At 44.3% G+C, this 288,358-nt stretch overlaps 3 protein-coding genes across 3 annotated transcripts in view; 1 reads left to right on the top strand and 2 right to left on the bottom strand.

Moving 5' to 3' along the window:
* Nucleotides 1-16,492: 16,492 nt before the first annotated feature.
* On the top strand, nucleotides 16,493-174,446 carry SLC2A4 (solute carrier family 2 member 4). Its single transcript, XM_040415429.1, has 11 exons — nucleotides 16,493-16,797; nucleotides 16,879-16,989; nucleotides 95,906-96,075; nucleotides 157,373-157,497; nucleotides 159,799-159,914; nucleotides 163,884-164,046; nucleotides 164,130-164,317; nucleotides 164,853-164,957; nucleotides 173,187-173,288; nucleotides 173,496-173,699; nucleotides 173,805-174,446. Exons 1-11 carry the CDS (start codon nucleotides 16,759-16,761, stop codon nucleotides 174,006-174,008), a joined length of 1,527 nt encoding a protein of 508 aa, XP_040271363.1. The 5' UTR covers nucleotides 16,493-16,758; the 3' UTR covers nucleotides 174,009-174,446.
* A 120-nt stretch (nucleotides 174,447-174,566) lies between these two features.
* YBX2 (Y-box binding protein 2) lies at nucleotides 174,567-226,338 on the bottom strand. Its single transcript, XM_040415430.1, has 10 exons — nucleotides 226,192-226,338; nucleotides 203,247-203,310; nucleotides 203,134-203,167; nucleotides 199,751-199,840; nucleotides 193,842-194,132; nucleotides 193,565-193,662; nucleotides 178,538-178,703; nucleotides 178,368-178,472; nucleotides 175,177-175,236; nucleotides 174,567-175,014 (listed from the first exon to the last, which is right to left on the bottom strand). The coding sequence occupies exons 1-9, from the start codon at nucleotides 226,298-226,300 to the stop codon at nucleotides 175,192-175,194; spliced, it is 1,002 nt and encodes a 333-aa protein (XP_040271364.1). The 5' UTR covers nucleotides 226,301-226,338; the 3' UTR covers nucleotides 174,567-175,014; nucleotides 175,177-175,191.
* A 54,236-nt stretch (nucleotides 226,339-280,574) lies between these two features.
* GPS2 (G protein pathway suppressor 2) overlaps nucleotides 280,575-288,358 on the bottom strand; it is a 30,756-nt gene continuing 22,972 nt past the window's right edge. Inside the window, exons 11-12 of the mRNA XM_040415433.1 lie at nucleotides 280,897-280,980; nucleotides 280,575-280,817 (exon numbers count right to left, since the gene is read on the bottom strand). Coding sequence (XP_040271367.1) covers nucleotides 280,737-280,817; nucleotides 280,897-280,980 — 165 coding nt within the window. The 3' untranslated portion in view covers nucleotides 280,575-280,736. The remainder of the gene's footprint in view (nucleotides 280,818-280,896; nucleotides 280,981-288,358) is intronic.

Below are 288,358 nucleotides of genomic sequence, written 5' to 3' on the forward strand. Positions count from 1 at the left end.
CTCAGTCATCCTGCCTCCTTTACTACCTCCTCAGTCATCCTGCCTCCTCTCATACCTCCTCAGTCATCCTGCCTCCTCTCATACCTCCTCAGTCACCCTGCCTCCTCTCATACCTCCTCAGTAACCCTGCCTCCTCTCATACCTCCTCAGTCATCCTCCTCCTCTCATACCTCCTCAGTCATCCTCCTCCTCTCATACCTCCTCAGTCATCCTGCCTCCTCTCATACCTCCTCAGTCACCCTACCTCCTCTACTACCTCCACAGTCATCCTGCCTCCTCTCATACCTCCTCAGTCACCCTGCCTTTTCTCATACCTCCTCAGTCATCCTGCCTCCTCTACTACCTACTCAGTCACTCTGCTTCCTCTCATACCTCCTCAGTCATCCTGCCTCCTCTACTACCTCCTCAGTGATCCTGCCTCCTCTCATACCTCCTCAGTCATCCTGCCCCCTCTCATACCTCCTCAGTCACCCTGCCTCCTCTCATACCTCCTCAGTCATCCTGCCTCCTCTACTACCTACACAGTCATCCTGCCTCCTCTCATACCTCCTCAGTCATCCTGCCTCCTCTCATACCTCCTCAGTCACCCTGCCTTCTCTCATACCTCCTCAGTCATCCTGCCTCCTCTACTACCTCCTCAGTCATCCTGCCTCCTCTACTACCTCCTCAGTCACTCTGCCTCCTCTCATACCTCCTCAGTCACCCTGCCTCCTCTCATACCTCCTCAGTCACCCTGCCTTCTCTCATACCTCCTCAGTCATCCTGCCTCCTCTACTACCTCCTCAGTCACTCTGCCTCCTCTCATACCTCCTCAGTCACCCTGCCTCCTCTCATACCTCCTCAGTCATCCTGCCTCCTCTCATACCTCCTCAGTCATCCTGCCTCCTCTCATACCTCCTCAGTCATCCTGCCTCCTCTCATACCTCCTCAGTCACCCTGCCTCCTCTCATACCTCCTCAGTCACCCTGCCTTCTCTCATACCTCCTCAGTCACCCTGCCTCCTCTCATACCTCCTCAGTCATCCTGCCTCCTCTACTACCTCCTCAGTCACTCTGCCTCCTCTCATACCTCCTCAGTCATCCTGCCTCCTCTTATACCTCCTAAGTCATCCTGCCTCCTCTCATACCTCCTCAGTCATCCTGCCTCCTCTACTACCTCCTCAGTCACTCTGCCTCCTCTCATACCTCCTCAGTCACCCTGCCTCCTCTCATACCTCCTCAGTCACCCTGCCACCTCTCATACCTCCTCAGTCACCCTACCTCCTCTTATACCTCCTCAGTCACCCTGCCTCCTCTCATACCTCCTCAGTCACCCTGCCTCCTCTCATACCTCCTCAGTCATCCTGCCTCCTCTAATACCTCCTCAGTCATCCTGCCTCCTCTACTACCTCCTCAGTCACCCTGCCTTCTCTCATACCTCCTCAGTCACCCTGCCTCCTCAGTCACCCTGCCTCCTCTCATACCTCCTCAGTCACCCTGCTACCTCCTCAGTCACCCTGCTACCTCCTCTCATACCTCCTCAGTCACCCTGCCTCCTCACAGGCCTCTTCAGTCACCCTGCCTCCCCTTATACCTCCTCAGTCACCCTGCCTCCTCTCATACCTCCTCAGTCACCCTGCTACCTCCTCTCATACCTCCTCAGTCACCCTGCTACCTCCTCTCATACCTCCTCAGTCACCCCATTAGCTCCTCTCATACCTCCTCAGTCACCCTGCCTCCTCTCATACCTCCTCAGTCACTGCGCTACCTCCTCTCATACTTCCTCAGTCACCCTGTTACCTCCTCTCATACCTCCTCAGTCACCATACCTCCTCAGTCACACTGCCTCCTCTCATACCTCCTCAGTCACCCCGCTACCTCCTCAGTCACCCCGCTACCTCCTCTCATACCTCCTCAGTCACCACACCTCCTCAGTCACCCTGCCTCCTCAGTCACCCTGCCTCCTCTCATACCTCCTCAGTCACCCTGCCTCCTCTCATACCTCCTCAGTCACCCTGCTACCTCCTCTCATACCTCCTCAGTCACCCTGCTACCTCCTCTCATACCTCCTCAGTCAATCTGCCTCCTCACATGCCTCCTCAGTCATCCTGCCTCCCCTTATACCTCCTCAGTCACCCTGCCTCCTCTCAAACTTCCTCAGTCACCCTGCTACCTCCTCTCATATCTCCTCAGTCACCCTGCTACCTTCTCTCATGCCTCCTCAGTCACCCTGCCTCCTCTCATGCCTCCTCATTTACCCTGCCTCCTCTCATACCTCCTCAGTCACCCCGCTACCTCCTCTCATACCTCCTCAGTCACCCCGCAACCTCCTCTCATTCCTCCTCAGTCACCCTGCTACCTCCTCTCATACCTCCTCAGTCACCCCGCTACCAACTCTCATACTTCATCAGTCACCCTGTTACCTCCTCTCATACCTCCTCAGTCACCCCGCTACCGCCTCTTATACCTCCTCAGTCACCCTGCCTCCTCTCAAACTTCCTCAGTCATCCTGCTACCTCCTCTCATATCTCCTCAGTCACCCTGCTACCTTCTCTCATGCCTCCTCAGTCACCCTGCCTCCTCTCATGCCTCCTCATTTACCCTGCCTCCTCTCATACCTCCTCAGTCACCCCGCTACCTCCTCTCATACCTCCTCAGTCACCCCGCAACCTCCTCTCATTCCTCCTCAGTCACCCTGCTACCTCCTCTCATACCTCCTCAGTCACCCCGCTACCAACTCTCATACTTCATCAGTCACCCTGTTACCTCCTCTCATACCTCCTCAGTCACCCCGCTACCGCCTCTTATACCTCCTCAGTCACCCTGCCTCTTCTCAAACCTCCTCAGTCACCCTGCCTCCTCTCATACCTCCTCAGTCACCCCGCTACCTCCTCTCATACTTCATCAGTCACCCCACTACCTCCTCTCATACATCCTCAGTCACCCCGATACCTCCTCTCATACTTCATCAGTCACCCTGTTACCTCCTCTCATACCTCCTCAGTCATCCTGCCTCCTCTCATACCTCCTCAGTCACCCCACTAGCTCCTCTCATGCCTCCTCAGTCACCCCGCTTCCTCCTCTCATACCTCCTTAGTCACCCTGCCTCGTCTCATGCCTCCTCAGTCACCCTGCCTCGTCTCATGCCTCCTCAGTCACCCTGCCTCCTCTCATACCTCCTCAGTCACCCCGCTACCTCCTCTCATACCTCCTCAGTCACCCCGCTACCGCCTCTTATACCTCCTCAGTCACCCTGCCTCCTCTCATACCTCCTCAGTCACCCCGCCTCCTCTAATACCTCCTCGGTCACCCTGCTACCTCCTCTCATACCTTCTCAGTCACCCTATTACCTCCTCTCATACCTCCTCAGTCACCCCGCTACCTCCTCTCATACCTTCTCAGTCACCCTATTACCTCCTCTCATACCTCCTCAGTCACCTTGTCTCCTCTCATACCTCCTCAGTCACCCAGCTACCTCCTCTCATACTTCCTCAGTCACCATGCCTCCGCTCATACCTCCTCAGTCACCCCACTAGCTCCTCTCATGCCTCCTCAGTCACCTCGATTCCTCCTCTCATACCTCCTCAGTCACCGCGCTACCGCCTTTCATACCTCCTTAGTCACCCTGTCTCCTCTCAAACCTCCTCAGTCACCCTACCTCCTCTCATACCTCCTCAGTTACCCTGCCTCCTCTCATACTTCCTCAGTCACCCTGCCTCCTCTCATACCTCCTCAGTCACCCCGCTACCTCCTCTCATACCTCCTCAGTCACCCCGATACCTCCTCTCATACCTCCTTAGTCACCACGATACCTCCTCTCATACCTCCTCAGTCACACCGCTACCTCCTCTCATACCTCCTCAGTCACCCTGCCTCCTCTCATACCTCCTCAGTCACCTCACTAGCTTCTCTTATGCCTCCTCAGTCACCGTGCCTCCTCTCATACCTCCTCAGTCACCGCGCTACCTCCTCTCATACCTCCTTAGTCACCCTGCCTCCTCTCATACCTCCTCAGTCACCCTGCCTCGTCTCATGCCTCCTCAGTCACCCTGCCTCCTCTCATACCTCCTCAGTCACCCCGCTACCTCCTCTCATACCTCCTCAGTCACCCTGTTACCTCCTCTCATAGCTCCTCAGTCATCCTGCCTCCTCTCATAACTCCTCAGTCACCCTGCCTCGTCTCATACCTCCTCAGTCACCCTGCCTCCTCTCATACCTCCTCAGTCACCCTGCTACCTCCTCTCAACCTCCTCAGTCACCCTGCTACCTCCTCTCATACCTCCTCAGTCACCCTGCCTCCTCTCATACTTCCTCAGTCACCCTGCCTCCTCTCATACCTCCTCAGTCACCCTGCTACCTCCTCTCATACCTCCTCAGTCACCCTGTCTCCTCTCAAACCTCCTCAGTTACCCTACCTCCTCTCATACCTCCTCAGTTACCCTGCCTCCTCTCATACTTCCTCAGTCACCCTGCCTCCTCTCATACCTCCTCAGTCACCCCGCTACCTCCTCTCATACCTCCTCAGTCACCCCGATACCTCCTCTCATACCTCCTCAGTCACCCCAATACCTCCTCTCATACCTCCTCAGTCACACCGCTACCTCCTCTCATACCTCCTCAGTCACCCTGCCTCCTCTCATACCTCCTCAGTCACCCTGCCTTCTCTCATACCTCCTCAGTTACCCTGCCTCCTCTCATACCTCCTCAGTCACCGCGCTACCTCCTCTCATACCTCCTTAGTCACCCTGCCTCCTCTCATACCTCCTCAGTCACCCTGCCTCGTCTCATGCCTCCTCAGTCACCCTGCCTCCTCTCATACCTCCTCAGTCACCCTGCCTCCTCTCATACCTCCTCAGTCACCCCGCTACCTCCTCTCATACCTCCTCAGTCACCCCGATACCTCCTCTCATACCTCCTCAGTCACCCCAATACCTCCTCTCATACCTCCTCAGTCACACCGCTACCTCCTCTCATACCTCCTCAGTCACCCTGCCTCCTCTCATACCTCCTCAGTCACCCTGCCTTCTCTCATACCTCCTCAGTTACCCTGCCTCCTCTCATACCTCCTCAGTCACCGCGCTACCTCCTCTCATACCTCCTTAGTCACCCTGCCTCCTCTCATACCTCCTCAGTCACCCTGCCTCGTCTCATGCCTCCTCAGTCACCCTGCCTCCTCTCATACCTCCTCAGTCACCCCGCTACCTCCTCTCATACCTCCTCAGTCACCCTGTTACCTCCTCTCATAGCTCCTCAGTCATCCTGCCTCCTCTCATAACTCCTCAGTCACCCTGCCTCGTCTCATACCTCCTCAGTCACCCTGCCTCCTCTCATACCTCCTCAGTCACCCTGCTACCTCCTCTCAACCTCCTCAGTCACCCTGCTACCTCCTCTCATACCTCCTCAGTCACCCTGCCTCCTCTCATGCCTCCTCAGTCACCCTGCCTCCTCTCATACCTCCTCAGTCACCCTGTTACCTCCTCTGATACCTCCTCAGTCACCCTGCTACCTCCTCTCATACCTCCTCAGTCACCCTGCTACCTCCTCTCATACCTCCTCAGTCAACCTGCCTCCTTTCATACCTCTTCAGTCACCCCGCTACCTCCTCTCGTATCTCCTCTGTCACTACACTACCTCCTCTCATACCTCCTCAGTCACCCCGTTACCTACTTTAAAACCTCTTTATTCACCCAGATACCTCCTCACATACCTCTACAGTCATCCAGCTACCTCCTCTCCTACCTGTTCAGTCACCTTGCCTCCTTTCATACTTCCCAGTCACCCCGCTACCTCCTCTCATACTTCCTCAGTTACCCTGTTACCTCCTCTCATAGCTCCTCAGTCATCCTGCCTCCTCTCATAACTCCTCAGTCACCCTGCCTCGTCTCATACCTCCTCAGTCACCCTGCCTCCTCTCATACCTCCTCAGTCACCCTGCTACCTCCTCTCAACCTCCTCAGTCACCCTGCTACCTCCTCTCATACCTCCTCAGTCACCCTGCCTCCTCTCATACTTCCTCAGTCACCCTGCCTCCTCTCATACCTCCTCAGTCACCCTGCTACCTCCTCTCATACCTTCTCAGTCACCCTGTCTCCTCTCAAACCTCCTCAGTCACCCTACCTCCTCTCATACCTCCTCAGTTACCCTGCCTCCTCTCATACTTCCTCAGTTACCCTGCCTCCTCTCATACCTCCTCAGTCACCCCGCTACCTCCTCTCATACCTCCTCAGTCACCCCGATACCTCCTCTCATACCTCCTCAGTCACCCCGATACCTCCTCTCATACCTCCTCAGTCACACCGCTACCTCCTCTCATACCTCCTCAGTCACCCTGCCTCCTCTCATACCTCCTCAGTCACCCTGCCTCCTCTCATACCTCCTCAGTCACCTCACTAGCTTCTCTTATGCCTCCTCAGTCACCGTGCCTCCTCTCATACCTCCTCAGTCACCGCGCTACCTCCTCTCATACCTCCTTAGTCACCCTGCCTCCTCTCATACCTCCTCAGTCACCCTGGCTCGTCTCATGCCTCCTCAGTCACCCTGCCTCCTCTCATACCTCCTCAGTCACCCCGCTACCTCCTCTCATACCTCCTCAGTCACCCTGTTACCTCCTCTCATAGCTCCTCAGTCATCCTGCCTCCTCTCATAACTCCTCAGTCACCCTGCCTCGTCTCATACCTCCTCAGTCACCCTGCCTCCTCTCATACCTCCTCAGTCACCCTGCTACCTCCTCTCAACCTCCTCAGTCACCCTGCTACCTCCTCTCATACCTCCTCAGTCACCCTGCCTCCTCTCATGCCTCCTCAGTTACCCTGCCTCCTCTCATACCTCCTCAGTCACCCTGTTACCTCCTCTCATACCTCCTCAGTCACCCTGCTACCTCCTCTCATACCTCCTCAGTCACCCTGCTACCTCCTCTCATACCTCCTCAGTCAACCTGCCTCCTTTCATACCTCTTCAGTCACCCCGCTACCTCCTCTCGTATCTCCTCTGTCACTACACTACCTCCTCTCATACCTCCTCAGTCACCCCGTTACCTACTTTAAAACCTCTTTATTCACCCCGATACCTCCTCACATACCTCTACAGTCATCCAGCTACCTCCTCTCCTACCTGTTCAGTCACCTTGCCTCCTTTCATACTTCCCAGTCACCCCGATACCTCCTTTCATACCTCCTCAGTCACCCCGCTACCTCCTCTCATACCTCCTCAGTCACCCTGTTACCTCCTCTCATAGCTCCTCAGTCATCCTGCCTCCTCTCATAACTCCTCAGTCACCCTGCCTCGTCTCATACCTCCTCAGTCACCCTGCCTCCTCTCATACCTCCTCAGTCACCCTGCTACCTCCTCTCAACCTCCTCAGTCACCCTGCTACCTCCTCTCATACCTCCTCAGTCACCCTGCCTCCTCTCATGCCTCCTCAGTTACCCTGCCTCCTCTCATACCTCCTCAGTCACCCTGTTACCTCCTCTCATACCTCCTCAGTCACCCTGCTACCTCCTCTCATACCTCCTCAGTCACCCTGCTACCTCCTCTCATACCTCCTCAGTCAACCTGCCTCCTTTCATACCTCTTCAGTCACCCCGCTACCTCCTCTCGTATCTCCTCTGTCACTACACTACCTCCTCTCATACCTCCTCAGTCACCCTGTTACCTACTTTAAAACCTCTTTATTCACCCCGATACCTCCTCACATACCTCTACAGTCATCCAGCTACCTCCTCTCCTACCTGTTCAGTCACCTTGCCTCCTTTCATACTTCCCAGTCACCCCGATACCTCCTTTCATACTTCCTCAGTTACCCCGCTACCTCTTCTTTTACCTCCTCAGTCACCCCAATACCTCCTCTCATACTTCCTCAGTCACCCCGCTACCTCCTCTCATATATCGTCAGTCAACTTGCTGACTCCTCTCATACTTCCTCAGTCAGCCTGCCTCCTCTTATACCTCCTCAGTCACCCCACTATGTCTTCTTATACCTCCCCAGTCATCCAGCCTCTACTACCTCCTTTAATTCCTCCTTAGTCACCCTGCCTCCTATCCTACCTCCTCAGTCACCACGCCTACTCTCATACCTCTGCAGTCTCCCTGTCTCCTCTTATACCTCCTCAGTCACCCCTATACCTACTTTAATACCTCCTTGTTCACCCAGCTACCTCCTCTCATACCTCTACAGTCACCCCGCCACCTCCTCTCATGCATCATCAGTCACCCTATTACATCCTCTCATACCTCCTCAGTCACCCTGCCTCCTCTCATACCTCTTCAGTCACCCCGCCTACTCTCATACCTCCTCAGTCACCCCGCCTACTCTCATACCTCCTCAGTCACCCTGCCTCCTCTCATACCTCCTTAGTCACCCTACCTTCTCTCATACCTCCTCAGTCATCCTGCCTCCTCTACTACCTCCTCAGTCACCCTGCCTTCTCTCATACCTCCTCAGTCATCCTGCCTCCTCTCATACCTCCTCAGTCACCCTGCCTTCTCTCATACCTCCTCAGTCACCCTGCCTCCTCTCATACCTCCTTAGTCACCCTACCTTCTCTCATACCTCCTCAGTCACCCTGCCTCCTCTCATACCTCCTCAGTCACCCTGCCTCCTCTCATACCTCCTCAGTCACCCTGCCTCCTCTCTTACCTCCTTAGTCACCCTACCTTCTCTCATACTTCCTCAGTCACCCTGCCTCCTCTCTTACCTCCTTAGTCACCCTACCTTCTCTCATACCTCCTCAGTCATCCTGCCTCCTCTCATACCTCCTCAGTCACCCTGCCTTCTCTCATACCTCCTCAGTCACCCCGCTACCTCCTCTCTTACCTCCTCAGTCACCCTGTTATCTCCTTTCATACCTCCTCAGTCACCCTGCTACCTCCTTTCATACCTCCTTAGTCAAACTGCTTCCTATCCTACCTCCTCAGACACCCTGCCTCCTCCTTTTCCTCTTCAATTACACCGCTACCTCCTCTCATACCTCCTCAATCACCCTGCCTCCTCTCATACCTCCTCAGTCACCCTGCCTCCTCTACTACCTCCTCAGTCACCCTGTTACCTCCTCTCATATCTCCTCAGACACCCTGCCTCCTCTCATACCTCCTTTGTCACCCCGCTACCTCCTCTCATACCTCCTCAGTCACCCTGTTACCTCCTCTCATACCTCCTCAGTCACCCTGCTTCCTCTCATACCTCCTTTGTCACCCCTCTACCTCCTCTCATACATCGTCAGTCACATTATTACCTCCTCTCATACCTCCTTAGTCACCCTGCTTCCTCTCATACCTCCTCAGTCTCCCTGCTTCCTCTCAAACCTCTTCAGTCATCCTGCCTCCTCTACTACCACTTCAGTCAGCCTGCCTCCTCTTATACCTCCTCAGTCAGCCTGCCTCCTCTTATACCTCCTCAGTCACCCCACTAGCTCCTCTCATACCTCCTCAGTCACCGCGCTACCTCCTCTCATACCTCCTTAGTCACCCTGCCTCCTCTCATACCTCCTCAGTCACCCTGCCTCGTCTCATGCCTCCTCAGTCACCCTGCCTCCTCTCATACCTCCTCAGTCATCCTGCCTCCTCTCATACCTCCTCAGTCACCCTGCTACCTCCTCTCAACCTCCTCAGTCACCCTGCTACCTCCTCTCATACCTCCTCAGTCACCCTGCCTCCTCTCATGCCTCCTCAGTCACCCTGCCTCCTCTCATACCTCCTCAGTCACCGTTACCTCCTCTCATACCTCCTCAGTCACCCTGCTACCTCCTCTCATACCTCCTCAGTCACCCTGTTACCTCCTCTCATAGCTCCTCAGTCATCCTGCCTCCTCTCATACCTCCTCAGTCACCCTTCCTCCTCAGTCACCCTGCCTCGTCTCATACCTCCTCAGTCACCCTGCCTCCTCTCATACCTCCTCAGTCACCCTGCTACCTCCTCTCAACCTCCTCAGTCACCCTGCTACCTCCTCTCATACCTCCTCAGTCACCCTGCCTCCTCTCATGCCTCCTCAGTCACCCTGCCTCCTCTCATACCTCCTCAGTCACCCTGTTACCTCCTCTCATACCTCCTCAGTCACCCTGCTACCTCCTCTCATACCTCCTCAGTCACCCTGCTACCTCCTCTCATACCTCCTCAGTCAACCTGCCTCCTCTCGTATCTCCTCTGTCACTACACTACCTCCTCTCATACCTCCTCAGTCACCCCGTTACCTACTTTAAAACCTCTTTATTCACCCAGATACCTCCTCACATACCTCTACAGTCATCCAGCTACCTCCTCTCCTACCTGTTCAGTCACCTTGCCTCCTTTCATACTTCCCAGTCACCCCGATACCTCCTTTCATACTTCCTCAGTTACCCCGCTACCTCCTCTCATATATCGTCAGTCAACTTGCTGCCTCCTCTCATACTTCCTCAGTCAGCCTGCCTCCTCTTATACCTCCTCAGTCACCCCGCTATGTCTTCTTATACCTCCCCAGTCATCCAGCCTCTACTACCTCCTTTAATTCCTCCTTAGTCACCCTGCCTCCTATCCTACCTCCTCAGTCACCACGCCTACTCTCATACCTCTGCAGTCACCCTGCCTCCTCTTATACCTCCTCAGTCACCCCTATACCTACTTTAATACCTCCTTGTTCACCCAGCTACCTCCTCTCATACCTCTACAGTCACACCGCCACCTCCTCTCATGCTTCATCAGTCACCCTATTACATCCTCTCATACCTCCTCAGTCACCCCGCCTACTCTCATACTTCCTCAGTCACCCCGCCTACTCTCATACCTCCTCAGTCACCCTGCCTTCTCTCATACCTCCTTAGTCACCATACCTTCTCTCATACCTCCTCAGTCATCCTGCCTCCTCTCATACCTCCTCAGTCACCCTGCCTTCTCTCATACCTCCTCAGTTACCCTGCCTCCTCTCATACCTCCTTAGTTACCCTACCTTCTCTCATACCTCCTCAGTCATCCTGCCTCCTCTCATACCTCCTCAGTCACCCTGCCTCCTCTCATACCTCCTCAGTCACCCTGCCTCCTCTCATACCTCCTCAGTCACCCTGCCTTCTCTCATACCTCCTCAGTCACCCCGCTACCTCCTCTCTTACCTCCTCAGTCACCCTGTTTTCTCCTTTCATACCTCCTCAGTCACCCTGCTACCTCCTTTCATACCTCCTTAGTCAAACTGCTTCCTATCCTACCTCCTCAGACACCCTGCCTCCTCCTTTACCTCTTCAATTACACCGCTACCTCCTCTCATACCTCCTCAGTCACCCTGCCTCCTCTCTTACCTCCTCAGTCACCCTGTTACCTCCTCTCATATCTCCTCAGACACCCTGCCTCCTCTCATACCTCCTTTGTCACCCCTCTACCTCCTCTCATACATCGTCAGTCACATTATTACCTCCTCTCATACCTCCTCTCTTACCTCCTCAGTCACCCCGCTACCTCCTCTCATACCTCCTCAGTCACTCTGTTACCTCCTCTCATAGCTCCTCAGTCATCCTGCCTCCTCTCATACCTCCTCAGTCATCCTGCCTCCTCTCATACCTCCTCAGTCACCCTTCCTCCTCAGTCACCCTGCCTCGTCTCATACCTCCTCAGTCATCCTGCCTCCTCTCATACCTCCTCAGTCACCCTGCTACCTCCTCTCAACCTCCTCAGTCACCCTGCTACCTCCTCTCATACCTCCTCAGTCACCCTGCCTCCTCTCATGCCTCCTCAGTTACCCTGCCTCCTCTCATACCTCCTCAGTCACCCTGTTACCTCCTCTCATACCTCCTCAGTCACCCTGCTACCTCCTCTCATACCTCCTCAGTCAACCTGCCTCCTCTCATACCTCTTCAGTCACCCCGCTACCTCCTCTCGTATCTCCTCTGTCACTACACTACCTCCTCTCATACCTCCTCAGTCACCCCGTTACCTACTTTAAAACCTCTTTATTCACCCAGATACCTCCTCACATACCTCTACAGTCATCCAGCTACCTTCTCTCCTACCTGTTCAGTCACCTTGCCTCCTTTCATACTTCCTCAGTCACCCCGCTACCTCTTCTTTTACCTCCTCAGTCACCCCAATACCTCCTCTCATACTTCCTCAGTCACCCCGCTACCTCCTCTCATATATCGTCAGTCAACTTGCTGACTCCTCTCATACTTCCTCAGTCAGCCTGCCTCCTCTTATACCTCCTCAGTCACCCTGCCTCCTCTTATACCTCCTCAGTCACCCCGCTATGTCTTCTTATACCTCCCCAGTCATCCAGCCTCTACTACCTCCTTTAATTCCTCCTTAGTCACCCTGCCTCCTATCCTACCTCTTCAGTCACCACGCCTACTCTCATACCTTCTCAGTCATCCTGCCTACTCTCATACCTCTGCAGTCACCCTGCCTCCTCTTATACCTCCTCAGTCACCCCTATACCTACTTTAATACCTCCTTGTTCACCCAGCTACCTCCTCTCATACCTCTACAGTCACCCAGCTACATCCTCTCATAACTCCTCAGTCACCCTGCCTCCTCTCATACCTCCTCAGTCACCCTGCCTCCTCTCATACCTCTTCAGTCACCCCGCCTACTCTCATACCTCCTCAGTCACCCTGCCTCCTCTCATACCTCCTTAGTCACCCTGCCTACTCTCATACCTCCTCAGTCACTCCGCCTTCTCTCATACCGCCTCAGTCACCCCGCCTACTCTCATACCTCCTCAGTCACCCTGCCTTCTCTCATACCTCCTCAGTCAACCTGCCTACTCTCATACCTCCTCAGTCACCCTGCCTACTCTCATACCTCCTCAGTCACCCCGCCTACTCTCATACCTCCTCAGTCAACCTGCCTACTCTCATACCTCCTCAGTCACCCTGCCTACTCTCATACCTCCTCAGTCACCCCGCCTACTCTCATACCTCCTCAGTCACCCTGCCTCCTCTCATACCTCCTTAGTCACCCTACCTTCTCTCATACCTCCTCAGTCACCCTGCCTCCTCTCATACCTCCTCAGTCACCCTGCCTCCTCTCATACCTCCTCAGTCACCCTGCCTCCTCTCATACTTCCTCAGTCACCCCGCCTACTCTCATACCTCCTCAGTCACCCTGCCTCCTCTCATACCTCCTCAGTCACCCTGCCTCCTCTCATACCTCCTTAGTCACCCTACCTTCTCTCATACCTCCTCAGTCACCCTGCCTCCTCTCATACCTCCTCAGTCACCCTGCCTCCTCTCATACCTCCTCAGTCACCCTGCCTCCTCTCATACCTCCTCAGTCACCCTGCCTCCTCTCTTACCTCCTTAGTCACCCTACCTTCTCTCATACTTCCTCAGTCACCCTGCCTCCTCTCATACCTCCTCAGTCACCCTGCCTTCTCTCATACCTCCTCAGTCACCCCGCTACCTCCTCTCTTACCTCCTCAGTCACCCTGTTATCTCCTTTCATACATCCTCAGTCACCCTGCTACCTCCTTTCATACCTCCTTAGTCAAACTGCTTCCTATCCTACCTCCTCAGACACCATGCCTCCTCCTTTACCTCTTCAATTACACCGCTACCTCCTCTCATACCTCCTCAATCACCCTGCCTCCTCTCATACCTCCTCAGTCACCCTGCCTCCTCTCTTACCTCCTCAGTCACCCTGTTACCTCCTCTCATATCTCCTCAGACACCCTGCCTCCTCTCATACCTCCTTTGTCACCCCGCTACCTCCTCTCATACCTCCTCAGTCACCCTGTTACCTCCTCTCATACCTCCTCAGTCACCCTGCTTCCTCTCATACCTCCTTTGTCACCCCTCTACCTCCTCTCATACATCGTCAGTCACATTATTACCTCCTCTCATACCTCCTCAGTCACCCTGCTTCCTCTCATACCTCCTCAGTCACCCTGCTTCCTCTCATACCTCCTCAGTCACCCTGCTTCCTCTCAAACCTCTTCAGTCACCCTGCCTCCTCTACTACCACTTCAGTCAGCCTGCCTCCTCTTATACCTCCTCAGTCACCCCGCTATGTCTTCTGATACCTCCCCAGTCATCCAGCCTCTACTACCTCCTTTAATACCTCCTTAGTCACCCTGCCTCCTATCCTACCTCCTCAGTCCCCACGCCTACTCTCATACCTCTTCAGTCACGCCCTGTTAACTACTTTAATATCTCCTTATTTTCCCAGCTACCTCCTCTAATACCACCTCTGTCGCCACACTACCTTCTCTCATACCTCCTCAGTCAACCTGTTACCTCCTCTCATACCTCCTCAGTCAACCTGCCTCCTCTCATACCTCTTCAGTCACCTTGCTACCTCCTCTCATACCTCCTCAGTCACCCTGCTACCTCTTCTCATACCTCCTCAGTCAACCTGCCTCCTCTCATACCTCTTCAGTCACCCCTCTACCTCCTCTCGTATCTCCTCTGTCACTACACTACCTCCTCTCATACCTCCTCAGTCACCCCGTTACCTACTTTAAAACCTCTTTATTCACCCAGATACCTCCTCACATACCTCTACAGTCATCCAGCTACCTCCTCTCCTACCTGTTCAGTCACCCTGCCTCCTTTCATACTTCCCAGTCACCCCGATACCTCCTTTCATACTTCCTCAGTCACCCCACTACCTCCTTTCATACTTCCTCAGTTACCCCGCTACCTCTTCTTTTACCTCCTCAGTCACCCCAATACCTCCTCTCATACTTCCTCAGTCACCCCGCTACCTCCTCTCCTATATCGTCAGTCAACTTGCTGACTCCTCTCATACCTCCTCAGTCCCCGTTGCCTCCTCTTTCCCCCCCCCCCCCCCGAGTCACCCTGTTACCTCCTCTTTTGGCCCTTAGTCACACTGTTACCTCCTCTTTTGCCCCCTCAGGAACCCGTTATCTCCTCTTTTGCCCTCTCAGTAACCCGTTACCTCCTCTTTTGCCCCCTCAGTAACCCTGTTACCTCCTCTTTTAGCTCTTAGTCACACTGTTACCTCCTCTTTTGCCCCCTCAGTCACCCTGTTACCTCCTCTTTTTCCCCCTCAATAACCCATTACCTCCTCTTTTGCCCCCTCAATCACCCGTTATCTCCTCTTTTGCTCCCTCAGTCACCTGTTACCTCGTCTTTTGCCCCCTCAGTCACCAGTTTCCTTATCTTTTCCCCCCTCAGTCACCCTGTTACCTCCTCTTTTGCCCCCTCAGGAACCCGTTACCTCTTCTTTTTCGCCCTCAGTAACCCATTACCTCCTCTTTCGCCCCCTCAGGAACCCGTTACCTCCTCTTTTTCCCTCTCAGTAACCCATTACCTCCTCTTTCGCCACCTCAGTAACCCATTACCTCCTCTTTCGCCCTCTCAATTACCCGTTATCTCCTCTTTTGCCCCCTCAGTCACCCGTTACCTCCTCTTTTGCCCCATCAGTCACCCCATTACCTCCTCTTTTTCCCCCTCAGTAACCCATTACCTCCTCTTTTGCCCCCTCAGTCACCCCGTTACCTCCTGTTTTGCCCCCTCAGTAACCCATTATCTCCTCTTTTGCCCCCTCAGTCACCCGTTACCTCCTCTTTTGCCCCTTCAGTCACCCTGTTACCTCCTCTTTTGCCCCCTCAGTCACCCTGTTACCTCCTCTTTTGCCCCCTCAGTCACCCCATTACCTCCTCTTTTTCCCCCTCAGTAACCCATTACCTCCTCTTTTGCCCCCTCAGTCACCCCGTTACCTCCTCTTTTGCCCCCTCAGTCACCCCGTTACCTACTCTTTTGCCTCCTCAGTAACCCATTATCTCCTCTTTTGCCCCCTCAGTCACCCGTTACCTCCTCTTTTTCCCCCTCAGTCACCCCGTTACCTCCTCTTTTGCCCCCTCAGTAACCCGTTACCTCCTCTTTTGCCCCCTCAGTCACCCGTTACCTCCTCTTTTGCCCCCTCAGTTACCCGTTACCTCCTCTTTTGCCCCCTCTGTAACCCTTTACCTCCTCTTTTGCCCCCTCAGTCACCCGTTACCTCCTCTTTTGCCCCCTCAGTCACCCGTTACCTCCTCTTTTGCCCCCTCAGTCACCCGTTACCTCCTCTTTTGCCCCCTCTGTAACCCTTTACCTCCTCTTTTGCCCCCTCAGTCACCCGTTACCTCCTCTTTCGCCCCCTCAGTCACCCGTTACCTCCTCTTTTGCCCCTTCAGTCACCCATTACCTCCTCTTTTGCGCCCTCAGTCACCCCGTTACCTCCTCTTTTTCCCCCTCAGTAACCCATTACCTCCTCTTTTGCCCCCTCAGTCACCCCGTTACCTCCTCTTTTGCCCCCTCAGTCACCCGTTACCTCCTCTTTTGCCCCCTCAGTCACCCCGTTACCTTCTCTTTTGCCCCCTCTGTAACCCGTTACCTCCTCTTTTGCCCCCTCTGTAACCCTTTACCTCCTCTTTTGCCCCCTCAGTAACCCATTACCTCCTCTTTTGCCCCCTCAGTCACCCCGTTACCTCCTCTTTTGCCCCCTCAGTCACCCCGTTACCTTCTCTTTTGCCCCCTCTGTAACCCTTTACCTCCTCTTTTGCCCCCTCTGTAACCCTTTACTTCCTCTTTTGCCCCCTCAGTCACGCCTCTCCCCACTATCCAGTCATATGGGTGGCCCGGGTGAAGTTTCTACCTTCTCTGTGTCATCTTACTCCCGGCAGAGTCCTGCCCCTCCTGTCACCCTATCCCTCGCCCTACATCTCTCTCGCCCTGCTTCAGTTTCTGAAGTTTGTGCCTTTGCCCTCCATGCCTGGCCGGGCTGTGGCCGCCCTCCCCCACGCCTATCACTGCTTCTCTCTCTATAACAAGGTCAGTGAAGGATTTCTCTGAATATCCTGCACCCTGCCTGGGGATCTACTATGCCCTCCGGAGGTTTCCAACCCATCGATGGGGGGCAGGTAAATATGACAGGGTTCAGAAGAAGAAGGGGGTCTTTGCAGAAGATGGAGTCCTCCTGACGTGTTCTGCTTGTCTTACAGCAGGTTGTCCGCTCCGCCGTTACAAAAACTCTGGTCCTGTCTGTCTTTACCGCCATTCTGGGCTCTTTCCAATTTGGATACAACATTGGTGTCATCAACGCCCCACAAAAGGTGGGTTACAACGGCTTAATGGGTGGTGACCATTGAAAAATATTTATTGATGATGGGCTACATGTCATACATACGTGATGAGGACTGATGTATATGACATGGTATAGAAAGCTATCCTTATATATTACATGTTGTCATACATACATGATGAGGACTGATGTGTATGACATGGTATAGAAAGATATCCTTATATATTACATGTTCTCATACATACATGATGAGGACTGATGTGTATGACATGGTATAGAAAGCTATCCTTATATATTACATGTTGTCATACATACGTGATGAGGACTGATGTGTATGACATGGTATAGAAAGCTATCCTGATATATTACATGTTGTCATACATACATGATGAGGACTGATGTATATGACATGGTATAGAAAGCTATCCTTATATATTACATGTTCTCATACATACATGATGAGGACTGATGTGTATGACATGGTATAGAAAGCTATCCATATATATTACATGTTCTCATACATACATGATGAGGACTGATGTGTATGACATGGTATAGAAAGATATCCTTATATATTACATGTTCTCATACATACGTGATGAGGACTGATGTGTATGACATGGTATAGAAAGCTATCCTTATATATTACATGTTCACATACATACGTGATGAGGACTGATGTGTATGACATGGTATAGAAAGCTATCCTTATATATTACATGTTGTCATACATACATGATGAGGACTGATGTGTATGACATGGTATAGAAAGCTATCCTTATATATTACATGTTCTCATACATACATGATGAGGACTGATGTATATGACATGGTATAGAAATCTATCCTTATATATTACATGTTCTCATACATACATGATGAGGACTGATATATATGACATGGTATAGAAAGATATCCTTATATATTACATGTTCTCATACATACATGATGAGGACTGATGTGTATGACATGGTATAGAAAGCTATCCTTATATATTACATGTTCTCATACATACATGATGAGGACTGATGTATATGACATGGTATAGAAAGCTATCCTTATATATTACATGTTCTCATACATACATGATGAGGACTGATGTGTATGACATGGTATAGAAAGCTATCCTTATATATTACATGATCTCATACATACATGATGAGGACTGATGTATATGACATGGTATAGAAAGATATCCTTATATATTACATGTTGTCATACATACATGATGAGGACTGATGTATATGACATGGTATAGAAAGATATCCTTATATATTACATGTTCTCATACATACATGATGAGGACTGATGTGTATGACATGGTATAGAAAGATATCCTTATATATTACATGTTGTCATACATACATGATGAGGACTGATATATATGACATGGTATAGAAAGCTATCCTTATATATTACATGTTGTCATACATACATGATGAGGACTGATGTGTATGACATGGTATAGAAAGCTATCCTTATATATTACATGTTCTCATACATACATGATGAGTACTGATGTGTATGACATGGTATAGAAAGCTATCCTTATATATTACATGTTCTCATACATACATGATGAGGACTGATGTGTATGACATGGTATAGAAAGATATCCTTATATATTACATGTTCTCATACATACATGATGAGGACTGATGTATATGACATGGTATAGAAAGCTATCCTTATATATTACATGTTCTCATACATACATGATGAGGACTGATGTGTATGACATAGTATAGAAAGCTATCCTTATATATTACATGTTGTCATACATACATGATGAGGACTGATGTGTATGACATGGTATAGAAAGCTATCCTTATATATTACATGTTCTCATACATACATGATGAGGACCGATGTATATGACATGGTATAGAAAGCTATCCTTATATATTACATGTTCTCATACATACATGATGAGGACTGATGTGTATGACATGGTATAGAAAGCTATCCTTATATGTTACATGTTCTCATACATACGTGATGAGGACTGATGTATATGACATGGTATAGAAAGCTATCCTTATATATTACATGTTCTCATACATACATGATGAGGACTGATGTATATGACATGGTATAGAAATCTATCCTTATATATTACATGTTCTCATACATACATGATGAGGACTGATATATATGACATGGTATAGAAAGATATCCTTATATATTACATGTTGTCATACATACATGATGAGGACTGATATATATGACATGGTATAGAAAGATATCCTTATATATTACATGTTGTCATACATACATGATGAGGACTGATGTGTATGACATGGTATAGAAAGCTATCCTTATATATTACATGTTCTCATACATACATGATGAGGACTGATGTATATGACATGGTATAGAAAGCTATCCTTATATATTACATGTTCTCATACATACATGATGAGGACTGATGTATATGACATGGTATAGAAAGCTATCCTTATATATTACATGTTCTCATACATACATGATGAGGACTTATGTGTATGACATGGTATAGAAAGCTATCCTTATATATTACATGTTCTCATACATACATGATGAGGACCGATGTATATGACATGGTATAGAAATCTATCCTTATATATTACATGTTCTCATACATACATGATGAGGACTGATGTATATGACATGGTATAGAAAGCTATCCTTATATATTACATGTTCTCATACATACATGATGAGTACTGATGTGTATGACATGGTATAGAAAGCTATCCTTATATATTACATGTTCTCAAACATACATGATGAGGACTGATATATATGACATGGTATAGAAAGATATCCTTATATATTACATGTTGTCATACATACATGATGAGGACTGATATATATGACATGGTATAGAAAGATATCCTTATATATTACATGTTGTCATACATACATGATGAGGACTGATGTGTATGACATGGTATAGAAAGCTATCCTTATATATTACATGTTCTCATACATACATACATGATGAGGACTGATGTGTATGACATGGTATAGAAAGCTATCCTTATATATTACATGTTGTCATACATATGTGATGAGGACTGATGTATATGACATGGTATAGAAAGCTATCCTTATATATTACATGTTGTCATACATACGTGATGAGGACTGATGTGTATGACATGGTATAGAAAGCTATCCTTATATATTACATGTTCTCATACATACATGATGAGGACTGATATATATGACATGGTATAGAAAGCTATCCTTATATATTACATGTTCTAATACATACATGATGAGGACTGATGTGTATGACATGGTATAGAAAGCTATCCTTATATATTACATGTTCTCATACATACATGATGAGGACTGATGTGTATGACATGGTATAGAAAGCTATCCTAATATATTACATGTTCTAATACATACATGATGAGGACTGAAGTATATGACATGGTATAGAAAGCTATCCTTATATATTACATGTTGTCATACATACGTGATGAGGCCTGATGTATATGACATGGTATAGAAAGCTATCCTTATATATTACATGTTCTCATACATACATGATGAGGACTGATGTGTATGACATGGTATAGAAAGATATCCTTATATATTACATGTTCTCAAACATACATGATGAGGACTGATATATATGACATGGTATAGAAAGATATCCTTATATATTACATGTTGTCATACATACATGATGAGGACTGATATATATGACATGGTATAGAAAGATATCCTTATATATTACATGTTGTCATACATACATAATGAGGACTGATGTGTATGACATGGTATAGAAAGCTATCCTTATATATTACATGTTCTCATACATACATGATGAGGACTGATGTGTATGACATGGTATAGAAAGCTATCCTTATATATTACATGTTGTCATACATATGTGATGAGGACTGATGTATATGACATGGTATAGAAAGCTATCCTTATATATTACATGTTCTCATACATACGTGATGAGGACTGATGTGTATGACATGGTATAGAAAGCTATCCTTATATATTACATGTTCTCATACATACGTGATGAGGACTGATATATATGACATGGTATAGAAAGCTATCCTTATATATTACATGTTCTAATACATACATGATGAGGACTGATGTGTATGACATGGTATAGAAAGCTATCCTTATATATTACATGTTCTCATACATACATGATGAGGACTGATGTATATGACATGGTATAGAAAGCTATCCTTATATATTACATGTTCTCATACATACATGATGAGGACTGATGTGTATGACATGGTATAGAAAGCTATCCTAATATATTACATGTTCTAATACATACATGATGAGGACTGAAGTATATGACATGGTATAGAAAGCTATCCTTATATATTACATGTTGTCATACATACGTGATGAGGCCTGATGTATATGACATGGTATAGAAATCTATCCTTATATATTACATGTTCTCATACATACATGATGAGGACTGATGTGTATGACATGGTATAGAAAGCTATCCTTATATATTACATGTTCTCATACATACATGATGAGGACTGATGTATATGACATGGTATAGAAAGCTATCCTTATATATTACATGTTCTCATACATACATGATGAGGACCGATGTATATGACATGGTATAGAAAGCTATCCTAATATATTACATGTTCTAATACATACATGATGAGGACTGATGTGTATGACATGGTATAGAAAGCTATCCTTATATATTACATGTTCTCATACATACATGATGAGGACTGAAGTATATGACATGGTATAGAAAGCTATCCTTATATATTACATGTTCTCATACATACATGATGAGGACTGAAGTATATGACATGGTATAGAAAGCTATCCTTATATATTACATGTTCTCATACATACATGATGAGGACTGATGTGTATGACATGGTATAGAAAGCTATCCTTATATATTACATGTTCTCATACATACATGATGAGGACTGATGTGTATGACATGGTATAGAAAGATATCCTTATATATTACATGTTCTCATACATACATGATGAGGACTGATGTGTATGACATGGTATAGAAAGCTATCCTTATATATTACATGTTCTCATACATACATGATGAGGACTGATGTATATGACATGGTATAGAAAGCTATCCTTATATATTACATGTTGTCATACATACATGATGAGGACTGATGTATATGACATGGTATAGAAAGCTATCCTTATATATTACATGTTGTCATACATACATGATGAGGACTGATGTATATGACATGGTATAGAAAGATATCCTTATATATTACATGTTGTCATACATACATGATGAGGACTGATGTGTATGACATGGTATAGAAAGCTATCCTTATATGTTACATGTTCTCATACATACATGATGAGGACTGATGTGTATGACATGGTATAGAAAGATATCCTTATATATTACATGTTCTCATACATACATGATGAGGACTGATGTGTATGACATGGTATAGAAAGCTATCCTGATATATTACATGTTCTCATACATACATGATGAGGACTGATGTATATGACATGGTATAGAAATCTATCCTTATATATTACATGTTCTCATACATACATGATGAGGACTGATGTGTATGACATGGTATAGAAAGCTATCCTTATATGTTACATGTTCTCATACATACATGATGAGGACTGATGTGTATGACATGGTATAGAAAGATATCCTTATATATTACATGTTCTCATACATACATGATGAGGACTGATGTGTATGACATGGTATAGAAAGCTATCCTTATATATTACATGTTCTCATACATACATGATGAGGACTGATGTATATGACATGGTATAGAAATCTATCCTTATATATTACATGTTCTCATACATACATGATGAGGACTGATGTGTATGACATGGTATAGAAAGCTATCCTTATATGTTACATGTTCTCATACATACATGATGAGGACTGATGTGTATGACATGGTATAGAAAGCTATCCTTATATATTACATGTTCACATACATACGTGATGAGGACTGATGTGTATGACATGGTATAGAAAGCTATCCTTATATATTACATGTTGTCATACATACATGATGAGGACTGATGTGTATGACATGGTATAGAAAGCTATCCTTATATATTACATGTTCTCATACATACATGATGAGGACTGATGTATATGACATGGTATAGAAATCTATCCTTATATATTACATGTTCTCATACATACATGATGAGGACTGATATATATGACATGGTATAGAAAGATATCCTTATATATTACATGTTCTCATACATACATGATGAGGACTGATGTGTATGACATGGTATAGAAAGCTATCCTTATATATTACATGTTCTCATACATACATGATGAGGACTGATGTATATGACATGGTATAGAAAGCTATCCTTATATATTACATGTTCTCATACATACATGATGAGGACTGATGTGTATGACATGGTATAGAAAGCTATCCTTATATATTACATGATCTCATACATACATGATGAGGACTGATGTATATGACATGGTATAGAAAGATATCCTTATATATTACATGTTGTCATACATACATGATGAGGACTGATGTATATGACATGGTATAGAAAGATATCCTTATATATTACATGTTCTCATACATACATGATGAGGACTGATGTGTATGACATGGTATAGAAAGATATCCTTATATATTACATGTTGTCATACATACATGATGAGGACTGATATATATGACATGGTATAGAAAGCTATCCTTATATATTACATGTTGTCATACATACATGATGAGGACTGATGTGTATGACATGGTATAGAAAGCTATCCTTATATATTACATGTTCTCATACATACATGATGAGTACTGATGTGTATGACATGGTATAGAAAGCTATCCTTATATATTACATGTTCTCATACATACATGATGAGGACTGATGTGTATGACATGGTATAGAAAGATATCCTTATATATTACATGTTCTCATACATACATGATGAGGACTGATGTATATGACATGGTATAGAAAGCTATCCTTATATATTACATGTTCTCATACATACATGATGAGGACTGATGTGTATGACATAGTATAGAAAGCTATCCTTATATATTACATGTTGTCATACATACATGATGAGGACTGATGTGTATGACATGGTATAGAAAGCTATCCTTATATATTACATGTTCTCATACATACATGATGAGGACCGATGTATATGACATGGTATAGAAAGCTATCCTTATATATTACATGTTCTCATACATACATGATGAGGACTGATGTGTATGACATGGTATAGAAAGCTATCCTTATATGTTACATGTTCTCATACATACGTGATGAGGACTGATGTATATGACATGGTATAGAAAGCTATCCTTATATATTACATGTTCTCATACATACATGATGAGGACTGATGTATATGACATGGTATAGAAATCTATCCTTATATATTACATGTTCTCATACATACATGATGAGGACTGATATATATGACATGGTATAGAAAGATATCCTTATATATTACATGTTGTCATACATACATGATGAGGACTGATATATATGACATGGTATAGAAAGATATCCTTATATATTACATGTTGTCATACATACATGATGAGGACTGATGTGTATGACATGGTATAGAAAGCTATCCTTATATATTACATGTTCTCATACATACATGATGAGGACTGATGTATATGACATGGTATAGAAAGCTATCCTTATATATTACATGTTCTCATACATACATGATGAGGACTTATGTGTATGACATGGTATAGAAAGCTATCCTTATATATTACATGTTCTCATACATACATGATGAGGACCGATGTATATGACATGGTATAGAAATCTATCCTTATATATTACATGTTCTCATACATACATGATGAGGACTGATGTATATGACATGGTATAGAAAGCTATCCTTATATATTACATGTTCTCATACATACATGATGAGTACTGATGTGTATGACATGGTATAGAAAGCTATCCTTATATATTACATGTTCTCAAACATACATGATGAGGACTGATATATATGACATGGTATAGAAAGATATCCTTATATATTACATGTTGTCATACATACATGATGAGGACTGATATATATGACATGGTATAGAAAGATATCCTTATATATTACATGTTGTCATACATACATGATGAGGACTGATGTGTATGACATGGTATAGAAAGCTATCCTTATATATTACATGTTCTCATACATACATACATGATGAGGACTGATGTGTATGACATGGTATAGAAAGCTATCCTTATATATTACATGTTGTCATACATATGTGATGAGGACTGATGTATATGACATGGTATAGAAAGCTATCCTTATATATTACATGTTGTCATACATACGTGATGAGGACTGATGTGTATGACATGGTATAGAAAGCTATCCTTATATATTACATGTTCTCATACATACATGATGAGGACTGATATATATGACATGGTATAGAAAGCTATCCTTATATATTACATGTTCTAATACATACATGATGAGGACTGATGTGTATGACATGGTATAGAAAGCTATCCTTATATATTACATGTTCTCATACATACATGATGAGGACTGATGTGTATGACATGGTATAGAAAGATATCCTAATATATTACATGTTCTAATACATACATGATGAGGACTGAAGTATATGACATGGTATAGAAAGCTATCCTTATATATTACATGTTGTCATACATACGTGATGAGGCCTGATGTATATGACATGGTATAGAAAGCTATCCTTATATATTACATGTTCTCATACATACATGATGAGGACTGATGTGTATGACATGGTATAGAAAGATATCCTTATATATTACATGTTCTCAAACATACATGATGAGGACTGATATATATGACATGGTATAGAAAGATATCCTTATATATTACATGTTGTCATACATACATGATGAGGACTGATATATATGACATGGTATAGAAAGATATCCTTATTTGTGTTAGGTGCTTACGGTAGTACAGAGAAGAGCCCTGGGAAGCAGGGAAAGAAATGCAGTCGGTTGTGGTGTGCCGAAACCGAGGACGAGGTAGGCCTAAGAAAGAAGAGGGCCCACCCAAGGAAAAGACATAAAAGAAATGAGTTGTAAATGAGTGGAGTGGTGGGAGGGACAAAGCTCAGACCTCAGACGGTGCAGGAGCCAGGTAAGGGGGGTGCCCTAAATAGGCTGGAGGCGGACCTCAGCCCCTCCCACAAATCCAGGCAAATGCCTTAATACTTGTGTTAGGTGCTTACGGTAGTACAGAGAAGAGCCCTGGGAAGCAGGGAAAGAAATGCAGTCGGTTGTGGTGTGCCGAAACCGAGGACGAGGTAGGCCTAAGAAAGAAGAGGGCAAAAATGGAAATAAACCAGTTTATTTGTAACCAATAAAACATGTAAACAGCTCAACCCGACATGCTTTGGAAAGCCACCCTTAACTCTTGCGCTGGATTGGGAATGTATCGTGCGTAAGCGGACGACTTCCAGCGTCCCAATTTCTTGATAACATGGGCAGGGATGTTGGCACTGGAGGCCGTGGATGCAGCTCCGATGCGAAAGGAGTGCCCCGAGTAGTTGGCCGCGTCCAGGCCCAGTTGGGTGAGAAATGATCTGACATGGATCATGAAGGTGGTCGTGGTGAGCACCGATCCATGAAGTTGAAGTAGCGGTTGAGAGGGTAGGAACCTGTGAAGCTGACTGTATGTGTCCAGCACCCTCACCGGACACCATTTGTTGTGCGTGGGGTAATATGAGATGTTGACAGGTGAACGCTGACTACTCTTGGAGTGAGGTAAGGTCAGGACGTAGTGATCCAGGTGTTTAGATAAGTGGGAGACAAGAAGACAAGATGAGGTTTGGGATGCGGAGGTGGTAGTGAATTCCCCGGGCCTCAGGAACCCGTAGAAGGCCAAGTAAATAGCAGCTTTGATGACCGCGTTGGTATTCGTATCAAAAGGCGTGGCGTCCAGCAGGTCGGATAATGCCTTGAAAACATGACTGTTGATGGGCAGCCTTTGGGCTGGACGTGCGGGTTCCGTCTTCTGAATGCCTCTGAGTATTGTTTTGATTTGGTGGGAGGCCATGAAGCTGGTGTAGTTAGGGTGCAAGGTTAGCATATGATGTTGAATGCCAGTAAGATACAGTTTGATGGTGTTGTATGACATTTTTAGTTTGAGGTGGCAAAAGGAAGCAAATCCCAAAACAGACGTCATGATGAAAGGGTGCGTGATGTTGTGTTCTACCAGGAATCTGTTGAACAGCGTGAATGCTCTGTTGTATGCTCTATGTGTATTGACTGATAGTGAAAAGTGGGACAAAGACTGGCTATGCCGCATGATGGCCTCTAGTCCAGAATGAGTTGCTGAAATGACGGGGTGCTGGAGGCAGTGGGTGATGCTGATGGGAGATCCTGATGAAAAGCCTGAAATTTGAAGCGAGATAAATTGTCAGCAGCCGAATTGCACACCCCTGGGACATGGAAACAATGCAGGAAAAAATTGTTGCAGGCGGCCAGCCAAGTAAGTCTTCGCATGAACCTCATGATTGTGAGGGATTTGGAACGACCTTTATTTATAATCTGGCAGGTTGCTTGGTTGTCCGAGTAGCAGCGGACCGCCAGATTTGCCCATAAATGACCCCACGCCACGGCAGCCGCTACGATGGGATAGATCTCAAAAAGCGCTGAGGTAGTGGAGAATCCTTCCAGACCCTGGACCTCAGGAGGCCAGCTGCCCCACAGCCAATCGTCCCCAAATATGGCCGCAAAGCCTGTGGTAGATGCCGCATCTGACCAGATAGAGGGGGAAGAGTCCGACAGCTGAGGGAGAAACAAGCTCCTACCATTCCAGGTGGACAGAAATCTCCTCCACATACCCAGATCCGCCGCAGCGTGGGCATCCAGGGACAATCTGTGCGAGTCGTGTAGGAACAAGGGGAAGAGGTGCAGAAGCCGTGAAATAAACGAGCGACCCTGGGGTATGATGCGCATGGCAAAGTTCAGGGAGCCCAGCAGGGACTGTAGTTCTCTGCGGTTGCAGGTGCCGAGTTGAAGATAGCCGTCTATGTGGGTGAGGATGTCCTGGATCTTCCCGGACGGCAAACTGGCTTGCATCGAAGCTGAATCCAACTGGATACCCAGGAAGGTGATGATCGTGTCCGGCCCCTCTGTCTTCTTGGTGGAGAGGGGGACCCCCAGTTCCTTGAACAGCTTGATGGTGGCTCTGAGGCTGGAAGGAGGGGAAGTGTTTTCTTCCACCAATAGGAAGTCATCAAGGTAATGTAAAACCAGCGGGCACCTTGCTATATTCAATAGCAACCAGCATAATGCTTCCGCAAACACGTCGAAGATGGCCGGGCTGCTTTTGGACCCGAAGGTCAATCGGGAGAAAAAATAATAATCCCCAGACCACTTGATGCCATGCAGGTGCCACAGTGTAGGGTGAATCGGAAGTAATTTGAAGGCGTTGGCGATGTCGGTTTTGCTGAGCCATGCCCCCACCCCTGCTTGACTGATGGCCGTGATGGCGTGATCTATGGTGGTATACTGCAGAGAGAATTCCTCCGAGGGAATGAGGGAGTTGAGACTGGGGTTGCCCGTCCCGTGAGGTGCCGATAGGTCAATGATGAGCCTCTGTTTCTGGGAAGATTTCCCAGTGACGACGCCAATGGGGTTGGTGCGCCATGTGGCGAATGGGGGAGTTTTGAAAGGACCTAGCACAAAACCCTCTGTTACCTCTTGGGCTATGAGGGCGTCAATGGCGGTGGGGTTGTGTAGAGCGGATAAAAGATTGGGACATTCCAGGGTGCCTGTTGGCATATACAGGATGCCCGTGTGAAATCCTTCTGTCAATCCTGAAACGAGGAAATCTGACAGATGCCTGGAGGGGTGTTGCGACATGAGCGCGGTAAAAACTGGCATGTTGATGGTCGTTAGATACGGTTTGGTAAACATTTTATTTGGACACATGGACTTGGCATGTGCCCGGAAACATTTGGTGCATATGTGTAACAATTTACATCCGTTATAATTACAGGACCCCTCATTGAAATTATTGCAAATCATCGATTTGCCTAGAAATTTGATCGGCCGACCCAGTTTGTCCCGGGCCAGTCTCTCCGGGACCCCGGAGGGACCAGCTGCCTGGGAGGGGCCCTGTCTGACCGACGTGTTCGGGCAGAAATTGGTGGTGTGGGCCGTGGAGGAGCAGTGCGCACAGGCTGGGGTCCTAAGGCCTGCGAAGTGGCGACAAAAAATGACCGTGTCGATCCTCGCCCAGTTGGAGCGGACTCCGTACTGGGAGAAAGCCCCTGCCACCTTTGCCGAAAAAGACCTGTGATAGTCATAAAACGCTGACCCTCCGTATTTGTTGCCCAAATCCACCAGTTTGTGTAAGTAGAGGTCGAATTCCTCCCTTCTGTTGGGGTAGACCGCACCGATGACCTCTCTGTAGATTCCGAAGGCCAGCACGAATTCGGGAATGGTCAATTTCCTGTTGAGCCGGGCATCCCTGGACTTGACCACAACTGACACCTCGTCATAGGCGTACGTCGTGTTTTCGACCACGTCCTGGGAGGCAATCAGAAGGGAGGCCAGGTTTATATCCTTACCTTCCAGGATATCCCGTTTCAAGTGCTCAGGAATCATATGCGCCGGGTTGACTTCCCGGTCCTCCACGTTAGTGGATGGTGTGACCACCGGCAAACCGACCGGTGCCGGTGATGCCGCCGGTGGCGGACCCGCCAAGGAGAGGGTCGTGGTGACCGTTTCCAGCCTCTCCAGCCTGGCGTTGATTGTTGACATGGATGTCATCAGAGAGGCCAGCATGGCATGGATGTCCCCGGTGCCGGACTGGCTGGGTCCTTGCCCCGCATCGCTAGTATCGGTTGAAGCGCGTAACAGCCGGAACAGCTCCGCTTTCCTAGCCGTGGCGGGGAAGGGAACATGCCGTTTCCTCAACTCCGCCGTGATGCGAGGAATTGTCCAGGACCGGATGGACGCTGGACTGGCTAGATCGTCTCCCGAAGTGGCAGTGACAGATCTAGCAGGGGTGCCAGGTAGGGAGAAGTTTCCCAACCCATCCAGCGACATACTATAATAAAAAAAGTTGATTAATTTGAGGCCATGCAGGATCGTGCTGGCTAGCTAGGCCAAATGGCGAAAAAATTACACTTGCATGGTGACAGATGAGGCCCTGCTAATTGCCAAGCGGCTTTGAGAGGCTCTACCTATGATTTGGCGCGAGGGGGTAATGAGGCCACTCGTGGTAGTGGCAGGAGCGTTGGCCTCTCGGTGACTGTAAGACAGGACTAGGGGAAGGGAGTGACAGGTGAGGCCCTCTCTATGCAACATGCGAGGCGGCTTACTAACGAGGTGGCGCGTTGGGCAGGTGCCTCCGTACGTTTGAGGCGGGGTGTCGGCCTCGCGGGACCACTAACTGTCGGCGAAGCCAAGAAAGGGGGGGGGGTTACCTAGTGGGATGATCGTGCCCCTAAAGCCAGCACGCTGACCCTAACGGGACCATCCGAAATGTAAGGAAGATTTTGGTAAATGAGCAGGTGAACGTACCTGGTACCAAGAAAAATTCTCCGGATACACGGTAGTGTAAAACAGTATAGGTTGACCGCCTAAAAAATAAGGGGGAGGGTAAACATGACATAGCGTGATGAAAAGCGTAAATGCATGTGGTACATATGTATGACCGGGAGGATCATGGCGGTTACACATGAAATGATAGCTTGCGCCTGATGTGAACGAGACCAGTGCGTGCCGTGGCCATGGGCTGGCGGAAAGTGTGCGCCTGCAAAATATTTTCCTCTTTTTTTTTTTTTTTTTTTGGAACATTCTGGACCGTGCCCCCGCAATTCCCACATGTTTATTGAATATGAAGCAAAATATATATTATTATTTTTTTTTTTTTTTGAACATGGTTGTGAAAAAGGTGACGACCCCGTTGGAGACAGTCACTTGTAGCTGAATGCGGATGGGAAGTCTATGCCCCTCCGGCGATCAGCATGGTGAGATCATGTACGATTTTGGCCAAGAGGGGCCTGCTCATGATTCCCTGTTTGTTTATTTCATGGGTGTGATGTGTTTCCCTGTCTTTATTGGGGCTCCTGGGGAATGTGTAACAAGGGGGGCATGCTGTGGCCTCCCCTGCCGCCCGGCGGCGGCCCCCCCGGACACAGATGCCGCGCGCACGGCCGCCGGGACACCGCGCATGCGCCGACATGCCGTCGCGCATGCGCAGAACCCCGGCCGCGCACGCGCAGAACAGGCCCCAGGACGCGGGCGGCCGCGCGGCAGGGGGAGCGGCAACCAGGCAGCAGGTGGTGAGGGGACGTTACGGCCATGGTGAGCCCAGTGCAGGTAATGAATGGAAGAGGGGGGGGGGGGGGAGATTGTGTGGTTGTACTGCTGCTGGCCCCCACGACTGCGCACATGAATGACCGGGGGGGGGTGTGACTGAGGAGTGACATGTGGGGGCTGGGAAGAATCAGTGCTGCCCGACGGCGGCCCCCCGAACACAAGCGCCGCGCGCACGGCCGCCGGGACACCGCGCATGCGCCGACGGCATAGCCGCGCATGCGCAGAACCCCGGCCGCGCACGCGCAGACCACGCACCAAGGATGCGGCCGGCAGGGGGAGCGGTACCAGCCAGGAGGTGGTGAGGGGATGTTTCGGCCGCGGTGAGCCCAGTGCATGGTAAATAAATGGGAGGAGAGGGGGTGGGGTGGGGGTGTGCGGTATCACCGCCTCTGGCCCCCGCGACTGCGCCCGTGATTGACCGGGGGGGGGGGGTGACATGGAGCCAGGGAAATCCATGTATTTGAACATATGTGTCCGGAGTCGTCGGGACACTGCGCATGCGCCGACGAAATCGCCGCGCATGCGCAGAACCCCGGCCGCGCATGCGCAGACCAGGCCCCAGGACGCGGTCGGGCGCCATCGGCCGCGCGGCAGGCGGAGCGGCAACAGGCAGGAGGCGACGGGGAGGGGACGATCGCTAGAGAAAGTGAAGTGAATGGGGGGGGGGGTGCACCGCAGCTGCCCTTGTGATGTACATGATGTTTGGGGTGAACCAGACCGGGTAGTGGGCTGAGATTAGCAGGTTGCTGGCCGGCGTAACGGTCCTGTGGGGAGATGACAGAGGGCCTGAGAAATGAGCTGCTGGTGACTGGGCAGCCGTGACATGAATGCAGCGTGTGAAAGAACATCAGAAAAAAGAGGGGGTTTTAAACCAGGAACCATTGCCGCCTGCTGCCAGAGTGTGACCAGAATGATGGTGCAAATCGTGGATGAGAACGTATGAACAGGTGTGACAGAAATGAATGATGGTGACTTGTATGAACCATGACATTAGTGCGCCTTGATGAAATGAGATAAACCGGTACTGGGGCAACCGTGAGGCCCTGCTGACCCGTACGAAATAACTCACAGTTTGACGGGCAAACGCGACCCACAGTGAACCGAGTGAAGCTGGGAAAAGAACAGCAATGCTCCAAAACCAGAACCAGACGGCGACGAAAAAAGGCTCTCAGAAAATCAGCGGCTCGTAGGTAAATTCCTCAGAACTCCAACAAGCGACTTCCTCTCACAAAGCTCAGACCTCAGACGGTGCAGGAGCCAGGTAAGGGGGGTGCCCTAAATAGGCTGGAGGCGGACCTCAGCCCCTCCCACAAATCCAGGCAAATGCCTTAATACATATTACATGTTGTCATACATACATAATGAGGACTGATGTGTATGACATGGTATAGAAAGCTATCCTTATATATTACATGTTCTCATACATACATGATGAGGACTGATGTGTATGACATGGTATAGAAAGCTATCCTTATATATTACATGTTGTCATACATATGTGATGAGGACTGATGTATATGACATGGTATAGAAAGCTATCCTTATATATTACATGTTCTCATACATACGTGATGAGGACTGATGTGTATGACATGGTATAGAAAGCTATCCTTATATATTACATGTTCTCATACATACGTGATGAGGACTGATATATATGACATGGTATAGAAAGCTATCCTTATATATTACATGTTCTAATACATACATGATGAGGACTGATGTGTATGACATGGTATAGAAAGCTATCCTTATATATTACATGTTCTCATACATACATGATGAGGACTGATGTATATGACATGGTATAGAAAGCTATCCTTATATATTACATGTTCTCATACATACATGATGAGGACTGATGTGTATGACATGGTATAGAAAGCTATCCTAATATATTACATGTTCTAATACATACATGATGAGGACTGAAGTATATGACATGGTATAGAAAGCTATCCTTATATATTACATGTTGTCATACATACGTGATGAGGCCTGATGTATATGACATGGTATAGAAATCTATCCTTATATATTACATGTTCTCATACATACATGATGAGGACTGATGTGTATGACATGGTATAGAAAGCTATCCTTATATATTACATGTTCTCATACATACATGATGAGGACTGATGTATATGACATGGTATAGAAAGCTATCCTTATATATTACATGTTCTCATACATACATGATGAGGACCGATGTATATGACATGGTATAGAAAGCTATCCTAATATATTACATGTTCTAATACATACATGATGAGGACTGATGTGTATGACATGGTATAGAAAGCTATCCTTATATATTACATGTTCTCATACATACATGATGAGGACTGAAGTATATGACATGGTATAGAAAGCTATCCTTATATATTACATGTTCTCATACATACATGATGAGGACTGAAGTATATGACATGGTATAGAAAGCTATCCTTATATATTACATGTTCTCATACATACATGATGAGGACTGATGTGTATGACATGGTATAGAAAGCTATCCTTATATATTACATGTTCTCATACATACATGATGAGGACTGATGTGTATGACATGGTATAGAAAGATATCCTTATATATTACATGTTCTCATACATACATGATGAGGACTGATGTGTATGACATGGTATAGAAAGCTATCCTTATATATTACATGTTCTCATACATACATGATGAGGACTGATGTATATGACATGGTATAGAAAGCTATCCTTATATATTACATGTTGTCATACATACATGATGAGGACTGATGTATATGACATGGTATAGAAAGCTATCCTTATATATTACATGTTGTCATACATACATGATGAGGACTGATGTATATGACATGGTATAGAAAGATATCCTTATATATTACATGTTGTCATACATACATGATGAGGACTGATGTGTATGACATGGTATAGAAAGCTATCCTTATATGTTACATGTTCTCATACATACATGATGAGGACTGATGTGTATGACATGGTATAGAAAGATATCCTTATATATTACATGTTCTCATACATACATGATGAGGACTGATGTGTATGACATGGTATAGAAAGCTATCCTGATATATTACATGTTCTCATACATACATGATGAGGACTGATGTATATGACATGGTATAGAAATCTATCCTTATATATTACATGTTCTCATACATACATGATGAGGACTGATGTGTATGACATGGTATAGAAAGCTATCCTTATATGTTACATGTTCTCATACATACATGATGAGGACTGATGTGTATGACATGGTATAGAAAGATATCCTTATATATTACATGTTCTCATACATACATGATGAGGACTGATGTGTATGACATGGTATAGAAAGCTATCCTTATATATTACATGTTCTCATACATACATGATGAGGACTGATGTATATGACATGGTATAGAAATCTATCCTTATATATTACATGTTCTCATACATACATGATGAGGACTGATGTGTATGACATGGTATAGAAAGCTATCCTTATATGTTACATGTTCTCATACATACATGATGAGGACTGATGTGTATGACATGGTATAGAAAGATATCCTTATATATTACATGTTCTCATACATACATGATGAGGACTGATGTGTATGACATGGTATAGAAAGCTATCCTTATATATTACATGTTCTCATACATACATGATGAGGACTGATGTGTATGACATGGTATAGAAAGCTATCCTTATATATTACATGTTCTCATACATACATGGTGAGGACTGATGTGTATGACATGGTATAGAAATCTATCCTTATATATTACATGTTCTCATACATACATGATGAGGACTGATGTGTATGACATGGTATAGAAAGCTATCCTTATATATTACATGTTCTCATACATACATGATGAGGACTGATGTATATGACATGGTATAGAAAGATATCCTTATATATTACATGTTCTCATACATACATGATGAGGACTGATGTATATGACATGGTATAGAAAGCTATCCTCATATATTACATGTTCTCATACATACATGATGAGGACTGATGTGTATGACATGGTATAGAAAGCTATCCTTATATATTACATGTTCTCATACATACATGATGAGGACTGATGTGTATGACATGGTATAGAAAGCTATCCTGATATATTACATGTTCTCATACATACATGATGAGGACTGATGTGTATGACATGGTATAGAAAGCTATCCTTATATATTACATGTTCTCATACATACATGATGAGGACTGATGTATATGACATGGTATAGAAAGCTATCCTTATATATTACATGTTCTCATACATACATGATGAGGACTGATGTGTATGACATGGTATAGAAAGCTATCCTAATATATTACATGTTCTCATACATACATGATGAGGACTGATGTGTATGACATGGTATAGAAAGCTATCCTTATATATTACATGTTCTCATACATACGTGATGAGGACTGATGTATATGACATGGTATAGAAAGCTATCCTTATATATTACATGTTCTCATACATACGTGATGAGGACTGATGTATATGACATGGTATAGAAAGCTATCCTTATATATTACATGTTCTCATACATACGTGATGAGGACTGATGTATATGACATGGTATAGAAAGCTATCCTTATATATTACATGTTCTCATACATACATGATGAGGACTGATGTATATGACATGGTATAGAAAGATATCCTTATATATTACATGTTCTCATACATACATGATGAGGACTGATGTATATGACATGGTATAGAAAGCTATCCTCATATATTACATGTTCTCATACATACATGATGAGGACTGATGTGTATGACATGGTATAGAAAGCTATCCTTATATATTACATGTTCTCATACATACATGATGAGGACTGATGTGTATGACATGGTATAGAAAGCTATCCTGATATATTACATGTTCTCATACATACATGATGAGGACTGATGTGTATGACATGGTATAGAAAGCTATCCTTATATATTACATGTTCTCATACATACATGATGAGGACTGATGTATATGACATGGTATAGAAAGCTATCCTTATATATTACATGTTCTCATACATACATGATGAGGACTGATGTGTATGACATGGTATAGAAAGCTATCCTTATATATTACATGTTCTCATACATACATGATGAGGACTGATGTGTATGACATGGTATAGAAAGCTATCCTTATATATTACATGTTCTCATACATACATGATGAGGACTGATGTGTATGACATGGTATAGAAAGCTATCCTTATATATTACATGTTGTCATACATACATGATGAGGACTGATGTGTATGACATGGTATAGAAAGCTATCCTTATATATTACATGTTGTCATACATACATGATGAGGTCTGATGTGTATGACATGGTATAGAAAGCTATCCTTATATATTACATGTTCTCATACATACGTGATGAGGCCTGATGTATATGACATGGTATAGAAAGCTATCCTTATATATTACATGTTCTCATACATACATGATGAGGACTGATGTGTATGACATGGTATAGAAAGATATCCTTATATATTACATGTTCTCATACATACATGATGAGGACTGATGTATATGACATGGTATAGAAAGCTATCCTTATATATTACATGTTCTCATACATACATGATGAGGACTGATGTGTATGACATGGTATAGAAAGTTATCCTTTTATATTACATGTTCACATACATACATGATGAGGACTGATGTGTATGACATGGTATAGAAAGATATCCTTATATATTACATGTACTAATACATACATGATGAGGACTGATGTGTATGACATGGTATAGAAAGCTATCCTTATATATTACATGTACTAATACATACATGATGAGGACTGATGTGTATATAACATGGTATAGAAAGTTATCCTTATATATTACATGTTCTCATACATATATGATGAGGACTTATGTGTATGACATGGTATAGAAAGCTATCCTTATATATTACATGTCATACATACGTGATGAGGACTGATGTGTATGACATGGTATAGAAAGCTATCCTTATATATTACATGTTCTCATACATACATGATGAGGACTGATATATATGACATGGTATAGAAAGCTATCCTTATATATTACATGTTCTCATACATACATGATGAGGACTGATGTGTATGACATGGTATAGAAAGCTATCCTTATATATTACATGTTGTCATACATACATGATGAGGTCTGATGTGTATGACATGGTATAGAAAGCTATCCTTATATATTACATGTTCTCATACATACGTGATGAGGCCTGATGTATATGACATGGTATAGAAAGCTATCCTTATATATTACATGTTCTCATACATACATGATGAGGACTGATGTGTATGACATGGTATAGAAAGATATCCTTATATATTACATGTTCTCATACATACATGATGAGGACTGATGTATATGACATGGTATAGAAAGCTATCCTTATATATTACATGTTCTCATACATACATGATGAGGACTGATGTGTATGACATGGTATAGAAAGTTATCCTTTTATATTACATGTTCACATACATACATGATGAGGACTGATGTGTATGACATGGTATAGAAAGATATCCTTATATATTACATGTACTAATACATACATGATGAGGACTGATGTGTATGACATGGTATAGAAAGCTATCCTTATATATTACATGTACTAATACATACATGATGAGGACTGATGTGTATATAACATGGTATAGAAAGTTATCCTTATATATTACATGTTCTCATACATATATGATGAGGACTTATGTGTATGACATGGTATAGAAAGCTATCCTTATATATTACATGTCATACATACGTGATGAGGACTGATGTGTATGACATGGTATAGAAAGCTATCCTTATATATTACATGTTGTCATACATACATGATGAGGACTGATGTATATGACATGGTATAGAAATCTATCCTTATATATTACATGTTCACATACATACGTGATGAGGACTTATGTATATGACATGGTATAGAAAGATATCCTTATATATTACATGTACTAATACATACATGATGAGGACTGATGTGTATATAACATGGTATAGAAAGTTATCCTTTTATATTACATGTTCTCATACATACATGATGAGGACTGATGTATATGACATGGTATAGAAAGCTATCCTTATATATTACATGTTCACATACATACGTGATGAAGACTTATGTATATGACATGGTATAGAAATCTATCCTTATATATTACATGTACTAATACATACATGATGAGGACTGATGTGTATATAACATGGTATAGAAAGTTATCCTTTTATATTACATGTTCACATACATATATGATGAGGAATGATGTGCATAGCATGGGATAGAAAAGCTATCCTTATGTATTTGCTTATACATATATGATGAGGACTGGTATGTATAACTAGGTATAAAAAGCTTTGATGACATGTTACGTGTTCTGATACATACATGATAAGGACTTGTATGCATGATGTAGTATGGAACAATTTTAGTAGAATTCATCACTTGGAGGTATAATTCTTGGCAGTAATCATCACTTTGTGGTATAAGCTCAGAGATATAGAAACTCAGAGATATAGGCTTGGTGGTAATCATAATTCTAAGGTACAAGATTGGAGGTAATCATCACCAGGAGGTATAGGCTTGGTGGTAATCTTCACTGGGAGGTATTGGCTTGGTGGTAATCTTCACTTGGGGGTATAGGCTTGGTGGTAATCTTCACTTGGGGGTATAGGCTTGGTGGTAATCTTCACTTGGGGGTATAGGCTTGGTGGTAATCCCCACTTGTAGGTATAGGTTTGGTGGTAATTTTTACATGGAAGTGTAGGTTTGGCCAAATTCCTCACTTGGAGGAATAGATTTGGTGGTAATCTTTACTTGGAGGAATAGTTTTGGTGGTAATTTTTACATGGAAGTGTAGGTTTGGTGGTAATCATTACCTGGAGGTATAGGATTGGTGGTAATCATCACTTTGAGAAATAGGTTTGGTGGTAATCCTCACTTGGATGTATAGTTTTGGTGGTAATCCTCACTTGGAGAAATAGGTTTGGTAGTAATCCTCTCTTGGAGGTATAGGTTTGGTGGTCATTTTTACATGAAGGTATAGGTTTGGTGGTAGTCATTACCTGGATGTATAGGATTGGTGTTAATTATCACTTGGACGAATAGGTTTGGTGGTAATCATCACTTGGAGGAATAGATTTGGTGGTAATCATCACTTGGAGGTATAGGTTTAGTGGTAATCATTACCTGAAGGTATAGGATTGGTGGTAATTATCACCTGGAATAATAGGTTTGGTGGTAGTCATCACTTGGAGGTATAGGTTTGGTGGTAATCATTACATGGAGGTAAAGGTTTGTTGGTAATAATTACCTGGTGGTATATCTTTGGTGGTAATCAATACTTGGAGGTATAGGCTTGTAAGTTATTATCACAAAAAGGTATAGGCATAGCAATGATCATCACTCGGAGGTATAGGCATGGCAGTAATCGTCACTTGGAGGTATATGCTTGGTGGTAATATCACCTGGAAGTACAATTAATGGCAATATTCAGACTCATAGGTACAGTTCCTGTCGTTAATTATCACTTGGAGGTGTAAATTCATCTGTAATCACTCAGAGGCACAATTCTAGGAAGTAATCACACAGAGAAACCAAGGGATTTTGATTAATATTTCCTGTAAATTTTCTCCTGTCTCTTGTAACTGGGCTTTATGGAACTCTCAATTGGTGTGCAACAAACTCCCCACAATCCATGACTTCTTCCTTTCAAAATCTCTTAACTTGCTGTCCTCACAGAAACCTGGCTTTAACATTCTGACACCACTTCCCCTACCGCTGTATCCTATGATGAGCTACACTTTTTCCATACCCCTAGACCTGATGGCAGGCATGGTGGAGGAGTAGGCATACTACTTTCTCTACAGTACATGTTTCAAGTCAATCCCCCTGTATCCTCTCACATTGCCCTATTTTGAGGTTTATACTATCAGACTCTTCTTCCCATTCCCACTGTGAGTGGCTGTTGTCTGTCAAACCCCAGGCTACCCCAACCAGTTCCTGGATCGATTCGCTGCTTGGCTTCCTTACTTCCTATCATCCGAATTACCAACTCTCAATTTGGGTGTTTTTAACATTGCATACTTTTTGCATATTTCCCTTCTTATTTAAATACTGTGTTATAACCCCACTACAAAAAAAATCTCAAGGCCCAACTGACGGACCCCCAGTACTCAGGAAGAGTATATCCACCTCTGTATTCTTCCTTACTATATTGTAAACCACTGATCTGTAGCTCTCAGCTTCCCCAGTCAGTGGTCGAGACTCAGTGTAGGTGAAATAAAGTCTGCTTTATTGAGCAACTGCACAAACTTATATACAGAAAGTGATCAGATGAAACTGTAATCCCATCACATCCCCCTTCCCCTCCCCAGACATTCTGTCTGCACCACACCACAGGGGTCCACCTGCTAAAATAGCTCCAGACAGTCCTAGCAGGAGCCTGGCCAAAATGGCATTGTCTTGAGCTCTTTCAGAGTACAATGGGAGATAACGAAGGGGGGAGGAGGGGGGGGGGGGTGCTGACAGTCTTGTGATAACAAATTACCCAGTATAACATAATTACACATATCCAACACCAATACACATCTAACTCAAACTGAGGACCATGTCGTCACATAGCTCCCCCAAGTTAAAGTATAACAGACCCGGTGAGACCCTCTACGGGTCCACTTGGGGATGTCTATGTTAGTCACCCTTCCAGTTCTGTTTGGCAAGATAGTCCATCAGCATTCGTATTGTGTTTTTGCCAGGCCGGTATTAGATTGTGAAAGTAAACGGCTGTAGGAACAGGCTCCACTGCAACAGCCGTCCATGTGCCCCGGACACCTGGTTCAACCAAACAAGAGGATCTCCAAAATCCTAGGTCCGTAGTCGCTAGGAAGGAAGCTGGCCCTCAGGCTTCTCCAGAAGCCCCAGTGACGGTTCAGTCCGTCACACCAACCTGTGCTGCTAACTACCGACCCTTCTGTCTGCTAAGGTTATTTTTACACTAGCGTTAATATTTTCCGGTATTGAGATCCGCCATAGGGTCTCAATACTGAAAAAACGCCTCCATTTTGTCCCCATTGATTGTCAATGAGGACAAAATGTAAATGAACAGAACGGAGTGCTCCAAAATGCATTCCATTCCGTTCTCACACCGGAGAGCAAACGGCAGCATACTGCGGTTTGCTTTCCGTCCTGGGATACGGAGCAAGATGGATCCGTCATGACCCACAATGCAAGTCAATGGGGACAGATCCGATTTCTCTGACACAATAAAAAAATGATCTGTCCCCCATTGACTTTCACTGGAGTTCATTATGGATCCGTCTTGGCTATGTTAAAGATATTACAACCGGATCCGTTCATAACGGATGCAGATGGTTGTATTATCAGTAACGGAAGCGTTTTTGCTGGACCCTGCCGGATACAGCAAAAACATTAGTGTGAAAGTAGCCTAACTCTGCTAACTCTTTTCTCGACCCCTTACAATCCAACTTTCACACCCTACACTCTACAGAAACTGCCCTTAACAAAATGTCTAATCATCATTTGACAGTGAAAAGGAATGGCAACTACTCTCTACAGATTCTTCTGGATCTATTTGCAGCATTTGAGGCAATTCCTCCTTTCCATGCTGGTTTTCTTCTTTTATGGTATCAATCCCTCCCCTTTCACACATTCTGTCATAACCTTATTGATAAAAAAAACTCTTCTCTTGACCTGTCCTTTTAAACTAACTACAGAGCTGTCTCTAATCTCCCCTTTATCTCTAAACTCCAGGAGAGCCTGGTCTACTCGAGCCTCATCTGCTGTATCTGTATTAACTCTCATCTATCCATTAAATCTGGTTTTCGCACTAAAACTCTCCTCACCAAAGTGGCAAACATCCCCCTGACAGCGAAATATAATGATGACTACTCTCTGCTCATTCGCCTCAATCTTTTCTATAGCATTTCACACTATAAACCACCATCTCCTCCTCACCATGCTCCAATCCTTCAGTCTATCATTCTCTGGCTCTAATTCCCCTCCTCTCCCACTTGCTGTCGGGGTGCTTCAGGGTTCAGTCTTAGGTCCTCTACATTTTTCTATCTACAGCCCCCAAAGGACAGATTATCACCAGACTAGGTTATGTAGAGGTAGTACACTATTACTCTGTGTATTAGGTTATGTAGAGGTAGTACACCATCACTGTATGTGTATTAGGTTATGTAGAGGTAGTACACTATTACTCTATGTGTATTAGGTTATGTAGAGGTAGTACACTATTACTCTATGTGTATTAGGTTATGTAGGGGTAGTACACCATCACTCTATGTGTATTAGGTTATGTAGAGGTAGTACACCATCACTCTATGTGTATTAGGTTATGTAGAGGTAGTACACTATTACTCTATGTGTATTAGGTTATGTACAGGTAGTACACCATCACTCTATGTGTATTAGGTTATGTACAGGTAGTACACTATTACTCTATGTGTATTAGGTTATGTAGAGGTAGTACACCATTACTCCATGTGTATTAGGTTATGTACAGGTAGTACACTATCACTCTATGTGTATTAGGTTATGTAGAGGTAGTACACCATCACTCTATGTGTATTAGGTTATGTAGAGGTAGTACACTATTACTCTATGTGTATTAGGTTATGTAGCGGTAGTACACCATTACTCCATGTGTATTAGGTTATGTAGGGGTAGTACACTATTACTCCATGTGTATTAGGTTATGTAGGGGTAGTACACTATTACTCTATGTGTATTAGGTTATGTAGAGGTAGTACACCATCACTGTATGTGTATTAGGTTATGTAGAGGTAGTACACTATTACTCTATGTGTATTAGGTTATGTAGGGGTAGTACACCATCACTCTATGTGTATTAGGTTATGTACAGGTAGTACACTATTACTCTATGTGTATTAGGTTATGTAGAGGTAGTACACCATCACTCTATGTGTATTAGGTTATGTAGAGGTAGTACACTATTACTCTATGTGTATTAGGTTATGTAGCGGTAGTACACCATTACTCCATGTGTATTAGGTTATGTAGCGGTAGTACACTATTACTCCATGTGTATTAGGTTATGTAGGGGTAGTACACTATTACTCTATGTGTATTAGGTTATGTAGAGGTAGTACACTATTACTCTATGTGTATTAGGTTATGTAGGGGTAGTACACTATTACTCTATGTGTATTAGGTTATGTAGAGGTAGTACACCATCACTGTATGTGTATTAGGTTATGTAGAGGTAGTACACTATTACTCTATGTGTATTAGGTTATGTAGGGGTAGTACACCATCACTCTATGTGTATTAGGTTATGTACAGGTAGTACACTATTACTCTATGTGTATTAGGTTATGTAGAGGTAGTACACCATCACTCTATGTGTATTAGGTTATGTAGAGGTAGTACACTATTACTCTATGTGTATTAGGTTATGTAGCGGTAGTACACCATTACTCCATGTGTATTAGGTTATGTAGGGGTAGTACACTATTACTCCATGTGTATTAGGTTATGTAGGGGTAGTACACTATTACTCTATGTGTATTAGGTTATGTAGAGGTAGTACACTATTACTCTATGTGTATTAGGTTATGTAGGGGTAGTACACTATTACTCTATGTGTATTAGGTTATGTAGAGGTAGTACACCATCACTGTATGTGTATTAGGTTATGTAGAGGTAGTACACTATTACTCTATGTGTATTAGGTTATGTAGGGGTAGTACACTATTACTCTATGTGTATTAGGTTATGTAGGGGTAGTACACTATTACTCTATGTGTATTAGGTTATGTAGAGGTAGTACACTATCACTCTATGTGTATTAGGTTATGTAGCGGTAGTACACTATTACTCTATGTGTATTAGGTTATGTAGAGGTAGTACACCATCACTCTATGTGTATTAGGTTATGTAGAGGTAGTACACCATTACTCTATGTGTATTAGGTTATGTAGGGGTAGTACACTATTACTCTATGTGTATTAGGTTATGTACAGGTAGTACACTATTACTATATGTGTATTAGGTTATGTAGAGGTAGTACACTATTACTCTATGTGTATTAGGTTATGTAGGGGTAGTACACTATTACTCTATGTGTATTCGGTTATGTAGGGGTAGTACACTATTACTCTATGTGTATTAGGTTATGTAGAGGTAGTACACTATTACTCTATGTGTATTAGGTTATGTAGAGGTAGTACACTATTACTCTATGTGTATTATGTTCTGTACAGGTAGTACACTATTACTCTATGTGTATTAGGTTATGTAGGGGTAGTACACCATCACTCTATGTGTATTAGGTTATGTAGGGGTAGTACACCATCACTCTATGTGTATTAGGTTATGTACAGGTAGTACACCATCACTGTATGTGTATTAGGCTATGTACAGGTAGTACACCATCACTGTATGTGTATTAGGTTATGTACAGGTAGTACACTATTACTCTATGTGTATTAGGTTATGTAGAGGTAGTACACTATTACTCTATGTGTATTAGGTTATGTAGAGGTAGAACACTATTACTCTATGTGTATTATGTTCTGTACAGGTAGTACACTATTACTCTATGTGTATTAGGTTATGTACAGGTAGTACACTATTACTCTATGTGTATTAGGTTATGTAGAGGTAGTACACTATTACTCTATGTGTATTAGGTTATGTAGAGGTAGAACACTATTACTCTATGTGTATTATGTTCTGTACAGGTAGTACACTATTACTCTATGTGTATTAGGTTATGTACAGGTAGTACACTATTACTCTATGTGTATTAGGTTATGTACAGGTAGTACACCATCACTCTATGTGTATTAGGTTATGTAGAGGTAGTACACTATTACTCTATGTGTATTAGGTTATGTAGAGGTAGTACACTATTACTCTATGTGTATTAGGTTATGTACAGGTAGTACACTATTACTCTATGTGTATTAGGTTATGTAGAGGTAGTACACTATTACTCTGTGTATTAGGTTATGTAGAGGTAGTACACTATTACTCTATGTGTATTAGGTTATGTACAGGTAGTACACTATTACTCTATGTGTATTAGGTTATGTAGAGGTAGTACACTATTACTCTATGTGTATTAGGTTATGTACAGGTAGTACACTATTACTCTATGTCCAAGAGCAAAAGAAAAGGTTGATTCCAGCTTCAGCGTATAAAAGTTTTCTTTATTCAGCTTGTAGTATGAAATCCGACACAAATCACATGGAGAGACACGGACAGATTGTGACGCGTTTCGGGCTGTGGTATTGAGCCCTTCTTCAAGACAATACAACAGTGTACTAAAATCAAAAGCTTTATATACTACACAAATGGGTTACTCCTCCTTCTTCAATTACTGAATTGATTGGAGACCGTGTCCCAGACCCAGGTGTCACTGGATTAGGAGAACCTCCCAGGAGCACATGGGTGGGGACACAGTGCTTCAAACAAAACTCTCACATACAAAGAAGCCAATACATGTATATATATATATAATGATGAACTACATGTACTGCAAGGTTAAATCATGCTTCCTATTCAAACCCTTTGGTATGCAAGTGTCTAAAATGAACATCCAGTACGTCTCCCTACTCAGAAGATTCTGTTTGCGATCGCCTCCTCTGACAGGTGCGGACACCACCTCCACTCCCTGTACAGAGAACGCAGAGGTATCGCCCTTGTGAACAGCGGCAAAATGTCTGGTTGCCGCTGAGACATTGCGGGACATAAAATGAGGGACATGGCTCAGATGTTTTCTTATCCGCACCTTCAGTTCATTGGTGGTGCACCCGACATATTGTAAGTTACATGTTTTACATGTTATAACATAAACCACATGATCTGTTTTGCAGTTTATATATTGTTTCAGCAGATGTTTTTGTTATTTGCCGTGGATGAAACCTCTTTTGAAATGGACATATGCCGACAGCAGATACATTTTTTGCTGCCGCATTTATAGTTCCCATTTGTTTTAGGCCAAATGCTTGTTCTAGGAGAATTTTCCCTAAACAGGCTAGGGCTGATTTTTTGGCCCACTGTAGGGGCTCTTTTTGCTACACATTTTACCCCTGTGGATACTATATTATGCCATTCTATATTGTAGTTTAGAACATGAAGGTGTTTACGTATGATCTTACAGATTTTGAAATAATCTCTGCTATAATTAGTGGTGAAAATGATAGGTTTTTCTTTGTTAGTGATTTTTTCTTTTTTCAATGTATTTTTACACTCCCTATCATCTGTATCCCCATTCTCATTTTTGTTCTCATTGTCCGTGTTCTTATTTTTATTACTTTTTGGAAAAATGAGTGTAACGGTACGTTTCAGCAGACAAGGGGTTAAAATCCGTTTAGGTGATAAGCCCCTTTCTGAGAGACAGGCACAGCTACTGCAGAACACCAACTCCCGAACTGGATACAAAGTAGCACTCCAAACTGGAACCTCACGAATAGCTGCTAGCAGACGAACAGGAAAAGCATACAATCCTGGCAATCAGTCCTCTAACAGCATACAGTGAATCCCCCCAATAACGAGACAAGGCTCCGTGTTGAGGGTCAATCAGTGGTCTGACTGTACTTCACGTACAGCCTCTTTTATTCATAAACCACAAACCTAGTACTGCCCACAGGGGTTTGAAATACAACCAATCAGTAATTTACAACACATACAATGTAACTACAGCAACCAATCGTTCACGCCCCCAGAGGACCAGAATGAAGACTGTGACATAGGACAACATATCCCCACAATGCATCATGGTCTCCTCCTCTGTCCCGGAGACAACCTGAAGAGTAATCCAATGATCTCTGAGGACAAAGGGAGATCGCCAATACACATGTGAGGACAACAGAACAGACATAACCATTTAAACACACAATGGGACTGTGGCAAAACCAACCTCGCCACTGGGTTTTGGAGAGGCCTGTTTATCCGCCTCTTGCCCCAGGATTATGGGCCATATACTAACTTTTAAACCCCTGAACATATTCAAGTGAATTTTGGATAGGTTTGTCCCCACGTTATACTGTTTGAATTAATGTAAGTTATATGTATGGCCAATGTAAACTCACAAAGTTGTAACAATTTATAATAAGTGTAACTTGTCAGCTTGGGAGGAATATGCTGGGTGTGTTTCTATTGTGCCATTGTCCCATTGTGTGTTTAAAATGGTGATGTCTGTTCTGTTGTCCTCACATGTGTATTGGCGATCTCCCTTTGTCCTCAGAGATAATTGGATTGCTCTTCAGGTTGTCTGGACAGAGAGGAGGAAACCATGATGCATTGTGGGGATATGTTGTCCTATGTCACAGTCTTCATTCTGGTCCTCTGGGGGCGTGAACGATTGGTTGCTGTTGTATCATTGTATGTGTTGTAAATTACTGATTGGTTATATTTCAAACCCCTGTGGGCAGTACTATGTTTGTGGTTTATGAATAAAAGAGGCTGTACGTGAAGTACAGTCAGACCACTGCTTGACCCTCAACACGGAGCCTTGTCTCGTTATTGGGGGGATTCACTGTATGCTGTTAGAGGACCGATTGCCAGGAGTGTAAGCTGATTCCTGTTCGTCTGCTAGCAGCTATTCGTGAGGTTCCAGTTTGGAGTGCTACTTTGTATCCAGTTCGGTCGTTTGGTGTTCTGCAGTAGCTGTGCCTGTCTCTCAGAAAGGGGCTTATCGCCTAAACGGATTTTAACCCCTTGTCTGCTGAAACGTGCCGTTACATTGGTGGCAGCAGTGGGATCGTTCCTACAGCCAGAAGGACAGCTACAGGAGACACCATTTCTGTGGATTCTACAATTTAAGGACAACGCATGTCCCAGTACAGCGTCCCTGACAGCAGCAGGATGGAACCAGCAGTGTTATACGAGGAGGAGGACCTAGATGGCCGGGATGCATTAAGGAAAGGCATCTGGTACCAGGCCCTGGATAATCTACAATACCAGCGGGGTGAGAGTCTCCCCAGTGAAGAGCAGCGGTTGCAGAAGCAAGTGGCCCTGCGGATGCCCTTCCTGGGAAAGCAGCCCCTGGAGGAATGGGTGAAGGAACTAGAGCACCGGGTATGGCAGGAGCTATGGCTGGAGGATGCCTACCAGGCGCTTTGGTGGTATATGGCACAGTATATACCCTGGACAGCCGAACATGACAAGCCAGAGGGAGAGGAGTTTTATGGTCCTGGCTTGTTATGGGAGTCCTTTGCAGAGCCTGACTTCGGGAGCCCTGCACAGTCCAGACTTCAGGACATTTTCTATGAGAGGGAGGCTAGGCATGAGTGGGATGACCCCCATGAGGTAGAGCAAGACCTGGCTCACCTAGCAACCCTGGAGTGGGAACTGGAGCAGGACTACCGAGATCTCTTCCACTCCATTGAGAAGGCTCAGCAGGACGTTAAGGTGACAGACCCAGATCCAGACCCATTCAGCTGGGCAGATATTGTAGAGTGTTACTGGGAAGGACCCCAGGTGGCCGGTAGAGATGGGACCGAGGTCTCTCCACCGGTCCTGCAGGGAATTGGGAGCCCAGTCTCCATTCCCCAGCGGCAGGCGGAGTTCCAGGGGGCAGAGACAGTCGGTCCTGTCCCCCAGCGGCAGAGTGTCCAGCAGGGAATAGAGAGCCCAGTCTCCTTTCCCCAGCAGCAGGACACTGTATTGGGAGCGGAGACGGTCGGTCGCCCTCCCCAGCGGCTGGAAGTATGTATGGGAGAGGAGCTCGTTACCCCCTCTCCCCAGCGGCAGCTTAACGCACCAGGGGGAGACAGTAAGCCCCACAACAGTGCAGATGGGACCGTGGTCTCTGCACTTACAGCACAGGGGGTAGAGACAGTCGGTCTCCCCCTCCAACAACCAGGCTCCAACCAGGCTTCTTCCGTGGTAGCGCTGGCACCAGGGCAGAGTACCGCTGATCCCTGCCCACAAAGCAACCTCCACTCCAAGCCAGGGAGCAACACAGAGACCGGGAGTACCAGCGTCCAACATAACCTTGGTGGACTCACTGGACAGAGACAGGCTACTAAAGTCAACAGGTCCAGTATTGGGTTGTGGGTGGGCTGCCAGACTAACTCAGGTACCGACCGGCGCGAGGTCAGGTATCTGGTTAGTCTTCCCTGGGGGGGGGGGAGATGTGTGGCGAAACCAACCTCGCCACTGGGTTTTGGAGAGGACTGGCTGCTGGCCTCTTGCCCCAGGATTATGGGCCATATACTAACTTTTAAACCCCTGAACATATTCAAGTGAATTTTGGATAGGTTTGTCACAAAGTTATACTGTTTGAATTAATGTAAGTTATATGTATGGCCAATGTAAACTCACAAAGTTGTAACAATTTATAATAAGTGTAACTTGTCAGCTTGGGAGGAATATGCTGGGTGTGTTTCTATTGTGCCATTGTCCCATTGTGTGTTTAAATGGTGATGTCTGTTCTGTTGTCCTCACATGTGTATTGGTGACTTCTCTTTGTCCTCAGAGATAATTGGATTGCTCTTCAGGTTGTCTGGACAGAGAGGAGGAGACCATGATGCATTGTGGGGATATGTTGTCCTATGTCAGTCTTCATTCTGGTCCTCTGGGGGCGTGAACGATTGGTTGCTGTTGTATCATTGTATGTGTTGTAAATTACTGATTGGTTATATTTCAAACCCCTGTGGGCAGTACTATGTTTGTGGTTTATGAATAAAAGAGGCTGTACGTGAAGTACAGTCAGACCACTGTTTGACCCTCAACACGGAGCCTTGTCTCGTTATTGGGGGGATCTGCTGTATGCTGTTAGAGGACCGATTGCCAGGATTGTATGCTTTTCCTGTTCGTCTGCTAGCAGCTATTCGTGAGGTTCCAGTTTGGAGTGCTACTTTGTATCCAGTTCGGTCGTTTGGTGTTCTGCAGTAGCTGTGCCTGTCTCTCAGAAAGGGGCTTATCGCCTAAACGGATTTTAACCCCTTGTCTGCTGAAACGGTCCGTTACAGGGACAATGGCACAATAGAAACACACCCAGCATTTCCTCCCAAGCTGACAAGTTACACTTATTATAAATTGTTACAACTTTGTGAGTTTACATTGGCCATACATATAACTTACATTAATTCAAACAGTATAACTTTGTGACAAACCTATCCAAAATTCACTTGAATAGGTTCAGGGGTTTAAAAGTTAGTATATGGCCCATAATCCAGGGGCAAGAGGCCAGCAGCCAGTCCTCTCCAAAACACCGTGGCGAGGTTAGTTTCGCCACACATCTCCCCCCCCCAGGGAAGACTAACCAGATACCTGACCTCACGCCGGTCGGTACCTGAGTTAGTCTGGCAGCCCACCCACAACCCAATACTGGACTTGTTGACTTTAGTAGCCTGTCTCTGTCCAGTGAGTCCACCAAGGTTGTGTTGGAAGCTGGTACTCTCGGTCTCTGTGTTGCTCCCTGGCTTGGAGTGGAGGTTGCTTTGTGGGCAGGTATCAGCGGTACTCTGCCCTGGTGCCAGCGCTACCACAGAAGAAGCCTGGTTGGAGCCTGGTTGTTGGAGGGGGAGACCGACTGTCTCTACCCCCTGTGCTGTAAGTGCAGAGACCACGGTCCCATCTGCACTGTTGTGGGGCTTACTGTCTCCCCCTGGTGCGTTAAGCTGCCGCTGGGGAGAGGGGGTAACGAGCTCCTCTCCCATACATACTTCCAGCCGCTGGGGAGGGCGACCGACCGTCTCCGCTCCCAATACAGTGTCCTGTTGCTGGGGAAAGGAGACTGGGCTCTCTATTCCCTGCTGGACACTCTGCCGCTGGGGGACAGGACCGACTGTCCCTGCCCCCTGTAACTCCGCCTGCCGCTGGGGAAAGGAGACTGGGCTCCCAATCCCCAATAATTCATACGGCCGCTGGGGAATGGAGACTGGGCTCCCAATTCCCAAAAAATCATGCTGCTGCTGGCGGGCAGGAACAACTACCTCTGCCCCCTGTAACTCAGCCTGCCGCTGAGGAGGGAGGACGCTGCTCTCCTCTCCCTGCATTTCACACTGCCTTCCCGGCATATCACTCTGCTGCTGGGGGGCAGGAACAACTACCTCTGCCCCCTGTAACTCAGCCTGCCGCTGGGGAGGGAGGATGCTGCTCTCCTCTCCCTGCACTTCACACTGCCGCTGGGGAATGGAGACTGGGTCTGTCACCTTACTGTCCTGCTGAGCCTTCTCACTGGCGTGGAACAGCTGCTGGTAGCCCTGTTCCAGCTCCATCTCCCGGGTCACCAGGTGGACCAGGTCCTGCTCAATCTCATGAGTGTCGTCCCAGTCATACCTGCTCTCCCTCCATTCCAAGAGATCACGGAACCGGGCTTGTGTAGGGCTCCCAAACTCCAGCTCTGAAAAAGTCTCCCATAACAAGCCAGGACCATCAAACTCCTCTCCCTCCGGCTTGTCATGCTCAGCTGTCCTGGGTAGGTACTGTGCCCCATACCACCAGAGCGCCTGGTAGGCATCTTCCAGCCACAGCTCCCGCCATGCTAGGAGTTCCAATTCCTTTACCCATTCCTCCCGGGGCTGCTCTCCCAGGAAGGGCATCCGCAGGGCTACTCGCTTCTGCAACCGCTGGTCTTCCGTGGGGAGTCTCTCGTCCTGCATATACTCCACAATACCCAGTACCTGGTACCAGATGCCTTTGCGGACTGCATCTCGGTCATCCATGACACCCTCATCGTACTCCACTGCTGTTTCCATTCTGGTGCTGTCAGGGTCGCTGTACTGGGACATGCGTTGCCCTCAAATTGTAATTCCAGGGAATGATGTTTCTTTGTAGCTGTCCTTCTGGGCTGTGGGAACGATCCCACTGCTGCCACCAATGTAACGGTACGTTTCAGCAGACAAGGGGTTAAAATCCGTTTAGGTGATAAGCCCCTTTCTGAGAGACAGGCACAGCTACTGCAGAACACCAAACTCCCGAACTGGATACAAAGTAGCACTCCAAACTGGAACCTCACGAATAGCTGCTAGCAGACGAACAGGAATCAGCTTACACTCCTGGCAATCAGTCTCTAACAGCATACAGTGAATCCCCCCAATAACGAGACAAGGCTCCGTGTTGAGGGTCAAGCAGTGGTCTGACTGTACTTCACGTACAGCCTCTTTTATTCATAAACCACAAACATAGTACTGCCCACAGGGGTTTGAAATACAACCAATCAGTAATTTACAACACATACAATGTAACTACAGCAACCAATCGTTCACGCCCCCAGAGGACCAGAATGAAGACTGACATAGGACAACATATCCCCACAATGCATCATGGTTTCCTCCTCTCTGTCCAGACAACCTGAAGAGCAATCCAATTATCTCTGAGGACAAAGGGAGATCGCCAATACACATGTGCAGACAACAGAACAGACATCACCATTTTAAACACACAATGGGACAATGGCACAATAGAAACACACCCGCATATTCCTCCCAAGCTGACAAGTTACACTTATTATAAATTGTTACAACTTTGTGAGTTTACATTGGCCATACATATAACTTACATTAATTCAAACAGTATAACGTGGGGACAAACCTATCCAAAATTACTTGAATAGGTTCAGGGGTTTAAAAGTTAGTATATGGCCCATAATCCTGGGGCAAGAGGCGGATAAACAGGCCTCTCCAAAACACCGTGGCGAGGTTGGTTTCGCCACAATGAGGGTTTCTCTATTTTTTGATCTGGCAAAATTAATACCTCTATTGATATTGGTTTGGGTGTAACCTCTTATTTTTAGTCTTGCTGCAATATTTTCAGCCTCTCTTTCAAAAAGCTCCTGAGTGGAGCAATTCCTCCTGGCCCTTATCATTTCTCCTTTGGGGATGTTTTTCAGGACGTGTGGTGGATGGCAGGAGGAGGCAGAGAGGATAGTGTTACCAGCTGTAGGCTTCCTATGGGTGTATGTGACCACCCTGCTGGTGTCATTATCACCCTCCAGACATAGATCCAGAAAAACTATTTTTTCTGGGTCGCTGGAAAAGGTGAATTTTATTGATGTGGTGCAGTTGTTGAAATATTCTATGCACTCAGCTATTCTCTCTGTGTCCCCCTGCCATACCCACAACATATCGTCGAAATAACGACCGTACCATTGAAAATCTTCTCTATAGGGATTGTGGTCAGAAAAAAGAAAATTATTTTCCCACCACGCCATGTATATATTTGCTATTGACGGTGAGTATTTAGCTCCCATAGGGATTCCTGATTGCTGTAAATAATATTTTTTGTTGAACATAAAAAAATTATGTCTCATCAAAAAATCCATAACCGAGCATAAAAATTCCTGCAACTCCAAAGTATAATTATTATAGTGTTCCAAGAACCATTTTAGAGCGACAATGGCAGATTGGTGGGGAATGTTTGTGTATAATGAAGAGATGTCTGCTGTTACCCATGTATCATTTTGTTGCCAGTCAAAAGAGAGAAAATTTCCCAAAACTGTGCCAGTGTCTCTTAGATACCCCGGTATTAACCACCTCCGCCCCCTTAGCTTAAACACCCTGAAAGACCAGGCCACTTTTTACACTTCTGACCTACACTACTTTCACCGTTTATTGCTCGGTCATGCAACTTACCACCCAAATGAATTTTACCTCCTTTTCTTCTCACTAATAGAGCTTTCATTTGGTGGTATTTCATTGCTGCTGACATTTTTACTTTTTTTTGTTATTAATCGAAATTTAACGATTTTTTTGCAAAAAAATGACATTTTTCACTTTCAGTTGTAAAATTTTGCAAAAAAAACGAGATCCATATAGAAATTTTGCTCTAAATTTATAGTTCTACATGTCTTTGATAAAAAAAAATGTTTGGGTAAAAAAAAAATGGTTTGGGTAAAAGTTATAGCGTTTACAAACTATGGTACAAAAATGTGAATTTCCGCTTTTTGAAGCAGCTCTGACTTTCTGAGCACCTGTCATGTTTCCTGAGGTTCTACAATGCCCAGACAGTACAAACACCCCACAAATGACCCCATTTCGGAAAGTACACACCCTAAGGTATTCGCTGATGGGCATAGTGAGTTCATAGAACTTTTTATTTTTTGTCACAAGTTAGCGGAAAATGATGATTTTTTTTTATTTATTTTTTTCTTACAAAGTCTCATATTCCACTAACTTGTGACAAAAAATAAAAACTTCTATGAACTCACTATGCCCCTCACGAAATACCTTGGGGTCTCTTCTTTCCAAAATGGGGTCACTTGTGGGGTAGTTATACTGCCCTGGGATTCTAGGGGCCCAAATGTGTGGTAAGGAGTTTGAAATCAAATTCTGTAAAAAATGACCTGTGAAATCCGAAAGGTGCTCTTTGGAATATGGGCCCCTTTGCCCACCTAGGCTGCAAAAAAGTGTCACACATCTGGTATCTCTGTATTCAGGAGAAGTTGAGGAATGTGTTTTGGGGTGTCTTTTTACATATACCCATGCTGGGTGAGAGAAATATCTTGGTCAAATGCCAACTTTGTATAAAAAAATGGGAAAAGTTGTCTTTTGCCAAGATATTTCTCTCACCCAGCATGGGTATATGTAAAAAGACACCCCAAAACACATTCCCCACCTTCTCCTGAGTACGGCAATACCAGATGTGTGACACTTTTTTGCAGCCTAGGTGGGCAAAGGGGCCCATATTCCAAAGAGCACCTTTCAGATTTCACAGGTCATTTTTTACAGAATTTGATTTCAAACTCCTTACCACACATTTGGGCCCCTAGAATGCCAGGGCAGTATAACTACCCCACAAGTGACCCCATTTTGGAAAGAAGACACCCCAAGGTATTTCGTGAGGGGCATGGCAAGTTCCTAGAATTTTTTATTTTTTGTCACAAGTTAGTGGAAAATGATGATTTTTTTTTTTTTTTTTCATACAAAGTCTCATATTCCACTAACTTGTGACAAAAAATAAAAACTTCCATGAACTCACTATGCCCATCAGCGAATACCTTGGGGTCTCTTCTTTCCAAAATGGGGTCACTTGTGGGGTAGTTATACTGCCCTGGCATTCTAGGGGCCCAAATGTGCGGTAAGGAGTTTGAAATCAAATTCTGTAAAAAATGACCTGTGAAATCCGAAAGGTGCTCTTTGGAATATGGGCCCCTTTGCCCACCTAGGCTGCAAAAAAGTGTCACACATCTGGTATCTCTGTATTCAGGAGAAGTTGAGGAATGTGTTTTGGGGTGTCTTTTTACATATACCCATGCTGGGTGAGAGAAATATCTTGGTCAAATGCCAACTTTGTATAAAAAAATGGGAAAAGTTGTCTTTTGCCAAGATATTTCTCTCACCCAGCATGGGTATATGTAAAAAGACACCCCAAAACACATTCCCCACCTTCTCCTGAGTACGGCAATACCAGATGTGTGACACTTTTTTGCAGCCTAGGTGGGCAAAGGGGCCCATATTCCAAAGAGCACCTTTCAGATTTCACAGGTCATTTTTTACAGAATTTGATTTCAAACTCCTTACCACACATTTGGGCCCCTAGAATGCCAGGGTAGTATAACTACCCCACAAGTGACCCCATTTTGGAAAGAAGACACCCCAAGGTATTTCGTGAGGGGCATGGCAAGTTCCTAGAATTTTTTATTTTTTGTCACAAGTTAGTGGAAAATGATGATTTTTTTTTTTTTTTTTTTTTTCATACAAAGTCTCATATTCCACTAACTTGTGACAAAAAATAAAAACTTCCATGAACTCACTATGCCCATCAGCGAATACCTTGGGGTCTCTTCTTTCCAAAATGGGGTCACTTGTGGGGTAGTTATACTGCCCTGGCATTCTAGGGGCCCAAATGTGCGGTAAGGAGTTTGAAATCAAATTCTGTAAAAAATGACCTGTGAAATCCGAAAGGTGCTCTTTGGAATGTGGGCCCCTTTGCCCACCTAGGCTGCAAAAAAGTGTCACACATCTGGTATTGCCGTACTCAGGAGAAGGTGGGGAATGTGTTTTGGGGTGTCATTTTACATATACCCATGCTGGGTGAGAGAAATATCTTGGCAAAAGACAACTTTGTATAAAAAAATGGGAAAAGTTGTCTTTTGCCAAGATATTTCTCTCACCCAGCAGGGGTATATGTAAAATGACACCCCAAAACACATTCCCCACCTTCTCCTGAGTACGAAGATACCAGATGTGTGACACTTTTTTGCAGCCTAGGTGGGCAAAGGGGCCCATATTCCAAAGAGCACCTTTCGGATTTCACAGGTCATTTTTTACAGAATTTGATTTCAAACTCCTTACCACACATTTGGGCCCCTAGAATGCCAGGGCAGTATAACTACCCCACAAGTGACCCCATTTTGGAAAGAAGACACCCCAAGGTATTCGCTGATGGGCATAGTGAGTTCATGGAAGTTTTTATTTTTTGTCACAAGTTAGTGGAATATGAGACTTTGTATGAAAAAAAAAAAAAAAAAATCAGCATTTTCCACTAACTTGTGACAAAAAATAAAAAATTCTAGGAACTCGCCATGCCCCTCACGGAATACCTTGGGGTGTCTTCTTTCCAAAATGGGGTCACTTGTGGGGTAGTTATACTGCCCTGGCATTTTCCAGGGGCCCTAATGTGTGGTAAGTAGGTAAATGACCTGTGAAATCCTAAAGGTGCTCTTTGGAATATGGGCCCCTTTGCCCACCTAGGCTGCAAAAAAGTGTCACACATCTGGTATCGCCGTATTCAGGAGAAGTTGAGGAATGTGTTTTGGGGTGTCATTTTACATATACCCTTGCTGGGTGAGAGAAATATCTTGGCAAAAGACAACTTTTCCCATTTTTTTATACAAAGTTGGCATTTGACCAAGATATTTCTCTCACCCAGCATGGGTATATGTAAAATGACACCCCAAAACACATTCCCCAACTTCTCCTGAGTACGGCGATACCAGATGTGTGACACTTTTTTGCAGCCTAGATGCGCAAAGGTGCCCAAATTCCTTTTAGGAGGGCATTTTTAGACATTTGGATACCAGACTTCTTCTCACGCTTTGGGGCCCCTAGAATGCCAGGGCAGTATAAATACCCCACATGTGACCCCATTTTGGAAAGAAGACACCCCAAGGTATTCAATGAGGGGCATGGCGAGTTTATAGAAATTTTTTTTTTTTGGCACAAGTTAGCGGAAATTGATATTTTTAATTTTTTTCTCACAAAGTCTCCCGTTCCGCTAACTTGGGACAAAAATTTCAATCTTTCATGGACTCAATATGCCCCTCACGGAATACCTAGGGGTGTCTTCTTTCCGAAATGGGGTCACATGTGGGGTATTTATACTGCCCTGGCATTCTAGGGGCCCTAAAGCGTGAGAAGAAGTCTGGAATATAAATGTCTAAAAAATTTACGCATTTGGATTCCGTGAGGGGTATGGTGACTTCATGTGAGATTTTATTTTTTGACACAAGTTAGTGGAATATGAGACTTTGTAAGAAAAAAATAAATAATTTCCGCTAACTTGTGCCAAAAAAATGTCTGAATGGAGCCTTACAGGGGGGTGATCAATGACAGGGGGGGTGATCAATGACAGGGGGTTGATCAATGACAGGGCGGTGATCAATGACAGGGCGGTGATCAATGACAGGGGCGGTGATCAATGACAGGGGGGTAATCAATGACAGGGGGGGTGATCAATGACAGGGGGGTGATCAATGACAGGGGGGTGATCAATGACAGGGGGGTGATCAATGACAGGGGGGGTGATCAATGACAGGGGGGGTGATCAATGACAGGGGGGTGATCAATGACAGGGGGGTGATCAATGACAGGGGGGTGATCAATGACAGGGGGGGTGATCAATGACAGGGGGGGTGATCAATGACAGGGGGGTGATCAATGACAGGGGGGTGATCAGGGAGTCTATATGGGGTGATAACCACAGTCATTGATCATGCCCCTGTAAGGCTTCATTCAGACGTCCGTATGCGTTTTGCGGATCCGATCCATCTATCAGTGCATCCGTAAAAATCATGCGGACATCTGAATGGAGCTTTACAGGGGGGTGATCAATGACAGGGGGGGGATCAGGGAGTCTATATGGGGTGATCACCACAGTCATTGATCACCCCCCTGTAAGGCTTCATTCAGACGTCCGTATGCGTTTTGCGGATCCGATCCATCTATCAGTGCATCCGTAAAAATCATGCGGACATCTGAATGGAGCTTTACAGGGGGGTGATCAATGACAGGGGGGGGATCAGGGAGTCTATATGGGGTGATCACCTCCGTCATTGATCACCCCCCTGTAAGGCTTCATTCAGACGTCCGGATGCGTTTTGCGGATCGGATCCATCTATCAGTGCATCCGTAAAAATCATGCGGACGTCTGAATGGAGCTTTACAGGGGGGTGATCAGGGAGTCTATATGGGGTGATCACCACAGTCATTGATCACGCCCGTGTAAGGCTTCATTCAGACGTCCGGATGCGTTTTGCGGATCCGATCCATCTATCAGTGGATCCGTAAAAATCATACGGACATCTGAATAGAGCCTTACAGGGGGGTGATCAATGACAGGGGGGTGATCAATGACAGGGGGGTGATCAGGGAGTCTATATTGGGTGATCAGGGGTTCATAAGGGGTTAATAAGTGACAGGGGGGGGGTGTAGTGTAGTGTAGTGGTGCTTGGTGCTACTTTACTGAGCTACCTGTGTCCTCTGGTGGTCGATCCAAACAAAAGGGACCACCAGAGGACCAGGTAGCAGGTATATTAGACGCTGTTATCAAAACAGCGTCTAATATACCTGTTAGGGGTTAAAAAAAAACACATCTCCAGCCTGCCAGCGAACGATCGCCGCTGGCAGGCTGGAGATCAACTCTCTTACCTTCCGTTCCTGTGAGCACGCGCGCCTGTGTGCGCGCGTTCACAGGAAGTCTCGGCTCGCGCGAGATGACGCATATATGCGTGACTCTGCGCAGGGCTGCCACCTCTGGAACGCGATCCTGCGTTAGGCGGTCTGGAGGTGGTTAAAGGCACAAGTGGTTGTAACAGGGAGTCGGCCCACTCCGATAAATTTTCGGAGTAAGAGCCGATACCCGCCACAATTGGACGTAATGGAGGAGGGAAGCCTGGTTTATGGACTTTGGGGAGCGCGTGAAAAATGGGTGTAATTGCATGTTCCACATACATGTACTCAACTTCTCTTTTAGATAATATGCCTAAAGAGTGACCCCTCTCCAGAATAGTATTAAGTATTTTCTGACAAGGGAGGAGAGGGCTGCAATCCAATGAGAGATAAATACTGGAGTCTTTCAGCAATTCCAGGATCTGATTCCTATAGAGCTTCCTATCAAGGATCACGACCGCTCCTCCCTTGTCGGCTTTCCGTATCACAACATCTTGCATATTCTGTAATTCCAGAAAGGCTTTATGTTCATTTTTTGTCAGATTATTTTTCAACACTTTTTCATCTGACAGAGCTTTCAAAGCACAGAGATCCCTCTGGATCAGATCCTGGAATCTGTCAAGGGCCTCGGATCGGGACTGTATGGGATAGAAGCTCTTATTAGAGGTCTTATATGTAGTAGATCTATTATACAGACAGTCCCCATCCGGGTCCCCACACATCTCCTGGAGGGAAGAGATCTGCACCAGGTCTGCAAAGGTGAAACATGGACACATGTTCTCAATCATAACATCACATTTAACATTTGATGTATTCTCTGTTCTAACACTAATATCCTCATCCACAGACGAGAAAGTAAAAACCTTTCTCAAAACCCTCTCCTGGAACAGAGAGATAGGCCTTGAGGAAAGGTTCATCACCTGTATGTCATTGGCTGTTTCTTGCGTTATCCGAGCCGGGTGCACCACCAATGACATACAGGTGATGAACCTTTCCTCAAGGCCTATCTCTCTGTTCCAGGAGAGGGTTCTGAGAAAGGTTTTTACTTTCTCGTCTGTGGATGAGGATATTAGTGTTAGAACAGAGAATACATCAAATGTTAAATGTGATGTTATGATTGAGAACATGTGTCCATGTTTCACCTTTGCAGACCTGGTGCAGATCTCTTCCCTCCAGGAGATGTGTGGGGACCCGGATGGGGACTGTCTGTATAATAGATCTACTACATATAAGACCTCTAATAAGAGCTTCTATCCCATACAGTCCCGATCCGAGGCCCTTGACAGATTCCAGGATCTGATCCAGAGGGATCTCTGTGCTTTGAAAGCTATGTCAGATGAAAAAGTGTTGAAAAATAATCTGACAAAAAATGAACATAAAGCCTTTCTGGAATTACAGAATATGCAAGATGTTGTGATACGGAAAGCCGACAAGGGAGGAGCGGTCGTGATCCTTGATAGGAAGCTCTATAGGAATCAGATCCTGGAATTGCTGAAAGACTCCAGTATTTATCTCTCATTGGATTGCAGCCCTCTCCTCCCTTGTCAGAAAATACTTAATACTATTCTGGAGAGGGGTCACTCTTTAGGCATATTATCTAAAAGAGAAGTTGAGTACATGTATGTGGAACATGCAATTACACCCATTTTTCACGCGCTCCCCAAAGTCCATAAACCAGGCTTCCCTCCTCCATTACGTCCAATTGTGGAAGGTATCGGCTCTTACTCCGAAAATTTATCGGAGTGGGCCGACTCCCTGTTACAACCACTTGTGCCTTTAATACCGGGGTATCTAAGAGACACTGGCACAGTTTTGGGAAATTTTCTCTCTTTTGACTGGCAACAAAATGATACATGGGTAACAGCAGACATCTCTTCATTATATACAAACATCCCCACCAATCTGCCATTGTCGCTCTAAAATGGTTTTTGGAACATTACAGTAACTATACTTTGGAGTTGCAGGAATTTTTATGCTCGGTTATTGATTTCTTGATGAGACATAATTTTTTTATGTTCAACAAAAAATATTATTTACAGCAATCAGGAATCCCTATGGGAGCTAAATACTCACCGTCAATAGCGAATATATACATGGCGTGGTGGGAGAATAATTTTCTTTTTTCTGACCACAATCCCTATAGAGAAGATTTTCAATGGTACGGTCGTTATATCGACGATATGTTGTGGGTATGGCAGGGGGACACAGAGAGGATAGCTGAGTGCATAGAATATTTCAACAACTGCACCACATCAATAAAATTCACCTTTTCCAGCGACCCAGAGAAAATAGTTTTTCTGGATCTATGTCTGGAGGGTGATAATGACACCAGCAGGGTGGTCACATACACCCATAGGAAGCCTACAGCTGGTAAGACTATCCTCTCTGCCTCCTCCTGCCATCCACCACACGTCCTGAAAAACATCCCAAAGGAGAAATGATAAGGGCCAGGAGGAATTGCTCCACCCAAGAGCTCTTTGAAAGAGAGGCTGAAAATATTGCAGCAAGACTAAAAATAAGAGGTTACACCCAAACCAATATCAATAGAGGTATTAATTTTGCCAGATAAAAAAATAGAGAAACCCTCATTTTTCCAAAAAGTAATAAAAATAAGAACACGGACAATGAGAACATAAATGAGAATGGGGATACAGATGATAGGGAGTGTAAAAATACATTGAAAAAAGAAAAAGAAAAAATCACTAACAAAGAAAAACCTATCATTTTCACCACTAATTATAGCAGAGATTATTTCAAAATCTGTAAGATCATACGTAAACACCTTCATGTTCTAAACTACAATATAGAATGGCATAATATAGTATCCACAGGGGTAAAATGTGTAGCAAAAAGAGCCCCTACAGTGGGCCAAAAAATCAGCCCTAGCCTGTTTAGGGAAAATTCTCCTAGAACAAGCACTTGGCCTAAAACAAATGGGAACTATAAATGCGGCAGCAAAAAATGTATCTGCTGTCGGCATATGTCCATTTCAAAAGAGATTTCATCCACGGCAAATAACAAAAAACATCTGCTGAAACAATATATAAACTGCAAAACAGATCATGTGGTTTATGTTATAACATGTAAAACATGTAACTTACAATATGTCGGGTGCACCACCAATGAACTGAAGGTGCGGATAAGAAAACATCTGAGCCATGTCCCTCATTTTATGTCCCGCAATGTCTCAGCGGACACAAGGCATTTTGCCGCTGTTCACAAGGGCGATACCTCTGCGTTCTCTGTACAGGGAGTGGAGGTGGTGTCCGCACCTGTCAGAGGAGGCGATCGCAAACAGAATCTTCTGAGTAGGGAGACGTACTGGATGTTCATTTTAGACACTTGCATACCAAAGGGTTTGAATAGGAAGCATGATTTAACCCTGCAGTATATGTAGTGCATTATTATTATATATATATACATGTATTGGCTTCTTTGTATGTGAGAGTTTTGTTTGAAGCACTGTGTCCCCACCCATGTGCTCCTGGGAGGTTCTCCTAATCCAGTGACACCTGGGTCTGGGACACGGTCTCCAATCAATTCAGTAATTGAAGAAGGAGGAGTAACCCATTTGTGTGGTATATAAAGCTTTTGATTTTAGTACACTGTTGTATTGTCTTGAAGAAGGGCTCAATACCACAGCCCGAAACGCGTCACAATCTGTCCGTGTCTCTCCATGTGATTTGTGTCGGATTTTATACCACAAGCTGAATAAAGAAAACTTTTATACACTGAAGCTGGAAACAACCTTTTCTTTTGCTCTTGGACTTATCAAGTGTGGCTAGGGTCAAGCCACTTCGTTTCCGTGCTTCACACAGGTGACCAAAGGTGAGAGCTGCTAAAACCCTTTCTCTTACTATTACTCTATGTGTATTAGGTTATGTAGAGGTAGTACACTATTACTCTATGTGTATTAGGTTATGTACAGGTAGTACACTATTACTCTATGTGTATTAGGTTATGTAGAGGTAGTACACTATTACTCTATGTGTATTAGGTTATGTAGAGGTAGTACACTATTACTCTATGTGTATTAGGTTATGTAGAGGTAGTACACTATTACTTTATGTGTATTAGGTTATGTAGAGGTAGTACACTATTACTCTATGTGTATTAGGTTATGTAGAGGTAGTACACTATTACTCTATGTGTATTAGGTTATGTAGAGGTAGTACACTATTACTCTATGTGTATTAGGTTATGTAGAGGTAGTACACTATTACTCTATGTGTATTAGGTTATGTACAGGTAGTACACTATTACTCTATGTGTATTAGGTTATGTAGAGGTAGTACACTATTACTCTATGTGTATTAGGTTATGTAGAGGTAGTACACTATTACTTTATGTGTATTAGGTTATGTAGAGGTAGTACACTATTACTCTATGTGTATTAGGTTATGTAGAGGTAGTACACTATTACTCTATGTGTATTAGGTTATGTAGAGGTAGTACACTATTACTCTATGTGTATTAGGTTATGTAGAGGTAGTACACTATTACTCTATGTGTATTAGGTTATGTACAGGTAGTACACTATTACTCTATGTGTATTAGGTTATGTACAGGTAGTACACTATTACTCTATGTGTATTAGGTTATGTACAGGTAGTACACTATTACTTTATGTGTATTAGGTTATGTAGAGGTAGTACACTATTACTCTATGTGTATTAGGTTATGTAGAGGTAGTACACTATTACTCTATGTGTATTAGATTATGTAGAGGTAGTACACCATCACTCTATGTGTATTAGGTTATGTAGAGGTAGTACACTATTACTCTATGTGTATTAGGTTATGTAGAGGTAGTACACCATCACTCTATGTGTATTAGGTTATGTAGAGGTAGTACACTATTACTCTATGTGTATTAGGTTATGTAGAGGTAGTACACTATTACTCTATGTGTATTAGGTTATGTAGTACACTATTACTCTATGTGTATTAGGTTATGTAGAGGTAGTACACTATTACTCTATGTGTATTAGGTTATGTAGAGGTAGTACACTATTACAATATGTGTATTAGGTTATGTACAGGTAGTACACTATTACTCTATGTGTATTAGGTTATGTACAGGTAGTACACTATTACTTTATGTGTATTAGGTTATGTAGAGGTAGTACACTATTACTCTATGTGTATTAGGTTATGTAGAGGTAGTACACTATTACTCTATGTGTATTAGGTTATGTAGAGGTAGTACACTATTACTCTATGTGTATTAGGTTATGTAGAGGTAGTACACTATTACTCTATGTGTATTAGATTATGTAGAGGTAGTACACTATTACTCTATGTGTATTAGGTTATGTAGAGGCAGTACACTATTACTCTATGTGTATTAGGTTATGTAGAGGTAGTACACTATTACTCTATGTGTATTAGGTTATGTAGAGGTAGTACACCATCACTCTATGTGTATTAGGTTATGTACAGGTAGTACACTATTACTCTGTGTATTAGGTTATGTAGGGGTAGTACACCATCACTGTATGTGTATTAGGTTATGTAGAGGTAGTACACTATTACTCTATGTGTATTAGGTTATGTAGGGGTAGTACACTATTACTCTATGTGTATTAGGTTATGTAGAGGTAGTACACTATTACTCTATGTGTATTAGGTTATGTAGAGGTAGTACACTATTACTCTATGTGTATTAGGTTATGTAGAGGTAGTACACTATTACTTTATGTGTATTAGGTTATGTAGAGGTAGTACACTATTACTCTATGTGTATTAGGTTATGTAGAGGTAGTACACTATTACTCTATGTGTATTAGGTTATGTAGAGGTAGTACACTATTACTCTATGTGTATTAGGTTATGTAGAGGTAGTACACTATTACTCTATGTGTATTAGGTTATGTACAGGTAGTACACTATTACTCTATGTGTATTAGGTTATGTACAGGTAGTACACTATTACTCTATGTGTATTAGGTTATGTACAGGTAGTACACTATTACTTTATGTGTATTAGGTTATGTAGAGGTAGTACACTATTACTCTATGTGTATTAGGTTATGTAGAGGTAGTACACTATTACTCTATGTGTATTAGATTATGTAGAGGTAGTACACCATCACTCTATGTGTATTAGGTTATGTAGAGGTAGTACACTATTACTCTATGTGTATTAGATTATGTAGAGGTAGTACACCATCACTCTATGTGTATTAGGTTATGTAGAGGTAGTACACTATTACTCTATGTGTATTAGGTTATGTAGAGGTAGTACACTATTACTCTATGTGTATTAGGTTATGTAGAGGTAGTACACTATTACTTTATGTGTATTAGGTTATGTAGAGGTAGTACACTATTACTCTATGTGTATTAGGTTATGTAGAGGTAGTACACTATTACTCTATGTGTATTAGGTTATGTAGAGGTAGTACACTATTACTCTATGTGTATTAGGTTATGTAGAGGTAGTACACTATTACTCTATGTGTATTAGGTTATGTACAGGTAGTACACTATTACTCTATGTGTATTAGGTTATGTACAGGTAGTACACTATTACTCTATGTGTATTAGGTTATGTACAGGTAGTACACTATTACTCTATGTGTATTAGGTTATGTAGAGGTAGTACACTATTACTCTATGTGTATTAGGTTATGTAGAGGTAGTACACTATTACTCTATGTGTATTAGATTATGTAGAGGTAGTACACCATCACTCTATGTGTATTAGGTTATGTAGAGGTAGTACACTATTACTCTATGTGTATTAGGTTATGTAGAGGTAGTACACCATCACTCTATGTGTATTAGGTTATGTAGAGGTAGTACACTATTACTCTATGTGTATTAGGTTATGTAGAGGTAGTACACTATTACTCTATGTGTATTAGGTTATGTAGTACACTATTACTCTATGTGTATTAGGTTATGTAGAGGTAGTACACTATTACTCTATGTGTATTAGGTTATGTAGAGGTAGTACACTATTACTCTATGTGTATTAGGTTATGTACAGGTAGTACACTATTACTCTATGTGTATTAGGTTATGTACAGGTAGTACACTATTACTTTATGTGTATTAGGTTATGTAGAGGTAGTACACTATTACTCTATGTGTATTAGGTTATGTAGAGGTAGTACACTATTACTCTATGTGTATTAGGTTATGTAGAGGTAGTACACTATTACTCTATGTGTATTAGGTTATGTAGAGGTAGTACACTATTACTCTATGTGTATTAGATTATGTAGAGGTAGTACACTATTACTCTATGTGTATTAGGTTATGTAGAGGCAGTACACTATTACTCTATGTGTATTAGGTTATGTAGAGGTAGTACACTATTACTCTATGTGTATTAGGTTATGTAGAGGTAGTACACCATCACTCTATGTGTATTAGGTTATGTAGAGGTAGTACACTATTACTCTATGTGTATTAGGTTATGTAGGGGTAGTACACCATCACTGTATGTGTATTAGGTTATGTAGAGGTAGTACACTATTACTCTATGTGTATTAGGTTATGTAGGGGTAGTACACTATTACTCTATGTGTATTAGGTTATGTAGAGGTAATACACCATCACTCTATGTGTATTAGGTTATGTACAGGTAGTACACTATTACTCTATGTGTATTAGGTTATGTAGAGGTAGTACACTATTACTCTATGTGTATTAGGTATGTAGAGGTAGTACACCATCACTCTATGTGTATTAGGTTATGTACAGGTAGTACACTATTACTCTATGTGTATTAGGTTATGTAGAGGTAGTACACTATTACTCTATGTGTATTAGGTTATGTACAGGTAGTACACTATTACTCTATGTGTATTAGGTTATGTACAGGTAGTACACTATTACTTTATGTGTATTAGGTTATGTAGAGGTAGTACACTATTACTCTATGTGTATTAGGTTATGTAGAGGTAGTACACTATTACTCTATGTGTATTAGGTTATGTAGAGGTAGTACACTATTACTCTATGTGTATTAGGTTATGTAGAGGTAGTACACTATTACTCTATGTGTATTAGATTATGTAGAGGTAGTACACCATCACTCTATGTGTATTAGGTTATGTAGAGGTAGTACACTATTACTCTATGTGTATTAGGTTATGTAGAGGTAGTACACCATCACTCTATGTGTATTAGGTTATGTACAGGTAGTACACTATTACTCTATGTGTATTAGGTTATGTAGGGGTAGTACACCATCACTGTATGTGTATTAGGTTATGTAGAGGTAGTACACTATTACTCTATGTGTATTAGGTTATGTAGGGGTAGTACACTATTACTCTATGTGTATTAGGTTATGTAGAGGTAGTACACTATTACTCTATGTGTATTAGGTTATGTACAGGTAGTACACTATTACTCTATGTGTATTAGGTTATGTACAGGTAGTACACTATTACTTTATGTGTATTAGGTTATGTAGAGGTAGTACACTATTACTCTATGTGTATTAGGTTATGTAGAGGTAGTACACTATTACTCTATGTGTATTAGGTTATGTAGAGGTAGTACACTATTACTCTATGTGTATTAGGTTATGTAGAGGTAGTACACTATTACTCTATGTGTATTAGGTTATGTACAGGTAGTACACTATTACTTTATGTGTATTAGGTTATGTAGAGGTAGTACACTATTACTCTATGTGTATTAGGTTATGTAGAGGTAGTACACTATTACTCTATGTGTATTAGGTTATGTAGAGGTAGTACACTATTACTCTATGTGTATTAGGTTATGTAGAGGTAGTACACTATTACTCTATGTGTATTAGGTTATGTAGAGGTAGTACACCATCACTCTATGTGTATTAGGTTATGTAGAGGTAGTACACTATTACTCTATGTGTATTAGGTTATGTAGAGGTAGTACACCATCACTCTATGTGTATTAGGTTATGTACAGGTAGTACACTATTACTCTATGTGTATTAGGTTATGTAGGGGTAGTACACGATCACTGTATGTGTATTAGGTTATGTAGAGGTAGTACACTATTACTCTATGTGTATTAGGTTATGTAGGGGTAGTACACTATTACTCTATGTGTATTAGGTTATGTAGAGGTAATACACCATCACTCTATGTGTATTAGGTTATGTACAGGTAGTACACTATTACTCTATGTGTATTAGGTTATGTAGAGGTAGTACACTATTACTCTATGTGTATTAGGTATGTAGAGGTAGTACACCATCACTCTATGTGTATTAGGTTATGTACAGGTAGTACACTATTACTCTATGTGTATTAGGTTATGTAGAGGTAGTACACTATTACTCTATGTGTATTAGGTTATGTACAGGTAGTACACTATTACTCTATGTGTATTAGGTTATGTAGAGGTAGTACACTATTACTCTATGTGTATTAGGTATGTAGAGGTAGTACACCATCACTGTATGTGTATTAGGTTATGTACAGGTAGTACACTATTACTCTATGTGTATTAGGTTATGTAGAGGTAGTACACTATTACTCTATGTGTATTAGGTTATGTAGGGGTAGTACACTATTACTCTATGTGTATTAGGTTATGTAGGGGTAGTACACCATCACTCTATGTGTATTAGGTTATGTAGGGGTAGTACACTATTACTCTATGTGTATTAGGTTATGTACAGGTAGTACACCATCACTCTATGTGTATTAGGTTATGTACAGGTAGTACACTATTACTCTATGTGTATTAGGTTATGTAGAGGTAGTACACTATTACTCTATGTGTATTAGGTTATGTAGAGGTAGTACACCATCACTCTATGTGTATTAGGTTATGTAGAGGTAGTACACTATTACTCTATGTGTATTAGGTTATGTAGAGGTAGTACACTATTACTCTATGTGTATTAGGTTATGTACAGGTAGTACACTATTACTCTATGTGTATTAGGTTATGTAGAGGTAGTACACTATTACTCTATGTGTATTAGGTTATGTAGAGGTAGTACACTATTACTCTATGTGTATTAGGTTATGTAGCAGTAGTACACTATTACTCTATGTGTATTAGGTTATGTAGAGTTAGTACACTATTACTCTATGTGTATTAGGTTATGTACAGGTAGTACACTATTACTCTATGTGTATTAGGTTATGTAGAGGTAGTACACTATTACTCTATGTGTATTAGGTTATGTAGCGGTAGTACACTATTACTCTATGTGTATTAGGTTATGTAGAGGTAGTACACTATTACTCTATGTGTATTAGGTTATGTAGGGGTAGTACACTATTACTCTATGTGTATTAGGTTATGTAGAGGTAGTGTAACATCCCAGAGTATACCATCACTCTATGTGTATTAGGTTATGTAGGGGTAGTACACTATTACTCTATGTGTATTAGGTTATGTAGAGGTAGTGTAACATCCCAGAGTATACCATCACTCTATGTGTATTAGGTTATGTAGGGGTAGTACACTATTACTCTATGTGTATTAGGTTATGTAGAGGTAGTACACTATTACTCTATGTGTATTAGGTTATGTAGGGGTAGTACACTATCACTCTATGTGTATTAGGTTATGTAGGGGTAGTACACTATTACTCTATGTGTATTAGGTTATGTATAGGTAGTACACTATTACTCTATGTGAATTAGGTTATGTAGAGGTAGTACACCATCACTCTATGTGTATTAGGTTATGTACAGGTAGTACACTATTACTCTATGTGTATTAGGTTATGTACAGGTAGTACACTATTACTCTATGTGTATTAGGTTATGTAGAGGTAGTACACTATTACTCTATGTGTATTAGGTTATGTAGAGGTAGTGCACTATTACTCTATGTGTATTAGGTTATGTAGCGGTAGTACACTATTACTCTATGTGTATTAGGTTATGTACAGGTAGTACACCATCACTCTATGTGTATTAGGTTATGTAGAGGTAGTACACTATTACTCTATGTGTATTAGGTTATGTAGAGGTAGTACACTATTACTCTATGTGTATTAGGTTATGTACAGGTAGTACACTATTACTCTATGTGTATTAGGTTATGTAGAGGTAGTACACTATTACTCAATGTGTATTAGGTTATGTAGAGGTAGTACACTATTACTCTATGTGTATTAGGTTATGTAGCAGTAGTACACTATTACTCTATGTGTATTAGGTTATGTAGAGTTAGTACACTATTACTCTATGTGTATTAGGTTATGTACAGGTAGTACACTATTACTCTATGTGTATTAGGTTATGTAGAGGTAGTACACTATTACTCTATGTGTATTAGGTTATGTAGCGGTAGTACACTATTACTCTATGTGTATTAGGTTATGTAGAGGTAGTACACTATTACTCTATGTGTATTAGGTTATGTAGGGGTAGTACACTATTACTCTATGTGTATTAGGTTATGTAGAGGTAGTGTAACATCCCAGAGTATACCATCACTCTATGTGTATTAGGTTATGTAGGGGTAGTACACTATTACTCTATGTGTATTAGGTTATGTAGAGGTAGTGTAACATCCCAGAGTATACCATCACTCTATGTGTATTAGGTTATGTAGGGGTAGTACACTATTACTCTATGTGTATTAGGTTATGTAGAGGTAGTACACTATTACTCTATGTGTATTAGGTTATGTAGGGGTAGTACACTATCACTCTATGTGTATTAGGTTATGTAGGGGTAGTACACTATTACTCTATGTGTATTAGGTTATGTATAGGTAGTACACTATTACTCTATGTGAATTAGGTTATGTAGAGGTAGTACACCATCACTCTATGTGTATTAGGTTATGTACAGGTAGTACACTATTACTCTATGTGTATTAGGTTATGTACAGGTAGTACACTATTACTCTATGTGTATTAGGTTATGTAGAGGTAGTACACTATTACTCTATGTGTATTAGGTTATGTAGAGGTAGTGCACTATTACTCTATGTGTATTAGGTTATGTAGCGGTAGTACACTATTACTCTATGTGTATTAGGTTATGTACAGGTAGTACACTATTACTCTATGTGTATTAGGTTATGTAGGGGTAGTACACTATCACTCTATGTGTATTAGGTTATGTAGGGGTAGTACACTATTACTCTATGTGTATTAGGTTATGTACAGGTAGTACACTATTACTCTATGTGTATTAGGTTATGTACAGGTAGTACACTATTACTTTATGTGTATTAGGTTATGTAGAGGTAGTACACTATTACTCTATGTGTATTAGGTTATGTACAGGTAGTACACTATTACTCTATGTGTATTAGGTTATGTAGAGGTAGTACACTATTACTCTATGTGTATTAGGTTATGTACAGGTAGTACACTATCACTCTATGTGTATTAGGTATGTAGAGGTAGTACACTATTACTCTATGTGTATTAGGTTATGTACAGGTAGTGTAACATCCCAGAGTATACCATCACTCTATGTGTATTAGGTTATGTAGCGGTAGTACACTATTACTCTATGTGTATTAGGTTATGTAGAGGTAGTACACTATTACTCTATGTGTATTAGGTTATGTAGAGGTAGTACACTATTACTCTATGTGTATTAGGTTATGTACAGGTAGTACACTATTACTCTATGTGTATTAGGTTATGTAGCGGTAGTACACTATTACTCTATGTATATTATGTTATGTACAGGTAGTACACCATCACTCTATGTGTATTAGGTTATGTAGCGGTAGTACACTATTACTCTATGTGTATTAGGTTATGTAGAGGTAGTACACTATTACTCTATGTGTATTAGGTTATGTAGAGGTAGTACACTATTACTCTATGTGTATTAGGTTATGTACAGGTAGTACACTATTACTCTATGTGTATTAGGTTATGTAGCGGTAGTACACTATTACTCTATGTATATTATGTTATGTACAGGTAGTACACTATTACTCTATGTGTATTAGGTTATGTAGAGGTAGTACACTATTACTCTATGTGTATTAGGTTATGTAGAGGTAGTACACTATTACTCTATGTGTATTAGGTTATGTAGAGGTAGTACACTATTACTCTATGTGTATTAGGTTATGTAGAGGTAGTACACTATTACTTTATGTGTATTAGGTTATGTAGAGGTAGTACACTATTACTCTATGTGTATTAGGTTATGTAGAGGTAGTACACTATTACTCTATGTGTATTAGGTTATGTAGAGGTAGTACACTATTACTCTATGTGTATTAGGTTATGTAGAGGTAGTACACTATTACTCTATGTGTATTAGGTTATGTACAGGTAGTACACTATTACTCTATGTGTATTAGGTTATGTACAGGTAGTACACTATTACTCTATGTGTATTAGGTTATGTACAGGTAGTACACTATTACTTTATGTGTATTAGGTTATGTAGAGGTAGTACACTATTACTCTATGTGTATTAGGTTATGTAGAGGTAGTACACTATTACTCTATGTGTATTAGATTATGTAGAGGTAGTACACCATCACTCTATGTGTATTAGGTTATGTAGAGGTAGTACACTATTACTCTATGTGTATTAGATTATGTAGAGGTAGTACACCATCACTCTATGTGTATTAGGTTATGTAGAGGTAGTACACTATTACTCTATGTGTATTAGGTTATGTAGAGGTAGTACACTATTACTCTATGTGTATTAGGTTATGTAGAGGTAGTACACTATTACTTTATGTGTATTAGGTTATGTAGAGGTAGTACACTATTACTCTATGTGTATTAGGTTATGTAGAGGTAGTACACTATTACTCTATGTGTATTAGGTTATGTAGAGGTAGTACACTATTACTCTATGTGTATTAGGTTATGTAGAGGTAGTACACTATTACTCTATGTGTATTAGGTTATGTACAGGTAGTACACTATTACTCTATGTGTATTAGGTTATGTACAGGTAGTACACTATTACTCTATGTGTATTAGGTTATGTACAGGTAGTACACTATTACTTTATGTGTATTAGGTTATGTAGAGGTAGTACACTATTACTCTATGTGTATTAGGTTATGTAGAGGTAGTACACTATTACTCTATGTGTATTAGATTATGTAGAGGTAGTACACCATCACTCTATGTGTATTAGGTTATGTAGAGGTAGTACACTATTACTCTATGTGTATTAGGTTATGTAGAGGTAGTACACCATCACTCTATGTGTATTAGGTTATGTAGAGGTAGTACACTATTACTCTATGTGTATTAGGTTATGTAGAGGTAGTACACTATTACTCTATGTGTATTAGGTTATGTAGTACACTATTACTCTATGTGTATTAGGTTATGTAGAGGTAGTACACTATTACTCTATGTGTATTAGGTTATGTAGAGGTAGTACACTATTACTCTATGTGTATTAGGTTATGTACAGGTAGTACACTATTACTCTATGTGTATTAGGTTATGTACAGGTAGTACACTATTACTTTATGTGTATTAGGTTATGTAGAGGTAGTACACTATTACTCTATGTGTATTAGGTTATGTAGAGGTAGTACACTATTACTCTATGTGTATTAGGTTATGTAGAGGTAGTACACTATTACTCTATGTGTATTAGGTTATGTAGAGGTAGTACACTATTACTCTATGTGTATTAGATTATGTAGAGGTAGTACACTATTACTCTATGTGTATTAGGTTATGTAGAGGCAGTACACTATTACTCTATGTGTATTAGGTTATGTAGAGGTAGTACACTATTACTCTATGTGTATTAGGTTATGTAGAGGTAGTACACCATCACTCTATGTGTATTAGGTTATGTAGAGGTAGTACACTATTACTCTATGTGTATTAGGTTATGTAGGGGTAGTACACCATCACTGTATGTGTATTAGGTTATGTAGAGGTAGTACACTATTACTCTATGTGTATTAGGTTATGTAGGGGTAGTACACTATTACTCTATGTGTATTAGGTTATGTAGAGGTAATACACCATCACTCTATGTGTATTAGGTTATGTACAGGTAGTACACTATTACTCTATGTGTATTAGGTTATGTAGAGGTAGTACACTATTACTCTATGTGTATTAGGTATGTAGAGGTAGTACACCATCACTCTATGTGTATTAGGTTATGTACAGGTAGTACACTATTACTCTATGTGTATTAGGTTATGTAGAGGTAGTACACTATTACTCTATGTGTATTAGGTTATGTACAGGTAGTACACTATTACTCTATGTGTATTAGGTTATGTACAGGTAGTACACTATTACTTTATGTGTATTAGGTTATGTAGAGGTAGTACACTATTACTCTATGTGTATTAGGTTATGTAGAGGTAGTACACTATTACTCTATGTGTATTAGGTTATGTAGAGGTAGTACACTATTACTCTATGTGTATTAGGTTATGTAGAGGTAGTACACTATTACTCTATGTGTATTAGATTATGTAGAGGTAGTACACCATCACTCTATGTGTATTAGGTTATGTAGAGGTAGTACACTATTACTCTATGTGTATTAGGTTATGTAGAGGTAGTACACCATCACTCTATGTGTATTAGGTTATGTACAGGTAGTACACTATTACTCTATGTGTATTAGGTTATGTAGGGGTAGTACACCATCACTGTATGTGTATTAGGTTATGTAGAGGTAGTACACTATTACTCTATGTGTATTAGGTTATGTAGGGGTAGTACACTATTACTCTATGTGTATTAGGTTATGTAGAGGTAGTACACTATTACTCTATGTGTATTAGGTTATGTACAGGTAGTACACTATTACTCTATGTGTATTAGGTTATGTACAGGTAGTACACTATTACTTTATGTGTATTAGGTTATGTAGAGGTAGTACACTATTACTCTATGTGTATTAGGTTATGTAGAGGTAGTACACTATTACTCTATGTGTATTAGGTTATGTAGAGGTAGTACACTATTACTCTATGTGTATTAGGTTATGTAGAGGTAGTACACTATTACTCTATGTGTATTAGGTTATGTACAGGTAGTACACTATTACTTTATGTGTATTAGGTTATGTAGAGGTAGTACACTATTACTCTATGTGTATTAGGTTATGTAGAGGTAGTACACTATTACTCTATGTGTATTAGGTTATGTAGAGGTAGTACACTATTACTCTATGTGTATTAGGTTATGTAGAGGTAGTACACTATTACTCTATGTGTATTAGATTATGTAGAGGTAGTACACCATCACTCTATGTGTATTAGGTTATGTAGAGGTAGTACACTATTACTCTATGTGTATTAGGTTATGTAGAGGTAGTACACCATCACTCTATGTGTATTAGGTTATGTACAGGTAGTACACTATTACTCTATGTGTATTAGGTTATGTAGGGGTAGTACACGATCACTGTATGTGTATTAGGTTATGTAGAGGTAGTACACTATTACTCTATGTGTATTAGGTTATGTAGGGGTAGTACACTATTACTCTATGTGTATTAGGTTATGTAGAGGTAATACACCATCACTCTATGTGTATTAGGTTATGTACAGGTAGTACACTATTACTCTATGTGTATTAGGTTATGTAGAGGTAGTACACTATTACTCTATGTGTATTAGGTATGTAGAGGTAGTACACCATCACTCTATGTGTATTAGGTTATGTACAGGTAGTACACTATTACTCTATGTGTATTAGGTTATGTAGAGGTAGTACACTATTACTCTATGTGTATTAGGTTATGTACAGGTAGTACACTATTACTCTATGTGTATTAGGTTATGTAGAGGTAGTACACTATTACTCTATGTGTATTAGGTATGTAGAGGTAGTACACCATCACTGTATGTGTATTAGGTTATGTACAGGTAGTACACTATTACTCTATGTGTATTAGGTTATGTAGAGGTAGTACACTATTACTCTATGTGTATTAGGTTATGTAGGGGTAGTACACTATTACTCTATGTGTATTAGGTTATGTAGGGGTAGTACACCATCACTCTATGTGTATTAGGTTATGTAGGGGTAGTACACTATTACTCTATGTGTATTAGGTTATGTACAGGTAGTACACCATCACTCTATGTGTATTAGGTTATGTACAGGTAGTACACTATTACTCTATGTGTATTAGGTTATGTAGAGGTAGTACACTATTACTCTATGTGTATTAGGTTATGTAGAGGTAGTACACCATCACTCTATGTGTATTAGGTTATGTAGAGGTAGTACACTATTACTCTATGTGTATTAGGTTATGTAGAGGTAGTACACTATTACTCTATGTGTATTAGGTTATGTACAGGTAGTACACTATTACTCTATGTGTATTAGGTTATGTAGAGGTAGTACACTATTACTCAATGTGTATTAGGTTATGTAGAGGTAGTACACTATTACTCTATGTGTATTAGGTTATGTAGCAGTAGTACACTATTACTCTATGTGTATTAGGTTATGTAGAGTTAGTACACTATTACTCTATGTGTATTAGGTTATGTACAGGTAGTACACTATTACTCTATGTGTATTAGGTTATGTAGAGGTAGTACACTATTACTCTATGTGTATTAGGTTATGTAGCGGTAGTACACTATTACTCTATGTGTATTAGGTTATGTAGAGGTAGTACACTATTACTCTATGTGTATTAGGTTATGTAGGGGTAGTACACTATTACTCTATGTGTATTAGGTTATGTAGAGGTAGTGTAACATCCCAGAGTATACCATCACTCTATGTGTATTAGGTTATGTAGGGGTAGTACACTATTACTCTATGTGTATTAGGTTATGTAGAGGTAGTGTAACATCCCAGAGTATACCATCACTCTATGTGTATTAGGTTATGTAGGGGTAGTACACTATTACTCTATGTGTATTAGGTTATGTAGAGGTAGTACACTATTACTCTATGTGTATTAGGTTATGTAGGGGTAGTACACTATCACTCTATGTGTATTAGGTTATGTAGGGGTAGTACACTATTACTCTATGTGTATTAGGTTATGTATAGGTAGTACACTATTACTCTATGTGAATTAGGTTATGTAGAGGTAGTACACCATCACTCTATGTGTATTAGGTTATGTACAGGTAGTACACTATTACTCTATGTGTATTAGGTTATGTACAGGTAGTACACTATTACTCTATGTGTATTAGGTTATGTAGAGGTAGTACACTATTACTCTATGTGTATTAGGTTATGTAGAGGTAGTACACTATTACTCTATGTGTATTAGGTTATGTAGCGGTAGTACACTATTACTCTATGTGTATTAGGTTATGTACAGGTAGTACACTATTACTCTATGTGTATTAGGTTATGTAGGGGTAGTACACTATCACTCTATGTGTATTAGGTTATGTAGGGGTAGTACACTATTACTCTATGTGTATTAGGTTATGTACAGGTAGTACACTATTACTCTATGTGTATTAGGTTATGTACAGGTAGTACACTATTACTTTATGTGTATTAGGTTATGTAGAGGTAGTACACTATTACTCTATGTGTATTAGGTTATGTACAGGTAGTACACTATTACTCTATGTGTATTAGGTTATGTAGAGGTAGTACACTATTACTCTATGTGTATTAGGTTATGTACAGGTAGTACACTATCACTCTATGTGTATTAGGTATGTAGAGGTAGTACACTATTACTCTATGTGTATTAGGTTATGTACAGGTAGTGTAACATCCCAGAGTATACCATCACTCTATGTGTATTAGGTTATGTAGCGGTAGTACACTATTACTCTATGTGTATTAGGTTATGTAGAGGTAGTACACTATTACTCTATGTGTATTAGGTTATGTAGAGGTAGTACACTATTACTCTATGTGTATTAGGTTATGTACAGGTAGTACACTATTACTCTATGTGTATTAGGTTATGTAGCGGTAGTACACTATTACTCTATGTATATTATGTTATGTACAGGTAGTACACCATCACTCTATGTGTATTAGGTTATGTAGCGGTAGTACACTATTACTCTATGTGTATTAGGTTATGTAGAGGTAGTACACTATTACTCTATGTGTATTAGGTTATGTAGAGGTAGTACACTATTACTCTATGTGTATTAGGTTATGTACAGGTAGTACACTATTACTCTATGTGTATTAGGTTATGTAGCGGTAGTACACTATTACTCTATGTATATTATGTTATGTACAGGTAGTACACTATTACTCTATGTGTATTAGGTTATGTAGAGGTAGTACACTATTACTCTATGTGTATTAGGTTATGTAGAGGTAGTACACTATTACTCTATGTGTATTAGGTTATGTACAGGTAGTACACTATTACTCTATATATATTAGGTTATGTAGAGGTAGTACACTATTACTCTATGTGTATTAGGTTATGTAGAGGTAGTACACTATTACTCTATGTGTATTAGGTTATGTAGAGGTAGTACACTATTACTCTATGTGTATTAGGTTATGTACAGGTAGTACACTATTACTCTATGTGTATTAGGTTATGTACAGGTAGTACACTATTACTTTATGTGTATTAGGTTATGTAGAGGTAGTACACTATTACTCTATGTGTATTAGGTTATGTAGAGGTAGTACACTATTACTCTATGTGTATTAGGTTATGTAGAGGTAGTACACTATCACTCTATGTGTATTAGGTATGTAGAGGTAGTACACTATTACTCTATGTGTATTAGGTTATGTACAGGTAGTGTAACATCCCAGAGTATACCATCACTCTATGTGTATTAGGTTATGTACAGGTAGTACACTATTACTCTATGTGTATTAGGTTATGTAGAGGTAGTACACTATTACTCTATGTGTATTAGGTTATGTAGAGGTAGTACACTATTACTCTATGTGTATTAGGTTATGTACAGGTAGTACACTATTACTCTATGTGTATTAGGTTATGTAGCGGTAGTACACTATTACTCTATGTATATTATGTTATGTACAGGTAGTTCACTATTACTCTATGTGTATTAGGTTATGTAGAGGTAGTACACTATTACTCTATGTGTATTAGGTTATGTAGAGGTAGTACACTATTACTCTATGTGTATTAGGTTATGTACAGGTAGTACACTATTACTCTATATATATTAGGTTATGTAGAGGTAGTACACTATTACTCTATGTGTATTAGGTTATGTAGAGGTAGTACACTATTACTCTATGTGTATTAGGTTATGTAGAGGTAGTACACTATTACTCTATGTGTATTAGGTTATGTAGAGGTAGTACACTATTACTCTATGTGTATTAGGTTATGTAGAGGTAGTACACTATTACTCTATGTGTATTATGTTCTGTACAGGTAGTACACCATCACTCTATGTGTATTAGGTTATGTAGCGGTAGTACACTATTACTCTATGTGTATTAGGTTATGTAGAGGTAGTACACTATTACTCTATGTGTATTAGGTTATGTAGAGGTAGTACACTATTACTCTATGTGTATTAGGTTATGTAGAGGTAGTACACTATTACTCTATGTGTATTAGGTTATGTAGCGGTAGTACACTATTACTCTATGTATATTATGTTATGTACAGGTAGTACACTATTACTCTATGTGTATTAGGTTATGTAGAGGTAGTACACTATTACTCTATGTGTATTAGGTTATGTAGAGGTAGTACACAATTACTCTATGTGTATTAGGTTATGTACAGGTAGTACACTATTACTCTATATATATTAGGTTATGTAGAGGTAGTACACTATTACTCTATGTGTATTAGGTTATGTAGAGGTAGTACACTATTACTCTATGTGTATTAGGTTATGTAGAGGTAGTACACTATTACTCTATGTGTATTAGGTTATGTACAGGTAGTACACTATTACTCTATGTGTATTAGGTTATGTACAGGTAGTACACTATTACTTTATGTGTATTAGGTTATGTAGAGGTAGTACACTATTACTCTATGTGTATTAGGTTATGTAGAGGTAGTACACTATTACTCTATGTGTATTAGGTATGTAGAGGTAGTACACTATTACTCTATGTGTATTAGGTTATGTACAGGTAGTGTAACATCCCAGAGTATACCATCACTCTATGTGTATTAGGTTATGTAGCGGTAGTACACTATTACTCTATGTGTATTAGGTTATGTAGAGGTAGTACACTATTACTCTATGTGTATTAGGTTATGTAGAGGTAGTACACTATTACTCTATGTGTATTAGGTTATGTACAGGTAGTACACTATTACTCTATGTGTATTAGGTTATGTAGCGGTAGTACACTATTACTCTATGTATATTATGTTATGTAAAGGTAGTACACTATTACTCTATGTGTATTAGGTTATGTAGAGGTAGTACACTATTACTCTATGTGTATTAGGTTATGTAGAGGTAGTACACTATTACTCTATGTGTATTAGGTTATGTACAGGTAGTACACTATTACTCTATATATATTAGGTTATGTAGAGGTAGTACACTATTACTCTATGTGTATTAGGTTATGTAGAGGTAGTACACTATTACTCTATGTGTATTAGGTTATGTAGAGGTAGTACACTATTACTCTATGTGTATTAGGTTATGTACAGGTAGTACACTATTACTCTATGTGTATTAGGTTATGTATAGGTAGTACACTATTACTTTATGTGTATTAGGTTATGTAGAGGTAGTACACTATTACTCTATGTGTATTAGGTTATGTAGAGGTAGTACACTATTACTCTATGTGTATTAGGTTATGTAGAGGTAGTACACTATCACTCTATGTGTATTAGGTATGTAGAGGTAGTACACTATTACTCTATGTGTATTAGGTTATGTACAGGTAGTGTAACATCCCAGAGTATACCATCACTCTATGTGTATTAGGTTATGTAGCGGTAGTACACTATTACTCTATGTGTATTAGGTTATGTAGAGGTAGTACACTATTACTCTATGTGTATTAGGTTATGTAGAGGTAGTACACTATTACTCTATGTGTATTAGGTTATGTACAGGTAGTACACTATTACTCTGTGTGTATTAGGTTATGTAGCGGTAGTACACTATTACTCTATGTATATTATGTTATGTACAGGTAGTACACTATTACTCTATGTGTATTAGGTTATGTAGAGGTAGTACACTATTACTCTATGTGTATTAGGTTATGTAGAGGTAGTACACTATTACTCTATGTGTATTAGGTTATGTACAGGTAGTACACTATTACTCTATATATATTAGGTTATGTAGAGGTAGTACACTATTACTCTATGTGTATTAGGTTATGTAGAGGTAGTACACTATTACTCTATGTGTATTAGGTTATGTAGAGGTAGTACACTATTACTCTATGTGTATTAGGTTATGTACAGGTAGTACACTATTACTCTATGTGTATTAGGTTATGTACAGGTAGTACACTATTACTTTATGTGTATTAGGTTATGTAGAGGTAGTACACTATTACTCTATGTGTATTAGGTTATGTAGAGGTAGTACACTATTACTCTATGTGTATTAGGTTATGTAGAGGTAGTACACTATCACTCTATGTGTATTAGGTATGTAGAGGTAGTACACTATTACTCTATGTGTATTAGGTTATGTACAGGTAGTGTAACATCCCAGAGTATACCATCACTCTATGTGTATTAGGTTATGTAGCGGTAGTACACTATTACTCTATGTGTATTAGGTTATGTAGAGGTAGTACACTATTACTCTATGTGTATTAGGTTATGTAGAGGTAGTACACTATTACTCTATGTGTATTAGGTTATGTACAGGTAGTACACTATTACTTTATGTGTATTAGGTTATGTAGAGGTAGTACACTATTACTCTATGTGTATTAGGTTATGTAGAGGTAGTACACTATTACTCTATGTGTATTAGGTTATGTAGAGGTAGTACACTATTACTCTATGTGTATTAGGTTATGTAGAGGTAGTACACTATTACTCTATGTGTATTAGATTATGTAGAGGTAGTACACCATCACTCTATGTGTATTAGGTTATGTAGAGGTAGTACACTATTACTCTATGTGTATTAGGTTATGTAGAGGTAGTACACCATCACTCTATGTGTATTAGGTTATGTACAGGTAGTACACTATTACTCTATGTGTATTAGGTTATGTAGGGGTAGTACACGATCACTGTATGTGTATTAGGTTATGTAGAGGTAGTACACTATTACTCTATGTGTATTAGGTTATGTAGGGGTAGTACACTATTACTCTATGTGTATTAGGTTATGTAGAGGTAATACACCATCACTCTATGTGTATTAGGTTATGTACAGGTAGTACACTATTACTCTATGTGTATTAGGTTATGTAGAGGTAGTACACTATTACTCTATGTGTATTAGGTATGTAGAGGTAGTACACCATCACTCTATGTGTATTAGGTTATGTACAGGTAGTACACTATTACTCTATGTGTATTAGGTTATGTAGAGGTAGTACACTATTACTCTATGTGTATTAGGTTATGTACAGGTAGTACACTATTACTCTATGTGTATTAGGTTATGTAGAGGTAGTACACTATTACTCTATGTGTATTAGGTATGTAGAGGTAGTACACCATCACTGTATGTGTATTAGGTTATGTACAGGTAGTACACTATTACTCTATGTGTATTAGGTTATGTAGAGGTAGTACACTATTACTCTATGTGTATTAGGTTATGTAGGGGTAGTACACTATTACTCTATGTGTATTAGGTTATGTAGGGGTAGTACACCATCACTCTATGTGTATTAGGTTATGTAGGGGTAGTACACTATTACTCTATGTGTATTAGGTTATGTACAGGTAGTACACCATCACTCTATGTGTATTAGGTTATGTACAGGTAGTACACTATTACTCTATGTGTATTAGGTTATGTAGAGGTAGTACACTATTACTCTATGTGTATTAGGTTATGTAGAGGTAGTACACCATCACTCTATGTGTATTAGGTTATGTAGAGGTAGTACACTATTACTCTATGTGTATTAGGTTATGTAGAGGTAGTACACTATTACTCTATGTGTATTAGGTTATGTACAGGTAGTACACTATTACTCTATGTGTATTAGGTTATGTAGAGGTAGTACACTATTACTCAATGTGTATTAGGTTATGTAGAGGTAGTACACTATTACTCTATGTGTATTAGGTTATGTAGCAGTAGTACACTATTACTCTATGTGTATTAGGTTATGTAGAGTTAGTACACTATTACTCTATGTGTATTAGGTTATGTACAGGTAGTACACTATTACTCTATGTGTATTAGGTTATGTAGAGGTAGTACACTATTACTCTATGTGTATTAGGTTATGTAGCGGTAGTACACTATTACTCTATGTGTATTAGGTTATGTAGAGGTAGTACACTATTACTCTATGTGTATTAGGTTATGTAGGGGTAGTACACTATTACTCTATGTGTATTAGGTTATGTAGAGGTAGTGTAACATCCCAGAGTATACCATCACTCTATGTGTATTAGGTTATGTAGGGGTAGTACACTATTACTCTATGTGTATTAGGTTATGTAGAGGTAGTGTAACATCGCAGAGTATACCATCACTCTATGTGTATTAGGTTATGTAGGGGTAGTACACTATTACTCTATGTGTATTAGGTTATGTAGAGGTAGTACACTATTACTCTATGTGTATTAGGTTATGTAGGGGTAGTACACTATCACTCTATGTGTATTAGGTTATGTAGGGGTAGTACACTATTACTCTATGTGTATTAGGTTATGTATAGGTAGTACACTATTACTCTATGTGTATTAGGTTATGTAGAGGTAGTACACCATCACTCTATGTGTATTAGGTTATGTACAGGTAGTACACTATTACTCTATGTGTATTAGGTTATGTACAGGTAGTACACTATTACTCTATGTGTATTAGGTTATGTAGAGGTAGTACACTATTACTCTATGTGTATTAGGTTATGTAGAGGTAGTGCACTATTACTCTATGTGTATTAGGTTATGTAGCGGTAGTACACTATTACTCTATGTGTATTAGGTTATGTACAGGTAGTACACTATTACTCTATGTGTATTAGGTTATGTAGGGGTAGTACACTATCACTCTATGTGTATTAGGTTATGTAGGGGTAGTACACTATTACTCTGTGTATTAGGTTATGTACAGGTAGTACACTATTACTCTATGTGTATTAGGTTATGTACAGGTAGTACACTATTACTCTATGTGTATTAGGTTATGTACAGGTAGTACACTATTACTTTATGTGTATTAGGTTATGTAGAGGTAGTACACTATTACTCTATGTGTATTAGGTTATGTAGAGGTAGTACACTATTACTCTATGTGTATTAGGTTATGTAGAGGTAGTACACTATTACTCTATGTGTATTAGGTTATGTACAGGTAGTACACTATCACTCTATGTGTATTAGGTATGTAGAGGTAGTACACTATTACTCTATGTGTATTAGGTTATGTACAGGTAGTGTAACATCCCAGAGTATACCATCACTCTATGTGTATTAGGTTATGTAGCGGTAGTACACTATTACTCTATGTGTATTAGGTTATGTAGAGGTAGTACACTATTACTCTATGTGTATTAGGTTATGTAGAGGTAGTACACTATTACTCTATGTGTATTAGGTTATGTACAGGTAGTACACTATTACTCTATGTGTATTAGGTTATGTAGCGGTAGTACACTATTACTCTATGTATATTATGTTATGTACAGGTAGTACACCATCACTCTATGTGTATTAGGTTATGTAGCGGTAGTACACTATTACTCTATGTGTATTAGGTTATGTAGAGGTAGTACACTATTACTCTATGTGTATTAGGTTATGTAGAGGTAGTACACTATTACTCTATGTGTATTAGGTTATGTACAGGTAGTACACTATTACTCTATGTGTATTAGGTTATGTAGCGGTAGTACACTATTACTCTATGTATATTATGTTATGTACAGGTAGTACACTATTACTCTATGTGTATTAGGTTATGTAGAGGTAGTACACTATTACTCTATGTGTATTAGGTTATGTAGAGGTAGTACACTATTACTCTATGTGTATTAGGTTATGTACAGGTAGTACACTATTACTCTATATATATTAGGTTATGTAGAGGTAGTACACTATTACTCTATGTGTATTAGGTTATGTAGAGGTAGTACACTATTACTCTATGTGTATTAGGTTATGTAGAGGTAGTACACTATTACTCTATGTGTATTAGGTTATGTAGAGGTAGTACACTATTACTCTATGTGTATTAGGTTATGTAGAGGTAGTACACTATTACTCTATGTGTATTAGGTTATGTAGAGGTAGTACACTATCACTCTATGTGTATTAGGTATGTAGAGGTAGTACACTATTACTCTATGTGTATTAGGTTATGTACAGGTAGTGTAACATCCCAGAGTATACCATCACTCTATGTGTATTAGGTTATGTACAGGTAGTACACTATTACTCTATGTGTATTAGGTTATGTAGAGGTAGTACACTATTACTCTATGTGTATTAGGTTATGTAGAGGTAGTACACTATTACTCTATGTGTATTAGGTTATGTACAGGTAGTACACTATTACTCTATGTGTATTAGGTTATGTAGCGGTAGTACACTATTACTCTATGTATATTATGTTATGTACAGGTAGTACACTATTACTCTATGTGTATTAGGTTATGTAGAGGTAGTACACTATTACTCTATGTGTATTAGGTTATGTAGAGGTAGTACACTATTACTCTATGTGTATTAGGTTATGTACAGGTAGTACACTATTACTCTATATATATATTAGGTTATGTAGAGGTAGTACACTATTACTCTATGTGTATTAGGTTATGTAGAGGTAGTACACTATTACTCTATGTGTATTAGGTTATGTAGAGGTAGTACACTATTACTCTATGTGTATTAGGTTATGTAGAGGTAGTACACTATTACTCTATGTGTATTATGTTCTGTACAGGTAGTACACCATCACTCTATGTGTATTAGGTTATGTAGCGGTAGTACACTATTACTCTATGTGTATTAGGTTATGTAGAGGTAGTACACTATTACTCTATGTGTATTAGGTTATGTAGAGGTAGTACACTATTACTCTATGTGTATTAGGTTATGTAGAGGTAGTACACTATTACTCTATGTGTATTAGGTTATGTAGCGGTAGTACACTATTACTCTATGTATATTATGTTATGTACAGGTAGTACACTATTACTCTATGTGTATTAGGTTATGTAGAGGTAGTACACTATTACTCTATGTGTATTAGGTTATGTAGAGGTAGTACACTATTACTCTATGTGTATTAGGTTATGTACAGGTAGTACACTATTACTCTATATATATTAGGTTATGTAGAGGTAGTACACTATTACTCTATGTGTATTAGGTTATGTAGAGGTAGTACACTATTACTCTATGTGTATTAGGTTATGTAGAGGTAGTACACTATTACTCTATGTGTATTAGGTTATGTACAGGTAGTACACTATTACTCTATGTGTATTAGGTTATGTACAGGTAGTACACTATTACTTTATGTGTATTAGGTTATGTAGAGGTAGTACACTATTACTCTATGTGTATTAGGTTATGTAGAGGTAGTACACTATTACTCTATGTGTATTAGGTATGTAGAGGTAGTACACTATTACTCTATGTGTATTAGGTTATGTACAGGTAGTGTAACATCCCAGAGTATACCATCACTCTATGTGTATTAGGTTATGTAGCGGTAGTACACTATTACTCTATGTGTATTAGGTTATGTAGAGGTAGTACACTATTACTCTATGTGTATTAGGTTATGTAGAGGTAGTACACTATTACTCTATGTGTATTAGGTTATGTACAGGTAGTACACTATTACTCTATGTGTATTAGGTTATGTAGCGGTAGTACACTATTACTCTATGTATATTATGTTATGTACAGGTAGTACACTATTACTCTATGTGTATTAGGTTATGTAGAGGTAGTACACTATTACTCTATGTGTATTAGGTTATGTAGAGGTAGTACACTATTACTCTATGTGTATTAGGTTATGTACAGGTAGTACACTATTACTCTATATATATTAGGTTATGTAGAGGTAGTACACTATTACTCTATGTGTATTAGGTTATGTAGAGGTAGTACACTATTACTCTATGTGTATTAGGTTATGTAGAGGTAGTACACTATTACTCTATGTGTATTAGGTTATGTACAGGTAGTACACTATTACTCTATGTGTATTAGGTTATGTATAGGTAGTACACTATTACTTTATGTGTATTAGGTTATGTAGAGGTAGTACACTATTACTCTATGTGTATTAGGTTATGTAGAGGTAGTACACTATTACTCTATGTGTATTAGGTTATGTAGAGGTAGTACACTATCACTCTATGTGTATTAGGTATGTAGAGGTAGTACACTATTACTCTATGTGTATTAGGTTATGTACAGGTAGTGTAACATCCCAGAGTATACCATCACTCTATGTGTATTAGGTTATGTAGCGGTAGTACACTATTACTCTATGTGTATTAGGTTATGTAGAGGTAGTACACTATTACTCTATGTGTATTAGGTTATGTAGAGGTAGTACACTATTACTCTATGTGTATTAGGTTATGTACAGGTAGTACACTATTACTCTGTGTGTATTAGGTTATGTAGCGGTAGTACACTATTACTCTATGTATATTATGTTATGTACAGGTAGTACACTATTACTCTATGTGTATTAGGTTATGTAGAGGTAGTACACTATTACTCTATGTGTATTAGGTTATGTAGAGGTAGTACACTATTACTCTATGTGTATTAGGTTATGTACAGGTAGTACACTATTACTCTATATATATTAGGTTATGTAGAGGTAGTACACTATTACTCTATGTGTATTAGGTTATGTAGAGGTAGTACACTATTACTCTATGTGTATTAGGTTATGTAGAGGTAGTACACTATTACTCTATGTGTATTAGGTTATGTACAGGTAGTACACTATTACTCTATGTGTATTAGGTTATGTACAGGTAGTACACTATTACTTTATGTGTATTAGGTTATGTAGAGGTAGTACACTATTACTCTATGTGTATTAGGTTATGTAGAGGTAGTACACTATTACTCTATGTGTATTAGGTTATGTAGAGGTAGTACACTATCACTCTATGTGTATTAGGTATGTAGAGGTAGTACACTATTACTCTATGTGTATTAGGTTATGTACAGGTAGTGTAACATCCCAGAGTATACCATCACTCTATGTGTATTAGGTTATGTAGCGGTAGTACACTATTACTCTATGTGTATTAGGTTATGTAGAGGTAGTACACTATTACTCTATGTGTATTAGGTTATGTAGAGGTAGTACACTATTACTCTATGTGTATTAGGTTATGTACAGGTAGTACACTATTACTCTATGTGTATTAGGTTATGTAGCGGTAGTACACTATTACTCTATGTATATTATGTTATGTACAGGTAGTACACTATTACTCTATGTGTATTAGGTTATGTAGAGGTAGTACACTATTACTCTATGTGTATTAGGTTATGTAGAGGTAGTACACTATTACTCTATGTGTATTAGGTTATGTACAGGTAGTACACTATTACTCTATATATATTAGGTTATGTAGAGGTAGTACACTATTACTCTATGTGTATTAGGTTATGTAGAGGTAGTACACTATTACTCTATGTGTATTAGGTTATGTAGAGGTAGTACACTATTACTCTATGTGTATTAGGTATGTAGAGGTAGTACACTATTACTCTATGTGTATTAGGTTATGTAGCGGTAGTACACTATTACTCTATGTATATTATGTTATGTAGAGGTAGTACACTATTACTCTATGTGTATTAAGTTATGTATGTAGAAGTAGTACACTATTACTCTATGTGTATTAGGTATGTAGAGGTAGTACACTATTACTCTATGTGTATTAGGTTATGTACAGGTAGTGTAACATCCCAGAGTATACCATCACTCTATGTGTATTAGGATATGTACAGGTAGTACACTATTACTCTATGTGTATTAGGTTATGTACAGGTAGTACACTATTACTCTATGTGTATTAGGTTATGTAGAGGTAGTACACTATTACTCTATGTGTATTAGGTATGTAGAGGAATAACACTATTACTCTATGTATATTAGATTATGTACAGGTAGTACACTATTGCTCTATGTGTATTAGGTTATGTAGAGGTAGTACACTATCACTCTATGTGTATTAGGTATGTAGAGGTAGTACACTATTACTCTATGTGTATTAGGTTATGTACAGGTAGTGTAACATCCCAGAGTATACCATCACTCTATGTGTATTAGGTTATGTAGCGGTAGTACACTATTACTCTATGTGTATTAGGTTATGTACAGGTAGTACACTATTACTCTATGTGTATTAGGTTATGTAGAGGTAGTACACTATTACTCTGTGTATTAGGTTATGTAGAGGTAGTACACTATTACTCTATGTGTATTAGGTTATGTAGAGGTAGTACACTATTACTCTATGTGTATTAGGTTATGTAGCGGTAGTACACTATTACTCTATGTATATTATGTTATGTACAGGTAGTACACTATTACTCTATGTGTATTAGGTTATGTAGAGGTAGTACACTATTACTCTATGTGTATTAGGTTATGTAGAGGTAGTACACCATCACTCTATGTGTATTAGGTATGTAGAGGTAGTACACTATTACTCTATGTGTATTAGGTTATGTACAGGTAGTACACTATTACTCTATGTGTATTAGGTATGTAGAGGTAGTACACTATTACTCAATGTGTATTAGGTTATGTAGAGGTAGTACACTATTACTCTATGTGTATTAGGTATGTAGAGGTAGTACACCATCACTCTGTGTATTAGGTTATGTAGGGGTAGTACACCATCACTCTATGTGTATTAGGTTATGTAGGGGTAGTACACAGTCACTCTATGTATATTAGGTTATGTAGAGGTAGTACACTATTACTCTATGTCTATTAGGTTATGTAGAGGTAGTACACTATTACTCTATGTATATTTGGTTATGTAAGTGTAGTACACTATTACTCTATGTGTATTAGGTTATGTAGGGGTAGTACACCATCACTGTATGTGTATTAGGTTATGTACAGGTAGTACACTATTACTCTATGTGTATTAGTTTATGTAGGGGTAGTACATCATCACTCCAGGTGTATTAGGTTATGTAGGGGTAGTACACTATTACTCTATGTGTATTAGGTTATGTAGGGGTAGTACATCATCACTCCAGGTGTATTAGGTTATGTAGGGGTAGTACACCATCACTCTATGTGTATTAGGTTATGTAGGGGTAGTACACCATCACTCCAGGTGTATTAGGTTATGTAGGGGTAGTACACCATCACTCTATGTGTATTAGATAATGTAGAGGTAGTACACTATTACTCTATGTGTATTAGGTTATGTAGGGGTAGTACACCATCACTCCAGGTGTATTAGGTTATGTAGGGGTAGTACACCATCACTCTATGTGTATTAGGTTATGTAGGGGTAGTACACCATCACTCCAGGTGTATTAGGTTATGTAGAGGTAGTACACTATCACTCTATGTGTATTAGGTTATGTAGGGGTAGTACACCATCACTCTATGTGTATTAGGTTATGTAGAGGTAGTACACTATCACTCTATGTGTATTAGGTTATGTAGGGGTAGTACACTATTACTCTATGTGTATTAGGTTATGTAGAGGTAGTACACTATTACTCTATGTGTATTAGGTTATGTAGAGGTAGTACACTATTACTCTATGTGTATTAGGTTATGTAGAGGTAGTACACTATCACTCTATGTGTATTAGGTATGTAGAGGTAGTACACTATTACTCTATGTGTATTAGGTTATGTACAGGTAGTGTAACATCCCAGAGTATACCATCACTCTATGTGTATTAGGTTATGTAGCGGTAGTACACTATTACTCTATGTGTATTAGGTTATGTAGAGGTAGTACACTATTACTCTATGTGTATTAGGTTATGTAGAGGTAGTACACTATTACTCTATGTGTATTAGGTTATGTACAGGTAGTACACTATTACTCTATGTGTATTAGGTTATGTAGCGGTAGTACACTATTACTCTATGTATATTATGTTATGTACAGGTAGTACACTATTACTCTATGTGTATTAGGTTATGTAGAGGTAGTACACTATTACTCTATGTGTATTAGGTTATGTAGAGGTAGTACACTATTACTCTATGTATATTAGGTTATGTACAGGTAGTACACTATTACTCTATATATATTAGGTTATGTAGAGGTAGTACACTATTACTCTATGTGTATTAGGTTATGTAGAGGTAGTACACTATTACTCTATGTGTATTAGGTTATGTAGAGGTAGTACACTATTACTCTATGTGTATTAGGTATGTAGAGGTAGTACACTATTACTCTATGTGTATTAGGTTATGTAGCGGTAGTACACTATTACTCTATGTGTATTAGGTTATGTACAGGTAGTGTAACATCCCAGAGTATACCATCACTCTATGTGTATTAGGATATGTACAGGTAGTACACTATTACTCTATGTGTATTAGGTTATGTACAGGTAGTACACTATTACTCTATGTGTATTAGGTTATGTAGAGGTAGTACACTATTACTCTATGTGTATTAGGTATGTAGAGGAATAACACTATTACTCTATGTATATTAGATTATGTACAGGTAGTACACTATTACTCTATGTGTATTAGGTTATGTAGAGGTAGTACACTATCACTCTATGTGTATTAGGTATGTAGAGGTAGTACACTATTACTCTATGTGTATTAGGTTATGTACAGGTAGTGTAACATCCCAGAGTATACCATCACTCTATGTGTATTAGGTTATGTAGCGGTAGTACACTATTACTCTATGTGTATTAGGTTATGTACAGGTAGTACACTATTACTCTATGTGTATTAGGTTATGTAGAGGTAGTACACTATTACTCTGTGTATTAGGTTATGTAGAGGTAGTACACTATTACTCTATGTGTATTAGGTTATGTAGAGGTAGTACACTATTACTCTATGTGTATTAGGTTATGTAGCGGTAGTACACTATTACTCTATGTATATTATGTTATGTACAGGTAGTACACTATTACTCTATGTGTATTAGGTTATGTAGAGGTAGTACACTATTACTCTATGTGTATTAGGTTATGTAGAGGTAGTACACCATCACTCTATGTGTATTAGGTATGTAGAGGTAGTACACTATTACTCTATGTGTATTAGGTTATGTACAGGTAGTACACTATTACTCTATGTGTATTAGGTATGTAGAGGTAGTACACTATTACTCTATGTGTATTAGGTTATGTAGAGGTAGTACACTATTACTCTATGTGTATTAGGTATGTAGAGGTAGTACACCATCACTCTGTGTATTAGGTTATGTAGGGGTAGTACACTATTACTCTATGTGTATTAGGTTATGTAGGGGTAGTACACCATCACTGTATGTGTATTAGGTTATGTACAGGTAGTACACTATTACTCTATGTGTATTAGTTTATGTAGGGGTAGTACATCATCACTCCAGGTGTATTAGGTTATGTAGGGGTAGTACACTATTACTCTATGTGTATTAGGTTATGTAGGGGTAGTACATCATCACTCCAGGTGTATTAGGTTATGTAGGGGTAGTACACCATCACTCTATGTGTATTAGGTTATGTAGGGGTAGTACACCATCACTCCAGGTGTATTAGGTTATGTAGGGGTAGTACACCATCACTCTATGTGTATTAGGTTATGTACAGGTAGTACACTATTACTCTATGTGTATTAGGTTATGTAGAGGTAGTACACTATTACTCTATATATATTAGGTTATGTAGGGGTAGTACACCATCACTCTATGTGTATTAGATTATGTAGAGGTTGTACACTATTACTCTATGTGTATTAGGTTATGTAGGGGTAGTACACCATCACTCCAGGTGTATTAGGTTATGTAGGGGTAGTACACCATCACTCTATGTGTATTAGGTTATGTAGGGGTAGTACACCATCACTCCAGGTGTATTAGGTTATGTAGGGGTAGTACACCATCACTCTATGTGTATTAGGTTATGTAGAGGTAGTACACTATTACTCTATGTGTATTAGGTTATGTAGAGGTAGTACACTATTACTCTATGTGTATTAGGTTATGTAGAGGTAGTACACTATCACTCTATGTGTATTAGGTATGTAGAGGTAGTACACTATTACTCTATGTGTATTAGATTATGTACAGGTAGTGTAACATCCCAGAGTATACCATCACTCTATGTGTATTAGGTTATGTAGCGGTAGTACACTATTACTCTATGTGTATTAGGTTATGTAGAGGTAGTACACTATTACTCTATGTGTATTAGGTTATGTAGAGGTAGTACACTATTACTCTATGTGTATTAGGTTATGTACAGGTAGTACACTATTACTCTATGTGTATTAGGTTATGTAGCGGTAGTACACTATTACTCTATGTATATTATGTTATGTACAGGTAGTACACTATTACTCTATGTGTATTAGGTTATGTAGAGGTAGTACACTATTACTCTATGTGTATTAGGTTATGTAGAGGTAGTACACTATTACTCTATGTATATTAGGTTATGTACAGGTAGTACACTATTACTCTATATATATTAGGTTATGTAGAGGTAGTACACTATTACTCTATGTGTATTAGGTTATGTAGAGGTAGTACACTATTACTCTATGTGTATTAGGTTATGTAGAGGTAGTACACTATTACTTTATGTGTATTAGGTATGTAGAGGTAGTACACTATTACTCTATGTGTATTAGGTTATGTAGCGGTAGTACACTATTACTCTATGTATATTATGTTATGTAGAGGTAGTACACTATTACTCTATGTGTATTAGGTATGTAGAGGTAGTACACTATTACTCTATGTGTATTAGGTTATGTACAGGTAGTGTAACATCCCAGAGTATACCATCACTCTATGTGTATTAGGATATGTACAGGTAGTACACTATTACTCTATGTGTATTAGGTTATGTACAGGTAGTACACTATTACTCTATGTGTATTAGGTTATGTAGAGGTAGTACACTATTACTCTATGTGTATTAGGTATGTAGAGGAATAACACTATTACTCTATGTATATTAGATTATGTACAGGTAGTACACTATTACTCTATGTGTATTAGGTTATGTAGAGGTAGTACACCATCACTGTATGTGTATTAGGTTATGTAGAGGTAGTACACTATCACTCTATGTGTATTAGGTATGTAGAGGTAGTACACTATTACTCTATGTGTATTAGGTTATGTACAGGTAGTACACTATTACTCTATGTGTATTAGGTTATGTAGAGGTAGTACACTATTACTCTGTGTATTAGGTTATGTAGAGGTAGTACACTATTACTCTATGTGTATTAGGTTATGTAGAGGTAGTACACTATTACTCTATGTGTATTAGGTTATGTAGCGGTAGTACACTATTACTCTACGTATATTATGTTATGTACAGGTAGTACACTATTACTCTATGTGTATTAGGTTATGTAGAGGTAGTACACTATTACTCTATGTGTATTAGGTTATGTAGAGGTAGTACACCATCACTCTATGTGTATTAGGTATGTAGAGGTAGTACACTATTACTCTATGTGTATTAGGTTATGTACAGGTAGTACACTATTACTCTATGTGTATTAGGTATGTAGAGGTAGTACACTATTACTCTATGTGTATTAGGTTATGTAGAGGTAGTACACTATTACTCTGTGTATTAGGTATGTAGAGGTAGTACACCATCACTCTGTGTATTAGGTTATGTAGGGGTAGTACACCATCACTGTATGTGTATTAGGTTATGTACAGGTAGTACACTATTACTCTATGTGTATTAGTTTATGTAGGGGTAGTACATCATCACTCCAGGTGTATTAGGTTATGTAGGGGTAGTACACTATTACTCTATGTGTATTAGGTTATGTAGGGGTAGTACATCATCACTCCAGGTGTATTAGGTTATGTAGGGGTAGTACACCATCACTCTATGTGTATTAGGTTATGTAGGGGTAGTACACCATCACTCCAGGTGTATTAGGTTATGTAGGGGTAGTACACCATCACTCTATGTGTATTAGATTATGTAGAGGTAGTACACTATTACTCTATGTGTATTAGGTTATGTAGGGGTAGTACACCATCACTCCAGGTGTATTAGGTTATGTAGGGGTAGTACACCATCACTCTATGTGTATTAGGTTATGTAGGGGTAGTACACCATCACTCCAGGTGTATTAGGTTATGTAGGGGTAGTACACCATCACTCTATGTGTATTAGATTATGTAGAGGTAGTACACTATTACTCTATGTGTATTAGGTTATGTAAGGGTAGTACACCATCACTCTATGTATATTTGGTGAGAGTAGTAGTCTATGGAACTTGCTGCTCTTGCTAAAACTATATAGCATGTCAAAACGTAAGGGAAGTAGCACACGGACATTGCTGTATACTATACAATAGGGGTAGCAGTCTACAGACCTTAGTGGCCATGCTAAAGCTTTATATATTGTATAGAATAGGGGTAGTGGTTCATAGATCTTGCTGCTCATGCTAAAGCTGTATACTTTGTGCAGAATGGGGACGGTAGTTTGTGGACCCTGCTTGTCTCACTCATTCATTTGTCTGATTATAGATCATTGAGCAGAGTTATAATGAATCATACATCAGTCGCCATGCTCCAGAATCACAGACCATTGACCCTGGACTCCTGCGGACCCTGTGGTCTCTGTCCGTGGCCATTTTCTCCATTGGTGGGATGCTGTCTTCTCTCTCTGTTGGGGTTATTTCTCAGTGGCTTGGACGGTGAGTGTCCTTTTCCAAGTATATCCACATTCACTGTTCAATGTATACAACCTATTGCCGCCTGTTATCAGCCATTTCAGGGGAGAGGATGACTGTAGGACAGGAGAATACAACCTATTGCTCCCTGTTATTAGCCATTTCAGGGGAGAGGATGACTGTAGGACAGGAGAATACAACCTATTGCTCCCTGTTATTAGCCATTTCAGGGGAGAGGATGACTGTAGGACAGGAGAATACAGTCTATTGCCCCCTGTTATCAGCCATTTCAGGGGAGAGGATGACTGTAGGACAGGAGAATACAGTCTATTGCCCCCTGTTATCAGCCATTTCAGGGGAGAGGATGACTGTAGGACAGGAGAATACAGTCTATTGCTCCCTGTTATTAGCCATTTCAGGGGAGAGGATGACTGTAGGACAGGAGAATACAACCTATTGCCGCCTGTTATCAGCCATTTCAGGGGAGAGGATGACTGTAGGACAGGAGAATACAACCTATTGCTCCCTGTTATTAGCCATTTCAGGGGAGAGGATGACTGTAGGACAGGAGAATACAACCTATTGCTCTCTGTTATCAGCCATTTCAGGGCAGAGGATGACTGTAGGACAGGAGAATACAGTCTATTGCCCCCTGTTATCAGCCATTTCAGGGGAGAGGATGACTGTAGGACAGGAGAATACAGTCTATTGCCCCCTGTTATCAGCCATTTCAGGGGAGAGGATGACTGTAGGACAGGAGAATACAGTCTATTGCTCCCTGTTATCAGCCATTTCAGGGGAGAGGATGACTGTAGGACAGGAGAATACAGTCTATTGCCCCCTGTTATCAGCCATTTCAGGGGAGAGGATGACTGTAGGACAGGAGAATACAGTCTATTGCCCCCTGTTATCAGCCATTTCAGGGGAGAGGATGACTGTAGGACAGGAGAATACAATCTATTACCCCTGTTATCAGCCATTTCAGGGGAGAGGATGACTGTAGGACAGGAGAATACAGTCTATTGTTCCCTGTTATCAGCCATTTCAGAGGAGAGGATGACTGTAGGACAGGAGAATACAGTCTATTGTCCCCTGTTATCAGCTATTTCAGAGGAGAGGATGACTGTAGGACAGGAGAATACAGTCTATTGCCCCCTGTTATCAGCCATTTCAGGGGAGAGGATGACTGTAGGACAGGAGAATACAATCTATTGCCCTCTGTTATCAGCCATTTCAGGGGAGAGGATGACTGTAGGACAGGAGAATACAGTCTATTGCTCCATGTTATCAGCCATTTCAGAGGAGAGGATGACTGTAGGACAGGAGAATACAGTCTATTGCTCCCTGTTATCAGCCATTTCAGGGCAGAGGATGACTGTAGGACAGGAGAATACCGTCTATTGCCCCCTGTTATCAGCCATTTCAGGGGAGAGGATGACTGTAGGACAGGAGAATACAGTCTATTGCTCCCTGTTATCAGCCATTTCAGGGGAGAGGATGACTGTAGGACAGGAGAATACAGTCTATTGCCCCCTGTTATCAGCCATTTCAGGGGAGAGGATGACTGTAGGACAGGAGAATACAGTCTATTGTTCCCTGTTATCAGCCATTTCAGAGGAGAGGATGACTGTAGGACAGGAGAATACAGTCTATTGCCCCCTGTTATCAGCCATTTCAGGGGAGAGGATGACTGTAGGACAGGAGAATACAATCTATTGCCCTCTGTTATCAGCCATTTCAGTGGAGAGGATGACTGTAGGACAGGAGAATACAGTCTATTGCTCCATGTTATCAGCCATTTCAGAGGAGAGGATGACTGTAGGACAGGAGAATACAGTCTATTGCTCCCTGTTATCAGCCATTTCAGGGCAGAGGATGACTGTAGGACAGGAGAATACCGTCTATTGCCCCCTGTTATCAGCCATTTCAGGGGAGAGGATGACTGTAGGACAGGAGAATACAGTCTATTGCCCCCTGTTATCAGCCATTTCAGGGGAGAGGATGACTGTAGGACAGGAGAATACAGTCTATTGCTCCCTGTTATCAGCCATTTCAGGGGAGAGGATGACTGTAGGACAGGAGAATACAGTCTATTGCCCCCTGTTATCAGCTATTTCAGGGGAGAGGATGACTGTAGGACAGGAGAATACAATCTATTGCCCCCTGTTATCAGCCATTTCAGGGGAGAGGATGACTGTAGGACAGGAGAATACAGTCTATTGTTCCCTGTTATCAGCCATTTCAGGGGAGAGGATGACTGTAGGACAGGAGAATACAGTCTATTGCCCCCTGTTATCAGCCATTTCAGAGGAGAGGATGACTGTAGGACAGGAGAATACAGTCTATTGCTCCCTGTTATCAGCCATTTCAGGGGAGAGGATGACTGTAGGACAGGAGAATACAGTCTATTGCCCCCTGTTATCAGCCATTTCAGAGGAGAGGATGACTGTAGGACAGGAAAATACAGTCTATTGCCTCCTGTTATCAGCCATTTCAGGGGAGAGGATGACTGTAGGACAGGAGAATACAGTCTATTGCCTCCTGTTATCAGCCATTTCAGAGGAGAGGATGACTGTAGGACAGGAGAATACAGTCTATTGCTCCCTGTTATCAGCCATTTCAGGGGAGAGGATGACTGTAGGACAGGAGAATACAGTCTATTGCCCCCTGTTATCAGCCATTTCAGGAGAGAGGATGACTGTAGGACAGGAGAATACAGTCTATTGCCCCCTGTTATCAGCCATTTCAGGGGGGAGGATGACTGTAGGACAGGAGAATACAGTCTATTGCCCCCTGTTATCAGCCATTTCAGGGGAGAGGATGACTGTAGGACAGGAGAATACAGTCTATTGCCCCCTGTTATCAGCCATTTCAGGGGAGAGGATGACTGTAGGACAGAAGAATACAGTCTATTGCCCCCTGTTATCAGACATTTCAGGGGAGAGGATGACTGTAGGACAGGAGAATACAGTCTATTGCTCCCTGTTATCAGCCATTTCAGGGGAGAGGATGACTGTAGGACAGGAGAATACAGTCTATTGCCTCCTGTTATCGGCCATTTCAGGGGAGAGGATGACTGTAGGACAGGAGAATACAATCTATTGCTCCCTGTTATCAGCCATTTCAGGGGAGAGGATGACTGTAGGACAGGAGAATACAGTCTATTGCCCCCTGTTATCAGCCATTTCAGGGGGGAGGATGACTGTAGGACAGGAGAATACAGTCTATTGCTCCCTGTTATCAGCCATTTCAGGGGAGAGGATGACTGTAGGACAGGAGAATACAGTCTATTGCCCCCTGTTATCAGCCATTTCAGGGGAGAGGATGACTGTAGGACAGGAGAATACAGTCTATTGCCCCCTGTTATCAGCCATTTCATGGGGGAGGATGACTGTAGGACAGGAGAATACAGTCTATTGCCCCCTGTTATCAGCCATTTCAGGGGGGAGGATGACTGTAGGACAGGAGAATACAGTCTATTGCCCCCTGTTATCAGCCATTTCAGGGGAGAGGATGACTGTAGGACAGGAGAATACAGTCTATTGCCCCCTGTTATCAGCCATTTCAGAGGAGAGGATGACTGTAGGACAGGAGAATACAGTCTATTGCCTCCTGTTATCAGCCATTTCAGGGGAGAGGATGACTGTAGGACAGGAGAATACAGTCTATTGCCTCCTGTTATCAGCCATTTCAGAGGAGAGGATGACTGTAGGACAGGAGAATACAGTCTATTGCTCCCTGTTATCAGCCATTTCAGGGGAGAGGATGACTGTAGGACAGGAGAATACAGTCTATTGCCCCCTGTTATCAGCCATTTCAGGAGAGAGGATGACTGTAGGACAGGAGAATACAGTCTATTGCCCCCTGTTATCAGCCATTTCAGGGGGGAGGATGACTGTAGGACAGGAGAATACAGTCTATTGCCCCCTGTTATCAGCCATTTCAGGGGAGAGGATGACTGTAGGACAGGAGAATACAGTCTATTGCCCCCTGTTATCAGCCATTTCAGGGGAGAGGATGACTGTAGGACAGAAGAATACAGTCTATTGCCCCCTGTTATCAGACATTTCAGGGGAGAGGATGACTGTAGGACAGGAGAATACAGTCTATTGCTCCCTGTTATCAGCCATTTCAGGGGAGAGGATGACTGTAGGACAGGAGAATACAGTCTATTGCTCCCTGTTATCAGCCATTTCAGGGGAGAGGATGACTGTAGGACAGGAGAATACAGTCTATTGCTCCCTGTTATCAGCCATTTCAGGGGAGAGGATGACTGTAGGACAGAAGAATACAGTCTATTGCCCCCTGTTATCAGACATTTCAGGGGAGAGGATGACTGTAGGACAGGAGAATACAGTCTATTGCTCCCTGTTATCAGCCATTTCAGGGGAGAGGATGACTGTAGGACAGGAGAATACAGTCTATTGCTCCCTGTTATCAGCCATTTCAGGGGAGAGGATGACTGTAGGACAGGAGAATACAATCTATTGCCCCCTGTTATTAGCCATTTCAGGGGAGAGGATGACTGTAGGACAGGAGAATACAGTCTATTGCCTCCTGTTATCGGCCATTTCAGGGGAGAGGATGACTGTAGGACAGGAGAATACAGTCTATTGCTCCCTGTTATCAGCCATTTCAGGGGAGAGGATGACTGTAGGACAGGAGAATACAGTCTATTGCTCCCTGTTATCAGCCATTTCAGGGGAGAGGATGACTGTAGGACAGGAGAATACAGTCTATTGCCCCATTGTTATCAGCCATTTCAGGGGAGAGGATGACTGTAGGACAGGAGAATACAGTCTATTGCTCCCTGTTATCAGCCATTTCAGAGGAGAGGATGACTGTAGGACAGGAGAATACAGTCTATTGCTCCCTGTTATCAGCCATTTCAGAGGAGAGGATGACTGTAGGACAGGAGAATACAATCTATTGCTCCCTGTTATCAGCCATTTCAGGGGAGAGGATGACTGTAGGACAGGAGAATACAATCTATTGCCCCCTGTTATCAGCCATTTCAGGGGAGAGGATGACTGTAGGACAGGAGAATACAGTCTATTGCTCCCTGTTATCAGCCATTTCAGAGGAGAGGATGACTGTAGGACAGGAGAATACAGTCTATTGCTCCCTGTTATCAGCCATTTCAGAGGAGAGGATGACTGTAGGACAGGAGAATACAATCTATTGCTCCCTGTTATCAGCCATTTCAGGGGAGAGGATGACTGTAGGACAGGAGAATACAGTCTATTGCCCCCTGTTATCAGCCATTTCAGGGGGGAGGATGACTGTAGGACAGGAGAATACAGTCTATTGCTCCCTGTTATCAGCCATTTCAGGGGAGAGGATGACTGTAGGACAGGAGAATACAGTCTATTGCCCCCTGTTATCAGCCATTTCAGGGGAGAGGATGACTGTAGGACAGGAGAATACAGTCTATTGCCCCCTGTTATCAGCCATTTCAGGGGGGAGGATGACTGTAGGACAGGAGAATACAGTCTATTGCCCCCTGTTATCAGCCATTTCAGGGGGGAGGATGACTGTAGGACAGGAGAATACAGTCTATTGCTCCCTGTTATCAGCCATTTCAGGGGAGAGGATGACTGTAGGACAGGAGAATACAGTCTATTGCCCCCTGTTATCAGCCATTTCAGGGGAGAGGATGACTGTAGGACAGGAGAATACAGTCTATTGCCCCCTGTTATCAGCCATTTCAGGGGGGAGGATGACTGTAGGACAGGAGAATACAGTCTATTGCCCCCTGTTATCAGCCATTTCAGGGGGGAGGATGACTGTAGGACAGGAGAATACAGTCTATTGCTCCCTGTTATCAGCCATTTCAGGGGAGAGGATGACTGTAGGACAGGAGAATACAGTCTATTGCCCCCTGTTATCAGCCATTTCAGGGGGGAGGATGACTGTAGGACAGGAGAATACAGTCTATTGCCCCCTGTTATCAGCCATTTCAGAGGAGAGGATGACTGTAGGACAGGAGAATACAGTCTATTGCCCCCTGTTATCAGACATTTCAGGGGAGAGGATGACTGTAGGACAGGAGAATACAGTCTATTGCTCCCTGTTATCAGCCATTTCAGGGGAGAGGATGACTGTAGGACAGGAGAATACAGTCTATTGCTCCCTGTTATCAGCCATTTCAGGGGAGAGGATGACTGTAGGACAGGAGAATACAATCTATTGCCCCCTGTTATTAGCCATTTCAGGGGAGAGGATGACTGTAGGACAGGAGAATACAGTCTATTGCCTCCTGTTATCGGCCATTTCAGGGGAGAGGATGACTGTAGGACAGGAGAATACAGTCTATTGCTCCCTGTTATCAGCCATTTCAGGGGAGAGGATGACTGTAGGACAGGAGAATACAGTCTATTGCTCCCTGTTATCAGCCATTTCAGGGGAGAGGATGACTGTAGGACAGGAGAATACAGTCTATTGCCCCATTGTTATCAGCCATTTCAGGGGAGAGGATGACTGTAGGACAGGAGAATACAGTCTATTGCTCCCTGTTATCAGCCATTTCAGAGGAGAGGATGACTGTAGGACAGGAGAATACAGTCTATTGCTCCCTGTTATCAGCCATTTCAGAGGAGAGGATGACTGTAGGACAGGAGAATACAATCTATTGCTCCCTGTTATCAGCCATTTCAGGGGAGAGGATGACTGTAGGACAGGAGAATACAATCTATTGCCCCCTGTTATCAGCCATTTCAGGGGAGAGGATGACTGTAGGACAGGAGAATACAGTCTATTGCTCCCTGTTATCAGCCATTTCAGAGGAGAGGATGACTGTAGGACAGGAGAATACAGTCTATTGCTCCCTGTTATCAGCCATTTCAGAGGAGAGGATGACTGTAGGACAGGAGAATACAATCTATTGCTCCCTGTTATCAGCCATTTCAGGGGAGAGGATGACTGTAGGACAGGAGAATACAGTCTATTGCCCCCTGTTATCAGCCATTTCAGGGGGGAGGATGACTGTAGGACAGGAGAATACAGTCTATTGCTCCCTGTTATCAGCCATTTCAGGGGAGAGGATGACTGTAGGACAGGAGAATACAGTCTATTGCCCCCTGTTATCAGCCATTTCAGGGGAGAGGATGACTGTAGGACAGGAGAATACAGTCTATTGCCCCCTGTTATCAGCCATTTCAGGGGGGAGGATGACTGTAGGACAGGAGAATACAGTCTATTGCCCCCTGTTATCAGCCATTTCAGGGGGGAGGATGACTGTAGGACAGGAGAATACAGTCTATTGCTCCCTGTTATCAGCCATTTCAGGGGAGAGGATGACTGTAGGACAGGAGAATACAGTCTATTGCCCCCTGTTATCAGCCATTTCAGGGGAGAGGATGACTGTAGGACAGGAGAATACAGTCTATTGCTCCCTGTTATCAGCCATTTCAGGGGAGAGGATGACTGTAGGACAGGAGAATACAATCTATTTCCCCCTGTTATCAGCCATTTCAGGGGAGAGGATGACTGTAGGACAGGAGAATACAGTCTATTGCCCCCTGTTATCAGACATTTCAGGGGAGAGGATGACTGTAGGACAGGAGAATACAATCTATTGCCCCCTGTTATCAGCCATTTCAGAGGAGAGGATGACTGTAGGACAGGAGAATACAGTCTATTGCCCCCTGTTATCAGCCATTTCAGGGGAGAGGATGATTGTAGGACAGGAGAATACAATCTATTGCCCCCTGTTATCAGCCATTTCAGGGGAGAGGATGACTGTAGGACAGGAGAATACAATCTATTGCCCCCTGTTATCAGACATTTCAGGGGAGAGGATGACTGTAGGACAGGAGAATACAATCTATTGCCCCCTGTTATCAGACATTTCAGAGGAGAGGATGACTGTAGGACAGAAGAATACAGTCTATTGCTCCTGTTATCAGCCATTTCAGGGGAGAGGATGACTGTAGGACAGGAGAATACAGTCTATTGCCCCCCTGTTATCAGCCATTTCAGGGGAGAGGATGACTGTAGGACAGGAGAATACCGTCTATTGCCCCCTGTTATCAGACATTTCAGGGGAGAGGATGACTGTAGGACAGGAGAATACAGTCTATTGCCCCCTGTTATCAGCCATTTCAGGGGAGAGGATGACTGTAGGACAGGAGAATACAGTCTATTGTCCCCTGTTATCAGCCATTTCAGGGGAGAGGATGACTGTAGGACAGGAGAATACAGTCTATTGCCCCCTGTTATCAGCCATTTCAGGGGAGAGGATGACTGTAGGACAGGAGAATACAGTCTATTGCTTCCTGTTATCAGCCATTTCAGGGGAGAGGATGACTGTAGGACAGGAGAATACAGTCTATTGCCCCCTGTTATCAGCCATTTCAGGGGAGAGGATGACTGTAGTACAGGAGAATACAGTCTATTGCTACCTCTTATCAGCCATTTCAGGGGAGAGGATGACTGTAGGACAGGAGAATACAGTCTATTGCCCCCTGTTATCAGCCATTTCAGGGGAGAGGATGACTGTAGTACAGGAGAATACAGTCTATTGCTACCTCTTATCAGCCATTTCAGAGGAGAGGATGACTGTAGGACAGGAGAATACAGTCTATTGTCCCCTGTTATCAGCCATTTCAGGGGAGAGGATGACTGTAGGACAGGAGAATACAGTCTATTGCCCCCTGTTATCAGCCATTTCAGGGGAGAGGATGACTGTAGGACAGGAGAATACAGTCTATTGCTTCCTGTTATCAGCCATTTCAGGGGAGAGGATGACTGTAGGACAGGAGAATACAGTCTATTGCCCCTGTTATCAGCCATTTCAGGGGAGAGGATGACTGTAGGACAGGAGAATACAATCTATTGCCCCCTGTTATCAGCCATGTCAGGGGAGAGGATGACTGTAGGACAGGAGAATACAGTCTATTACTCCCTGTTATCAGCCATTTCAGGGGAGAGGATGACTGTAGGACAGGAGAATACAGTCTATTGCCCCCTGTTATCAGCCATTTCAGAGGAGAGGATGACTGTAGGACAGGAGAATACAGTCTATTGCCCCCTGTTATCAGCCATTTCAGGGGAGAGGATGACTGTAGGACAGGAGAATACAATCTATTACCCCCTGTTATCAGCCATTTCAGGCCGGGGAGAGGATGACTGTAGGACAGGAGAATACAGTCTATTGCCCCCTGTTATCAGCCATTTCAGGGGAGAGGATGACTGTAGGACAGGAGAATACAGTCTATTGCCCCCTGTTATATTATTACATAATGTTGCATATCTCCAGAGAACATTGTGTGACTGATATGAGCTTACTTTATCACACTCCTGTGCTGTTATATGCTACAGTCTGTGAGGATTACTCGCCTTTTAAGTCAGGCACTAGACTAGGTTGAGATTATTGTTGGATTACTTTGACTTTCCAAGATTCCATCTACAACAGAAGGTCACAGGCTCCATTCATCTGTGTCAATGAGCCATGCAGGGGCCCGATCGCTGCTATTTAACCCTGTGGTGAGGCCTTATGTACCTTTACCAGGGTTAAGACACCCACACTAGCTGCCCAATTATAAAATGTAGTAATGGTTCAGGTAATAAAGAAAACAGATCTTTAACAGTTTTAGTGCCCGTTCTTCCATCCCCCCCCCCAGCAGGATAAGGGGGTTTACTACTTTTGAACTTCTCCCTCTCTTTTTCCAGTAGAATTCTAAGGGTAGATTCACAGTTTTTGGAGGAGATTTTGAATCAGAAGTGAATCCAGCAGGAACGAGAAGTATAAAGCTGACCATTAAGTGATGAGCAAGCACCAAAGTATTCGGGTGTTTGGCCCTAACACATTGCTATATTCGTGTGTTCAGCCGAGCACCCCAAGTATAATGGAAGTCAATGGGAGACAACCAGGCACCCCCTGCTCAGAAGAGAAGAGGGTGTCTGGTTCATAAAAAAAGTTAGAAATTGATGGAAACCTCATCAAAATGGTTTGGAAACAGCATTAAGAGGATAGCTGGATGTGTCTTAGACTCCTATTATGTACATCATACAATATACAACCACACAAAGGACTGTATGTAAAAGTCAGGTATGTGCAAGCCAACAATCTATCCATGAGACCAGGCTTAGTCAGCATACCTTACAATGGCAGCCTTGTGCACTGAGATATTCCAAACCAGCTCTCATCTGACTGAGAGACAGTAAGCCTTATTTTGCATCTGTTGGATGGCTTGGGTGGACCTGCGCACCTAGATCAATATCATTAGGGCGACAAAAAGTTTTCCGATTGTCCTAACATAATATTCAATAATCTTTCTATACAGTTTTGTCATGTAAAAACTATTTTGCATAAACATAGACATGCAAATGAGCAAAATCTGCCTTGTTTTTCAGCTGTCATAAGACTATGAAAACCAATAGAGGGCGCTATTGAGTTATGAACACCGCCCTCTATTGGTTTCACAGTCTTATGACAAGACAAATATTATTGTAAGAAGACTGTGAAACCAATAGAGGGCGCTGTTCATAACTCAATAGCGCCATCTATTGGTTTTATAGTCTTCTGACAAGAATATTAGACTGAGCCTTATGACAAGCTAATTATTGTAGCCTTTTGCATGGAATATTCGTGATAAAAATTCACGATTAGAATATTCGCGATTTACACTAGGATGATATCTGACACTGGGAAAGCTGGTTAATAACTCAGTGATGATATCTGACACTGGGAAAGCTGGGTAATAACTCAGTGATGATATCTGACACTGGGAAAGTTGGATAATAACTCTGTGAATATATCTGACATTGGGAAAGCTGGGTAATAACTCAGTGATAAAGTCTGACACTGGAAAAACTGGGAAATAACTCAGTGATGATATTTGACACTCGGAAAGCTGGGTAATAAGTCAGTGATGATATCTGACACTGGGAAAGCTGGGTAATAACTCAGTGATAATATCTGACACAGGGAAAGCTGGGTAATAACTCAGTGATAATATCTGACACTGGGAAAGCTGGGTAATAACTCAGTGATAAAATCTGACACTGGAAAAGCTGGGTAATAACTCAGTGATGATATCTGACACTGGGAAAGCTGGGTAATAACTCAGTGATGATATCTGACACTCGGAAAGCTGGGTAATAACTCAGTGATAATATCTGACATTGGGAAAGCTGGGTAATAACTCAGTGATAAAATCTGACACTGGAAAAACTGGGTAATAACTCAGTGATAATATCTGACACTGGGAAAGCTGGGTAATAACTCTGTGATAATATCTGACACAGGGAAAGCTGGGTAATAACTCAGTGATAATATCTGACATGGGGAAAGTTGGGTAATAACTCAGTGATAAAATCTGACACTGGAAAAACTGGGTAATAACTCAGTGATAATATCTGACACAGGGAAAGCTGGGTAATAACTCAGTGATAAAATCTGACACAGGGAAAGCTGGGTAATAACTCAGTGATAATATCTGACACTCGGAAAGCTGGGAAATAACTCAGTGATAATATCTGACACTGGGAAAGCTGGGTAATAACTCAGTGATAATATCTGACACTGGGAAAGCTGGGTAATAACTCAGTGATAAAATCTGACACTGGAAAAGCTGGGTAATAACTCAGTGATAAAATCTGACACTCGGAAAGCTGGGTAATAACTCAGTGATAAAATCTGACACAGGGAAAGCTGGGTAATAACTCAGTGATAATATCTGACACTCGGAAAGCTGGGTAATAACTCAGTGATAATATCTGACACTGGGAAAGCTGGGTAATAACTCAGTGATAATATCTGACACTGGGAAAGCTGGGTAATAACTCAGTGATGATATCTGACACTGGGAAAGCTGGGTAATAACTCAGTGATAATATCTGACACTGGGAAAGCTGGGTAATAACTCAGTGATAAAATCTGACACTGGAAAAGCTGGGTAAAAACTCAGTGATAATATCTGACACTGGGAAAGCTGGGTAATAACTCAGTGATAAAATCTGACACTGGGAAAGCTGGGTAATAACTCAGTGATAATATCTGACACTCGGAAAGCTGGGTAATAACTCAGTGATAAAATCTGACACAGGGAAAGCTGGGTAATAACTCAGTGATAATATCTGACACTCGGAAAGCTGGGAAATAACTCAGTGATAATATCTGACACTGGGAAAGCTGGGTAATAACTCAGTGATAATATCTGACACTGGGAAAGCTGGGTAATAACTCAGTGATAAAATCTGACACTGGAAAAGCTGGGTAATAACTCAGTGATAAAATCTGACACTCGGAAAGCTGGGTAATAACTCAGTGATAAAATCTGACACAGGGAAAGCTGGGTAATAACTCAGTGATAATATCTGACACTCGGAAAGCTGGGTAATAACTCAGTGATAATATCTGACACTGGGAAAGCTGGGTAATAACTCAGTGATGATATCTGACACTGGGAAAGCTGGGTAATAACTCAGTGATAAAATCTGACACTGGAAAAGCTGGGTAATAACTCAGTGATAAAATCTGACACTGGAAAAGCTGGGTAATAACTCAGTGATGATATCTGACACTCGGAAAGCTGGGTAATAACTCAGTGATAAAATCTGACACAGGGAAAGCTGGGTAATAACTCAGTGAGGATATCTGACACTGGGAAAGCTGGGTAATAACTCAGTGATAAAATCTGACACTGGGAAAGCTGGGTAATAACTCAGTGATAAAATATGACACTGGGAAAGCTGGATAATAACTCAGTGATAATATCTGACACTCGGAAAGCTGGGTAATAACTCAGTGATAATATCTGACACTGGAAAAGCTGGGTAATAACTCAGTGATGATATCTGACACTCGGAAAGCTGGGTAATAACTCAGTGATAAAATCTGACACAGGGAAAGCTGGGTAATAACTCAGTGATGATATTTGACACTGGGAAAGCTGGGTAATAACTCAGTGATGATATCTGACACTGGGAAAGCTGGGTAATAACTCAGTGATGATATCTGACACTGGGAAAGCTGGGTAATAACTCAGTGATAAAATCTGACACTGGAAAAGCTGGGTAATAACTCTGTGATAAAATCTGACACTGGAAAAGCTGGGTAATAACTCAGTGATGATATCTGACACTGGGAAAGCTGGGTAATAACTCAGTGATAAAATCTGACACAGGGAAAGCTGGGTAATAACTCAGTGATGATATTTGACACTGGGAAAGCTGGGTAATAACTCAGTGATGATATCTGACACTGGGAAAGCTGGGTAATAACTCAGTGATGATATCTGACACTGGGAAAGCTGGGTAATAACTCAGTGATGATATCTGACACTGGGAAAGCTGGGTAATAACTCAGTGATAAAATCTGACACAGGGAAAGCTGGGTAATAACTCAGTGATGATATTTGACACTGGGAAAGCTGGGTAATAACTCAGTGATGATATCTGACACTGGGAAAGCTGGTTAATAACTCAGTGATGATATCTGACACTGGGAAAGCTGGGTAATAACTCAGTGATGATATTTGACACTGGGAAAGCTGGGTAATAACTCAGTGATGATATCTGACACTGGGAAAGCTGGGTAATAACTCAGTGATAATATCTGACACTGGGAAAGCTGGGTAATAACTCAGTGATAAAATCTGACACTCGGAAAGCTGGGTAATAACTCAGTGATGATATCTGACACTGGAAAAGCTGGGTAATAACTCAGTGATGATATCTGACACTGGGAAAGCTGGGTAATAACTCAGTGATGATATTTGACACTGGGAAAGCTGGGTAATAACTCAGTGATGATATCTGACACTGGGAAAGCTGGGTAATAACTCAGTGATGATATCTGACACTGGGAAAGCTGGGTAATAACTCAGTGATGATATCTGACACTGGGAAAGCTGGGTAATAACTCAGTGATGATATCTGACACTGGGAAAGCTGGGTAATAACTCAGTGATGATATCTGACACTGGGAAAGCTGGGTAATAACTCAGTGATAAAATCTGACACTCGGAAAGCTGGGTAATAACTCAGTGATGATATCTGACACTGGAAAAGCTGGGGAATAACTCAGTGATGATATCTGACACTGGGAAAGCTGGGTAATAACTCAGTGATGATATCTGACACTGGGAAAGCTGGGTAATAACTCAGTGATGATATCTGACACTGGGAAAGCTGGGTAATAACTCAGGGATGATATCTGACACTGGGAAAGCTGGGTAATAACTCAGTGATAAAATCTGACACTGGAAAAGCTGGGTAATAACTCAGTGATAAAATCTGACACTGGGAAAGCTGGGTAATAACTCAGTGATGATATCTGACACTGGGAAAGCTGGGTAATAACTCAGTGATAAAATCTGACATTGGGAAAGCTAGGTAATAACTCAGTGATGATATCTGACACTCGGAAAGCTGGGTAATAACTCAGTGATAAAATCTGACACTGGGAAAGCTGGGTAATAACTCTGTGAATATATCTGACACTCGGAAAGCTGGGTAATAACTCAGTGATAATATCTGACACTGGAAAAGCTGGGTAATAACTCAGTGATGATATCTGACACTCGGAAAGCTGGGTAATAACTCAGTGAATATATCTGACATTGGGAAAGCTGGGTAATAACTCAGTGATAATATCTGACACTGGGAAAGCTGGGTAATAACTCAGTGATGATATCTGACACTCGGAAAGCTGGGTAATAACTCAGTGATAAAATCTGACACTGGAAAAACTGGGTAATAACTCAGTGATAATATCTGACACTGGGAAAGCTGGGTAATAACTCAGAGATAATATCTGACACTCGGAAAGCTGGGTAATAACTCAGTGAATATATCTGACATTGGGAAAGCTGGGTAATAACTCAGTGATAATATCTGACACTGGGAAAGCTGGGTAATAACTCAGTGATGATATCTGACACTCGGAAAGCTGGGTAATAACTCAGTGATAAAATCTGACACTGGAAAAACTGGGTAATAACTCAGTGATAAAATCTGACACTGGGAAAGCTGGGTAATAACTCAGTGATGATATCTGACACTGGGAAAGCTGGGTAATAACTCAGTGATGATATCTGACACTGGGAAAGCTGGGTAATAACTCAGTGATAATATCTGACACTGGGAAAGCTGGGTAATAACTCAGTGATAATATCTGACACTGGGAAAGCTGGGTAATAACTCAGTGATGATATCTGACACTGGGAAAGCTGGGTAATAACTCAGTGATGATATCTGACACTGGGAAAGCTGGGTAATAACTCAGTGATAATATCTGACACTGGGAAAGCTGGGTAATAACTCAGTGATAAAATCTGACACTGGGAAAGCTGGGTAATAACTCAGTGATAATATCTGACACTGGAAAAGCTGGGTAATAACTCAGTGATGATATCTGACACTGGGAAAGCTGGGTAATAACTCAGTGATGATATCTGACACTGGGAAAGCTGGGTAATAACTCAGTGATAATATCTGACACTGGGAAAGCTGGGTAATAACTCAGTGATAAAATCTGACACTGGGAAAGCTGGGTAATAACTCAGTGATGATATCTGACACTGGGAAAGCTGGGTAATAACTCAGTGATAAAATCTGACACAGGGAAAGCTGGGTAATAACTCAGTGATGATATCTGACACTGGGAAAGCTGGGTAATAACTCAGTGATAATATCTGACACTGGGAAAGCTGGGTAATAACTCAGTGATAAAATCTGACACTCAGAAAGCTGGGTAATAACTCAGTAATAAAATCTGACACTGGAAAAGCTGGGTAATAACTCAGTGATAATATCTGACACAGGGAAAGCTGGGTAATAACTCAGTGATGATATCTGACACTCGGAAAGCTGGGTAATAACTCAGTGATAATATCTGACACTGGGAAAGCTGGGTAATAACTCAGTGATGATATCTGACACTCGGAAAGCTGGGTAATAACTCAGTGATAATATCTGACACTGGAAAAGCTGGGTAATAACTCAGTGATAAAATCGGACACAGGGAAAGCTGGGTAATAACTCAGTGATAATATCTGACACCGGGAAAGCTGGGTAATGACTCAGTGATGATATCTGACACTGGGAAAGCTGGGTAATAACTCAGTGATAAAATCTGACACTCGGAAAGCTGGGTAATAACTCAGTGATGATATCTTACACTGGAAAAGCTGGGTAATAACTCAGTGATAAAATCTGACACTCGGAAAGCTGGGTAATAACTCAGTGATAATATCTGACACTGGAAAAGCTGGGTAATTACTCAGTGATAAAATCTGACACTCGGAAAGCTGGGTAATAACTCAGTGATGATATCTTACACTGGAAAAGCTGGGTAATAACTCAGTGATAAAATCTGACACTCGGAAAGCTGGGTAATAACTCAGTGATGATATCTGACACTCGGAAAGCTGGGTAATAACTCAGTGATAAAATCTGACACTGGGAAAGCTGGGTAATAACTCAGTGATGATATTTGACACTCGGAAAGCTGGGTAATAACTCAGTGATGATATCTGACACTCGGAAAGCTGGGTAATAAGTCAGTGATGATATCTGACACTGGGAAAGCTGGGTAATAACTCAGTGATAAAATCTGACACCGGGAAAGCTGGGTAATAACTCAGTGATGATATCTGACACTGGGAAAGCTGGGTAATAACTCAGTGATAAAATCTGACACTGGAAAAGCTGGGTAATAACTCAGTGATGATATCTGACACTCGGAAAGCTGGGTAATAACTCAGTGAATATATCTGACATTGGGAAAGCTGGGTAATAACTCAGTGATGATATTTGACACTGGGAAAGCTGGGTAATAACTCAGTGATAAAATCTGACACTGGAAAAACTGGGTAATAACTCAGTGATAATATCTGACACTGGGAAAGCTGGGTAATAACTCTGTGATAATATCTGACACAGGGAAAGCTGGGTAATAACTCAGTGATAATATCTGACATGGGGAAAGCTGGGTAATAACTCAGTGATAAAATCTGACACTGGAAAAACTGGGTAATTACTCAGTGATAATATCTGACACAGGGAAAGCTGGGTAATAACTCTGTGATAATATCTGACACAGGGAAAGCTGGGTAATAACTCAGTGATAATATCTGACACTGGGAAAGCTGGGTAATAACTCAGTGATAAAATCTGACACTGGGAAAGCTGAGTAATAACTCAGTGATAAAATCTGACACTCGGAAAGCTGGGTAATAACTCAGTGATGATATCTGACACTGGGAAAGCTGGGTAATAACTCAGTGATGATATTTGACACTCGGAAAGCTGGGTAATAACTCAGTGATGATATTTGACACTCGGAAAGCTGGGTAATAACTCAGTGATAAAATCTGACACAGGGAAAGCTGGGTAATAACTCAGTGATAAAATCTGACACTGGGAAAGCTGGGTAATAACTCAGTGATGATATCTGACACTGGAAAAGCTGGGTAATAACTCAGTGATAATATCTGACACTGGGAAAGCTGGGTAATAACTCAGTGATAAAATCTGACACTGGAAAAGCTGGGTAATAACTCAGTGATAATATCTGACACTCGGAAAGCTGGGTAATAACTCAGTGATAAAATCTGACACTCGGAAAGCTGGGTAATAACTCAGTGATGATATCTGACACTGGGAAAGCTGGGTAATAACTCAGTGATAAAATCTGACACTGGAAAAGCTGGGTAATAACTCAGTGATAAAATCTGACACAGGGAAAGCTGGGTAATAACTCAGTGATAATATCTGACACTCGGAAAGCTGGGTAATAACTCAGTGATAATATCTGACACTCGGAAAGCTGGGTAATAACTCAGTGATAATATCTGACACTGGGAAAGCTGGGTAATAACTCAGTGATGATATCTGACACTGGGAAAGCTGGGTAATAACTCAGTGATAAAATCTGACACTGGAAAAGCTGGGTAATAACTCAGTGATGATATCTGACACTCGGAAAGCTGGGTAATAACTCAGTGATAAAATCTGACACAGGGAAAGCTGGGTAATAACTCAGTGATAATATCTGACACTCGGAAAGCTGGGTAATAACTCAGTGATAATATCTGACACTCGGAAAGCTGGGTAATAACTCAGTGATAATATCTGACACTGGAAAAGCTGGGTAATAACTCAGTGATGATATCTGACACTCGGAAAGCTGGGTAATAACTCAGTGATAAAATCTGACACAGGGAAAGCTGGGTAATAACTCAGTGATGATATTTGACACTGGGAAAGCTGGGTAATAACTCAGTGATGATATCTGACACTGGGAAAGCTGGGTAATAACTCAGTGATGATATCTGACACTGGGAAAGCTGGGTAATAACTCAGTGATAAAATCTGACACTGGAAAAGCTGGGTAATAACTCTGTGATAAAATCTGACACAGGGAAAGCTGGGTAATAACTCAGTGATGATATCTGACACTGGGAAAGCTGGGTAATAACTCAGTGATGATATCTGACACTGGGAAAGCTGGGTAATAACTCAGTGATGATATTTGACACTGGGAAAGCTGGGTAATAACTCAGTGATGATATCTGACACTGGGAAAGCTGGGTAATAACTCAGTGATGATATCTGACACTGGGAAAGCTGGGTAATAACTCAGTTATAAAATCTGACACTCGGAAAGCTGGGTAATAACTCAGCGATGATATCTGACACTGGAAAAGCTGGGTAATAACTCAGTGATGATATCTGACACTGGGAAAGCTGGGTAATAACTCATTGATGATATCTGACACTGGGAAAGCTGGGTAATAACTCAGTGATGATATCTGACACTCGGAAAGCTGGGTAATAACTCAGTGATAAAATCTGACACAGGGAAAGCTGGGTAATAACTCAGTGATGATATCTGACACTGGGAAAGCTGGGTAATAACTCAGTGATAAAATCTGACACTCGGAAAGCTGAGTAATAACTCAGTGATGATATCTGACACTGGAAAAGCTGGGTAATAACTCAGTGATGATATCTGACACTGGGAAAGCTGGGTAATAACTCAGTGATGATATCTGACACTGGGAAAGCTGGGTAATAACTCAGTGATAAAATCTGACACTCGGAAAGCTGGGTAATAACTCAGTGATGATATCTGACACTGGAAAAGCTGGGTAATAACTCAGTGATGATATCTGACACAGGGAAAGCTGGGTAATAACTCAGTGATAATATCTGACACTGGGAAAGCTGGGTAATAACTCAGTGATGATATCTGACACTGGGAAAGCTGGGTAATAACTCAGTGATGATATCTGACACTGGGAAAGCTGGGTAATAACTCAGTGATAAAATCTGACACTGGAAAAGCTGGGTAATAACTCAGTGATAAAATCTGACACTGGGAAAGCTGGGTAATAACTCAGTGATAATATCTGACACTAAGAAAGCTGGGTAATAACTCAGTGATGATATCTGACACTGGGAAAGCTGGGTAATAACTCAGTGATAAAATCTGACACTGGGAAAGTTGGTTAATACTCTGTGAATATATCTGACATTGGGAAAGCTGGGTAATAACTCAGTGATGATATCTGACACTCGGAAAGCTGGTTAATAACTCAGTGATGATATCTGACACTGGGAAAGCTGGGTAATAACTCAGTGATGATATTTGACACTGGGAAAGCTGGGTAATAACTCAGTGATGATATCTGACACTGGGAAAGCTGGGTAATAACTCAGTGATAATATCTGACACTGGGAAAGCTGGGTAATAACTCAGTGATAAAATCTGACACTCGGAAAGCTGGGTAATAACTCAGTGATGATATCTGACACTGGAAAAGCTGGGTAATAACTCAGTGATGATATCTGACACTGGGAAAGCTGGGTAATAACTCAGTGATGATATTTGACACTGGGAAAGCTGGGTAATAACTCAGTGATGATATCTGACACTGGGAAAGCTGGGTAATAACTCAGTGATGATATCTGACACTGGGAAAGCTGGGTAATAACTCAGTGATGATATCTGACACTGGGAAAGCTGGGTAATAACTCAGTGATGATATCTGACACTGGGAAAGCTGGGTAATAACTCAGTGATGATATCTGACACTGGGAAAGCTGGGTAATAACTCAGTGATAAAATCTGACACTCGGAAAGCTGGGTAATAACTCAGTGATGATATCTGACACTGGAAAAGCTGGGGAATAACTCAGTGATGATATCTGACACTGGGAAAGCTGGGTAATAACTCAGTGATGATATCTGACACTGGGAAAGCTGGGTAATAACTCAGTGATGATATCTGACACTGGGAAAGCTGGGTAATAACTCAGGGATGATATCTGACACTGGGAAAGCTGGGTAATAACTCAGTGATAAAATCTGACACTGGAAAAGCTGGGTAATAACTCAGTGATAAAATCTGACACTGGGAAAGCTGGGTAATAACTCAGTGATGATATCTGACACTGGGAAAGCTGGGTAATAACTCAGTGATAAAATCTGACATTGGGAAAGCTAGGTAATAACTCAGTGATGATATCTGACACTCGGAAAGCTGGGTAATAACTCAGTGATAAAATCTGACACTGGGAAAGCTGGGTAATAACTCTGTGAATATATCTGACACTCGGAAAGCTGGGTAATAACTCAGTGATAATATCTGACACTGGAAAAGCTGGGTAATAACTCAGTGATGATATCTGACACTCGGAAAGCTGGGTAATAACTCAGTGAATATATCTGACATTGGGAAAGCTGGGTAATAACTCAGTGATAATATCTGACACTGGGAAAGCTGGGTAATAACTCAGTGATGATATCTGACACTCGGAAAGCTGGGTAATAACTCAGTGATAAAATCTGACACTGGAAAAACTGGGTAATAACTCAGTGATAATATCTGACACTGGGAAAGCTGGGTAATAACTCAGAGATAATATCTGACACTCGGAAAGCTGGGTAATAACTCAGTGAATATATCTGACATTGGGAAAGCTGGGTAATAACTCAGTGATAATATCTGACACTGGGAAAGCTGGGTAATAACTCAGTGATGATATCTGACACTCGGAAAGCTGGGTAATAACTCAGTGATAAAATCTGACACTGGAAAAACTGGGTAATAACTCAGTGATAAAATCTGACACTGGGAAAGCTGGGTAATAACTCAGTGATGATATCTGACACTGGGAAAGCTGGGTAATAACTCAGTGATGATATCTGACACTGGGAAAGCTGGGTAATAACTCAGTGATAATATCTGACACTGGGAAAGCTGGGTAATAACTCAGTGATAATATCTGACACTGGGAAAGCTGGGTAATAACTCAGTGATGATATCTGACACTGGGAAAGCTGGGTAATAACTCAGTGATGATATCTGACACTGGGAAAGCTGGGTAATAACTCAGTGATAATATCTGACACTGGGAAAGCTGGGTAATAACTCAGTGATAAAATCTGACACTGGGAAAGCTGGGTAATAACTCAGTGATAATATCTGACACTGGAAAAGCTGGGTAATAACTCAGTGATGATATCTGACACTGGGAAAGCTGGGTAATAACTCAGTGATGATATCTGACACTGGGAAAGCTGGGTAATAACTCAGTGATAATATCTGACACTGGGAAAGCTGGGTAATAACTCAGTGATAAAATCTGACACTGGGAAAGCTGGGTAATAACTCAGTGATGATATCTGACACTGGGAAAGCTGGGTAATAACTCAGTGATAAAATCTGACACAGGGAAAGCTGGGTAATAACTCAGTGATGATATCTGACACTGGGAAAGCTGGGTAATAACTCAGTGATAATATCTGACACTGGGAAAGCTGGGTAATAACTCAGTGATAAAATCTGACACTCAGAAAGCTGGGTAATAACTCAGTAATAAAATCTGACACTGGAAAAGCTGGGTAATAACTCAGTGATAATATCTGACACAGGGAAAGCTGGGTAATAACTCAGTGATGATATCTGACACTCGGAAAGCTGGGTAATAACTCAGTGATAATATCTGACACTGGGAAAGCTGGGTAATAACTCAGTGATGATATCTGACACTCGGAAAGCTGGGTAATAACTCAGTGATAATATCTGACACTGGAAAAGCTGGGTAATAACTCAGTGATAAAATCGGACACAGGGAAAGCTGGGTAATAACTCAGTGATAATATCTGACACCGGGAAAGCTGGGTAATGACTCAGTGATGATATCTGACACTGGGAAAGCTGGGTAATAACTCAGTGATAAAATCTGACACTCGGAAAGCTGGGTAATAACTCAGTGATGATATCTTACACTGGAAAAGCTGGGTAATAACTCAGTGATAAAATCTGACACTCGGAAAGCTGGGTAATAACTCAGTGATAATATCTGACACTGGAAAAGCTGGGTAATTACTCAGTGATAAAATCTGACACTCGGAAAGCTGGGTAATAACTCAGTGATGATATCTTACACTGGAAAAGCTGGGTAATAACTCAGTGATAAAATCTGACACTCGGAAAGCTGGGTAATAACTCAGTGATGATATCTGACACTCGGAAAGCTGGGTAATAACTCAGTGATAAAATCTGACACTGGGAAAGCTGGGTAATAACTCAGTGATGATATTTGACACTCGGAAAGCTGGGTAATAACTCAGTGATGATATCTGACACTCGGAAAGCTGGGTAATAAGTCAGTGATGATATCTGACACTGGGAAAGCTGGGTAATAACTCAGTGATAAAATCTGACACCGGGAAAGCTGGGTAATAACTCAGTGATGATATCTGACACTGGGAAAGCTGGGTAATAACTCAGTGATAAAATCTGACACTGGAAAAGCTGGGTAATAACTCAGTGATGATATCTGACACTCGGAAAGCTGGGTAATAACTCAGTGAATATATCTGACATTGGGAAAGCTGGGTAATAACTCAGTGATGATATCTGACACTGGGAAAGCTGGGTAATAACTCAGTGATAAAATCTGACACTGGAAAAACTGGGTAATAACTCAGTGATAATATCTGACACTGGGAAAGCTGGGTAATAACTCTGTGATAATATCTGACACAGGGAAAGCTGGGTAATAACTCAGTGATAATATCTGACATGGGGAAAGCTGGGTAATAACTCAGTGATAAAATCTGACACTGGAAAAACTGGGTAATTACTCAGTGATAATATCTGACACAGGGAAAGCTGGGTAATAACTCTGTGATAATATCTGACACAGGGAAAGCTGGGTAATAACTCAGTGATAATATCTGACACTGGGAAAGCTGGGTAATAACTCAGTGATAAAATCTGACACTGGGAAAGCTGGGTAATAACTCAGTGATAAAATCTGACACTCGGAAAGCTGGGTAATAACTCAGTGATGATATCTGACACTGGGAAAGCTGGGTAATAACTCAGTGATGATATTTGACACTCGGAAAGCTGGGTAATAACTCAGTGATGATATTTGACACTCGGAAAGCTGGGTAATAACTCAGTGATAAAATCTGACACAGGGAAAGCTGGGTAATAACTCAGTGATAAAATCTGACACTGGGAAAGCTGGGTAATAACTCAGTGATGATATCTGACACTGGAAAAGCTGGGTAATAACTCAGTGATAATATCTGACACTGGGAAAGCTGGGTAATAACTCAGTGATAAAATCTGACACTGGAAAAGCTGGGTAATAACTCAGTGATAATATCTGACACTCGGAAAGCTGGGTAATAACTCAGTGATAAAATCTGACACTCGGAAAGCTGGGTAATAACTCAGTGATGATATCTGACACTGGGACAGCTGGGTAATAACTCAGTGATAAAATCTGACACTGGAAAAGCTGGGTAATAACTCAGTGATAAAATCTGACACAGGGAAAGCTGGGTAATAACTCAGTGATAATATCTGACACTCGGAAAGCTGGGTAATAACTCAGTGATAATATCTGACACTCGGAAAGCTGGGTAATAACTCAGTGATAATATCTGACACTGGGAAAGCTGGGTAATAACTCAGTGATGATATCTGACACTGGGAAAGCTGGGTAATAACTCAGTGATAAAATCTGACACTGGAAAAGCTGGGTAATAACTCAGTGATGATATCTGACACTCGGAAAGCTGGGTAATAACTCAGTGATAAAATCTGACACAGGGAAAGCTGGGTAATAACTCAGTGATAATATCTGACACTCGGAAAGCTGGGTAATAACTCAGTGATAATATCTGACACTCGGAAAGCTGGGTAATAACTCAGTGATAATATCTGACACTGGAAAAGCTGGGTAATAACTCAGTGATGATATCTGACACTCGGAAAGCTGGGTAATAACTCAGTGATAAAATCTGACACAGGGAAAGCTGGGTAATAACTCAGTGATGATATTTGACACTGGGAAAGCTGGGTAATAACTCAGTGATGATATCTGACACTGGGAAAGCTGGGTAATAACTCAGTGATGATATCTGACACTGGGAAAGCTGGGTAATAACTCAGTGATAAAATCTGACACTGGAAAAGCTGGGTAATAACTCAGTGATAAAATCTGACACAGGGAAAGCTGGGTAATAACTCAGTGATGATATCTGACACTGGGAAAGCTGGGTAATAACTCAGTGATGATATCTGACACTGGGAAAGCTGGGTAATAACTCAGTGATGATATCTGACACTGGGAAAGCTGGGTAATAACTCAGTGATGATATCTGACACTGGGAAAGCTGGGTAATAACTCAGTGATGATATCTGACACTGGGAAAGCTGGGTAATAACTCAGTTATAAAATCTGACACTCGGAAAGCTGGGTAATAACTCAGCGATGATATCTGACACTGGAAAAGCTGGGTAATAACTCAGTGATGATATCTGACACTGGGAAAGCTGGGTAATAACTCAGTGATGATATCTGACACTGGGAAAGCTGGGTAATAACTCAGTGATGATATCTGACACTCGGAAAGCTGGGTAATAACTCAGTGATAAAATCTGACACAGGGAAAGCTGGGTAATAACTCAGTGATGATATCTGACACTGGGAAAGCTGGGTAATAACTCAGTGATAAAATCTGACACTCGGAAAGCTGAGTAATAACTCAGTGATGATATCTGACACTGGAAAAGCTGGGTAATAACTCAGTGATGATATCTGACACTGGGAAAGCTGGGTAATAACTCAGTGATGATATCTGACACTGGGAAAGCTGGGTAATAACTCAGTGATAAAATCTGACACTCGGAAAGCTGGGTAATAACTCAGTGATGATATCTGACACTGGAAAAGCTGGGTAATAACTCAGTGATGATATCTGACACAGGGAAAGCTGGGTAATAACTCAGTGATAATATCTGACACTGGGAAAGCTGGGTAATAACTCAGTGATGATATCTGACACTGGGAAAGCTGGGTAATAACTCAGTGATGATATCTGACACTGGGAAAGCTGGGTAATAACTCAGTGATAAAATCTGACACTGGAAAAGCTGGGTAATAACTCAGTGATAAAATCTGACACTGGGAAAGCTGGGTAATAACTCAGTGATAATATCTGACACTAAGAAAGCTGGGTAATAACTCAGTGATGATATCTGACACTGGGAAAGCTGGGTAATAACTCAGTGATAAAATCTGACACTGGGAAAGTTGGTTAATACTCTGTGAATATATCTGACATTGGGAAAGCTGGGTAATAACTCAGTGATGATATCTGACACTCGGAAAGCTGGGTAATAACTCAGTGATAAAATCTGACACTGGGAAAGTTGGTTAATACTCTGTGAATATATCTGACATTGGGAAAGCTGGGTAATAACTCAGTGATGATATCTGACACTGGAAAAGCTGGGTAATAACTCAGTGATGATATCTGACACTGGGAAAGCTGGGTAATAACTCAGTGATGATATCTGACACTGGGAAAGCTGGGTAATAACTCAGTGATGATATCTGACACTGGGAAAGCTGGGTAATAACTCAGTGATAAAATCTGACACTGGAAAAGCTGGGTAATAACTCAGTGATAAAATCTGACACTGGAAAAGCTGGGTAATAACTCAGTGATAAAATCTGACACAGGGAAAGCTGGGTAATAACTCAGTGATAATATCTGACACTCGGAAAGCTGGGTAATAACTCAGTGATAATATCTGACACTCGGAAAGCTGGGTAATAACTCAGTGATAATATCTGACACTGGGAAAGCTGGGTAATAACTCAGTGATGATATCTGACACTGGGAAAGCTGGGTAATAACTCAGTGATAAAATCTGACACTGGAAAAGCTGGGTAATAACTCAGTGATGATATCTGACACTCGGAAAGCTGGGTAATAACTCAGTGATAAAATCTGACACAGGGAAAGCTGGGTAATAACTCAGTGATAATATCTGACACTCGGAAAGCTGGGTAATAACTCAGTGATAATATCTGACACTCGGAAAGCTGGGTAATAACTCAGTGATAATATCTGACACTGGAAAAGCTGGGTAATAACTCAGTGATGATATCTGACACTCGGAAAGCTGGGTAATAACTCAGTGATAAAATCTGACACAGGGAAAGCTGGGTAATAACTCAGTGATGATATTTGACACTGGGAAAGCTGGGTAATAACTCAGTGATGATATCTGACACTGGGAAAGCTGGGTAATAACTCAGTGATGATATCTGACACTGGGAAAGCTGGGTAATAACTCAGTGATAAAATCTGACACTGGAAAAGCTGGGTAATAACTCTGTGATAAAATCTGACACAGGGAAAGCTGGGTAATAACTCAGTGATGATATCTGACACTGGGAAAGCTGGGTAATAACTCAGTGATGATATCTGACACTGGGAAAGCTGGGTAATAACTCAGTGATGATATCTGACACTGGGAAAGCTGGGTAATAACTCAGTGATGATATCTGACACTGGGAAAGCTGGGTAATAACTCAGTGATGATATCTGACACTGGGAAAGCTGGGTAATAACTCAGTTATAAAATCTGACACTCGGAAAGCTGGGTAATAACTCAGCGATGATATCTGACACTGGAAAAGCTGGGTAATAACTCAGTGATGATATCTGACACTGGGAAAGCTGGGTAATAACTCATTGATGATATCTGACACTGGGAAAGCTGGGTAATAACTCAGTGATGATATCTGACACTCGGAAAGCTGGGTAATAACTCAGTGATAAAATCTGACACAGGGAAAGCTGGGTAATAACTCAGTGATGATATCTGACACTGGGAAAGCTGGGTAATAACTCAGTGATAAAATCTGACACTCGGAAAGCTGGGTAATAACTCAGTGATGATATCTGACACTGGAAAAGCTGGGTAATAACTCAGTGATGATATCTGACACTGGGAAAGCTGGGTAATAACTCAGTGATGATATCTGACACTGGGAAAGCTGGGTAATAACTCAGTGATAAAATCTGACACTCGGAAAGCTGGGTAATAACTCAGTGATGATATCTGACACTGGAAAAGCTGGGTAATAACTCAGTGATGATATCTGACACAGGGAAAGCTGGGTAATAACTCAGTGATAATATCTGACACTGGGAAAGCTGGGTAATAACTCAGTGATGATATCTGACACTGGGAAAGCTGGGTAATAACTCAGTGATGATATCTGACACTGGGAAAGCTGGGTAATAACTCAGTGATAAAATCTGACACTGGAAAAGCTGGGTAATAACTCAGTGATAAAATCTGACACTGGGAAAGCTGGGTAATAACTCAGTGATAATATCTGACACTAAGAAAGCTGGGTAATAACTCAGTGATGATATCTGACACTGGGAAAGCTGGGTAATAACTCAGTGATAAAATCTGACACTGGGAAAGTTGGTTAATACTCTGTGAATATATCTGACATTGGGAAAGCTGGGTAATAACTCAGTGATGATATCTGACACTCGGAAAGCTGGGTAATAACTCAGTGATAAAATCTGACACTGGGAAAGTTGGTTAATACTCTGTGAATATATCTGACATTGGGAAAGCTGGGTAATAACTCAGTGATGATATCTGACACTGGAAAAGCTGGGTAATAACTCAGTGATGATATCTGACACTGGGAAAGCTGGGTAATAACTCAGTGATGATATCTGACACTGGGAAAGCTGGGTAATAACTCAGTGATGATATCTGACACTGGGAAAGCTGGGTAATAACTCAGTGATAAAATCTGACACTGGAAAAGCTGGGTAATAACTCAGTGATAAAATCTGACACTGGGAAAGCTGGGTAATAACTCAGTGATAATATCTGACACTGGGAAAGCTGGGTAATAACTCAGTGATGATATCTGACACTGGGAAAGCTGGGTAATAACTCAGTGATGATATCTGACACTGGGAAAGCTGGGTAATAACTCAGTGATAAAATCTGACACTGGAAAAGCTGGGTAATAACTCAGTGATAAAATCTGACACTGGGAAAGCTGGGTAATAACTCAGTGATAAAATCTGACATTGGGAAAGCTGGGTAATAACTCAGTGATGATATCTGACACTCGGAAAGCGGGGTAATAACTCAGTGATGATATCTGACACAGGGAAAGCTGGGTAATAACTCAGTGATAATATCTGACACAGGGAAAGCTGGGTAATAACTCAGTGATAAAATCTGACACTCGGAAAGCTGGGTAATAACTCAGTGATGATATCTGACACTGGGAAAGCTGGGTAATAACTCTGTGAATATATCTGACACTCGGAAAGCTGGGTAATAACTCAGTGATAATATCTGACACTGGGAAAGCTGGGTAATAACTCAGTGATAAAATCTGACACTGGGAAAGCTGGGTAATAACTCAGTGATGATATCTGACACTCGGAAAGCTGGGTAATAACTCAGTGATAAAATCTGACACTGGGAAAGCTGGGTAATAACTCAGTGATGATATCTGACACAGGGAAAGCTGGGTAATAACTCTGTGATAAAATCTGACACAGGGAAAGCTGGGAAATAACTCAGTGATAAAATCTGACACTGGGAAAGCTGGGTAATAACTCAGTAATGATATCTGACACTGGGAAAGCTGGGTAATAACTCAGTGATAATATCTGACACTGGGAAAGCTGGGTAATAACTCAGTGATGATATTTGACACAGGGAAAGCTGGGTAATAACTCAGTGATGATATCTGACACTGGGAAAGCTGGGTAATAACTCAGTGATGATATCTGACACTGGGAAAGCTGGGTAATAACTCAGTGATAAAATCTGACACTGGGAAAGCTGGGTAATAACTCAGTGATAATATCTGACACTGGGAAAGCTGGGTAATAACTCAGTGATAAAATCTGACACTGGGAAAGCTGGGTAATAACTCAGTGATGATATCTGACACTGGAAAAGCTGGGTAATAACTCTGTGATGATATCTGACACTGGGAAAGCTGGGTAATAACTCAGTGATGATATCTGACACTGGGAAAGCTGGGTAATAACTCAGTGATAATATCTGACACTGGGAAAGCTGGGTAATAACTCAGTGATGATATCTGACACTGGGAAAGCTGGGTAATAACTCAGTGATAATATCTGACACTGGGAAAGCTGGGTAATAACTCAGTGATAATATCTGACACTGGGAAAGCTGGGTAATAACTCAGTGATAATATCTGACACTGGGAAAGCTGGGTAATAACTCAGTGATAATATCTGACACTGGGAAAGCTGGGTAATAACTCAGTGATGATATCTGACACTGGGAAAGCTGGGTAATAACTCAGTGATAATATCTGACACTGGGAAAGCTGGGTAATAACTCAGTGATAATATCTGACACTGGGAAAGCTGGGTAATAACTCAGTGATAAAATCTGACACTGGGAAAGCTGGGTAATAACTCAGTGATGATATCTGACACTGGGAAAGCTGGGTAATAACTCAGTGATGATATCTGACACTGGGAAAGCTGGGTAATAACTCAGTGATGATATCTGACACTAGGAAAGCTGGGTAATAACTCAGTGATAATATCTGACACTGGGAAAGCTGGGTAATAACTCAGTGATAAAATCTGACACTGGGAAAGCTGGGTAATAACTCAGTGATGATATCTGACACTGGGAAAGCTGGGTAATAACTCAGTGATAAAATCTGACACTGGGAAAGCTGGGTAATAACTCAGTGATGATATCTGACACTGGGAAAGCTGGGTAATAACTCAGTGATAAAATCTGACACTGGGAAATCTGGGTAATATCTCAGTGATGATATCTGACAGTGGGAAAGCTGGGTAATAACTCAGTGATAAAATCTGACACTGGGAAAGCTGGGTAATAACTCAGTGATGATATCTGACACTGGGAAAGCTGGGTAATAACTCAGTGATGATATTTGACACTCGGAAAGCTGGGTAATAACTCAGTGATGATATCTGACACTGGGAAAGCTGGGTAATAACTCAGTGATAAAATCTGACACTGGGAAAGCTGGGTAATAACTCAGTGATAAAATCTGACACTGGGAAAGCTGGGTAATAACTCAGTGATAAAATCTGACACTCAGAAAGCTGGGTAATAACTCAGTGATAAAATCTGACACTGGAAAAGCTGGGTAATAACTCAGTGATAATATCTGACACAGGGAAAGCTGGGTAATAACTCAGTGATAATATCTGACACTGGAAAAGCTAAGTAATAACTCAGTGATAATATCTGACACAGGGAAAGCTGGGTAATAACTCAGTGATAAAATCTGACACTCAGAAAGCTGGGTAATAACTCAGTGATAAAATCTGACACTGGAAAAGCTGGGTAATAACTCAGTGATAATATCTGACACAGGGAAAGCTGGGTAATAACTCAGTGATAATATCTGACACTGGAAAAGCTAAGTAATAACTCAGTGATAATATCTGACACAGGGAAAGCTGGGTAATAAGTCAGTGATGATATCTGACACTGGAAAAGCTGGGTAATAACTCAGTGATAATATCTGACACTGGGAAAGCTAAGTAATAACTCAGTGATAATATCTGACACAGGGAAAGCTGGGTAATAAGTCAGTGATGATATCTGACACTGGAAAAGCTGGGTAATAACTCAGTGATAATATCTGACACTGGGAAAGCTGGGTAATAACTCAGTGATGATATCTGACACTGGGAAAGCTGGGTAATAACTCAGTGATGATATCTGACACTGGGAAAGCTGGGTAATAACTCAGTGATGATATCTGACACTGGGAAAGCTGGGTAATAACTCAGTGATAATATCTGACACTGGGAAAGCTGGGTAATAACTCAGTGATAAAATCTGACACAGGGAAAGCTGGGTAATAACTCAGTGATAATATCTGACACTGGAAAAGCTGGGTAATAACTCAGTGATAAAATCTGACACAGGGAAAGCTGGGTAATAACTCAGTGATGATATCTGACACTCGGAAAGCTGGGTAATAACTCAGTGATAAAATCTGACACAGGGAAAGCTGGGTAATAACTCAGTGATAATATCTGACACTCGGAAAGCTGGGTAATAACTCAGTGATAATATCTGACACTGGAAAAGCTGGGTAATAACTCAGTGATAAAATCTGACACTCGGAAAGCTGGGTAATAAGTCAGTGATGATATCTGACACAGGGAAAGCTGGGTAATAACTCAGTGATAAAATCTGACACAGGGAAAGCTGGGTAATAACTCAGTGATAAAATCTGACACAGGGAAAGCTGGGTAATAACTCAGTGATAATATCTGACACCGGGAAAGCTGGGTAATAACTCAGTGATAATATCTGACACTGGAAAAGCTGGGTAATAACTCAGTGATAAAATCTGACACAGGGAAAGCTGGGTAATAACTCAGTGATGATATCTGACACTCGGAAAGCTGGGTAATAACTCAGTGATGATATCTGACACTGGAAAAGCTGGGAAATAACTCAGTTATAAAATCTGACACTCGGAAAGCTGGGTAATAACTCAGTGATAATATCTGACACTGGAAAAGCTGGGTAATAACTCAGTGATAAAATCTGACACTCGGAAAGCTGGGTAATAACTCAGTGATGATATCTGACACTCGGAAAGCTGGGTAATAACTCAGTGATAAAATCTGACACTGGGAAAGCTGGGTAATAACTCAGTGATAAAATCTGACACTGGGAAAGCTGGGTAATAACTCAGTGATGATATTTGACACTAGGAAAGCTGGGTAATAACTCAGTGATGATATCTGACACTCGGAAAGCTGGGTAATAAGTCAGTGATGATATCTGACACTGGGAAAGCTGGGTAATAACTCAGTGATAAAATCTGACACAGGGAAAGCTGGGTAATAACTCAGTGATAATATCTGACACCGGGAAAGCTGGGTAATAACTCAGTGATAATATCTGACACTGGAAAAGCTGGGTAATAACTCAGTGATAAAATCTGACACAGGGAAAGCTGGGTAATAACTCAGTGATAAAATCTGACACTCGGAAAGCTGGGTAATAACTCAGTGATAATATCTGACACTCGGAAAGCTGGGTAATAACTCAGTGATGATATCTGACACTCGGAAAGCTGGGTAATAACTCAGTGATAATATCTGACACTGGGAAAGCTGGGTAATAACTCAGTGATGATATCTGACACTCGGAAAGCTGGGTAATAACTCAGTGATAATATCTGACACTGGAAAAGCTGGGTAATAACTCAGTGATAAAATCGGACACAGGGAAAGCTGGGTAATAACTCAGTGATAATATCTGACACCGGGAAAGCTGGGTAATGACTCAGTGATGATATCTGACACTGGGAAAGCTGGGTAATAACTCAGTGATAATATCTGACACTGGAAAAGCTGGGTAATAACTCAGTGATAAAATCTGACACTCGGAAAGCTGGGTAATAACTCAGTGATGATATCTTACACTGGAAAAGCTGGGTAATAACTCAGTGATAAAATCTGACACTCGGAAAGCTGGGTAATAACTCAGTGATAATATCTGACACTGGAAAAGCTGGGTAATTACTCAGTGATAAAATCTGACACTCGGAAAGCTGGGTAATAACTCAGTGATGATATCTGACACTCGGAAAGCTGGGTAATAACTCAGTGATAAAATCTGACACTGGGAAAGCTGGGTAATAACTCAGTGATGATATTTGACACTCGGAAAGCTGGGTAATAACTCAGTGATGATATCTGACACTCGGAAAGCTGGGTAATAAGTCAGTGATGATATCTGACACTGGGAAAGCTGGGTAATAACTCAGTGATAAAATCTGACACCGGGAAAGCTGGGTAATAACTCAGTGATGATATCTGACACTGGGAAAGCTGGGTAATAACTCAGTGATAAAATCTGACACTGGAAAAGCTGGGTAATAACTCAGTGATGATATCTGACACTGGGAAAGCTGGGTAATAACTCAGTGAATATATCTGACATTGGGAAAGCTGGGTAATAACTCAGTGATGATATTTGACACTGGGAAAGCTGGGTAATAACTCAGTGATAAAATCTGACACTGGAAAAACTGGGTAATAACTCAGTGATAATATCTGACACTGGGAAAGCTGGGTAATAACTCTGTGATAATATCTGACACAGGGAAAGCTGGGTAATAACTCAGTGATAATATCTGACATGGGGAAAGCTGGGTAATAACTCAGTGATAAAATCTGACACTGGAAAAACTGGGTAATTACTCAGTGATAATATCTGACACAGGGAAAGCTGGGTAATAACTCTGTGATAATATCTGACACAGGGAAAGCTGGGTAATAACTCAGTGATAATATCTGACACTGGGAAAGCTGGGTAATAACTCAGTGATAAAATCTGACACTGGGAAAGCTGGGTAATAACTCAGTGATAAAATCTGACACTCGGAAAGCTGGGTAATAACTCAGTGATGATATCTGACACTGGGAAAGCTGGGTAATAACTCAGTGATGATATTTGACACTCGGAAAGCTGGGTAATAACTCAGTGATGATATTTGACACTCGGAAAGCTGGGTAATAACTCAGTGATAAAATCTGACACAGGGAAAGCTGGGTAATAACTCAGTGATAAAATCTGACACTGGGAAAGCTGGGTAATAACTCAGTGATGATATCTGACACTGGAAAAGCTGGGTAATAACTCAGTGATAATATCTGACACTGGGAAAGCTGGGTAATAACTCAGTGATAAAATCTGACACTGGAAAAGCTGGGTAATAACTCAGTGATAATATCTGACACTCGGAAAGCTGGGTAATAACTCAGTGATAAAATCTGACACTCGGAAAGCTGGGTAATAACTCAGTGATGATATCTGACACTGGGAAAGCTGGGTAATAACTCAGTGATAAAATCTGACACTGGAAAAGCTGGGTAATAACTCAGTGATAAAATCTGACACAGGGAAAGCTGGGTAATAACTCAGTGATAATATCTGACACTCGGAAAGCTGGGTAATAACTCAGTGATAATATCTGACACTCGGAAAGCTGGGTAATAACTCAGTGATAATATCTGACACTGGGAAAGCTGGGTAATAACTCAGTGATGATATCTGACACTGGGAAAGCTGGGTAATAACTCAGTGATAAAATCTGACACTGGAAAAGCTGGGTAATAACTCAGTGATGATATCTGACACTCGGAAAGCTGGGTAATAACTCAGTGATAAAATCTGACACAGGGAAAGCTGGGTAATAACTCAGTGATAATATCTGACACTCGGAAAGCTGGGTAATAACTCAGTGATAATATCTGACACTCGGAAAGCTGGGTAATAACTCAGTGATAATATCTGACACTGGGAAAGCTGGGTAATAACTCGGTGATGATATCTGACACTGGGAAAGCTGGGTAATAACTCAGTGATAAAATCTGACACTGGAAAAGCTGGGTAATAACTCAGTGATGATATCTGACACTCGGAAAGCTGGGTAATAACTCAGTGATAAAATCTGACACTGGGAAAGCTGGGTAATAACTCAGTGATAAAATCTGACACTGGGAAAGCTGGGTAATAACTCAGTGATAATATCTGACACTGGGAAAGCTGGGTAATAACTCAGTGATAATATCTGACACTCGGAAAGCTGGGTAATAACTCAGTGATAATATCTGACACTGGAAAAGCTGGGTAATAACTCAGTGATGATATCTGACACTCGGAAAGCTGGGTAATAACTCAGTGATAAAATCTGACACAGGGAAAGCTGGGTAATAACTCAGTGATGATATTTGACACTGGGAAAGCTGGGTAATAACTCAGTGATGATATCTGACACTGGGAAAGCTGGGTAATAACTCAGTGATGATATCTGACACTGGGAAAGCTGGGTAATAACTCAGTGATAAAATCTGACACTGGAAAAGCTGGGTAATAACTCTGTGATAAAATCTGACACAGGGAAAGCTGGGTAATAACTCAGTGATGATATCTGACACTGGGAAAGCTGGGTAATAACTCAGTGATGATATCTGACACTGGGAAAGCTGGGTAATAACTCAGTGATGATATTTGACACTGGGAAAGCTGGGTAATAACTCAGTGATGATATCTGACACTGGGAAAGCTGGGTAATAACTCAGTGATGATATCTGACACTGGGAAAGCTGGGTAATAACTCAGTTATAAAATCTGACACTCGGAAAGCTGGGTAATAACTCAGCGATGATATCTGACACTGGAAAAGCTGGGTAATAACTCAGTGATGATATCTGACACTGGGAAAGCTGGGTAATAACTCATTGATGATATCTGACACTGGGAAAGCTGGGTAATAACTCAGTGATGATATCTGACACTCGGAAAGCTGGGTAATAACTCAGTGATAAAATCTGACACAGGGAAAGCTGGGTAATAACTCAGTGATGATATCTGACACTGGGAAAGCTGGGTAATAACTCAGTGATAAAATCTGACACTCGGAAAGCTGAGTAATAACTCAGTGATGATATCTGACACTGGAAAAGCTGGGTAATAACTCAGTGATGATATCTGACACTGGGAAAGCTGGGTAATAACTCAGTGATGATATCTGACACTGGGAAAGCTGGGTAATAACTCAGTGATAAAATCTGACACTCGGAAAGCTGGGTAATAACTCAGTGATGATATCTGACACTGGAAAAGCTGGGTAATAACTCAGTGATGATATCTGACACAGGGAAAGCTGGGTAATAACTCAGTGATAATATCTGACACTGGAAAAGCTGGGTAATAACTCTGTGATAAAATCTGACACAGGGAAAGCTGGGTAATAACTCAGTGATGATATCTGACACTGGGAAAGCTGGGTAATAACTCAGTGATGATATCTGACACTGGGAAAGCTGGGTAATAACTCAGTGATAAAATCTGACACTGGAAAAGCTGGGTAATAACTCAGTGATAAAATCTGACACTGGGAAAGCTGGGTAATAACTCAGTGATAATATCTGACACTAAGAAAGCTGGGTAATAACTCAGTGATGATATCTGACACTGGGAAAGCTGGGTAATAACTCAGTGATAAAATCTGACACTGGGAAAGTTGGTTAATACTCTGTGAATATATCTGACATTGGGAAAGCTGGGTAATAACTCAGTGATGATATCTGACACTCGGAAAGCTGGGTAATAACTCAGTGATAAAATCTGACACTGGGAAAGTTGGTTAATACTCTGTGAATATATCTGACATTGGGAAAGCTGGGTAATAACTCAGTGATGAAATCTGACACTGGAAAAGCTGGGTAATAACTCAGTGATGATATCTGACACTGGGAAAGCTGGGTAATAACTCAGTGATGATATCTGACACTGGGAAAGCTGGGTAATAACTCAGTGATGATATCTGACACTGGGAAAGCTGGGTAATAACTCAGTGATAAAATCTGACACTGGAAAAGCTGGGTAATAACTCAATGATAAAATCTGACACTGGGAAAGCTGGGTAATAACTCAGTGATGATATCTGACACTGGGAAAGCTGGGTAATAACTCAGTGATGATATCTGACACTGGGAAAGCTGGGTAATAACTCAGTGATGATATCTGACACTGGGAAAGCTGGGTAATAACTCAGTGATAAAATCTGACACTGGAAAAGCTGGGTAATAACTCAGTGATAAAATCTGACACTGGGAAAGCTGGGTAATAACTCAGTGATAAAATCTGACATTGGGAAAGCTGTGTAATAACTCAGTGATGATATCTGACACTCGGAAAGCGGGGTAATAACTCAGTGATAATATCTGACACAGGGAAAGCTGGGTAATAACTCAGTGATAAAATCTGACACTCGGAAAGCTGGGTAATAACTCAGTGATGATATCTGACACTGGGAAAGCTGGGTAATAACTCTGTGAATATATCTGACACTCGGAAAGCTGGGTAATAACTCAGTGATAATATCTGACACTGGGAAAGCTGGGTAATAACTCAGTGATAAAATCTGACACTGGGAAAGCTGGGTAATAACTCAGTGATGATATCTGACACTCGGAAAGCTGGGTAATAACTCAGTGATAAAATCTGACACTGGGAAAGCTGGGTAATAACTCAGTGATGATATCTGACACAGGGAAAGCTGGGTAATAACTCTGTGATAAAATCTGACACAGGGAAAGCTGGGAAATAACTCAGTGATAAAATCTGACACTGGGAAAGCTGGGTAATAACTCAGTAATGATATCTGACACTGGGAAAGCTGGGTAATAACTCAGTGATAATATCTGACACTGGGAAAGCTGGGTAATAACTCAGTGATGATATTTGACACAGGGAAAGCTGGGTAATAACTCAGTGATGATATCTGACACTGGGAAAGCTGGGTAATAACTCAGTGATGATATCTGACACTGGGAAAGCTGGGTAATAACTCAGTGATGATATCTGACACTGGGAAAGCTGGGTAATAACTCAGTGATAAAATCTGACACTGGGAAAGCTGGGTAATAACTCAGTGATAATATCTGACACTGGGAAAGCTGGGTAATAACTCAGTGATAAAATCTGACACTGGGAAAGCTGGGTAATAACTCAGTGATGATATCTGACACTGGAAAAGCTGGGTAATAACTCTGTGATGATATCTGACACTGGGAAAGCTGGGTAATAACTCAGTGATGATATCTGACACTGGGAAAGCTGGGTAATAACTCAGTGATAATATCTGACACTGGGAAAGCTGGGTAATAACTCAGTGATGATATCTGACACTGGGAAAGCTGGGTAATAACTCAGTGATAATATCTGACACTGGGAAAGCTGGGTAATAACTCAGTGATGATATCTGACACTGGGAAAGCTGGGTAATAACTCAGTGATAATATCTGACACTGGGAAAGCTGGGTAATAACTCAGTGATAATATCTGACACTGGGAAAGCTGGGTAATAACTCAGTGATGATATCTGACACTGGGAAAGCTGGGTAATAACTCAGTGATAATATCTGACACTGGGAAAGCTGGGTAATAACTCAGTGATAATATCTGACACTGGGAAAGCTGGGTAATAACTCAGTGATAAAATCTGACACTGGGAAAGCTGGGTAATAACTCAGTGATGATATCTGACACTGGGAAAGCTGGGTAATAACTCAGTGATGATATCTGACACTGGGAAAGCTGGGTAATAACTCAGTGATGATATCTGACACTAGGAAAGCTGGGTAATAACTCAGTGATAATATCTGACACTGGGAAAGCTGGGTAATAACTCAGTGATAAAATCTGACACTGGGAAAGCTGGGTAATAACTCAGTGATGATATCTGACACTGGGAAAGCTGGGTAATAACTCAGTGATAAAATCTGACACTGGGAAAGCTGGGTAATAACTCAGTGATGATATCTGACACTGGGAAAGCTGGGTAATAACTCAGTGATAAAATCTGACACTGGGAAATCTGGGTAATATCTCAGTGATGATATCTGACAGTGGGAAAGCTGGGTAATAACTCAGTGATAAAATCTGACACTGGGAAAGCTGGGTAATAACTCAGTGATGATATCTGACACTGGGAAAGCTGGGTAATAACTCAGTGATGATATTTGACACTCGGAAAGCTGGGTAATAACTCAGTGATGATATCTGACACTGGGAAAGCTGGGTAATAACTCAGTGATAAAATCTGACACTGGGAAAGCTGGGTAATAACTCAGTGATAAAATCTGACACTGGGAAAGCTGGGTAATAACTCAGTGATAAAATCTGACACTCAGAAAGCTGGGTAATAACTCAGTGATAAAATCTGACACTGGAAAAGCTGGGTAATAACTCAGTGATAATATCTGACACAGGGAAAGCTGGGTAATAACTCAGTGATAATATCTGACACTGGAAAAGCTAAGTAATAACTCAGTGATAATATCTGACACAGGGAAAGCTGGGTAATAACTCAGTGATAAAATCTGACACTCAGAAAGCTGGGTAATAACTCAGTGATAAAATCTGACACTGGAAAAGCTGGGTAATAACTCAGTGATAATATCTGACACAGGGAAAGCTGGGTAATAACTCAGTGATAATATCTGACACTGGAAAAGCTAAGTAATAACTCAGTGATAATATCTGACACAGGGAAAGCTGGGTAATAAGTCAGTGATGATATCTGACACTGGAAAAGCTGGGTAATAACTCAGTGATAATATCTGACACTGGGAAAGCTAAGTAATAACTCAGTGATAATATCTGACACAGGGAAAGCTGGGTAATAAGTCAGTGATGATATCTGACACTGGAAAAGCTGGGTAATAACTCAGTGATAATATCTGACACTGGGAAAGCTGGGTAATAACTCAGTGATGATATCTGACACTGGGAAAGCTGGGTAATAACTCAGTGATGATATCTGACACTGGGAAAGCTGGGTAATAACTCAGTGATGATATCTGACACTGGGAAAGCTGGGTAATAACTCAGTGATAATATCTGACACTGGGAAAGCTGGGTAATAACTCAGTGATAAAATCTGACACAGGCAAAGCTGGGTAATAACTCAGTGATAATATCTGACACTGGAAAAGCTGGGTAATAACTCAGTGATAAAATCTGACACAGGGAAAGCTGGGTAATAACTCAGTGATGATATCTGACACTCGGAAAGCTGGGTAATAACTCAGTGATAAAATCTGACACAGGGAAAGCTGGGTAATAACTCAGTGATAATATCTGACACTCGGAAAGCTGGGTAATAACTCAGTGATAATATCTGACACTGGAAAAGCTGGGTAATAACTCAGTGATAAAATCTGACACTCGGAAAGCTGGGTAATAAGTCAGTGATGATATCTGACACAGGGAAAGCTGGGTAATAACTCAGTGATAAAATCTGACACAGGGAAAGCTGGGTAATAACTCAGTGATAAAATCTGACACAGGGAAAGCTGGGTAATAACTCAGTGATAATATCTGACACCGGGAAAGCTGGGTAATAACTCAGTGATAATATCTGACACTGGAAAAGCTGGGTAATAACTCAGTGATAAAATCTGACACAGGGAAAGCTGGGTAATAACTCAGTGATGATATCTGACACTCGGAAAGCTGGGTAATAACTCAGTGATGATATCTGACACTGGAAAAGCTGGGAAATAACTCAGTTATAAAATCTGACACTCGGAAAGCTGGGTAATAACTCAGTGATAATATCTGACACTGGAAAAGCTGGGTAATAACTCAGTGATAAAATCTGACACTCGGAAAGCTGGGTAATAACTCAGTGATGATATCTGACACTCGGAAAGCTGGGTAATAACTCAGTGATAAAATCTGACACTGGGAAAGCTGGGTAATAACTCAGTGATAAAATCTGACACTGGGAAAGCTGGGTAATAACTCAGTGATGATATTTGACACTAGGAAAGCTGGGTAATAACTCAGTGATGATATCTGACACTCGGAAAGCTGGGTAATAAGTCAGTGATGATATCTGACACTGGGAAAGCTGGGTAATAACTCAGTGATAAAATCTGACACAGGGAAAGCTGGGTAATAACTCAGTGATAATATCTGACACCGGGAAAGCTGGGTAATAACTCAGTGATAATATCTGACACTGGAAAAGCTGGGTAATAACTCAGTGATAAAATCTGACACAGGGAAAGCTGGGTAATAACTCAGTGATAAAATCTGACACTCGGAAAGCTGGGTAATAACTCAGTGATAATATCTGACACTCGGAAAGCTGGGTAATAACTCAGTGATGATATCTGACACTGGGAAAGCTGGGTAATAACTCTGTGAATATATCTGACACTCGGAAAGCTGGGTAATAACTCAGTGATAATATCTGACACTGGGAAAGCTGGGTAATAACTCAGTGATAAAATCTGACACTGGAAAAGCTGGGTAATAACTCAGTGATAATATCTGACACTCGGAAAGCTGGGTAATAACTCAGTGAATATATCTGACATTGGGAAAGCTGGGTAATAACTCAGTGATAAAATCTGACACTGGAAAAACTGGGTAATAACTCAGTGATGATATCTGACACTCGGAAAGCTGGGTAATAACTCAGTGATAAAATCTGACACTGGGAAAGCTGGGTAATAACTCAGTGATGATATCTGACACTGGAAAAGCTGGGTAATAACTCAGTGATGATATCTGACACTGGGAAAGCTGGGTAATAACTCAGTGATAATATCTGACACTGGGAAAGCTGGGTAATAACTCAGTGATGATATCTGACACTGGGAAAGCTGGGTAATAACTCAGTGATGATATCTGACACTGGGAAAGCTGGGTAATAACTCAGTGATAATATCTGACACTGGGAAAGCTGGGTAATAACTCAGTGATAAAATCTGACACTGGGAAAGCTGGGTAATAACTCAGTGATGATATCTGACACTGGGAAAGCTGGGTAATAACTCAGTGATAAAATCTGACACTGGGAAAGCTGGGTAATAACTCAGTGATGATATCTGACACTGGGAAAGCTGGGTAATAACTCAGTGATAAAATCTGACACTGGGAAAGCTGGGTAATATCTCAGTGATGATATCTGACACTGGGAAAGCTGGGTAATAACTCAGTGATAATATCTGACACAGGGAAAGCTGGGTAATAACTCAGTGATGATATCTGACACTGGGAAAGCTGGGTAATAACTCAGTGATAAAATCTGACACAGGGAAAGCTGAGTAATAACTCAGTGATAAAATCTGACACAGGGAAAGCTGGGTAATAACTCAGTGATAATATCTGACACTGGGAAAGCTGGGTAATAACTCAGTGATGATATTTGACACTCAGAAAGCTGGGTAATAACTCAGTGATGATATCTGACACTCGGAAAGCTGGGTAATAAGTCAGTGATGATATCTGACACTGGGAAAGCTGGGTAATAACTCAGTGATAAAATCTGACACCGGGAAAGCTGGGTAATAACTCAGTGATAAAATCTGACACCGGGAAAGCTGGGTAATAACTCAGTGATGATATCTGACACTCGGAAAGCTGGGTAATAACTCAGTGATAATATCTGACACTGGGAAAGTTGGTTAATACTCTGTGAATATATCTGACATTGGGAAAGCTGGGTAATAACTCAGTGATGATATCTGACACTCGGAAAGCTGGGTAATAACTCAGTGATAAAATCTGACACTGGGAAAGTTGGTTAATACTCTGTGAATATATCTGACATTGGGAAAGCTGGGTAATAACTCAGTGATGATATCTGACACTGGAAAAGCTGGGTAATAACTCAGTGATGATATCTGACACTGGGAAAGCTGGGTAATAACTCAGTGATGATATCTGACACTGGGAAAGCTGGGTAATAACTCAGTGATGATATCTGACACTGGGAAAGCTGGGTAATAACTCAGTGATAAAATCTGACACTGGAAAAGCTGGGTAATAACTCAGTGATAAAATCTGACACTGGGAAAGCTGGGTAATAACTCAGTGATAAAATCTGACATTGGGAAAGCTGGGTAATAACTCAGTGATGATATCTGACACTCGGAAAGCTGGGTAATAACTCAGTGATGATATTTGACACAGGGAAAGCTGGGTAATAACTCAGTGATAATATCTGACACAGGGAAAGCTGGGTAATAACTCAGTGATAAAATCTGACACTCGGAAAGCTGGGTAATAACTCAGTGATGATATCTGACACTGGGAAAGCTGGGTAATAACTCTGTGAATATATCTGACACTGGGAAAGCTGGGTAATAACTCAGTGATAAAATCTGACACAGGGAAAGCTGGGTAATAACTCAGTGATAAAATCTGACACTCGGAAAGCTGGGTAATAACTCAGTGATGATATCTGACACTGGGAAAGCTGGGTAATAACTCTGTGAATATATCTGACACTGGGAAAGCTGGGTAATAACTCAGTGATAAAATCTGACACTGGAAAAGCTGGGTAATAACTCAGTGATGATATCTGACACTCGGAAAGCTGGGTAATAACTCAGTGATAAAATCTGACACTGGAAAAACTGGGTAATAACTCAGTGATGATATCTGACACTCGGAAAGCTGGGTAATAACTCAGTGATAAAATCTGACACTGGGAAAGCTGGGTAATAACTCAGTGATAATATCTGACACTGGAAAAGCTGGGTAATAACTCAGTGATGATATTTGACACAGGGAAAGCTGGGTAATAACTCAGTGATGATATCTGACACAGGGAAAGCTGGGTAATAACTCAGTGATAATATCTGACACTGGGAAAGCTGGGTAATAACTCAGTGATAAAATCTGACACAGGGAAAGCTGGGTAATAACTCAGTGATAATATCTGACACTGGAAAAGCTGGGTAATAACTCAGTGATGATATTTGACACAGGGAAAGCTGGGTAATAACTCAGTGATAATATCTGACACTGGGAAAGCTGGGTAATAACTCAGTGATATTATCTGACACTGGGAAAGCTGGGTAATAACTCAGTGATGATATCTGACACTGGGAAAGCTGGGTAATAACTCAGTGATAATATCTGACACTGGGAAAGCTGGGTAATAACTCAGTGATGATATCTGACACTGGGAAAGCTGGGTAATAACTCAGTGATGATATCTGACACTGGGAAAGCTGGGTAATAACTCAGTGATGATATCTGACACTGGGAAAGCTGGGTAATAACTCAGTGATAATATCTGACACTGGGAAAGCTGGGTAATAACTCAGTGATAAAATCTGACACTGGGAAAGCTGGGTAATAATTCAGTGAGGATATCTGACACTGGGAAAGCTGGGTAATAACTCAGTGATAAAATCTGACACTGGGAAAGCTGGGTAATAACTCAGTGATGATATCTGACACTGGGAAAGCTGGGTAATAACTCAGTGATAAAATCTGACACTGGGAAAGCTGGGTAATATCTCAGTGATGATATCTGACACTGGGAAAGCTGGGTAATAACTCAGTGATAATATCTGACACAGGGAAAGCTGGGTAATAACTCAGTGATGATATCTGACACTGGGAAAGCTGGGTAATAACTCAGTGATAAAATCTGACACAGGGAAAGCTGAGTAATAACTCAGTGATAATATCTGACACTGGGAAAGCTGGGTAATAACTCAGTGATAATATCTGACACAGGGAAAGCTGGGTAATAACTCAGTGATAATATCTGACACTGGGAAAGCTGGGTAATAACTCAGTGATAAAATCTGACACTGGGAAAGCTGGGTAATAACTCAGTGATAAAATCTGACACTGGGAAAGCTGGGTAATAACTCAGTGATGATATCTGACACTGGGAAAGCTGGGTAATAACTCAGTGATAAAATCTGACACTGGGAAAGCTGGGTAATAACTCAGTGATAAAATCTGACACTGGAAAAGCTGGGTAATAACTCAGTGATGATATCTGACACTGGGAAAGCTGGGTAATAACTCAGTGATAAAATCTGACACAGGGAAAGCTGGGTAATAACTCAGTGATGATATCTGACACTGGGAAAGCTGGGTAATAACTCAGTGATGATATCTGACACTGGGAAAGCTGGGAAATAACTCAGTGATAAAATCTGACACTCGGAAAGCTGGGAAATAACTCAGTGATGATATCTGACACTGGAAAAGCTGGGTAATAACTCAGTGATGATATCTGACACTCGGAAAGCTGGGTAATAACTCAGTGATAAAATATGACACTGGGAAAGCTGGGTAATAACTCAGTGATAAAATCTGACACTCGAAAAGCTGGGTAATAACTCAGTGATGATATCTGACACTCGGAAAGCTGGGTAATAACTCAGTGATGATATCTGACACTCGGAAAGCTGGGTAATAACTCAGTGATGATATCTGACACTGGGAAAGCTGGGTAATAACTCAGTGATAATATCTGACACTGGGAAAGCTGGGTAATAACTTAGTGATGATATTTGACACTGGGAAAGCTGGGTAACAACTCAGTGATAATATCTGACATTGGGAAAGCTGGGTAATAACTCAGTGATAAAATCTGACACTGGGAAAGCTGGGTAATAACTCAGTGATGATATCTGACACTCGGAAAGCTGGGTAACAACTCAGTGATAAAATCTGACACTGGGAAAGTTGGATAATAACTCAGTGATAAAATCTGACACTGGGAAAGTTGGATAATAACTCAGTGATAAAATCTCACACTGGGAAAGTTGGATAATAACTCTGTGAATATATCTGACATTGGGAAAGCTGGGTAATGACTCAGTGATGATATCTGACACTGGGAAAGTTGGTTAATACTCTGTGAATATATCTGACATTGGGAAAGCTGGGAAATAACTCAGTGATAAAATCTCACACTGGGAAAGTTGGATAATAACTCTGTGAATATATCTCACACTGGGAAAGCTGGGTAATAACTCAGTGATAAAATCTCACACTGGGAAAGCTGAGTAATAACTTGCGATCTACATTAAGTTATAACCCAGCTTTTCCAGTGTCAGATATTATCACTGACTTACTACATAATTATTACATAATATTCGCTATATTGCTATATATTAGATTTTTAGAATATTAAGAATATTCTAAAAAACGAATATAGAGCAATATAGCGAATATGATCTCAGCGAACAGTCTTGTCATAACACTATACAACTAATAGAGGGCGCTATTCATGAGAGATTCTGCTCATTTGCATGTCTTTCCCATATGCCCATGTTTATGCAAATAAGTTTTTACATGACAAAACTGTAAAGAAAGGTTGAATATTATGTTAGGACAATCGGAAAACTTTTTGTCTCCCTAATGATATTGATCTAGGTGCGCAGGTCTATCCAAGCCATCCAACAGATGCAAAATAACTTGGAGGCTTACTGGTTCTCAGTCAGATGAGAGCTAGTTTGGAATGTCTCATAGTGTACAAGGCTGCCATTGTAAGGTATGCTGACAGTATCTGTCACATGGATGGCTTGTACATACCTGGCTTTTGCCATATAGCCTATGTGTGGTTGTACATAGTAGGAGTCTAAGACACATCTAGCTATCCTCTTAATGCTGTTGCCAAACTGTTTTGATGGGGTTTCAATCAATTTCTAACTTTTTTATGACCCAGACATTCTCTTCTCTTCTAAGCAGGGGGTTCCTGGGGTTCTCCGATAGCGATGCTCGAGCTGAACAGCAGATTGGTTGAGCATGCTTGCTCATCACTACTGACCATACATCAAGAGACAATGGGGGAGATTTATCAAACTGGTGTAAAGTAGAACTGGCTTAGTTGCCCATAGAATCCATTCAGATTCCACCTTTCATTTTCTAAAGGAGCTGTCGAAAATGAAAGGTGGAATCTGATTGGTTGCCAGTTCTACTTTACACCAGTTTAATAAATGATCCCAAATGTTTGGCCGCATCAGTTGTTTGTGGGATCGTTCATATGACTAAACTGACTAATCAGTTTGTTCTTTCTTCTGAAACTGACTCCCCTGCCCTTGAGCACAAGCGAGTTCAGCAGAGAACAGCCCAAATATTCCAGCACACCGTTATTTGTGCTAGTTTTCCAAAAAGGCCAAAACCGATCGTCCTAGCTCATTTTTATTTTGTGTGTATAGCCAGTATAATTCCTTTCATTAAATGTATGATTCCTTTATAATCCATTTCTGGCTTTGGTTGTAAAACCTGCAGGAAAATCTGTCTCAAAACCCCCTCCAAAAACATTGTGAACCTACCCTAACAGAGAAGCACAATGATATGCACTGCAATGTAATAACTGTCCTCCTGGCCCTGTGGTGGTCTAGGAGGTGTTCCTCCAGTACAGTAATGGTCTATGAGGTATTCATCTAGTGCTATGGTAGTCTATGATGTGTTCCTCTAGTACTCTGGTGGTCTATGAGGTAATTCTCTTGTACTGTGGTTGTCTGTGAGATGTTTTCTTAGTATTGTGGTGGTCGGTGAGGTATTCACCTAATACTATGATGGTCTATTATGTGTTCTTCTAGCACTGTGGTGGTCTTTGATGTGTTATTCTAGTCCTGTGGCGGTATATGACATGTTCCTCTAGTACTTTGGTGGTATATTAGCTGTTCTCTTAGTACTGTGGTAGTCTATGACTTGTAACTCTTGTTCACTGATCGTCTATGAGGTGTTACTTTAGTACAGTGATGGTTTATGGGGTATTCTTCTAGTAGTGTTGTGGTCTATGAGGTGTTACCCTAGTACTGTGGTGTTTTCTGATGTGTTCCTCTACTACTGTGGTGGCCTATGAAAGTTTATTCTAGTGCTTTGGAGGTCTATTCTCCTAGTACTGTTGTGGTCATGGAGGTGTTACTTTAGTACAATGATGGTCTGTGAGGTGTTCCTCTAGTACTGTGGTGATCAATAAGGTGTTCTCCTAGTGGTGTTGTGGTCTATGACATGTTCTTCGAATACTGTGGTTTTTCCTACTACTATATATGAGGTGTCCCTCTAGTACTGTTGTGGCCTAGTAATAGTGTATGAGATGTTCTTTTAGTAGTGTTATGTTCTATGAGGTATTCCTCTATTACTGTGGTGACCTATGAGATGTTCTAGTTCTAGTACTGTACTGGATTATGAGGGGTTGAAGCCCTGTTGCGGACGTGTTCCTCTAGTACTGTGGTGTACTATGAGATGTCCTTCTAGTACTGTTGTGGTCTAGGAGGTGTTACTCTAGTACAGCAATGGTCTATGAAGTGTTCCCCTAGTACTGTGGAGTTCTATAAGGTGTTCTTCTCGTAGTGTTGTGGTTTATGAGGTGTTCCTCTAGTACTGTATTAGCTTATGAAATGTTTTTCTAGTAATGAGGTGATCTGTGAGGTGTTCCTCTAGTACTGTGATGGTCTATGAGGTGCTCCTCTAGTACTGTGGTGGTCTATGAGGTGTCCCCCAAGTACTGTGGCGGTCTTCTAGTAATGTTGTGGTCTATGAGGTGTTCCTCTTCAATTGTGGTGGTCTATTATGTGTTCCTTTAGTATTGTGGTGGTCTATTATGTGTTCCTCTAGTACTGTAGTGGTGTATGAAGTGTTTCTCTAGTTCTGTGGTGGTCTATTAGGTGTTCCTCTTGTACTATAATAGTCTATGAGGTGTTCATCTAGTTCTGTGGTGATCTATGATGTTTCCCTCTAGTACTTTAGTGGTCTATGAGGTGTTTCTCTAGTATTCTGGTGGTCTATGGTGTGTTCCTCTAGTACCGTGGTGGGGTGTGAGGTGTTCCTCTAGTTCTTTTGTGGTCTATCAGGTGTTCCTCTTATACTATAATAGTCTAGGAGGTGTTCCTCTAGTTCTGTGGTAGTCTATGAGGTGTTCCTCTATTACTGTACTGTGAGGTGTTTGTGTAGTAGTGTGGTGGTCTATGAGGTGTTATTTTAGTACTGTGTTGTGGTCTGTGAGGTGTTCCTCTAGTATTGTGGTGGTCTATGAGGTACTACCCTAGTACTGTGGTGGTTTATGAGGTGTTCCTCTAGTTCTGTGCTGGTCTATGAGGTGTTCCTCTAGTTCTGTGCTGGTCTATGAGATGTTCCTCTAGTTCTGTGGTGGCCTATGAAGTGTTCTTTTAGTAGTGTTGTGGGCTATGAGGTGTTCCTCTAGTACTGTGTTAGCCTATGAGGTGTTCCTTTAGTTCTGTGGTGGTCTATACGGTGTTACACTATTATTGTGGTGTCCAAATGAGGTGTTCTTCCAGTAGTGTCGTGGTTTAAGAGGTGTTACCCTAGTACTGTGGTGGTCTATAAGGTATTCCTCTATTACTGTGTAGAGGTGTTCCTCTAGTTCTGTGGTGGTCTATCAGGTGTTCCTGTACTACTATTATACTCTATGAGGTGTTCCCTAGTACTGTGGTGGTCTGTGAGATGCTCCTCTAGTACTGTGGTGGCCTATGAGGTGTTCCTCTAGTACTATAGTGGTCTGTGAGATGTTCTTCTAGTACTGTGGTGGCCTATGAGGTGTTTCTATATCATTGTGGTGGTCTATGAGGTTCTCCCTTAGTACTGTGATGGCCCATAAAGTATTCTTCTAGTAGTGTGGTGGGCTATAAGGCGAATGAGGTACTTCTCTAGTACTGTGGTGGTCTATCAGGTGTTCCTCTAGTACTGTAGTGGTCTATTAGGTGTTTCCTTTAGTATTGTGGTGGTCTGTGAGATGTTCCTCTAGTACTGTGTTGGTCTATGAGGTGTTTCTCTAGTACTGCGGTGGCCTATGTGGTGTTCCTCTAGTTCTGTGGTGGTCTATAAGGTGTGCTTCTAGTAGTTTTGTGGGCTATGAGGTGTTCCTCTATGTTTGTGGTGGTCTATGAGATGTTCCTCTACTACTGTGATATGCTATGAGGTGTTTCTGTAGTACTGTGGTTGTCTTTGAGGTGTTCCTCTGGTTCTGTGGTGGTCTATCAGGTGTTCCTCGAGTATTATGGTGGTCTGTGAGGTGTTCTTCTAGCACTGTGGTAGTCTATGATGTATTCCTCTAGTACTCTTATGGTCTATGAGGTAATTCTCCTGTACTGTGGTTGTCTGTGAGATGTTTTCCTAGTATTGTGGTGGTCAATGAGGTATTCATCAAGTACTTCTAGCACTGTGGTGGTCTTTGATGTGTTATTCTAGCCCTGTGGTGTTATATAACAAGTTACTCTACTACTCTGGTGGTATATGATTTGATCTCCTAGTACTGTGGTGGTCTATGATGTGTACCTCTTGTTCACTAATCGTCTATAAGGTGTTACTTTAGTACAATGATGGTCTATGATGTGTTCCCCAAGTACTATTATAGTTTATGAGGTGTTCTTCTAGTACTTTGGTGGCCTATGAGGTGTCCCTTTAGTACTGTGATGGTCTATGAGGTGTCCCTTTAGTACTGTGGTGGTCTATGAGGTGTTCGTCTAGTACTGTGGTGGTCTATGAGATGTTCCTTTAGTACTATAGTGGTCGATGTGGTGTTCCTCTAGTACTGTGATGCTACATGAGGGGTTCCTCTAGTTCTGTAGTGGTCTATGAAATGTCCTTTAGTACTGTGGGGCTACATGAGTTGTTCCTGTAGTACTGAGGTGGCCTATGGGGTATTCCTCTAGTACTGTGGTGGTCTATGAGGTGTTCCTCTTGTGCTATGGTGGTCTATGAAGTGTTCCTCTAGTACTAGAGTGGTCTATGTGGTGTTCCACTAGTACTGTGGTGGTCTATGAGGTGTTCCTCTAGTTTTGTAGTGGTCTCTGAGGTGTTCCCCTAGTACTGTAGTGCTCCATGAGGTGTTCCTCTAGTACCATAACAGTCTATGAGGTGTTCCTCTAGTACTATAATAGTCTATGAGGTGTTCCTCTAGTTCTGTGGTGGTCTATGAGGCGCTCCCCTAGTACTGTGGTGGTCTGTGAGGTGTTCCCCTAGTATTGTGGTGGCCTGAGGTGTTCCTCTAGTACTGTGGTGGTCTATGAGGTGTTCCTTTAGTTCTACGGTGGTCTATGAGTTATTCACCTAGTACTGTGGTGCTCCATGAGGTGCTCCTCTAGTACTGATCTGGTCTATGAGGTGTTCCTCTAAGACTATTATAGTATATGAGGTGTTCCCCTAGTACTGTGGTGGTCTGTAAGTTGTTCCCCTAGTACTGTGGTGGTCTATAGGGTGTCCCTCTAGTACTATAATAGTCTATGAGGTGTTGCTCTAGTTCTGTGGTGGCCTATGAGGCGTTGCCCTAGTACTGTGGTGTTCTTTGAGGTGTTCCTCTAGTTCTGTGGTGGCCTATAAGGTGTTCCTCTTGTTCTGTGGTGGTGTATGAGGTGTTCCTCTTGTACTATGGTGGTCTATGAGGTGTTCCTCTAGTACTATGGTGGTCTATGTGGTGTTCCACTAGTACTGTGCTGGTCTATGAGGTGTTCTTCTAGTACTATAATAGTCTATGAGGTGTTCCTTTAGTTCTGTGGTGGTCTATGAGGCGTTCCTCTAGTTCTGTGGTAGTCTATGAAATGTTCCTTTAGTATTGTGGTGGCCTATGACATATTCCTCTAGTACTGTGGTGGTCTATGAGGTGTTCCTCTAGTACTATGGTGGTCTATGATGTGTTCCTTTAGTTCTCTGGTGATCTATGAGTTGTTCACCTAGTACTGTGGTGCTCCATGAGGTGTTGCTCTAGTACTATGCTGGTCTATGAGGTGTTCCTCTAGTACTATAATAGTCTATGAGGTGTTCCACTAGTACTGTGGTGGTCTATAAGTTGTTCCCCTAGTACTGTGGTGGGCTATAGGGTGTTCCTCTAATACTATAATAGTCTATGAGGTGTTCCTCTAGTTCTGTGGTGGTCTATGAGGCGTTGCTCTAGTACTGTGGTGTTTTTTTGAGGTGTTACTCTAGTTCTGTGGTGGCCTATGAGGTGTTCCTCTAGTACTGTAATGCTCTATGAGGTGTTCCTCTAGTGCTGTGCTGGTATATGAGGTGTTGCTCTAGTACCATAATAGTCTATGAGGTGCCAGCAGAATGCTTGGATGTATAGGGAGAGGTATAAACAGTAGAAAGAGTGAAGTGCTTATGCCGCTGTACAGAACACTGGTGAGACCTCACTTGGAGTATTGTGCGCAGTACTGGAGGCCATATCTCCAGAAGGATATAGATACTCTAGAGAGAGTTCAGAGAAGAGCTACTAAACTAGTACATGGATTGCAGGATAAAACTTACCAGGAAAGGTTAAAGGACCTTAACATGTATAGCTTGGAAGAAAGAAGAGACAGAGGGGATATGATAGAAACTGCTAAATACATAAAGGGAATCAACTCGGTAAAGGAGGAGAGAAGATTTAAAAGAAGAAAAACTACCACAAGAGGACACAGTTTTAAATTAGAGGGGCAAAGGTTTAAAAGTAATATAAGGAAGTATTACTTTACTGAGAGAGTAGTGGATGCATGGAATAGCCTTCCTGCAGAAGTGGTAGCTGCAAATACAGTGAAGAGGTTTAAGCATGCATGGGATAGGCATAAGGCCATCCTTCATATAAGATAGGGCCGGGGGCTATCCATAGTATTCAGTATATTGGGCAGACTAGATGGGCCAAATGGTTCTTATCTGCCGACACATTCTATGTTTCTATGTTTCTGTGGTGGTCTATGAGGCGATCCACTAGTACTGTGGTTGTCTGTGAGGTGTTCCCCTAGTATTGTGGTGGTCTATGAGGTGTTCCTCTAGTACTATGGTGGTCTATGAGGTGTTCCTTTAGTTCTATGGTGGTTTATGAGTTGTTCACCTAGTATTGTTGTGCTCCATGAGGTGTTCCTCTACTACTGATCTGGCCTATGAGGTGTTCCTCTAAGACTATTATAGTTTATGAGGTGGTCCCCTAGTGCTGTGGTGGTCTGTAAGTTGTTCCCCTAGTACTGTGGTCGTCTATAGGGTGTTCCTCTAGTACTATAATAGTCTATGAGGTGCTCCTCTAGTTCAGTGGTGGTCTATGAGGCGTTGCCCTAGTACTGTGGTGTTCTTTGAGGTGTTCCTCTTGTTCTGTGGTGGGCTATGAGGTATTCCTCTAGTACTGTGGTGGTGTATGAGGTGTTCCTCTAGCTAGTACTATGGTGGTCTATGAGGTGTTCCTCTAGTACTATGGTGGTCTATGAGGTGTTCCTCTAGTACTATGGTGGTCTATGAGGTGTTCCTCTAGTACTATGGTGGTTTATGAGGTGTTCCTCTAGTACTATGGTGATCTATGTGGTGTTCCACTAGTACTGTGCTGGTCTATGAGGTGTTCCTCTAGTACTGTGCTGGTCTATGAGGTGTTCCTCTAGTACTATAATAGCCTATGAGGTGTTCCTCTAGTTTTCTGGTGGTCTATGAGGTGTTCCCCTAGTACCGTGGTGGGCTATAAGTTGTTCCCCTAGTAATGTGGTGGTCTATGAGTTGTTCCCCCAGTACTGTAGTGGTCTATGAGGTGTTTCTCTAGTATTGTGGTGACCTAAGAGGTGTTCCTCTAGTACTGTGGTGGCCTATGAGGTGTTCCTGTAGTTCTGTGCTGGTCTATAAAGTGTTCCTTTAGTACTATGGGGCTACATGAGTTGTTCCCCTAGTACTGAGGTGGCCTATGATGTATTCCTCTAGTACTGTGGTGGTCTATTAGGTGTTCCTCTAGTACTATGGTGGTCTATGTTGTGTTCCACTAGTACTGTGGTGGTCTATGAGCTGTTCCTCTAGTTCTCTGGTGGTCTCTGAGGTGTTCCCCTAGTACTGTAGTGCTCCATGAGGTGTTCCTCTAGTACTGTGCTGGTCTATGAGGTGTTCCTTTAGTGGTGTGCTGGTCTATGAGGCTGGTGTACTGTGCTGGTCTATGAGGCGTTCCCCTAGTACTGTGGTGGCCTAAGAGGTGTTCCTCTAGTTCTGTGGTAGTCTATGAAATGTTCCTTTAGTATTGTGGTGGCCTATAAGGTGTTCCTCTAGTACTATGGTGGTCTATGAGGTGTTCCTTTAGTTCTATGGTGGTCTATGAGTTTTTCACCTAGTACTGTTGTGGCAAACCTAGCCACTTAGAGAATGTCTTTCTTGTCTGTACCTCTTCCCCTCCCCCCTTTTCCTTGTACCATAGTAATCTATGTATTGTATGTAAATGAGGCTGTTGGCAGTTTGAAACCAGGTGCGCATGCCTAGTAAAGTCAGTTGACTCCCAAACTGTGTGTCGTCCAGTCACTGGGGAAATTGTCTCTTGGTTATTGACCTGCTTCTTCAGCTACACGGGGATTTAAGTGAAGATATTAAGGGTATACCGTGAAGCTCCGCAACAATTGGTGGCAGCGGTGGGATACAAGCCTTGCAGCACAGCAAAGCAGCAGTTCGTTGAAACAGCCATTCGGATATAGCGGAGTTCGAGAATATGTGCAGTCATTTGAACGAACGGTGAATGGAGACGAATTATGCAACATTGAAACGAACTACGTTAAAGGAATTATTGGAAGCAAGGGGAAGAATAGCCAGCAACAAAACCAAAGCTACTCTGGTGGCCGAACTCATGGAGGCGGACAGAGCGACCACTGCGGCAGCTCCACAGGAGACAGAGCCAACAGAATTTACAAGAGAGCTCAATAGCAGGTTAGCTTTTTACCCAAACACCCCCTCCATGGAGACACTGGAAAGACTGATAGCAGATGTACACGAGTACATTGTAGCGAAGCAAAACGCTATTCAGCGAGTCAGGGAAGGAGCCCCAGTGCCCACCAGCACTACCCAGGGAAAAGCTAAGATTCCCTACCAAGCTTTTATAAATTACACAGAAGGAGAAAGTGATATTGACGAATACCTACAGGATTTCGAAAGGTTGTGCCAGCTACACGACATCAGCCCAGCCGACCAAGTACCCCTGCTGGCAGGTAGATTGTCAGGCCGCGCCGCAGAGGCATACCGGACCGTCCCAGACGAAGACATCAGGAATTATCCCAAAGTCAAACAAGCCATCCTAGCACGGTATGCCATTACCTCGGAGGCATACCAACTCAAATTCCGGGACATCAAGAAACAAACAAAAGACTCACACACTGAATGGACACACCGACTACAGCGAGCCGCCAAGGGGTGGATGGAAGCGGCACGGGTCACCACTATGGAAAAGATGTTCCAGTTAATAGTAATGGAGCAGTTTTTTAATGGACTAACCACAGAACTTCAAAATTGGGTACGAGATCGCAAACCCCGTACCCTACCAGAGGCAGCCAAGCTAGCTGACGAGTTCCAAGACACCAGGCGAGATCAACGCACACCACACTGGACCACGTATGGATCTACCACCCCTCTGCCAGCAGTGACTACCTTGGCTCACCCACGACCAGCCGCGAGCCACAACCCGTACCCTGCTAGGTACAATACCCGACCACCGATCCGCTGCCACACCTGCAACCAACAGGGGCACATCCAGAGAGACTGCCCACGTAACCGACCTCGCCAGAACTGGAACCACCATGGTCCTCCTCCCTCCAATCGGGCTGCAGTACACTGCTGCCAAAGAGAATCTGTGCTCCCAACATCCACAGTCACCTCAATAGAAGAGCCTCTGGGGATCCTACATGAGGTAAACCCCATACAAGCCGCCTCAGACAACCGCCAAGGGCACCGCCAGGTGGTACACATGGAGGGGAAGAATATACAAGGATTACGTGACTCTGGGGCCACGTTAACCCTGGTCTGAAATCATTTGGTGCCTAAGCACACCCTCACCGGAGACTGTGTAGCTGTACGGGTGGCAGGGGGAGCAATTTACAAAGTTCCCACTGCCAAGGTGCATTTGAATTGGGGGGCAGGGCATGGAAATGTGGAGGTGGGAATTATGCAGGATTTGCCCGCTGATGTTATTTTGGGCAACGACTTGGGGGAGCTCACCTCTGCTTTTGTCCCTCAACCAACTATCCAAGAGGCCTACCCGGTTGTTACCCGGCAGCAAGCACGCACCACGGCTCCTTCCGATCACTCTGAGGCTCAGGTAAACAACATGCCACACACCCCTCCTATTCTACCCTGGGATGCCCCCCTGGAATTTGGCAGTGAGGTGGCCCTAGATCCCTCCCTGCAGGTATATAAAGATAGGATAAACAAGGACCAAGGAGGGTTGGAGGGAGAGAGATATGCTTGGGACAAAGGTCTCATATACCGCTATGCAGAGAAGGTAGTAGCAGGGTCCATACCCGTGCCCACTAAGCAGTTAGTGGTACCCCGAAAGTATAGACAAGAGTTGCTACGCATCGCGCACGATATACCATTATCAGGGCATTTAGGAATCAGCCGAACGAAACATCGGCTGACGCAGAACTTCTTCTGGCCAGGTATCTCGAAGGATATTAGACAATACTGTCAAACATGCGATACCTGCCAGAGGGTAGGGAAGAGAGGGGATCGCTATAAAGCCAAACTCAGATCCCTGCCCATAATTGAAGAACCCTTCAGTCGAGTAGCTGTAGACATAATAGGACCCCTAGCGAAACCCAGTCCCTCCGGCAAGAAATACATCTTGACCGTAGTGGACTACGCCACTAGATACCCAGAGGCAGTGGCGTTGACCAACATACATGCAGAGACTATAGCCGATGCCCTTATGCGAATATTCTCCCGTATGGGATTTCCCCAGGAGATTATATCGGATAGGGGCACCCAGTTCACTGCAGAGGTCACCCACCAACTCTGGAAAGTGTGTGGGGTGAAACCGATCTTAAACTCCGCCTACCACCCCCAGTCCAACGGGCTCTGTGAACGGTTTAACGGAACACTTAAACAGATGATCCGCACGTTCATAGACACTCAAAAAGACTGGGAACGGTTTTTGCCCCACTTGCTCTTTGCCTATAGGGAAGTACCCCAAGAATCCACGGGATTCTCCCCTTTTGAATTATTGTTCGGGAGGAGAGTGAGGGGCCCCTTAGACCTTATCAGAGAACACTGGGAGGGAGGGGTAACTACGAATGGTACCCCTATTGTCCCATACGTGCTGGAGTTTAGGGAACGCTTGGAGGCTCTGACCCAGACGGTACGTACTAACCTCCAAGCGGCCCAACAACGACAGCGCAGATGGTACGATAAGGGAGCCAGGGACCGCAGCTTTCAGGTCGGGCAGAAGGTGTTAATCCTACGGCCAGTCCCTAATGACAAGCTGCAGGCCTCCTGGCAGGGCCCATACAAGGTGGTGGAGCAAATCTGCGATACCACCTATGTGATCGGCCCGTGCACTGGAGCAGGGGGCAGACGCATGCTCCATGTGAACATGCTGAAGCCCTACTACGAGCGCATAGAAGAGGTGACCGCTATTTGCGCCTCTGCCGCAGAGGACTTTGACAATTTACCTCTCCCAGACCTCCTAGAGAAAGAGGGCCAGAAAGAGGACCTGGAAGAGGTTCAGTTAGGCGAACAGCTGAGTCCCCAGGAAAGGGCGCAGGCTCATAGTCTAATAAGGGAAAAAGGAACCACTTTTTCTAATCTCCCCGGGTACACCCCGTTAGCCACCCACAGAGTAGAAACACCAGGGCAGACCCCTATCCGCCAACCTCCTTACCGCATACCTGAATCCGTAAAGGATAATATGCGCAAGGAAATAGAAGAAATGCTACAACTAGGAGTCATAGAGCACTCTGAAAGCCCTTGGGCTTCCCCAGTAGTTCTGGTGCCGAAGCGGGATGGGACTACCCGCTTCTGCGTAGACTACCGGAGGCTTAATGATAAGACCGTATCCGATGCCTACCCTATGCCCCGGATAGACGAGCTCCTGGACAAAATGGCCAGGGGCCAATACCTCACCACAATAGATCTTTGTAAGGGGTATTGGCAGATTCCCCTAGCCGAAGACGCAATCCCTAAGTCGGCGTTTGTCACCCCGTTTGGCCTGTACCAGTTTAAGGTCATGCCATTCGGGATGAAAAACGCTCCGGCTACTTTTCAGAGGATGGTGGATCGGCTATTGGATGGGTTCCAGGAGTACGCTTGCGCCTATCTAGATGATATAGCGATCTTCAGCCACTCCTGGACTGAACACCTGACCCACATAGGAGCCGTACTAGACCGTATTAGGGAGGCAGGATTAACTCTGAAACCCAGTAAGTGCCATATAGGGATGGCAGAAGTCCAATACCTAGGACACCGGGTAGGGAGCGGCCAACAAAAACCCGAACCGGCTAAGGTAGAGGCTGTAGCCAAATGGCCAACCCCTCGTACCAAAACTCAAGTACTGGCATTCCTAGGTACCGCAGGATACTACCGTAAATTTGTACCCAACTACAGTACCCTGGCCAAACCCCTCACCGATTTGACCCGCAAGAATCTCCCTAAGATAGTAGTCTGGGCCCCAGAGTGTGAGCAGGCATTCCAGCAACTAAAAACGGCTCTTGTGCATTCACCTGTACTTGCCGCCCCCGATCCAACTAAACGCTTTCTCGTCCACACAGACGCTTCTATGTTTGGATTGGGGGCAGTACTGAGCCAAGTCGGAGAAGATGGCGGCGAGCATCCAGTGGCTTACTTAAGCAGAAAACTTTTACCCCGGGAAGTAAGCTACGCCGCCATAGAAAAAGAATGCCTGGCCGTGGTGTGGGCCCTTAAAAAGCTGCAGCCCTATTTGTACGGACAACCCTTTTCCTTACTCACAGATCACAACCCGTTGGTGCGGCTGAACAGGGTGTCAGGAGACAATGCCCGGCTGCTGCGCTGGAGTTTGGCGCTGCAGCATTTTGACTTTACCATCCACTACCGCCCTGGGAAGCAAAATGGCAACGCCGACGGGTTATCCAGACAAACTGAACTCGAAAAGTGATCTGTGAGCGCTCCTCCGGACATCCCCAAGCCGATCCGTTGGGATCAGACTGTGTATGCCGGCTTGGTTCTGGGGGAGCATTGTGGCAAACCTAGCCACTTACAGAATGTCTTTCTTGTCTGTACCTCTTCCCCTCCCCCCTTTTCCTTGTACCATAGTAATCTATATATTGTATGTAAATGAGGCTGTTGGCAGTTTGAAACCAGGTGCGCATGCCTAGTAAAGTCAGTTGACTCCCAAACTGTGTGTCGTCCAGTCACTGGGGAAATTGTCTCTTGGATATTGACCTGCTTCTTCAGCTACAAGGGGATTTAAGTGAAGATATTAAGGGTATACCGTGAAGCTCCGCAACAACTGTGGTGCTCCATGAGGTGTTCCTCTAGTACTGTGGTGGTCTATGAGGTGTTCCTCTAGTACTGTGGTGGTCTATGAGGTGTTCCTCTAGTACTATGGTGGTCTATGAGCTGTTCCTCTAGTTCAATGGTGGTCTATGAGTTGTTCACCTACTACTGTGGTGCTCCATGAGGTGTTCCTCTAGTACTATAATAGTCTATGAGGTGTTCCTCTAGTTCTGTGGTTGTCTATAAGGTGTTCCTCTTGTTCTGTGGTGGGCTATGAGGTATTCCTCTAGTATTGTGGTGGTGTATGAGGTGTTCCTCTAGTACTATGGTGTTCTATGAGGTGTTCTTCCAGTAGTGTTGTGGTCTATGAGGTGTTACCCTAGTTCTGTGGAGGTCTATGAGTTATTCCTCTATTACTGTGGTGGTCTATGAGGTTTTCCTCTAAATTTGTGGTGGTGTATGCATTTTTCACCTAGTACTGTGCTGGTCTATGAGGTGTTTCTCTTGTACTGTGGTGTATGAGGTGTTTCCTTGGTCCTGAGGTGGCCTGTTTCTCCATTTCTGTGATATGTGAGGTGTTTTTCTTGTACCAAACTGGGTTATCACATTTTCCTCTTGTTCTCTAGTCCTCTATGAGGTATCCCTCTAGTACTGTGGTGGTCTATATGTTGTTCCTCTAGTACTATCATAGTCTGTGAGTTACTCCTTTAGTTCTGTGGTGGTCTATGAGACATTCCCCTAGTATTGTGGTGGTCTATGAGGTGTTCCTCTAGTACTGTGGTGTATAAGTGTTTGCTTAGTATTGTGGTTGCCTATGAGGTGTTTCTCTATTACTGTAATATGTGAAGTGTTCCTCTAGTACCAAACTGGTTTATGACATGTTGCTCTTGTTCTCTAGTCGTCTATGGGGTGTCCCTCTAGTACTGTGGTGGTCTATGAGGTGTTCTTCCAGTAATGTTGTGGTCTATGAGGTGTTACCCTAGTACTGAGGTGGTCTATGAGGTATTCCTCTTGTTCTGTGGCAGTGTATGATATTTTCCTTTAGTACTGTGGTGGTCTATGAGGTGTTCCTCTAGTACTGTGGTGGTCTATGAGGTGTTCCCCTAGTACTGTGGTGATCTATGAGGTGTTCCCCTAGTACTGTGGTGGTCTATGAGGTGTTCCCCTAGTACTGTGGTGGTCTATGAGGTGTTCCCCTAGTACTGTGGTGATCTATGAGGTGTTCCCCTAGTACTGTGGTGGTCTATGAGGTGTTCCCCTAGTACTGTGGTGGTCTATGAGGTGTTCCCCTAGTACTGTGGTGGTCTATGAGGTGTTCCCCTAGTACTGTGGTGGTCTATGAGTTGTTCCTCTAGTACTTTGATGGTCTATGGATGTTACCCTAGTACTGTGATGGTCTATGAGTTGTTCCTTGAGTACTATGGTAGTCCAGAGGTGTTCCTCTAGTCCTGTGGTGGTCTGTGAGGTGTTCCCCCTAGTACTGTGTGTGTATGATGTGTTTTTCTAGTTCTGTGGTGGTCTATGAGGTGTTCCTCTAGTACTGTGGTGGTCTATGAGGTGTTCCCCTAGTACTGTGGTGATCTATGAGGTGTTCCCCTAGTACTGTGGTGGTCTATGAGGTGTTCCCCTAGTACTGTGGTGGTCTATGAGGTGTTCCCCTAGTACTGTGGTGGTCTATGAGGTGTTCCCCTAGTACTGTGGTGGTCTATGAGTTGTTCCTCTAGTACTTTGATGGTCTATGGATGTTACCCTAGTACTGTGATGGTCTATGAGTTGTTCCTTGAGTACTATGGTAGTCCAGAGGTGTTCCTCTAGTCCTGTGGTGGTCTGTGAGGTGTTCCCCCTAGTACTGTGGTGATCTATGAGGTGTTCCCCTAGTACTGTGGTGGTCTATGAGGTGTTCCCCTAGTACTGTGGTGGTCTATGAGGTGTTCCCCTAGTACTGTGGTGGTCTATGAGTTGTTCCTCTAGTACTGTGATGGTCTATAGATGTTACCCTTGTTCTGTGGTGGTCTATGAGGTGTTCCTTGAGTACTATGGTAGTCCAGAGGTGTTCCTCTAGTCCTGTGGTGGTCTGTGAGGTGTTCCCCTAGTACTGTGGTGATCTATGAGGTGTTCCCCTAGTACTGTGGTGGTCTATGAGGTGTACCCCTAGTACTGTGGTGGTCTATGAGGTGTTCCCCTAGTACTGTGGTGGTCTATGAGTTGTTCCTCTAGTACTGTGATGGTCTATAGATGTTACCCTTGTTCTGTGGTGGTCTATGAGGTGTTCCTTGAGTACTATGGTAGTCCAGAGGTGTTCCTCTAGTCCTGTGGTGGTCTGTGAGGTGTCTTCCTAGTCCTGGGGTGCTCTGTGATTTGCTTTTTGGGCTGCATACCTCAGGCTGAAAGTTTTTCTATTACTGTACACTGTTTGGGGCCTTCTGAAATAATTTACTTGTGATTTCTGTTGCCCTGAGCAGAAAACGAGCCATGATCATCAATAATATATTCGCATTCATTGGGGGAAGCTTGATGGGACTGTCCCAGATCTGCCAATCATATGAGATGATGATCACTGGAAGATTCATCATGGGAGTCTTCTCAGGTAAGACAAGCTATAACACAGGACCTTGAGGAGTGCTCCACACCTGCAGACTATTTCTCCCATCATTTGAGCAGTCCTAATGGGAAGACAAGGCTCAATTCACTAAGCCATCCAAACAAACCTTGGACATTAGTTAATACCCCTGAAGCTCCTGCTTTGGCGGCTGGATAATTTTTAAATTATTACAAAAGTAATATAAAGTCCACGAAATACAAGTGTAATAGAGCCCTCTCCATCCAATATGACATGTGATACAGATGCTGCCTATAAAAGAACTCACACATGTAATACATGCACTCCCCATTTAATATCATCCATGTAAAACACGTGCTCCCCATATTATATCACCCTTGAAATACACGTGGTCCCCATACAATATCACATGTGCAATACAGGCACTCCCCATACAATATCAAACCTCTAATATAGGCAGTCCTCATACAATATCATAATTGTAATATTACCCATTTAATACAGGTGCTCCCCATGTAATAACGTCCATGTAATACAAGTGCTGCCTATACAAAACCACACATGTAATACAGACACACCCCATTAAATATCACACATGTAATATAGGCTCTCCCCATAAAATATATTACATATGTAATACAAAGCGCTGCATGTAATATCACCCATGTAATACAAGTGCTCCCTATACTATATCACACATGTAATACAGGTACTCCCCATACTATATCACACATGTAATACAGGTGCTCTTCATACTATATCACACATGTAATGCAGGTACCCCCTATAGAATTAAACACATGTAATACAGGTACTCCCCATACTATATGACACATGTAATGCAGGTACTCCCTATAGAATTAAACACATGTAATACAGGTACTCCCCATACTATATCACACATGTAATACAGGTGCGCTTTATACAATTAAACTCATGTAATACAGGTGCTCCCTATACTATATGACACATGTAATACAGGTGCTCCCTATACAATTAAACATATGTAATACAGGTGCTCTTCATACTATATCACACATGTAATGCAGGTACCCCCTATAGAATTAAACACATGTAATACAGGTACTCCCCATACTATATCACACATGTAATACAGGTACTCCCCATACTATATCACACATGTAATGCAGGTGCTCCCCATACTATATCACACATGTAATGCAGGTACTCCCTATAGAATTAAACACATGTAATACAGGTGCTTTCCTTACTATATCACACATGTAATACAGGTACTCCCCATACTATATCACACATGTAATACAGGTGCTTTCCTTACTATATCGCACATGTAATACAGGTACTCCCCATACTATATCACACATGTAATACAGGTGCTTTCCTTACTATATCGCACATGTAATACAGGTACTCCCCATACTATATCACACATGTAATACAGGTACTCCCCATACTATATGAAACCTGTAATACAGGTGCTCCCTATACTATATGACACATGTAATACAGGTGCTCTTCATACTATATGACACATGTAATGCAGGTGCTCCCTATAGAATTAAACACATGTAAATCATACAGGTACTCCCCATACTATATCACACATGTAATGCAGGTGCTCCCCATACTATATCACACATGTAATGCAGGTACTCCCTATAGAATTAAACACATGTAATACAGGTGCTTTCCTTACTGTATGACACATGTAATACAGGTGCTACCTATACAATTAAACACATGTAATACAGGTGCTTTCCTTACTATATCACACATGTAATACAGGTACTCCCCATACTATATCACACATGTAATACAGGTGCTTTCCTTACTATATCGCACATGTAATACAGGTGCTCTTCATACTATATGAAACATGTAATACAGGTGCTCCCTATAGAATTAAACCCATGTAATACAGGTGCTCTTCATACTATATCACACATGTCATATAGGCTCTCCCCATAAAATATATTACATATGTAATACAAAGACCGTGCATGTAATATCACCCCTGTAATACAAGTGCTCCCCATACTATATCACATGTGTAATGCAGGTTCTCCCAATACTATATCACACATGTAATACAGGTGCTTCCCATACTATATCACACATGTAATACAGGTGTTCTCTATACTATATCACACATGTAATACAGTCGCTCTTCATACTATATCACACATGTAATACAGTCGCTCTTCATACTATATCACACATGTAATACAGTCGCTCTTCATACTATATCACACATGTAATACAGGTGTTCCCTATACAGACCCATCTCAAAAAAGATCACAGTACTTTCCCACTGAACTTCCATAATATACTTCTTACTCCTTGCAGGTCTGGCTTCTGGTTTGGTACCAATGTATGTGGGAGAGATTTCTCCAACACATCTCCGAGGAGCACTGGGAACCCTACATCAGCTGTCCCTAGTGATTGGTATATTGTTTGCTCAGGTAACATAAGAATACTCCAAAATAAATGTATGTGTATTCTATATGGTGCATCCAGTAATATCCTATATCTGCCGATTCTCTATAGTATCTCCTGTATTGTCTTATATCTCCCGATTCTCTATAGTATATCCTGTATTATCTTATATCTCCCGATTCTCTATAGTATCTCCTGTATTGTCTTATATCTCCCGATTCTCTACAGTATCTCCTGTATTATCTTATATCTCCCGATTCTCTATAGTATTTACTGTATTATCTTATATATCCCGATTCTCTATAGTATCTACTGTATTGTCTTATATCTCCCGATTCTCTGTAGTATCTCCTGTATTATCTTATATCTCCCGATTCTCTATAGTATCTCCTGTATTATCCTATATCTCCCGATTCTCTACAGTATCTCCTGTATTATCTTATATCTCCCGATTCTCTGTAGTATCTCCTGTATTATCTTATATCTCCCGATTCTCTATAGTATCTCCTGTATTATCTTATATATCCCGATTCTCTACAGTATCTCCTGTATTATCTTATATCTCCCGATTCTCTGTAGTATCTCCTGTATTATCTTATATATCCCGATTCTCTATAGTATCTCCTGTATTATCTTATATCTCCCTATTCTCTATAGTATCTCCTGTATTGTCTTATATCTCCCGATTCTCTATAGTATTTACTGTATTATCTTATATCTCCCGATTCTCTATAGTATCTCCTGTATTATCTTATATCTCCCGATTCTCTATAGTATCTACTGTATTATCTTATATCTCCCGATTCTCTATAGTATCTCCTGTATTATCTTATATCTCCCGATTCTCTATAGTATCTCCTGTATTATCTTATATCTCCCGATTCTCTATAGTATCTCCTGTATTATCTTATATCTCCCGATTCTCTATAGTATCTCCTGTATTATCTTATATCTCCCGATTCTCTATAGTATCTCCTGTATTATCTTATATCTCCCGATTCTCTATAGTATCTCCTGTATTATCTTATATCTCCCGATTCTCTATAGTATCTCCTGTATTATCTTATATCTCCCGATTCTCTATAGTATATCCTGTATTATCTTATATCTCCCGATTCTCTACACAGTATCTCCTGTATTATCTTATATCTCCCGATTCTCTATAGTATCTCCTGTATTATCTTATATCTCCCGATTCTCTACACAGTATCTCCTGTATTATCTTATATCTCCCGATTCTCTATAGTATCTCCTGTATTGTCTTATATCTCCCGATTCTCTATAGTATCTCCTTTATTATCTTATATCTCCCGATTCTCTATAGTATCTCCTGTATTATCTTATATCTCCCGATTCTCTATAGTATCTCCTGTATTATCTTATATCTCCCGATTCTCTATAGTATATCCTGTATTATCTTATATCTCCCGATTCTCTACACAGTATCTCCTGTATTATCTTATATCTCCCGATTCTCTATAGTATCTCCTGTATTGTCTTATATCTCCCGATTCTCTATAGTATCTCCTGTATTATCTTATATCTCCCGATTCTCTACAGTATCTCCTGTATTATCTTATATCTCCCGATTCTCTACAGTATCTCCTGTATTATCTTATATCTCCCGATTCTCTATAGTATCTCCTGTATTATCTTATATCTCCCGATTCTCTATAGTATCTCCTGTATTATCTTATATCTCCCGATTCTCTATAGTATCTCCTGTATTATCTTATATCTCCCTATTCTCTATAGTATCTCCTGTATTATCTTATATCTCCCGATTCTCTATAGTATCTCCTGTATTATCTTATATCTCCCGATTCTCTATAGTATCTCCTGTATTATCTTATATCTCCCGATTCTCTACAGTATCTCCTGTATTATCTTATATCTCCCGATTCTCTATAGTATCTCCTGTATTATCATATATTTCCAGATTCTCTGTAGTATCTCCTGTATTATCATATATCTCCTGCTTCTCTATAGTATCTCCTGTATTATCTTATATCTCCCGATTCTCTATAGTATATCCTATATTGTCCTGTATCTCCATATCCTCTATCTCCCGATTCTCTTTAGTACCCTCTGTGTTATCCTCTCTCTGCTCCAGAAGACAGGTAAAGAGGCAGGAGATGATGCAGAGCGAGAGCTGCCCGGAGTTCACATCTTCTAGTTGCTTTGCCAATCAATCAGTTAGATCTGTGTTCTACTTAAACCCTGCCAGTTCTTCATCGTGGCCGTCTCTGTATCTTTTGACCAGTTTTCTTTACATGGGACTCCTTTTGTTTCATTTCTTCCACTACTGTATATCACCTCCGACTGTTTCACAACTTTTCTCTTGTATCTTTTACTGCATTTTGACTGTTTTGTGGATACTGATTTAGCCTTGCAGTTTCACCTTCTGGTTCTCAGCATGGGCGGTATGACCGCTTTGCCTGTTCACGCCCCCTGCTAGCATCTTCCCTGTGATTGGATGCTAGGACTCTGTACCACCCCCAGGGACTGCTTAGGTTCTTACGGGAGAGGCTATTCTGCTTTAGGCACGGCCCCATACCGGGTGGCCAGTAACAAGTCTGGGGTTGACAGTAGGTGACCGCTGCTTGTACAGTTTCAGCACAATCTTTCTTCTTTCCAAATTTAGAAAGAGCAACTAAAGTGATTCTATAACCAGATTAACATAGGTCCTATTATCTAAACAACAGTAAACAAAATCAACAAAAGACCCTAAAATGTCAATATTTATTATAATCCATCCATCAGGTCAAATACATACAAATACATATCCCAGTCAGTAACAAAGAACATAAATATGGTAACACCATTATTCTGACTGTTGTAATAGCGACTTATCCCTAGTGAGACCTCTATGCCTGGCCTGTATGAGCAGATATAATCATTGCAGACAATCCTCATCAGATAGCTGAACGCACCAACACCGAGTTTATCCAAAAAAGTTGCTTTATTCTGAAATCCAGATAACGAGTACAGCAGAAACAGCTGGATTTTGTAGTTGTGCGGTGTTGTATGTGGTCAAAAGATGATGCTTATGACAACTACAAAATCCAGCATATGACAACATATAGAATATATGAATAGTTCAATGAAATAACTATATACATTTAACTGCAGAGCAGCACAACCATAGAGGAAGGGAGCGAGCCAGAGTGGAGGGAGTATTCAAAGGGTGGGGGGTGTCTTTCCCTGGATACACCCTGTTGCTCACCCCTAATGCCCGGAGGAATCTCCTAATGGTGGAAACCCTCCGTCCTTGTGCCTACCCTAAACAGACCCTAAAATAGGGGTTTCCTCAGGGGGTACATATGGGAAACCGTGCCACTTAGGACAAGAAGACAATACATAAAGAGTATATAACAATGGATAGAATGGTGAAGAAAATAGCCCACTCCACAGATTGATGCTCAGCGATAACCGAGGTACACGAGGCAAGTTTCCAATGGTATAAATGCCCCGATAAACGTGTAGCGCGCGCCCCCCCCCTCCTGTTCTGTATAGGGCTGAGTGCATCATCCTGCACAGTCGACTCAGCCCAGGAGGCCGGTACACGTTTATCGGGGCATTTATACCTCGGTTATCGCTGAGCATCGATGTGTGGAGTGGTCTGTTTCCTTCACCATTCTATCCATTGTTATATACCCTTTAGGTTTTGTCTTCTTGTCCTGAGCGGCACTGTTTCCCATATGTACCCCTATACTAGGGTCTGTTTAGGGTATTTAGGATAGGCACGAGGATAGAGGGTTAGGAGATTCTTCTGGGCTTTAGGGGTGAGCAATAGGTTGTATCCAGGGAACCACCACCATATTTATGTTCTTCATCACTGACTGGGATATGTATTTGTATATGACCTGATCGATGGGTCTTTCTAGAGATTATAATAGACATTTTAGGGTCTTTTTTGATTTGGTCATCTCTTTATTCTACATCACCCTATAGTCTACACTTTGTGATCTTTTTACACCGTTTTCTTCTCTTAGGTCTTGGGTCTGGACCTATTTCTGGGTACTCGGAGCCGGTGGCCGGCGCTGTTTTGGGTCACCTTGATCCCGGCTGCTCTACAATCTGTTTTGCTGCCATTTTGTCCAGAAAGCCCTCGTTTCCTGTATATTGTGTGTGAGCAGGAGGGCCAGGCTCGGAGCAGTGAGTGATAATGACCCCTGTAAGCTGTAGTCGGAGGGTTAATGCCGCACAGTGGTAAAGTGTGCCCGTTGTGTGTGTCGCAGGTCTAAGGCGTATCACTGGCCTGCTGGACGTCTCAGAAGGCCTCTCCGAAATGAAGGAAGAGAAAAGACAGATGGACTCACAACCAAAAGTCTCCATCCTGCAAATATTCCGTTCCCGCACTTACAGACAACCCATAATCGTGGCAATAATTCTGCAGCTGTCCCAACAGCTGTCCGGAATCAATGCAGTAAGTCTGCCTGCTCCTCAGGGTAACCGACAAAGACAGGGAACTATAGGCCTGCCCCTCCCACTAGAGGGCGATACAGACAGAAGAGAGCTATGAGCCCGCCCCTGACTCCCACTACAGGGCGATACAGACCGGAAAGAGCCATGAGCCTCCCACTAGAGGGCAATACAGACAGTACAGAGCCATGAGCCCGCCCACCCGCCTCTCCCACTAGAGGGCGATAGACAGTACAGAGCCGTGGGCCTGCCCCTCCCACTACAGGGCGATACAGACAGTACAGAACCGGGAGCCCACCCCTCCCACTAGAGGGCAATACAGACAGTACAGAGCCAGGAGCCCGCCCCTCCCACTACAGGGCGATACAGACAGTACAGAGTCGGGAGCCCGCCCCTCCCACTACAGGGCGATACAGACAGTACAGAGCCGGGAGCCCACCCCTCCCACTACAGGGCGATACAGACAGAAGGCAGGAGCGCGTGCCGCCCCCAGGATGGGTGGTGTAGTTCTAATATTTGTGGGTTTGTGTCTTTGGCAGATTTTCTACTACTCCACGGACATCTTCTCTAAAGCCGGGGTGGAGCAGCCGATCTACGCCACAATCGGTGCAGGCATTGTGAATACAGCGTTTACGGTTGTGTCGGTGAGTGGCGGTTTTATAATGTCATGTGTCTTACAGCCAACCAGGGTTACTGTGCAGCAACAATCCACGCCCAGCACAGACTAGCAATGTATGAATGCGGTTTGATGTGGCCCTGCTCGCTGGCTCTGTACGGCGCACAGAGGATCAGCACGTGATGGACGTACAGCTCGCCCGCAGAGACAAGAGGCCGCCTACACACCGCTGAGCGGCTCTATGGCATAGGCGGACATGCAAGTGTGACTGAAGGCAGGGCTGCTGTTTGTGCTGAGAGGTCCTGCTCCGAGAGGTGGAGGGTGATGGGTAGAAGTATTTGCCCCCTTCCCTACTACTATTTGTGCAGATTTGTAAAACGTGAATGTTTTAGAAAAAACTTCTTTTCAAGTGTCCAAGTAACATACAAAGTACTTCAGCTAAAATCCTGTGAGTGGTGAGACCACCAGTGATGACTAGAGATGGGATCGCTCAGAGTGCTGCTGTCTTCTGGAGGTGGGCTCACTATAAAGTCTATGGACCAGTCTCCTAGGGCCAGACAGCGCTTCTTTCTCCCCATTGCAGTGGGTGGTAGGGGTCTCACCACTCAGACTCCCACAGGTACAGGGGGTGTTCCATGATTGACATAGTGAGGATCTATCCTCAGCATAGGTAATCGATAGGAGATCAGAGAGTCTGACGATCAGCTGTATGAAGAGGCGACTGCTCTCTTCCGCGGTCACAAGGCCTAGATGCCAGTGAAAGGGGCCAAGCTGCAATACCAAGTACAGCCACTAGCCAGCGCTGTGCTTGGCAAGCTGCGAGGAGGCTGCAGCTCTCGAGCATCTTGGTTTCCTCAAACAGCTGACTGGCAGAAGTACCAGCAGTCAAATCCCTGCTGATCTCACATTCAAGGCCGATCCTCAGGACAAGTCATCAATATATGAAAATCCCGCCCAAAAAAAACTTTAAAATTAGAGTATGATAAGCCACATGGACACAATGATTTCATGTACTGAAGGCAACATATGAAGAAGAAGTAATTGCCTCCTCCGCTCCAACATCAACCACTCCTGACCAGGCAGGATTACAGCCAGACCTACTGATCACTTACACACAACCTGTCCAGTGTGAATTCTCACAAAGCTGCATCCAAAACAAGATTCCTAAGCAGGAGCCACACAAGGTCCATGATATCCAAGTCAGGAAAAAGTTAACAAGCCATCTCCAAAGTTCTGGGGCCCCAGCGACTACTATTAGAGACAACCTTCCGTGGAGCAGCCCGGCCTAGCAAAACCTCACTGAATGCCCGAACACTCATCCAGAAGGATCAGATCCTAAACTGAAAAACCACAGAACTGAAGGTTACAATAAGACGCCAGAAAAATGGCACAAACCACTGCTGACCTAAAGTAACACAAATGATCGGCTAACGTGTCAAAAACATCTAGATGACCCCGAATACATTTGTGTAATATTCTATGGACTGAACAGACAAACATGGATCTTTTTGGAAGACTTGGGTCCCGTTGCATCTGAAGCATTCCACCATAAAGACATCACCCAGCTGTTTGACATATGGAGGGGGAGGGGTAAGGTCTGGGACAGGACCTGGATGACCCGTCACCATTGATGGAACCAGAAACCCTGCTGTTTATCAGACATCCTGAATGAGTACGGCCACCCCTCAGTCTGGACCTAAAACTCCAGCTCCGCTCTTTTCTGCAGCAGAACAATTATCAGAAGCATACAAGCCACATCTGAACCAAAATGAAGGTTCAGGAGCAGCAGAGTCAAAATCCAAAGATGAATCCTATTGAGATGACAAGACTTTAAAGGGACGGCCATTAGGGATGAGAGCATCGTCTTCGTTTGAAACATCCGAAGTTGATTCACATAAAACCTCGTCCCAATACTGTAGGTAGCAGGAGCTCCGTACAGTAATAGAATGTTTTGGCTCCGATGAGTCGAAGTTTGGGTAATAACATCATAAATTAATTTGTACTGTAAAAAACACATTTCCAGAACTCTGGTTCAGTTCCAAGGTAACACTTGGCTCTTTGGAGCCAATACATTCTGTACAGTATTGGAACAAAGTTTGATGCAAATCGACTTCGGATGTTTCATCGAAAGTCTATTCGCTCTTCCCTAACGGCCATCCTCGTCACTGGTCAACATGGCCACATGAAAACCATTCTGCAAAGAGCGTCACAGTTCCTTGACAGTGGTGGAAGAGACTCATCACAAATGTTTGATTGGAGTGGTTTGCGCCATGACCTGGCAAGAGGTTTAGGGGGCAATTACTTCACATGGGTGGTGTCAGGATCACAACTTAGAGGAAAGCCTAGCATGAGCCTGCAAGCTCCCCAGCATCTAAATCTAAGCCATTCTAGCTGCCACCACTCGTCCCATCAGGCTGACGAGACACCTTGCATTAGACAACACACAAGTACCCTCTAAGACTCACTAGGATCTCTAGCATTCCCAGGGTCAATACACCATTGGTCACACTTCTAAGGTCATGGACTCGTTGGAACACAAGAAACCTCTTATTAAAGTGAAGTTTTAATAACAAAAAAGGACAGTGATAATTGAAAATACAACATAAAAGACAGAAATAATGCAAAGAGCAGTTTGGAAAATAAAAGGGATAGAAACAGAACTTAACAAGGTATGCGACGGTTTAAGCCTGGGGTAGCAGAAGGTTCGGCCAGTTCATCAAGCTAGTTGATCCCCAAAGAAATGACCACTTGATGCATATACCTAAGAGCTCATTCAGACGGCCGTATGAAGGAGTCCGCATACGTTCAGCAATTTTTCAGAACGGGTGTGGACCCATTCATTTTAATGGGGCCGCAAAAGATGCAGACAGCACACTGTGTGCTGTCCGCATCCGTGGTTCTGAGGGTCCGCAGAAAAGATAGAGCATGTCCTATTCTCGTTTCCATTCGCAGACAAGAATAAGCATTTTCTACTATGGTTGCGGTCATGTGCGGTCTGCAAATTGCGGAACGCACACGGCTGGCATCTGTCTTTTGCGGATCCGCAAAGCACTATGGCCGTCTGAATAGGCGCTTAGGAAGGTCTGCAGGGGCCAACCCTCCTGAGCAGTGCACTGCCAAGTTACACTACTCACAAAAAGTTAGATATATTTGGCTTTTGGGTGAAATTAATGGAAAGCTTAAGTTCCAGCTCCAGTGATATTATGATGAAAGTTGGGCATTTAAGTATTAGCAGCGATGGTGATCTCCTCATCTCAAACGATTTATCGACACAAAAGCCGACCCCCGTGCTGGGTGTACCCCCATAAAGTGTCAGTCTCAGGAACTTGTCCTGTGCCCTTGAGCATCAATTACAGCTCGATGAAGTCTCCTGCTGTTTACAAGTCGCCTTATTGTCTGCTGAGGCATGGCATCCCACTCTTCTTGAAGGGCGGCCCTCAGGTCATTGAGATTCTGAAGTATAGAGTTACGAGCCTCTACACGGCAACTCAGCTGATCCCACAGATTTTAAAATGGGATTCAGGTCTGGAGAAAGTGCAGACCGCTCCATGTGAGGTCCCCCAGTCTCCAGCAGCCGTTCCCTAATGATGGGACCTCGATGAGCTGGAGCATTGTCCTCCATGAAGATTAAACTAGGCCTGTTCCTGCAGAGGCACCATGACTGGATTAATATTCTTCTAGTAGTATGGGCTTGTCACTGGACAATTCACACAGTGTAGGGCAGTTCTGTATTGACTAGACACACCGGCCCACACTGACACACCACAAAAAGGCTCATCTGGTGACAACAGTGGCTGATGCAGAGCGCTCTCACATCTCCAAGATTCTTGGTGGCCATTATTTCCGCTAAGCGAGGCTCACTGGTCCCTCAACAAGCATGGATACTCCCTGGCCCATACAAGACGCCTGTGCCCGGTGGTGTGGTCAGATACCCTTGCAGGTTGTCTAGCACGCAGACCACGCTGATGTAACAGTGTCTGATGTGACACTTGGGTGCCTCTCGCCTCCCTTAAATGTGCCTGGAGTTGTGTTGCATTCATCATCCGCTTCCGCAGAGCATTGTCCACAATGAAGTGGTCTTCACTGTTGGATGTGGCCAAAGGATGTCCACCTCTCTGCGACTCATCCAGTCTCTGTATCTCTGATACAACCTGCTGATGACACTCTGTGCCCACTTCTGTCTGAGAACATCCTGCTTGAAGCCTCACAATAGTGAGGTACTGTTGATCAAATGTTAGGTGTCATCTTGGTCTCATGATGTCACAATATGAGCAGCACAAGGAGGAGGATTGTTTAATAATTCAAATTGAACCAGGAAATGTATTGGGTGATTCATGGAACAAACGACTGTTGTGGATTTTGCCGTTAAGCTCCTTGTTAGAGAACAGCAAGTTGTGAAAAAAGTCCTGAAACACTGAACAGTTGGACATGTGCATTCAGAAGGTTAGAGGTCATTTTAGGTTCATCCTGAAATTTAACACACAAGCCAAATATCCCAAACTTTTTGTGAACAGTCTATAAATTAGGTCCACTATTTATTTGATGAATCATCTGTATGGTTCTTGATCAATGACCCCCTACTTGATCTCTTGAACAGATCCTCTAGGACCAGGGCTCTGAGGACATCTCTCTATGCTATGGTAATGTTTATAATGGGGCAATCTATTTTCTGAGGGAAGTTGTTCTGCTCCCGTTTTTTGGGTTACACTGCCCTAGTGTGCTGCGTTTGAGAATAAGGCATCAAGGATTTCATGGGCAGCCACAAGTATGTCAGGGGACTTCTCCTCTGATATCTACAAATTATTTGGCATCACCACAGGTGGTTGTTAAGTGTGTTATAAAGCAGCCGGAAGGCCAGATAACTCCCAGTGAAATGTGGGATGAGCTCAGTCTATTAGTATTTGTGCCAGGTCTTAGAGTCCATGTAAAAGGGCAGCAGGGTAAGGACAACGCAGGCACTCGTCCCAGGCTTCAAGTAAGAAAAGGAGGAGTCCACAGGTGACATATTATACTAGGCAATGTACAGTCGTGGCCAAAAGTTGAGAATTACATAAATATTGGAAATTGGAAAAGTTGCTGCTTAAGTTTATATAATAGCAATTTGCATCTACTCCAGAATGTTATGAAGAGTGATCAGATGAATTGCATAGTCCTTCTTTGGCATGAAAATTAACTTCATCCCAAAAAAAAACTTTCCACTGCATTTCATTGATGTCATTAAAGGACCTGCTGAGATCATTTCAGTAATAGTCTTGTTAACTCAGGTGAGAATGTTGACGAGCACAAGGCTGGAGATCATTATGTCAGGCTGATTGGGTTAAAATGGCAGACTTGACCTGTTAAAAGGAGGGTGATGCTTGAAATCATTGTTCTTCCATTGTTAACCATGGTAACCGGCAAAGAAACACGTGCAGCCATCATTGTGTTGCATAAAAATGGCTTCACAGGCAAGGATATTGTGGCTACTAAGATTGCACCTCAATCAACAATTTATAGGATCATCAAGAACTTCAAGAAAAGAGGTTCAATCCTTGTTAAGAAGGCTTCAGGGCATCCAAGAAAGTCCAGCAAGCACCAGGATAGTCTCCTAAAGAGGATTCAGCTGCGGGATCGGAGTGCCACCAGTGCAGAGCTTGCTCAGGAATGGCATCAGGCAGGTGTGAGCGCATCTGCACGCACAGTGAGGCCAAGACTTCTGGAAGATGGCCTGGTGTCAAGAAGGGCAGCAAAGAAGCCACTTCTCTCCAAAAAAAACCCACCAGGGACAGATTGATCTTCTGCAGAAAGTATGGCGAATGGACTGCTGAGGACTGGGGCAAAGTCATATTCTCCGATGAAGCCTCTTTCCGATTGTTTGGGGCATCTGGAAAAAGGCTTGTCCGGAGAAGAAAAGGTGAGCGCTACCATCAGTCCTGTGTCATGCCAACAGTAAAGCATCCTGAGACCATTCATGTGTGGGGTTGCTTCTCATCCAAGGGAGTGGGCTCACTCACAATTTTGCCCAAAAACACAGCCACGAATAAAGAATGGCACCAAAACACCCTCCAACAGCAACTTCTTCCAACAATCCAACGACAGTTTGGTGAAGAACAATGCATTTTCCAGCACGATGGAGCACCGTGCCATAAGGCAAAAGTGATAACTAAGTGGCTCGGGGACCAAAACGTTGACATTTTGGGTCCATGGCCTGGAAACTCCCCAGATCTTAATCCCATTGAGAACTTGTGGTCAATCCTCAAGAGGCGGGTGGACAAACAAAAACCCACTAATTCTGACAAACTCCAAGAAGTGATTATGAAAGAATGGGTTGCTATCAGTCAGGAATTGGCCCAGAAGTTGATTGAGAGCATGCCCAGTCGGATTGCAGAGGTCCTGAAAAAGAAGGGCCAACACTGCAAATACTGACTCTTTGCATCAATGTCATGTAATTGTCGATAAAAGCCTTTGAAACGTATGAAGTGCGTATAATTATATTTCACTACATCACAGAAACAACTGAAACAAAGATCTAAAAGCAGTTTAGCAGCAAACTTTGTGAAAACTAATATTTGTGTCATTCTCTAAACTTTTGGCCATGACTGTAGACCTAACCCCCAGCAATTGAGGGGAGGCGCTTCCAACAGAGGAGGATGGAGATCTGGCGTCCGCCTCATCTCTGCTACATCCACCACTAGTACAGTCCTGATCAAAAGTTTAAGACCACTTGAAAAATGGCAAAAAATCCTTTGTAGCATGGCTGGATCTTAACAAGGTTCCAAGTAGAGCTTCAACATGCAATAAAAAGAAATGGGAGTGAGACTAAACATTTTTTGAGCATTCAATTTAATGAAAAACAAATAAACTGAAACAGGCCGTTTTTCAGCTGATCAAACGTTTAGGACCACACCTCCAAAAAAAATTAAAAAAAATAAACCGCCCCCAAAACAGAAATCCAACTTCCAAACATGAGCTCAGTAATGAGTAGCTCCGCCGTTATTGTTTCGGCATGTTTGATGCAAGCGTTTCCATGAGGTGAGTGGGAACATTTCTCCAAGTGGTGAAGATGGCCGCACGAAGCTCATCTACTGTCTGGAACTGTTGTCCATTTTTGTAAACTTCCCTTGCCATCCATCCCCAAAGGTTCTCAATTGGATTTAGATCAGGGGAACACGCAGGATGGGCCAAAAGAGTGATGTTATTCTCCTGGAAGAAGTCCCTTGTCCTGCGGGCATTGTGTACTGTAGCGTTGTCCTGTTACCACACAGACGAGGGCCCTCAGCCATGAGGAATGCTCTCTGCAACATCTGGACATAGCCAGCGGCCGTTTGACGCCCCTGCACTTGCTGAAGCTCCATTGTTCCACTGAAGGAAAAAGCCCCTCCAGACCATTATAGTGCCCCCTCCACTGTGGCGTGTAGAGAACATCTCAGGTGGGATCTGCTTGTCATGCCAGTAACGGTGGAAACCATCAAGGTTACATTTTTCTCATCAGAGAATAAAACTTTCTTCCACCTTTGAATGTCCCATGTTTGGTGCTCTCTTGCAAAGTCCAAACGAGCAGTTCTGTGGCGTTCAAGGAGACGAGGTCTTTGAAGGGCTTCAAAAACAAAAACGTCTTCAGTCTCAGATGCCGTCTGATGGTTATGGGGCTGCAGTCAGCACCAGTAAGAGCCGTAATTTGGGTCGAGGATCGTCCAGTGTCTTGACGGACAGCCAATTGGATCCTCCGGCTCAGTGCTGGTGACATTTTTTGGGTCTTCCACTTGACTTTTTTGTTCCATAACCATCAGGATCATTTAAGAAATTCCAAATTACTGTCTTCCTGCGTCCCACCTCAGCAGCGATGGCGGCTGTGAGAGACCCTGCTTATGCAGTTCAACCATCCGACCACGTTCAAAAAGGGAGTTTTTTTGCCTTTGCCATCACAACGTGTGACTACCTGACAGACAATGAATCCACATCTCTGCACAGATTTGGCCTTTTAAAGGCATGTGGTCCTAAAATTTGGATCAGCTAAAAAACAGCCTGTTTCAGTTTAATCGTTGTTTTCAATTAATTGAATACTCAAAAAATGTTCTGTCTCCCTCCCATTTCTTCTTGTTGCATGTTGGAGCTCTACTTGGAACCTTGTTAAGATCCAGCCATGATACATAGGATTTTTTGCCATTTTTGAAGTGGTCTTAAACTTTTGATCAGGACTATATGTATGTAGTGTTGCAGCAAGCCACTGTTCTGGCTATAGGACGATGGCTTTTACTTCTCCATCTTTCTTCTGTAGCTTTTCCTGGTCGAGAGGGCTGGACGGCGAACCTTGCACCTTGTGGGTCTTGCTGGGATGATCATATGTGCATTATTGATGACGACTGCCATGGTGTTACAGGTGAGATCCTACAATGCCACAGTCTAGTAACTGCATACAAAGGCTTCTGCCACACCTTGATTCAGTTTGATCTGCTGAGATTAGATTCTGAATCTTGCACCTCACATTCTTCTGGCTACAATATCATCTTATGGGGAGCACACACAAGTGTCACTTCGGGGGTCCCTATACAGCAGCCTAACAGAAAAATGTACCTTCTGCCCCCAGGAGACTGTGCCATCCATTAGTGCACTCAGCATGGCAGCCATCTTCGGATTTGTGGCCTTCTTTGAGATTGGACCTGGTCCGATTCCCTGGTTTATAGTGGCTGAACTCTTCAGCCAAGGACCTCGACCTGCTGCTATGGCCATCGCTGGCTGCACAAACTGGACCTCAAACTTCATAGTTGGAATGTTCTTCCCATATGTGGTGGTAAGTAACCATGCTGGTGTGGTGAGCACCACTGTGGAGAACCTGCATGACTGCTTAGCTCCCTGCAGGGTCTCGCACATCATTAAGTCTGTCTTCTCATTTCAGGACCTCTGCGGCCCCTACGTCTTTCTTCTCTTTGCTCTGCTGCTTTTGGGCTTCCTCATATTCACATATTTCCGTGTGCCAGAAACTCGGGGACGATCCTTTGATGAAATCTCTCATGCCTTCCGCAGAAACCACTCTCTGCTGGAACAAGAAGTGAAGGCCAGCACAGAGCTGGACAGTCTCGGTGGAGGAGAGGAAATGTGAGGACCCAAACTTGAGTAGCTCAGTCACTCATGGTCTGGCCCCTACCATACAGCGCATCCATGGTCTTCATAGTAATAGCCCAGCTCTGCTGTCCGGCAGGTCCAGTGTGGCCGCTCATCCAGGAGCAATGGCTGAATTTACTGCAGTAAACCTGAGAGGGGGCAGCAGTCTCCTGAGGACATGGTGGAACGCACCCTGGTCAGTGGCACCAACTGCCCATTATCACCTGACCAGTAATCTATGGCCGGCTGCTGCTTACCAGTAAATGCTATGAAGAGCTAGAGCATCCCCTATTGGGAGATGCAGTAATCCCACACGGTGTGCTGTCCTGTATAGAGGCCACAGCCCAGCGCTGTGCATTGAGTGGTATGTCACAAGTATATATTGGTCATGTATAGATGTATATATGGTTGCTGTGTCATTAAAATATCAAGCTCAGGTGTGAAGGTGATGTCAGGGCAGGAGCCACCACTGCAGTACCATCCCTGCCACCGCCATCTTGCCCTTATAACAAATCCCACCAGATGGTGGCGCTGCGCAGTCATGGAGTCGGTAGCACTCCGCCACAGCCCTCTGGTCACGTACAAGAGCTATGCTCTACTAACGCCATAAACCCATGGAACCAACACCAGGTCACCAGATACATTGAGGTCCATATTTCTCTTGAGGGTCGAGGCAGCATCACGACCCATTACCACCACGACAAGCCCACATGCAGTAAGACAAGGCACACAAGCGTTCTGCTCTTCCATCTTTACTACTACACAAGTCAGTGCAACAAAAAACCCAAACAAGTGCAAATAAGTCCTGAACACTGTGATAATGGCTGCCGTCAGCCACCCGCCATGTCACCGAGATGATGGCTGCCGTCAGCCACCCGCCATGTCATTGTGATAATGGCTGCCGTCAGCCTCCCGCCGTGTCACTGTGATAATGGCTGCCGTCAGCCTCCCGCCACGTCCCCAATGTCTGTGCAGCTGTGAGATGGAAGGATAATCCCTGGAACCTGCCGGGAGAAGAAGAAGAACACTGGTCAGTAGAGGCCCAGACTCCTATGAGGTAGCCATCAAGACCACCATAGCCACGTGCCCACCACACTCCAGGTATAAAACTCACTCCCAGGGCAGACACCACACATTCACAACATGGATACCATACGAGCAGATACCTGGTAACACGCGCATCACTCCACCCCTGCGGCGTCCAGAGGAGGGCTCGGAGCTGACCCCTGTAACAGGTGGAGAGATACCAGTGACTACACTGCCCCCACTGACAGGGGTATACATATATATATATATATATATAGACGACATGTCCGCTATCTGATGGGAGAGGCCAGTACATGTGTATGAGGACGGCAGATATGGGGGCACACCCCTGTAACAGGCGGAGAGATACCAGTGACTACACTGCCCCCACTGACAGGGGTATACATATATAGACGACATGTCCGCTATCTGATAGGAGAGGCCAGGACATGTGTATGAGGACGGCAGATATGGGGGCACACCCCTGTAACAGGCGGAGAGATACCAGTGACTACACTGCCCCCACTGACAGGGGTATACATTATATATAGATGGCATGTCCGCTATCTGATGGGAGAGGCCAGGACATGTGTATGAGGACGGCAGATATGGGGCACACCCCTGTAACAGGCGGAGAGATACCAGTGACTACACTGCCCCCACTGACAGGGGTATACATATATATATAGATGACATGTCCGCTATCTGATGGGAGAGGCCACGACATGTGTATGAGGACGGCAGATATGGGGGCACACCCCTGTAACAGGAGATACCAGTGACTACACTGCCCCCACTGACAGGGGTATACATTATATATAGATGACATGTCCGCTATCTGATGGGAGAGGCCAGTACATGTGTATGAGGACGGCAGATATGGGGGCACACCCCTGTAACAGGAGATACCAGTGACTACACTGCCCCCACTGACAGGGGTATACATTATATATAGATGACATGTCCGCTATCTGATGGGAGAGGCCAGTACATGTGTATGAGGACGGCAGATATGGGGCACACCCCTGTAACAGGCAGAGAGATACCAGTGACTACACTGCCCCCACTGACAGGGGTATACATTATATGTCCGCTATCTGATGGGAGAGGCCACGACATGTGTATGAGGACGGCAGATATGGGGGCACACCCCTGTAACAGGCGGAGAGATACCAGTGACTACACTGCCCCCACTGACAGGGGTATACATTATATATAGATGACATGTCCGCTATCTGATAGGAAAGGGCAGGACATGTGTATGAGGACGGCAGATATGGGGGCACACCCCTGTAACAGGCGGAGAGATACCAGTGACTACACTGCCCCCACTGACAGGGGTATACACAGGTATATATAGATGACATGTCCGCTATCTGATGGGAGAGGCCAGTACATGTGTATGAGGACAGCAGATATGGGGGCACACCCCTGTAACAGGCGGAGAGATACCAGTGACTACACTGCCCCCACTGACAGGGGTATACACAGGTATATATAGATGACATGTCCGCTATCTGATGGGAGAGGCCAGGACATGAGTATGAGGACGGCAGATATGGGGGCACACCCCTGTAACAGGCGGAGAGATACCAGTGACTACACTGCCCCCACTGACAGGGGTATACACAGGTATATATAGATGACATGTCCGCTATCTGATGGGAGAGGCCAGGACATGTGTATGAGGACAGCAGATATGGGGGCACACCCCTGTAACAGGCAGAGAGATACCAGTGACTACACTGCCCCCACTGACAGGGGTATACACAGGTATATATAGATGACATGTCCGCTATCTGATGGGAGAGGCCAGGACATGTGTATGAGGACGGCAGATATGGGGGCACACCCCTGTAACAGGCAGAGAGATACCAGTGACTACACTGCCCCCACTGACAGGGGTATATATATATAGATGACATGTCCGCTATCTGATGGGAGAGGCCAGGACATGTGTATGAGGACAGCAGATATGGGGCACACCCTGTACCAGGCGGAGAGATACCAGTGACTACACTGCCCCCACTGACAGGGGTATACACAGGTATATATAGACGACATGTCCGCTATCTGATGGGAGAGGCCAGGACATGTGTATGAGGACGGCAGATATGGGGGCACACCCCTGTATCAGACGGAGAGATACCAGTGACTACACTGCCCCCACTGACAGGGGTACATATATATAGATGACATGTCCGCTATCTGATGGGAGAGGCCAGGACATGTGTATGAGGACAGCAGATATGGGGCACACCCTGTACCAGGCGGAGAGATACCAGTGACTACACTGCCCCCACTGACAGGGGTATACACAGGTATATATAGACGACATGTCCGCTATCTGATGGGAGAGGCCAGGACATGTGTATGAGGACAGCAGATATGGGGGCACACCCCTGTAACAGGAGATACCAGTGACTACACTGCCCCCACTGACAGGGGTATACATATATATAGATGACATGTCCGCTATCTGATGGGAGAGGCCAGGACATGTGTATTAGGACAGCAGATATGGGGGCACACCCCTGTATCAGACGGAGAGATACCAGTGACTACACTGCCCCCACTGACAGGGGTATACATATATATAGATGACATGTCCGCTATCTGATGGGAGAGGCCAGGACATGTGTATTAGGACAGCAGATATGGGGGCACACCCCTGTATCAGACGGAGAGATACCAGTGACTACACTGCCCCCACTGACAGGGGTATACATATATATAGATGACATGTCCGCTATCTGATGGGAGAGGGCAGGACATGTGTATGAGGACATCAGATATGGGGGCACACCCCTGTAACAGGCAGAGAGATACCAGTGACTACACTGCCCCCACTGACAGGGGTATACATTATATATAGATGGCATGTCCGCTATCTGATGGGAGAGGCCAGGACATGTGTATGAGGACGGCAGATATGGGGGCACACCCCTGTATCAGACGGAGAGATACCAGTGACTACACTGCCCCCACTGACAGGGGTATACATATATATAGATGACATGTCCGCTATCTGATGGGAGAGGCCAGGACATGTGTATGAGGACGGCAGATATGGGGGCACACCCCTGTAACAGGCAGAGAGATACCAGTGACTACACTGCCCCCACTGACAGGGGTATACATATATATAGATGACATGTCCGCTATCTGATGGGAGAGGGCAGGACATGTGTATGAGGACATCAGATATGGGTCCCTGTCAGGTTCAGAGAACACCCTTGGGGGAGATGCCCCTTGTACAGACATGTGCTATGGGGTCCGTAACTGCGGCTCTTCATCAGATACGCATGTCCTGATGAATCAGGGTATTTACCGGACTCTGCGATTCTGCCGTCTCTGCCGGAGTGTCCGATGATTTGCTGGACGTGTCCTCTGCGGTGGATCCTGGCGAGGGCTCAGCTGGGGGTTTTCCATCACCCTGCATACATGGAGAACATGTTTGATATCTACCATTTTACCAAGAAGCTTTGCCTGACATCTCACCTGGGCGGCAGCTGTTCCAGGGGGCGCTCCTGGCCGGCGGCGGCGTTGGAAGTATGGGCGACTACGCTGTCTCTGAGGCTCGGGTTGTGGGGCTCCGTCAGAGGCTGCCCGGCTTTCTCCATCACCTCCCTCTGTTGGCTGAGGTGGAGGTCGCGGGCGGAAAGGTCTGCAGAGAACATCACAGCAGGACGTCAGACATGGGCCACAAAATCTATGGAGACCACAAGGCCTGCCCTCAGCTGCTTGCATCATTAAGACCCCAAATTAAAGGGGTATTCTGGTGGTTTGCAGTTACCCCCTAGGACCCCCACTTATCATGAGCACAGGGGCCTGTACATGTCAGAGGGGCAGCTGGGGTTACAGGGTCCCTGTTTTCGTGATAGGTGCGAGTCCAACTGCTGGGTAGGTTCTGTGGATAGGGGATAACATCCTTTAGGGGGGTTTTCAGGAGGGAAACAATATGGCTGCAGCATGTTAAATAAGACAGCACTCACACGCAACCCCCAGCCAAAGCGGCAACGGCGCGCCACAACCGCCAGCATCAGCGCCGGGTCGTGTCACCTAAAGAAAGGCTGGAGTGGGGGGGGGGGGGGGGCGGCGGCAGCAGCACAGATGCTGAAATTTGAAGGAACCAGCGGTGGGTCTGACATTAACCCCCAATGGATCTGCTGATACAGAGGACCTGCAGTCCGACGTCATCTTACCTCAACCTCACAAAGCCTGTTCCAGGACCGTCAGCGCCACTGAACGTTGTGCAGAACATTCACACAGATCCTGCAGAGCTGCGCTCCCGTACAGAGGGCGCACTACACTTTTCAGAAGAGAAAATACTCCTACCATTGAGGAGTATTTTTACCGGAGAAGGACGGAAGCTGCAGTAATTCAGATACATAATACGTGGCCTGCACTTGTTCACGTCTGCTGCAGATTCGGTCACAGAACGGACAGAAGCCTCACGTGCAGCAGTGCGACCCCGAACAGACTGCACGAATCCATCACAGTCATGGAGTCGGCTCCGCGTCTTCCCCGTCAGGCCAGTTCACGTGTTCTCCTCATACATTAAGTGTACACAGACGGCACCAGAGTGCCACTGAACAAAAAAGGTAAACTCCTTCCATTATGTTTTATGCTGGACTTTGCAGGATGGATAAACGTGGTACACTACACTTGCAGTGGAACTCTACGGTGACAGATGCACAGTATGCATTTTTTGATGTTAAAACATATGAAAAACTCACCCAAACGTGAACGTGGCCTAAGAAGTGGCTATGCAGGGAACCATTACTAGTCCAAAGTGATAAACCCAGCCCAGTATAGCAGATCCTCCCAGTACTTTACCACGTGGCTATCATATCCTGCCTGCATATATCAGCGTGAAGCAGGTGGCGCGGTGGCTGGTCACACACGCTGCCGCTGTCACTTGTTCTGCAAGTCCATCTTGATGTCCAGGCTGTAGTATTCAGCTCCACTGCCGCCATATTTGCCGGGGTCCTCGGGCAGCGCTCCCAGGTCTCCTTACTACACTCCCCCGGAAGCTGGCCCCTTCCAGCTCCCACCCGCTGCAGCAGCCTGCCCTAACCAACCCTAACAGCTCCTTCCTGTACGGAGCTTTGTCACTGGCTACAGCAGGCACAGGCAGCACCGCTGCGCATACTGCGCGGTTCACAGCGCGCTCTGCACTGATGAATGGCAGGTTAAAGTCTGAGGAGTATTGGTACGTCAGACTTTCTCCAGGGAGTAATACAGTCTGCACAGGTGTCTGACGCTTGCACAGGAGCCATGGCGACCTCTGCTCCTGTACCTCTCATATTGGTAATAAAATGGCAGAATTTACCACAGCCCACAACGAGCAGGATGATGCTTACGGCAGCTAAAAGAAAAAGCTGTAGATGTAGAAGATGGATCACGCAGGAATACTATAAAAATAAGGAAATCACAAAGAAACTGATCCCAATAAAGTACACAGTTACTTGCGATCAGCTCGTACATGGGTATATAATGACCCATACTGACGGAGTGGGCCTCAGGATTGGCACATAGCAAATGTGGTGCCAATAGTCCAAAAACCGAGCCCCGAAACTATAGGCCGGTAAGTCTAACATCTGTCCTGGGTAAACTGTTAGAGGACCTCAATGGAAATAAGCAAATACCGCCATATCAGCATGGCTTCATGAGGGATCGGTCATGTCAGACTAATTTATTCCGTTTCTATGAGGAGGTAAGTTCTAGACTTGACAGCGGTGAATCAATGGATGTCGTGTATCTGGACTTCTCCAAAGCATCTGACACTGTGCCACATAAAAGGTTAGTATATAAAATGAGAATGCTCGGACTGGGAGAAAACGTCTGTAAGTGGGTAAGTAACTGGCTGAGGGATAGAAAACAGAGGGTGGTTATTAACGGTACACACTCAGATTGTGTCACTGTCACTAGTGACGGTGACTCAGGGGTCAGTACTGGAGGGGTCACTGTAGGCTGTATATCCACTAGAGGGCAGCATGAATATAAATAAACATATATTTCACTACAGAGGACACTACACTGTGTATACACACACACACTACAGAGGACACTACACTGTGTATACACACACACTACAGAGGACACTACACTGTGTATACACACACACTACAGAGGACACTACACTGTGTATACACACACTACAGAGGACACTACACTGTATACACACACACACTACAGAGGACACTACACTGTGTATACACACACACACTACAGAGGACACTACACTGTGTATACACACACACTACAGAGGACACTACACTGTGTATACACACACACTACAGAGGACACTACACTGTGTATACACACACACTACAGAGGACACTACACTGTGTATACACACACACTACAGAGGACACTACACTGTGTATACACACACACTACAGAGGACACTACACTGTGTATACACACACACTACAGAGGACACTACACTGTGTATACACACACACTACAGAGGACACTACACTGTGTATACACACACACTACAGAGGACACTACACTGTATACACACACACTACAGAGGACACTACACTGTGTACACACACTACAGAGGACACTACACTGTGTACACACACTACAGAGGACACTACACTGTGTACACACACTACAGAGGACACTACACTGTGTACACACACTACAGAGGACACTACACTGTGTATACACACACTACAGAGGACACTACACTGTATACACACACACACTACAGAGGACACTACACTGTGTATACACACACACTACAGAGGACACTACACTGTACACACACTACAGAGGACACTACACTGTGTATACACTACAGAGGACACTACACTGTACACACACACACACACTACAGAGGACACTACTGTGTATACCCACTACAGAGGACACTACACTGTGTACACACACACACTACAGAGGACACTACTGTGTATACACACACTACAGAGGACACTACACTGTACACACACACACTACAGAGGACACTACACTGTACACACACTACAGAGGACACTACACTGTGTATACACACACACACACACTACAGAGGACACTACACTGTACACACACTACAGAGGACACTACACTGTACACACACTACAGAGGACACTACACTGTACACACACTACAGAGGACACTACACTGTACACACACTACAGAGGACACTACACTGTACACACACTACAGAGGACACTACACTGTACACACACTACAGAGGACACTACACTGTACACACACTACAGAGGACACTACACTGTACACACACTACAGAGGACACTACACTGTACACACACTACAGAGGACACTACACTGTGTATACACACACACACACACTACAGAGGACACTACACTGTACACACACTACAGAGGACACTACACTGTACACACACTACAGAGGACACTACACTGTACACACACTACAGAGGACACTACACTGTACACACACTACAGAGGACACTACACTGTACACACACTACAGAGGACACTACACTGTACACACACTACAGAGGACACTACACTGTACACACACTACAGAGGACACTACACTGTACACACACTACAGAGGACACTACACTGTACACACACTACAGAGGACACTACACTGTACACACACTACAGAGGACACTACACTGTACACACACTACAGAGGACACTACACAGGACACTACTGTGTATACACACTACAGAGGACACTACTGTGTATACACACTACAGAGGACACTACTGTGTATACACACTACAGAGGACACTACTGTGTATACACACTACAGAGGACACTACTGTGTATACACACTACAGAGGACACTACTGTGTATACACACTACAGAGGACACTACTGTGTATACACACTACAGAGGACACTACTGTGTATACACACTACAGAGGACACTACTGTGTATACACACTACAGAGGACACTACTGTGTATACACACTACAGAGGACACTACTGTGTATACACACTACAGAGGACACTACTGTGTATACACACTACAGAGGACACTACTGTGTATACACACTACAGAGGACACTACTGTGTATACACACTACAGAGGACACTACTGTGTATACACACTACAGAGGACACTACTGTGTATACACACTACAGAGGACACTACTGTGTATACACACTACAGAGGACACTACTGTGTATACACACTACAGAGGACACTACTGTGTATACACACTACAGAGGACACTACTGTGTATACACACTACAGAGGACACTACACTGTGTATACACACACACACTACAGAGGACACTACACTGTGTATACACACACACTACAGAGGACACTACACTGTGTATACACACTACAGAGGACACTACACTGTGTATACACACTACAGAGGACACTACACTGTGTATACACACTACAGAGGACACTACACTGTACACACACTACAGAGGACACTACTGTGTACACACACTACAGAGGACACTACTGTGTACACACACTACAGAGGACACTACTGTGTACACACACTACAGAGGACACTACTGTGTATACACACTACAGAGGACACTACTGTGTATACACACTACAGAGGACACTACTGTGTATACACACTACAGAGGACACTACTGTGTATACACACTACAGAGGACACTACTGTGTATACACACTACAGAGGACACTACTGTGTATACACACACTACAGAGGACACTACACTGTGTATACACACACACACACTACAGAGGACACTACACTGTGTATACACACACACACTACAGAGGACACTACACTGTGTATACACACACACTACAGAGGACACTACACTGTGTATATACACACACTACAGAGGACACTACACTGTGTATACACACACACACACTACAGAGGACACTACACTGTGTATACACACTACAGAGGACACTACACTGTGTATACACACACACACACTACAGAGGACACTACACTGTACACACACTACAGAGGACACTACACTGTACACACACTACAGAGGACACTACACTGTACACACACTACAGAGGACACTACACTGTACACACACTACAGAGGACACTACACTGTACACACACTACAGAGGACACTACACTGTACACACACTACAGAGGACACTACACTGTACACACACTACAGAGGACACTACACTGTACACACACTACAGAGGACACTACACTGTACACACACTACAGAGGACACTACACTGTACACACACTACAGAGGACACTACACTGTACACACACTACAGAGGACACTACACTGTACACACACTACAGAGGACACTACTGTGTATACACACTACAGAGGACACTACTGTGTATACACACTACAGAGGACACTACTGTGTATACACACTACAGAGGACACTACTGTGTATACACACTACAGAGGACACTACTGTGTATACACACTACAGAGGACACTACTGTGTATACACACTACAGAGGACACTACTGTGTATACACACTACAGAGGACACTACTGTGTATACACACACTACAGAGGACACTACACTGTGTATACACACACACACTACACTGTGTATACACACACACACTACAGAGGACACTACACTGTGTATACACACACACACTACAGAGGACACTACACTGTGTATACACACACACTACAGAGGACACTACACTGTGTATATACACACACTACAGAGGACACTACACTGTGTATACACACTACAGAGGACACTACACTGTGTATACACACACACACACACACACTACAGAGGACACTACACTGTGTATACACACACACACACTACAGAGGACACTACACTGTGTATACACACTACAGAGGACATTATAATGTATATATACTACAGAGGACAATATACTACTACAGAGAGATCTGGATAGATTGGAGGCTTGGGCAGATACGTGGCAGATGAGGTTCAACACTGACAAATGTAAGGTTATGCACATGGGAAGGAATAATGCAAGTCACCCGTACATACTAAATGGTAAAACACTGGGTAACACTGACATGGATAAGACCTAGGAATTTTAGTGAACCGAAAACTAATCTGTAGAAACCAGTGTCAGGAAGCTGCTGCCAAGGCCAATAAGATAATGGGTTGAATCAAAAGGGCCATAGATGGCGGTGATGAGAAGATAGTCCTACCACTTTACACATCACTAGTCAGACCACACATGGAGGACTGTGTACAGTTCTGGGCTCCTATGAACAAGGCAGACATAGCAGAGCTGGAGAGGGTCCAGAGGAGGGCAACTAAAGTAATTACTGGAATGGACGGACTACAGAACCCTGAAAGATCAAAATTAAGGGTTATTCACTTTAGAAAAAAAGACGACTGAGGGGAGATTTGATTACTATGTATAAATATATCAGGGGTCAGTACAGAGATCTCTCCCATCATCTATTTATCCCCAGGACTGTAACGAGGACACACCCTCTGCATCTGGAAGCCTCTTTATTTACGGTAAGAGCAGTCAGACCGAGGCCTCTTTATTTACGGTAAGAGCAGTCAGACCGAGGCCTCTTTATTTACGGTAAGAGCAGTCAGACCGAGGCCTCTTTATTTACGGTAAGAGCAGTCAGACCGAGGACTCTTTACGGTAAGAGCAGTCAGACCGAGGCCTCTATTTACGGTAAGAGCAGTCAGACCGAGGACTCTCTGCCTGAGGAGGTGGTGATGGTGAGTTCACTTAAGAGTTCATAGAATGCACTACCACCTCAAAGATAAAGTACTTTTCCCGTAACCATACCCTAATATCCAAAAACTTCCCACATCTCTCAGCGACAGCCCAACCAACCTCTGCCAGCGAACTCCGCGCAAATGGAACTCAACACATGATCCCACTCCAGCACTGTACGCGAAGAATGGAGGAGTCAGAAGACAAGGAAAGCCGCGCCCCCCCCCCCCCCCCCCGGCAACACCCTGGAGCCAACGCAACAATTCTACTTACTGCAGATCTCACAGGCCGCACGTGCCAGGACGTTTCTCCTGTACCATTTATTGTTATTTTCTAGGATAAGTCATTTCCCAGTTGGACACTACTATTGAGATTATACCGCCATATCAGATAATCACCAATGACATGTGCCGCTCTACTGAACACTTCCCATTAGGGAAAGCAGCATTCATGTCAGAAAGATACGCTGCATAGAAGAAAGAAAACTCCAGAATTTCCTCATATTCTGAGCATCGATAAGTAAAGAGGTGTTCATAACAATGAGAGACGGCATTTATTTTAGAGCGTTACTGTAATGTACCGCCTCTGTCATATTTACGGTGTATCTAAATATACACTCCTCAATACTACATTCAGTCCTGGCCCAATTATTTTCCAAAGAAATCATTATTGGAGGAGATTCCCAGCCTTGGATTCTCCCTCCTCCAGACATCTTCTAGTTAGTGGTATGGAGACTTTCCCATGAGAGATTCCACCTTCTACTCCATCCAACTAATTCCAGAACAGATGTCTCATCAGTAGGTCACACCCGCACAACCCTCAAACTGGCAGATCACTCCTCCATACCAGACCTTGAAGCAGCAGTGGTGAACCGATGGTACGCAGGGCAGAGGCGGTACTCAGAGCCCTCTGTGGGCCGGGCGTGGGGTTGCTACGTGTGCACTATTACCACTGTGGAGTGCTCATTAATACCACCTCAGTCCCCCCTCTTCTGCTTGAATAAAAAAATAAAAAAAACTCACCTCCTCCATGTGATTGCGCCACCGGAAACACTCATTGCTCACTAGATGCTCAGGACAGGACCTGCGCTCTAGCGTGATGACCGTTTCGCAGCATTGACTGAAAGCAGCAGGTCCTGTGAAATGTCATCACACTGGAGGCAGGTCCTGAGCATGCAGTGAGCAGCGAGTGTTCACCATAGCGCCATCTAATGGAGGAGGGGAGGTTTTTCTGCACAGGAAGAGTGGGGAAGAGGGCCTTATTAATACTTGGGGCCACTGGGACATTATTAATACTGGGGGCATTCATTTGACTAGGGCCTGTGTTAAGCCACACCCCCAGCGCTTCACTTGGCCGGTATCTTTCAGTATTCAGGTTAAATCGCCATGTTGGCACTTTGCGATAAATTAGTGGGTTTTGAGTTGCAGTTTGGGCACAGTCTCAAAGTTTCACCATCACTGCCTTTAAGGCTATGTACGCCATTACTACATTGTGCTCATGAGCTAAAAATCATTAAAAACTGGTCTGTATTACGAATATGGAGCCCTTTTCTCAGTACAGGGCCGAGATGCTCTAATAGAGGGATCTTTATTTGCTCAGTCAGGCAGCTAGCTGATTGATCACTCATCTTACTGATAAGAATGTGGCAGAATAAGCTCTTAGTAAATTACAGATTAGGGCACAAAATAAGAGCACCAGTCACACATCTAGAAAAAACAGTTAACCCTTTGACAGAACAGCTCAATATTTTTTTAGTAAAGATAAAATGAAAGTGATTTTTAGCCCAAAATTACAAAAAAAATTTTTTACGTGCTCCAAAATATGTACACGGCCTTTCAAGAACAAGATGCAGGTCCATCAACCCCTATATGACGACTAATAGACGAATCTTCTCTAAAACACCACGTCATCTCTCCCACCACATCCGACCCCAACCTCTCTTCCACAAGGGGGAATATTTCTACAGACCACAGCGCACAAAGACAAGCAATCTTCAGCATTACATCAGAATAATGGCTCCGACGGCCGGTACACAGACCACGGACACTGACCAGTGTGCAGACCGCACATGGCTGGCACTATGACAGAAATGTCTATTCTTGTCCTGAATTGTGGACAATAGGACTCGTTCTTTCTTGCGAGGCCGCAGAACAGAAAGGTACCGTGTGCTATATGCATCTTTGGCGGCCCCATTGAAATCAATGTGTCCGCACCCGCTGTGTAAAATTGTGGAACAGATGTGGACCCATTCATACCCATGTGTAATGGACCCCAAATCTCAAATGAAAAAAATAAACCAAACAATTGAGATTCTAAATCACATGCAAAAACTCAGACTAAAACGTCAACAACTTCTTACAGACCACAAGGAAATACTAGACACGAGATGAACTTCTAGGCCTCACAACCAGGAACATGCCTGCAAACTATAGGCCACCAAGAAGTATAAACCCACAACATACAGAACACCAAGATTATTTCTTTGTACACCATTTTACAAATGAACCCACATTATACAACCTTCAACTTTTCATATCACAAATTTTACCAAAAATAGCGCCTCAGTCTAACTCCTTGAAGACCCCATTCACCAACACATTCTATACACGGTAAAGCCCTAAAGTTGGGCAACCCCCCCGGCCCCTTCTCCACCTTCTATAACAGTCACTAAACATCCCCTCTTATTACACAACCCCCCCGGCCCCTTCTCCACCTTCTATAACAGTCACTAAACATCCCCTCTTATTACACAACCCCCGGCCCCTTCTCCACCACTCACTAAACATCCCCTCCTCTTACTTATTACACAACCCCCCGACCCCTTCTCCACCTTCTGTAACAGTCACTAAACATCCCCTCCTCTTACTTATTACACAACCCGACCCCTTCTCCACCTTCTGTAACACTCACTAAACATCCCCTCCTCTTACTACTTAGACGCTCGGCATGTTTAAAGTCTGTACTAAATTAATAAGGGGGTCCTCTATCATGTAGATGCAGTTAATACCAGGCCCTTACTAATGTATTCTCATTCTCCATTTTGCTTTCTTTGCTGGCTGGATTATTTTTCCATCACAATATAGATCTATCGTTTTCATGGTTACGACCACCCTGCGATCCATCAGTGGTGGTCGTGCTTGCACATAAAGCACTGGCCTATAATGTACAAGCCTGGCCACCACGGAAGCAAGGAGTGTATATTGTGATGGAAAAGCCCCTTTAATTCTGCTATTCTGGAAAGAGCATTCCTCAGGCTCTCTGACCCCTTCAAAATCAGTGACGGCACATGACAGGGGCGCCCTCTCCCCTTTGCATTATTAATGGGACCCCTAGCAGAAACAATAAGTACCAAATTACAGGCATAAAAATAGGTAAATCAGAACATGAAATGACACTTTATGTTGACGACGTGACATTGACAAACCCTGAATACTAAACACTGGTGTCCTGAAGCCGCCCAAACTAAACTAACCGCACCACTGCCATATCGACGGGATAATATAAAAGATGGAGGGATATATTACAACGACCAGTCAAACCTACAAAGAATCAACCCTTAATGACTTCTCTACCCCAGAGGCTATCTTCAGATACAAAAACCTAACTATCCCGGGCAAGAAAAACAATCATAACCAAGAAGTATTAGTGCCCTTCAATATTCCATCTACTCAGTCACCGGCCCGGCACACACTCAGTCTGCCACAACTACAAAAAGTATATGGACCGGCTGCAGAGCAAGAAGAAAAGGTAATGACTCAACTGGAAGTCAGGAGGCATGGCTGCCAAACCTTACCTACTAGAAAGCAGCATTACTAGTACTCATTCCACAGCCACCCGTGCATGCCCCTCATTCCACAGCCACCCGTGCATGCCCCTCATTCCACAGCCACCCGTGCATGCCCCTCATTCCACAGCCACCCGTGCATGCCCCTCATTCCACAGCCACCCGTGCATGCCCCTCATTCCACAGCCACCCGTGCATGCCCCTCATTCCACAGCCACCCGTGCATGCCCCTCATTCCACAGCCACCCGTGCATGCCCCTCATTCCACAGCCACCCGTGCATGCCCCTCATTCCACAGCCACCCGTGCATGCCCCTCATTCCACAGCCACCCGTGCATGCCCCTCATTCCACAGCCACCCGTGCATGCCCCTCATTCCACAGCCACCCGTGCATGCCCCTCATTCCACAGCCACCCGTGCATGCCCCTCATTCCACAGCCACCCGTGCATGCCCCTCATTCCACAGCCACCCGTGCATGCCCCTCATTCCACAGCCACCCGTGCATGCCCCTCATTCCACAGCCACCCGTGCATGCCCCTCATTCCACAGCCACCCGTGCATGCCCCTCATTCCACAGCCACCCGTGCATGCCCCTCATTCCACACCCACCCGTGCATGCCCCTCATTCCACACCCACCCGTGCATGCCCCTCATTCCACACCCACCCGTGCATGCCCCTCATTCCACACCCACCCGTGCATGCCCCTCATTCCACACCCACCCGTGCATGCCCCTCATTCCACACCCACCCGTGCATGCCCCTCATTCCACACCCACCCGTGCATGCCCCTCATTCCACACCCACCCGTGCATGCCCCTCATTCCACACCCACCTGTGCATGCCCCTCATTCCACACCCACCTGTGCATGCCCCTCATTCCACACCCACCTGTGCATGCCCCTCATTCCACACCCACCTGTGTATCCCCCTCATTCCACACCCACCTGTGTATCCCCCTCTACCTTTGTGGAGGAAGCGCCATCACTGAAATTACTCTCCTCCACAAAGCACATACAGCCCTCGTGATATTTTCCACCACATCTTTTGGCTTTGATGCCAGTGAGAAGGTGATGTAAGAGCCATTAGAGATCCTGTCCCTTGTGTAGCAGCACAACAAGCAGATGACTGATGAGGTCACTATACTACGACACTGTATACTACCGAGTCATCCCGTACTCTAATGAATATAACTCTTATCAAATTGCTGAATAAGCTTAAAGAGAACCTGTCACCAGGATTCTGTGTATAGAGCTGAGGCCACGGGTTGCTAGATGGCCGCTAGCACATCCACAATACCCAGTCCCCATAGCTCTGTGTGCTTCCATTGTGTAAAAAAAAAAAAAAACAGATTTGATACATATGCAAATTAACATAGGAGTCATATCTTACTTGTGTGACCAAAGAGTCATATTTTCAAGCTCTGACTCATCTCAGGTTAATTTGCATATGTATCAAATCGTTGTTTTTTTTACACAATAAAAGCACACAGAGCTATGGGGACTGGATATTGTGGATGTGCTAGCGGCCATCTAGCAACCCATGTCCTCAGCTCTATACCCAAAATCCTGGTGACAGGTTCTTTTTAATAAGCAGGCGCCTGATCATTACTGGGGGAGACGTCACTGACTTAATGTTCCCTGAACCAGACAACTCCGCACGGGCGGGGAGGGGGCAGAGGGCGGAGGGAGGGGAGAAGGCAGAGGGCGGAGGGAGGGGAGAAGGCAGAGGGAGGGGAGAAGGCAGAGGGAGGGGAGAAGGCAGAGGGAGGGGAGAAGGCAGAGGGAGGGGAGAAGGCAGAGGGAGGGGAGAAGGCAGAGGGAGGGGAGAAGGCAGAGGGAGGGGAGAAGGCAGAGGGAGGGGAGAAGGCAGAGGGAGGGGAGAAGGCAGAGGGAGGGGAGAAGGCAGAGGGAGGGGAGAAGGCAGAGGGCGGGGAGAAGGCAGAGGGCGGAGGGAGAAGGCAGAGGGCGGAGGGAGAAGGCAGAGGGCGGAGGGAGAAGGCAGAGGGCGGAGGGAGAAGGCAGAGGGAGAAGGCAGAGGGCGGAGGGAGGGGAGAAGGCAGAGGGCGGAGGGAGGGGAGAAGGCAGAGGGCGGAGGGAGGGGAGAAGGCAGAGGGCGGAGGGAGGGGAGAAGGCAGAGGGCGGAGGGAGGGGAAAGGCGGAGGGAGGGAGGGGGGGGAAAGGCGGAGGGAGGGCGGAGGGGGAAGGCGGAGGGAGGGCGGAGGGGGAAGGCGGAGGGAGGGCGGAGGGGGAAGGCGGAGGGAGGGCGGAGGGGGAAGGCGGAGGGAGGGCGGAGGGGGAAGGCGGAGGGAGGGCGGAGGGGGAGGGCGGAGGGAGGGCGGAGGGGGAAGGCGGAGGGAGGGCGGAGGGGGAAGGCGGAGGGAGGGCGGAGGGGGAAGGCGGAGGGAGGGCGGAGGGGGAAGGCGGAGGGAGGGCGGAGGGGGAAGGCGGAGGGAGGGCGGAGGGGGAAGGCGGAGGGAGGGCGGAGGGGGAAGGCGGAGGGAGGGCGGAGGGGGAAGGCGGAGGGAGGGCGGAGGGGGAAGGCGGAGGGAGGGCGGAGGGGGAAGGCAGAGGGCGGAGGGGGAAGGCAGAGGGCGGAGGGGGAAGGCAGAGGGCGGAGGGGGAAGGCAGAGGGGGGAGGGGGAAGGCAGAGGGGGGAGGGGGAAGGCAGAGGGGGGAGGGGGAAGGCAGAGGGGGAAGGCAGAGGGCGGAGGGGGAAGGCAGAGGGCGGAGGGGGAAGGCAGAGGGCGGAGGGGGAAGGCAGAGGGCGGAGGGGGAAGGCAGAGGGCGGAGGGGGAAGGCAGAGGGCGGAGGGGGAAGGCAGAGGGCGGAGGGGGAAGGCAGAGGGCGGAGGGGGAAGGCAGAGGGCGGAGGGGGAAGGCAGAGGGCGGAGGGGGAAGGCAGAGGGCGGAGGGGGAAGGCAGAGGGCGGAGGGGGAAGGCAGAGGGCGGAGGGGGAAGGCAGAGGGCGGTGGGGGAAGGCAGAGGGCGGAGGGGGAAGGCGGAGGGGGAAGGCTGAGGGGGAAGGCTGAGGGGGAAGGCTGAGGGGGAAGGCTGAGGGGGAAGGCTGAGGGGGAAGGCTGAGGGGGAAGGCTGAGGGGGAAGGCTGAGGGGGAAGGCTGAGGGGGAAGGCGGAGGGGGAAGGCTGAGGGGGAAGGCTGAGGGGGAAGGCTGAGGGGGAAGGCTGAGGGGGAAGGCTGAGGGGGAAGGCTGAGGGGGAAGGCTGAGGGGGAAGGCTGAGGGGGAAGGCTGAGGGGGAAGGCTGAGGGGGAAGGCTGAGGGGGAAGGCTGAGGGGGAAGGCTGAGGGGGAAGGCTGAGGGGGAAGGCTGAGGGCGGAGGGGGAAGGCTGAGTGCGAAGGGGGAAGGCAGAGGGCGGAGGAGGAGGGCGGGGGAAGGCAGAGGAGGAGGGCGGGGGAAGGCAGAGGAGGAAGGAGAGAAGGTGTCAGGTCTAATGATGAGAGAAATTTATTAAGTAAATGTGGCATCAAGTATGACTAAGCAAAACAGACGTCAAATTTCCCCCCAAAGATTTTACGGTTTCACCACCAGACAACTCACACTGTAGTGTAGTTATGTTCCCCATCTGTAGACAAGACCCTTCTAAAACCAAAAAGCCTTCAATAGGTAAGAACCTGGTCTGACCACTCACCCATACCTATCATTATAAAGGCCCTTCAACCCCATATGGCTTGCATATGGGGGGCTGTTTGAGAAATTAGATAACCCCTTTAAAGGTGGGACCTGCCTCCCATCAAGATAAATATCAACCCAAACTACCCAGATTTATGCTGGAAAAATCTGACTTCCATCCATGGTGCTCATGCCCCAAAATCCATACATTTTGGCCTGTAATATTAAAGATCATGAACTATTTCCTCACCATTAATATTCCAGCCCTTCCAGACTTTGCCATTAGTTTCCTTCATAAACCCCCAGTCCACACAAACCAAAACTTTACTGCTGCAACAGGAAAAAACCCACCCAAGCTGCAGCAGAAAAGACTAAGGCGCCCCACCACAGCAGAAGATACACAGGACGCTGCAAAGACTACATGTTAACCAACAACTAGTGCAAAGAAGGGACCATGTAGAGAGGGGCCCTTATGTCTCACCTGCGGAACCTGGGCCGGAACCTGCGAGGAGGGGGTCTCTGCTGCTCTTCTCCATCCTGTGGGGTGTCCGATGTGGTCAGATCTTTGGCCTCTGTGTTCTATGAGAGAACCATGAAAGTGATGTAACCAGGTCTGCAGGGAGCTGCGCTATGTGAACACAGCCCTCGGTGGACAGGCTAATTATAGGGGGCTGTCCCAGCTCAGATGATGGGGGTCCAGCCTGTGACTGGACAGTGGCTCTGATGGATGAGCATTACATGATCAGACCACAGCTCACCTCTTCACCTGGGTCCCGTGGAGACTGCGGCCTTGGACCCCTTCCAAACCGTCGCCTGTAGAAGAATGGCGGAGGACGCCGGCGCTGTGGTGGTCTCTGCTGGGGGGACCCCTCATCTGCTCGCTCCCCTTCGCTCACTTGCTCTGAACTCACACCTTCTCCAGAAGACTCTCCAGTGTTATCACCCCTCGGCCGGTAGAAACGCCGACGAAAGCGCCGTCTGTTGGGGGCAAATCTGCTTCCTTTAACTGGAACCCCACCAGGACCTGTGACATTGGCAGCCTCCGCACCCTGGTAGACAAAAGGGCACCTGTTAGCAATCCCCCTGTGGTATAATCAGGAGGGCGTACAGTGCTGGGGACGGGCAGCAGACGGGTAAATCTGACCATGTCTACAGGGTTGTACATGGCACGCTTAAAAGGGGTTGTCCCAGCTGGACATGCATTTATGGCTCATCTGTTTGATAAGCCATGAAAGAAAGACAGGTCCCAGAGATAGGACTCTATGGTCAAGAACTGGGGCCCCGTCACATCCTGCAAGTAGTTCACCGCTATGGAACTTCTGACCACTGCCGAGCGAGCAACGGCAGAGAGGGGAACAGCACCCGCAAGTGTCCAGATTGGAAAACTACATTGCTTACCGGTAATCGTTTTTCTCGATACCCATGACGGCACCCAGTGCGACTCAGGACCTCCCATCAGGACAGGAAACCTGAGAAGATAAAAAGGACACACCTCCACCCAACACCAGTGGAAGAAATAAATTGTTCTCTGGAGAGAAGTGATAAGGGATTAAAGACCCTCTTTTTTTTTTTTTAAATCTATATTACTTCATATAGACCTGACTGATACCCTATATATATTTATATAAATGTATCTGTATATGGGGAGGGAACTATCGGGTGCCGTCATGGGTATCGAGAAAAACGATTACCGGTAAGCAATGTAGTTTTCCCCTCACCCATGACGGCACCCAGTGCGAGATAGACTATAAGTAGAGTCTAGGGGGGGGCCACAGCCTGAAGGACCTTCTCCCCAAATGAGGCGTCAGAATGGAGCTGTAACCTATAATGTTTGAGAAAGGTATGTGGGGAACTCCATGTAGCTGTCCTACAAATCTGAGCTAAGGACAAGTCAGCTCTTTCAGCCCATGAAGTAGACACTGCCCGAGTAGAATGGGCCCCGAACCCAGAAGGAGGGGAAAGACCCAAAGAGATGTAAGCCTTTGTTATGGCCTTCTTCACCCATCTGGCAATAACCCCGCAGAATGCTTTTTTACCCCTATTCCCACCTAAAAACTGGACAAGAAGGTTCTCGTCTTTCCTCCATGAAGACGTAACATCAAGGTAAACTAACAAGCATCTTTTAACGTCCAAGCAATGAAAACTTTTTTCCCTGCTATTGGAGGGGTTAGGAAAAAAGGAAGGCAACACAATGTCCTGGCTCCTGTGAAAATCCGAGACAACTTTGGGAAGGAAGGAAGGCAGGGGCCTAATTACTACTTGATTGTCCTGGATGACAGTATACGGTGGATGTGCAGAGAAGGCCTGGATCTCCGAGACCCTCCTAGCAGAGGTGATTGCCAGTAGAAAAGCCATTTTAATGGACAGGATGTCAATTGGGATCTCTAACAAGGGCTCAAATGGCTTATCGGTTAGGGCTGTCAAGACCCTGTTTAGATCCCATGGGGGGGGGGGGGAAGAGGCCTTACAGAAGGATGGATTCTGGCCGCGGCAGAAAGAAAACGTTTGACCCAAGGATGCATTGCTAACTGATAGTCGAAAAAATAGCTCAAGGCCGATACCTGTACTTTTAGGGTGGAGGCTTTGAGTCCCTTGTCTAAACCTGCCTGCAAGAAGTCTAAAACTTTAGGTATTTCTGGAGGTTTAAATGGATCAGGGCTAGACCCTAGAAAGGAAGCAAAGATATTCCAAACTCATATTTCCTGGCTGTTGTAGCTTTCCTACTGCCTAAAAGGGTGGAAACAACTTTGTTAGAAAGCCATCTCCTCAACCAGATGCCCCTGTCAAACTCCACACTGCCAATTGTAGAATCTCCGGATTGGGATGGCATACAGGCCCCTGGAAAAGGAGGTCCTCCCTTGGAGGGATCATCCAGGGGGGGCTTCTGGCTAGATTTAACAGGGTGGAGTACCAGATCCTTTTGGGCTATTTCGGGGCTACCAGGATTATAGAGGCTCCCTCCCTCCCTCCTTTCTTCAGTACCTGTGGAATTAGGGAAATAGGTGGGAAGGCATAGCCGCGTTCTCGGCTCCAGTCCTGGGCCAGACTGTCCACGGCCGTGGGGTTCTCTGTGTGATTTAAGGAGAAGAACCTCTCTGTCTTCCTTTTCTTCCGGGTAGCAAAGAGGTCTATAGTTGGGGTCCCAAACCTTAAGACAATCTGGGAAAAGACTTCTCCGTTCAGACTCCACTCTGCCTGGCTGAGTTCCACTCGGCTTAAAAAGTCGGCCACCGTGTTCTCTTTTCCCTTTAGATGTATTGCAGAATGGAGCAGGTTCCTGTCTTCTGCTATTTTGAAAATTTCCTGGCAGAGGAAGATTAGGGATGGTATCTTTGTTCCGCCCTGGTGATTTATATAGGCCACTGTCGTTGAATTGTCCGAGTAAAAGACCAGTTTTTTGTTTAAGACATCTGGAACTGCCACCCTTAGAACTCTTTCTACTGCCTTGAGTTCCTTGTAATTTGATGTGCAGGCTCTGGTTCTTAAATCCCATCTTCACTGCCAATATTTCCCATCTGAATGAGCCCCCCAACCCCACGGACTGGCATCTGTTATCCGTATGGGTTCTATGAAGGACCAGGGCATCCCTGTCGAAAGATTCTTTTCGGATGTCCACCATAGGAGGGAATACCTTGCTCTGGAGGAGAGATGAAATTTTTCCTCTAGCGTTTGTGGAAGACCATTCCATTTCTTTAAGATATCCCACTGTAACGATCTTGTGTGAATCTGAGCAAACGGCACTGCGGGAATCGTAGCAGTCAGGTGCCCCAATACTGCCATCGCCTTCCTGATGGAACATCGGAAGGAGCGGAAAAGGATCCAAACATGTTCCTTTGTTGAAACTATCTTCTTCTGAGGAAGGAATGTTTTCTGAGCCGTGGAATCTAGCTGCATCCCTAAAAACATGCAATTTTGAGAGGGGGTTAGGCAAGACTTTTCTCGATTGACCTTCCATCCCAGATCTTTCAATAGAGAACACACCAGGACAAGATCCGTCTGTAACTGTACTTTCGTCTGGGCTATGAACAAAAAATCGTCCAGATAGGGTACTAACACTATCCTGGACAATCGGAGGAATGCCACCATCTCCGCCACAACCTTTGTAAAAATTCTCGGGGCTTGTGAGACCCCAAACGGGAGGGCCCTGTATTGCAGGTGCAGAAGCTGGCCCTTCACTTGGACTGCTGTTCTCAAATACTTTTGGGAGGAGGGATGAATAGGGATGTGGTAATAAGCATCCTCTAAGTCTATACTTGCCATCCAGCAATCTTTGTATAGCAGGTCTATAGTTGTCTTTATCGTCTCCATCCGGAATCTTTTGTATTTCAGGAACTTGTTTAGTCGTTTTAGAATCATTCGAAAGGACCCATTGGGTTTCTTTACTAGAAAGAGTGGGGAGTAATACCCCCTGCCCTCCTCTTTGGGAACTTGACAAACGACTCCTTTGTCCAATAACAACTGAACCTCTGCCTCTAAAACTGTGGATTTTAAGGGATCTTTCGGAGTTGGAGTGCGGGTGAAGAAATTTTGGGGGTAGGAGAGAAACTCCAATCTGACTCCCTCTGCTATCCCTCCCAAAACCCATTTGTTTTGGGTGACCTTTGACCAAGCTGGGAGAAAGGAAGAGTCTCCCCCCAACCTGGAGACTGGCGTCATTGCTGCTTATCTTTTTTATTATCTTGGGATTTGAAAAGGAAGCCGCTAGACTTCCTCTGGAACCGATCCCTCTCTTTCCTATCGTAGGGCTTGCCCCTCTGCCTTCTAAAGCTCTGCTGGGGCCTACGAAAAAAGGGGGGCTTCTGAGGGACAGGAAACCCCCTTTTTTGTCAGAGGCCTTCTCCAGGATGTCATCTAAAGATGACCCAAATAATCTGTCTCCCTCACACGGAAGGGCACAGAGTCTGGCCTTAGATCCCTGGTCACCCTTCCAGGATCTAAGCCAAATAGCTCTTCTAGCCGCATTTGTCATAGCAGAGGCTCTGGCGGAAAAGCGCATCACATCAGTGGAGGCATCCGTTAAAAAATCAGCTGCTTTAGAGAAGGTGGGGAGGGAAGCTAGGAGCTCTTCTCTAGGCCTTTTTTCTTTAAGATGTGACTCTAGCTGGTCAATCCATAGTCTCAGAGACCGGGAAACCCAAGTGGCTGCGACTGCCGGTCTGAGACAGGCGGCCGACGTCTCCCAAGCCCGTTTAAGATATATATCCGCTTTTTTATCTAACGGGTCGGAAAGACAACCTAAATCATCAAATGGGAGGGCAGACTTTTTTGCAATCTTGGCGACTGGTGCCTCCACCGTAGGGGCCCTATCCCAGCTTGAGGACACTTTCTTCATAAGGGTATTTTCTTTTTACAGAGGAAGGTATGAAGAACTTTCTGTCAGGATTCTTCCACTCTTTTTTAATAATCGCCTGCATGCTTTCATGCATAGAAAAAACCCTATGCTTTTTAGGGCCTAATGCCTGGAAGGCCTGATCCGCAACCGATCTGGTCTGCTTAATGTCTTCCAACTGCATAGTTGCTCGGACCGCTTTTAGTAACGGCTGCGTATCCTCAGGGGAAAAGAAGGACTTCCCTGAATATTCCTCGTCCGAGGAATCCGAATTACTGGAATCTAACTGCCCGGATTCTCTGGCTTCACTGTCGGACGAGTCCATTTCCATGCTATCACATTCTGTGGCTTTATCCGGGGATCTGGCACGGCCTTTACTGAATGCCTTGAAGGATGCCTTGATTAAGGACTTCATAGATTTTGTCAGGGTCTGGGACTGTTCCGCTACCAGCTTGTCTATACACGCTGTACACAGAGGTTTCTGATAGGATGCGGACAGTCGTTTTACAATCTGCACACTCTTTGTGTTTTGACTTGGAAGATGACTTTTTAGGAGGCTTTGGGATCTAAGATAGAAACACCTTATTAGTAAAAAAAAAAGGAACGTTCTCACCAAATGAATTTTTCCTTCCCCGTCCATAGGACCAGTACCAGACTTGCAGGCCTCAAGGGGTCCAGTGCGTCCATCTGTAGGCTCCGACATGCTGCAAGCTGGATCCTACTTCAGCACAAACACTCTGTGCCTCCGCTGGCTGCCTGCCCCTGCTGCCGCATTTATAGATTTGAAAAGACGCGCCTCGGCCCTCACTTCCGGGTCCTGCGCATCGGGAGAGAAGCCCCGCCCCCCCCCACGTCATCGGCCGGCCCGAAGGACGGCCCCGCGCATAAGCGCTTGGACGCGCGGGCGCCATCTTCAAACTGGGCATGCCGGCGTGGGGAGCCGCCTGAACACGGCCACAGCGGCTCCCCGCAGGACCGGCAGCGAGTGCGGGCGCAGGCAGACTTGTGGGGAGCGGCTTCCGGCACGGCCACAGAACTACCGCTCCCCAGGGATAGGTCTTCCCACGGCAATGCCACAGACCCCCCCCCCCAGCGCTGGCTTCTTCTTTGAGGTATGTCATGCAGAATACTGCTGCTTCTCAGGAACTCCCATCCGGAGGACAGGAAACCTGAACTGGTGTTGGGTGGAGGTGTGTCCTTTTTATCTTCAGGTTTCCTGTCCTGATGGGAGGTCCTGAGTCGCACTGGGTGCCGTCATGGGTGAGGGGAAAACCCCTTTAAGGCTATAGGTGACAATAGGGCGACGGGCTGTGTGACCGCTACAGGAGTTTCACAAACCTTTTCTCCTTCCACTACGTCAAATTCTACGGTCTCGCCATCTCCTACGCTGCGCAGAAACTTGCGTGGATTGTTGCGTTTTATGGCAGTCTGAAAAGACAGAAAACTCATTCGGCACATGACATGAAGCGGCACCAGCCCTCCCCCGCAGGTACCTATGAGGCAACACCCCCAGATTTCCCCCACAGACACAGGGGGCAGCAAAGACCCCCCCCCCCCATGTTTAAAATAAAAACTTCCTTACTTCCTGTCCTGGCTGTGACCACTTCCTGACGAAGCCATTTTCCCTTTTAACTTCCTAGACCCATACAGCAATAGCAAATTTGGGTAGTTTATACTTTACTACATTTAAAAAAAATTTAAAAACCTTCAAAAAATAAAATGTATTGCCGTTTTCAGACCCCATAACATTTGAATATATGTCTACAGAGCCGTGTGAAGCTTGGATTTTGCAGCACATACTGAACCATGACTTTTTGAGCACAGATTAAATCAGGGGATTCAGGGGAGTGGGAATGGGTGGGCGGGGGACAACTGTTCTCTTCAGTCCCTGGGTCAATATGATTAGTGATACCACATTTATATAGTTTTATGGGTTTTGTTTGTACAACGTTCCCTATGAGATAAAACTGTCCTGTTCTCTTCATTATACAGGTCAGTACGATTACAGTGATACCACATTTATATAGTTTTATGGGTTTTGTTTTTATGGCGTTCCCTATGAGATAAAACTGACCTGTTCTCTTCATTCTCCGGGTCAGTACGATTACAGTGATACCACATTTATATAGTTTTATGGGTTTTGTATTTACAGCGGTTCCTATGAGATAAAACTGACCTGTTCTCTTCATTCTCCGGTCAGTACGATTACAGTGATACCACATTTATATAGTTTTATGGGTTTTGTATTTACAGTGTTCCCTATGAGATAAAACTGACCTGTTCTCTTCATTCTCCGGGTCAGTATGATTACAGTGATACTACATTTATATAGTTTTATGGGTTTTGTTTTTACAGCGTTCCCTATGAGATAAAACTGACCTGTTCTCTTCATTCTCCGGTCAGTACGATTACAGTGATACCACATTTATATAGTTATGGGTTTTGTATTTACAGCGTTCTCTATGAGATAAAACTGACCTGTTCCTTTCATTCTCCGGTCAGTACGATTACAGTGATACCACATTTATATAGTTTATGGGTTTTGTTTTTACAGCGTTCCCTATGAGATAAAACTGTCCTGTTCTCTTCATTCTCCGGTCAGTACGATTACAGTGATACCACATTTATATAGTTTATGGGTTTTGTTTTTACAGCGTTCCCTAAGATATAAAACTGACCTGTTCTCTTCATTCTCCGGTCAGTACGATTACAGTGATACCACATTTATATAGTTTTATGGGTTTTGTATTTACAGCGTTCTCTATGAGATAAAACTGACCTGTTCTCTTCATTCTCCGGTCAGTACGATTACAGTGATACCACATTTATATAGTTTTATGGGTTTTGTATTTACAGCGTTCCCTATGAGATAAAACTGATCTGTTCTCTTCATTCTCCGGTCAGTACGATTACAGTGATACCACATTTATATAGTTTATGGGTTTTGTATTTACAGCGTTCCCTATGAGATAAAACTGACCTGTTCCCCTCATTCTCCGGTCAGTACGATTACAGTGATACCACATTTATATAGTTTTATGGGTTTTGTATTTACAGCGTTCCCTATGAGATAAAACTGACCTGTTCTCTTCATTCTCCGGGTTAGTATGATTACAGTGATACCACATTTATATAGTTTATGGGTTTTGTATTTACAGCGTTCCCTATGAGATAAAACTGACCTGTTCCCCTCATTCTCCGGTCAGTACGATTACAGTGATACCACATTTATATAGTTTTATGGGTTTTGTATTTACAGCGTTCCCTATGAGATAAAACTGACCTGTTCTCCTCATTCTCCGGTCAGTACGATTACAGTGATACCACATTTTTCTCAGTATCACCATATTCTGACCCCAAAACTATTATAGTTAAGTCTACAAAGGTCTGAGGGCTTTTTTTTTTTTGCGGAGCAATCTGTTTTTTATTGATACTATCTTGGAGTGAGACAACTTTAAAAATTCTATTTCTTTATATTCAAAGATGGGTTATAGGTCCTTTTTTCCATTGCGCTTACAGTCCACCATGATGTTTACTTTAAAATCCTAAGAGTTTTGGAATGTGGTGATGCAAATAATTTTTTTTTATTAATATAGGAAATATTTGCATTCCTATCCTTTTAAAAACTTTATTTTTTACTTTCATCTGTTAAGTCCCCCTAGGGGACTGAAAAACTTATCTGATAGCATCTCCCAAAGACTAGAATGAATTTCCACTGCAGTCTATGGTAGATTCACTTTCTATGGAGCCATGCCACAGGCCAGGCTCCACAGGAACATCGCTGAGGGCCCTAAGCTGCCACAGTAATGGAATGGCTCCCCTCAACCCTGATGCAAGTGAGCAGTTCCAGCCTCTGGAGCGTAAAGTTTCACCAGTCAGATACAGTGTTCACAACTGAACCCGGGATCTTAGGGGTTAAGCATCTGACCGATGACATATGGGTGCCCGACGGTTAAAGTTGCAGAAACTCCTCTATTAGCTTCTGAGCTAGTGCCATGTTTAAACCCTGGAATTCTGCTGTACACCTGGCGCTCGTCCAGAAGACAGCCGCACTTAACCCTGTCAGATCATCATGGTGGCCGGGCATGGGGGGGAGGGACTACATTACAGCATCACACTGATCCAGGCAACGCTCTTCTGTGGGCATCTGCAGCTAAGCCGATCAAGACACTACCACTGCCATCCGAATTCTACACCTACCATCACAAGAGGAATACCTTGTAGATGACGCCTTCACCGCACAGAAGCAGTGTTATTTTCAGCGGACGGCACCAGTGAAGTGAAAAAGCCAAAAACTACAATAAAAAGCCTTCTACGAAGATTTAAAGTGCCTCCTGATGGTAGCGTGCCTTCACCCAACAGGTCATTTTCTGATGACCCTTCCTTTAACCATCCAGGTGGACGGCAGAGAAACCCTGGACAGGTGTCAGAGGTAACTGGAAGTCTCTGCCAAACCCCCAAAATGGAGATCTACTTAGTCATCCTGCTGTTACTGGTTTACAAACTACAGCGTGGACATGGCGGTACACCACATGTGACCGCGGAGAACTGACTGGCTGGAGCGGTCACATGTCAGGAGTGGGCATGCAGAGAAAGGTAAGTACGCCCCTCCGGTTAGGCTATTGGGGACCTCTGAAGACAAGTGCACCCATGAACACCCCCTGCACCACCACTGGTAATCACACGTCTCCACGCTACTCCCATCACACACACCCCATTACCTGGTGCACAAACACGTCGTCTTTAGTGTCGTTCCTGTGAAGATAAGTACAGTCATTATTACCAGCCATGATGCCGCGTCTACACACGTCACCTGCCCGCTACACCCACTTACCGGTTGATGAAGCCGTATCCATTGCGGACGTTAAACCACTTCACCGTCCCCTGTACCTGGGTGGCTGCGGAAGAGAAAGAAGGTGACAGCAGACGTCAGCCATATGCATGACAGAGGGACCTACAGACCTCCCTATATACAGCTACTACACATGTATACTACTGTAGACGTGTACCACACACCTCCCCGTATACAACTAGTACACATGTATACCACCCCCTCCACGTATACAACTACTGTACACGTGTACCACACACCTCCCCGTATACAACTAGTACACATGTATACCACCCCCTCCACGTATACAACTACTGTACACGTGTACCACACCCCCTCCACGTATACAACTACTGTACACGTGTACCACACACCTCCCCGTATACAGCTAGTACACATGTATACCACCCCCTCCACGTATACAACTACTGTACACGTGTACCACACACCTCCCCGTATACAGCTAGTACACATGTATACCAACCCCTCCACGTATACAACTACTGTACACGTGTACCACACACCTCCCCGTATACAGCTACTACACATGTATACCACCCCCTCCACGTATACAACTACTGTACACGTGTACCACACACCTCCCCGTATACAGCTACTACACATGTATACCACCCCCTCCACGTATACAACTACTGTACACGTGTACCACACACCTCCCCGTATACAGCTAGTACACATGTATACCACCCCCTCCACGTATACAACTACTGTACACGTGTACCACACACCTCCCCGTATACAACTACTGTACACATGTACCACACACCTCCCCATATACAGCTACTACACATTTATACCACCCCCTCCACGTATACAACTACTGTACACGTGTACCACACACCTCCCCGTATACAACTACTGTACACGTGTACCACACACCTCCCCGTATACAGCTACTACACATGTATACCACACACCTCCCCGTATACAGCTACTACACATTTATACCACCCCCTCCACGTATACAACTACTGTACACGTGTACCACACACCTCCCCGTATACAACTACTGTACACGTGTACCACACACATCCCCGTATACAACTACTGTACACATGTATACCACACACCTCCCCGTATACAACTACTGTACACATGTACCACACACATCCCCGTATACAACTACTGTACACGTGTACCACACACATCCCCGTATACAACTACTGTACACATGTATACCACACACCTCCCCGTATACAACTACTGTACACATGTATACCACACACCTCCCCGTATACAACTACTGTACACATGTATACCACACACCTCCCCGTATACAACTACTGTACACGTGTACCACACACATCCCCGTATACAACTACTGTACACATGTATACCACACACCTCCCTGTATACAGCTAGTACACATGTATACCACACACCTCCCCGTATACAACTACTGTACACGTGTACCACACACCTCCCCGTATACAACTACTGTACACATGTATACCACACACCTCCCTGTATACAGCTAGTACACATGTATACCACACACCTCCCCGTATACAACTACTGTACACGTGTATACACCTCCCCGTATACAACTACTGTACATGTATACCACACACCTCCACGTATACAACTAGTACACATTTATACCACACACCTCCCCGTATACTACTGTACACATGTATACCACCCCCTCCACGTATACAACTACTGTACACGTGTACCACACACCTCCCCGTATACAGCTAGTACACATGTATACCACCCCCTCCACGTATACAACTACTGTACATGTATACCACACACCTCCCCGTATACAGCTAGTACACATGTATACCACACACCTCCCCGTATACAGCTAGTTCACATGTATACCACACACCTCCCTGTATACAGCTAGTACACATTTATACCACCCCCTCCACGTATACAACTACTGTACACGTGTACCACACACCTCCCCGTATACAACTACTGTACACGTGTACCACACACCTCCCCGTATACAACTACTGTACACGTGTACCACACACCTCCCCGTATACAGCTACTACACATGTATACCACACACCTCCCCGTATACAGCTACTACACATTTATACCACACACCTCCCCGTATACAACTACTGTACACGTGTACCACACACCTCCCCGTATACAACTACTGTACACGTGTACCACACACCTCCCCGTATACAACTACTGTACACGTGTACCACACACCTCCCCGTATACAGCTACTACACATGTATACCACCCCCTCCACGTATACAACTACTGTACACGTGTACCACACACCTCCCCGTATACAACTACTGTACACATGTACCACACACATCCCCGTATACAACTACTGTACACGTGTACCACACACCTCCCCGTATACAACTACTGTACACATGTATACCACACACCTCCCCGTATACAACTACTGTACACATGTATACCACACACCTCCCCGTATACAACTACTGTACATGTATACCACACACCTCCCTGTATACAGCTAGTACACATGTATACCACACACCTCCCCGTATACAACTACTGTACACGTGTATACACCTCCCCGTATACAACTACTGTACATGTATACCACACACCTCCACGTATACAACTAGTACACATTTATACCACACACCTCCCCGTATACAGCTAGTACACATGTATACCACACACCTCCCCGTATACAGATAGTACACATGTATACCACACCTCCCCGTATACAGCTAGTACACATGTATACCACACACCTCCCCGTATACAGCTAGTTCACATGTATACCACACACCTCCCTGTATACAGCTAGTACACATTTATACCACACCTTCCCGTATACAACTACTGTACACGTGTATATCACATATCCCCTTGTAGATAGCTACTATACATGTATATACACGCATATATACTCCCTATACACCGATACATGCAGCTTCTGTACATGGATATGCACCATATCCGTTACCAAGAACAGCAGGAATGTATACCGTATACAGCAACTACACCTGGAGGTATGTGGTATATTCTACCATCTCCCCTCCATATCATGGACTCCACAACACCGGAGGAGTCCTGCGGTATCCGTCACATTAGCAGCAGGTCCTGTACGTTGTGACCTACATGCATCCTACAGATGACGAGGGGATGAGATCTGGGACCTGGAGACATCACCTTCATCTGTCATGCTCCCCAGTGTAGCCAGGCCTTACCCTGCTGAAAGAGGGCACCAATGTGTGTACAGTGGTTAGGTAGGTGTCCGTTCACATGATGCCAGGGAAGCCCAGAGCATCACACCGCCTCCACCAGCTGTACCTGTTCTCAGGTAAGTGATTTACACGCCCAGCCATCCACATGATGTAATGGGATTCATCAGACCAGCTGGACCCATAGTGCACCTGGTGCCATCTCTTCTCAGGTAAGTGATGTACACACCCGGCCATCCACATGATGTAATGTGATTCATCAGACCAGCTGTACCCATAGTGCACCTGGTGCCATCTCTTCTCAGGTAAGTGATGTACACACCCGGCCATCCACATGATGTAATGTGATCCATCAGACCAGCTGTACCCATAGTGCACCTGGTGCCATCTCTTCTCAGGTAAGTGATGTACACACCCGGCCATCCACATGATGTAATGTGATTCATCAGACCAGCTGTACCCATAGTGCACCTGGTGCCATCTCTTCTCAGGTAAGTGATGTACACACCCGGCCATCCACATGATGTAATGTGATTCATCAGACCAGCTGTACCCATAGTGCACCTGGTGCCATCTCTTCTCAGGTAAGTGATGTACACACCCGGCCGTCCACATGATGTAATGTGATTCCTCAGACCAGCTGTACCCATAGTGCACCTGGTGCCATCTCTTCTCAGGTAAGTGATGTACACACCCGGCTATCCACATGATGTAATGTGATTCCTCAGACCAGCTGTACCCATAGTGCACCTGGTGCCATCTCTTCTCAGGTAAGTGATGTACACACCCGGCCATCCACATGATGTAATGTGATTCATCAGACCAGCTGTACCCATAGTGCACCTGGTGCCATCTCTTCTCAGGTAAGTGACGCACACACCCGGCCATCCACATGATGTAATGTGATCCATCAGACCAGCTGTACCCATAGTGCACCTGGTGCCATCTCTTCTCCAGGTAAGTGATGTACATACCCGGCCATCCACATGATGTAATGCGATTCATCAGACCAGCCCACCTCCTCATAGTGCACCTGGTGCCATCTCTTCTCAGGTAAGTGATGCACACACCCGGCCATCCACATGATGTAATGTGATTCATCAGACCAGCTGTACCCATAGTGCACCTGGTGCCATCTCTTCTCAGGTAAGTGATGTACACACCCAGCCATCCACATGATGTAATGTGATTCAGACCAGCTGTACCCATAGTGCACCTGGTGCCATCTCTTCTCAGGTAAGTGATGTACACACCCGGCCATCCACATGATGTAATGTGATTCATCAGACCAGCTGTACCCATAGTGCACCTGGTGCCATCTCTTCTCAGGTAAGTGATGTACACACCCGGCCATCCACATGATGTAATGTGATCCATCAGACCAGCTGTACCCATAGTGCACCTGGTGCCATCTCTTCTCAGGTAAGTTATGTACACACCCGGCCATCCACATGATGTAATGTGATTCATCAGACCAGCTGTACCCATAGTGCACCTGGTGCCATCTCTTCTCAGGTAAGTGATGTACACACCCGGCCATCCACATGATGTAATGTGATCCATCAGACCAGCTGTACCCATAGTGCACCTGGTGCCATCTCTTCTCAGGTAAGTGATGTACACACCCGGCCATCCACATGATGTAATGTGATTCATCAGACCAGCTGAACCCATAGTGCACCTGGTGCCATCTCTTCTCAGGTAAGTGATGCACACACCCGGCCATCCACATGATGTAATGTGATTCATCAGACCAGCTGTACCCATAGTGCACCTGGTGCCATCTCTTCTCAGGTAAGTGATGTACACACCCGGCCATCCACATGATGTAATGTGATTCCTCAGACCAGCTGTACCCATAGTGCACCTGGTGCCATCTCTTCTCAGGTAAGTGATGTACACACCCGGCTATCCACATGATATAATGTGATTCATCAGACCAGCTGTACCCATAGTGCACCTGGTGCCATCTCTTCTCAGGTAAGTGATGTACACACCCGGCCATCCACATGATGTAATGTGATTCATCAGACCAGCTGTACCCATAGTGCACCTGGTGCCATCTCTTCTCAGGTAAGTTATGTACACACCCGGCCATCCACATGATGTAATGTGATTCATCAGACCAGCTGTACCCATAGTGCACCTGGTGCCATCTCTTCTCAGGTAAGTGATGTACACACCCGGCCATCCACATGATGTAATGTGATTCATCAGGGCAGCTGTACCCATAGTGCACCTGGTGCCATCTCTTCTCAGGTAAGTGATGTACACACCCGGCCATCCACATGATGTAATGTGATCAGACCAGCTGTACCCATAGTGCACCTGGTGCCATCTCTTCTCAGGTAAGTTATGTACACACCCGGCCATCCACATGATGTAATGTGATTCATCAGACCAGCTGTACCCATAGTGCACCTGGTGCCATCTCTTCTCAGGTAAGTGATGTACACACCTCACCATCCACATGATGTAATGTGATTCATCAGACCAGCTGTACCCATAGTGCACCTGGTGCCATCTCTTCTCAGGTAAGTGACGCACACACCCGGCCATCCACATGATGTAATGTGATCCATCAGACCAGCTGTACCCATAGTGCACCTGGTGCCATCTCTTCTCAGGTAAGTGATGTACACACCCAGCCATCCACATGATGTAATGTGATCCATCAGACCAGCTGTACCCATAGTGCACCTGGTGCCATCTCTTCTCAGGTAAGTGATGTACACACCCAGCCATCCACATGATGTAATGTGATTCCTCAGACCAGCTGTACCCATAGTGCACCTGGTGCCATCTCTTCTCAGGTAAGTGATGTACACACCCGGCCATCCACATGATGTAATGTGATTCATCAGACCAGCTGTACCCATAGTGCACCTGGTGCCATCTCTTCTCAGGTAAGTGATGCACACACCCGGCCATCCACATGATGTAATGTGATTCATCAGACCAGCTGTACCCATAGTGCACCTGGTGCCATCTCTTCTCAGGTAAGTGATGTACACACCCGGCCATCCACATGATGTAATGTGATTCATCAGACCAGCTGTACCCATAGTGCACCTGGTGCCATCTCTTCTCAGGTAAGTGATGTACACACCCAGCCATCCACATGATGTAATGTGATTCATCAGACCAGCTGTACCCATAGTGCACCTGGTGCCATCTCTTCTCAGGTAAGTGATGTACACACCCGGCCATCCACATGATGTAATGTGATTCATCAGACCAGCTGTACCCATAGTGCACCTGGTGCCATCTCTTCTCAGGTAAGTGATGTACACACCCGGCCATCCACATGATGTAATGTGATTCCTCAGACCAGCTGTACCCATAGTGCACCTGGTGCCATCTCTTCTCAGGTAAGTGATGTACACACCCGGCCATCCACATGATGTAATGTGATCAGACCAGCTGTACCCATAGTGCACCTGGTGCCATCTCTTCTCAGGTAAGTTATGTACACACCTCACCATCCACATGATGTAATGTGATTCATCAGACCAGCTGTACCCATAGTGCACCTGGTGCCATCTCTTCTCAGGTAAGTGACGCACACACCCGGCCATCCACATGATGTAATGTGATCCATCAGACCAGCTGTACCCATAGTGCACCTGGTGCCATCTCTTCTCAGGTAAGTGATGTACACACCCGGCCATCCACATGATGTAATGTGATTCATCAGACCAGCTGTACCCATAGTGCACCTGGTGCCATCTCTTCTCAGGTAAGTGATGTACACACCTCACCATCCACATGATGTAATGTGATTCATCAGACCAGCTGTACCCATAGTGCACCTGGTCACGTGTGCTCTGACCATCCGTGGGCCATACATAGCAAGCTGTGATATCCTGTGGTGCCTGACACCTTTCCATCATGGCCAGTAGTAATGTTGTCAGCAGTTTGCTCTACAGTAGCTCCTCAGTGGGACTGGACCAGACTGGCTGCCCTTCACCTCCCACACATGAGCCTTTGGGCACCCATGACCTTGTCACATGTACACCAGTTCTCGTATGCATTGGTACCTAGTGGTCCATAGAAGCCCCCACAAGACTGGCCACTCTGGAGAGATGACCCAGTCACCACATTAGGGCCCTGTCAATCAGATCATCAGCTTACAATACATCATCTCCTGACCAGTGCTGGATCAGCAGATAACCCACCGCCTGGAAGGGGTATTAAAGGGCTGTCCAGGATCCCCTCAGCTTTGAGTTGGTGCCCAGTTGCAGGCCTCTTGACCTCCTGTTGGACAGTGAACAAAGTCACATGGGCAGCTGAAGCCAATGACGGGCCTCTGCAGCGAGGCGTCCCGATGTACTCCTATTAGAGCCCTGAATTCTCAATGGACTGTAAAGGGCATGTTTAAAGGTGGTTGAGACATTATGGCGCGGCTGTGACTTAATTGAAGTATTTTGGTCTGAGAAGCTTCTCTGCAATGGGGTTCACTATAATTGGGTGATAATCAGCTGAGATCCTTGAGAGGGGCTGAAGGGCAAATTCCAAGACCACCTCTGCCAGCGGCGTTGGGATATGGTGCATCTCTGGTGGCCCAGACATGTAAAAACCCTAAATGACAGTCATTGTATATTTCCTGAATGCTGAGCCGGCACACCACACTTCAGACATATTTAGGCAATTTATAAAAGTTCTTAAATCACCTCGACCCAAAACCTCAAAACTCCAGGAAGACCAAGTCTGGTTACAAGATGGAAAGCAACCAACTAGTAAACACAGGCAATGCCCGCCAACGTTGAAACTCCCATCCAAGTGTCCACCACCAATGAGGGCCAAGGCAAACGCACCCAGGTCACCTACCTGCCTTATGTAAAGGTCTGTAAAAAGCTGTAAGTGTATACAGGGCACATACACTCCTACCACATGGTGTAGTGCAGAAACCACAGGAACACAGCAGCCACCACCTGCACGAGAGCGCTCACAGGTCCACACCATTATGGCTTTAGTGCATTTAAGTGGTTTTGGTATTTGGTGCATTTTTTAAGTGGATTTTCCAGGACATCCCTCCATGACACCACCACTGGAGGATGTCCTACTGATCTCTGCAGGGACAAGCAGCAAGAGATTCAAAGGCCCCTCCCCAATCTCCAGGGATATGGAAGCCGAGAGGTCTCTGCTTAGGGATGAAGAGGAAAGGTAAAGGCTGAGTTGGGGGGGTTATGCCTCTCCTCTCACTCCTCTGGTGGCCTAGGCTAGCACTCCACTAGAAATAAAATATAAAAAAGTCAGTCCTGTGTCCCAACACGGACAGTTACTTGCGCTGCTGGTTCCGATGTAGTGTGGTAGGTAGTTCACACTGGATAATCGAGTAATGGAAATTTAGAAACCGCGCTGCTTGAGACTATATCATCCGGTTCACAGGTGAATGAAACCGGGCACCAGCCTCTATCCTCCTCACCCAAAGGATTTGATCCTCCACAGACCACCTCCTCTGCAGGGTTAAGAAAATTGGCAAATAGTGAAGCACCCTCTTAAAAATTGGTTTAAAAGGTTTTATTCTACTCACAAAAGGCATATAACAAAAAGGTAAAAACCGTAACGTTCCTGCCCACCCGGGTTTCGCTCTCTGGCTTCCTCAGGGGCGACAACGGCTTCCTCAGGTTGTCGCCCCTGAGGAAGCCAGAGAGCGAAACCCGGGTGGGCAGGAACGTTACGGTTTTTACCTTTTGTTATATGCCTTTTGTCTACTATCGCTTGTGAGTAGAATAAAACCTTTTAAACCAACTTTTAAGAGGGTGCTTCACTATTTGCCAATTTTCTTAACCCTGCAGAGGAGGTGGTCTGTGGAGGATCAAATCCTTTGGGTGAGGAGGATAGAGGCTGGTGCCCGGTTTCATTCACCTGTGAACCGGATGATATAGTCTCAAGCAGCGCGGTTTCTAAATTTCCATATAGCACTCCACTAGGAAGGGGTCCCATAGCTTTCCCTGATGCCTGTAGGGAGGATGGTGGCTGGCCCCAATCCAAACTCCGACAGCATCTCCTTGGAAGTAACCGATGTCGCTTCTCCTGAGGGAGCTCTGGGCTCCGCTGCGGCTCCTCAGGGCGCGCGTGCGATGTTGGAAGTCGGGCAGATCATGTGGCTGGAAGTTTGGGCGTGTGCACAGGAAGATGCAGGAGGCCTTGCTTTAGGGGTCGACTCTCCATATGTAATGAGCCCCTCGGGAAGAGGAGGAGCAGCGGCAGACCTAAAGGGGAAAGTCCATTTATATGGTGACAGCTGATCAGCGTTCAGTCTGTTCATCATGGAGGTCCAGGTATCTGTGAAGCAGGAAGCGAGTACAGATCCCCTGCACAGGGTTATGCAAGTTACTATTTCGCTGTCCTGTCTGTCCGGGTATGGACTATAGGAATCTGATGTTAGGATAGGACATAAGTCCCACATGGAATCAAAAAGGCAGCTAGAAAGTGTGCAACCTGTTCATAAAGACTACTGAAGTCTTACAAGAAACCATTGTGCCCTTACTGTCTTACAAAAATTCTTAGAGGAGCAGCATTCTTTTTCATCAGACTTGAGTTATGATAAGAGGAGGTTCAGGAGTCTGTCTAATCTGGTTCCATCCCCCTCTCCGCCACCCTCCAAAAGACCCATGGTTCAAATGGGTTCAGACTTAAGAAGATCAAGGCTTAAATTATTCAGAGGGAGAGTTGGAGGAAGATGACTGGCATTTCCCTTCCTCCTTTAGGGAGGAATCAAAGAAATACCTCTTCTCCTGTGAGGATCTAAAGCCTCTTCTAACCACAGTAAGACCGACTATGGCCGTGGAAGATGAGGAACAGGCCCGGACCATTCAAGATGAGATGTTCAGGGGCCCAAGAGCGAAAAAGCTCTTCCAAGTAAAATCAAAATTTAAAAGATTAAAAAAAGAGTGGGAGGACACGGAAAATAAACCATTTACTGTGCAGACATCTGTTTAATACGGAGGAGACAATTGTGGGAAGAGATCCCTAGGGTTGACATTCAAGTAGCCAAGGTAGACAAAACAAACACGATTTCCTTTGAAGACTCATCTCAGATGAAGGATCAGAAGAGATGGACTATTGAAGAAAGCGGCGGAATCCTCGGCGGTGTCTATAAACCCAGATATCGCTCCCAAGTCAGTAGCCAGAGCATTGAATCTCTGGGCTGGATCAACAAGAAAATCATCTTAAAGTGAACACTTCTAGAGGAGATATTGGAGTCAATACCACTACTGAAAATGGCCAGATGGCAGATGCTTCGGTGGAGTCTATACGGGTTTCGGCACGAAACAAGACATTAACGATTACGGCAAGGCGGGCTCTTTGGCGCAAGTCATGGTTGGAGACATAGCTCCCAAGAACAAATAAATAAAATAAAAAAAGAGAAAGGAGCGACTCCTTCAGAAGAAAGGGAAGATGTACCTTAAGGGAATCCATGCAGATACTTGGGATTAATGACATCTTGCAGTCCAATGGGCACAATTCCATTCAAGGGCCTTACAGGAGACCGTATTATCAAGATGAGACAGAGACCACCGTTCCCATTGAACTGAATTCCAAGAGGATCCTTCCAGAGGATGTAAGGAACTCCCTAACCTGGTGGTTGGATCCGGGAGACCCGCAGAAGGGGTCTCCCTGGAATATGTCTCCAGCTTCGGTGATCACCATGGACGCAAGTCAGAAAGGTTGGGGCGCCCACTTGCAGGGATCCTTTTTTCAGGATAGATAGCCCATGCGGGACAATCTAAAAATCCTAAAGTTTCAAAGAACTGAAAGCAGTCCTGGAAACTGTCAAGGCAGCAGGGCATTTATTGCAGAACCAACACCTCAAGATACTTGCGGACAACATGACCACGGTCTGCTATCTCAAATGTCAGGGAGGAACAAGAAGCCATCTTCTTCAGGGTCTAGCGGACCAAATATTTACATGGACGGAAGAGAACATCCTATTCATTTCAGCTATTCAACCAAATTAGGAGTATACAACACAACAGCAGATTTCTTGAGTCGGCACAAATTCGACACGGGAGAGTGGATGCTCAAAGAAGTATCCCAACTGACTGGTCTCCAGTGGGGCAATGTACAAATGGACCTGTTTGCATCAAGGGAGAATTCTCAAGTGGATTATTTCTACTCTCCAGTAGGAGCGGATGAGCTTTCCCAGGATTGGGGTATGGACCTGGGGTATGTGTTCCCACCTTTACCATTAATCCCTGCGGTGCTGAGAACATTGAGAGTTCAACAACTAACTTTGATAGCTCCAGCTTTGCCCTGTGACAGACTGAACCGTCACTGGGGCTGCTGGAGAAGCCTGAGGGCTAGCCTCCTTCCTAGTGACTACAGGATTTTGGAGATCCCCTTGTTTGGTTGAACCGGGTGTCTGGGGCACATGGACGGCTGTTGCAGTGGAGCCTGTCCCTACAGCCGCTCACTTTAAAGGATAACGTTTTTTTTTTTTTTTTTTGAGTATTGGATTGTGGTGATTAATATCTCTTTGGTGGCCCTATTTCACTGTGTATTCAATTACCCCTTAATTCCACAGTTTTGCCCCCTGTACTGCCTACTTTTACCTGTGCTTACAATAGGGTTGCTAGGCATGGTCCGTCTATCTGATGAAGGACGGAGCACGCAGCATCGTGCAGGGTCAGATTACTGACAGCCAGGGACTGCAAGTAAATGACTAAAGCCAGGTCCTCCCCAGCAGCTGATAACAGGGCCTGGGCTGTGTGCACTTCTCCCTGTCCCTGCGCTTGGCAGACGCTCCCTCGCTCAGCAGAGCTGGAGAAGGCAGACCAGGGAAGGGAGATCTGCCGTCTGCTCAGTGTATAAATGAGGGCAAAATGTGGTAAGAGGACCCCTCTTTGCTGCAGGAGATTAACCCTTTAGGGGGAGGGCTCTGGTTACTGACACTTTTGGGGGGCTATTGTTACTGGCTAGTGAGGGCAGGCGGGATTAGCCTCAGGGTGAGGGCAGTGGCGGCCATCTTTACTGAACAGTGAGATTGCAGTTTTCTGCAGACTGGTTGCTAAGGGCTGAATCTTAGTAAATATGGGGTAAGTCAGTCTAATAGTAACTGATTCTGGAATATCATGTAATTAGTAACTACATAAAAGAAAATTGAAATTCGGGTCTAAATGTGACAGTTATCCTTTAACAATCTAAGACCGGCCTGGGAAACGCAATGCGAATGCTGATGGACTCTCGCCAAACAGAACTGGAAGGGTGACCAACATGGACATCCCCAAGTGGACCCGTAGAGGGTCTCACCAGGCTTAGGGGATCTATGTGACGACACGGTCATCAGTTTGAGTTAAATGACGGTCAGCTGTCCAGTGATTGTGGCCATTACCGCAGGGCGTAACCGCCATCACTAGAGAAGCACTCTGCAGATTTTACTCTAAAATTGGGCTAAAGACAGGAGGGCAGCATAAAAAGGGAAACTGTTTAGTGCGACTTGATGCTGTGATCCAGAGGCTGGTGAATGTCTGCACTGTGGGGTCAATACACGGTCTAACTAGAAGCAGAATCAACAAAATGAGCAGTCGACCATCTCACTCCTTCTCTAGAAATTAAAGATCCCTCATATGTGACCTCCAGGGAGCAAGTATGGATGAGTAGGGGATTGATGACATGCACAGAAGTCCATGTTACCCTCCCCCAGGGGTCAGACAGTTCTACAGAGAGCAGCATCTCAGTCCCAGCACATCCCCTCCTCCAGGCTGGCAGAGATCATAGCCAGCTGATGAGAGGGGGCCGCTTTATCCTGGAATCTCAGGCTTTGGAGCAAAGATGGGAGCCAGGCGGGCAATAGCTGCCCAGGACAGGAACAAGCCTCCCTAGCATCACATGTCACACTAGGGAGGCGTGTCCCCGATGTCTGCTATTGGCTGAGATACTAAGCAGCATGTTATGGGTAGGACTAAAAGTACCAGCTGTACAAAGACACTGCCGATACACACAGGATCTTCCCCCTACCTGTTCTTATGTAATGCTCTGCAGAACTCCTCCAGTCTGTCAGCTCTCTGCCTGCAGGATGAGGAGTGAAGATCCTGAGCCCAGCATTTGTCTTCACTGCCTGCAGCTGCTCAGCAAAGCCTCCAGCCCTGAGCCTGTGCTGCCGATGGTACAAGTGGTTACATTTTCCTGAAGAATCCAACGGGAGGGAGACACAGGGCAGGGAGCAGCAGTCAGTGCAGGGGGCGTGGCTAGCAGCAACCTGCACAAGACATCAGCAGGGAGAGAACACTAACAGTCATGTGACCCTCAGTGAAACGGAGAAATGGAGCCACTGCCGATGAAGGAAGTGAAATGTTAACCCCTTACATTTGGTCAGAAACATCCTGCACGGTATGATATATAAATGTGCGGATGTCCCTGGCCATATTATAATAATGCACTTAGTAAAGTAGATGCAAGCATTATATATGGACAAAGTCCTCACTCTGTTATGATAAATCCTGACACTTAGCCAATATATTTTGATCAAAACACATCTGCACCCGCCTACCAAGCGCCAAGGTGGTTTCAGGTCAGGCAGGTCCTACGCTAAACCTGAGGGAGTGGCACCTTCAAGTGTGAATGCGCTCCCATTCTATTTTGGGAGCAGCATTACTTTACACTTCTGCCCTTCCTATTGTTGTCCGCAAATGCAGACAACAGGCGGTTCTATGGGAGTGCCGGCCGGGTGAACTGCGGATCCGCAATACACTACGGACGTGTGAATGGACCCTTACTGGTAACTGGATTTCCGGCAGCCTCCACAAGGGCACTGCTAGGAGGACGCTCCCGAGGACATGAAGCAGTTAAAGACGCCTCCTCTACCTGCTTACACAAATACACATAGGAGTTAGAAAATCAGTACACACTTACTACAGAAAGGGAGGGTACGGCGTCGTGGAGGCTACAGGAAAGTACTCAATGGCAATGACACTGCAGTAGTATACACATGTACAGGCCATGGTGCTATATATACCCCTGTATATGGAGGTAGTAGTAGTAGTATACACATGTACAGGCCATGGTGCTATATATACCCCTGTATATGGAGGAGGTAGTAGTAGTATACACATGTACAGGCCATGGTGCTATATATACACCCCTGTATATGGAGGTAGTAGTATACACATGTACAGGCCATGGTGCTATATATACCCCTGTATATGGAGGTAGTAGTAGTATACACATGTACAGGCCATGGTGCTATATATACCCCTGTATATGGAGGTAGTAGTTGTATACACATGTACAGGCCATGGTGCTATATACACCCCTGTATATGGAGGTAGTATACACATGTACAGGCCATGGTGCTATATATACACCCCTGTATATGGAGGTAGTAGTAGTATACACATGTACAGGCCATGGTGCTATATAAACCCCTGTATATGGAGGTAGTAGTAGTATACACATGTACAGGCCATGGTGCTATATACCCCTGTATATGGAGGTAGTAGTATACACATGTACAGGCCATGGTGCTATATATATACCCCTGTATATGGAGGTAGTATTAGTATACACATGTACAGGCCATGGTGCTATATACACCCCTGTATATGGAGGTAGTAGTAGTATACACATGTACAGGCTATGGTGCTATATATACACCCCTGTATATGGAGGTAGTAGTAGTATACACATGTACAGGCCATGGTGCTATATACACCCCTGTATATGGAGGTAGTAGTATACACATGTACAGGCCATGGTGCTATATATACCCTTGTATATGGAGGTAGTAGTATACACATGTACAGGCCATGGTGCAATATAAACCCCTGTATATGGAGGTAGTAGTATACACATGTACAGGCCATGGTGCTATATATACCCCTGTATATGGAGGTAGTAGTAGTATACACATGTACAGGCCATGGTGCTATATATACCCCTGTATATGGAGGTAGTATACACATGTACAGGCCATGGTGCTATATACACCCCTGTATATGGAGGCAGTAGTATAAACATGTACAGGCCATGGTGCTATATACACCCCTGTATATGGAGGTAGTAGTAGTAGTATACACATGTACAGGCCATGGTGCTATATATACCCCTGTATATGGAGGTAGTAGTAGTATACACATGTACAGGCCATGGTGCTATATACACCCCTGTATATGGAGGTAGTAGTAGTATACACATGTACAGGCTATGGTGCTATATATTACCCCTGTATATGCAGGTAGTAGTATACGCATGTACAGGCCATGGTGCTATATATACCCCTGTATATGGAGGTAGTAGTAGTATACACATGTACAGGCCATGGTGCTATATATACCCCTGTATATGCAGGTAGTAGTATACACATGTACAGGCCATGGTGCTATATATACCCCTGTATATGGAGGTAGTAGTAGTAGTATACACATGTACAGGCCATGGTGCTATATATACCCCTGTATATGGAGGTAGTAGTAGTAGTATACACATGTACAAGCCATGGTGCTATATACACCCCTGTATATGGAGGTAGTAGTAGTATACACATGTACAGGCCATGGTGCTATATATACCCCTGTATATGGAGGTAGTATACACATGTACAGGCCATGGTGCTATATATACCCCTGTATATGGAGATAGTAGTAGTATACACATGTACAGGCCATGGTGCTATATATACCCCTGTATATGGAGGTAGTAGTAGTATACACATGTACAGGCCATGGTGCTATATATACCCCTGTATATGGAGGTAGTAGTATACACATGTACAGGCCATGGTGCTATATACACCCCTGTATATGGAGGTAGTAGTAGTAGTATACACATGTACAGGCCATGGTGCTATATATACCCCTGTATATGGAGGTAGTATACACATGTACAGGCCATGGTGCTATATATACACCCCTGTATATGGAGGTAGTAGTAGTATGCACATGTACAGGCCATGTTGCTATATATACCCCTGTATATGGAGGTAGTAGTATACACATGTACAGGCCATGGTGCTATATATATACCCCTGTATATGGAGGTAGTAGTAGTATACACATGTACAGGCCATGGTGCTATATATACACCCCTGTATATGGAGGTAGTAGTAGTATACACATGTACAGGCCATGGTGCTATATACACCCCTGTATAATGGAGGTAGTATACACATGTACAGTCCATGGTGCTATATATACCCCTGTATATGGAGGTAGTAGCAGTATACACATGTACAGGCCATGGTGCTATATATACCCCTGTATATGGAGGTAGTAGTATACACATGTACAGGCCATGGTGCTATATATACCCCTGTATATGGAGGTAGTAGTATACACATGTACAGGCCATGGTGCTATATACACCCCTGTATAATGGAGGTAGTATACACATGTACAGTCCATGGTGCTATATATACCCCTGTATATGGAGGTAGTAGTATACACATGTACAGGCCATGGTGCTATATATACCCCTGTATATGGAGGTAGTATACACATGTACAGGCCATGGTGCTATATATACCCCTGTATATGGAGGTAGTAGTATACACATGTACAGTCCATGGTGCTATATATTACCCCTGTATATGCAGGTAGTAGTAGTATACACATGTACAGGCCATGGTGCTATATATACCCCTGTATATGGAGGTAGTAGTATACACATGTACAGTCCATGGTGCTATATATTACCCCTGTATATGCAGGTAGTAGTAGTATACACATGTACAGGCCATGGTGCTATATATACCCCTGTATATGGAGGTAGTAGTATACACATGTACAGTCCATGGTGCTATATATTACCCCTGTATATGCAGGTAGTAGTAGTATACACATGTACAGGCCATGGTGCTATATACACCCCTGTATATGGAGGTAGTAGTAGTATACACATGTACAGGCCATGGTGCTATATACACCCCTGTATATGGAGGTAGTAGTAGTATACACATGTACAGGCCATGGTGCTATATATACCCCTGTATATGGAGGTAGTAGTATACACATGTACAGGCCATGGTGCTATATACACCCCTGTATATGGAGGTAGTAGTAGTAGTATACACATGTACAGGCCATGGTGCTATATATACCCCTGTATATGGAGGTAGTAGTATACACATGTACAGGCCATGGTGCTATATACACCCCTGTATATGGAGGTAGTAGTAGTATACACATGTACAGGCCATGGTGCTATATATACCCCTGTATATGGAGGTAGTAGTATACACATGTACAGGCCATGGTGCTATATACACCCCTGTATATGGAGGTAGTAGTAGTATACACATGTACAGTCCATGGTGCTATATATACCCCTGTATATGGAGGTAGTATACACATGTACAGGCCATGGTGCTATATATACCCCTGTATATGGAGGTAGTATACACATGTACAGGCCATGGTGCTATATATACCCTTGTATATGGAGGTAGTAGTAGTATACACATGTACAGGCCATGGTGCTATATAAACCCCTGTATATGGAGGTAGTAGTATAGACATGTACAGGCCATGGTGCTATATATACCCCTGTATATGGAGGTAGTAGTAGTATACACATGTACAGGCCATGGTGCTATATATACCCCTGTATATGGAGGTAGTAGTAGTATACACATGTACAGGCCATGGTGCTATATACACCCCTGTATAATGGAGGTAGTAGTATACACATGTACAGTCCATGGTGCTATATATACCCCTGTATATGGAGGTAGTAGTAGTATACACATGTACAGTCCATGGTGCTATATATACCCCTGTATATGCAGGTAGTAGTAGTATACACATGTACAGTCCATGGTGCTATATACACCCCTGTATATGGAGGTGGTAGTAGTAGTATACACATGTACAGGCCATGGTGCTATATATACCCCTGTATATGGAGGTAGTATACACATGTACAGTCCATGGTGCTATATATTACCCCTGTATATGCAGGTAGTAGTAGTATACACATGTACAGGCCATGGTGCTATATACACCCCTGTATATGGAGGTAGTAGTATACACATGTACAGGCCATGGTGCTATATATACCCCTGTATATGGAGGTAGTAGTATACACATGTACAGTCCATGGTGCTATATATACCCCTGTATATGCAGGTAGTAGTATACACATGTACAGGCCATGGTGCTATATATACCCCTGTATATGCAGGTAGTAGTATACACATGTACAGGCCATGGTGCTATATATACCCCTGTATATGGAGGTAGTATACGCATGTACAGTCCATGGTGCTATATATACCCCTGTATATGGAGGTAGTAGTATACACATGTACAGTCCATGGTGCTATATATACCCCTGTATATGGAGGTAGTAGTATACACATGTACAGGCCATGGTGCTATATATACCCCTGTATATGGAGGTAGTAGTAGTATACACATGTACAGGCCATGGTGCTATATATACCCCTGTATATGGAGGTAGTAGTAGTATACACATGTACAGTCCATGGTGCTATATATACCCCTGTATATGGAGGTAGTATACACATGTACAGTCCATGGTGCTATATATTACCCCTGTATATGCAGGTAGTAGTAGTATACACATGTACAGGCCATGGTGCTATATACACCCCTGTATAATGGAGGTAGTAGTATACACATGTACAGTCCATGGTGCTATATATACCCCTGTATATGGAGGTAGTAGTAGTATACACATGTACAGTCCATGGTGCTATATATACCCCTGTATATGCAGGTAGTAGTAGTATACACATGTACAGTCCATGGTGCTATATACACCCCTGTATATGGAGGTGGTAGTAGTAGTATACACATGTACAGGCCATGGTGCTATATATACCCCTGTATATGGAGGTAGTATACACATGTACAGTCCATGGTGCTATATATTACCCCTGTATATGCAGGTAGTAGTAGTATACACATGTACAGGCCATGGTGCTATATACACCCCTGTATATGGAGGTAGTAGTATACACATGTACAGGCCATGGTGCTATATATACCCCTGTATATGGAGGTAGTAGTATACACATGTACAGTCCATGGTGCTATATATACCCCTGTATATGCAGGTAGTAGTATACACATGTACAGGCCATGGTGCTATATATACCCCTGTATATGCAGGTAGTAGTATACACATGTACAGGCCATGGTGCTATATATACCCCTGTATATGGAGGTAGTATACGCATGTACAGTCCATGGTGCTATATATACCCCTGTATATGGAGGTAGTAGTATACACATGTACAGTCCATGGTGCTATATATACCCCTGTATATGGAGGTAGTAGTATACACATGTACAGGCCATGGTGCTATATATACCCCTGTATATGGAGGTAGTAGTAGTATACACATGTACAGGCCATGGTGCTATATATACCCCTGTATATGGAGGTAGTAGTAGTATACACATGTACAGTCCATGGTGCTATATATACCCCTGTATATGGAGGTAGTATACACATGTACAGTCCATGGTGCTATATATTACCCCTGTATATGCAGGTAGTAGTAGTATACACATGTACAGGCCATGGTGCTATATACACCCCTGTATATGGAGGTAGTAGTATACACATGTACAGTCCATGGTGCTATATATACCCCTGTATATGGAGGTAGTAGTATACACATGTACAGGCCATGGTGCTATATATACCCCTGTATATGGAGGTAGTAGCAGTATACACATGTACAGGCCATGGTGCTATATATACCCCTGTATATGCAGGTAGTAGTATACACATGTACAGTCCATGGTGCTATATATACCCCTGTATATGGAGGTAGTAGTAGTATACACATGTACAGGCCATGGTGCTATATATACCCCTGTATATGGAGGTAGTAGTATACACATGTACAGTCCATGGTGCTATATATACCCCTGTATATGCAGGTAGTAGTATACACATGTACAGGCCATGGTGCTATATATACCCCTGTATATGCAGGTAGTAGTATACACATGTACAGGCCATGGTGCTATATATACCCCTGTATATGGAGGTAGTATACACATGTACAGTCCATGGTGCTATATATACCCCTGTATATGGAGGTAGTAGTAGTATACACATGTACAGTCCATGGTGCTATATATACCCCTGTATATGCAGGTAGTAGTATACACATGTACAGGCCATGGTGCTATATATACCCCTGTATATGGAGGTAGTAGTAGTATACACATGTACAGTCCATGGTGCTATATATACCCCTGTATATGGAGGTAGTAGTATACACATGTACAGTCCATGGTGCTATATATACCCCTGTATATGGAGGTAGTAGTAGTATACACATGTACAGTCCATGGTGCTATATATTACCCCTGTATATGCAGGTAGTAGTAGTATACACATGTACAGGCCATGGTGCTATATATACCCCTGTATATGGAGGTAGTAGCATACACATGTACAGGCCATGGTGCTATATATACACCCCTGTATATGGAGGTAGTAGTATACACATGTACAGTCCATGGTGCTATATATACCCCTGTATATGGAGGTAGTAGTATACACATGTACAGGCCATGGTGCTATATATACCCCTGTATATGGAGGTAGTAGTATACACATGTACAGTCCATGGTGCTATATATTACCCCTGTATATGCAGGTGGTAGTAGTATACACATGTACAGGCCATGGTGCTATATATACACCCCTGTATATGGAGGTAGTAGTAGTATACACATGTACAGTCCATGGTGCTATATATACACCCCTGTATATGGAGGTAGTAGTATACACATGTACAGTCCATGGTGCTATATACACCCCTGTATATGGAGGTAGTATACACATGTACAGTCCATGGTGCTATAGATTACCCCTGTATATGGAGGTAGTATACACATGTACAGTCCATGGTGCTATAGATTACCCCTGTATATGGAGGTAGTAGTATACACATGTACAGGCCATGGTGCTATATACACCCCTGTATATGGAGGTAGTAGTATACACATGTACAGGCCATGGTGCTATATATACACCCCTGTATATGGAGGTAGTAGTAGTATACACATGTACAGTCCATGGTGCTATATATACACCCCTGTATATGGAGGTAGTAGTATACACATGTACAGTCCATGGTGCTATATACACCCCTGTATATGGAGGTAGTATACACATGTACAGTCCATGGTGCTATAGATTACCCCTGTATATGCAGGTAGTAGTATACACATGTACAGTCCATGGTGCTATATATACCCCTGTATATGGAGGTAGTATACACATGTACAGTCCATGGTGCTATAGATTACCCCTGTATATGGAGGTAGTATTAGTATACACATGTACAGGCCATGGTGCTATATACACCCCTGTATATGGAGGTAGTAGTAGTATACACATGTACAGTCCATGGTGCTATATATTACCCCTGTATATGCAGGTAGTAGTATACACATGTACAGGCCATGGTGCTATATATACCCCTGTATATGGAGGTAGTATACACATGTACAGTCCATGGTGCTATATATTACCCCTGTATATGGAGGTAGTAGTATACACATGTACAGGCCATGGTGCTATATACACCCCTGTATATGGAGGTAGTAGTAGTATACACATGTACAGGCCATGGTGCTATATATACCCCTGTATAAGGAGGTAGTAGTAGTATACACATGTACAGGCCATGGTGCTATATATACCCCTGTATATGGAGGTAGTAGTATACACATGTACAGGCCATGGTGCTATATATACCCCTGTATATGGAGGTAGTAGTAGTATACGCATGTACAGGCCATGGTGCTATATATACCCCTGTATATGGAGGTAGTAGTAGTATACACATGTACAGGCCATGGTGCTATATACACCCCTGTATATGGAGGTAGTAGTAGTATACACATGTACAGTCCATGGTGCTATATATACCCCTGTATATGGAGGTATTGGTACACGCACAGTCCCGGGCCCCTGGTGGTAGTATTAGTACACACACGCACAGTCCCGGGCCCCTGATGGTAGGCACAGTCCCGGGCCCCTGATGGTAGTATTGGTACACCAGAGTCCAGGGCCCCTGGTGGTATCAGTACACGCACAGTCCCGGGCCCCTGGTGGTAGTATTGGTACACCACAGTCCAGGGCCCCTGGTGGTAGTATTGGTACACCACAGTCCAGGGCCCCTGGTGGTAGTATTGGTACACCACAGTCCAGGGCCCCTGGTGGTAGTATTGGTACACCACAGTCCAGGGCCCCTGGTGGTAGTATTGGTACACCACAGTCCAGGGCCCCTGGTGGTAGTATTGGTACACCACAGTCCAGGGCCCCTGGTGGTAGCATCAGTACACGCACAGTCCCGGGCCCCTGGTGGTAGCATCAGTACACGCACAGTCCCGGGCCCCTGGTGGTAGCATCAGTACACGCACAGTCCCGGGCCCCTGGTGGTAGTATTAGTACACGCACAGTCCCGGGCCCCTGGTGGTAGTATTAGTACACGCACAGTCCAGGGCCCCTGGTGGTAGTATTGGTACACCACAGTCCAGGGCCCCTGGTGGTAGTATTAGTACACGCACAGTCCAGGGCCCCTGGTGGTAGTATTGGTACACCACAGTCCAGGGCCCCTGGTGGTAGTATTGGTACACCACAGTCCAGGGCCCCTGGTGGTAGTATTGGTACACACACGCACAGTCCCGGGCCCCTGGTGGTAGTATTAGTACACGCACAGTCCAGGGCCCCTGGTGGTAGTATTAGTACACGCACAGTCCAGGGCCCCTGGTGGTAGTATCAGTACACGCACAGTCCCGGGCCCCTGGTGACACGCTCCCTGTCCCGCTCACCCAGCACTTTCTTCGCCACTTGATTCCTCGCCCCTGCCGCCTTCTGCTTCTCCTCAGTGGGCTCCGGGTCTACGGCCTGGTCGGGGCCCCTGACCTCCACTTCGCTCATGCTATTTTGTTGGCGCCGGTTCCTGGATTGTCAGCGTTCGCCCCTCCCCCAACAGTTACTGTGAGCCAAGACCCGCCCGCTACTTTCACCTTATATACCTCAGCGGAGCTCCTGGGCCGCCCCTGAGTGGCCTATTGTAATGTCAATCTACTATGTCCTGCGCTGATTGGAGGATTGTGCGAGACCCGCCCCCTCCGAGACGTTAACCTAATCTAGGCGGGAAAAACAAAATAGTTCAGAGAGTTCAAACGTTAGACTCTGCCATGATTGGTTATGCTTGTCACGTGTCTCGATTTTTATTGGCTTATTAATCGTGAGGTGACTGAGGTAAAGGAGGAGCCACGTGAAAGCTGGAGACATGAGTATGCGGAGGTGTTACTCTTTGAGTGCTCGTTATAACTGGCCCTGAGTACACAGCAGCCGGTCATCAATGTGATGTCACAGCATGTCTATTATACTGACAGGGTGACTGGTTATTATAGGCTGTGATCTCCTCCTGACAGGGCACTACTGGGGGTGGATTGGCCATAGCCCTTATAGGGTGGGCTGAAGCCCGGGGGGCCGCCTGGGTCATCCTCGTGGCCTGTCAGGGTTGTGGCGGTATAATGTGCTGCAATATGGTATTGTCAGCCCTGCCTTCCGTCAACTTGTACCTGACCACAAAACTGGGCCACTCTTAGGATTTTTATTTTTTTCCAGGGCCACTTCAAGTTCCCAGTCTGCTGGTCAGTACATGGTGTGATATCTAATATCCTCCTGACTGGTCAGTATATAGTGTGGTATCTAATATCCTCCTGACGGGTCAGTATATAGTGTAATATCCTCCTGACGGGTCAGTACATGGTGTGATATGTAATATCCTCCTGACTGGTCAGTATATAGTGTGGTATCTAATATCCTCCTGACGGGTCAGTATATAGTGTAATATCCTCCTGACGGGTCAGTACATGGTGTGATATCTAATATCCTCCTGACTGGTCAGTATATAGTGTGGTATCTAATATCCTCCTGACGGGTCAGTATATAGTGTAATATCCTCCTGACGGGTCAGTACATGGTGTGATATGTAATATCCTCCTGACTGGTCAGTATATAGTGTGGTATCTAATATCCTCCTGACGGGTCAGTATATAGTGTAATATCCTCCTGACGGGTCAGTACATGGTGTGATATCTAATATCCTCCTGACTGGTCAGTATATAGTGTGGTATCTAATATCCTCCTGACGGGTCAGTATATAGTGTAATATCCTCCTGACGGGTCAGTACATGGTGTGATATGTAATATCCTCCTGACTGGTCAGTACATGGTGTGATATCTAATATCCTCCTGACTGGTCAGTATATAGTGTGGTATCTAATATCCTCCTGACGGGTCAGTACATGGTGTGATATGTAATATCCTCCTGACTGGTCAGTATATAGTGTGGTATCTAATATCCTCCTGACGGGTCAGTATATAGTGTAATATCCTCCTGACGGGTCAGTACATGGTGTGATATCTAATATCCTCCTGACTGGTCAGTATATAGTGTGGTATCTAATATCCTCCTGACGGGTCAGTATATAGTGTAATATCCTCCTGACGGGTCAGTACATGGTGTGATATGTAATATCCTCCTGACTGGTCAGTACATGGTGTGATATCTAATATCCTCCTGACTGGTCAGTATATAGTGTGGTATCTAATATCCTCCTGACGGGTCAGTACATGGTGTGATATGTAATATCCTCCTGACTGGTCAGTATATAGTGTGGTATCTAATATCCTCCTGACGGGTCAGTATATAGTGTAATATCCTCCTGACGGGTCAGTACATGGTGTGATATCTAATATCCTCCTGACTGGTCAGTATATAGTGTGGTATCTAATATCCTCCTGACGGGTCAGTATATAGTGTAATATCCTCCTGACGGGTCAGTACATGGTGTGATATGTAATATCCTCCTGACTGGTCAGTATATAGTGTGGTATCTAATATCCTCCTGACGGGTCAGTATATAGTGTAATATCCTCCTGACGGGTCAGTACATGGTGTGATATCTAATATCCTCCTGACTGGTCAGTATATAGTGTGGTATCTAATATCCTCCTGACGGGTCAGTATATAGTGTAATATCCTCCTGACGGGTCAGTACATGGTGTGATATGTAATATCCTCCTGACTGGTCAGTATATAGTGTGGTATCTAATATCCTCCTGACGGGTCCGTATATAGTGTAATATCCTCCTGACGGGTCAGTACATGGTGTGATCACTAATATCCTCCTGACGGATCAGTATATAGTGTAATATACATGTGTGGTATGTAATATCCTCCTGACGGGTCAGTATATAGTGTGATATCTAATATCCTCCTGACGGGTCAGTATATGGTGTGATATCTATATCCTCCTGACGGGTCAGTATATAGTGTGATATCTAATATCCTCCTGACGGATCAGTATATAGTGTGATATCTAATATCCTCCCGACGGGTCAGTTTATGGTGTGATATCTAATATCCTCCCGACGGGTCAGTATATAGTGTAATATCCTCCCGACGGGTCAGTATATAGTGTAATATCCTCCCGACGGGTCAGTATATAGTGTAATATCCTCCCGACGGGTCAGTATATAGTGTAATATCCTCCCGACTGGTCAGTGTATAGTGTAATATCCTCCCGACGGGTCAGTATATAGTGTAATATCCTCCCGACGGGTCAGTATATAGTGTAATATCCTCCCGACGGGTCAGTATATAGTGTAATATCCTCCCGACGGGTCAGTATATAGTGTAATATACATGTGTGGTATGTAATATCCTCCCGACTGGTCAGTGTATAGTGTAATATCCTCCCGACGGGTCAGTGTATAGTGTAATATCCTCCCGACGGGTCAGTGTATAGTGTAATATCCTCCCGACGGGTCAGTGTATAGTGTAATATCCTCCCGACGGGTCAGTATATAGTGTAATATCCTCCCGACGGGTCAGTATATAGTGTAATATACATGTGTGGTATGTAATATCCTCCCGACGGGTCAGTATATAGTGTAATATCCTCCTGACTGGTCAGTATATAGTGTAATATCCTCCCGACGGGTCAGTATATAGTGTAATATACATGTGTGGTATGTAATATCCTCCCGACTGGTCAGTATATAGTGTAATATCCTCCCGACGGGTCAGTGTATAGTGTAATATCCTCCCGACGGGTCAGTGTATAGTGTAATATCCTCCCGACGGGTCAGTGTATAGTGTAATATCCTCCCGACGGGTCAGTGTATAGTGTAATATCCTCCCGACGGGTCAGTATATAGTGTAATATCCTCCCGACGGGTCAGTATATAGTGTAATATACATGTGTGGTATGTAATATCCTCCCGACGGGTCAGTGTATAGTGTAATATCCTCCCGACTGGTCAGTGTATAGTGTAATATCCTCCCGACGGGTCAGTATATAGTGTAATATCCTCCCGACGGGTCAGTATATAGTGTAATATCCTCCCGACGGGTCAGTATATAGTGTAATATCCTCCCGACGGGTCAGTATATAGTGTAATATCCTCCCGACGGGTCAGTATATAGTGTAATATACATGTGTGGTATGTAATATCCTCCCGACGGGTCAGTATATAGTGTAATATCCTCCCGACGGGTCAGTATATAGTGTAATATCCTCCCGACGGGTCAGTATATAGTGTAATATCCTCCCGACGGGTCAGTGTATAGTGTAATATCCTCCCGACGGGTCAGTGTATGGAGGTGGCGATGTCCCCCTGACGGGTCAGTGTATGGAGGTGGCGATGTCCCCCTGACGGGTCAGTGTATGGAGGTCGTAATACTTTTATTATTATTTTTTTCTCCGAAGAGTATAAATTCTTGCGTTTTTGGGCCACCCTCTCACACTGGCGTTTTGTTTTCTGTTTGAGATCTGTTCAGGGCTCTCACAAGCGTCCGGAACGCATCAGTTTAGTTTCCATTCAGAATGCATTCTGCTCAGTTCACCTCCGCTCTGGAGGCCACCTGCAGCGTTATGGTGTCCGTCTGACGAAACGGATCCGTCCTGACACAATGTAAGTCAATGGGGACGGATCCGTTTTCACTCGCACAATAGAACACGGATCCGTCCTCCACTGACTTTCAATGGAGTTCCAGACGGATCGGTCTTGGCCATGTTACAGATAATACAAACGGATCGGTCCGTGACCTAATACGTGGCCTGCACTTGTTCACCTCTGCGCTTGGAGCCTCCGGCACCGATTTTGTGAGGCTGGAGAAAACCATCCTTACATGCTGGACTTCTTTGTCTGGTAAAAAGACAGGATCCCAACCAGAAACTGAACGGATCCCACCCTGGTCCGTGGAATCTGTTCCCGCTGTTCCTGTCAGGCCGGGCATGTAACGTACATGAGGGAACTGTACCGGACGCCTCATCCGTCACCATACAGCTCCATTGTACAAAAAATGTATGTATTATTTTTTTCTGGACTTTGCAGGATGGAAAGACGTGGTACATTACATCCTGCAAAAAAACCCCTATAGATTAGGCTACTTTCACACCTGCGTTGGGTGCGGATCCGTCTGGTATCCGCACCTATAAATGCAAACAATGGTATCCATTCAATACGGATCCGTCTGCGTACACTTAGGCAAAAAAAGTCTAAGGCCTGCACTCGGCCGTTTTTTTTCCCCTGTTTACTGGCTGTTTTTTGCGTTCCGTATACGGAACCATTCATTTAAATGGTTCCGCAAAAAAAAACGGAATGTACTCGTTATGCATTCCGTTTCCGTTCTAACATAGAACATGTCCTATTATTGCCCGCAAATCACGTTCCGTGGCTCCATTCAAGTCAATGGGTCCGCAAAAAAAACTGAACACATACGGAAATGTATCCGTAGGTCTTCCGTTTCCGTTCCGTTTTTTGCGGAACCATCTATTGAAAATGTTATGCCCAGCCCAATTTTTTCTATGTAATTACTGTATAGGCCATATGGAAAAACGGAACAACGGACCCGTGAAAAACGGACCGCAAAACACTGAAAAAGCCATACGGTCGTGTGCAATAGGCCTTAGTCAAACAGATCCGTCCTGACTTTACATTGAAAGTCAATGGGGGACGGATCCATTTACAATTGCACCATATTGTGTCAATGTAAACGGATCCGTCCCCATTGACTTGCGTAGTCAGGACAGACCCGTATGGCCCCGCACCGCCAGGCGGACACCAAAACGCTGCAAGCAGCCTCCAGAGCGGAACGGAGCCAAATGATGCGTTCTGAACCGTTGCAATTTGCAGACAAGAATAGGCATTTATATTGCCGGCTCCCGTTCCATTCCACAAATTGCAGAAGGCAACCCAGGCGGCTTCAGTTTTTTTGCGGATCCGCGGTTTGCGGACCACAAACAACGGCACGGCTGTGTACATGAGGCCTTAGACTTATTTCAGAGAGTAAAACAGCCTGAACAGGTGTCTGAGGCTTGTACAGGCGTTATTACGACCCCTGAGTGTAATCTACATGTGATCTGTAATATCCTCCTGACAGGACTTAGAGGACCGGTCACCTGAAAATGCAAGTTACACTAAAGATAGACCCTTACTTGCCGGCCCCCGGTGGTGCTTATTCAGTTCTTCATTTTGCACTCAGTGTCCCTGTTTGTCCGCGGTGCCCCCTCTCCTAACCACCCCCCCTCTAGTCACACTGTGGTCTCCTCTCCTAACCCCCCCCCCTCTAGTCACACTGTGGTCTCCTCTCCTAACCCCCCCCCTCTAGTCACACTGTGGTCTCCTCTCCTAACCCCCCTCCTCTAGTCACACTGTGGTCTCCTCTCCTAACCCCCCCCCCTCTAGTCACACTGTGGTCTCCTCTCCTAACCCCCCCCCTCTAGTCACACTGTGGTCTCCTCTCCTAACCCCCCCCCCTCTAGTCACACTGTGGTCTCCTCTCCTACCCCCCCCCCTCTAGTCACACTGTGGTCTCCTCCTAACCCCCCCCCTCTAGTCACACTGTGGTCTCCTCTCCTAACCCCCCCTCTAGTCACACTGTGGTCTCCTCTCCTAACCACCCCCCCTCTAGTCACACTGTGGTCTCCTCTCCTAACCACCCCCCCTCTAGTCACACTGTGGTCCCCTCTCCTAACCACCCCCCCTCTAGTCACACTGTGGTCTCCTCCTAACCCCCCCCCCCTCTAGTCACACTGTGGTCTCCTCTCCTAACCACCCCCCCTCTAGTCACACTGTGGTCCCCTCTCCTAACCACCCCCCCTCTAGTCACACTGTGGTCTCCTCCTAACCCCCCCCCCCTCTAGTCACACTGTGGTCTCCTCTCCTAACCCCCCCCTCTAGTCACACTGTGGTCTCCTCTCCTAACCCCCCCCCTCTAGTCACACTGTGGTCTCCTCTCCTAACCCCCCCCCTCTAGTCACACTGTGGTCTCCTCTCCTAACCCCCCCCCCCCCTCTAGTCACACTGTGGTCTCCTCTCCTAACCCCCCCTCTAGTCACACTGTGGTCTCCTCTCCTAACCCCCCCTCTAGTCACACTGTGGTCTCCTCTCCTAACCACCCCCCCCTCTAGTCACACTGTGGTCTCCTCTCCTAACCCCCCCCTCTAGTCACACTGTGGTCTCCTCTCCTAACCCCCCCCTCTAGTCACACTGTGGTCTCCTCTCCTAACCCCCCCCCCTCTAGTCACACTGTGGTCTCCTCTCCTAACCACCCCCCCTCTAGTCACACTGTGGTCTCCTCTCCTAACCACCCCCCCTCTAGTCACACTGTGGTCTCTTCTCCTAACCCCCCCCCCCTCTAGTCACACTGTGGTCTCTTCTCCTAACCCCCCCCCCCTCTAGTCACACTGGTCTCCTCTCCAACCCCCCCCCCCTCTAGTCACACTGTGGTCTCCTCTCCTAACCCCCCCCCTCTAGTCACACTGTGGTCTCCTCTCCTAACCCCCCCTCTAGTCACACTGTGGTCTCCTCTCCTAACCCCCCCCTCTAGTCACACTGTGGTCTCCTCTCCTAACCCCCCCCCCCTCTAGTCACACTGTGGTCTCCTCTCCTAACCCCCCCCCCCCCTCTAGTCACACTGTGGTCTCCTCTCCTAACCGCCCCCACCCCCCTCCTCTAGTCACTGTGGTCTCCTCTCCTAACCCCCCCCACCCCCCTCCTCTAGTCACACTGTGGTCTCCTCTCCTAACCCCCCCCATCTAGTCACACTGTGGTCTCCTCTCCTAACCCCCCCCCCCTCTAGTCACACTGTGGTCTCCTCTCCTAACCCCCCCCCCTCTAGTCACACTGTGGTCTCCTCTCCTAACCCCCCCCTCTAGTCACACTGTGGTCTCCTCTCCTAACCCCCCCCACCCCCCTCCTCTAGTCACTGTGGTCTCCTCTCCTAACCCCCCCCACCCCCCTCCTCTAGTCACACTGTGGTCTCCTCTCCTAACCCCCCCCCATCTAGTCACACTGTGGTCTCCTCTCCTAACCCCCCCCCTCTAGTCACACTGTGGTCTCCTCTTCTAACCCCCCCTCTAGTCACACTGTGGTCTCCTCTCCTAACCCCCCCCCCCTCTAGTCACACTGTGGTCTCCTCTCCTAACCCCCCCCCCTCTAGTCACACTGTGGTCTCCTCTCCTAACCCCCCCCCCTCTAGTCACACTGTGGTCTCCTCTCCTAACCCCCCCCCTCTAGTCACACTGTGGTCTCCTCTCCTAACCCCCCCCCCCCCTCTAGTCACACTGTGGTCTCCTCTCCTAACCCCCCCACCCCTCTCCTCTAGTCACACTGTGGTCTCCTCTCCTAACCACCCCCCCTCTAGTCACAGTGGTCTCCTCTCCTTACTTGCCGGCCCCCGGTGGTGCTTATTCAGTTCTTCATTTTGCACTCAGTGTCCCTGTTTGTCCGCGGTGCCCCATCTCCTAACCACCCCCCCCTCTAGTCACACTGTGGTCTCCTCTCCTAACCCCCCCACCCCCCTCCTCTAGTCACACTGTGGTCTCCTCTCCTAACCACCCCCCCTCTAGTCACACTGTGGTCTCCTCTCCTAACCCCCCCCACCCCCCTCCTCTAGTCACTGTGGTCTCCTCTCCTAACCCCCCCCCCCTCTAGTCACACTGTGGTCTCCTCTCCTAACCCCCCCCACCCCCCTCCTCTAGTCACACTGTGGTCTCCTCTCCTAACCCCCCCCCATCTAGTCACACTGTGGTCTCCTCTCCTAACCCCCCCCCCCCATCTAGTCACACTGTGGTCTCCTCTCCTAACCCCCCCCCCCATCTAGTCACACTGTGGTCTCCTATCCTAACCCCCCCCATCTAGTCACACTGTGGTCTCCTCTCCTAACCCCCCCATCTAGTCACACTGTGGTCTCCTCTCCTAACCCCCCCTCTAGTCACACTGTGGTCTCCTCTCCTAACCCCCCCCCTCTAGTCACACTGTGGTCTCCTCTCCTAACCCCCCCCTCTAGTCACACTGTGGTCTCCTCTCCTAACCCCCCCCCCCCCTCTAGTCACACTGTGGTCTCCTCTCCTAACCCCCCCCCCTCTAGTCACACTGTGGTCTCCTCTCCTAACCCCCCCCCCCTCTAGTCACACTGTGGTCTCCTCTCCTAACCCCCCCCCCCTCTAGTCACACTGTGGTCTCCTCTCCTAACCCCCCCTCTAGTCACACTGTGGTCTCCTCTCCTAACCCCCCCCCCTCTAGTCACACTGTGGTCTCCTCTCCTAACCCCCCCTCTAGTCACACTGTGGTCTCCTCTCCTAACCCCCCCTCTAGTCACACTGTGGTCTCCTCTCCTAACCCCCCCCCCTCTAGTCACACTGTGGTCTCCTCTCCTAACCCCCCCCCCCCTCTAGTCACACTGTGGTCTCCTCTCCTAACCCCCCCCCTTCCTTCATCTAGTCACACTGTGGTCTCCTCTCCTAACCCCCCCCTTCCCCCTTCTAGTCACACTTTGGTCTCCCCTCCTAACCCCCCCCCCCTCTAGTCACACTGTGGTCTCCTCTCCTAACCCCCCCCCTCTAGTCACACTGTGGTCTCCTCTCCTAACCCCCCCCCATCTAGTCACACTGTGGTCTCCTCTCCTAACCCCCCCCCATCTAGTCACACTGTGGTCTCCTCTCCTAACCCCCCCCCATCTAGTCACACTGTGGTCTCCTCTCCTAACCCCCCCCATCTAGTCACACTGTGGTCTCCTCTCCTAACCCCCCCTCTAGTCACACTGTGGTCTCCTCTCCTAACCCCCCCTCTAGTCACACTGTGGTCTCCTCTCCTAACCCCCCCCCCTTCCCCCTTCTAGTCACACTGTGGTCTCCTCTCCTAACCCCCCCCTTCCCCCTTCTAGTCACACTTTGGTCTCCCCTCCTAACCCCCCCCCCTCTAGTCACACTGTGGTCTCCTCTCCTAACCCCCCCCCTCTAGTCACACTGTGGTCTCCTCTCCTAACCCCCCCCTTCCCCCCCTCTAGTCACACTGTGGTCTCCTCTCCTAACCACCCCCCCCTCTAGTCACACTGTGGTCTCCTCTCCTAACCCCCCCCCCCCCCCCAAATCTAGTCACTCTGTGGTCTCCTCTCCTAACCCCCCTCCCCTCTAGTCACACTGTGGTCTCCTCTCCTAACCCCCCCTCTAGTCACACTGTGGTCTCCTCTCCTAACCCCCCCTCTAGTCACACTGTGGTCTCCTCTCCTAACCCCCCCTCTAGTCACACTGTGGTCTCCTCTCCTAACCCCCCCCTCTAGTCACACTGTGGTCTCCTCTCCTACCCCCCCCCCCCTCATCTAGTCACACTGTGGTCTCCTCTCCTAACCCCCCCTCTAGTCACACTGTGGTCTCCTCTCCTAACCCCCCCCCCCCATCTAGTCACACTGTGGTCTCCTCTCCTAACCCCCCCCCCCCCTTCATCTAGTCACACTGTGGTCTCCTCTCCTAACCCCCCCCTCTAGTCACACTGTGGTCTCCTCTCCTAACCCCCCCCCCCATCTAGTCACACTGTGGTCTCCTCTCCTAACCCCCCCCCCATCTAGTCACACTGTGGTCTCCTCTCCTAACCCCCCCCCCCATCTAGTCACACTGTGGTCTCCTCTCCTAACCCCCCCCCCCCATCTAGTCACACTGTGGTCTCCTCTCCTAACCCCCCCCATCTAGTCACACTGTGGTCTCCTCTCCTAACCCCCCCCCATCTAGTCACACTGTGGTCTCCTCTCCTAACCCCCCCCATCTAGTCACACTGTGGTCTCCTCTCCTAACCCCCCCCCCCCCATCTAGTCACACTGTGGTCTCCTCTCCTAACCCCCCCCCCATCTAGTCACACTGTGGTCTCCTCTCCTAACCCCCCCCCATCTAGTCACACTGTGATCTCCTCTCCTAACCCCCCCATCTAGTTACACTGTGATCTCCTCTCCTAACGCCCCCCCATCTAGTCACACTGTGGTCTCCTCTCCTAACCCCCCCCATCTAGTCACACTGTGGTCTCCTCTCCTAACCCCCCCCTCTAGTCACACTGTGGTCTCCTCTCCTAACCCCCCCCTTCCCCCTTCTAGTCACACTGTGGTCTCCTCTCCTAACCCCCCCCTTCCCCCTTCTAGTCACACTGTGGTCTCCTCTCCTAACCCCCCCCTTCCCCCTTCTAGTCACACTTTGGTCTCCCCTCCTAACCCCCCCCCCTCTAGTCACACTGTGGTCTCCTCTCCTAACCCCCCCTTCCCCCTTCTAGTCACACTGTGGTCTCCCCTCCTAACCTTCCCCCCCTCTAGTCACACTGTGGTCTCCTCTCCTAACCCCCCCCCCTCTAGTCACACTGTGGTCTCCTCTCCTAACCCCCCCCTTCCCCCCCTCTAGTCACACTGTGGTCTCCTCTCCTAACCACCCCCCCCTCTAGTCACACTGTGGTCTCCTCTCCTAACCCCCCCCCCCCCCTCTAGTCACACTGTGGTCTCCTCTCCTAACCCCCCCCTCTAGTCACACTGTGGTCTCCTCTCCTAACCCCCCCCTCTAGTCACACTGTGGTCTCCTCTCCTAACCCCCCCTCTAGTCTTACTGTGGTCTCCTCTCCTAACCCCCCCTCTAGTCACACTGTGGTCTCCTCTCCTAACCCCCCCCTCTAGTCACACTGTGGCCTCCTCTCCTAACCCCCCCCTTCCCCCCTCTAGTCACACTGTGGTCTCCTCTCCTCCCCCCCCCCCCTTCCCCCTTCTAGTCACACTGTGGTCTCCCCTCCTAACCTTCCCCCCCTCTAGTCACACTGTGGTCTCCCCTCCTAACCTTCCCCCCCTCTAGTCACACTGTGGTCTCCTCTCCTAACCCCCCCTTCCCCCCCTCTAGTCACACTGTGGTCTCCTCTCCTAACCACCCCCCCTCTCTAGTCACACTGTGGTCTCCTCTCCTAACCCCCCCCCCTCTAGTCACACTGTGGTCTCCTCTCCTAACCCCCCCCCTTCCCCCCTCTAGTCACACTGTGGTCTCCTCTCCTAACCCCCCCCTTCCCCCCTCTAGTCACACTGTGGTCTCCTCTCCTAACCCCCCCCCCTTCCCCCTTCTAGTCACACTGTGGTCTCCCCTCCTAACCTTCCCCCCCTCTAGTCACACTGTGGTCTCCTCTCCTAACCCCCCCCCCCTCTAGTCACACTGTGGTCTCCTCTCCTAACCCCCCCCCTCTAGTCACACTGTGGTCTCCTCTCCTAACCCCCCCCCCCTCTAGTCTTACTGTGGTCTCCTCTCCTAACCCCCCCTCTAGTCACACTGTGGTCTCCTCTCCTAACCCCCCCCCCTCTAGTCACACTGTGGTCTCCTCTCCTCCCCCCCCCCCCTTTAGTCACACTGTGGTCTCCTCTCCTACCCCCCCCCTTTAGTCACACTGTGGTCTCCTCTCCCCCCCCCCCCCCCTTTAGTCACACTGTGGTCTCCTCTCCTAACCCCCCCCCCCCTCTAGTCACACTGTGGTCTCCTCTCCTACCCCCCCCCCCTTTAGTCACACTGTGGTCTCCTCTCCCCCCCCCCCCCCCTTTAGTCATACTGTGGTCTCCCCTCCTAACCTTCCCCCCCTTTAGTCACACTGTGGTCTCCCCTCCTAACCTTCCCCCCCTCTAGTCACACTGTGGTCTCCTCTCCTATCCCCTCCCCCCTCTAGTCACACTGTGGTCTCCTCTCCTATCCCCTCCCCCCTCTAGTCACACTGTGGTCTCCTCTCCTATCCCCTCCCCCCTCTAGTCACACTGTGGTCTCCTCTCCTATCCCCCCCCCCCTCTAGTCACACTGTGGTCTCCTCTCCTATCCCCTCCCCCCTCTAGTCACACTGTGGTCTCCTCTCCTATCCCCTCCCCCCTCTAGTCACACTGTGGTCTCCTCTCCTAACCCCCCCTCCCTCTAGTCACACTGTGGTCTCCTCTCCTAACCCCCCCCCTTTAGTCACACTGGTCTCCTCTCCAACCCCCCCCCCCTCTAGTCACACTGTGGTCTCCTCTCCTAACCCCCCCCCTCTAGTCACACTGTGGTCTCCTCTCCTAACCCCCCCCTCCTCTAGTCACACTGTGGTCTCCTCTCCTAACCCCCCCCTCTAGTCACACTGTGGTCTCCTCTCCTAACCCCCCCCCCTCTAGTCACACTGTGGTCTCCTCTCCTAACCCCCCCCCCCATCTAGTCACACTGTGGTCTCCTCTCCTAACCCCCCCCCCCTCTAGTCACACTGTGGTCTCCTCTCCTAACCCCCCCCCCCTCTAGTCACACTGTGGTCTCCTCTCCTAACCCCCCCCCCCTCTAGTCACACTGTGGTCTCCTCTCCTAACCCCCCCCCCCTCTAGTCACACTGTGGTCTCCTCTCCTAACCCCCCCCCCCCATCTAGTCACACTGTGGTCTCCTCTCCTAACCCCCCCCCCCCCTCTAGTCACACTGTGGTCTCCTCTCCTAACCCCCCCCCCTCTAGTCACACTGTGGTCTCCTCTCCTAACCCCCCCCCCCCATCTAGTCACACTGTGGTCTCCTCTCCTAACCCCCCCCCCCCCCTCTAGTCACACTGTGGTCTCCTCTCCTAACCCCCCCCCCCTCTAGTCACACTGTGGTCTCCTCTCCTAACCCCCCCCCCCCCCCCCCCCCCCTCTAGTCACACTGTGGTCTCCTCTCCTAACAAGGTTCATAGCCTAGGGCTAATGGATTCCTGTTTCTGGTCATTTAAAACATAACATTTATTTCTTTTTATTAAGACTAATATAAATCGGGAAAGAAAGGATGTATAGTGATAGGTGCTGATGAACGCTGCGGTTAGAACTATAGGCTGCTTCACCCATATATTCTGCTATCCGGATGCGACTATCCTCATCATGAGGGATATTTTAGCAGGCTTTTAAATTTCCACTTTCCAGCTATTTGTACTATTAGCTGGACTCTTCAGTTCGTATCTATACGGGTGGCATTCAGGGAGGCTGCATGTCTCGTCGCATTATTTCTCAGTCTCCAACTTCACTTTTTCGTGTATAATCCAATGCGACGCCCTGCCGCTTGTGTCCGCAGTCATGCCAAGCTCGGACACGGCGTTACAGCCGCACTGAAACTAAAAACCGGATTGCAGCTCCCCCAACACGTTTCACCACAGATGTGGCACTACTCCCAACACGAGCGCCAGGTGAGCCAGCGTTTAACTACTGTGGGCGGATCTTACCTGATCATGTGTCCAATCAATACAAGGCGCTCCTGTGGCAGTGAGACAATCTGACCAATCACCACGGTCGATACTAGTTGGTCATACTTGCGTGTCACCAATGTGTTCTAAGTCCATGCGCAAGAACTTTGGTTTTGTTTATAATCGTAAGTTTATTCTGTGAATCGGATACGTTTTCGTCTAAGTCCATGCGTAGGGTCTTTTCATTACTAATCATGAGTTTATTCTGCGCATGCGCTGTAAATCGAATGTATTTTCTTCTAAGTCCGTACGCACGCGCAAGAACCTATTATTTTTGGTCGTAGTTTTCATCTGCGCATATCCTGTGAATCGGGTGTACTATTCTTCTAAGTCCACGCGCAAGAACTTTATTTTTTTGCAATCGTAGGATTCTTCTGCACTTATATTACGAATCGAATGCGTTTGCCACCAGTTCGTCTTCCAAGACTAAGTGGATTCGCATGCGCTAAATCTTAGTAAACTAATTTGTAATAGCGATTCTACTGCGCATGTATTGCCACGTAGTCACCAGCCTCTTGTACGGGCGGTTTGATGTCTTCGGAGTCCCGAGGATATTTTTTCAATGCCCCAGAACCGTATTACGGAGCTCTTATTTCCATGGACATATTTAATATGTCCAGCTATGGGGTGTCTTTTTCAGTTTCCATTGTACTTGGATGACCTGAGATGCGGCGTTGTAGTTCTTGTATGGTCTTTCCTACGTATAGTTTAGGACATGGACAGGAGGCTAGATCCATCACTCCCTGCGTTTTGCAAGTAATAAGTTGTCTAATTTCATATTCTTTTTTTATCCCCAGGGTTGGTGAACTTCTTCTTTATACGGGGAATATACTTATAAAAAGAGCAATCTCCGCATGGTGATGAGCCTCTATCTGTCCTTTGTTTTTCCAGTAATGACTCCTTCCTCCGCTAGATGACTATGGACCAGCTGATCTTTTATGTTTGTGCCTCTCCTATGTCACAGATGGATTTCGAGTAAGTATCATACTTGGGTCTCTGTCAGATTGTATTATGTGCCAGTATTTTCTGAGGTTATATCCATCATATGTCCCTATGCATCTAATAACTTCACTCTTTTTTGGTGCTGTTACCTTTCGGGTAATGACAATTTAACACAGGCCATCAGCGAATATGTGGACCAAATATTAAGACCATTCGTGACCACCCTGCCTTCATACATCAGGGACACAAAAGACCTTCTTAAAATAAATGACATCACTTCAGAATCTCTGATCTCTACATTTTTGTAGTGGGTATAAAGTAGGGTTGGACGATATCAAAAATATTCCCACGATAACGATGTTAAGAAATTTATCGCGATAACGATATATATCGCGATAAATGCCCATTTAGAAGAAAAAAACACTTGGGGCCACAAGGAGACGTTATACTGTATGGGGGCAGCCACAAGGAGACGTTATACTGTATGGGGGGCAGCCACAAGGAGACATTATACTGTATGGGGGCAGCCACAAGGAGACACTATACTGTATGGGGGCGGCCACAAGGAGACGTTATACTGTATGGGGGCAGCCACAAGGAGACATTATACTGTATGGGGGCAGCCACAAGGAGACGTTATACTGTATGGGGGGCGGCCACAAGGAGACGTTATACTGTATGGGGGCAGCCACAAGGAGACGTTATACTGTATGGGGGCAGCCACAAGGAGACGTTATCTGTAACTAGTCAATTGACTTCTAGTAACAACAAAAAGATTAGAGGGTTAATTCTGTACCAGAACGAGTGGTTTATAGTAGAGATGTCCCGATACAAATGTTTTTTTTTTTTTTTTTTTTTTAGACAGAGTACCGATACTCTGATTTAAGTACTCACCGATACCAATTATAACAATTAAATAAATAACACATTTATTTTGTGACCACTGACCAACTAAAAGTCCAAAAAACAGCCCCCAGCCTCTCCCTCTTATCAGCCCCCTCTGGTAACTCCCCACCCCCTAGTATTAATCATTGGTGGCAGTGGCCACAGGGTCTCCCTCCCCATCACTGGTGGCAGTGGGCCCCCCCCTCCTTCCCCAGTATTAATCATTGGTGGCAGTGGCCACAGGGTCCCCCTCCCCATCACTGGTGGCAGTGGACCCCCCCTCCTTCCCCAGTATTAATCATTGGTAGCAGTGGCCACAGGGTCCCCCTCCCCATCACTGGTGGCAGTGGGCCCCCCCTCCTTCCCCAGTATTAATCATTGGTGGCAGTGGCCACAGGGTCCCCCTCCCCATCACTGGTGGCAGTGGGCCCCCCCTCCTTCCCCAGTATTAATCATTGGTGGCAGTGGCCACAGGGTCCCCCTCCCCATCACTGGTGGCAGTGGGCCCCCCCCTCCTTCCCCAGTATTAATCATTGAAGGCCCTAGGGTCGTCGTCCCCCATCATTGGTGGTAGTGGGGCCCCCCCCCCCCTCCTTCCCCAGTATTAATCATTGGAGGCCACAGGGTCGTTGTCCCCCATCATTGGTGGCAGTTTGCAGTTCCGATCGGAGTCCCAGCAGTGTAATGCTGGGGTTCCGATCGGTTACCATGGTAGCCAGGACGCTACTGAAGCCCTGGCTGCCATGGTATGTTAGTGAGCAGCATTATACTCACGTAGCGTCCTGGCTACCATGGTAACCAATCGGAGCCCCAGCATTACAATGCTGGGACTCTGATCGGAACTTCAAACTGCAACCAATGATGGGGGGGATGACCCTGTGGCCTCCAATGATTAATACTGGGGAGGGAGGGAGGAGGGGGGCACTGCCACCAATGCAGGGACTTAAAAACTTTCCCGGCACCTGACCTCTGAGAGGACGCTGTGATCACCTGAGGGGTTAATTGCGCGGGTCACAGCGTCCTCTCAGAGGTCGGGTGCAGGGAATGCGAGTCACAGAATTCCTTCCCTCCCCCACGCCGGCCGAACTGCTAAGAGCGCCGCCGCAAGCGGCTAGCAGGTATCGGGGACATTTGCACGAGTACAAGTACTCTGCAAATGTCCCGTATCTGTTCATGCTGGGGCGGGCGGCCGCAGATTTAGAAGCGGTCAGCGCACATGACCGCTTCTATGATGTCACAAAATACCGCTGTATTTAGGAAACGGCGATATCGCCATATCGCCGTTTTTTTAATACCGCGGTATAGTGTGATACCGGTATATCGCCCAACCCTAGTATAAAGTATATGCACTGTAAAATTATATTATGACAGCCGATGGGGCGCTGCTGCGGATTGCGCACTCCTTCTAATGGTTCTGGGTTGTGTTCCACTGACACACGTGACATGTGGCTGCGTCTCAGTGTGGAGCGCACACCGGATATCTGGCCGTGTGGGCAGCGCTCCCGCTATCTCTGGGTCCATAGTCTCTCATAATTCTTATTTTAATTTAGTCACCGACTTTTCCCTCCTCCCTTCTGTCCCCATTCACCATAACTTTTTATCAGATTTGGGAGAGGGCCCCATTAGATCACAGGATGTGATGTCGTGCGTTCCAGCGTCGCGCTCACTCCATGAACAATCCTGCACATGTAGCCACACATCTAGAGGTATTCCCACATGTTTTAATTGGCACTGATTGGTATGATATATAAAGCCAGTGAGCACAGTGTGTATTCATCCCCTAAGGAAGCTACGCGTGTCGGGGTCTGAACCATACTGGTCGGTAATAATTCTATTAAGTACTTCTTGATTTTTGTATGAAATACATGCACTTTAGATTTAATGGGAGAAAATAATTATCACATAACCTCTTAAGGACCTCTGCCGTACATGTACGTGCAGCATTTTAAATAGCAAAGACCCGCAGAAATCGGAAGTCGCGCCGCTCCGGTAACTGCGTTCCCCGGCTGAGATCGGTGAACCTGTTACTGCTCAAATAGGCTGAAGCCTCAAGCAGGCTTCAGAGCCTATCAGATGACTATACCGATACAGGCCACTAAGTGGCAGCACTGTATTGGTATAATGCAAATGAAGTCTTCAATGATGGCTATATAGCCACCAATGAAGACAATGGGCAATCTAATTTCCAGTTATTGTCACCCAAGGTGACTAACTCCTTTAGGACTCGGCCTTATTTCACCTTAAGGACCCGGCCATTTTTTGCTAATCTGACCAGTGTCACTTTAAGTGGCGCTTTGACTTATCCAGGCCATTCTGAGAGTTTTTTTGTCACGTATTATACTTCATGACACTGGTCAAATGAAGTAAAAAAGAATTTCATTTTATTTATAAAAAAATACCAAATTTACCCAAAATTTGTAAAAAATTGCAAATTTCCAAGTTTCAATTTCTCTACTTCTATAATACATGGTAATGCCTCCAAAAATAGTTATTACTTTACATTCCCCATATGTCTACTTCATGTTTGGATCATTTTGGGAATGATATTTTATTTTTTGGGGACGTTACAAGGCTTAGAAGTTTAGAAGCAAATCTTGAAATTTTTCAAAACCCCAATTTTTAGGGACCACTACAGGTCTGAAGTCCCTTTTTGTGAGGCTTACATAATAGAAAAACCACCCAAAAATGACCCCATTCTATAAACTACACCCCTCAAGGTATTCAAAACTGATTTTACAAACGTCGTTAACCCTTTAGGTGTTCCACAAGAGTTATTGGCAAATTGAGATGAAATTTCAGAATTTAAATTGTTTGGCAGATTTTCAATTTTTTCCAGTAACAAAGCAAGGGTTAACAACCAAACAAAACTCAATATTTATGGCCCTGATTCTGTAGTTTACAGAAACGCCTCATATGTGGTCGTAAACCGCTGTACGGGCACACGGCAGGGCGCAGAAGGAAAGGAATGCCATACGGTTTTTGGAAGGCAGATTTTGTTTTTGTTTTTTTGACACCATGTCCCATTTAAATTCCCCCTGATGCACCTCTAGAGTAGAAACTCCAAAAATGTGACCCCATTTTAGAAACGACTGGATAGGGTGGAAGTTTTTGTTGGTACTAGTTTAGGGTACACATGATTTTTGGTTGCTCTATATTACACTTTGTGAGGTAAGGTAACAAGAAATAGCTGTTTTGGCACTTTTTTTTTTTTTTTGTTATTTACAACGTTCATCTGACAGGTTAGATCATGTGATATTTTTATAGACCAGGTTGTCACGGACGCGGCGATACCTAATATGTGTACTTTTTTTATTTTATTTATGTAAGTTTTACACCGATTTTCTTTTTTGAAACACAAAAAAAATCATGTTTTAGTGTTTCCATATTCTGAGAGCCATAATGTTTTAAGTTTTTGGGCGATTATCTTTGGTAGGGTATGATTTTGGCGGGATGAGATGACGGTTTGATTTGCACTATTTTGGGGGGTGTGTGACTTTTTGATCGCTTGCTATTACACTTTTTGTGATTAAGGTGACAAAAAATTGTTTAGCACAGTTTTTATTTGACATTTTTTATGGTGTTCATCTGAGGGGTTAGGTCATGTGATATTTTTATAGATATATATATATTTTTTTTACTTTATTCGGGGAAAATGATGTTTTTGTTAATTTTTTGGGGGGAAACCTTATTTTTTTTTAATTTTATTTACTTTTATTTATTTTTTTGTCCCACTTTGGGACTTCAACTTTTGGGGGTCTAATCCTTTACAATGCATTCTAATACTTCTGTATTGGAATGCATTGGCTGTATGAGTAATACAGTAAGTATTACTCATACAGCTTCCGGGGCCTGTGAGATCCAGGGGGCTGTATCTCAGGCTCGTTACCGGAAGGCATCGCGCTGCCTTCCATGCCATCGGGTCCCCCCTACAGCCGCATGGGGACCGGATGGCACCGCCGCAACCACAGGTAAAAGTCTGACTTGACCTGCGGTTTGCGGCGATTGCCGTCCCGGGACCCTCCTGCGCATTTAGCCAAGGTGCCTGCTCAATGATTTGAGCAGGCATCGGGTTCCGATCACCGGGCAGCTGTGATCGGAACTATAAATGACGTACCGGTACGTCATGTGTCCTGAAGAGGTTAAAAAAATTTTTTTAACGTTTTTTAGAAATATGAAAAAAATAAAAGTTAAAATCACCCCCCTTTCCTCTAAATACTTAAACCATAAGAAAATACATCATGGGCATCGCCACGTGCGAAAATGCCCATACAATTAAAATATAACAATATTAATGGCAAATGGCGTAACGGGTGAAAAAACAGCCAATTTAGCCTTTTTTTTTTTTTGTCATTTTAGCTACGCAATAGTTTTTTTTATAAAGTGATCAAAAAGTCGCACACACTTCAAATTGGTATAGCTGAAAAGAACAGATTGTCCTGCAAAAAACGAGCCCTCACACAGCCTCGTACACACAGCTACAGAGAAGTTGTAGGGCTCAGAATATGGTTATTAAAAATAATATTTTTTTTTTTCAGTATTAAAACGTAAGAATTACACTAGTGTGGTATCGTTGTAACCGTACTGACCTGGAGAATAAAGATAACAGGTCAATTTTACCACCTAGTTTACAGTGTAAAATAAATTAACCTTTTATCAGAATTGCATTTCCCGCTTCCTACTACATGGTATGCAACCATAAATGGTGCCATTAGAAAGTACAACTTGTCCCGCAAAAAATAAGCCCTCATAAGGCTATGTGAACGGAAAAATGAAGTTACGACTATGGGAAGGCGGGGAGTGAAAAACTAAAAGGCAACAATGTAAAATCTCAGGGTCCTCAAAGGGTTAATTACCTGTTTTTCCACTTGGCGTTTACTATAGGAGTCCTACAATCGTCCTTATTGTTCAGCAAGGGAGATTATCCTCTGTCTAGAGGTCTGGATTTCTGACACGTGACCTATAGTTTGTGGTTCTTTCTTTCCTGTGTATACATGCCGCTGCTATTTATATAGGCATTTGTTTAATATGTAATAAATAAAATATTTTCTTAGATAAATTATATGCTGTGGATTGAGTTTTGGTGTGGTAGAGTTTGTTCGGTTAGAGACGGCATTTATTCTTGTTTGAGCTATTTCAATTGGGTGTAATTTCAGATAAACATCCTTAAATATGTAGGAAATACACTAAGAAGAGGTACCTTCCCTGACAGATGAAATGAAAGCTATGATACGGCAGGAGTTAGATTCTGCTTTAGCGGATTTTACTCCTGCCCCCGGTCGCCCTTCCACCTCTAAACACGGGTCTAAAACGTCCATTCAGAGATCGCAGCTGCAGATCGAGTTGTCGGTGACAGCAGGGCAACCCTGAGAGAAGGCAGGGACAGTGCCCAGGTGTCCCTGCCTTCTAGATCGCTGTAGACACAGGGCTCGGTGTGTAAAAAATAAATAAAAAAATCCCCAAGTAAGGAATAAAAATATAATAAAATACACATATTTTGGTATTGCCGCATCCGTGATTGTTGGCTCTATAAATATATCACATGATCGACCCAGTCCAATAAACACCATAAAAAAAACACTGTCAAAAAAAGCTATTTTTGTCACCTTGCATCACAAAGTGCAACACCAAGTGATCAAAAAGGCGTATGTCCCACAAAATGGTACCAATAAAACAGTCACCTCATTCTGCAAAAAAAAATGAGCCCCTACATAAGAAAACCGCTCAAAAAAAACCAAACTATAGATCTCAGAACATGGACACATTAAAACACAATTTTTTGGTTTAAAAAATGCTATTATTGTGTAAAACTTTAAATAAGAAAAAGTATACATATTAGGTATCGCCACGTCCGTAACAATCTGCTCTATAAAAATGTCACTTGACCGAACCCCTCAGGTGAACGCTGTAAAAATAAATAACTGTGCTAAAACAACCAGTTTTTTTTTTTTGTCATCTTGCCCCATAAAGTATTATAATGAATAATCAAAAAAATCATATGTACCCAAAAATAGTACCATTAAAACTGGCACCTTATCTCCTAGTTTCCAAAATGGGGTCACTTCTTGGGAGTTTCTACTGTAAGGGTGCATCAGGGGGCTTCAAATGGGACATGGCATCTAAAAACCATGTGGAGTTCCTTTTCTTCTGTGCCCTGCCGTGTGCCCATACAGCAGTTTATCACCACATGTGGGGTGTTTCTGTAAACTGCAGAATTTGGGTAATAAATATTGAGTTTTGTTTGGCTGTTAACCATCGATGTGTTAAAGAAAAAATTGGATTAAAATGGAAAATCTGCCAAAGTGAAATTTAAAAATGTGATCTCCATTTTCCTTTAATTTTTGTGGAATGCCTAAAGGGTTAACAAAGTCTGTAAAAGGGGTGTAGTTTCTACAATGGGGTCATTTATGGGGGTATCCACTATGTAGGCCCCACAAAGTGACTTCAGACCGGAACTGGTCCTTAAAAAGTGGGTTTTGGCAATTTTCTTAAGAATTGCTTCTAAACTTCTAACGTCCTAAAAAAAAAAAAAAAACATTTCCAAAATGATGCCAACATTAAATAGACATATGGAGATGTTAAGTAATAAATATTTTATGAGGTATCACTTTGTTTCAAAAGCAGAGAAATTGAAATTTAGAAAATTGCAAATTTTTCAACATTTTGGGTAAATTTGGGATTTTTTCATAAATAAAGGTGAAATATATTGACTTAAATTTATGACTAGTACAATGTGTCACGAGAAAACAATCTCTGAATGACTTGGATAAGTTAAAGCGTTCCAAAGTTATTACCACAAAGTGAGATATGTCAGATTAGCAAAATTAGGCCTGGTCAGGAAGGGGGCAAATGGCCCAGATGTGAAGTGGTTAAACCCGTATAGTCTCTGTCCAGAACTATTAGAGACTACCCTTTCAAGACCAAAATTTAGACCTTCTTTTGAATTGCCCAAAAATAGACTTTTTTTTTTTTTAAAGTGATTTTTTATTAACAGATTTAAAATTTTACAAACGCAGTCCCGCATACCCTCCCTCGTGACATCTTGCTGGTGCTCTCCATCCTCCACAACCCTCACCACCCGACCCCACCATCATGTCTGATAAATACATGCTCCTTCCCTACAGCACTTTCAACAATACTGCGTTAAATCTTGATCCTGTGGGTAAAAGTACATTTTGTTATCAGACACCGCTTCCCCTTATTAAATAATGGAGAGACATTCCCTAAATCCTGCAAGAGACCGCCAATTGCGGGTCCAGCTACGCCCATCAGGCATTTGTACCCCTCACACCAGTCCCAGACGGTATCTCTGGAGTTCCCTGGATGCCAGCCCTGGGGTGTCAATCCAAGGAGTCCACAGTTTCTCAACCCCCTCTTCCAGATTGATGAGCCAGTTAATCTTGGCTATAGATTGGGTTCTACTAGGACTACACTCATCTAAGCCAATCGGCTTGTGAGCCATCTATAACATTCTGGCCACTGCCGCTTTTCTGGGTTCAGTGATTGGCAGATCCTCCACATCTACCAATACACAAACAAATGGGGTCACGTCCATTGTAACGTCGTATAGAGAGTTAATGAGATGCAGCACAGCGTGCCAAAAGCCCTCCAGGGCCAAGCACGACCACAGCATGTGTAACCTGCATCCACCTCCCCACATCGGGGACTTTTGGAATCCAAAGTCCTATGTTAAACAGAAACTGAAGGGTTCTGTAAACCGGATGAATCGGGTACAATTGTGACCACCTATGGGCCAACACCCCTCCCCCTTCCATATAAGCTCCCTAAACAGCTTATTAATTCAGTGGAAAAACCAGAGGCAACTATATGGGGGAATTCTGGTGTAGATGAAGTAGCTGTGGCATCCAGATCCTCTTAAGATTGATCCGTCCTACCACTGACAGCGGCAGCTTAGACCATACTTGCATTTTCAGTTTGCATCAGCCTATGAGGGGGGATAAATTCAGCTTCTCATAGTCTGAGTTTACTAGACACCACTACCCCCAAATACTTAAATTCACTCACCACCTGCAGTCCCGACTGAGCATAGATCAGAGTTATCCACATTATCTATAGGAAGGAGGGACGATTTGCACCAAGCCAGAGTAGCGCCCAAAAACACTGATCACATGCATAATCTCTGGTCGGGACTCCCTAGCCTGGGCCAAGAACAACAAGGCATCATCCGCATATAAAGCAACTATTTCCTGTGACCCACCCCGGCTAAACCCTACAATCCCATCATTCCTCCTAACAATAGCTGTCGATGGCAAACAGTAACTGAGACAAAGGGCATCCCTGCCTGGTTTCCCTATAGAGCCGAAATCCCTCCATTCACCCGCTCTGTAGGCCTACTATATAACAGCCGCACCCATGCTATGAAACTAACCAAACCTCTCCAGCACCCCCCATAGATACTCCCACTCAATACTATCGAATGCCTTAGCGGCATCTAGGGAACAGAGGACTCTATCCCTGGCTTGTCCACCGGAATCTGCATATTTAGATCTAGGCGTCTGATGTTAATCGCCATGGACCTATCCGGCAACAATCCAGACTGATCCATATGTACTAGTGAAGAGACCACTTTTGACAGGCGCGTAGCCAGCACCTTAGCTGGTACCTATGTCTGTGGGTAACAATGATATGGGTCGGTATGAATCTGGGAGGAGAGAACTACTATAATGGCTTCCTGCATGGATGCTGGAAGCGTCTGTTTCTGAGGCCTCCTGGTAAACCCCCAACAACTGGGGCAGTAAGACATCTCCAAACTTCTTATACTTTTCTACTGACAGCCCATCAGTACCCGGTGATTGATTATTTTCCATGGAAGACACCGCCTCCTCAATTTCCAGCAACTGTAACGGACCATTAAGCTACGTGCTATCTGAATCTGACAGCCTAGGCAAGGAGACCCCATGTAGATATGATGATAGGTCTTCCCTATTACAACCTAGACGTGACTGATACAAATCAGCATAAAAGGAATGAAATAGAGACACTATGGCCTGGCTATCCACAATTTCCGTCCCATCCACCCCCTGTAAAGCGGTAACATATGCCGAAGTGGACTGTGCCCGAGCCACAAGGGCTAGTAGGTGGCCTGTCTTCTCCCCCTCATCATAATAGTTCTGTCGCTGGAAGGATTGCTTTGTGTGGGCAAGTTCCACAACATGCGAGTTATATGCATCTTGAGCCTCCTTCCAGAGAGATGAAGACAACTGATCGCCCTTCTCCACAAAGTTTACCTCTGGTCACCCCAACTCGGTCCATCGAAAATTCTCCAAATTGTCGGCTTTTAAGTCTGTCTCTAATCCCCTGAATAAGCACCCCCCCTTAAGCAAGCCTTCATGGCGTCCCATACCACCCCGCTTGCGGCTGAGCCTACGTTCAGGGTAAATACTCCTGCATAGTAGAACTAATGTAGGAACAGTCAATTACCTGTAACCTAAAAGAGGTAAACGTCCACATTTGCTGAGACGGGGAACCACGGGTGCGGCGGACAGACTCGAAAACAAAGGGGAATGGTCAGACAAAGCCTGAGTCAAATACTTCACCTCCACCACCTGTCTGCACACCAACTCGGAGCCTAGTGCCAGATCAATACGTGATAAGGCCTTGTGCGATCTGGTATAGCAAGAAAACTGCCGCACATTGTGATGTCGAGTGCGCCACAAATCCATCAGGGCCAGCTCCTCCAACAATTTACCAAAGGCTGATACAGGGCCATCAGCATCCGCCTGTGCCCCCCCATATCTATCCCAGTAGAGATGAATAGTATTGAAATCTCCCACCATAATCGCTGGTAAATCGGGGTTACTATTAATAAGTCAGGATGCCTCTCAACGCCACACTGCTATAAGGTGGAGGTATATATAGTGATATTAGCAGGTACTCATGCGTGAAGAGAATACAGTGTATGCAGATAAAGTGTCCGTCAGGGTCCATATTGGACGACTGAACATGGAAGGGAATTTATTTATGGACCAGGACGCTAACCCCATGGGAATGGCTAGAGAACGCGGAGTGGAATGTATGACTCGTCCATGGCCTATGGAATGTCTGTGCCCCCTCCTTTGTAAAATGGGTTTCTTGCAAACCTATAATAGCGGGGAAATACGGGCGCAGATAACACATCCCGGCAAATTGCTTTGACGGGTCACCCAGGCCGCCCACATTCCAGCTCACAATATTAAATACATTAGCCATACTTGAACATCAGAAAGGTGATCCTGCTGAGAACATAATAGGAGCATTGTAGGTACTGGTGATGGAGGCGGTAACACACCAACAGACAGGCATGATATCACAGATACAGAGCATCAATACAGACATGGTAGAGAAGAAAAGTAACAAAAAGCGTGCCTACATTGCATCATCTAACAGGCCGAGGCAGAAGACCTCCATGAAACCAGACATCTAAGTAACGCTTCAAACTCTACTTCTGCTGAGCGAGATTGTCCTCGCCATAAAAGGGTACTTGTGCTCTGTGGGCAGTTCAGTAGTAGAACAGTGGAGGGATATCTTTCCAATAGGTCGCTCATTCGCAACCAAGGGTACAAACTTTAAATGGACTGACGGCCATAATCTCTCCTCCTGTCGCAGCTGACGTTCATGCTGGTCGATCCATGTGGCAGCATCTTTCGGTGCATTGAAGAAATAAACAGATCCCAAAGCAGCCACCCGGGTACATCATAGAATAGGACACTTGTAGGGAACAAAGTCGCCGCTTGACATCCAGGAACTGGCTCCGCTTCTTTTGGACTTCGGAAGAAAAGTCCTGAAAAAATGCAATTGTTCGCCCGTTGATGGTGATGTCAGGGCGGTTTTTGGCAGCCCTGAAAATGGCATCCCTGTCCCATGTAGTGAAGTAATTTAATCAGAACTGGTCGTGGGGCTGCTCCCGGCGGCAGAGGTCTGGTGGGGACTCGGTGCGCCCCTTCCACCGCATATACTGCGGAGAGCATCCCAGTGCCAAATATGTCTTTAAGCCATGTTTCAAAGTAAAGCGTAGGGTCTTGTCCCTCAACTTTTTTCAGGAATCCCCAGAAGATGTACATTGTTGCATCTAAGACGGTTCTCCAGATAATCCGACTTGGCTATCTATGCTGAGATGTATATAAATATGTGGCGCACAGGAGGAACCAGGGATCATAAGAGGTGCTCTCAGTAGAGTAGGTTCACATTATCTACTCAATTGAATAGCAATAAGAACAGAATGAACTGGGCACTCTCTGATATCTTGACCAATACTGAATTTCTTAGATAAACCTAGTACTACCCAATGAAGGGGTAGACTAAAAACAATATAATATCAGCTAGAACATGGAAATCTAGGACATCTACAATAAAATACAATATCTCAATAAAATCGATAACCTAATCTATAAAAATCGCTGTATAAAACAAAGTACATATACTGATGACTCTGACTTGAACAAATAATAGAACAGCATACACAATAGCTGCAATCAATGGTGTGGAATGAAAAACCTCAAGATCTTGAGGATCGATGTTTGATTACAAATCTGAGCATAAAGATAAAAGTCTAAATCCCATAAGAATCACTGTTTGATCGAATGAGGTTAGTTAAGAACTCAATCGCATAGGAAAACTTGTGATTAGTTCTTCCCCAACAAGCAGTACTAGCGGTGTCCCGCTATGTTGAGATCTCAGCGGCGTCCCGCTATGTTGAGATCTCAGCGGCGTCCCGCTATGTTGAGATCTCAGCGGCGTCCCGCTATGTTGAGATCTCAGCGGCGTCCCGCTATGTTGAGATCTCAGCGGCGTCCCGCTATGTTGAGATCTCAGCGGCGTCCCGCTATGTTGAGATCTCAGCGGCGTCCCGCTATGTTGAGATCTCAGCGGCGTCCCGCTATGTTGAGATCTCAGCGGCGTCCCTCTATGTTGAGATCTCAGCGGCGTCCCTCTATGTTGAGATCTCAGCGGCGTCCCTCTATGTTGAGATCTCAGCGGCGTCCCTCTATGTTGAGATCTCAGCGGCGTCCCTCTATGTTGAGATCTCAGCGGCGTCCCGCTATGTTGAGATCTCAGCGGCGTCCCGCTATGTTGAGATCTCAGCGGCGTCCCTCTATGTTGAGATCTCAGCGGCGTCCCGCTATGTTGAGATCTCAGCGGCGTCCCGCTGAAGCAATTGACTGTGTGTTCACAGCACATATAAGCCGGCATAAAAAAATCAAACGATCTTACCATTCGATGGAGCAAGTGCCCAAAAATTGCTCTGGACGTTGGTCTTTAAGTGTAATCGACCATAGTCTTAAGAACTTCTTCCGTCTAAACTCCCACGCCGGCGACTTGTTTGCACGTGGACCTCGATAATTGTACACGCTCTCTAGTTCAGCCGTTTTGAGTCACTTACTGCGCGGCAGACGGTATTAGATGGGCACTTTCGTATACATTTTCTTCATCACACTTAACAAGTGGTCCTTTGGGGGATTAAAACCAGACGCGTTTCGGGGTATTGAATAACCCCTTCCTCAGTGGTTGCATGTCCTCCCAGAATGCCCCTCTTTTATAGGGGTTGTGATGTCATACAAAGTCTGGTCTGGATCTTTTTGTTGTCAGAACCAGATAATAATTTTAGTATCGATCCTTTACTCGAACATGGTAAATGCTGCTATGTGTGAATAATAACTTAGACATCAGTATATAAATACATAACCATCTCATTAATCGTAAAATACAGAAATCTAGAAGGAATATTAAAACCAGTCAAAAAAATGCCAGACTTATAGAAACATAGAAACCTAGAATGTGTCGGCAGATAAGAACCATTTGGCCCATCCAGTCTGCCCAATATACTGAGTACTATGGATAGCCCCCGGCCCTATCTTATATGAAGGATGGCCTTATGCCTATCCCATGCATGCTTAAACCCCTTCACTGTATTTGCAGCTACCACTTCTGCAGGAAGGCTATTCCATGCATCCACTACTCTCTCAGTAAAGTAATACTTCCTTATATTACTTTTAAACCTTTGCCCCTCTAATTTAACACTATGTCCTCCTTGTAGCAGTTTTTCTTCTTGTAAATCTTCTCTCCTCCTTTACCGAGTTGATTCCCTTTATGTATTTAGCAGTTTCTATCATATCCCCTCTGTCTCTTCTTTCTTCCAAGCTATACATGTTAAGGTCCTTTAACCTTTCCTGGTAAGTTTTATCCTGCAATCCATGTACTAGTCTAGTAGCTCTTCTCTGAACTCTCTCTAGAGTATCTATATCCTTCTGGAGATATGGCCTCCAGTACTGCGCACAATACTCCAAGTGAGGTCTCACCAGTGTTCTGTACAGCGGCATAAGCACTTCACTCTTTCTACTGCTTATACCTCTCCCTATACATCCAAGCATTCTGCTGGCATTTCGTGCTGCTCTATTACATTGTCTTCCCACCTTTAAGTCTTCTGAAATAATTACTCCTAAATCCCTTTCCTCAGATACTGAGGTCAGGACTGTGTCAAATATTCTATATTCTGCCCTTGGGTTTTTACGCCCCAGGTGCATTATCTTGCACTTATCCACATTAAATTTCAGTTGCCAGAGTTCTGACCATTCTTCTAGTTTTCCTAAATCCTTTTCCATTTGGCGTTTCCCTCCAGGAACATCAACCCTGTTACATATCTTTGTGTCATCAGCAAAAAGACAAACCTTACCATCGAGGCCTTTTGCAATATCACTTATGAAGATATTAAACAAAATCGGTCCCAGTACAGATCCCTGTGGAACCCCACTGGTAACATGACCTTGTTTTGAATGTTCTCCATTGACTACAACCCTCTGCTGTCTGTCACTCAGCCACTGCCTAATCCACTCAACAATATGGGAGTCCATGCTCAATGACTGCAGTTTATTGATAAGTCTTCTATGTGGGACAGTGTCAAAAGCCTTACTAAAATCTAGATATGCGATGTCTACTGCACCTCCACCGTCTATTATTTTAGTCACCCAGTCAAAAAAATCTAAGATTTGTTTGACATGATCTCCCTGAAGTAAGCCCATGTTGTTTTTCATCTTGCAATCCATGGGATTTTAGATGTTCCACAATCCTATCCTTTAATAGGGTTTCCATTAATTTGCCTACTATTGATGTCAGACTCACTGGTCTATAGTTGCTCGATTCCTCCCTACTACCTTTCTTGTGAATGGGCACGACATTTGCCAATTTCCAATCTTCCGGGACGACTCCTGTTACTAATGATTGGTTAAATAAATCTGTTAGCGGTTTTGCCAGCTCACCACTAAGCTCTTTTAATAATTTTGGGTGTATCTCATCAGGCCCCTGTGACTTATTTGTCTTCACCTTAGACAGCAAACTTAGAACATCTTCCTCTGTAAAGACACATGCATCAAATGATTTATTAGTCATTCTTTCTAGTGGAGGTCCTTCTCCTTTTTCTTTTGTAAAAACTGAACAGAAGTATTCATTAAGGCAGTCGGCTAGCCCTTTATTTTCTTCTACATACCTTCCGTCCTTTGTTTTTAATTTAGTTATTCCTTGTTTTAATTTCCTTTTTTCATTTATATATCTGAAGAATGTCTCATCCCCTTTTTTCATAGACTGAGCTAGTTTTTCTTCTGCCTGCGCTTTAGAAGTTCTTATAACTTGCTTGGCCTCTCTCTGCCTAATCTTGTAGATTTCCTTATCTTCATTGCTCTGGGTTTTTTTATAATTACAAAATGCTAGCTTTTTATTTTTAATGATTTGGGCCACTTCTGCTGAGTACCACAGTGGTCTCTTCCCTTTTTTTGCTTTTACTGACAAGTCTAATGCAATTTTCTGTTGCCTTCAATAATGCACCTTTTAAGTAGTCCCATTTCTCCTGGACTCCATGTAATCCGTTCCAGTCTGATAAGGACTCATTTATGACTAATTTCATTTTTGAAAAGTCTGTTTTTCTAAAATCTAAAACTTTTGTTTTTGTGTGGTGGGACTCTTTCACAGTTCTTATATTAAACCACACTGACTGGTGATCACTAGATCCCAAGGTTTCGCCTACAATGACATCATATACCGAATCCCCATTTGTGAATACCAAATCCAAAATGGCCTCCCTCCGGGTTGGCTCCTCAACCACTTGTTGTAGAGATAACCCCAGTAGGGAATTTAGAATATCTGTACTCCTGGTAGAACTTGCTATTTTGGTTTTCCAGTTTATATCTGGAAGATTGAAATCTCCCATAATGATAACTTCTCCTTTCATTGTCATTTTAGCTATTTCTTCAACTAGTAGATCATCTAGTTCTTTAACTTGACCAGGTGGTCTATATATCACACCTACACGAGTTACTGCATGGTTAACAAACTGCAACTTAACCCAAACTGACTCTATGTTGGCCTCACCAACTTGTATTAGGTTAGATTTAATGCTATCTTTCACATACAGGGCCACTCCTCCTCCTTTCTTGCCTTCTCTGTCTCTTCTGTATAAAGAGTACCCTGGTATGGTTATGTCCCAGTCATTTCTTTCATTAAACCATGTCTCCGTAACAGCCACTAAATCTACATTCTCAGATGCCATTATTGACCCAAGTTCATTGATTTTTTTACCTAAACTGCGAGCATTTGTAGACAGGACTCTGAGCTTATCATTTCTTAACCTCTGTGCTTCTGACCTGTTCTGGCATTGTTTCGGGGGGCAATTGGACTCTTTTATTTTCACTCTTTTGCCCCCCCCTTCCTAGTTTAAATACTCTTCCGCAAATTCTTGGAGTTGTTCACTAAGTACATTTGTTCCTTTGAGAGAAAGATGCAAACCATCTTTTTTGTACAGTTCCTTTCTATTCCAAGTAGAGCTATCATGAGAAACAAAGCCAAATCCTTGCTCTTGACACCATTTACCAAGCCATCTGTTGAACTCCTTTATGCGCCTCTGCCTATCATTCTGAACATTATGCACAGGCAGAACTTCAGAAAATGAAATGGTGGATGCAAAATCCTGTACGTCATTACCAAGTGTGATAAAAGATTTTTTCACCTCTGACACTTCATTGCAAGCCAGGTCATTTGTCCCTAGATGGACAAGAACATCCACGTCCCCTTCCTGCTTTGCTTGCTTAACAATATTAATAATACGTCTTCTATCTCTTCTAGCAGTAGCCCCAGGGAGACATCTCACAAAACCATTTTCTTTAAGCTCCACACTTCTTATGATTGAATCACCCAGCAACAGCTGCTTCCTTTGAGACTTCACTTTATCTTTTTTGTTGCATACATTAGACATAGGAGTCGATGGTTTCTCACCCTCTGTGCTTGAGTCCATATCCATGTTGTCCTTACATTCTGAGAGTGCTGCAAATGAATTATGGAGAACCACCGACTGTGGGACATGTCTTCTATCCACCACTCTAAGTCTTCCAGAACCTACAGTAACCCATCTGCCATTTCTGGGGGTCCTCTGTGGCAGTGGCATTGCAGCAGTCCTAGCTGGAGTTTGTTTAACAGATAATTTTAAATATTTCAGATTTCAAAAATTCCATTTACTGCTGCAGTAAGGAGAACTGTCTACAGATCTGACAGCATCCGAATCTCCAAAGAGTGGAACATGAAATAAATGCACAACAATTCCTGCACTGAACCAAGTCTGCCATTTTAAAGAGGAGAAAAAAAAAAAAAAAAAAAAAAAAATTGTAAATTTAAATCAAACAAATCTTACCTTTTTTTTTTTTTTTTGTATTGTTTCCTCCTTCCAGCCTACCTCCTGACTATCTCCTGCAATATCTCTTTACTGTACTTAATGTAGTACTTGAAGGTAGTACTTGCAGCTAAAGACTTTTATCTTTATGCTCAGATTTGTAATCAAACATCGATTCTCAAGATCTTGAGGTTTTTCATTCCACACCATTGATTGCAGCTATTGTGTATGCTGTTCTATTTGTTCAAGTCAGAGTCATCAGTATATGTACTTTGTTTTATACAGCGATTTTTATCGATTTATATTATCGATTTTATTGAGATATTGTATTTTATTGTAGATGTCCTAGATTTCTATGTTCTAGCTGATATTATATTGTTTTTAGTCTACCCCTTCATTGGGTAGTACTAGGTTTATCTAAGAAATTCAGTATTGGTCAAGATATCAGAGAGTGCCCAGTTCATTCTGTTCTTATGCTGAGATCTGTTGTTCATTGGTGCGGGATGCCCTGGTTAGAGGGGGTAGCTTATCTTCCACCTCACTGACACAACCCTCCACGATTCTTTCATTAACTTTCTGCAGATCATGGCGAATAAAGAAGAACTCTTGCTTCAGGGAACCCATTTGCTGCTGTAATGCTGTCGGGGGTCACTCCACACTGAGTAACTGCCCTAAAGACCTCTCTGGGGAGACATGGCCCTCTCTTCCTCTATCCTAGCTGCCTCACCAACCTCCATAGTGTCCTCATGGGCTCCTCCTGCAGTAGTCTGGGTTGTCTCCTCCACCTCCAAATCCTCTTCCACGTAGGGTCCCTGCAGCTCTGGCATCTTCAGTGGTGCCCTGGAGTTCGCTGCAGCCCTCGTAGCTCCCGGCACACCTCCCACTCTGCCCTGCTGCTTTGCCATGGAGAGCGTCCCAGTGCCATCTTGCGCACCTCTCGCCATCTCCTTGCTTTTCTTGGCAGTTCCTCCGGCCATGGGACCACTCCAGAAGGACACCGGGCGTTAACAGCTGGCAAGAAGAGAGCGTCCCTGGGAGACTCGAGTAAGCCCATGGAGCAGGATATTTGTTATAGATAGCGGGAGCTAACACGCGCTGCTGTCGCTCACATGCCAGGCCACGGTCCCCCCCCCCCCCCCCCCCCCCGACCTTTCTCTTTCTAAGTTAGCGAAAGGTTCCTCCTTACCGTTTGAAGATACAGGATCTTTTCGTGATCCCATGGACAAAAAGATTCAAATCTCAGAAAAACATGGGATGCAGTGGCATCCTTATTTAAGCCTAACATCGAATACACCTTTATGAAAGCTTTGCAGAATCCATCACCATGCTTTTAAAAGCGGTCGACTTCCTGTCTGACACTACAGCGGACTTGGTAAGACTTACCGCCATAACCACTGCATTGGCCAATAGCGCTATGGCTAAAATCATGGTCTGGGGATATGGACTCTAAATCTAGATGTTGTAGTATTCCCTTCTATGACGACCTGCTTTTTGGAAAAGATTTGGAGAAAATACTTGCCGCTGACTGAAAGCATTTGTGAGATGGATCCGGGTGCGGATCCGTCTCACAAATGCATTGCAAGGACGGATCCGTCTCTCCGCTTGTCATGCAGACCGACGGATCCGTCTTGTACATTTTTTCACATTTTTACCGATATGCGCATGCCGGAACGACGGATCCGGCATTCCGGTATTCTGAATGCCGGATCCGGCGCTAATTCATTCCTATGGGAAAAAATGCCGAATCCGGCGTTCAGGCAAAACTTCAGTTTTTTTCGCCGGAGAGAAAACCGTAGCATGCTACGGTTTTCTCTTTTGCCTGATCAGTCAAAACGACTGAACTGAAGACATCCTGATGCATCCTGGACGGATCGCTCTCCAGTCAGAATGCATGGGGATATGCCTGATCAGTTCTTTTCCGGTATAGAGCCCCTGTGACGGAACTCTATGCCGGAAAAGAAAAACGCAAGTGTGAAAGTAGCCTTAGAAAAGCTTCCCAGAAAACGCCCTTTTTTCGTTGAAAAAAATAAAGACCGGTTTCAAAATAAAAAAAAGGGAAGACTGAAGGATGTACAGTCGTGGCCAAAAGTTTTGAGAATGACACAAATATTAGTTTTCACAAAGTTTGCTGCTAAACTGCTCTTAGATCTTTGTTCCAGTTGTTTCTGTGATGTAGTGAAATATAATTACACGCACTTCATACGTTTCAAAGGCTTTTATCGACAATTACATGACATTGATGCAAAGAGTCAGTATTTGCAGTGTTGGCCCTTCTTTTTCAGGACCTCTGCAATCCGACTGGGCATGCTCTCAATCACCTTCTGGGCCGATTCCTGACTGATAGCAACCCATTCTTTCATCATCACTTCTTGGAGTTTGTCAGAATTAGTGGGTTTTTGTTTGTCCACCCGCCTCTTGAGGATTGACCACAAGTTCTCAATGGGATTAAGATCTGGGGAGTTTCCAGGCCATGGACCCGAAATGTCAACGTTTTGGTCCCTGATCCACTTAGTTATCACTTTTGCCTTATGGCCCGGTGCTCCATCGTGCTGGAAAATGCATTGTTCTTCACCAAACTGTTGTTGGATTGTTGGAAGAAGTTGCTGTTGGAGGGTGTTTTGGTGCCATTCTTTATTCATGGCTGTGTTTTTGGGCAAAATTGTGAGTGAGCCCACTCCCTTGGATGAGAAGCAACCCCACACATGAATGGTCTCAGGATGCTTTACTGTTGGCATGACACAGGACTGATGGTAGCGCTCACCTTTTCTTCTCCGGACAAGCCTTTATCCAGATGCCCCAAACAATCGGAAAGAGGCTTCATCGGAGAATATGACTTTGCTCCAGTCCTCAGCCGTCCATTCACCAGACTTTCTGCAGAAGATCAATCTGTCCCTGATGGTTTTTTTGGAGAGAAGTGGCTTCTTTGCTGCCCTTCTTGACCCCAGGCCATCTTCCAGAAGTCTTGGCCTCACTGTGCGTGGAGATGCGCTCACACCTGCCTGCTGCCATTCCTGAGCAAGCTCTGCACTGGTGGCACTCCGATCCCGCAGCTGAATCCTCTTTAGGAGACGATCCTGGCGCTTGCTGGACTTTCTTGGACGCCCTGAAGCCTTCTTAACAAGAATTGAACCTCTTTCCTTGAAGTTCTTGATGATCCTATAAATTGTTGATTGAGGTGCAATCTTAGTAGCCACAATATCCTTGCCTGTGAAGCCATTGTTATGCAACGCAATGATGGCTGCACGCGTTTCTTTGCAGGTCACCATGGTTAACAATGGAAGAACAATGATTTCAAGCATCACTCTCCTTTTAACAGGTCAAGTCTGCCATTTTAACCCAATCAGCCTGACATAATGATCTCCAGCCTTGTGCTCGTCAACATTCTCACCTGAGTTAACAAGACGATTACTGAAATGATCTCAGCAGGTCCTTTAATGACAGCAATGAAATGCAGTGGAAAGGTTTTTTGGGGATTAAGTTAATTTTCATGGCAAAGAAGGACTATGCAATTCATCTGATCACTCTTCATAACATTCTGGAGTATATGCAAATTGCTATTATAAAAACTTAAGGAGCGGAGTAGGTGTTCCTTATATGTTACTGTAAGGAGTGTATAAGTGCATAGGAGGATGGTGACCAATGTCAGATCCTTGAATCACCAAGTGAGCTCTATGAATACCGTTCACGCATATGTTATAAATGTAAAGGGGGCATTAATATGGACCATGGACAGGTTGTTGTTATTATTTCGGTGTTCTTATTTGTTCTCTTCCCTGTGCCCCTTCCACCTTGTCCCTATCCTGATGCGGGCATATAATGAAGAAAATGTCATGAAGTCTGTATAAGCTGCTATTTTCTAATGCCTGTATCACTTTGTCTTAAAAATTTAATAAAAATATTGTGAAAGAAAAAACTTAAGCAGCAACTTTTCCAATTTACAATATTTATGTAATTCTCAAAACTTTTGGCCACGACTGTAGAGCTAACAAACAGAATAAAGAGAGAGGTGTTTTCTTAAATCCTAGGAATACTGATACTTCCAAAAAATGACGCCGGAAGTCCGGTGGGGGGGGGAATTGAGAAAGTTTGTGGAATCTTGGAAGATCTTTTCGCCAAGCCCTTGGTTGATGTACTTTCTCAGGGGTACAGGATTCCCTTTCTCAATGTCCCCCTCTCCACCTTTTGTGGTCACTCTGGTCAAGAGCTCTGGATCTCTTCAACTCTGTTTGCAGCAGGGAATTTTGGACTTGGTGGACATGGAGGTTCTTCTGCCGGTTCCATCAAATCTGTCTAGAGTACTATTCTACAGTGTTCATGGTAGCAAACCAAACCGAAAATCACGTTTAATCATAAATCAAAAAAAAAGAAACAAGTTGATTTTAAAATACTAAAAATTCTAAATGGAGTCTGTAACGGAACGCCTAGCACCCCGACCGGGTACCTCCGTTGAATGGATGCTCCTAGTGCTTTCCGAGGGCTCCAAGCACTCCACTTGACACCGTACGCACTGCAGACCCCACGAACCGCCGAAGCTTGGTTGAGGTCTCACCGTCTCCTACCCACCCTGGACCTACGACAAGGCTCCAGGCTCCAGTGGGTGAACCTCTCCTAAAACCAGAGAGCAGGAACAGGAACAAGCTCTTACAAGAGCTAGTAGTAAAGCCAGGGGAGTATAGCAAATCTACCAGCGTATAGCAATCCCCAGCGTCGATCAGTTACCCAAACACCAGCCTCAACATGATGAAGGATAAAACAGGAACACTCTTTATTTTAACACACAAGCATTTTATACACATCTTCCAACAAAGTTACCACCCCAGGGTTTTGTAAAAACAGCCAATAACCACGTACAATACACTCAGACACTCCCACACAAAATCCTCCCCTCTGCCCGTGATAGAATTACCTCACACTGGGTTGATGCAATCATCACAGGCAGACGATACACAATATCCTCTGCCCTGGAGACACCTGAGGAGCAATTCAATTATCTCTCAGGACAAAGGGGAATGGCCAATACACACGTGGGGACAATGGAACAGACATCACTTACTCAAACATACAATGTCCCACCCTTTACAATACACATAGACATTTAACACATTCCCAGACAGCTCAAGTCTGAGTGCATATTATTAGGTGAATGGCACTCAGACAACATGAATACAATAAAATGAGCTAACTGGGTGCCCTCACATAACATACAATACAATTACACAGACAGATGGTTCTGTCACACATCTCAAAACCCCACATGTCCCCATATGGCTTGGATCTAAGCGCTCAGATGCCACAAACACAGTCAAATCGCCATGGGGTTTAAGTTTTGCATGGGCTGATGAGAGGGCCCATAATCCTGGGGCAAGAGGCTGGCAACCAGGCCCCTCCAAAGCCCAGTGGCGAGGTTGGTTTCGCCACAGAGTCGATGAAGTCTGTGGTAAATGTTCTACAGGAGAGGGTCTTCTTAGCATCATCGGATCTAAAAGATGCATATTTCCATATACCGATTCACCAAAATTGCCAACAGTATCTGAGAATAGCGGTGTGGATTCTTTCAATTTCAAGCCCTTCCCTATGGAAGAACTACAGCACCCTGACTTTTTACTAAGATAATGTTAAAAATGGTCTCCTATCTGAGGAAAGAGAATGTCCTAATAATACCTTACTTAGACAACCTTTTAAAAGTAGGCGATTCCAAAATAGACCTAGAAAACAATCTGTTAAAGACCAGATGCAGGTTAGAGGATCTAGGTTGGATAATAAACTCGCAGATTCTACCTACTCAAAAGATAGTGTTTCTGGGCATTCTCATAGTCTGTCAAACAGATTAGTTTTCTACCAGAAGAAAAAATACAAAAAATCCAATCCCAGATAAGAAGTTTCAAAAAGGAAAAGTCCTATACCATCAGACAGACTACGGCCCTCTAACAGGCTGCATCCCAGCAATGAAATGGGCCCAATGGCAATCCCGACCACTTCAGAATTATGTGTTACAACAATGGAATCTGAGACCGGAATCATTGGACAAACTGATTACAATTCCAGAGGATATCTTAATATCTCTGGATTGGTGGGAAGTGAGACCCAATCTCCAAAACGGGGTGCCATGGGTGGTAAGGGACCCAGCGATTCTTACCACAGATGCCAGCCTCTGGGGCTGGGGGGCTCTGTCAGCCCAGGGGGAGTGGGCACAGACTCTGAGAATACAGTCTTCCAATTTCCGGGAACTAAGGGCAGTGAAAGAAGCCTTGACTTATTTTTCAGAAGAACTAAGGGGATCCAACGTTCAAGTCGGATCAGACAACAAGACGGCTGTGTCATACATACACACTCAGGGGTACAAGGAGCAAAATCCTAATATCCCTAACCAACAAGATATTATTTTTTTTTTTTATGGGCAGAAAACGATGTCAACGTCCTGTCAGCAATCTTTTTAAAAGAAACACAAAATCTCAAGACAGACTTTCTGGTGTGGCCTGAGCATGGACGTGTGAGCAGCCTGTGTACAGCGCTCCTGGGCCCTCTTAAGTACCTTTTGTAGTTCTCTTAGTGGCCCTTCTCTCCTCTCTTGGGCATGGTGAGACGCTCTGGACGCCAAGGGACCTGCTTTGTGCCGTCAGAACCGCAGATAGTGCGGTATTCCTCCCAGCAGCGGCCGTCCGTGCCACTTAGATGCACGCACTGACGACGATGGTCGCTTCCTATTTCTTAAGGGACGTCTAGCAGGACAACTGTACACCGTAGCAAATGTATACCTGCCCAACACCAAACAACTCAAGGCCCTAACTGGGATTTTGACTCGCCTGGATGACTTTGCGGAGGGCACCCTGTTGGTCGGGGGGGGGATCTCAATGTGGCATTAGACCCTGTCGTAGATGTCTCTAGAGGGACCTCTCACCTTGCCCACTCATATCTCCGGGACATCAAAAAGCTTCTCCATACCCACCAGATAGTATACGCGTGGTGGGTTCTTAACCCTGAGGTCAAAGACTTCACGTTTTATTCAGCAGCGAGGGACACTTATTCCAGACTACACTATTTTTTACTGAGACGCTCTGCGGTATCCCTCTTAGCTTCATCAGCCATAGACCCGCTGACCTTTTCAGACCACGCGATGCTCCATATAAACCTATAATGTCGTTGAACAAACAACAAAAGAATGCCCAGTGTATTAAAAAAATATATACTTTTATTTAATTATAATAAACATATATCATGATTACTAAAATATTAAGAGATAGCAAGAAAAGAGTATGAAGAGTCAGCAGAAAAACCGGATGCCGCAATCCACTGGCCGGTGTCACTGCTACCCGCCAGAAGGTGGAAAACATGTCAAGTATAGAAGTAGTATGCATCGGGGTGATTCACAACACAATAGCCCATATAATATGTAATTCATGTCATCGTCACCCTGGTGCATAACCACCAGATGAGTCTCAGCTCAGCCCGAAAATGTGAGGAAAGACAAATAATCAAACATCCGCTAGAATCTAGCAATAAAGGGGAAAAATGGAAATCTATGTAGAGCCCTCCCATAAGTGAGACCACACACACCAAGCCTTATTGTAAAGGATAGGAAGGAGCTCATCTGTGGGTAACAGAGAGTTAAAGAGGACCTTTCACTAGTTTAAAAACGAACTATATCAGTGGGCAGAGCGGCGCCCAGGGGTCCCCCTGCACTTACTAGTATGTCTGGGCGCCGCTCCGTTCGCCCGGTATAGGCTCCGGTGTCTGCAGCTCCCTCTGTTGTACTGGGCGGAGTTTTTGTATTAGGGTTGTCCCTTGCTGCAGCGCTGGCCAATCGTAGCGCACAGCTCATAGCCTGGGAGTCCCCGGATTGTGGTAGGACATATGGCTTCTGATTTGGTGCCGCCGAGCGCTTGTTATCGCCGACCACATCTAGGCTTTTTGCTTAACTTCATCTTGAGGGATATCTTTTCCATTCACACATCCGCAAAATGGGTCCGCATCCGTTCCGCAATTTTGCGGAACGGGTGCAGACCCATTTATTTTTAATGGGGCCGGAATGTGCTGTCCGCATCCGCATTTGCGGATCCGCACATCCGCATTTGCGGATCCGCACATCCGCATTTGCGGATCTGGTTCCGCCAAAAAATAGAACATGTCCTATTCTTGTCCGCAATTGCAGACAAGATTAGGCATTTTCTATTATAGTGCCGGCGATGTGCGGTCCGCAAATTGCAGAATGCACATTGCCTGTGTCCGGGTTTTGTGGATCCACAAAACACTTACGGACGTGTGAATGGACCCTCATAGGACCATTATTAAAGGTTACGTTTTATCTTCATGTACATTCTAATGGATTGCCTTCCATGTACAATGATATAATATACTTTCTATGTTAGACGGTATATTATAGTGCATTTGTATTGTGCGCAGTCGTGTGCGGTTCTGCTGCGATACTGCAGGTATATAGAGGGACAAGCGTTACTGGGACAAATCATTTCTACTGGTGTGATAGACCAATCGTCCCCCCACCAAAAAAACTGATTGAAGCGGGTGTTATATACCAATGTACTTTCTTTATAGTGCATCTGGGTGCTGTATAGTGCATTTGCGCATGTGCGTACGAGCAAAATTATATTGCCGATATTTTGCATTGAAAAAAATAATGAATGGAGATCGCAAATACGAACAATCCATCTGGTGTCGCTGTCCGTGTGGTGGGACTATTTGTGCACTTCTAGTAATTATTTATTGGCTGCAAATATGAGCTGAAGGTTTTCAGGTTCGCCTGCCATTGAAATGAATGGGACCCGCCGCGAACTTGCGGTTCGTGAACATTTGATCGCGTTCGCGCACTGTCCCGGCCAATGTTCGTCCATCACTACTCCGCACAGGGCATTCACTCCCTGCAGACAAGTCACATGCTCATATCACAGTAATACATAAGGAAGGAAAGGACCCCACCCTCTGCGGCAACTATCGTCCCATTTCACTTTTAAACGTGGACCTTAAATTGTTCGCTAAAATTCTGGCCACACGTCTGGTTCCGCTGCTATCTAATTTCATACACAATGACCAGGTGGGTTTTATTCCGTCGCGTGAGGCGAGAGATAACACCACTAAGGTTCTCAATCTGATTCACCGCGCCAGGATCCGAGACGCCCCACTCTGTCTCTTGTCCACAGATGCTGAAAAAGCCTTTGACAGGGTGGTGTGGCCTTGGTGGTTCGCGGTGTTGTTCTACGTTGGCATCACCGGTCCTTTGGCGACATGGATCAGAGCTCTATATGAGTCTCCGTCTGTGGCCACGAAGGTGAATGGTGTGCTCTCTCCGTCTTTTGGGATACAGAATGGGACCCGCCAGGGGTGCCCCCTCTCCCCACTGATCTTTGTTCTTACTCTGGAACCGCTCCTGAGGGCAATCCGACAGAACCCGAATATATCGGAACTCTCGGTTGAGGGCAAAGAATTTAAGATAGCTTATGCGGATGACCGAATGTTCACGCTTACTAACCCCAAGATTTATTTTCCGAACTTGATGGCGGAATTTCACACATTTCACGGCCTCTCTAATCTGAAGATTAACTTTCAGAAATCAGAGGCCTTGAATATATCACTACCGGATACTCTTGTATCCGACCTGGCCGCTTCCTCCCCATTCAAGTGGGCTACCGGAGCAGTGAAATATCTGGGCACTTATATCCCCCTCGGATCTGAAGGAGGTGTACCACAGGAATTTTATCCCTCTCCGGGAGCGGATCAGGGAAGATCTTAAGAGGTGGTCGAAGGGACTACACACGTGGTTTGGAAGATGTGCTATTTTTAAAATGAACATCCTCCCACGGGTATTATACCTCTTTCAGACCCTCCCCATTATTCTCCCCTCTAGTTTCTTTAATAGGATCCATGGGGACTTATTCAGATTTATCTGGGCTAGGGGTAGCCCGAGACTTGCTAGATCTCTCTTACACATCCCGAGGGACAAAGGAGGGCTAGGTGTACCTGACTTACGTAAATATTACTCAGCCTCCTTGCTTCAAAGGATAGTGGACTGGTGTCGCACACTGTTCAAACAGTGGGTCTCGATCGAACAACTGTGCTCGAGCTCTCCTCTGGCCTCCTTGCCCTGGGTAGATATGAAACCCTCTTCAGCGCTTTCTAACCAACCCACAATTGGTCCCACCATTACACAATTTTTTATAAGGTCAAAGAAAATCCCTTGATCTCCCCCTCACCGTTGCTCCCCGTTCTAGGAAATCCCAGTTGTCGGGGAGGACCGTTTTTGCAATGGCGGGTAAATGGTAGGTCCCGTGCTCCCTTTTTTAGAACCTCGGGCAGATGGTTTACATATGACGAGATATTGAAAATGACAGATCCCTGCCCCTTGGGATTCTGGAGATCCAGACAACTGACACACTTTCTATCCTCTATTCCGGCTTCCGCAGGGTTTGCCAGGTCTCTTACCTCTTTTGAGAAAGCATGTGTTGGGTCGGGCGCATATAGACATTCCCTATCTGAATGTTACCAGACCTTGGTTGCTCCTCGACAAGATTACCTGCCCCCATATGTGACGAAGTGGTCTTAAGACCTGGGAGTAGACGTCCCCCCTGACCAATGGTCAAAACTATTCTGTCTGCTCTACAGGTCATCCATGGCGAGTAGGTTCCAGGAGGCGGGATATAAGATAATCTCCAGATGGTACTATGTTCCGGTCAGATTACAGAAAATGTTCCCATCCGCGTCCCCTGTTTGCTGGCGTTGTGACTCAGCCATGGTTCAATGCTACACATTTTTGGGGAATGCCCAAAAATCAATCCTTTTTTGGCAGTTGATTCATAAAGCACTGTCCTCAATTTTTCAGTTTACGGTACCAAATACGCCTGGTTTCTTTTTATTATTCCTATCGGATCTCCCAATGATTGTACTTCGTAGGTCTTGTCTGTGCTCCTTGGTGATGGCGGCTAGGTCATGCATCCCTGCGCGGTGGAAGCTCTCCTTGCCTCCGACAATTGGCTGCTGGATCCAAAAGGTGGAGGAGATCCGGAGAATGGAGGAACTTACCTCGCAGTTACGAGCTAAACATAAAGCTTTCCTTGATGCATGGGCCCCCTGGTTTTCCTTCCAGGAATCCCAGGAATTTCGGAGCCTACTATCGTGAGAAGCTGAGCTTTTCAATCCTTGTACTCTTCTGTGCTCCCCCCTTCCTCTTGTGTTTTGTTCTCCCGGTCTCCCTATATGTTTGTTGGCTGCACCTTTCAATATGTTTACGAGTGTGTCATTACATTCTTCCTGGTCATTTTTGTTTCTGGTGCCAGGAGTAAATATTCATCAATATCTCCCTGCAGGGTACCTGCTTAGACAAATTAGATCCGTTTTCAACGGGGTACTTCTCCCCACACTGCAGCTGCCATTATACTTTTTCAAGATGACTGTAACATGATGACTTTTCATTGTAGTGCATTATCTTTGAAGTACTCGATGTATTTTATCTACTTTGCTGATGCACGGTTTGTTATTTGTATATTCTTAAATAAAGAATAAAAAAAAAAAAAAAAAAGACTGATTTTCTAAGCCGGAAAAGATTGGATCCAGGAGAGTGGAGTTTAAAGGGAACCCGTCATCACCTTCATGCTGCACATACTAACGGCATCATAAAGCACAGACGGGTGAGCTGATTTCAGCGGACTGTCATTTATACGCTAAAAGTAAGTGGTTGCCGAGAACCAACATCGCAATCATTGCCGGAGAAGAGTCCCGGCCTCCTGAGAAGAGTCCCGGCCTCCTGAGAAGAGTCCCGGCCTCCTGAGAAGAGTCCCGGCCACCTGAGAAGAGTCCCGGCCACCTGAGAAGAGTCCCGGCCTCCTGAGAAGAGTCCCGGCCTCCTGAGAAGAGTCCCGGCCTCCTGAGAAGAGTCCCGGCCACCTGAGAAGAGTCCCGGCCACCTGAGAAGAGTCCCGGCCTCCTGAGAAGAGTCCCGGCCTCCTGAGAAGAGTCCCGGCCACCTGAGAAGAGTCCCGGCCACCTGAGAAGAGTCCCGGCCTCCTGAGAAGAGTCCCGGCCTCCTGAGAAGAGTCCCGGCCACCTGAGAAGAGTCCCGGCCTCCTGAGAAGAGTCCCGGCCTCCTGAGAAGAGTCCCGGCCACCTGAGAAGAGTCCCGGCCACCTGAGAAGAGTCCCGGCCTCCTGAGAAGAGTCCCGGCCTCCTGAGAAGAGTCCCGGCCACCTGAGAAGAGTCCCGGCCACCTGAGAAGAGTCCCGGCCTCCTGAGAAGAGTCCCGGCCACCTGAGAAGAGTCCCGGCCACCTGAGAAGAGTCCCGGCCTCCTGAGAAGAGTCCCGGCCACCTGAGAAGAGTCCCGGCCTCCTGAGAAGAGTCCCGGCTATTCCTGCTGATGACTCACCGGCTTCTACCCAGTTTTCTCCCTTTCTCTCTAGGAGAGAACTGCCAATCATCAGCAGATGGCGGAGAGCAGGAGATTATAATCACCAGGACTCTTCTCAGGTAGATTTGACTCTTTTCAAGGCCCGGGCTGCAATGATTATGATGCTGGTTCTCAGCAACCACTGACTTTTAGCTGATAAATGACACACCGCTGAGATCAGCATGTCTGTCTTTATTTTATGCTGCCCTCAGTGAGGTCAGCATAAAGTTGACGACAGGTTCCCTTTAGGCCCCAGTCACACGTCCGCAATTTCGTTCCGCATTTTGCCCGGGTCCCCATTTCCGTTCCTTAAAAAAATAGAACATGTCCTATTCTTGTCCGCATTCTATTAGTGCCGGCGATGTGCGGTCTGCAAAATGCGTAACGCACATTGCCGGTGTCCGTGTTTTGTGGATTTGCAAAACACACTATGGACGTGTTAATGGGGCCTTAAATGAAGAAATATTCAACTCACTAGTCCAGAAATAGGGGATGCCGCAAATGGATTTATTCGCGAACAAGAATAATGTAAAAGTACCGATCTATTACTCCTTGGATCCAAGGGACAAAGTGCAGGAACAGATGCGCTAGCGATCAGGTGGAATTTCAATCTAGCGTACTGCTTTCCCCTGCTACCTGTAATACCGAGAATCTTAAGGAAGATAGGAGAGGGCAGGGTAAAGGTCATTCTAGTAGCACCAGGCTGGCTGAGAAAACCCCTGGACTTTAGCGTGGTCCCACAAGGTCTGGTCTCTGTCAGCATGGATGCTGAAAAGCTGATACTTACATCTAAGGGCCTCTCCGATTCTGTAGTCAGCACCATGTTAGCCAGTAGGAAAAAAGTCACTTGTAAAATCTACCATAAAACATGGAAAAAACGTATATATATATCTTAGTGTAAGGAAAATTCTGCAGTTAAAATGGGGGATATTCCTTCAGTTCTGGGGTTCTTAAAAAAAGGCTTTAGCAAGGGGTTAAAACCTAGCACCCTCATAGTACGGAGATCTGCTGTGAGCACTTTTTTGGATGTAAAGCTGGCTGTTAACCCATGGATGGTTAGGTTCATGAAGGGTACTGACAGACTTAGACCAAGACTAAAACCGATAGTTGCACCTTGGGACCTAAGCTTAGTTCTTCCAGGTCTTACTATTGCCCCATTTGAACTTCTGGAGGAAGTAAATGTCAAGTTCTTGACCCTGAAGACGTTCTTTCTTGTCGCCATCACGTCCGCTCCCAGGGTTCTGTCGGGGAGCCATTCCTAACCATCCTATTCTCCCTAAGGTGGAGTCTGATTTCCACAGAGTGGAGGAGGTTGGAGTTTTTCACAGTTTAGATGCCAAGAGACGCGTTCTCCAATATTTATCAGTAAGTTGGCTATTCGTGAAGCCTATATGGTAACGGGGAAGGAGCCGCCTTCTAACCTAAAAGCTCATACCACTAGGGCAATATCGACCTCCTGGGAGGAAAGCGCATCCGCCTCTTTTGGATCAGTCATGTTAGGCTACTTTCACACTCGCGTTTGGTGCGGATCCGTCATGGATCTGCACAAACGCATCCGTTTGTATTATCTTTAACAAAGCCAAAACGGATCCGTCTTGAACACCATTGAAAGTCAATAGGGGACGGATCCGTTTTCTCTTGTCAGTGAAAACGGATCCATCCCCGATGACTTACATTGTGTGTCAGGACGGATCCGTTTGGCTGTTTTGTCAGCCGGAGACCAAAACGCTGCAGGCGGCCTCCAGAGCGGAACAGAGGCGAACTGAGCGGATCCTTATCCATTCAGAATGCGTTAGGGCAAAACTGATCCATTTTGGGCCGCTGAGCCCTGAATGCATCTCACAAACGGAAACTAAAACGCCAGTGTGAAAGTAGCCTAAGGTGGTGACATGGTCCGACCCTCATACTTTCGTTAAACACTGTAGAGTAGACATTGATACAAAAAGGGACCTTAAATGTGGAAGCCAAGTTCTTCATGCAGTTGTCCCACCCTAAATTAATAATCTGTTAATTCTCATAGTATGTGCCGTCATGGAGGTGAGCGGAAAAACGGAATTGGTCTTACCGCTAATTCCCTTTTCACGAACCTCCATGACGGCACCGCTTATATCCCCCCCCCCCCAAAAAAAACCACTTATGAAATTTAATAAGGTCTTTTCTTTTCCGTTCTGTTTATATAAATTCTAAATGTGTTTATTCCAAGTTTAACCCCTTAAGGACCCGGCCATTTTTCACCTTTCTGCCCAGGCCAATTTTAGCAAATCTGACCAGTGTCCCTTTTATGTGGTAATAACTTTTAAAGCTTTTACTTATCCCGGCCGTTCTGAGATTGTTTTCTCATCACATATTGTACTTCGACAGTGGTAAAATTGTGTCAAAATATTTAATTTTTATTTATAAAAAAAAATACCAAATTTACCAAAAATGTGGAAAATTAGCAAATTTCTATTTCTCTATTGTTATAATAGATAGTAATACCTCCAAAAACAGCTATTACTTTACATTGCCCATATGCTTACTTCATGTTTGGATCATTTTGAAAATGACATTTTATTTTTTTGGGACGTTAGAAGGCTTAGAAGTTTAGAGGCAAATCTTAAAGTTTTTAAGAAAATTTGCAAAATCCAATTTTTTCAGGACCAGTTCAGTTATGAAGTCACTTTTTGGGGCTTACATATTAGAAACCACCCATAAATCACCCCATTTTAGAAACTACACCCCTCGAGCTATTCAAAACTAATTTAACAAATGTTGTTAACCCTTTAGGTGCCCCACAAGAATTAAAGGAAATTTTGGTTTTCTGCAACACATCAAGGGTTAACAGCCAAACAAAACTCAAAATCTATTGCCCTGAATCTGGAGTTTACAGAAACACCCCATGTGTGCTCAAAAACTGAAGTATGGGCACACAGCAGGCTTCAGAGTGGAAGGAGCGCCATCTGGCTTTTGGAGAGTGGATTTAGCTTGAATGGTAATAGGGAGCCATGAGACATATGAAGACACCCTGAGGTGGCCCTACAGTGGAAACCCCCAAAAAATCACCCCATTCTGGAAACTACACCCTTCAAGGAATATTTCAAGGTGTGTAGTCAGCACTTTGACCAATCGGGCGTTTTACAGAATTAGGAAACACTTGGCAGTCAAAGTGAAAAATTGCTTTACACCCACATCTTTCACAAGGGGAAACAGGACAAAATGCACCCCACATTTTGTTCCCCATTTCCCCCATAATATGGCAACACCCCATATGTGTTCAAAAAATGATGTATGGGCGCACAGCAGGGCTCTAGAGGCAAATGGCAATATATGGATTTTGCTGACCTGAATTGGCAGACATCGATTTTAGGTGCCATGTCGCATTTAAAAGATTCCTGAGGTCCCCAGTAATTAAAAACCCCAAGAAGTGACCCCATTTTGGAAAGAGCACCCCCGTACGAACATTTTAAGGGGTGGAAAAGGGCACTTTTGACCTAACAGGTGTTTCACAGAAATGAATATGTAGAGGTTGGTGAGAAGTGGATCTGTAAGCGATGCGGACTAAATCGGAGATGTAAGGTGGTAAAACTACAGGGAGCATCATGGATGACATTAAATGAATACTCCATGGATGAGTGGTAGATTCTGAAACACTCCTGAGTCCTGCCTGCACAGGGCAGGTTTTTCAGGGCAGGTTTCATACCCTGCATCTTTTTTGGTTCCTTCCCTTCCTTGCTGTCTGGGGGACTTGACCTCGAAAATGTTGCCCTGGTACGACACGGGCCCTATGATTTCCTGAAGTACTGGGACCCTCCCCGGCCTGGGTTTGAAAAATTAGGGCCTTGATAACCACCTCTTGGAACTGAAGGAAAGCTCCTCTGTGGCCTGCAGACTGAAATAGCGCGTACGCATTGCACATTGCCGTCTGTACGAGGTGCACGGGCAGCTTTTCGTTCCACACTTTCATTTTTCGTGTGGCACTGTAGGGCTTCAGAAGTTGATCTGAAAGATCCACATCCTCCAATGCCAGCGACAAGGCATCAATGGATTGACAAAGTAGACGAGATATTCCGATTGGAAGAGATCACGGCATTGATCGATGGCATCCATGATCGCTTTGAGCATATGTGGCATCCCTGCGGTGACTCTCTGCCAGCTCCTGCACTCCCCCGACGGTCACATGATCACCGGACCGGAAGCGGCATAGCGCTGATCTGTATACACAGCGCTCATGTACATATGTGTATGTATATATAATTTTCCGTAGTGTATATACAGCACACTGTCCTCTGTAGTATGGGGGCATATATATACATACACTCCCCTAAAGAATTATTAGTGCCCCCATACTAATACGGTGTTGGACCCCCTTTTGCCTTCAGAACTGCCTTAATTCTACATGGCATTGATTCCACAAGGTGCTGATAGCATTCTTTAGAAATGTTGGCCCATATTGATAGGATAGCATCTTGCAGTTGATGGAGATTTGAGGGATGCACATCCAGGGCACGAAGCTCCCGTTCCACCACATCCCAAAGATGCTCTATTGGGTTGAGATCTGGTGACTGTGGGGCCATGTTAGTGCAGTGAACTCATTGTCATGTTTAAGAAACCAATGTGAGATGATTGGAGCTTTGTGACATGGTGCATTATCCTGCTGGAAGTAGCCATCAGAGGATGGACACATGTTCTCATTCTGTTTACCCCAAATTCAGACTCTACCTTTTGAATGTCTCAACAGAAATCGAGACTCATCAGACCAGGCAACATTTTTCCAGTCTTCAACAGTCCAGTTTTGGTGAGCTCGTGCAGATTGTAGCCTCTTCTTCCTATTTGTAGTGGAGATGAGTAGTACCGGTGGGGTCTTCTGCTGTTGTAGCCCATCCGCCTCAAGGTTGTGCGTGTTGTGGCTTCACAAATGCTTTGCTGCAGACCTCGGTTGTAACGAGTGGTTATTTCAGCCAACGTTGCTCTTCTATCAGCTTGAATCAGTCGGCCCATTCTCCTCTGACCTCCAGCATCCACAAGGCATTTTCGCCCACAGGACGGCCGCATACTGGATGTTTTTCCCTTTTCACACCATTCTTTGTAAACCCTAGAAATGGTTGTGCGTGAAAATCCCAGTAACTGAGCAGATTGTGAAATACTCAGACCGGCCCGTCTGGCACCAACAACCATGCCACGCTCAAAATTGCTTAAATCACCTTTCTTTCCCATTCTGACATTCAGTTTGGGGTTCAGGAGATTGTCTTGACCAGGAGCCCCCCCCTAAATGCATCGAAGCAACTGCCATGTGATTGGTTGACTAGATAATCGCATTAATGAGAAATAGAACAGGTGTTCCTAATAATTCTTTAGGTGAGTGTATATGTATATATAAATAATACTGTCCTCTGTTATATATATATATACAGTATGGGGTGGTTACACGTGGTCTGCGGTTGTGAGGCCGGTTGGATGTACTGCCAAATTCTCTAAAACGCCTTTGGAGACGGCTTATGGCAGAGAAATGAACATTCATTGCACGGGTAACAGCTCTGGTAGACATTCCCCCAGTCAGCATGCCAACTGCACGCTCCCTCAGACGTTGCGACATCTCTGTCATTGCGCTGTGTGATCAAACTGCACATTTCAGAATGGCCTCTTATTGTGGGCAGTCTAAGGCACACTGTGCAATATCCATGCTGTCTAATCAGCACCTTGATCTGCCACCCCTGTGAGGTGGGCTGGATCATCTCAGCAGAGGAGAAGCGCTCCCTGACACAGATTCAGACAGATTTGTGGACAGTATCTGAGAGTAACGGGTCTTCTGTGTCTGTAGGAAATGTTTCAGGTCTTTGAGTTCAGCTCCTGCAAAATGGGAGCAAAACCGAAAGTGTTGTGTTTATATTTTTGTTCAGTGTATATACTCCTTATAGTTTTTCGATGCTTCCTCGCTCTCCTCCTGTTTTAGTGATTTGAAATGCTTTCTTTACAGTTATAGTTATCCATTGTTCCTTTATTCCCATACGGTCTGTACCTCTCACAATGAGATTTTAGGAGGCTTTTAAAGATGTCCCATTTTGTGGCTGTATTTCTATTTGTGAGGACTTTGTCCCGGGTAGTTAGGCCTGTGGCCTCTCTCAGGGCACTTTCACACTTGCGGCAGAGTGATCCGGCAATCTGCATGCAAACGGAAAGCATTTGTAGATGGATCCGGATCCGTCCTTGCAAGAACGGATCTGTCTCTGTTTGTTATCCGGAGAAACGGATCAGTTATGTATTGTTTTCACATTTTTACCGGTCTGCGCATGGGACGGATCTGGCACTAATACATTCCTATGGGGAAAAAATGCCGGATCAGGCAAGTGTTCCGTTTTTTGGTCTGGAGCTAAAACTGCAGCATGCTGCGGTATTATCTCCGTCCTGAACGGCTCGCTCTCCATTAGGATAAAACTGAGCAGGTCTTTTCCGGTATTCAGCCCCTAGGACGGAACTCAGTGCCGGAAAAGAAAACCACTAGTTTGAAAGTACCCATAGTTGGCTAAATGTAGCTTTTTTGAAGTTTGGTATTTTTGTTCCTCCCTGTAGAAACGCTCTTTTGGATGATAATTGGAAGGTTATTACTTTCTGGTCACTATTTCCCAGGTGTCCCCCGACCTGCACGTCTGTTGTTCTGTCAGGCCTATTGGTTAGTACTAAGTCCAGTATGGCCGTCCCTCTAGTCGGGTCCTGAACCAGTTGGGAGAATTGTCTTTGGTTATTGCCAAGAACCTGTTTCCTTTATGAGATGTACAGGTCTCAGTTTCCCAGTCTATATCTGCGGAGTTCCCCCATAATAACCACCTCATTATGATTTGCCGCCTCGTCTAGTAGTAGATTTTCTGTGGACTCCGGTATATTAGGTGGTTTATACACTGCTGGTGGTGGATGGTCTCCTGAGGGATCTCCTCCCAGACCTGGACTAAAGCATCTGCCAACTCCTGGACAGTCTGTGGTGCAACGTGACGTTGGTGGATAGAGCGAGACATGATGTCCCAGATGTTCTCAATTGGATTCAGGTCTGGGAAACGGGCGGGCCAGTCCATAGCATCAATGCCTTCGTCTTGCAGGAACTGCTGACACACTCCAGCCACATGAGGTCTAGCATTGTCTTGCATTAGGAGGAACCCAGGGCCAACCGCACCAGCATATGGTCTCACAAGGGGTCTGAGGATCTTATCTCGGTACCTAATGGCAGTCAGGCTACCTCTGGCGAGCACATGGAGGGCTGTGCGGCCCGCCAAAGAAATGCCACCCCACACCATTACTGACCCAATGCCAAACCGGTCATGCTGGAGGATGTTGCAAGCAGCAGAACGTTCTCCACGGCGTCTCCAGACTCTGTCACGTCTGTCACATGTGCTCAGTGTGAACCTGCTTTCATCTGTGAAGAGCACAGGGCGCCAGTGCGAATTTGCCAATCTTGCTGTTCTCTGGCAAATGCCAAACGTCCTGCACGGTGTTGGGCTGTAAGCACATCCCCCACCTGTGGACGTCGGGCCCTCATGGAGTTTGTTTCTGACCGTTTGAGCAGACACATGCACATTTGTGGCCTGCTGGAGGTCATTTTGCAGGGCTCTGGCAGTGCTCCTCCTGTTCCTCCTTGCACAAAGGCAGAGGTAGCGGTCCTGCTGCTGGGTTGTTGCCCTCCTACGGCCTCCTCCACGTCTCCTGATGTACTGGCCTATCTCCTGGTAGCGCCTCCATGCTCTGGACACTACGCTGACAGACACAGCAAACCTTCTTGCCGCAGCTCGATTTGATGTGCCATCCTGGATAAGCTGCACTACCTGAGCCACTTGTGTGGGTTGTAGACTCCGTCTCATGATACCACTAGAGGGAAAGCACCGCCAGCATTCAAAAGTGACCAAAACATCAGCCAGGAAGCATAGGAACTGAGAAGTGGTCTGTGGTCACCACCTGCAGAACCACTCCTTTATTGGGGGTGTCTTGCTAATTGCCTATAATTTCCACCTGTTGTCTATCCCATTTGCACAACAGTATGTGAAATTGATTGTCACTCAGTGTTGCTTCCTAAGTGGACAGTTTGATTTCACAGAAGTGGGATTGACTTGGAGTTACATTGTGTTGTTTAAGTGTTCCCTTTATTGTTTTGAGCAGTGTAGTAAACTCCTATTAGTAATTTATTGTTGTTTTTAGCTCCATGTATCTCTCCCCACAGAGACTCCACATGTCTCTCACTTATATCTTCTCGGACTGTGGGCTTCAGACAGGACTTTACATAAAGGCAGACCCCTCCGGTTTAGATGATCCTTTCTAAACAGACTGTAACCTTGTACATTAACTGCTCAGTCATAGCTATCATCCAGCCGTGTCTCAGTTATTCCCCCTGTCATAGCTATCATCCAGCCGTGTCTCAGTTATTCCCACTGTCATAGCTATCATCCAGCCGTGTCTCAGTTATTCCCACTGTCATAGCTATCATCCAGCCGTGTCTCAGTTATTCCCACTGTCATAGCTATCATCCAGCCATGTCTCAGTTATTCCCTCTGTCATAGCTATCCTCCAGCCATGTCTCAGTTATTCCCCCTGTCATAGCTATCCTCCAGCCGTGTCTGTTATTCCCACTGTCAGAGCTATCCTCCAGCCGTGTCTGTTATTCCCACTGTCATAGCTATCATCCAGCCATGTCTCAGTTATTCCCACTGTCATAGCTATCCTCCAGCCATGTCTCAGTTATTCCCCCTGTCATAGCTATCATCCAGCCGTGTCTGTTATTCCCACTGTCATAGCTATCATCCAGCCGTGTCTCAGTTATTCCCACTGTCAGAGCTATCCTCCAGCCGTGTCTGTTATTCCCACTGTCATAGCTATCCTCCAGCCGTGTCTGTTATTCCCACTGTCAGAGCTATCCTCCAGCCGTGTCTGTTATTCCCACTGTCATAGCTATCATCCAGCCATGTCTCAGTTATTCCCACTGTCATAGCTATCCTCCAGCCATGTCTCAGTTATTCCCCCTGTCATAGCTATCATCCAGCCGTGTCTCAGTTATTCCCCCTGTCATAGCTATCCTCCAGCCATGTCTCAGTTATTCCCCCTGTCATAGCTATCATCCAGCCGTGTCTCAGTTATTCCCACTGTCATAGCTATCATCCAGCCGTGTCTCAGTTATTCCCACTGTCATAGCTATCATCCAGCCATGTCTCAGTTATTCCCACTGTCATAGCTATCCTCCAGCCGTGTCTCAGTTATTCCCACTGTCATAGCTATCCTCCAGCCGTGTCTCAGTTATTCCCACTGTCATAGCTATCATCCAGCCGTGTCTCAGTTATTCCCACTATCATAATCCTCACACATTATTACTTCCAATGCCCCAGTTTTATTAGTCAGGCTTCTGGCATTAGTATACATATAATTAAGAGGTTCTGTTCTAGTCCCTGCACCATCTCTCCTCTCCAACCCCCCCCCCCCCCCCCCTATTACCTGGCCCCAGGTCTCTATCTGCAGTATTACAACACAACACCCCCCCCCCATTGAGGTGCAGCCCGTCCCTACGATACAGCCTGTAGCCGACACAGGACGCACCCAGCTCTCCAGGAACCTGCACCAGTTCTCGCTGGTACACCGCCTCCGGATGAAGTACGTTACTGTGGTTTTCCTGTTTGTGGGTGGGACGAGTCTCGTGGACATGCTGGTCATATGCAAAGCATCAGCCATAACCTAATGTGGACTTAATATAAATGACAAAGCTGCATGCGCCTGAGATCCTCCTCTACTGTCAGCAGCCGTTTCATCATCAATACACACGAGATCACAACAGGTAATGTCAGTTTATTTACATCACCACCCAGTCTGCGGAAGGTTAAAAAGCTGCAGGGTGTGTGGGGTACAGCGAGGAGCTGGACTGGTATACTGGGGTCTCTTATCACGAATATTTACACCATTCATACAGAGGCTGAAGACGAGGCGCGGAACAGTCACTTGTAGAATCTCTGGTTCTGTCCATGCTGCATGAAAGGAAGACGAGGAGTCGGCTGCGGGGAGGCCTGGAACCCAGACTGTGGCGGAAAGCAAGGAAGAATAATCAGTCATGTGATCATCATCATCATCGTCGTGGTACTGCGGACACCTTCTTACCGTATGTGGCTGCTGAGGCGGGGTCCCGTGTGGGTATCCTCCAGGAGAAGCAGAGCGCGATGGGTGGGAATAAGACAAGGCCGACTGGAAAGAAACAACATATCCGTCAGGATGAAGGAAAGCATGACAAAGAAGACCATGTACAGGATGGAGGGGCCATCAGAAGAGTGGGACGAGGTCAGCGGGAAAGTCAGACATGAGGTGTAGGAGGCACAGCAAGAGGGGCCATCAGAAGAGTGGGATGAGGTCAGCGGGAAAGTCAGACATGAGGTAGGAGGCACAGCAAGAGGGGCCATCAGAAGAGTGGGACGAGGTCAGCGGGAAAGTCAGACATGAGGTAGGAGGCACAGCAAGAGGGGCCATCAGAAGAGTGGGACGAGGTCAGCGGGAAAGTCAGACATGAGGTAGGAGGCACAGCAAGAGGGGCCATCAGAAGAGTGGGACGAGGTAGAGAGGTCAGCAGGAAAGACAGACATGAGGTAGGGGGCACAGCAAGAGGGGCCATCAGAAGAGTGGGACGAGGTAGAGAGGTCAGCAGGAAAGACAGACATGAGGTAGGAGTCACAGCAAGAGGGGCCATCAGAAGAGGGGGACGAGGTAGAGAGGTAAGCGGGAAAGACAGACATGAGGTAGGAGGCACAGCAAGAGGGGCCATCAGAAGAGTGGGAGGAGGTAGAGAGGTCAGCAGGAAAGACAGACATGAGGTGTGGGGGGCACAGCAAGAGGGGCCATCAGAAGAGGGGGACGAGGTAGAGAGGTCAGCAGGAAAGACAGACATGAGGTGTGGGGGGCACAGCAAGGGGGGCCATCAGAAGAGGGGGACGAGGTAGAGAGGTCAGCAGGAAAGACAGACATGAGGTGTGGGGGGCACAGCAAGGGGGGCCATCAGAAGAGTGGGAGGAGGTAGAGAGGACAGCAGGAAAGACAGACATGAGGTGTGGGGGGCACAGTAAGAGGGGCCATCAGAAGAGTGGGACGAGGTCAGCGGGAAAGACAGACATGAGGTGTAGGGGCACAGCAAGAGGGGCCATCAGAAGAGTGGGAGGAGGTAGAGAGGTCAGCAGGAAAGACAGACATGAGGTGTAGGGGGCACAGCAAGAGGGGCCATCAGAAGAGTGGGAGGAGGTAGAGAGGTCAGCAGGAAAGAGCGCAGTCCACGCAGTCAGTGGAAGTCCGGGATGAGGTCCAGTAACGGGGTCACCTCAGATGTACATCTTGTATAGGAGCCATATGCAGACAAGGGCCAGACACTTGGGCCTCGTTCAGACAGGCATATCGTACCCGGTGGCAGTTCGAAGTTTGGCGCTGTAGAACAGCACGACCTTAGGGGTATGGACAGTGACACAGGTTGTCCCCATTGTTAGGCAGCAGAGATCTATCTCACAAGACGTCTGTGGGGACTAACCAAGACCTGCAGGACAGAAGGGTCTGTCCTAAAAGGTTACAGTTTAGATGGACGGACCTTCCTGTAAATGTGTGTCCACCAGAGCAGTGCCCCCCCCCAGTGCACATGTCCGCCCACCGCTGTATTCACATGGGGCCAGGCCGCAGTATCCTGTGTAAAAGCTGCCAGTCTGGGACCATCTATTCAAGGACGGCTTCACAAACGCTCCACACCGCGCGACTGGCGCTGCTGCCTCCTACCTCAATGCCAGGAAGTTTACAAGGGTCCAGGAGGAACTGAATCGCCCGCTGTAGGACCCCCCCGAACCCCCCCCCCCCCCCCCGATCAGGCACAGATCAGAAAACCGGATCAGTTTTTACCGGAGCACTTGGCATTAATGCATTTAATAATGGAAAATAATGCCGGATCCGGCATGTGTTCCAAAATTTTGGACGGAGAAAATACCTGGGCGGATTGCCCTCCATTCAGAATGCATTAAGATAAAGCTGATCAGTTTTTCCCCCCGGTATTGAGCCCCTGGGACGGAACTCAATGCTGTAAAACACTAGTGTGAAAGTACCCTAAAAAGAACAAAAGATTTCCAAAAAATTTATTGTACCCAGTTTCATATTAACAAGGTAGAATTGACCCTGTTCAACAACCCTGTTCTGGTCCCCAGTACAAAAGATCATTCTTCAAGCCTTGTGTGCCACCATCTTGGGGCCACTAGGACTAGCGCAGATCTCTCTTTCTCAGGACTCTGGGGATGAGACAAATGAGAGGGAAGGCATAACCCCAAACTACTGACCGCTAGGGGACATCTAGCCCTTCAGTGAAAAGAACCTGTTCACCTCCTTGTGGTGAAGACATCGATAGGTTGACCGCACTTCTGGACAACCTCCTGATACATTTCCTTCTGGTCTGACATCTTGTCCTTCCCAGCCGTCAGCAACAACTGTCCCGCTCAACCATAAAGCAGAAGGGACGCTGGTTCCTCCCTGATGATTGAAATCGGCCACAACACACGATACACTCCTGTCCCTTCAAGGGGTTGTCCCATGGAAAATATTCTACAGGTTTCAAGCCAGCACCTGGATCTACAGACTTTTGTAACTGCATGTAATTCTTCACCGAGAGCCATTTGTATAGCGCCACCTGCTGTTTTCTTTCATCCGGCTCATCAGAAAGGTGGCACATGTTCAGTTTCATTCTTCAACTGCCTCCTGACACGCCCTGAGCTGCCATGTTGATGTAAATCTAGCAGAGCAATGAATGAGGAGATCTCTGGATCCACGCGAGGTCCAGGGCTGGTTCTAGCTTTGTTAGACGGAGATTGTCATGTCCTATACGATGTCGGATGTTATGGTTTTACATGAATCGTTGGAGAACCCCTCTCTGTTTCGAGCCACTATGTTAAGGAAAGATTTTATCAATTCTTTGAAATTGGTGGAGGCCCGTTTTGTTCTTAGATCCCAAGGCCCCTGCCAGCATCTGCTCCCCACCCTCAAGGGTATGAATCTTTAGTGATAACCAGTGGGTTCAGAAGGAACCCTGAAGATCAATTCACCAGATCAGTCCACCAGAACAGAGACATTCTGGCTGCTAAAGAGAGATGGAACTTGTAAAGAACTTGGTCTGCGAATCCAGAGCCTCCGAGTGCCTGTCTGCAGGGCCCTGGAATGTATTGTCAGTAGGCCTAGGCCCTAGCACAGACATAGCTTTCATCTTTCTGAGAAGTAAAGACTGAAACACAAGCCGCATCCGACGGTCAAGCCTCTCTACAGACTCAAGCGGAGTCCCTGAGAACACACACCTGGGAGGGTGTCTGTCACGGGTGAGGTATGGGAGGAAAGGGAAAAGCCACTAGGCCTCAATGCTAGGGAAAAGGGGAAGGGCCACCTCCTAAATAACCCTACTCCTTGACCTGTCTCCTATCCGTATGAGCAAACCCTGAAGGCAGGAATGCCCATACACCAGAACCTTAGACCCCAAGGAGCTCCATAGATAAAGGCTGGGCTTGAGGCGACCCCCTCCTTCCCAGTTGAAGGAACCAGCGTCTCCCCTAAGCCTAGTAGCAACAGACAAGGGGAGGGACAACAAGACCCAAAGGAGAAAAACCCTTAACTTCTGAAGAGATGGACTCCAGAGAGGACAACACATCAGCTCTTCCAAGATCCAAATAAACCATCAACCGCATAGCCAGAAGGGTAAGGTCAGACTGAAACAAGGGGTGTGGTCATGAGCAACAACAACAACAACTGAAGCAGGTAACCAAAGTACAGTTGTTTCGATACCATAAAAAAGTATTGCGATACTATATACCACCCGGAAAAAATAAAAACACCCAAAAAGCTGCGTGCATTCTGCATTTTATGGAACGTTCGGCCTATAATTCAAGAGTCCTATCCTATTTTTTTTTGGGGGGGGGGGGGGGGGAATAGGGCTAGGTGACAAAAAAATAAAATATATATTTGCAATTCGTGCAGTTTATTTTTTTCTGTTATGGCGTTCACCGCATAGGAGTTTTTTTTAAAATATTTTAATAGTTTGGGCTTTTTAGACGTGGCGATATGTAATTTGTTTATATATTTTATATGTAAAATTGTGAAAGAAGGCGATTTATACTTAAAACAAAACACCAAAATATTAAAGTTTTTTTATTTTATAACTATTGCCCTTAGGGGCTAGAACCTGGGATCTTTTAATCCCTTGTCCTATTCCCCCTGATAGAGCTCTATTAGGGTTAATAGGACCTCACACTCTCCCTGCTGCCCCCCTGCATAGTACACACAGCAGCAGGGAGCTTACCATGGCAGCCATGGACGGCTTCAGTAGTGTCCTGGCTGCCATGGTAACCGATCGGAGCCCAGCGATTACACTGCTGGGGCTGCGTTCTGAACTGCCACTGTACCACCAATGAGGAGGAGGGGAGGGGCCACTGCCACCAATGATTTTAATACGGAGGGGGGGGAAAGCACTGCGCCAATGATTTTAAAACTGGGGGTTAACCTTTAATACAGATACAGGAAGGGGGTACTGCCTCCTACATTTGTATTCGCAGAGCTCACTTGCTCAGACGGCGCAGCAGTGTATTCCCTCCCCCGTCCTGCCTCCTGCTTTAATTAATAGTGGCACATTCATTGGTGGCAGTGGTGCGGGCAGCTTCAGAGCCCGCTCACTTAATCGGGCACAGCGCGGCCGCGTCATAGGAGGGACTCCCTCTCTCCTTCTCCACTGTCTGCGCGCGCGCCGAGCGCCATAAGAGGAGAGTCTAGTATCGAAAAGATGAACATCCTGATACCGAAAGTCCGATACCAGAAACAACCCTAAACCAAAGAGGCTGTTGGATTCCTTCACGTGTAGCCAGTCTCTTTGATCTCCTGACTTCTGTCACAGGAGGGACCGTGACAGTGTCAGTTTAAGGTGGAGCAGAGTTTATCCTGCAGAAGACTCTGTTCTGAGTGAGAAACTATATAAAGTAGTCTAGGTAAGGGATTAGTGTCCCCCCCCCCCCCTTCGGTCTAAGGCTCATGCACACGGCCGGTACGGTTTTGCGGTCCGCGGATCCGGGCAGTGTGTATGCTGGCATTTTATATTTCACTTCAGACAAGAATAGGCTATTTCTATTGGTTTGTGGATAAGGATAGGACATGTTTTATCATTGTTTTGTGGGGCCGGGGAACATACGCCAAAGGTGCGAATGAGATGTGGAACAAACATAGGGTTGTGTGCATGAGCCCTTACAAGTGCCGCTGGCTCTGCAGTCAATCTGATGACTTGGAGCCTAGAACAAAGCTGCAGCAGAGAACCCTCTACCCAAACTGGGAGGATCCACAGTACACCCGATCCCCTCCATGCGGAACCTCTTGGCCGAAAAAAATGTTTTGCATTTTTAGATTCAGAATAACCTTGAAGGAGTCATTTGGCTTTTTTACCAAAAACAAATAGACAGTAAGAACCTTTTCCCATTTCATCTCCAGGAACTGCAGGGAAAAACCTCTGCCTCCAAGGCCGATCTTCTTACTTGGTCTTTGGGGCAATATGTCTGAACTAAAAAATCCTGCGGAAGGGAGGAAAGTTCCCTGCAGTACCCTAGATTTATCATATCCAAAATCCACTTGTTCCTGGAGATATCTGCCCAGGCCTGAAGGAGGGGGGGGAAAAAAAACCCCCATAAAATCTTCCTTTCACCGGACATCTGGTGTCATTGGATGAGGTGAGGTGGGGTGGGAACCATTTCATCTTCTCAGGTTTCCTGTCCTTGATGTGAGGTCCTACTCAAGGGTGCTGTCAAAATCTGAGCTACAAAAAGTGGCCTCTCTTCTGAGCCCCACGACGGGAACAGCAGTTTACATCAGCGTTTTTGGTATTTCAGTGCCCAGTGGAACCCACCGGGTGTGGTGTGTCTCAGATGGCACAAGCTGGGCATATTGGGCACTGAAATGCCGGATCTGTGGAAAAGGGAGATTTTTTTGTGAAACTCACCTGTAAAATCTTTTTCTCGTCTTTTCCATTGGGGGACACAGACCATGGGTATAGCTTAGAGGTATTAGTAGGAGGGACACTATGCAAATACAAAAGAGAGCTCCTCCTCCTCCTCGGGCTATACCCCCCCCCTCCCCGGAGGAACTCAGGCGTTGCAAAAGCAGTAGGAGAAGGAGACAAGAAAAAAATATAATGGAAGCCATCGGACCAAAGCCCATGAGGTCCAACCACAGCACTGAACTGAAAACCCTCCTGCAACAGGCAGAATGGGCGGGAGCTGTGTCCCCCAATGGAAAAGATTTTACAGGTGAGTTTCACAAAAAATCTCCCTTTCTCGTACTTTTTTTCCATTGGGGGACACAGACCATGGGACGTCCTAAAGCAGTCCATGGGGTGGAAAAAAAACTTCAGCACCGCCAGGGGGAACGTCCATCGGTCAAACAGGAACCACAGCCTGCAAAACCCTGCGGCCAAAGACAGCATCAGCCGAAGCCAGCGAATGCAACTGATAAAACTTCGTAAAAGTATGTAAGGACGACCAGGTGGCCGCCTTACACAGCTGAGAAGCAGAGGCACGATTGCGCCTTGCCCAGGAAGCTCCCACCGCCCTAGTGGAGTGAGCGGTAATCCGAGCCGGGGGAACCCTACCACGAGCGCGATAGGCCGCGGAGATAGCCGAGCGGATCCATCGCGCCACAGTCACCTTGGAGGCCACCAGACCCTTACGAGGTCCCTCGGGAATCACAAAGAGGGAGTCTGAACGGCGGACGGAGGCGGTAGCCGTCAGATACACCTTCAGGGCCTGGACGACATCCAGGGAATGGAGAGCACGTTCCTTGGGGTTTGCCGGAGAAGGACAAAAGGAGGGCAATACAAGATCCTCGTTAAGGTGGAAGGGAGAGACCTTGGGCAAAAAGGAGGGAACTGGACGGAGCACCACCTTATCCTGGTGAAAAACCAGAAAAGGCTCCTGGCAGGAAAGTGCGGCCAGCTCAGATACCCGCCTGATGGAAGTTATGGCCACAAGAAAGACCACTTTTCAGGTGAGAAAAGTCAGGGAGACCTCCCTCAGAGGCTCGAAGGGGGCCGTCTGGAGGGCGCGAAGGACCAAATTGAGATCCCAAGTCGGCAAAGGGGGGACATACGGAGGGACCGAATGCGCCACCCCCTGAAGAAAAGTCCTCACAGGACCCAGAAGAGCAAGGGACTTCTGAAAAAAAAGACAGCCAAAGCCGAAACTTGACCCTTCAGGGAGCTCAACGACACTCTTGAGTCCGGACTGAAGAAACGAGCGCACCACAGAGATGGAAAAACGAAGGGGAGGAAAACCAGAGTTCTCACAAAAAGCAAGGAAGGCCTTCCAGGTACGATAGTAAATCCGGGAGCAAGCCGGCTTCCTCGCTCTGATCATGGTTCTAACCACCGAGTCCGAGAACACTTTCTTCTTCAGGATGGCGGTTTCAACAGCCACGCCGTTAAACGAAGAGTGTAAATTCTGGTGGAAGAGCGGGCCCTGAGACAGTAGATCTTCTCTGTCAGGAAGAGGCCATGGGGCGTCCGGCAGCATCCGAGCCACATTCGAGAACCATGCGC

This window comes from Bufo bufo, chromosome 1 (assembly GCF_905171765.1).
Source record: "Bufo bufo chromosome 1, aBufBuf1.1, whole genome shotgun sequence".
In the NCBI taxonomy this organism is placed as follows: domain Eukaryota; kingdom Metazoa; phylum Chordata; class Amphibia; order Anura; family Bufonidae; genus Bufo; species Bufo bufo.

Bases quoted from the DNA above. Each gene is read 5' to 3' on its own strand.
- YBX2 (XM_040415430.1), bottom strand. From the start codon at position 226,300: ATGAGCGAAGTGGAGGTCAGGGGCCCCGACCAGGCCGTAGACCCGGAG. The intron at 199,841-203,133 runs GTAATGGGGTGT...CTGTCTTTTCAG, and splicing joins ACGACGTGTTTGTGCACCAG to ACTGCCATAAAACGCAACAA. The intron at 194,133-199,750 runs GTTTGTGAAACT...TTTGTCTACCAG, and splicing joins ACGTAGTGGAAGGAGAAAAG to GGTGCGGAGGCTGCCAATGT.
- SLC2A4 (XM_040415429.1), top strand. From the start codon at position 16,759: ATGCCCTCCGGAGGTTTCCAACCCATCGATGGGGGGCAG. The intron at 16,798-16,878 runs GTAAATATGACA...CTTGTCTTACAG, and splicing joins AACCCATCGATGGGGGGCAG to CAGGTTGTCCGCTCCGCCGT. The intron at 157,498-159,798 runs GTAAGACAAGCT...TACTCCTTGCAG, and splicing joins CATCATGGGAGTCTTCTCAG to GTCTGGCTTCTGGTTTGGTA.